This window comes from Drosophila subobscura, chromosome O, assembly GCF_008121235.1.
Source record: "Drosophila subobscura isolate 14011-0131.10 chromosome O, UCBerk_Dsub_1.0, whole genome shotgun sequence".
Classification (NCBI taxonomy): domain Eukaryota; kingdom Metazoa; phylum Arthropoda; class Insecta; order Diptera; family Drosophilidae; genus Drosophila; species Drosophila subobscura.
Genome location: NC_048533.1, coordinates 26,366,744 through 26,600,286, shown reverse-complemented (window position 1 = coordinate 26,600,286; position 233,543 = coordinate 26,366,744). Strand labels below are relative to the sequence as shown.

The following is a 233,543-nucleotide window of genomic DNA, read 5'->3' as shown; positions in this document are numbered from 1 at the left end:
GTGGTCGATTTCGATGAGCATTTGGCCATTCGAGGAATTGTCTTCTAATTAAGTGCATTTCGTTTAATTAATTTAAACTAACTGTAAATTGAGAGTTTGACTGTGGAGGTTTTGGGCGCGGTGGCGTCGTCGTCGTCTGCCAATTGCCAGTCGCTAGGACCACAAGTGGGATCCAAAACCCGGCCAAGAGAGCGACCTGTGCTTGGGACTGGATCTGGGCCTGGACCTGGGCCCAGCACTTGAGCTTGTTAAGGCTGTGCCGCCAAGTCGAGTGGAGTCGCGGCAGAAAGACCTGGGACGACCAAGTTTATTAGTTCGTGCCTTCATTTCGTAATTACTTCAATTGATTTTGCGCTGCTGATGGCAACGGGACTGCCTGCGACTGCGACTGCGACTCTGTGTCGGAGTTGGAGTCGCAGTCGCAGTCGGACTTGCAGCTAGGATCCGGGCAAACGAATTGAACGGAACTAAACCGAAACTCAACTTGAGACTTCATTGCAGCTCTTTGCGCTTTGCGCTTCGTTGCCTTTGATTGTAAATCAGTTTACTTTGCCATTTAGAAGCCTTTGTGTTGTTGTTGTTGCTGTGGCTGGTGGCTGCTTTTTTTGGTAGTTGCCGTTTTCAGCCTTACCTTGTACAAAAGGTGAAATCACGATTTTCAAGTGCATCGCCATCGATATACAACCGACTACGACGACTCCAGCCCCGACTTGGCCGGGCCAGGCCAGGCCGTTGCAAATTGTAACTCTAACTGTACAACAGGTTCAAAGTATCTCTTAACAGGTACGCCTGACTCGAAAAGGAGATCGAGCGAGCGCGCCTCGAGTGGAGGTGCAGTGCAATGCCGTGGATTGGGATTTGGAGTTGGATTTGGATTGGGCCAAGAATTGCTGGCTTTAATTATCGCTTAGGCATTTCAGCGATTTCCCCCAAAAAGCAGCAAAGCAAATAAACAAAGGCTCTGGTAAAAAGTTAATTAGGTTTTCCTTATTCTCCCATTTGGCATTCTGGAAATCACTCAATTAGATCGCGGCAAGGCGAAAGGCCGCCAAATTGTGGCCATAAACCAGGGCCATCAAAGGCAATGGTCAGAGTGTGGTCCGTTGCATGTGTGTTTGTGTGTGTGAGTCTGTGTGGGGTCAGGGCCTGGGGCTCACGTGATAATGATCATGTGAAAAGTTTGATTTAATAAAGTAGCAAACACTGACGGAGGCTGCCCTGGCAGGCGACTATAACAATAATTTTGCAGCCTTAATCGCGGCTAAGCGATGGAGGAGGAGACAATCGCTTTGCAGCAGGAATGGGGACTGCAATGGGTCTGCAAATGGGGCTGCAATGGGGCTGGAGCAATGAAGATGAGGCACAGCACAGCTGCTGCACTGTGAGCCGGGTCAGCAGGCAGCAAGCAGAGTTCGCCGGCATCAACACCTCACTGGAGGAGAGTCCCGTCGCTATCCCCCTGGTCGATGGTCGATGCGATGCGATGGGATGCGATGCTGACCCATGGCTGGCTAATTGACAGTATCGTGACTAAAATCAATTTGTTGTGTGCAGGCAAAGCAACAAATTTCACGTTGTCGGATGCCTCGCTCCTGCCTGCCTGCCTGCCTGCCTGCCTCTGTGCCTTGCCTGCTCCCTCTATGAATGATTTACGATGCGTCGTTGCCGCTATGACCCCAAAGTTCGACGTTGTTGAAACATCAAAAAACACAGAAACAAAGGCCCAAGCCAACAACCAACATCAGCGACGCGACGCGACGCCCGCTCATAATCAGCAGCACATAAACAACATTTCACTGACCACCGCATTGATCAGCCGACGAAGACGAAGATCGGCGATGATCGTCGAAGATCGCCAGAGATTCCTGCTCAAGTCCATACTGCGAGTACCCTACCCTACCCTACCCTACCCATCCTATACAGACATTGGCCAGACGAACATAATCAGCCCCGGCAGTGGGTGTCCAGCAGCGACTGATCATAGCAAGGCTGCTGTGGTACCGGACCGATCAACATCATCAACATGATCATTACGTTTGTTTATTGGCGAAAATTTAGAAATTTATTGCTCATTTGTTATGAGGCCCCCAAAATGTGCGTTCAGGCACTATGGAAAGTCGAGTCTGTTCTCACACTTTGGGGCCATTGACAGGTAAATAGTTGTACCCGCCGCCCCCTGGTAACCCCTTTTCGTAACAACACTCTTTCTTTCCCCCAAATGTGCATTTAGGCAACATTATCGTCAATCAACGGGTGGCACTCGCGGGTACCAGATTAAGCCAAATTAGTGAGCCACACAAAAGATGGGCCAAGGGAGGCGGCAGTCCTCTCCGTCGCCGTTCGATGAGTTTCTTGTGAATGCAGCCAAAAATAACCACAATTGTGGCCAGAGGTTATATGTTAATCACCAGATATAAGCGATCAATAATGAAAATGTTTGCATCAAATAAATGGCTCTTTTTTTCTTTTCATTGGCCACAATAGAAACCGTTAAAGCGTCTACAAATGTGTAGGTCAAGTGGCTGATAATAAATATTTGTTGATTTCCTTATTCGTTTCATGGCTAAATTGTGTAATTTTCCATCTGCCAGATGTTAGTACAGATCGTCCATCAAAACTGAAGTAATAGATCATCAAATCCGAACAGACATTCGACATTTGCTAATCAGAAATTCTAGACATTTGCAGTCTTTGACGTATTGAGCGCTATCTTGGGGTTTTACATACGATCTTTTAATAACTGCAAAATTTATTGATTGTAATCCACTGAGGAGCCATCAAAACGTTCCACAACTGTGCTCCAGTTCGATTCTATATGGCTGCCACCCTGAAATGACGTGATAAAGTCGCGTAATTAAAATATGAACAGCATTCATCTGTTGGCCCGACATTGGGGATCGCAAGATCGGTGACGTGGATGGCTGCCCTGGTGGTTGGTGGTTGGTGGCTGGTGGTGGTCGCCTGTGGTGGATGGAGAAATGCTGCTCCATTTTAAATAAATGTTTTATGGCAACAGAAACCACACAAAAGCCAAGAAAAATGTTGGTCGCATTAGCCGACGAGGCTCAAGGATAGAAAACCGGGCACGATGAGCGGCTCTCACGCGGATGTGGATGCAGCATCAGCTCAGCAGCATTGACTGCTGGCAACATTTTGTATGTTGCCAAGAGGCCAACACATGGCCATGGACGAGGCTGAGGCTGAGGCTGGAGTTGGAGCTGGAGCCGATGCTGAAGTTGAAGCTGCGGGAGCTAATAAATTTTTCGACGTCTATGCCAGCCTGAAAGGCAGGCTGCCTGCCGTTTGACGCTATTGATCGTTAAGTAAATTGTCTGCAATTATGCCAAAAGGGAAAATAATAGAAATTATAACGAAAATGTTGCTGTTGACTTTGTGTGGATATTGTGGGAAGTTGCTGTGGCAGTTGGAGTCAGAGATGCAGTCAGAGACAGAGACAGTCAGAGTCGAATCCACAGCCAGAGTCAAGCTAGTCACTATCCACATTTGTGCATAAGTTGAGTCGCCTTATCTGGCATAGGAAATGCTGGCGATCATAATTTTCGCTGAGGTGGCAAATTGCTGGCAGTTGCCAATTGCATGTGGGTCAACATGCTCACGAATCTCAGGGCTCGGAGGCTGGAGTGAGTGTCTGGAGTGTCTGGCATCCTGACATTTATATTTATAACTCGTGCAACTGCCGTTAATTGTTTCGCTCTTGATAAGTGAAATTTACCGACTCCCTGCAAGTTGAGGCTGAGGCTGTGCCTGAGCCCCATAAAACCCCTTGAACCACCCGCTGCCCCGATCCGATCGATGGTCAGTCGCAGGAACTGGGCGCTGGGAGCTGCAGTGGGAGCAGTGACTCGACTTGACTGGACTGGAGTGGACGGGATTGGACTGACACTGACTCGGTGGCTGCCTCACTGACTGACAACTGACTGACTGGCCAACTAACTGCGCTTTTGGTTTCGAGTTTTTGGTTTTTCGATTTTTAGTTTTGGTTTTGGTTTTGGCCTGTGTCAGGCGGCTATCGCAATGTTACATCCGTGCGTGCTGTCAATTAACATGGCCAACAACCAAATCAATTAAGCACTGGCCAAACGATGCTAATAATAACCAAGTCGAAGTCGCAGCAGTGCTGTCAGAGCCACGCCTCCAGCCCAGGGGCAGTGGCAGTTGCAGTTGCAGTTTCAATTGCGGCTCAGGCGGCTGTCATAAGAGTTGCGGCTGCTGCATTTGCATTTGCGTTGGCATTCCTAGGGCAATGCGAGGGCTGCCCCAAACGGTAGCACGCAGTTCTGTGGCTCTCTCTTGTGACATTGGAAACCGATGGAGCAAACCTCGAATGCATATTTTTTGGTTAAATCAGAGTGGAGCTAAGCTCCGGTTCAGATCTGACCGACTGACGACATGTTTGTCCTCCCAGGCATTTGATTGATGCATGTTCGTTGCATGCAGACAAACTGTTTAATTGGTGTATATTCATGCCACAAGAGCGGGCACACAGAGAAGGAAAAAACGTCAGCATGGCATCGTTGATTATATAAACGCCGCTGGGTTGACAAATGTTTAGGCAGGACTTTGATCCTGTTTTCACACATTGTGCAACACGCCCCAGCATCGACAGTTGCACAGCGTTTGTTTTGGGCTTGTTTTGTTGGCTGTTGCCCCGCCCGCGCATTGTCACTTTTAGTTCAATTTCAATTTCAATTGAAAATCTGGCTGGCAACGTGTAAAAATATTTGTGCAACTGACTGCGTTTTTCTTTTGGGGCAGTTTCTGTCCGACTGTGACTGTAACTGTTACTGTTACTGTTACTGTTTCTGTTTCTGATTGCTGCCTTTGATGCATTTCAAATGAGTTGATTTATGGCAAGTTTTTGGCTGGCTTTTGAATGACTGACTGACTGAACGACTGACTGACTGACGGACGGACTGGCTGGGCCTGCTAACTGGCTTGTGCTTTTGGCTGTCGCAGTGCATGAATGAAGGCTTGTTGATGTTGTGACAGCTCCAAAAACTGGCCAACTCAGACATGTTAAACTGCTTTAATTACTCCGGCCAAGCATATGTACATATGTATGTACAACCTCCATCTACATATGTACTCACTCGTACACGAGTTGATTTTTTGGGCCATAGATTTATGAGAATTTATGCCACACCCAGTTGCAGACATTTCCAGTAAGAGTTACAGCTCCAACTTCGACTTCAACTTCAACTTTAACTTCGACTTGGAGTTCCAGTTTCAGTACCATTGCCGAATGAGGCTGCTGCCGCCGCTGAATGAGCGGCTGCCCTTAGCCAAAAGGAAAGTTTGGACGTTGTCTGGGACGTACTACTACATGCTCCAAAGACTTATCTTAACTGACCTGCAAATAGTTTTATTTCGAGCAGAGGAAAGCAACATTTGACGCCCACGCGAACACACACACAACAAGAGCAAAAAGACGAGGGGCCCACAAGCCTCCTGCCGCATGCTCTCTCTCTCTTTCTCTTGGCCATCGTCTGCCTCTTCTGCTGCAGGAGGACTTTGATAAATTCCGCACAAACACACAAGTAATTTGAATAATGAAGCGGGGGCCCTGACTTCCACTGTTAGGGGGCATCAATCTGTCAACGCCGCAACGTCGCCTCGCCTCGCGTCGCATGCGCGCATGCGCACAGTTTGAGTTCGATGGGTTTTCTGCCACTGGCAGGCGGCCTGGCAAAGAGCAACAGCAGCAGCCGCAGCAGCAGCCATCGCGTGCCACTGCCGCGTGGCACGGTCTGGTCTGGTCTGGTCTGGCTGATGCTGAAGCTGCCGCAGCGTGGGTCGTCGTCGTCTATCAATTAAACAAAGCGGCGGCTGCAATATCAACATCAAATGCAAGGCCGGAACCCAGGTCTCGGGTCCCGGTTCCCGCATCCCAGCACACCCCAACCCAGGTAGGACTCTCCGCGATCCGTCCGGCCACCCAAAACGCTGCTCCAGTTGCCATTTTAGCAGCGCTTCCGCGCTCGTCGCTGGCCAACCAGTTCCAGTTGTTGCTGGTCTGTTTGTTGGCCTGGTCGTTTTGTTTGGCTTGGTTTGGTTTGTGTTTCGCGGGTCTCGTGCAGGACAAACATGGAGCATTATTTAACGACACAGTTCGTGCAACTCCCACGCATGCAAACGCCAAACGAAGAAACCGAAGAAACTGAAGAAACCGAAAAAAACCTTAAGCCGAAAAAACTGCAGGAAAACTGAAAGCGAAAAATGCGAATTGCTGCACTCTGAGGTCTGGAGGTCTGATGCCTGATGTGGCTCTGGCTTAACTGATGGCCCAGCGACCGAAATTGGCGCAAAAATGTCACCAGCCTGCACTCACTCCCCGGGATCAGGCGCGCGGGATCCATCGATCATCGCCGCGAAATGTCAAATTGGTTTATCAGCCCACAGGAAAGGCGGCTTTAATGTCAGTTTAGCAATTTGACAAATGACTTGCGATAATAAAAATGCTAAAAATGTTGCATGTGGCATGGTGCACACACCACGCTTTACTCGAGCTGTTGAAAGCCGCGTTCAATGAACTCTTCTGGCAGCCACGACTTGCCCAGCCCCAAGCCCCTTCTTATCGAGTGCAGCTAATCGGCGATAAAGCCGCTTGCTTGTTAGCTTGTTAAATCACATGTAAGCATGGCTAAGTTCGAAGATTGACGATCGAACATCGCGGCCATCGCCTGGACATTCATAAATGAGCAATCGCCAATATGTATCGCGTTTCAGTAACTGCAACAGCAACAGCAACAGCAGTGGCAGCGGCAGTGGTTGGTACAACTGCCACAAATTACACGCAGACCGGCGACAACAGGCATTAATAATTGGCCAACTAAATGCAACATCGGGCCAGGCCTGGCCTGGCAAGCCTTATCAATAAAAACTGTTCAACGGCCACGCCCGCACACACGCACTGCCAGTGCCCATGCCCCGTGCCCCGTGCCCCCACTGGCCACTCTTCTCCACAGCAACTCCGATACAGATTCCGATGCCGATGCTGATTCCAGGATGACAAATTGCGCAAATCCATGAGATAGTTTTTGGTTTTAGCATTTGTATATTGCACGATCGCCCTGGCTATTGCCGCAGCCGTTGCATAATGCGCCGCTTAGATTTGTATCTGCTGCATGCGCCATGTTGTTGACTCAAAACGCTGTCAAAATGGCCAGCCAAAAATGATTCGTGAGATAAAGACCCAAAGAGACAAACAAACAAATGCAGCCCAGGCACTCAACTGAGCCCGAAGCCCGCTCTTGGGAGCTGGAAGCTGTGTGCTGGGTGCTGCTGGGCTAGGCCTGGTCAAGTCTGGCACGGCCTGCCTGCCTGCTGCTCCACTGACCGACGCGTCGGTCAGTCATGAACATTTAATAAACATTTTTGCACCATTTTTCAGTCGGCTGTGCTGCGACTGCCGCTGTCACTGCTGTTAATGGCCATCATTAGCTGTTCATCTGCAGCCGAAGCTTATCAATTTATCAGCCTCAGACGCAGCCACAGCCACAGCCAGAGCGGCAAGTCCTGCGACTGGCAATTAGCCAGTCTAAGCGTCTAATTAAGTTGCGCCTGCCGCTGCCAGAATCGGTTGGACCAGAGCTGGAGATACAAATGCTGATCGATGGCTCAGCGTTAGCAGCCACAGATGGAGGAGCAGTCACTGGGTAGCAGAGATTCCAGATAGCGCTGCAAACATGGCAACCCGAGACTAGTTGTAGTGTCTGATGGGCGCTCATACATTTTATGGATTTACTCTTGTAATGGTACCTGTAGGGTGTGGCACATTTGAGCATATTCTTGGAACAGGTTGCCTGACATTCAGTCAAAGTTTTACCGCAGCTGATGATAAAGTTTCATAGAATATCTAAAACGCTATTTAATGGCAATTAATAAATTACTTAAATACTAACGAAAAAAAGAATAACATATATCACAGTTCTACCAGGAGCACACCTTCCTCCGGCTTCTTCTTGGAGAGGTCCAGTTCCGGTTCCAGTACTTTGGCTGCGCCACCCTAAATAGGTCCATTAAGAAGCTCCGTTCGAGCACCAGACTGTTCGGTAACAGAGTAATTTCAGAGATCTATGTATTATAGTCGTTGCTCGTCCTCCAGTTGCACCTCCCTGTAGAGCTCGTCGAAGAAGCGGCACTCCTGCTCTGTGAGGGTCAGCCACAGAGTGTCTGTCTGCAGAGTGTCAGTGCTGGAAAGGGATCCAAAGTCTTCAGTCAGGTCCATGGCCAAGTCGTCCTCGTCCACTGTGTATTGCCCAATGTTGGGCGCACTATCGGGAGGCTCTCCTCCTGCATGGGGTCGAAAGTCCTGCCGGCACAAGGGGCAGCGAGTGTCAAGTCCCACCTGCAAGTAGCGCTCGAAGCATTCCGTGCAGAATGAGTGTCCGCAGGGTATCCGGTGTGGCCGTCGCTGTTCGTCTAGGCAAAATATGCACACACTATCTGTCAAGGTCTCAGTTAGAAACATTTTTCGGAGCTCGCGTGATAATTTATTTTTATTTTGAAATATACAAAATATATAAAAAATTGTGTGATAAGATCGATCTTCAACTGAAACTGCTGATTTAGGGAGTACAAATCCAGAATGAAACTTACAACGTAGGCTAAATTCTACAAATGTTGATACATTTCAATTATGACAGCGGCTGTCAGGGCCTATTGTTACCAGGGTTGTCAACATAAATGTAGATTTTCTATATTCGGGAATGACCTAAATATTAACCCATTACTTATTTAGCTTGACAGTCGGACAGACAGTGGTGTTAAGTGAGTATTTGCTCTTTGCTGTTTTGCATTCTGCTGTGATTGTAGCATGGAGGAAAAGTCAACCTCATCCCGCTGCGCCTAGTTCTTGATGAAGTTCTCATTCGACTCGTGGTGGCTTTAGCTGCGATCAGGCCTTGTTCCCAGGCAGCTCTTTTGCATAATTCCATTTAATCTTGGCCAAAGTTGAGGGCAATTTTCAATTTGCCGTGCCGGCGACGCTCCTGTGGCTGTATCTGTAGCTGTGGCTCTGGCTGTATCTGTAGACGTTATTGTTAATATTGCCATTGTGGTTGCTGTTGCTGTTGCTGTTGCCATTCAAATTGCATTCAAATCAATTACATTCGAACTAAACATAATTCATGTGGTATGGGTTAATACAACAAATTACAACTGACATTTAAACAGAAACATGAAACGGACAATTTAACATGAGAGCGAGGAATAAGAAAACAAAACCCGAGAAAAAAAACAACGGAGACATAACCCAGAGAAATACGGCCACAAAAGTGAGCTCCACAAAGGCTGAGCTGCCTGCCCTGGCATGGCCCGGCCTGTTGGTTGGGCTGTTGGCTGGCCCGCTGGATGGCTGTCTTCTGGCTTTCCGGCTGTCTCGCTGGCAGGCATCATACTCATACTCATACTCGTACTCGTATGCGGCAAAGGCGAGAGTAGAGTCGAAAAAGGCCAAAAAGATACGAAAACAGAATTCAACTTCACAAAATCGCAGCCACTCGGCGGCTCAAGTCAACAACGGCCGCTGCAATCAAGGCACAAGTGACCTTCAGTATTCACAAAAATGAAAACGAAACGAAAAAAGTGCAGCCCCACACACAGAGGCCCAGGTGAAACAACAATAAAATTCTTTTCTCACGATTGTTGACTTTAACACTTACAACGGGGCTGCAAACAAAAAAGACAAAAACAAAAATTGGAGAACCACAAAATTGCGAGTGGCATATTCACTGTCATTGCCTTCCAAAAACTGAAGTCCCCTGCTTGAGCCTCCGCATGCAACACAATGAAAATGAGCTACTGCTTCAGTGATGATGATGATGCTGTTGCTGCTACTGTTGGAGACAAATGTTCAGCTGACGAAGAAGATAAATACGTGTACTCGTAGCAGCCGGAAGAAGAGAGTCCAAGCCCTGCTCTACATGCATTTCATTTCAATGGAATCACTATCGAAGCGGAGATAAAAGTTCTGGCCTGGGACTGTGGCCTGGGCTTTTGTTTTTACTTAATTTTATGTGCTTTGCATATTATTCGCTGGTCTGGTTTTTGTCTCTGATGGCATTAAGCATTTTGCCTGCGTGCTGAACTCATTTATTTGTGGCTGCATTTTTTTGTTTATCGATTGGATGCATTCTGGTTTTGCCTGATGCAATTAAGTGAAATTTATGGTACTGCAGGCTCGACGCTTAAGTCTTTTGTTTGCGGGTCGCGCGCCGTGGCACGTAAATTGCCGAAAAGCGCAGAAATGTATTTCCTACTTAGCGTGGGCAGACAGTAAGCTGGCTCTCAGTACCCAGTGCCAGTGCCAGTACCCTGCGGCTGCCCTCTGCCTCTGCCGCCACCTTCCCCTTTGACTTTTGTGTTGCTGCGGGGCTGACCATCCTGCTACCCAGCTACCCAGCTCTCCGGCTCCTTCTCTTCGCATCCAGCAACGTCTCCCCATTTTAATCCACAGCGTTGGTGGCGTGCATACATAATGCATAATTACCGGTTTCACTTTTCTCTCCCCGTCCGTCTCTCTGTCTTTCGGTCTTTCGGTCTCTCTTTCTCACTGTCTGTCGGCTCTGCGATTATCTTGGCATGCCTTGGCGTTTTTATTTTACTGTACAGATATTTTATTTTACAGGCATTGCGGTTTTATTGCCGACTCGTATGGTTTCTTAATTTTTAATTTTTATGATGTGTTAATGGATATTTTTGTGACATGACCTCCTGGCGTGCCGTTGCCGTTGTCGTTCGTCAAGCTCTCTGGCAGCCTGCCAGCCTGCCAGTCAGCCAGTCGGCCCGATGTCTAGATATATTAAATTCAAAGCCCCAAAGGGGAAAAACAGGAGCAACGGCCACCACCACCAATGCAAAAGATGGGGGAAACGAACCCCAGCATTATGCAATCTTCAGCTGTAATTGAAGCTATTTAAAGCCGCTTACATGGCAAGGACAAGGCTCAACCCGAACCGAAGGGCGAATCGAAGGAACACTGGTTCTGTCAATCAAAACGACTCCAACGAGCACTAGGTGGCGTCCCTGTTCTAGCCATGTATGTGCCCCATCATCGCAGTTAAGTGAGTCGGGCTCCACGCTACGAAATGTGACCCAATTCCACCATCGAGATGCGGATTTTTGCCAAGGGATCGACTTGTCGCTCAAATTACACGCACACAGCTCTCAGCCCTCGGCCACAGAGCTGATTACAGGGCCCTGGGCGTGCAATTTGCATCAATAAAACTCTGAGGGACTGGTTGGTACACTTGTATCCCTCCTCTACTCCTGCTCTTGCTCCTGCATATTTTGCTGCTGTAGGTCAGTTTGCATGGTTTCCTGCCTCAATCTGCAGCAAAAGCAGTTCATCTTTCTGCGGTGTGGAGCTGACGATGGGGCCTGGCGTTGATTTGTTGCCTGCTTCTGCATTCTGGGCCTTCAATCAAGTGACGATGGGCGCAAACGAGCCGCCACACCAGCATCCCCAGGAGGCTGGAGACGGATTCCAACGCTGCGCATCCTAACGCACGCCCCAAGCGACTTTCATCTGCGCCGCGCCTTATCCGGCAGCTCTCAGCCAACCCCGGACTGCCCCTCTTATCGGATAAGAGACGTCCGTTGATTTTGATGGGTGTCGGAGCCACTTGGCCAGCCAATAATTACTTTCTCTGCTGCAAGTGGGCAACGGCAACAGCAACGGCACAGGCAACGACTGTTATTGATTTCTGCCGATTGCTGCCATAATTTTATTGTGCATCATTAAGATAAAGCCACGACGCACATCTTTTTGCCCATTTGCAAATTGTTTACGTTCCTTTGCGAGAATCACACACAAATTCCCATCCCCACATCAGCTGAGCTGAGCTCAGTTCAGATCATCCGATCTCATCTCATTTCGAGTAACTTTCCAAAAAACCAAAGCACAAAATATTATTATGTGTAAATGTGAAAGGTTCGGGGCCCTCCCTCTTTGGGAACGCGAGAAGTGAACTCTTCTGTGTTGTTGCCATCAAATTATCTTTTTTTTCGCTTTTGTAGGGCCTCTAGATCAAATGATTAGCACATGTGAACAAATTCTCATATAAATAGTTCCTGAGTTTGCTAATGACATGAAATCTGAACTTTCTGATCGAGTTTCTGCTTCAACTTCAATGAGGAAACAGTCAGATTTAAATGTTGTAATTTAAGAAACAGACAGTTAAACCAACCATGAAGGATAAGCGTGCAAAAATGAACTGTCTCTTCGTTAATTATTCCCACAGAAATAAAGATGCAAGAGCAAATCATCAATCAATATATCTCACTGTTGTAGAACAAAGAATACAATTATGTATATGTATACATATGTTACTCAATAACATCATTATCAAACCAAAATCTTAACTAAGCCAAGATGCAACATCGTTCTCATCAAAATGCCATTACAGCTAAAGGTTGAGAGAGGCCCTTGCCCTTTTATACAGATGTACAAATATGCAACCTTTATGTTTGTACCGCTCTAAATGTCCAAGTATATATATCATTGAGCAATTTCTTTTGTGTCAGTTGAAGTTCGCTAAATTAACTTCACTTCACATCAAAAGCCACCAAAATAATACGAATTCAAAAAAATCGCCACTGCCTCTGGAAGGAGCCGGGCAGTGGATGGGCAAGGGGAAGGGTTCGTGGGGGACTGCTGCTTCTCCACAGACTTCAAGTGTTATTTTCTGACAGTCCGGACGTCAACTTTAAAGTGAGATCTGTCATAAAAGAGCATGCACCGCTTTTGATTTTGATATTCTCTTTTTTTATTTCGGCGTGTCTTCGCAGAAAGAAAACGAACTGAAAAAATCAAATGGGGTGGGGGGAAGGGGGCAACAAAAACATCGAGACTTGGCAGTGCCCAAAAATGTATGCAGATTTTTAATTAAAGCGCGTTATCAACAAAGCCAAGAAACGGAAAAAATGAGCTGAAAGGAAACCGGTCGAGCCGATAGCCAATTTGGCGGGGACTCCAGTTTCGATCTCGTTTCAGGCCTGAGCGTTTTCGTGGAGTGGCACTTCCTTAATTGGAGCAAGCATAACAACAAGTGCAAGCGCTAATTTATTATGTTATTTAATAAATATAATTAATTAAGAAAAAGAGCACAAAATAAAACAGAGAGCCAATGAACAGCAGGCTTGCGGGTCGGCTCGTATAAAAATTACTTAATAATTCCCATCAGAAATAATTAATTTCAATATTATTCAAGCAGGGAGAGTAACCCGAATCCCGAGTCCCAGTCCAGCCCGAGGGGTGCAGCAGCATCATCAACTCAAACATGTCAGCAGCAACGGCGTGTTAAGCATTATTTTGCCCCCAGTCCGGCCAGCAGTTATTGTTGTTGCGACATTAAAAATGCTTATTATTTACAGCAGAACATGCAGCACGCCCCGCGGCTATTCATAATTATAAGTACATAATCGTGGTATATGCATATAACTAGGTATATTATGTAGTATGTGGTAGTCCCCTCTTTCCTCTCTGGCGTTTTGGAAGTAACTTAAATCAATTGCGGCATATAGCGGCAAGACTATGGGACTGCAAAGCAGATCCCTGGCTCGTTCGTTATGCTTGAGTAATTTCATTTTTTGTCCTTAGTGGCAAATGACTTGAAGCCGCCAGCCACAGTCTCCGATGTTGCCTGGCGGCTTGCTGGCCAGCGTTTTATGGCACTTTATGCTACTTATGCAGCGGCTGCTGGGCCATCCGTGCATATGGACGAGTAAGTTCCTCCGTTGCCTGCCCAGAATGACCGTAATTAATCAATTTGGTAAAAATGGCAGCAAACACAAGCCCAGAGGCAGAGGGGCAGCGGTACAGATTGGTCAACGGCAACAGCAACGGCAACGGCAACGTCCGTGTAATAACAATGAAAACAGCGTGTGTTGCTGACCGACTGTCCATACACTCGTACACTCGTACTTACAAGTATTCGTACAGCCATACCCGTACTCGTACTCGCACTGGCACTCATGCATATCCGCACACCATAAATTATGTTCGCACAGGGTTAAGCGCATTATTTAAGCATTCATCACGCGCTCTCCACCAGTATCCACAATGCACTCCACTACGCATACCCAGTCACAGTTGAAGTTCCAGTTCCAGGCTTCAGACCCAAAGCCAGTCCCAGTCCCAGTCAAAGTCCCTCTGTCCCGAACCGATCCTCAGACTGATGGAGTTCCCTGGTTTTGCAGGCCCTTGGCCACTGTTGCCGTGTAATAATTTTTGAAATTTATGTAAACAGTGTTGATTATGGATGAGTTATGTAGCATGTTCTACCTTTTGTTTTGTTCGCACTGCCCGGGCCGCCGCAGTTAATTTAAAGCTTGTTTTGCAACCTCGTTTATCACCAGCTCCTCCCGGCCCGAATCCCTGCGAGAAACCCACTTGAGTCATCGCCCAAATTGATGTCTTTATTAGGCTATGGTCCCAGTCCCGGGTTTTTTGGTCTTGCCAATAAAATGTTGCCTATGCATGGAATATCAGGCGTGTCCATGGGCCATGGGAAGCTGCCAGTTCCACTCCAACTGCCACTCCATGTGCTCCAATTTCGGAGCTCATGGGGCGTCTGCCTCTTTCTGTGTCAAATTCGAGGAGTTTTCGACATACTTAGCCTGACAAAGCGACCACGTTTGTGGCCCATGATTTGTTCACGTGTCTCTGGCGCACATTAAAAATTACACGAAAAATTGTTTGGCCCAACTGGCAGATATATTTATATTTTGGGCGGGGGGCGCAGCTATGACCTGCGGGTTGGAGTGGATGGAGCCATTTGGGTGGCGCCTTTTGTCTTCGAAACGTGCCACAACCGTAGCCACAGCCGCAGCCGCAGCCACAGCAAGAGTCGAAGCCAGAGTCAGAGTGCCACATGCGGCGCTCGGTGCCTGCAACGTTTCATGCGCGAATAATATTTTAATTCTTTCGATCAGGCGGGCACGTTTCGTCGAAGCCAATCACAAGAGCCAAACGGTATGGGGACATGGCTTCCACCGGCATATAGAGACGCATGTCACTCCAATGGAGCTACAGAGTTGGGGGCCTGAGTCTGAGCCTGGGCAGGCTGGCAGTAGTGGGTGCTCAAGCAGGGGCTAATGGAGCTCTTAAGCATGTGTGCTGATAAAAGCGACAAAACATTTAACAAGTAATTAAACATAAAGCTCGCCCCACGTCCGCCACCGCCGCTCAGCTGCTGGCAAGTTCTAGTGCTGCCACCGCGATAGAAGTGGGTTAAGGACGCAGTGCAGCACTCAACGCTGCAGCAGGCAGCACCCCACTCTGCACCACACCACACCACAAGACTGCAAACACTCCCCACCCATCCCTCGCCGCAAGGCTTTGGCAGCCAACATTCATTTCGGTTTCGTTTAAGCCATTTTTCTTGAGCGTTTTGTTTTTTTTCTTGTGTAATTTTTGTTTTCGGGTGAGTTGTAATAGAGTTGCTGAAATTTGGCATTGTATTTATGGCCAAGGCATGGGGCATACCATACATCTGACCCACACCCACATTTCATTAGACTCCCGCCCAGTCCTACCCCTACCCCCGTACCCCCTACACCTATCCCCACCCAAGTCAGTCAAAGGGGAGCGCTGTCCCGTGATAAATGTGATAATAAATATTCGAGTTGTTTCTGTGAGTGTTATAATTTAGTGTTGATTAGTTTGCGCAAATAAGAGTTATTGATTCAATTTCAATTAAAAGGATATGAATGTTGAGCCTTAGCGCCAGATCAGATCCAATCCGAGTGCCCATTCTGCCGGCAGTAACGTGGCAGCACCAGTAACCCACCGCAGTGGAGTGTTTTGGAGTGTCGCCCACAAACAAAAGACTTGGGCAACGAACTTGTTTTGAGGTGTGCAACATTTTTGGCACCTTTTTGCATTGATATGCCCGGATTATTAATGATGCCTAATGAGTGGGTTGGACCGCAAAGAGCTGCAACTGCAACTGCCACTGAGACTTGCGACTGCCACTGCCCCGCCGACTGAGAGAGAGAGGCAATTATGTGTCATTTGTATGGACTTCCAGGGACATGCAATTTGGACTCGAGCGTTTATTAACTTATTTTCGTATGGGTAAGAGAAGTTTAGCTTTGCCTTAAGTGTCGATAGAGTAGAGTGGAGAGGAGTGGAGTGAAGTGGAGCCTCTACAAGGGCACCGAGAGCTGCCAGCGCAGTCGACGGTCCTGGGGCGACTGGTAGCCGGAACTGGAACTCGAGTGCCGCGAACGGATCGTATGTGAAGCTGAAATGGAGCAATAATCATACATTTTGGGTAAAGTATGTAATGATAGACGAATGGAACTCACATAGAACAGAGACGATTACAAACTATAGCAACATGGAACATGGAAAGACGAGACACACGGGGCACGGGCTCTAGGAGGCCTGATCGGAATGGTTGTGGGACAGCTGACGCATGGTGAAGGTGGTTTCTGCTGGACAAAACGGGGACAACACATTAGGAAGAACAATTACAGGGTGGCTCCATGCTATACCTGGTGTGCGGAAGCCCTCCTGGATCTTGTAGATCTCGTTCAGCTCCCGAGCACTGCACAGGGGCGTGTCCACCTGTGTGGTCTCGTTGAAGCGGGCATAGTCGATCTCGTACGCCTGCAGATCCTTGTTGTACAGCACCACAGGATCGAAGCGGTGCCCCCACAGGATCTCGGTGTTGATGTAACTCGATCTAGCCTGTGTGGACTGGCCCGTGGACTCCACCGTTCCCTCGAGTATGACCACAATCTCGAACCTGTCGTGCAGCATGTCCGTGGCATTCAGATTGTAGAGCGGCGAGTTCTCGTCGATCTTGTGCTCGATGATCATAGGCCAGATGAAGAACAAATCGGAGCCCGAGTCATCGCTGCCGATCTCCAGCTCCGTGAAGAACTGCGTCATCACCTCCCCCTCCTTGGTGCTCTTCGTTCGAATCAGCTGGGCCCTGACGCCGGCGCCGATGATGTGGGACTTCCGCATGTCACCCACTCGGAACATCAGCGATAGGCTACCATCCCGCTGGCAGATCACCGCCTGCTTGGAGAAGAGCAGCGTCTGTGCCCGCTGCTTGGCCCGGGTCATCTTGGCAAAGACAATGCCCGCCATGAAGGCAGAGGACATTACGCCGTAGATGGACTGGAAGCACATCATGAATATGGCCTCGGGGCACTCAGTGGATGTAGTTCGTACACCGTAGCCAATGGTGTGCTGTGTCTCAATGGAGAACAAAAAGCAGGAGGTGAAGCCATCAATGGCCGACACACACGGCGCCCATCCAGACTCCTCTGTAACAAGCAAAACCCATGTGATAACCTCTATTTTAGAAAGCTGGTTAGCTGCTTGCTCCACTCACCTTGATTGTCCGGCATGTGCAGCTCCTCCAGATCCCCGTGCGTGTAGATGATCAGCCACCAGATGAGCGCAAAGAACAGCCACGAGAGAACGAAGCTCAGTGCAAAGGCCAGCAGCGTCCATCGCCACTGCCAGTCCACCATCGTTGTGTACATGTCCTGCATGAAGCGCAGTCGCCTTCTCTGCAGATGCTTTTGCACCACATTGCAGTCGCCGTTCTTGAACACGGCTCTTCTGCGCACCCGCCGCATGCTTCCAGGACGAAAATTGCGAGATCTGTTGGGGGGAAAATTAAAGATCAATTAAAGAATCTAAATGTCTGCCCAGACGTTTCCCTTTGAAAGGATTTGAAGGCAACAATGGAGCGTTTTGCGTAGATGTATGGGACGACAAAACCAACCGAAAACCTTCAGCTCAGGCGAAAAATATTATTTTTATTGCGCAGCTTAAAAGTATGCACCATTTAAGTATAAACCACAATGTAGAATACACGCAATAATTACATTGAATTAAATTTCCCAGATCGGCATAGAGAATATTGAAAAAATGTAATTATTTGAAAAATTATACAAGAAATAGACACTACACTTGGGATACTCTACACCAGGGTTTTAGTTCAAGCTGACAGAGTGAGTTTAAATTTCAAGTTAAGATCTCTCTTTGATCTAGAGCTTCCTCTTAGCATTTCAATGCCATTTGCTGTCCATGATTTATGGAAGTGACAGCTAGAATTAGATGTCCAGACATTGCCTGTTTAATTTGTGTAAATTAAGTGTGCACATTTGCAGTCGCTGGATTTGGACAGAGCCAGCGAGAATTGCATCTAATTAACAATGGAAATGTCGGAAGGCGACCAGATCAGAACCGGCCGCAGAGAAATCGCAGCCTATCTCCCCGATTACTGGTTTAATTGCAGCTCACCCACAAAGTGCCTGATTTATTGTGTCTACTTATTGCCACGAGTTGTCACTATGCGATTTAATAGGGCTGTCTGCCTGCTCTGGGCTGGAATGCAACACCCACATGGGATGGCAGCGCTCAGCTGCAAATTGCCTTAACCCCCCATTGACACTCGAAGTCGGAGCCCGAGCCAGAGCCGATTAATTGGCATTGTGCCGGTGGCATTAATAGTCGCTAATCGAATTTAACGCTCGGTCAGTGGTATATGTGTCAGTAGTTCTCTGGCGATGATTCATTATCTCGCAGTGTGGCTTGTCGGCACTCACTTAATTCTTGATTGTTTTCACTACGCTGAGCCGCCAACGCAGTAGCCGAAAAATCTCTGAAGCTGCCGACAATTGAAGGGGAAGGAAGTGCCAGAGAGAGATGTTCCAGTGGGAAACCCTCAGCCAAACCGTTTAACGAGTGACAAATGTGAGAACAAATCACCGTGATTTGGGAGAGACAGCATACACCTCTGTTTACCCCTGGTGCCTGGCCGTGCCCCTAAATCGGACGGAATTCAATCTGCAGTGAGGTGGATGTGTGTTGCAAAAATACAAAAACTGTGGGCGGAACAAGATAAATTACAACCGCAAGCGGCGGGCAACACGCTGCTAATCAGCTAGACAAAGCAGCCCATGAGATGCGACAACGTGACACGCAGTCATAACAACAGACGAGAGGCCCAGTCCCATTGATTGTCGGCAAGTTCAAGTTGAATGTCAGACCCCTTGACGAGCTAATTACAATCCGGAAAGACACACTGTACTGTACAGAACGATTCTGTGTTCAATTATCACAATTAGACATGCGCACCCCTTGGCCAACGAGTGGCTGGATCCTTTGAGGGCCTCGTAATAGACGCCAGCCTGGGAGGGCGTGTGCGAGATGCCCCTCATGTACTGCCGCTTCCACTCTTTCATGTGGGCGAAGGTCTCCTCTTGGTCGCCGCCACCATTTCCGACTATGGTCTCCGCATCGGCAGGATCGTGCAGGACCTGGACATCGCTGAGCGGCACCTGCATGTTGAAGGATGTGACTGGCTGCTGACTTATGACGTTCTGAGTTCGCGAAACCACACTCGACTGAAGTTCCTCGCCACACGCTTCCAGCCAGGCCAACATCAGTTCCCACTACAGCCCCAAAGTTGGCTGATCCAATTAGAGTCGCTCTAACTAATGTTCAACTATTGACTGAGCTACTTAGACTAGACAAAAACCCGTCGGCACCCTCCTCCATCCCTCAGACTCACCTGCAGCTCGCCTGGCGCTGAAAAGCCTTGCCATTGGGCGCCACTCCATAGAAGCTCGCGGGGCGATTGGGCACTATGGTGATGGGATACGATTGCGGATTGCTAATCACACTGTCCAACGAATCGGGATCGTTCTCAATGGCCCTCTTCAAGGGCTGGGTGGCCGAGGCCTTCTCGTTGCCATTTGTCGCTGCTGTCGCTGGAGTGGCTGTTGCTGCTGCTGGGGCAGCCGAGTGGCTCGAGAAATTGAAGCGCATCTGTGGGATGTGTCGGTTGGAGGAGCCGCTTGAGTTACTTTTTCAATTAAATTTATTTATACGAGTATCAGTATACCGCCGAGTGGGTAAACAGAAACTTGTGATAAGTGCAAGGCAGGTGCGAGAAATGTCAGCTGATTTTGATCAGATTTTTGCGGATGTTGTAAAGGTAAACAACGAGGGATGAACGTAATAGGAATATAAACAGTCCAAAATGGGGGTTTAACACTTGGAGATTTTGCGCACTCTTCACGAGATCAAACACTTAAGAATACCTTAATTGAATACCTTCAAATACACACAAAGCACCCTAGGAATGTGAATTGAAATTAACTGCTGGCCGGGCACGTTTTAGCTTAGATAATTTTAGCACCTTTTTATGAGCAAACAAATGTTCAATTAATTGACACCTTTAAGCCGATCATTTGTTGGATGGCCTTTTGTTATGCTAAAGACCTCCAACATATCACTGTGGCCCGTGTATCGATTCAACTAGAGCGACGAAACGGCCGAAATAAATATAATTTTACGATCTCTGCAGATTGGGACTCGCTTTGTTTCAGCGCCGCTCGCCGGACCGGGAATGAGACGAGCCCCAGAGATCACAGGGCACACAGCACACACAACACTGTGAGCGCAGAGCAAACAGAAGCCGCGACCGACACCAGAAGCAGAAACAGCGATGACAGAAACAACTGCGACTGCGACTGCGACACCGAGAGAGATCCGCAAGTCAGTCCAATGGATTAAATGACGGCCGACTGCCGCCACCGCCGACGACGACAGCAAGAAAATGTTTCAAACTAAACAAAAGTTGTGAACAGAAAGCGGGGCTGTAAATGAGCTCGCTTACACACTCACACATGTCAGCAAAGAGAAGTACTCCGCACCACACTGCAGATTGGCGATGCTCTCAGATACAGATAGAGATACAGATACAGATACAGATAGAGATAGAGCCCAGAGATAAAACTGGCGGCTGCTCTGACGGGGAAAAAGTTCAATTGAAATGATTTGTAAATTGAAAACGAAGCGGAAGATAAGCGTGATAAGCTCTCCTTATCTGTGTGTCATTGGAGAGAAGAAATGGGGTGACAGGCGACCTTGAATCGCAATGTGCAGCAGGGGGTGGGGTGCCGCATGGGTACGTAATATTTGGTATGCGCTGCGCTGTTGAATAAAATAAAATATCTGTGATTGCTGCGATCGCACATAAATGCATGAGTACTCGTATAAATATACTGATAAATATATCACTCGTACTCGAGTACAAGGTGGCGACAAGTGTATGTAATATTTGTACGAATCTCTGTTTAAACAAGAGATTCTTTGCCTCTGCTTTTTGGTTGCATTGTGCAAATACAAATAATTATGTCAGATATTGAGTATGAAACAGAAGTTATGCGTAATTAATTTTGAAAGCGTTGCACCAATTAAAATTCGACTTCCCAAACATAAATCATGACAGTCCATTGAGCACCGGCCAATTGTGTTAAATGTTAGATAACTTTTGATTTTATTGGGGCACATTTTACACACATTTTTTCTAATGCTTTAAAATCTGTTATGATTTCCCTGAGCATAAAAGGATGCTTGGAAATCTCAGCGGAAGTAGGGCGGAAGCTTGGGTTCTTCATCAACAGCTCATCAATCAGATCCTTGGCATCCTTGCTGACACTGTCCTTAAGTTCCAAGGGAAATGTATGCCCACGAGCCACAATTTCGTGGCAGATGGCATCAGGCTCCTTGCACCCCTTTCCAAAGGGTTCCTCATCGAACAACATGCAAAAGAGAGTGACCCCGACGGCCCAGGTATCCACTCGGTAGTCGTATCCGGTGCCAATAATCATCTCGGGAGCTATGTACTTTGGTGTCCCAACGTAGTCCTCCGCCGCTCTTTCCTTGAAATAAATGGCCGCTCCAAAGTCTGCAATCTTAGCAACCAAAAAATCGAAGTCCGCATTGCCAGCACCATGACATCCCTCGCCGTAACTTACGAGAAGGTTGTCGGGCTTTATGTCGCGATGGATGATCCCTTCGTCGTGAATGTGGGTCAGGCCACAGACGACGTCTCGCATGATCCGCTTGGCTGTGGGCTCGGGAATGCTGCCGTGCAGCTTCCTCAAATCTTGCACGCTACAGGCCATGCACTCCATCACAAGGAAGGTGTGGGAGTCCTTCGGCCTGTGCACGGTGAATATCAGATCAACGACGTTCGGATGGGACTGCAGCTTGCGCATGATCTCCATCTCTTTGTACTTGGCATCGAGACTCTGCATGAACGCCTCGTTCACCACCTTGACAATGCAGCTGCCCATTTGCTTCGACTTGGGCTCAGCCATGCAGATGGCGGTCCTCTCATTGCTAACCAAACTTTGGCGTTTGTCCACGTAGAGCAAAATGGAGTCGGAAAGGTCCTTGGGCAGTGCTTCTTTACAGACCTTCCAGCGACGGATCGCCGCCTGCAGCCGCCCAAAATGTCTGTTAACAGAGTAGTCCATTTTGCTGAAGCTCTCGTACCGGCAGCAGCAGACGACAACGTCCCCGTCCAGAAAGGAGTCCAGAAAGCTTATCGGTGTGCCATCGATGCGCCAAATATATTCGATTGCCGATGACAGCACCACATGTGAGTGCAGGGCTTTGGTGACGTGCCCCAAGAGTATGTCAAAGTCGTTGTAGTGGTACCGGGACACGGACAGTGTGACGCCCCTGAAGTGTGGATCCCCATTTCGGAGGAAACAGACACGAACCGCCTTCATCGGTCTAACCGTTGGCCTGACCACTGCCATCGCAGAATCAATCGTGTAAAATGTAAAAGTAACAAACAAAACAAATTGTGTCTTGTGTAAGCGGGTGTGGAATGAACCGAAGCTTGAACAATTTCCGAAATGTCACCAACCCGAGTACAAAGTCTGTGCCAGCTGGGTTTCGTTTTGGTTTCCATGCGGTAGTGTTGTTTTCAATGCTCTTCCGTCATGTGCCCATCGTGTCCATGCCCGTGGCCGTGTCCCGGGGGAGGGCGGTGGGTTGTGTGCGCGGTCACAATGATAACCGTGTGGCAGCAACAGCATAATTTATGAGACACTAAATTGTGAATGGCAGCAGCCGTTGCCGCAGATGAAGAGCGCCAAAGCCGCTGCTATAATTGAATAATCAGCTTTGTTGCCCAGCAGGCGAGTGCGCGACCCTCCCCCGAGACACACTCGCATGTGGCATCCCGAGCTACTCGTGTCGTTCCCCATGCCAACCAGCCAACGAGCTAACCCATTCGAGAGCGACTCAACCTCTACTCGCGCCAAGTGCAAATTTGTAGTCAATCAAACAGCCACTTTATTATATGATCCCCCCTTGCCACGGCCTGTGGGTGTTAATTTATTGTCAAATCCATCGAAAGGCCTCCCTCCGGCTGTGTGGCTATTTCTGTACAAGTCCGCAATTTGTTTTGATTGACTTTCTTAATTAGCTGACTTCTGAGAGATTTCTATATTTTCTGCTAAAAGTATTTTTTAAATGGAGTTTTACACCACGAAATTACTGAACATGCATGGCCACAGATAGATGGCGTAGCCGGACCAAAAGTATGCAGCAAACATAAGTCTGTGTCTTCACCACTAGATGGCGACACAGCAAGTTGGAAATTGGCTTCTATGGCCGATTTTTAAATGCATTAAAATTCGTATTACAAATAAAATAATGTTTATTTATTTTTACAAAAACATCGTAAAACGGTTCTCTGCTTGGCATTCGACATAAGATAGACTCTGACTATTTACAGCTGATTATTGCCGATAATCGCACATAATTTGTGGCATGTGGTGTTGGTGTGGTAAGGAAAGATTTTTGGACATTTGGTTATCAGAATAGTGCGTAGAGGATGTGTGTATGTGAGGATGGGAGTATGGGTGGATAAATGCTGCAACACTTACAAGCTAAAATGCTAAATAATATAGCTAAGAATATAGCTAGAAATTCCTACAAACTACGAAAATTGTACAATGAAGTTTTGCATTTAAATATTCTGGCTTTCGTGCGCTCTCTTTCACAAAATGGCAATACGAAATATGTGTGTGTGTGTGTGTGTGTTTGTGGGTGAGTGAGTGTTTGTGGTGGATATGTGTGTGTGTTCGGGTGTGGTTTCACTTTACATGGCAGCACCATTATAATGCTGATACATCTCGTCCCAGAACCTCTGTCGTTCCGGCTCTGGATTCGTCTTCATGGCAAGCGTTCCCGAGATGTCCAGATAGTTGAGGCTGTTCATCACATTCGATGGATCGATTGGCGCCCACTTGGTGGTCAAATACGGATCCTCGACATAGGGCGTGGGTGTGCTGCATAGTCATAGTCAATTTATTACCAAAAAACTAGGAGAAGTTCTTCTATAAGACTCACCCGTATTTGGCGAAATTCGTCCACATGCGCACCATGCGATTCTTGACCTGCACCTCCAGCGACTTGGGGTCCAGGCTCAGGTTGAAGAAACCAAACTTGAATAGGTATCCCAGCTCATCGCCATGACACACCCCCGGACGGGGAATGCCCAGCATGCGCTTGTACAACCCCAGAGAGCCATCGAAGGAGAAGCGGTACATGTAGACGGGAGCACTCCCATATTTGGCATGATTACGGGCTGTGCGGCGAATTCCTTGCAGGAACATGAGATCAGTGAGGAGCTGCAATGGGGATACGAATCATTAAAGTTCATGGATCGACGTATGCATTGCACTCACCGCTATCATCTCATCTACGGACTCAATGCCCACACGCTTGTTCCCCAGATAGAAGGAGCGTATCTCACGGGTGACCCTGTCATGGACATGCGTGGCATTCAAGTCCTGTGGCACCAGGCGTCCAAAGTCGTTCTCGATTATGCCCAGCAGCTGCGGATTCTTTCGCAATCCTAAATGGAAGAGGGCTCATTATTTATAGAACCCTAAAGGGAACGGCCCTCACACGTACTTCTTATGAAGAGCATTGCCTCGTGGGTGTTGTAGCCCGTCATGTAGGCCACATCGCTGTTGAAGTTCTGCTCGTGGTACATGTCACTGGGATGCTGGGTGATGAAAGGCTGCTCGTAGAACTGCTCCTCCTCGGAGTCCTGGTTCCAGTAACCCTCGACATTCGGCACGAAGGGCAGTCCGATGTTGTTGCGCTGATCCTCTGCCGTGATGGTTGTCGGCGCTGCCTCCACCAACTTCATTGCTGGCACGCGGCGCAGAAAGTCCAGGATTTCCTCTGTTCTGTTGGCACCCACGTAGCCCAGATTGGCAGCCAGTTGGGAGGCCCTCTTGCTGGAATTGGCGGACATGGACCAGGGATTCAGGGCGGAGCCACTCTGCGAGATGGCGCGGTGGAACAAGCCCTTGGCCATGGGCGACAGCAGCAGCAGCTGCACCGAGGAAGCGCCTGCAGACTCCCCGAAGACGGTCACTTGAGCGGGATCGCCCCCGAAGGCCGCAATGTTGTCGCGCACCCACTTGAGGGCCAGCACCTGATCCTTCAGTCCCTGATTGCCGGGCGCATCGGGTCCAGCCGTAAGGAATCCCAGTGGACCCAGTCTGTAATTAAGCGTAACGAGAACAATGTCCTCCGCGACCAGGTAGTCGGGTCCGTAGAGGAAGGCATTGCCCGAGCCGAAGGAGAAGCCGCCGCCATGCAGCCACACCATCACTGGCCGTCTGCTTGACTCGCTGGAGTCCTCGTCCTCCTTGGGCATGCGGGTGGTGAACACGTTGACGAACAGGCAATCCTCGTCTCCCTTAAACGTGTCGAGGATCATGTTCTTGTGCGGACAGCTCTGGCCCTCCCTGGAGGCATCGCGGATGCCAGACCATGGCTTCTCCGGCTCTGCCGAGCGGAATCTGTGGGAGCAAACCTTAGTATGTGCTGCTTCATCAGTGTCTCGGACTAACGCACCTTCTGGCTCCGATGGGTGCCGCTCCGTAGCGCATTCCCTTGAAGCTGTAGTAGCCTCCTCTCTCCCCAGAGCGGTACTTCTGGAAGCGTCCCCTCACCTTGCCCAGCGTTGTGGTGGCCACAATCTCACGCTCCTTCTGCTTGCAGGGGAATAAATCTTCGTTTAATCTGGGGTAACTCAAGTACTTATGATTTTTTAATTGCTTATTAATACAGTTACATGGCGCGAATGCCAAGAATGCAGAATTGCGCAACGAATTTGCATTAGAACCGGCACCAGGCACCAGGCACTCGGACACTGGGGGAAATGTGTGCCATGGTGCAAGTGTTGCGCAATCGCCGCGGTCAATGCTCAGTGATCGATGGCCAAAAATAAAAAGCCAGTTCTCGCCTCCACTTAGGCCGAGAATGCATATGCTTCGGGCGGTTCTCAAATGTCAGATCTTTCTTTGCTATTGACTCGACCTCAGCCCCAAGTTGAAGTTGATTTGGCTATGGCAGTTTCTGTTGCAGTTGCAGCTGCAGCCGCAGCCTGGCCATGTTTGGCCATCTGGCACTTAGCACTCCACGTTCAAGTTGAGATTTGATTGGGTCGAGCAGATTTACCAAACACATGTTTGACAATGCTCGGCACAAGGTCGTCAGCGGTTTGAGACTCACCCGCAGAGATCGCACCACCTCCTGGACCACGCGCATCGCCCGCGAAGGCAGCAGCTGGACAAGCGAATTCGGATGCGAGGTCAGGGTCTTCCAGGCCGTCGTCTCCTGCAATTACATAGAGATTGAAACAATGTCATCAAAGTGGTGCAATTTTTACAACAGCTGAAAAAAACACGCAGATCGCCCAGTCCAAGTTCATTGGGTCCGTGTCCGACGTTGACAATTTTTGGGGCTGTCCAATTTGTAATGATGTTAACTGTTAACGGCCAACCTTCACCGACTGCTGCCAAATGAAATTTCATTTAATTGAAATGCCATTTGCATCATTACACTACACCACACTCGAACCTAAAACTGGACTGCTGGACAGCTGGACAGCTGGAGGGGAGGTGGCAAGGTGGGCAATTCACAGCAACTACAGTCACGTGCTGCCAGAGGAAACGATCGCATTAGCCAGTCCCCACGGACCACAGACTCGCATTGGGATAAAGTTAGAGCCAGAGTAGAGCTCTCGTTAAGGTGTGTGTCTCGTTGTGAATCATGACACAGTTAGATGACGATGATCGTTTGCTCTGTTGCTTTTGTTGTGAAGCACCAAATATCCAACGGCCAGTTTCAAGTTCACATTTTATTCGTTTTTATGCTAATTACATTTGCCGGATACCCTCACAGAGTCAACATTCACGCGGCTGATGTGAATGGAGTGCAGACACCACTGGCAGGGTGCTCCAGTGCGTGAGAGGTATCCGGAATTCGGTCAAGTTTTGTGTTGGTTTTGCATACGAAATGTTTTCGTTGGGGGCCTATGCTAATGTGGGTGTAGCTGGTTTATAACAGTTTTCAATTTGGCTCTATTCGCATCGCTGTTTGGCTTTAATTATAACTGTTTAATGCGCTTGTTAGCTTTTGTTCGATATCCAAACAAATTGAAAGTAGCGGATGGCGGATAAGGCTTTTAAGAAGTGGGTCATTGTTCAATTGGCTCGAAGTGTGGCATGAAATGTGTTAAGAAAGCAATTAAAAGCACTCTGGATTGGTTGTCTCTCAACTGTGGAGCGTAATCCGAAGTGAGACTTGCAATCTGGGCAGTCAATCTCTGGGCTATCAGATGCAGCTGCCAATACAGCTTATAGACCATTTTCTAATATGTAAATCAGTAAGAGCAGCAGACACATCACATCATCATCATCACCATCGTGCACCCGTGCACTCCCAACTGCACTCGCACTCGCATAATATTTTTTGCCACTTACAATGCATCCATTATGTAATGGGCGCTTTCACGCTACGCTCGCAATCCAAAAATAAATGAAATGCAGGCCGGCAGATCGCCCGCGCACAGCGTACAATGCAACAGGTGAAATAGAAAGTTACAAATGCAATTGTCTGGATGGACTGTTGCATAAGAATTATCTACAAGTATGGCAAACAAACCGTGGTAGAACGGGCCATGTCCAGTGACCCGGAAGAGCTGTCCGTTGCGGCAGTTGGCGCTGTTGTCGTTGTGTTTGCGGATATTGTTCGGGCTGTTGTTGTGGATGTGTCGATTAAAAAAAATGCTTTGGCTCGCGAATCTTGCAAATCACCGATAGCCGACTCTGACTCTGACTCCGACCCCGGCACGCCCCAAACAGCGGCTGGAGGCTCATTTGGGGACTTTCTCTCGGTTTTCATTCGATTGCCGGATTCATTCGGTCGCTGCACACAAATTGCAAACACAATTAGAGCAGTGGCCAGCACAAGGCCCGCGATGGTAGCTCCACAGGCCAAATGGCGGCGACAGGGCATGACGATGAGCACAGGGGGGACACGAGACAAGGGACACGAGTCGCGGAACGGGGAATTTCGCTTTATGCAACCGACGACAATTGTACAAATCTGTGGTTCGCCGTTTGCCGTTTGCTGCTGCTGCACGTTGCAATGCAAAACCTATAAACTTTGATTTATTGAACTCAAGCTCAAGCCCCTCAATGGTGACAATTAACACTGCGGCACTGAGACAGTTACTGCAAAAAGTGTGCGCTGTCTTTGTTTTTGCGTTCGTTTCACTCGCTGCTAGTTTCGGGAACAACTGTTGAGCTGGGGGCACAAACAGCGCTTCAAATTAGATTCCACTTGTTCCTCGTTTTTGTTTTGGCCCGCCAGTCATTACAAATACCCTGGCAGTGTCGAGTGTGTTGGGGTATTTGTGACTAGATGCTAGCATCCGGAGTCACGAGATGTGAGAACTAAACAAACCGACTCGCCCCAAGGTGTGTATGATTTAGTGTCCTAAGTTGCAAAAGACAATAATTATATATAATTATTCTGCCATCAGCTGCAGGGTATCGCTTAGGCCACTCTTTCGCTGCCTCTACACTGTATACTTTATCTTATTAGAGTTGCACTTGTTACTCGCATTGTCTATCTGCTGTCCGTTTGCAGTTGTAAACACATTTTTTTGGTTTTAGTTTTGGTTTTGGTTTGTTTTTAATGGCTTATTTTATAGCCCGAGTTATGTAAGGCACGCAATGGCTCGGTGCAGACGTTGTGGCATTGTGCGGTTGTTCTCTTGTCGGGTTTATCAGTCAATGTTATCCGACCGGCAAAACGGAAATGTTTTTCCATTTTAATGACAATATTTATTCATAGTTAGGGTTGTTAGTCAGGGACATAAGTTGATCATTGAAGATAGTTTTTATAATTTTTAATTTAATTTGCTCTGTGTTGTGACTGTGGGATCTACACTCGATAAGTATAGGTGTGCCAGCGTATTGGCTAGTCGTCTCTGAGCTTTGCTACTGCCCAAACGTATTCGTTATGGCGTCAAGTGCATTGCTGGAATATGAAATTCTGATGGCATACCTAGACAGTGGCGTTTGGCTTTGGATTTGATTGAAACAGAGGCGTAGGCGTTGCTCAGAATGGGTTGCGGCAAAGTGAAGTTTTTTAAGGGTAAAAACGTAACTTGTGTTCTTTATTTGACCTCCCCAGTGATGTGTGCCACTGCCTGATTCATTGGCAGGTGTCAAACAAAACACTCAAAGGTGTCTGCCAAAAAAACTCTAGAGGCAGAAAAAATGTGCGAAATACACATTCGCTGGCTGTGGCCACTGGAATTGGAACTGAAACTGATCAGCCCCACCTTTTTTGGCACTTTGACTCCTTGGCTCATAAAACCCATTAACAGCCACATGTAAATGCAGTCGGTGGGGCACAGAGCAATCAGAAAGTGCTACCGCAGACAACTTGGCGAAGCAGTTGGCCAAAACAGAAGACAATAACTAGAGACAATGGGGAGACGTTCATTGCGGCTACCTAAACACCGCGGCGACGTCAGCTCAGGTGTTGAGTTACCTTTTGGGGCGGCAACAAATTTGCGACACGATGTCAAAGTCACAGACACGCGCCCAGTGCCCAGCGCTTTGTGGCTTTGATTTAAATATAAACCCAAAATGGTCGAGTCAGCCAAAATGAACAGCTCTGGCACGAGCTTCTTTTGTCTAAGCTTGAAGCCAGGGAAACTTAATTTATTCAAGAGTTTCTTAGACCTACACAGACCAGACGGGTATTCCTGAGGGTTTGAACTCACCTTTAGTTGGTTGGAGATCTTTCCGGCACGTGCTATGGCTGTGCCAAATGTGGACGGGGCAATGGCTATGGAGGTGCTCTCCTCCCAGAGCAGAAGTGTCACCAGGGAGAGCAGCAGCAGGCAGAGCATCGAAGGCGGGGGTCGCGGACCCGCTGACCGTCTGGCGGATGTCATGGTGCGCTTGGATCTTGGCTGGGTAAACAGATTCGAATAATGCATTAGTCGCTTGTTCCACAATCTGGTCTAATGTGTTTGCAAAAGCGTCAAAGCCGAATACCGAACACCGAACACCAAACACTGAATACTGAACAACGATAGCGAATAGCCAACAATGAATACCGAATCGAAGCGAGGCAAGAGCGGTGTGCGCAACGCTTCTGAGCCAACTTCTTGGTCATGGCCAAGACAAAGACGCGAATGTCAACCGCTCGAGAGCCAGCACAAGCTGAGTAAATCTTGTATGAGTACTTCACTTCCACTCCAGTCCACTCCAACGAGAGTTGACTCAGTTTTCCAGCACTCTGCCGCTAGTCTCAATTTAAATTTGCTGGCGATTATTTTCGAATTTGTTCACTCTGTTTGTCTTGCGCTAATACAGATATTATTCTATTTGGTGTGTTGTCTTTTTTTTCTAGTTTCTGGTTGCCTGCGTGAGGTCATTTAATATTTTGCATGCTCAGAGGGCGTATGATTAATTAGGCATTCATTAGGTGTGTTATATCGTCGGTCGCTGATGACTTTAAGTTAATATCACATTATTAATATATACATTTTATGTTTTACATAAACAGACAGACTCATTGGCAATGGGCTAATTGAATGGCAAGACCGGAAACCGAAGCGAGAAGGTCTCAAGAAGCGAACGAACTAGGTTTCGGGGCAACCTTTATTCACATCAACCCGATATGGATAGGTGATAATTCGAGCTAAACAATGTTTCCTCTTCCTTAACGCCCGAAGAAATGCTCACAAAAGCCATGGCACACCCACCAAGCCACAAATCCACGAGAGACTGTTAAACCAGTAACCCACTCCGACTTCCTACTTGCTGAAGTGCGACCAGTCCTCTCTGTCTCTTCATCTCTCTATCTCTCTGTCTGGGCCATTTATTGTTATGACAATGCCATGGCAACACTTGCACTTTCGTTGAAAGCTGTTTGGCCAGCTGCAGCGATGGCCAACAAAGAGAGAGAGAGAAATATCAAGCGGAAAAGAGCACAGCCCAGCGATCAGCTGTGCGCACTCTTTCTCCTTCTCTGTCTTTCTCTTTTAGACATAAATCACGATTATCGGCTCATTGGTATGGAGATATGATTACCACAATGCATGCCTCATATGCAAATCAGAGTTTGCCCGAACTTTGCGCAAGTCTGCATACAAATGTTGTAGCAAATCGAAGCCGTAGCCCAAAGAAAATAGCAATCACAGAGAATGCGGCGATTTTGTAATGCCCTGACCAAGTGAAGACCCAAAGAGCGAAAGAGATACGAGTACACGAAGAGACAGAGAGAGCTACAAATTAGCAGCAATGAAACGGGAAATTAACAGAAGCATTAACAGAGGCCAAATGCAGTTGGCAACGGCAGTAGGAAAATCCGCAGTAAACGCCTCAAAAGAGTAGGAAAATGCAGCCTAACTGTCTGGGTGGGGGGAGAGAGAGAACACCAGCTGACTGCTGTATGCAGGGAGAAGGAGCTGGAACTGAAAGCTGGAGCTGCAAATGGCATGGGGATTGCAGCCCAGACTTGGGATAGAGACTCGGAGCCAAGACCGGGGGCTCGAAGCACGAAGCCGGCCAGACGAGCTTACGACACGTTACGTAAGCGGCGAGCAAAACAAAAAAGGTAAATATTGGATGGGAAAAAAGTTGAAAAAGTAATGTAATAAATAAGTCGAATGGCTGATACAGCGAAAAGGCATTCAAAGAAGAGAGAAATTGCCAGAGAGAGAGCCACAAACCCGAAGAGAGGTGTGAGAAAGCGAGAGTTGAGCGGATGATAATGTGCCGAAGATGATGGCCCAGTATTGAGCTTGTGCAGGCGTTCAAGCCACCAATTAACGGTAAATTTCGCTTGACCCATTGCATAAGAAGCCGGCGCAGCCAAAAACGGAACTAATCCGAACAATTTGGCAGGCAACACAGATGAATTGATGTTCGCTTTCGGACTGACAAACTGCCACACAAAGTATTGGAAAGGCCTGTGCCATGTGCCATGGAGAGGAGTCAACCAGCTAGCACGAGTACGAGTGTGTTGACGTTGGGGCATGAAGATTCATTAACAAAAGCTGTCTGTACAAATATTGCAGCGGACAAAACAGATAAATATTTGACACACATATTTTTTTTGAACCCCCGGCTCAACGTGACTCAACAACAACCTCAACGGCAGCCCACTGCAATGCTCAATTTTCCAAAGATTCGATTTGGGCAAACAGTTTGAACACTCTGCTAACATTTGCACAATTTCAACGGCATTCTGATGGGATCTGTTCGGGAATTCTGCTGCCATTTCGGGACACATACACAGTTGCTGGTTAAACACTTTTCGATGCACTATCTAATTGGTTTTCTGTTGGGCAAGTTCAAGTTTGTGGCTTCAGTCTTTTGCCTACTTTGACTGCTGCTTTGGACTCGAATTCGGTTTTAGTTTTCTGTTTCGGCTTCGGGTTCAGACTCGGACTCGGATTCGGATTCGGACTCGTCTTGCCGTCGCGTACCGAACAAAATTTCGTGCTTCTCGTTTGACTGTCGCCGACGAAGTGAAGCTGGGACTGTGCAGCGGTGCGCTTAAGCGTCAAATTGCTCTTACTTATACCTTAACCCCTGGTGTACGCCCGACCCGATCCGCTCTCCGTTTGGGCATGCATATCATGGACAGAAGCTGTGCAAATATCCCAAACGTTTATCACCTGAGATGAGTTCATGCTTGGAATAACTTTCATTTGGTTAACCAATTCTTAGCTTTCATTAGAATTACTCTTCCAAGAAAGTTGGGTACTGGGACTCTTAGGAAAATGAATAAATATTTGGAATTTAGATTTGCATTCGATAATTAAATGTCAAAAATGTTTTAGTCCCTAGTTCCAGCTAGTTTAAGTGTATTTTGGAAAGAGTATTCAAGCTTCTGGTTTCATTCAGCGCTTTTGGGAACTGCCTACATACCTATCCATATAGACAGACCCAGCTGAATAACAGCAGTTTGTGAAAAGCAGAGTTTCTATGAGCTTGAATTATGGCCGCACTCATTTCGAGTCCACGCCGGCTCACGCATATATTATGCAAAATTATATCTACATTTCAATTTTGGCAATTGGTTAGGTACCATAGAGCAAACAGGCTAATGACAGCTGCGTATTCTTGACCAAAATTGAGTGGTTGGCCCTATTTGGTTATTTAAGGCACGCAGGCGGAGAGCTCTCGTTTATCTGAAACTATAGACACGTGCAATTAGGCGGCGACGCTACCGTTTATTGTCACCACGGAAAAGCAGTTGACACTGGACTGAGATGTGTGGAGATGGCACACCGTTTGAGATCAAGGATGCAACTAATAATCTGTGGCACAACAAGTCAAGGCAAGGCAGAAACAGATAGACACACAGACAGACAGACAGAATGTGGATGTGGAAAAATAAGCTGGCAATGGGTAATGGAACAACAACTGTAAAGGGTACTTCAAGCTCGACAATTAATGGCAGACATCTGATGAATATGAACTTTTCACGAGTTGCAACTAATTAACGAAGCGATTCGATTGCCTAATCAAATGATCAAGTCACTTGAGCTGCAGTATTAGCGAAACCATTAAGCGGGGGATTCTTCCGTAGGGCCATTAAGTTATCAGCTCTTAGAGCTCTTTGGCTCTCGGACTGGGCTGGTGACCTCGTTGGGCTGTTCTCACATCGCCGCTCTACAGGCGAACTTAGCCAAGCGCAGATCGTAAACAAAAGAATGCCGTAGCACTGTGCAAATAAACCTCGAAAATACAAATGAAAAATGGAAAACGAACCGAAAATATCAGCAGCAGCAGCAGCAGCACGAGAGCTATTCATTTACACCTGTGTTCATGAATTCATATTTTGTGCATTCTGACAGCGTGTCTGTCTGTCTCAGTCTGTTGTTCTGGCCCCGAAAGTGTGTCAACGCGTTTGGTTGTAATTATTCTACGCAAATATTTGATTTGATTACTGTGGCATACCGGGATGTGACATGTCCCCGGTCAGCGGGTTCAAGAGTAATCTACATATAGATCGGACCAGGAAGAATACAAATGAGATGAAGATTTCACCGCAGCGAGGCACCGCTGATGTGACGCAGGTGAAAGGCAGAACCTGTAGTGGAGGAGGCTCGTGTGGCAGCCACAGCTCAAGGATAGCTACAAGTTTATACAGCTCTGACGTCACTTGGTTCTTTGCACTCAAAAACAGTTCAGAATTTCTACATGAGGCACGAAGAGTGAACAGTGAAGCTTCTCCTGATGCGGCAGATAATATCTTTGTGATTTAGCACACTCGTTAATGAGAATTGGATGAATACTAAACACAGGATAACACAGGTTTCATTCATAGTTCCAGAGAATTACTGTAATTACTCGTACATTATCTATTTCAGTTGATAAGGCGGAACTTCACAGAGTTGAGGCTTTGCGGCGGTAGCAAACGGCTTTTCAGATAAGGTAATTATTTTATATGTACATACATACATACATATGTACATATGTATGTGTGTATGCATGCACATACACATGTATATAGGTATATATTTATATAAAAACAATATACCCTATTTACTCTTCGAGTACCGGGTATAGTGAATGTCACCTTCCTCAAAGATTAGTGCAGTTTTTGCAGTGTATACAGACTTCGGTCTGTGTTGCGTGTAAATTGATTTTGTATATGAAATTGTATTCTACATTGCAGGTTTGGTTTTTACATATAAAATAAATTTATACACGAACACTTTACATGAGAATCACAGCCTAAAAGTATGCACTACTTTTAACAACAGATTACCCAAGCATGTTTTTCGGGTGCGAATATTTGTAGATGGGCATTTAGACTGATTTCTTTTTGTGTTCCACTTTCATTGCCTTCGCTCATTTATTTCGATTTATAATACAACTTTTTTGGAGAATGCACAGTCCCACAGTATCACAGCCCCTTACAGAAATACATCTAAAAACAATGATAAACTCTAACTAATGTAACAGTCGCTGTCTATCTTGAAGTATCTTGAACAGCATAAAGCCCAAAAAGATCATAACGACAGCCATGATGCCGAAGCGGAGGCTCAGCATCAGCAGGTTGTCCAGGCTGTAGTAGCGCATAAGAGGAACCTCCTCGATGTTCATCCGCATGTGGGAGACGTTCTTGTGGCGTAGGGCGTACTCTGTCCACCAGACGGCCGTCTCCAGGGGACTCATGGGTCGATCCTTGAAGCACTGCGAGAGCTCCTTGGCCTTGCGGGCATAGCGTGGATCCACGAGCATCGAACGGATGGTGGTGGTCAATGAGTCCACCGTCATGGTGTTGATGTCAAGGCATTCGGCCACGCCGACCTTCTGCATGCGTCTCATGTTGCCAAACTGGTCAAAGAAGACCGGCAGTCCCAGCATGGGAACTCCGCTGTGAACCGCCTCTATAATGCTGAGGAGTCCACCGTTGGTGATGAAGAGCTTGACATTGGGATGGGTCAGCACCTGGCGCTGCGGAGACTGATGAATGGTGTAGATGTTATCCGACTTGTTGGGCAGCTCCATCTCTCTTTTCCAGACAATGCGCTGCTCCAGCTGGGCGAAGGTATCCAGCAGCTGTTGTTGCAGGTTCTCGGGCAGGAACCGGACCATGATCTCCATGCCCATCGAGAAGTAGATGACGCCGTGCTCGGCCTCGTCCAGGAAGCGTTGCAGCTCTTTATCGCACGGCTCCGGGAGCTCGCTGAGGTGTAATCCGGCCACCTCGATGATGTTGGGTACGTTGGCTCGAACCCGGCCCAGGCTGAAATGAGTATTCATCAGGATCACTGAGAACCTGGCCCGCAGGTCACTGAGCATTTCGGGCGGATAGCCGAAGAATTGCTTCAAGAGACGCAGCTGAGCCGGGCGGTAGATCAGGGTCTCGATGAGCTGTTCCTCGGTTATGTAGATCCAGTTGTACCATCTGCTCAGCAGCGAGTTGTCCCACAAGTATCCTGCAGGGGAGATGGGCTCATACACACTGGGCGAGGGATTGCCCGCGAAGTAGTCCACTGCCCAATTGATGCTCACAGCCGACATGCCCATTAGGGGTGCATCGTAGAATTCAGCCAGCCCAAAGAGGGCATCCATGTGAACGGTCTCCAGAGTGATTATATCGAACTTCTCGCTTCTGTTCCGAAGCATCTGCTGGACTGCACTGTCGCTCAGAATTGCGTGAGATATGTTGTACAGAGACATGGAAGTTAAACGGCTCTCGGACCATTTGCTTGATATGAACTCCATAAACAGATCGGAGTCAAGAATTTCTGCAGCAATGCATCCAATTAGTAAGCACAACAGCTCTCTTTATACATGTAATACTCACCCTGTGTTTGTATGTCCAGCATCGGGACGCGAATGTGACGGACTCCTTCGATGTCGCTCGGCATACTCACTGGCGTAATCATTGTCACCTTGTGGCCACGCTGGGTGAGGGCTCGCATCAGGGGATTGACAAGCTTGAATGGCGAGGGAAATCGGTAGGGAAAAACCGCCAATATATTGGCAGCCCGTGCTAGCTCCAGGAAGAGGAGCAGGGAAAGCGCTAGCCAAGCACTGCCGAGGCGCATTTTCACGTTTTTTCTTTGTCGGTTGCTGGTCCGTACATGTCGGAGCTCTACACTGAAGTGAGTTGCAATCTAATCTAAAATTCTGTGCTAGCACAGAGAGTCACATTCGAATTACAAGCCATAACAATAAATACATTGATAGCTGATATCTGCTGATAATTGTCAAAAGAGAAAATAAGAGAGAGCATTTTGATTAATTAAGAGAGCGACAAAAATCAGCTGTGAAATTGTAGTTAAAGTTCAAAGACCTTTGCAGTTCAAAGACCGTTAAAGTTTGTTCCAAAAAGCGTTCAAATATATCCCGAAAATGTACCTTTGTTTCTATATTTGTCTCTTTTCACGAAGAATGTGCCATCTCTTTCTACATCCTATTTTTCATACAGCTAGCTCTTTTCCGCAACGTCACAGTTCGCATGCGCTTAAATTTCCATCTATTGAGTTTTTCTCCAAATGAAATTCACAAACTGCCGGCAGTGCTCACGGGGATGGAGCCATAATGGTACTTTATGGCGTCGTCCTTTAGTTATCCTTTTGTACCTAATGGAACAATATCACATCCTTGCTATAATATATTTAATTCTCTTGACTATATTCGAGGCCGCTTGTGGCGCTGTTATTTGTGACTCTAACGCCATCCATTGGCTCTCAATGTTAGCTTACTGCTTACTGCAAAAAAAACTGGAACTCTTATACCAACAAGTACCCCTTTCATATGATGAAATTTCTGCCTTAGTAACTGCCCATAATTCACATTACGCACCCAATCCGCACTATATCCCTGCTGATTGTCTTAAAAAGAATTGAACTTCGTGGGAAATCGAGAAGGATCATTGAAACAAAGTATCAGGCCAATCGCACGCATCGACCTGCAAGAATGTGTTCAGCTGTTTAACATTCAGCAAGTTTTACTGCCCCGCAAGGTGGAGGTGTAAAATGGCATCGCTCTCCATTTGGCCGAGCACAGGCCGAGCTCTCGTAAATGCAACTGTGCGTTTTATATGTAGTTTGACTATAACTCAAAGTGCATTTCGGCAGCGTAGCTATTTGCATTCTGCGGGAGAGCCTGCAGAGGGTGTGTAGGTGGTAGGTGTAGGTGGCGGTGCCTCTTAAACATGCATGAGCTGCAGCAGGGGTGCAACTGGGCGCAGAATGATGGAGTAGCGGGACCCACGAGGATGACTGCTGCGGCGCCCAATCAACGCCGCATCGGGTGCGTGGTCGATGGGGGATAGGAGTAGGCAGACCCAAATTAACTTAACACTCATAAATCAGCGTTAACGGCAACCGCAAAAAGCGTTGCATAAAAAATGGTTATGGCTGCTCCTCTTTTTCGGCGCTTTTTTCGGCATGTTGTAGTTGTCCCTTTGACGTTTGCCGTCGAGGGGAGCGGGGTGACAGGCTCTGTGGCAACAATGCATCGTTGCATTGCAAATAAACAGCTCTCGTAAAATGCAAGCGTTTGCATTGCAGAGTTGAGAGTGGCAGCAACAGCACCACCCATTGTCAGAGGCACGGGAATATCAGGCTAAGCAATCCCAAAGGCGGCAGGCCCCTGATGAAGCAACACACATTTCGAATTGTGTCTAATCTCTATGACAGAAGGCTTCGCTCTGACAAGAGTAGAAAGAAATTAAACCGATTACGGGAGATTCTCATTTGCGATGCACTCTCCTCGATGATACCCGATATCAAGAGGTCGGGTCGAAGCTCTCTGCTGATGGATTCTTCCATTTGTTGGACATGCTCTGCGGGGGTTACGGCTACTGTTTTGTTTTCGATTCACCAGTTTGCTATTTTTGCTGTTCCCTGACAGAGTAACTGGCGGGCAATTTGGTTCGGTTGCCCAGAAATTGCTGCCGTCAATTTTGGTAATTAAATTGTAGTGCACAATTTGCCATCATTTTAATCGGCATCCAATCATCGTTCCCAACCAATTTAGATGGATTTCAGCTGGATGGATGGATTTCTCTCTCGAACGGTTCCAAATAATTGATCACCAAGAACAGACAAACAAAAAAAATCACTTCGAATGCATAATAAATAAGGTGGGTGACAGGCGTGTAAGTGCTGCGATTCCGATGTCTCGGATGCCTCCGATGTGATAGCGGAAATGTAAATGATATCAATGCGGTAACTCAAGCTGACATTATTTATGCACTTTTGATTTGGACCTCCGCCCGATGCAAAGAAGTGCCGAGCACTAAATCACAATTTGCCGCCAGCTGGCGATGACAAAAAGCGACTTGAAATGACAGCCCCACCCCTTCGCCTTGGACAAAAATGCCGTCTTGGCAAACAAAACCTCAGCAACAGCTGGGCATCTACTGTCTGGGGACGGACCTTCGTTGGGTGTTCTTTGGCTCTTTTTTGTGCATCCATTACGCCATTGAGGAGTATCTGAAATAATTTATGCGCGCAAACGCCAGCGGAAGCGGAAACGCAGCCGGAAGCTGTCTAATTATACAGCTGTCGTTGGTTAATAGAGTGGCCCGACTCTGACTTGTCGACGCTGCTCGCTGCTCTCTCGGTGCGTATTTTGCATGTCTGCTGAGTGATCCCTTTGCCAACTGTTGCTCCGGGCTGGGGCTTTTAATTATCTTAATGGCCGAATGCGGCGATATTGACTTTTAGCCTTCTGGCAAGAGGGTCACACGCACATCGTGGAGAGTGCGAGGGGTGTGTGGGGGCGGTTTACCTGTCACATTGCATCTAGCGCAAAACAATAAAACGTTTGCCAACCCATCCCGGCAGGTGTCGCTGCCGTGATAATGTCAACAGCGGAAACAATAAAAGCCGCAGTTGTCTTTCACTTTCGCTGCGGGCTGCCACGGATGGAGGCAGCAGCAGTAGCAGCAGCAGCGGCAGGTGGGAGTGTCTGCTCCAGATGAAGATAGCGGTTGACAGGGGCAGGAATGGTGCTGCTGCTGCTGGCTCTGTGTTCTGTAATGTTTAACTTGCTGTTGCCCTTTTTCCTTTTCTAATAAATATAATATGAGCGATGCCAGTGGGATGTGTGTGTGTACTTATTCAGCAATCCTATTAGAACCTGTCTTCCCTTTCCCGCACTACAAACTGTGTGCTTTTACTTTTAATTTCCGTTTGCGCCTAAAAGTTGTCAAAGGGTTCGGTTTCCTTTCAACTCGAGTGCCGCCGCCTCTCCTCCTTAGACTTCACAGAAAAAGTTGGCCGAGAGAGAGGAGTCCTGAGCCCTGCTCGACCCACATAAATTCAAGTTGCTTCACACGCCGCTGACAAGCGTCAGACTCGATAAATTACATTTCGTTGTGGGCCTGCCTGTCTGTCGGTCTGTCTGTCTGTCCGGTCTCCACTGCGGCTTCATAAATTGATGCTGGCCCTCTGACTGGCCACGGCCTTGAACCGCTACCCGGGCGCTCCTTTCAGCCTGCAGAAGCCACTCGTGGCTGCCTCTGCTGCCCGCTCCAGATGCTCTCGAGTGTGGCCAATGCAACTTTAGTTGCGTTTCGGGTCTGGCCCTGGTGTTTGTGTTGCGTTCTGTTGTGTGGCATGCCGCAAAAGTTCCACGCCCAACCCAGGGAAGGCGAAATTAAAATTTATATGTCAAGCAGGCACAAGCAGAGCAGAAACTTTTGCACCAACTTTGCGGTCTAAGGCCCGGAGCTGGCAGTAAGCAGCTAACTTTTGTGCCACATTGAGCGCAATAATACTAACAATAACACTTTTACCCCCAACCCACAGGCGGCTGCATAGCACCACCCACACCAGGACCACCAATTCCACATGCCAGGCTACAAGGATAATGCAAACTAATGCAAAATTCACCAGAGAAAATTCAGGGCTGCCCCCGGAGGCTCATTTTGCTGCTCTCGTTATTATTATGACTATTTTCATGGGCAGACAAACGGAAATCCAAATGCAAGTGCTCTCTTGCAAACGCGATCTTCAGTGGGCTTAAAGTGTCAGCTGCGGTGCTGCTCTTTGTCCTGGTTTCGGTGCCCGACAGGCCCACAAGTCCCAATTAGCCGCCCGAAAACGTCCAGCGGGACAAACACCGCTCTGGTATCTCGCAGTGAGCTAGTCCATTCTCCACTGGCTGACTTTTATGAGCATAAGCACAGCCAATAAAACGCTCAACCTCATGCGATTATCGCCTTTGCTCCCCGCGCGGCCAGAGCAAGTAAAATCAGCTGGAAGAGCCAAAAGGATGCTTGGAAGGGGGCGAATGTTGTTGCTCTCAACTGCAATTGCAGCACTCTTGGCCCGTTCTTTTGGGGTCCTTGCTGGCTTTTAAGCGTTCAAATATTTATAAAGCGAAAAATGTTATGTTGACGCGCTGGCGGCCATTTCAAAAGGAGGTACAGGGACATGGCCATGGAGAAGGAGCAGGAGCTGGAGCAGAACTGACTAAATGCAGTTCAAGTTAAGTGCTGAAAATTAGATGAAATGCAGAGTAAAATTGCACTTGGCCTTCGCCCAACTAAGCGTGTGGCCATAAACAGCGGCAGTCATAACCATTTCGCAGTGGATCTCTCTCTTACAGTGAATACGAGCCATGAAATGAGGTTTACTTTGAGGTCATGCTGCTGATGGAATTGAAATGTATTTCTTAAAGTTATCGCCACTTAAAATAGTTTAACGATTTACTTGAAAGCTATTAATTTTAGTTTCTACTTGGAGTATTGCATCTTGCAATGTTTTATTGTATTACTTAAACCATTTATTCCCTCCATCAGTGTAGACACACGCATTGTTGTAGATTTTAATCAACGCTGTCATGTATAATTCCAAGCTGCAGCCACAGAAACCAAAAGCCCTCGGAAAACTTCACATCAAGTGATGAAGATGACACAAGATAGGAGCAGGAGCGGCGAAGGATACAAATCCCGTATGCATTCTGTGTACTGCGCATACGTCGCGTGCTGTGGCCCACATCACAGAGAGGCAGAGGCAGAGTGGCTAACCAAAGGAATATGCGGACTTTAACTAACTGACTGGGACTGCAGACAGTGTCAGCGTTGCGGCATTAAGACCTCAGCTGAAATGATTACATGCCTGTTTAGATTTGTCAGAAAATGAAGAAGAAGGGAAGCACAGCAAGCAGAGCCAGCTCATGTATTTTCCACTTGATAAATGATCAAATTAAGCATGGCATACAGCCGACCTGCAAGGCAGCCCCGAAATCCCCGGAGAGCTCGGAACTGCAGCAGCTGCTTTAAACTTCTGCTCGGCGTTGTCTTGTGGCATAGAACACTTTCGCTGCACGGAAAGCAAAAGAAAAATAATACTGCCAGACGTCGGACAGTCTTCTGCCTTCGAGACTGCACCGCCAGCTCCACACTCCTGCGCTGCTTGCTATGCACTGCATGTCTTCTACGTTTGCTGCTGTTGCAACCTGCTTTACTTTTGCGGCATCTTGCTGCTTACTTTATGTGGCTGCTTGTGTGCGGTCTGCCCCATGAACAGTCCCGCCCCCCGAGCACTCCCTCCTCGGCAGAATCTCCTTTCACACAGAGATAAAATAACGCGCATCATGTTGGCTGGCACTAAACTATTTGGAAAAATCGTGCACGTTTTCATTTAGCTGAGTGCACGCGGCTGCCGGAGTTGCCAGCCCGTCCAACCGGAAGTCTATGCTGCGGCAGGTCCTCCTGCAGCTGCGCTCCTCCTGCCACTGCCACTGCCACTGCCAACAGATGCAAATGCAAGTTACTCGGCTCTTATCGAGATTTATGGCCAATATTTTTTGCCCAAAATATGCAACACATAAATTTATCTACTTGAAACTTGTGTGGAATCCACACACACTGCCTCCTGCTGATTAGGCATGCCTTGACCCTGAGAGGCATTCATTCTCTCCCTCTTCGTGCAACAATGCCGTTAAAATTTCCCTTTTAATTGTTTTGCTCGACACACAATTTGGGTCAGCAATTTGCCTTTGGGTTTCTGTTGCAAAACTAATTGCAATAATTAGGCCAGAGCTGGCAATTTTAATCACTGCCATTGTCTGGGCAAACACTCGACTGGGTCCTGCCGGGACATGTGACAGTTCACATGCAACTAATTGCAATCGAAACTTATTCTATGTCTCTCTAATGTCTCATGAAGATACTAAATTATTTATGTGTTTATCTATTTGCCATCTATTGGCTCATCAAAATTCACCGAATTTACTCAATCAGGTGAAATTTAATTTGCTGCATTTGATGGAGGTTAAATGCTGTCCCTTGTGGGCTAGCAAATTGCTTTATTCTTGGTCTATTATTTCTCTGGCGTTATTAACTCTGTTAAACAGTCTCTATTTTCCGTTTTCTAATAAATAATGCTACAGCGTTCTGTGGACTCCTTTTGCAGCTGCAAATATTTCATTCTGCCAAAGCTGTGGATGAAATCTGAAAGCGCAACAAAAACAGTCATCCAACATTTCTTTTGATGTCCAATGAGAGGGTATACTGGCTTTTGGGTGAAGATATGTACATTTTTACATTGGTTAATCTTTGCCAGAGCAATCTTAATTAACCATTTTGTTTTTGGTGAAATCGAAAGCGTCTTGATTGGATTATGATTGGAGCTGCAAGGGTATCTGGCACTTCAATGTCGTGGCAACTATTTCCTTCTTGTTTCTGTATGTACTGCGATTCTCTGGAAATATGAGCTAACTGCCTGCTGTTGAATTTATTTGCGGTTTCACCGCGGCACGCCCCCTCGCTAGCACTTCACATGAGCAGCATATATGCATGTGCAGCAGCGAGTGCTGGTGCGGGCAACGGACTGGTAAGAGGTGAGTGCTATGCTGTGCTCCTTTTGGGCACTGCCGTTGACAGTTTGTTGCCATTTGTGTTGCTGAAAAATGCGCTGCCTTAAACGCAGGGCATAAATTTAATCTGCCACAACACAACATCGGCCGCAGGCGAAAATTTAATTTTCGCCTTTTCCTCATTTTTGTTTCCCGTTCACGCTCTATTAGTCTAGCCCTTGCAGGGACTCGGGCGGTGACAGCAGGAAGGCAGAGCGGGTCGTGGCGGAGCATTTCGAAAAGTTGCACATTATAAAAACAATTTTGGCAAGTTTGGAGTTGATTCAATTTTTGTTGGCAGAACTTTTTGCCAGATCCCACCGCGCAAAAGGCGAGCGTCTCAGAAAAGTTGTGTCGTAACAGAAGCGAAGGGAAACCAATTAATTGCAGTTGCCAGGCGGGGCAAAATTGTTCTATAAGGTTTATGGATATATCAATTACGATGTTCAGCCATTAATCATTCCGTTTTACAACTAACAGTAGAACATTGCAATATGTATATTCAATTATGTATTTAATTTGATATGCAAACACGTTTCTCTTGTTTGCATTTTAATTATGTCAGTGGTAGGACACACACACGCCCAGAGGGCAGGCACGCAGACATTTTAAATGCATATTTGGCTAGGCTTTGATCTCGCATAATGGCAGATATCACAAGCATTTCGCCGCACGTTGACATGTGCAAATAATGCAACTGCCGCGGAAACGCAACCTCCGCTTGACACATATGGAGAATAGGCAGAGCCAGGGCTTGGAGCTATGCAGGTGTCGCTGTTATAACTTCCAATCGCTCTGCATTACAAATTCCTAAAGCGCTCACAGGCTTCGCGCGAACCTATGAGTCCCTTCCAGTGCGTGTCACTGACTGTGGGGCGTGTACGCAACATTCCATACGCGGCTCGCAACCGACTGACATGAACTACCAGCTGGCTTAATTAGAAAATGTACCCGTGTCCGGTTTTGGCGAGGGGCACATTTTACAGATTGAAAATTGATGAATCGTGTTAGTCAGGAGAAAGCTTTCATTGGATTGAAATTCCTCAATTAGGCGACCTTTATTTGGCGCTAGCCCGAGGATATCGCTCCGTATCTCCATCCAAGATTTATGGCCAGGGAATGTATCTGTCATTAGGGATTCCCTTTGTTCTCCGGCGAGACAAAGAAACAAAGAATCTCGCCTGTCGGCTTCTTATCTGCCTGTTTGTCTGTTGATTCAGCCGGCCTGGATGGCCGCCTTTGTATGGCTTAGTTCTCGCTCGCCTTTGTCCAGTGCTGGCCTCGATGCCGGCCTGGGCTTAGAGTGTAAGAGCCAAATAATCCTTTCAGGCAATTAGCTGGCAAATCAATGCTCTCTGTCAGCAACTATCGGACGAGTCGCTGACTAGGGACCCGCACCAAGTTAATTTGATTTATGCTCTGCTAATTGGATGCTCACCCCGAATAGGGCGAGTGTGAGCCAGGGAAATGTGCCAGCGGAGAGGCCACATTAATCCACTAATAAAAGCATGAGAGTATTATGTGTAAACACGCACGCAAACACACAGGGAGAACTCTCACAGATGCTTAGACTCACAAAGAGGGAAAACGTTGGGAAATTGCGAAAACCGTGCCTGAACTGACACTGGAGTTTGTTCCTGCCCCGTGCCCCATGCTGAAACTTTAAATGTGTCGGGGCGCGTCCTTGACTCAAAAACATTAAATATAATTAGAGTTGTGCTGCACCCAGCCACAGACATAGCCAGACACGCAGGAGGCATCCTTGCAGTTGGGCATTGGCTGGTCCTTATGACAGAGTCAGCATCTGTAAGTGTAACCAGAAACATATTCCCCACTCGACCCTTTGCACTGTCACAGCATTTATTACTGTTTCATTTACTGCAACTTTTTAGGAAATTTTAGCAGATTTATAAACTGCAAGTATGTCATGTGGAAGTCTCCTAACAAAGGAAGACGTAAACCCGAAGATAGCTACAAAGAAGCTTAATATTACATCAGATTGGTGGCCGTCAACAAGTCAGCACATGGAGAACAAAAAGGGAAGGAACAATGTTGAAATAAAATCAATGAAGACAATTGGTACTTTACCCAGGAGTAAACCATACGACGACAAGGACTCCACTGCTACTCGCACTCCGCATAGCCTGGCAGGACACAAATTGAATGACTGACAAATGCACTTATCTACGAGCAAGCTGAGCAAGTTGGACGAAGCTTATGGGATTTGCATACGCAATAAGCCAACAAGAAAATGCTACACCCAACAAAAAATGAGAAACAACACAAAAATTCCAGAAAAAAATAAAATAAAAGTAAAATCCCCAAAGTCTTTAAATACATCAATAACAAATGCGCTGTAAATCACTCATGTTCCCCTTTCTCTGCGTTTTGCTGGGAACTACAAGTACGAGAATGCTACGAAAATTGAGTGATTGAAATTTGTTTGATTAGAAAATAAGCAAACATCCATCTCTGGACTGGGTCTCCACTGAAGCGGACAATGTGTGTGCTCGAGGCCACATTGTGCAATATTTATTGTGCTTTAAGGACTGTGCCCCACCCCCCGCCCTAGCCACATATACGACACACAAAACACAACAATAAATAAATATATATGGGCAAAGCAATGTGTAATTCTGTTCTCGTGAATGGAAAGTCCTGCACATAATAAACAACTGCGAAAGCAATGCAGCATGCCACACACTCAAAGCAGTCGAAGGAGAGGCGTAGTCGATGCAAGGGGCAGTTCCCGCATATTTTTAATAAAAGCAAAATCATCACAAAAGCTCTGGGGAAATGTTGGTTATATTAAAGCGAGCAAAGGGCCAGCCTCGGCCAAGTAAACAGAGCCAGCCCGCGGCAAGCCCAGCCATGGAACACAAGGCGAAGGCAGGCCAAGAAAGAGAAAGAAAAATACAATAAAAATTACTGGACCGAATGCATCATAATGTTTATGTCAAAAATGAACAGCACCAGAAGAAACCAGAAGCAGCAACAACAACAACAGGAAAGACCAAGGAGCTCGGCCATCCTGCGCTAGCTACAGCTGGCCAGGCCAAGATGCAGTTCCTGTCCCCAGGCGAAGGGCAGCCGGTTGTGGTCTTTGTTCCAAGAAGGAGCTGACTTCACCCGGCCTCCCAGTTAGATGTTGTGGCCCACTATGAAAGGGATATGTTCAACATGCACCCACACTACATAATTGTGGTGGCGGTGCTGCTGCTGCTGCTGCTGTTGCTGGGGCAGCATCAAAATTGATTATGGGGCAGCTGGGGCCAAGGTATGTCTATGTGTGTATGTGTGTGTTTGTGTGTGTTTGGAGAATCCAACGCTAGCAGGGCAGAAAACTGAGCTGCCAAGACGGAATAGTGAAGTCCGCCTGTACTCGGGTTTATTTTCTACATAAACTTTCCTGAACGAGCAAAAGCCAGTCTCTTGCAAGGTTTTCCTCTTTCTGCCTTTCCAATCGACTAGCAGGCCGCTTAAGAGCACCTTCAGACCTTTATGGGTGCAGCAATTAAAGCTCCCATGTAACCCACACTGACAGTCTGCCTCAACTCACCCGTTGCCGCCACCTTGAATATTTTGTTGCAACTTGCTGCACTCGACGCCAAACAGCAGCAACATTATGGCAGGAGCCGGAGCAGGAGCATAGCTTTTAGCTGCTAAAAACGGCATCTCATAATTAAGAGTTGCCGTTTGTGCTTTTGATACCCAAAGAAAGATAGGCAGCTACGTTGGTTCGCATTCCAGCATGAAGTACCAACAATAAACTCAAAGGGAGAACCAGTAAATCGCGTAGGAAGTTTTTGAAATCTGTGAAATATATTTAAAAAATATTTCATCCACCTTCCCCTCTGCTGGGTATCAACTAGTCCACACCTCTGACACATCATCATTACTATGCCGTTTCCCGACGCTTGCCATTAGGAACGCTGCTCGACAAGCATGGGGGGGCTGTAACATCTCCATCCCCACATGGCTGGCCACCAAGTGTCATAGAGAAGTGAGCTAAAAAAAAAACAGCATTTGGAGCGGCATTTCTGTTCTGTGTATTATTTCAGTGTTTTTCATTTCCTACTCCGGCAAAACGCCGCAAAGCGACCGAGTGCGCACTTCATTCACACTCGATGCGTTCTGCCACTGCCACAGCCCGGGGCGACAGTTGCCGTTACAGGTGCAGAATGGAACAAAACACAAAAACAAAATATAAATGGAAAAAAAAGGAAACGACTTCACTCCAGTCGCAGCCAGGGCTGGCATTCGCTTGCTGCTGTTTCATGGCAAAATATTTACGATTTGGCATGTAAAGTGGCGTTTCTTGTGCACTTTTCCGGCAAATTCGCACTCCAAGCTGGATGGGGCTGGACGGACTTAAAAGCCTCCACATTCAGCACCGCTTCGCCTTTGTTTGCACTGCAATCCTTTTAATGCTTCCCTCAAGCGTTTGGATTGTGCCTTTGTCACAGCGGAATATTTGAGGTTTAGCCCCCAAAGTTGATTAAAATATTCGATTCCATTCCTCCATTCGCCATTTGCCTGATTGCACAGATCATGCCAATCATATTTATTTGTATATAAAAAAATTCCATCCCATCATCGTTGACATCTCTGCTGAGTACCGAGGCCCCGCTGACCGGATACGGCCATGGGGCCACGGGGTGGGGTTGGGAATTGTGTCCTTGGGCTGTCTTGTGCCTCCGCTGTGTCACTGTCCCCGGCGCATTTTTCTCCGGCGCTCGCCTGTCAATTTGTCTTTTCATTTCTCTCTTCTGCTCTGCTCTGCTCAGCTCAGCTTGGTTCCTGCCTTCATGCCTGCCACTTATTTCCTGTCGCTGCCGTTGAATGCATTTTTAATTGGCTTCAAATTTCCGGCAACGCCGAGTAAGGCGAGACACAGAGAAAATAAAATGAAATTGAATTTTATTATTAAACACTCGGCTGTAGCGAGCAATCAGCTTTGGAATTGAATGTAAAGCTGAGCAAAACGAAACGAAGACAGCAATGGAATGTAATGCAAGCGGTTCAGGAGTCTATTTGATATCGAGTAATTGCCACGGAACTATCAAAGAAACCTGTGTATATAAAAATCACGGATGAACAGCACAGTGTCTATCATAATTTAGCACACAGCTTCTCCAGATTTCGTGGGCAGACAAAGTTTCGCAACAAAATCTTTCAACTTTGACCGGCAAGGAAAAGTGTTCACCTGCTCGACCTTCTTCTCTGTCCGGTTCTTAAAAATCGCATTTGTACTACTATCGGAGCGTTTATTGATTGCGATGACGACCCCAAATTGCTCCAATGAAAGTTGACTACACCAGTGGGGTGATGGTGGTGGTTTGTTCCTTTTGAAGGCCAACGGGAGGAGGGGCGTCTGTCAAGGTGAAAACGAACAGCAGGCCTTGACATTTTGCTTTCTTGGCAAAGTATTTAATTAAAATGATACGCAATCATATGGATACAGACAAACACACGCACTCAATTGCTAGCTGGCATATGCACATCCATGGAAAACAAACTTAATCCATCTGCACTTCTGGGGAATACCTTTCGTGCTGCATTTTGCGGCAATAAATGCACAGCCAACAGCGTGCTATGCTCAAACAAACTACTAACTAACCCAAACACACACGCAGAAACAAATATGCATACACACACACACACACACACACACACTGTGGCACAGCTGATCTCCTTGGGGGGTAGCCTCTCGACGAGGCTCTGCACATTTTTGTTACCAAGATTTTAACTGTCAGCAAGTTGGGCGACTTAATTTGAATTTACGGCACCGCCAGGGGCGTACTCGTTCCGACTCTTTACCACCAACACCATTTCCATCTCTCTCTCTCTCTGGGGGAGCCGAGCTATTATTTTTCACAAACAGTATTAAATAGTGAGTGCAGTGGCAATGGTTCCGCCTGCTTCTCCTGCCGCTGCTGCTATTCCTGTGGCTGCTCTCCAGCTTGCAGTTCCGTGTCCAAGTCAATGTGTGTTGGTGCCTGCGTCCCGTGTACCAGTGTGTGTGAGTGGGGTGTTTCTGTGTGTGTGTCGGTTGTAGGTTTGTGGGTGACAATAATATTCAAATTCTACTTTGTTGCAGCGCCCTGCACAACGGGCACTGGGCATGGCAGTGACACTTTTACACTCAATATATCTGCCTAGGAAGTCGCCACTCGCCTGGTTACCACGCAAACGTACACTCAAAGAAAACAGGGAACGGGAAGCCAAAGATAACAGAAAATATTAACAAATAAACATTTAAGATAGTGTAGCGTGATGATTCGTTTTGGATAAGTATTTACAACAACATGCGAGTGATTGGGATACGAGATAATTTTCTGAATAAAAGAGTAATTGGTTGTCACGGCCACTATCCTGAAGTTCCAAAAAGATGACAAGTATTTAGTTAAATTTCTTGCAGTGTAGTTCTCAAGTCCCGCTTGTGTGTTCATATTTATGTGTCTCCTGATAGCGACGCCCGCTGCAGTCAAAAGTTTTACTTCGTTCACACTTGCATTTGTGTTAGAACTCTTCTCTCTCTCTCTCTCTCTCTCTCTCTCTCTACATCTTTCTCTCTCTTCCTGTGTGTGTGTATGTTTATATGCTAATACTTTAGCGCACATGGCAGGGCGCCATTATCGCGACTGCCACTTGGGCGTCGAACTTCCGTTTCCCTGCTGCTTTCGCCTTCTGCCCTTACCACTGGAAGGTTTCCTCATGGAGGAGGATCTCCGAGCACTGAGCACTCGATGGCAGCCCAAAAGCATTTGCAATTTCAGTTTGCATATGAGCCTGAGCTCTCGTCGCTCTCGTCTCTGTGTCCATCTCTTTCTCTGACTTCCTTGCTGCTTCTCTCTCTCTCTCTTTCGTACGTTGTAAAATGAATTTTACTTCATTTTGATATGTTTTCCCTGCTGGTTTTAGTGCCGGGCACATAAATACTTGTGGGATGTGTGGGGCGTTCGGTTTGTTTTGCCACTATCGCAATGATAATAAATTTTATTAATCTCGCTGTCACCCGCCCACACACAGTGAGGAGAGGGAGAAGAAAGAGTGAGTGAAATGGATGGAGCCACCCACACTCTCGCTGATCAAGTGCCCAACTAGTCGCGAATGCATTTGTAAACGTGGCCGAGGATTCCGTGCCGCTCGCTCAGTGGCGCCGCGCAACTTGTTTCAATTTACATTTCGTGGCAGCTGTGGCAGATGCAATTTATTATATTATTATTGTTGTGCGCTGTAATTGTGGGGGATATTTATATTACTTATACATATTCGTGTCCCACTGCTGGGAGTGATGTATGTTAGTTGCAAGTCTCCTAAAGAACATCCCAAGGTGAGTAAGAACTTAGTGATTGCATTTCCCTACAGACATATTTTATCTGCACTGACTAGCACTCTTAGGACGGTTTTCTTCAGGCTACATTCAAACAAGTTAAGGCCATCTTAAGCCGAAATAGTTCACTCAAAGGCGGTCACCAAAAAAAGTCCAAACCCAGTAAGCTCCGGCCTCAAAAGGACTTTCACATGTACATACATGTGTACATGCCTGTATGTACGAGCACGCCTCTATCCTGTGTAAGAGGTTGTGTGGGTCTGTTGGAAACTATATAGAAACCGGCAGAACTGGCTAATCAAAAATTAATTCAATTTCTTGTCCGCTCAACGGCTGGTGGCTGATGGCTGATGGCTGGTAGCCGCAGTGAAAGTGCGTCCACATCCTGCAAGGCCTTGTCCGGACTAGGGCAGCGATTAAGGCCCTGAAGCCTGTAACAGGGACCAAAGCCAAGCATCAAATTTGATGATGTCAGTCATGCACGAACCCTTCCGACCGAAGCCTGTTCGGCCACGTCCTGTCCTGTCCTGTTGCTATACGAACGAGTAGCTCCGGGAAATGCAGTCTAAAAACCAACAAATGCCGGAAATGCGCCGCGACTGTCTCTGGTGCTGGAGCTGCCTGCAGCTGCCACAGGCACTGCGATTCAACTTTCTGCATTAAATATTTCGAGGGGGTTTTGCGGAACGAATTTCGGTATGTTGAGTGCGCGGGGAATAGAATTGGAAACGAGGCGCGGATGTTGTGGCTGCCTTTTGCAAATCTAATTGCAAATTTTATGTAGCGACAGCGGAGTCCGCCTCCACGGACTTCCACTCGACAACTCTGTGGAAACAATGTGGCAGCCACTGGGAACGGTTCACTTTTTTCTTGTTTGCGCTTCCCGTTCAGGCGGCAGTAAATCATGAAATTTATTTAACAACATGAGAGTCGGAAAAAACAGGCAACATAAATTGCGCAAATGTCCGCACTTCGAGTGGCAGTTGCGCCACTGCACTGCAGCCATCCAGCCCACTCCTCCAGGAGCAGGAATTGTCATTAATTTTGATGTGTTTTTAATTCGGTTTTGTGGAAGCAAAGGCAACGTCAACGGCCACAGCAAACCCATTGACAAAGCCTCAAAGAGCACACGAAGCCCCCAGAGAGAGGGGCATTGGAATTCTGTTTTGGGATTTAATTAAAACTAATGAAAGCTCTCGCCCCCAGCTGCAACCCTCCTTCCCACCAGCCACCAGCCACTCGAGCAGCAGTCAATCTTGCAATTTGTGCCCAACGACAAATGACAAGAGGCACAGACGGGTTTTCAGGTCCTTGGACTGCCACAGCCCGGTTCTGCTGCCAACTGCCACAAGCCGAGCACTTGGCCGGCATTTTCTGAAATCTCCCACAACTGTGGAAGAGAAATCGTACGTATGAGGCGGAGATGGAAATTGGGCCAGGACCGGGTACGGGTACCGGGGATGAACTTCAGATTCGACCTCCAGGCAGAATGACAGAGAAAAGTTGAGAGCAGTTTTGCACACAATTGCAGAAACCGAAGAAAATGAGCTGCAACCACGCACTCGAGGGCACCTCGCAAATGAGCAATGAAAGTGCGTGGACAAGTTGGAGACCATCATGCAATTACACAACCCCTTCAGTGCGGCTAAGTCCACTTCCCCATTACAGTGTCTTGGAAGGATTAGGGACAGAGTGACAGTATGCTCTTTCTGTATGGGGTGCCTGGAATACAGAAGCAAAGTAAATTTATTGTTGATAAAATGATTTCGAACTGCAAATGTTGCTCGGACCCCGTGAAATCCCTTAGTTCTTTCCGACATAGCCAAATCTGGATTTGCGGCTACATAGCTTCAAGAGCGATGTACTACTGGTCTTTTGTGGAGGAATGATGTGCGTATCTTCATCAATCTGTATGAGGATTTCCGATCTAACAGACTGCGACTTATCTTCTGGCTGCTCAAGTGACTCTATTTCTGGTGCCGACAAGGACGCAGGCTTTCCGATTTGTTTCACAAAGCAATTGGATGTCTGAGCGTCTGGCTTAATGCTCGCTATGAAGAAGCAGCTGGTACCCTCCTCCAACGGCTGCTCCTGCTGGTGCTGCAATTTCACCAGCAGATCGCCAATCTGATTGATGATCTCTACTGACTCTTGGAAGGAGAACGGTGACTCACCGCCAACTGTTCGATCGTTCAGTGAAGAAGGTTCAATTCTGTCAATGTGAAAGGTGTCCTGCCTGCTGATTCCGGGATTGTCTGATGCTTGAGAACTAAAGTTGCTCATTTCTTCTACTCCATCTTGCTCCTCTGTGTCCGTCGGAAATATGCAAAGTTGCTGCAACTCCTCGAGGAAACTGTTCTCATCATTAAGCTCATTGGCGGAGGTTATGGTGCTTGTTAAGTCCAGCTCAGGCGGTGGCTTTGTGTTCTCCAAGCGTTTCAACAATCGGTCACACTCCGCCGCCACCTCGGCCATTCGCTTGGCCTCTATTTGGGCCAACTCTGGATCAGTGAGGGGACTCTGTGTCAAAGGCATTGCGTCCACAAGTATGAACGGAACGCCGTCGATGGTGGCTTGTTCCACCTCCTCAATTCCAGTTAGATTCCGATTCCCGGCATTGTTGCTGTCAGCACTCTTCACATTGGCACTGTTTGATGCGCCTGCGGTGTCCGAAGTGGTCCCATAAGCGGACTTACGGCTGCTCTTCCTCTTGTTCATTATGCTGTGAGTATGGGTGCATCAGTGAATGTATGCGAGGGTGTGGCTCGACGTGTGTGAGTGTGCATTAAGCAAACGATCGGCGGGGCGAGCAAATTTTGCTAGCTCGAAGCCAGCCAAACGCTTTGCCATTCATCGGATGGCATCGTTCGGCCAGGGCCAAAAACTAATCCGCGATTAGCTGAACAGCCAGCGAACACTCACCTGAAGGCCGAAAACTTAATGGTGCCGCCGCCACAGGACTACGATTGTTTTGGTACCACAAACAAACAGAAATTTAAGCCCCTCAAAAGTACTCCGGATGAGAAAACAAAATTGAAAAGGAGGAAAGTTTTGCGTACACAGCGCAGGAAAAGCCCCCCGGTTCGTCTTGGGCACTTGTGGCTGCTTTTCCCAGTGGTTGATGCGATGCGGCGGTACGGGATCTGGAAAGGAACTGGTGGATTGGGGGGGGGATTGGGAGTGGAAGTGGTGCACAATCCGTAAACCAAAACTTTATTTTGTGCTGATAAAAACTTAAATGTTGCTTCTGCCCCTTACTCTTACTCTTGTTGTTACTGCCCCTGTCTTGCTGTTGCTGCCTCTGCCACGCAATCGTAAATGTTTGATATCCCCAAAGGTTAACAATTTCCTGCCGCTGGCCTCTTCCGACCTCTGCTCGGCTTTTCCTGGCTCAAGTTAGTTTTCTCTGTTTCTTATTTGGTTTAAAAAGAATTTTGCGGTTGGCCAAATGAAACCACAGCGTTTGCTGGATGCCACAAGCGAGTACACGTACACACACCGAGCACGGGAGAACACGCGTAAGTCTGTATGTGTCTCTTTGCTAGTGTGTGTGTGTGTGGGGGCTTGGTTTTTGCTGGGTTGGGCGGGTCTAAAGTGGAATTTGGAAATTTACTGAACTGCGACTTGGATTTCAAATGTTTTGAAATTCGATAATACTGCCACTCGTATCTATAGAGATTGACAGGACAGCCAATGCCACATTGATGCACATTAGAGTTGTTCCTTCTTTGAACAAATATTGCAGTAACCCAAAGCAGCACACAGTCGGCAAAGAGCGCCAACAGTGTCGAGTCTCTCTTTGGCCTACGATACGACTTACGATATTCGAGCTCCAGTTACTCTTTGTACTAAAAAAGCTTTTGGCGCTCTCTGGCCTTGTCCTGGCCGTCGAGGGCTGAGCCGAGGCTGCCACCCGAGCCTGCCACGACGTGGCGACTGCCGGACGAGCTACAAACAAATCAAACATGCCCGTGTCCGTGTCCATTCAGTCAGAATCGGTGCGAGCTGTGGCAAGGACGTGTACGCGGTCGGCAAGTGTCAAACTGAAAGCGAATCAAATCGCATCGAGTTGTGGCTAAAGTTCGTTGCAAAGTTGAGTTGAGCAACTGCATGCGCTTGGGGGCAGGCAGGCAAGCGGAGGCGTGAAAACACATTTGTGGCAAGTGTAATTTTTTCCCCGCCACCCCGAAACGTGTGCGGGCAATTAAAGTTCCTCGTGCCAGCGGCACCAGCACCTCCATCGCGTATTCTTGTCTGAGTGACTGACTGCTGACTGGTCGCGCAAATTGCATGTCAGCTCAGGGGCTGCATGGCTCGTGGTGGCATGACATCGAAATGAATGTGCCGCAGGAATAAAAAGCTTAAAGTGTTGCATAGCTGCCCCATACCATTCTGTTGGTTGTACTAAGTGGAATTATCAAGTAAATTATCAAAGTAAACAAACAACAAAAATACATATGCACATATGTAAACCCCATCAAAGGCAAGTGAAATTATTAAATGTAAATGGACTTACACTTACATATACCGACACGTGTGCTGCACAGAGTAAAAATCTAATTAAAGCTGAGAGAAAGGGAAAATGTTGAATAAAAAATGAATGCAAATGGCAGGGAATCCTGTGAAGGCAGCAGCAACACATGAAGCCAGGGAAATACCATTCGGCTGACAAAAACAAACCCCAGACCCAAGTGAAGAGAAATTCGCATATATATCAAAATTTATGGAAACCCCCTTCCACACGTTCAGGCTAACTGATGTTTCGGGGATGGGTGGTAAGGGGTAAGGGGTAAGGGGTAGGGCTCTCTTATGGCCCGGTTCTGGCTGTGGCAGAAATTTTATTTATTTGTTTGCTTTACTTACACAGCAGAAACGACAACATCTACAATATACTTGAATGTACGTAGAATACTATGCCAGAGTGAAAACTCTAATGAAAACCAGCAGCATTTTGTTGGCACTTTCATTTCTGGAATACGACGAGTATTTTTCGTCAAATGCCGAACTTTTGAGGCATCTCTCCGGAAAATTCAAGTGCTGGCAATTAGCCCAGCAGCTACTCACCCCCACATAGTGTTTGACTTTGGACCCACCCCCCTTGAGAAAGGGTGGCCAGCCACCCGCAGCGTACATCCCTTGGGTCTCCTGGGTGGCCAATCGCGTGCGGGGGAATGGAAGCCAAACAAAGCATATTCTAATATGCTAAATGGTTGGCCATTGTAAGGACCACATGGGCAGGTTGTGACCTGCCCACACTGCCAAACCGCAACTGACATTATGGCCAACAAAGCGAGGGAGTTGGCAAAACAAAAGACAAAACGATTCAGTTTAGGTTCGTTTCGAGTCGTCATAATTTCAATTAAAATTCAATTGAAAATATATGCAAAGGCAAACAATGGCGCAAATGATGGGGTTGTGGGTACAGGCACAGCCACAAAAGTTACTTAAATTATGCATTCCGCGATATTTATCCGGTAAACAATATACACACATATATCTTCGGTGTGTACATAGGCAAAAATCGAACAAATATCCATTATGCCTGCCCGTTATCCCTTTTTCGATATTGATTACCCATTGAGAGGCAATTGACATTTCAATAATTCCATAAATAGTTAAGTAACTGCCCCGAACCTTACCTTCCTTTTTCTCCATTTCCCATTAAGCTTTTTCCATTTTCTCTCTTTTGCTTTCAATTTAGTTCACGCCACTTGAGCGAACTTAAATATTTCTTCACACTTTTGCGTTGTCGCCAACATCTTTTGGCAAAAGTTTTCCAATTATATGTCGCCTTTTTTCGTCCAAAACAGTTTTTCCCCAACGCTTTTCATATTTGCTTTCTTTTCTTTTCGCCCCCTACTCTCTTTGCCACACTCTGAGTTTCTGGGCAAAGTTTTTATCGGCGCACAGAAAAAATTATGTTGGCATTTGCTTTCGTTCATATATGATTGGCATAGCGGCTGCCCGAAAGTTTTTCCCCTCCAGCAAATTCTTATCAGAGAGCTGTGTTCTCCCGCAGAAAAAGACAATTTTTCAGAACTACAGTGTGCCCTTTTTTGTTGCTGCCAGATCAAATGAAAATCAATTCAGATTTGGGACAAATGTGAGCCGAAAGTCAGGTACATTTTGCCCTGCAACAAGGTTTTGTTTTTCCGGACTTGTTGATATTGTTTTTGCCTTATTTGCATTTGCTCTACCAACGCTACCTTTGTGTGTTCATATGTACATATATGTATGTATGCGTATCTATAGCTGTATGTGTGTGCATTTCTGTGGGTACTGTCGTCCGCATGTTTCAAGATATGGCATACACGTTATTTCACTTTAGTACATTAGGGCAGACTTCCTCTCGCCGGTGCGCTTAATTTCCGGCGCAGTCAACAATACGAATAGGAATCCCTAGGGGTGCTTGCGGGGGGCCAAGCCAACTGGGGATTAAGGATTGGTCTTTATTTTCCCTCTCTTTATTTCTGTGTTTGCTTCCTGTGCATTAAGAGACATTGTCGGATAGACACAGAAAACTAGAGAGAGAGAGAAGTAGGAGTGGATCTATAATTATGGGTAACATTGGAGTACTTTGTGATTCCCAAGTCACCTGTTATGCTATATTTAAAGGTTCCACAATTGAATTAAAGGTTCAGCAATACGAAAGAATTGTTTGGTCACATGCAAAGGCCAAAAACCTTTGTCCAATTAGGGACCTGAAACGGTTTCCTTATAATTACATTATCATCTCTGGCGCATTGCTTCTTAATCAATTATTAATGCTCTGCCATTTAATTTATTAAAATGCAATTTAATAATTGAAATATTTATGCTCCTTCCATCCTGCCGACATGCCACCCGCTTCTCGTGGGGCGGGAGCCAATCAATTTGAGGGGAATTCGTTTCCCATGTAAAATTTATTTTACGCTTCAACAGCAGTAAAACTTGCCACCGCCACCGCCTCCACGCCGCACTGTCGCCGTGTGCCTCGTATCACTCATACGCACCGTTGCCCCGACCCCAAAGCCCCCTTGCGTGGCGTAAAAGTAGCAAACAAATCTTCCATATAACATTTAATTTTTTTTTGACTCACGCGCCAACTTTTGCGGCAAGTCAAGCAAGTCAAGGAGTAGGCGTTGGAGTGGGTGCCCCAAGGAGAAGGCTGAGCTGCGGTTGTGAGGCTTGAGGAGCGAATGCCGCAGCAGCCACACAGTTTCCATGGGAATGCTGTGGCGCTAGGGAGATATTGTATAGGGCCAAGGGAAAGGAAAATACCATTGGGGGTTCTCCATTTGTGGATAACTATTTATAGACCCAGCAGTCATGGACTTTGGTTAATTTAGAACTCGATTCGTGATGCCCGAATGCCCTAAGGGCTTGCCATTGAATCACTTTTGTTTGCGAGTTGTATTTAAAATATTTTGGTTTCAGATTCCATTACTCCGTCATGTTCGAGTCGCTCTCTCGCTTTCATTTTGCTGTGTAAATTGCCTTTCACTTCGCTTTCAGGCGTATTAAGTACTTTTTCATTTCCTCTTCCGCAAAGACTCCCTGCCTCGATTTTCGTTTTGGTGGCGCGTCGCGAAAGGGAGGGACCAACAAAATTTGTTTGCCATAAAAATTGTTTGCGAGCTACGCGTCTGGGTGACAAAATGTGGATGGTGAATGCCTCAACCAGCACCCCACGAGTGCCGCACAATTGCGGCATACCGTGGCTTTCCACTTGCCTTACGCTACTTTGCATACTGATCCGCTTTGTACTTTCCCCGTTGCCTGTTCTTGTTTTGTTTTTCCTCTTTCTCGCCTTTCTTTTCTACAGCTCTGTTCCCATGTCTTTTTTATGTGTCTTGCACCTGAAATAAGACTGTGGATGGTCGGCAGACTTCTGGCATTAAAAATTTTAGTTTTATGTCAATGAATATCTTCTGCTTTGACTTCCTGCCTCTTTCTTTTACATTGAGTTCTTGTTTTTAAGTTGATTTAATTAAAGCCCCAACAATTTGAGGGAATACTGCATTCGAAATAGGCAAACAACACCCAAAAGTAATTGTTCCCATCAAATATACATGAAGCCGTAGGAACACGGGTGTGCGTTGGCTTAAGCAAATTATAATTTTTTTATAATACTTGCAGTTGGCTTAGGCCGATCTCCAGCCGAGGGTGTGCAATAAAATGGAGGCAGGTCATAAACACTTTGTAGTTGGCTGTAACGTCCCGCATGACAAGTAGGTCCAATCTATATATTTTTTGTGTCCTCCCATAAACGCATTTTATCCCCAACACGTGATATTTTTTAACTCATGAGTGTGAATCTTTATTAGTTGAGCACTCTATGAAAAGGGCATCACAGCGCTGATGGAAACTACATACATGGAAGCACATCTGTGCGGATGGAATAAAATTTACAACCACCCCAGAATGAATTTGCATTGTCCATAAAACTGTTCGTATTTATTTCCCTTTTTTTTCAGTATATATGCATACATATATATTTTTTTGGTTAGTTGGCAGCTGCAGTTTTACGACCCACTTTATCAGATTGTTACCGCAACAAACTTAAAAAAGGACTCGTCCCTCACCCAATCAATTGTCATCGATGTGCTATGCGATGTCCTAATCCGTCAAGCCGCATGGGTCTGATGGAGTGCTTATCTGCTTGTCACACAAAAGCCACATGAATTTATTGAGAAAGCCAGATCCACACGAAATTCCCATTAAATATATTGTTTCAATGAGCATTCCATCTGCCAGATAAAGCAATGTCCAAAGGGCGCATCCTCCCTTGATTTACTCAACTCTGGCAAAGTCCTCAGTAATTGATATTTAGTGACATTTTTCGAGCTGGGATGCGAACAGTTAAAGCCACATGCATAGCCAAACAATTTGTACATCTTTAATCGCATGTCAGGTCCAACTTAGCCAGAGACCGCAATTTGGCTTTGAGCGCTAATGTAAAATTTATTTTTAATTGGATTAAGTGTCAAACATTTTGACTTTGTGCCAACAATAATTTAGTCTGTTGAATTTTAATGCGATTTTTGGTAATGCAACTTTTGCACCGGCTCCGGCCACACCACACCACACTACACTCGCTGTGACCCACTATGCTCCATGCTTCCGGGCACACAACGCACTGTGGAAAGGGAGCTTGGGTTGGGTGTGGTGTTGTGGCTTGACTCGCACCCAGATTTATGTGTCAAATGAAAAATCAATACTATTATATCCAAAATACACAGAGATATCCACTTGTGTAGGGCCATGTAAATAGCTGGTTGACATTCTGACAACACGACAGGCAGTCGGTAGGGGACTTCAAATGTCTCCCCTAATGTTATTAGGTCACTTGCGGCTATATGTTTATTTCTATGTTTCTATAGCACACACATGCAAGTGTGTGTTCGTTTGTATGTGTGCGTGTTTGTATTGTTAGGTTGGAAAATGGAAAGCTGTTGCTGGTTGATGGTTGATGGGAGGAAATTAAATTTTCCATACCATCACAGTTGGGGGAAAATTATAATAATTGCTAAAATAATCGATTTGGGGCCGAGTCCTTGTCTATTGGCTGGTGCATATCAAACAACCATAATACAAGTGATGGCCATGTGTGCTCTGTACATCACAGATACTTCAGAGAGAGCCCAGAAGGTTGTGTCAACAATCTGAAATATACACAATACATCCTTCCCCTCCATGCACACACAGATACTCACAGATACACACACATGTCAGCACCCTGCACACCAGAGGGACAAACTTCTTGTTTGGGGTTTTGTTTCACAATAATAAAGTGCGGCTGCAGCTTTAATAACTTCTGCCGTCAACAAGAGGTTCAACAAAAACTACCAAGTCCCTGATAGAGACAAAAACCCCAGAAACAGAGAGACAGAGAGAGAGAGAGATATATGAGAAAAGCAGGAAAAGCCAGAGCAAACAGCCAGACTCGGTAGAGTGGCAGTGGCAGTAAAAGTTCAACCAGAGAATGGAGCTGCATTCTAATATGATGGGACCGCAACTAGAAAAGTTACCAACCTCCAGAGGGTGGTATGACTTGGGTGAGGTTGAGGGGCGATAGAGGGCCTCCCACAATGCCAGGAGACGAATTACATTTGTCGCACAATGTTTGCACATATTTAAGCAACTTAAGAATTAGCGAACTTTGCTGGAAAATGCAGCGGAAAAATGCTGGCAGTTGCACTGTCCCCAGCCCCAGCTCCCGCCAGGCCCTTCGCTGCTTTCTCACTTCCTCTGTCAGACTGTAATTCTTTTGGGGCAACATCAATCCGGCGAAACTCTTGAGCAACCCAATTTGAGTTGCCCGCGCTTTGCAATGCAAAATGGCGGCGCTACGAAAGTTTTTGCTGCATAATCGCAGGCGCAGCAGTTTGGGGGCAAGCAAAACAAAACTCTAGAAGAACGGGGAGCGAGAGGCAGTGTGAAGGAGGGCAGGAGACCAAAAGGAACAGAAGAGCAAACAAACTTTGCTGGCACTGCGCATAATGAAGCGACAGGGCAGAAGCGGCACCGGCAGCGGCAACGCCAGCGCAACAGACAAATTCATCTCCGAATGTGGACAAAAAGGCAACAGTCAAGGGAGCGGGATCCATGCCAGCCAACCCAGAAATAAAGACAGGGATGGAGTCCCGGAGTCCCGGAGTCGGAAAAAAGTTTCCATAGCCAAATGCGAAAAGAATAAGACGGGACGAGCGTCACAGTTTACTTGGCATTTACATTTCCGTTGCCGCCTAAAAGTTGTTTTCCATTTGCGCCTACTCTTATTTTTTTCTGATGATTACTTCGGCTTCATTTTTCATTAGGAAAAAAATATCCGTATCAGGTCACCCGTAGTCCCAGGACGAACTGCAGCCAGTCGTAACGCGACTCGTTTGATTTATGCCTATTTCATGAGCTCTTCGACATTTGAAGGCTATGGATACGTGTCCTTGAGCATTGTTTTTTCTGGTATACAAATAGCCATTAATGGGAGTATAAGACTGAGCATATCCTAGATGGCAAAATAGTCCCAAGTTGGTAACAGTTTTTTGATGCCAGAGCATCAACACTTCGATTCTCTTTTTTGGCGAATTATTTTTCGTTCTTTGGAAGTCATTTTCTCATTCGTCTGAGACCATTTTCATTCTCCTTTTGAATGTTTACTTATGAGTTTTGTGTGTCGGATTTTTTTTCTTTACCGATTTGCGACCAAATTCGTTCGCTGCTGGTCTGATTTCCTCCTTGGCAAATGTTTGCATAGAATTTGTGAACTCGGTTCGATTTTTGCCAAATATCTATATGCATAGGCCGCCCTGACCTGTGACCTCAGCTGCGGCATGTGGCAATAGCAGCTGTCAACGCCCACGCTCCTGTCGTCCTTGACGCTTCCACACTCGCCCACATATTAACCTTTATTCCCCGTTTATTTATAGGTGGTAAGGAACAAATTCCAGAAAAGGGCAACTAGTTCAATGGAACAACATCTGACGCTGAGTGGAGTTCTGACCGGAATAAATGACAGCATAATGCTGATGGTAATGGGAGTGCTACATAATGGGCTCCCATTTCCATTTCCATTTGCATTGGCAGTCTACTAACCAGGAAACAATGGGCACAATCAATAAATTGTATCTCCCTTTTGGTCACAGAAATCATTTGCTGATGACGAAATCGAGGTTACAGCCGCCTGCAAAAAATAGCACAAAAATGGAAAAAATAGATAAAGAAACAATGTCACTTGATTGAGAATTATTCTTGGAACTGCCACGGACACGGACATGGCGATAGACAAATGTTTCATTTGTGCTTTGACCTGAGGAGAAATAGAAATGACAAACTCGACCTTATTAGGGGGAAATGTCGAACAAATTGAAAAGGAAACTTGATTTGGGTAGAAGCACTCCGAAAGTAGATACTCACATAAGATAACCATAAATAAGAAAACTTTACCTGTGGTACTACTTATTGTTAGTACTTGAACTTTATTAAAACCCATTTGTTTCTTTCTCTCTATTTTCAGGTTGCACAAGTGGAACAAAGCCGATTTTAATGAGCTCGTGGCAGAGGCAACACATGAGCCCAGCACTTGTCCCTGCCAACTATAAATGGCAACAGGCTGGAGGTTTATGCGAAAAGTTGTGCAAAGTAATAAGCAAACAAAACACAAGCCAAGCTAAATCCAAGCAACAATAAAGAAGAACCATCAAAAGACCAAAACAAACTAACCGCAGAGAAACGCTTAAATCAGCAAAAGAAAACACTGCCAGGCAGTTGGAAAAGTTTTCCCGCCACACGGAGTTCCATCTGCTGAATTCCATCCAGTCCTCATCATCGGCTGGCTTGGTGATTGTTTCGCAAAAGGATTACCCGACTCGTACATATTATGCTGTAAACATGAAATACCCAAACGATACACGAATCATTGTGCTCATTTGCTGTTTGCTGCAAGGTGAGTGCAAAAGCATCCCATGCTCGTACAACAAGTAGGAATGAATGGGGATCCGAGCAGAACGATTTCCAGTTCAGTGGCTGCCACAGTGCCATGCGCGCGTGTCGACACCTTGCCAGTCAATAAAAAGCAAATTGTAACTGCTCGACAAAGTCACTTGTGGCGTTTTAACACCCAAACGCACATATGTATGTACATGTGTATGTATAGATGTATGAATGAAGCCTTCTGTGCGTGTCGGAAACCTTCACCAAAAAAAAAAAAAAGAAAAGAGAATGCCCCAGACTAATCCCCTTCAGATGAACACTCAACCGTTCAACCACCCATCCTGCCCGTCTGCTCGTTTCACTTATATCAGTTATTTTTTCGTGTGTGCCGCATGCGGAGCGCATACAAATGAGTGGGGCATAGCCAGAGGTTGCCATGACGCCCCTTGGGGTTGGTCATTTTCGCCTTTCTTTAAATAAAACATGATACTTTTTTTTATAGAATTTCCCTGAGCTGAGCTTTATGTGCCGCATTCGGCATACATACAATCCACCTTTTTGCTCACCCACTGAGATATCTGTCAATTTGTTTGTGTGTGCCAAAGTTGGCTCCATTTCGATTTGCTTACGCATTTGTCAAGTGCAGGCAAAGGAACGTGACCTGACAGACACAGTTCCACTGCAGTAAAGCTGCCACTTCCACACATCCATCTATGCAGCCACCATATCCTCCTATCCATCCATTCAGCAACCTCTCCAAGGAAATCACTCACTCGTATTAAATGCCATTGACGCAAGAGCAATGCAAGGGAGGGGGTATGGCGCAGGCAGGCATAGCCGTGGGATGGCTGCATAAATTCCATTTCATTTTGCAAATATGTAATCGCACCCAAAGTGCAGTAGCAGTGGCAGTGGCTGCAGCACACAAGACACAATGCCACATCGATTTCCGAAGCGCAAACCAACCACCCACCCATCCACCATGCACCTCCCACGTTGGTGAAACAATAAAAGAAAACTTTGGCTGCATTGGTAAATTGTTTGTTGAACGTGCCGCACTCCACTCCAGTCCCTTCGCCATCGACTTTCACTTCCCTGAAACTTGCGCGCGTACTTGTGTGTTTTCATTCAACTTTAAGTGGCTGCAAATGAATCGTCCGTCCAAATATTATCCATACGCCGTGAGAGTGCGGCGACAGTTTACATGCTGCTTGGCTTCCTCTTTGTCTGTGGCACTGCTATTGTTATCCCTATTTTCAATTACACGCCACTCCTGCTTTCTCTCTTGCTCTGCATTCTGCCTTTTTCTGTCCGCGTATGCGTGTCCCTGCTGACACATCACCTGCGGTTATTTTGATTTTAATTTGCTCGTTTCTCGCTCGTCAGTTGCTTGTCGCTCTTGGTGTAGCCGTTGCCGTTTCTCTTGTTTCTATTTTATTCATAAATGTTTTGTTCGCTATCTCAGAACACCAACACACTTGGAACTCTAAGCCCAGATATGTACACAGACACTCATACACATGCCTGTCAGGGTCTCTTAGCGTTGCGCTGTCGTTTTGCCTCTGTGTGAGGATTTGTGCCAGATTTGTGTCAACTTGAATACATCACGAGCGCTTGAACAGATTTGCCTGTTGTTGCATGTGTGTATGTTGCTGCAGATACTGTTGTTTTTGTTGTTGATGTTGCAGCTTCTGTTGTTGCGTTGTGGTGGCTGCAAACAAAAAATGCACACGCAATCGCGCAGTGGCAACGGGGCGTACGACTCTTTCGCCTTCGCCTTCTCTCTCTGGCTCTGTGTTGCCTTTGAAAACTGTTGCATAGTTTTTTTGCTCTGCAGCCGCTGCCGCGGCCGCTGCCACAGCCTCTGTTGTTGAAGCATTGTTCTTGTTGTTGCCGCGGCAGCCTTGTGCTGCCCATGCCCCTGATGCCGCGCGCCTGTTGCAAGGATACCCTTTGTTGTTGCTCAGTTGCTGCACAAACTAAGCTAAAACTATCCCAAAGGCTTTTTCATTACAATTTCGCTTAGTTTTTTTTTCCTAAACCCCTTCCGGTGTATTTCTCTCTGGGATTGTTCTGCTTTCACTTCCACTGCTGAATTTTTTAATATAATTGTTTTGCTTACTTATTTGGGGCAAGGCCAAATGGCCTGCCATTATGAAGTTTGGCAGACTCCCAGGAGGAGTTGAGCCACGAAGAGTGTTTTTTAAACGCAATTAATAGGCCAGCGCTAAACGGAATTTAAACTGTCAATGAAACAATAAATACTCATCAAGGATACGGACACGGACCACAGCAAGGAGCAAAAAAAGGTGCGACTATAGCCAAATGTCAGAGTTTTAATGAAGTCTAGACGATGCAAATGAGGCAACAACAAAAAACAAAAACAAGAACAGAAAAGTAGACCTTAATGAGCTGCCGCTCCGAGTGGCTGGCATTTCACTATCCAGGCACCGTCGTCCTTGTTGTGTCTTTTACTTTTTTGACACTTTTCGGCAACTTTGCCCTGGCATCCTATCTTGCAGTGGCTGGTGTCTGGGGGGACACAGGTTTTTGGGCAACACTTGAACGTCGAATGATTTGCCAGATAGCAAAGTTTGCCAGCCTCTTTCCACGCCCTCAAGTGGCTCCACATAATTGCTGCGAAGGCGCAAACTCATTAGTGGTGTAAAGTTAAGCGCCATTCAACCGATCCCACTGTGCCCACTGTGCCTGTGCCCGCTCAGATTTCCCATCATTGATAGCAACTAAGCTGCCCCAACCGATTTTTGTTGCTTGCTTTATCTTCTAATGGCGGCCTTCATTATGCGCTATTTGGCAGCGTACTGTGGGTCAGTTGCCTCCCATCTCCCCCATCCCCATCGGGCACTGCTTCACCCATGTCCCTCCCCCTGTTGCGAGCGCCGCCTTTGTTTGTCTTTCTACTTTCCCATCCTTCGCTTCGTTTCCTTTCGTTCCCTGCCGTTCGGTTCCGTTTCGTTACGTTTCATTCTGTTTGCCAATTTTATCGAATTATGCTAAACAGCCCTCCCCCTCTATATTGGTGGTTGGTGGGTCCGACAGAGTCCCGAACGGTGGCCGAGGACTTATTTAACCTAAAGGTAAGCTGCCAGGCAACCTCTGGTCGAGTGGGTAGCTGTATTGGGAAAAGATGGAGCGACGGCCTGGCCTGTTCAAATATGCGTTAATGAGCGAAATTATCATGCATACTAAATGATATTCTAAGGCCTGCCCGCGCCTCAGCTCCGGCTTATGCATATTCAATTTACATCAAGTACCCCGCGTTGCTTTGCGGATACTTTACATAATAATTTAAACATGCAACTTTATTTTAGTTGAAGGCACTGGCGGGAGTGGAAAGGAGTCAGGAGAAAAGCAGACAGGGAGATAGCTCGAACTTTTCTTCTCTATCATTTGTTTCCGCTGCCTGGAGGGCACAGTGGGTAAAGGCAGTTTTTTACCGGAATAATTTAATAGGAGCTTTTAACTTTTCACTTCCTACAAAACTCCTAAGTGAAAGGGGAATTTGGAAGAATATTCTATACATTTACTGTCGAGTAAGTCCTCAAATTTGCTGTGACTTTTAGGGTAATTAGTCAGTCATCTCGTTCCCAAATTATTCACTTCTGCATATCCATCTGAGTGAATACCATCTAAGGCTTCTTTTAATAAACCTGCATTTGTGTAAGGCATAAAGCATTGACATATCCTTTCAAATGGGATTCCATTTGTGACCCCATTCCCCTGTAATTTAATTTCGAATTTGAATGTATGCCTTCGTCTGCCAGTTACCATCAATGCAATGAATGGCTGGCAGAGGGGAGAGGGAGTAAAGCTAAAATTCTTTGATAATATTCCCCCCACATACACCGAAAGGCAGTTTTAATCAGCTCTCATGCAACATTCACCCATTGTGTGTGTGTGTATGCCACGAGCTGCTTGCTGCCTGCCGACTGCCACCAGGCCGAGCCCTGGCACTGCTTTGTTTCGCTTTGTCTTCCTGGGCTGCTGCCAGCCTCCATTTGGCTCCTGCTGCTCTGATGGGACTTTGCTGTTTTTTAATTAACATTAAGATACTTTGTTCTGTAGCCAAAATGACATGTGTTTGCTGCAGCTTCTGTTGTCTCTTCTCCAGCTTTGTCTTGCCGCGTATCAAGGCGATCGCATTTGCAGACTGAGACAGAGCTCGACTTTGTTGTGCCAGTCAGGCAGTCGCAAGGCAGGAAAGCTGCTTAATTTCATTAAGAATCCCATTTGGAGCCTTCGGCTGACTGACATCACCGCTGATGGCAGACAGGGCACGCCCACGCACCTGGACGACGCACCTTGACTCGTTCATCAAAGTCGCGCTGTGGCTGTCATAAAAATTGGCCAATTAAATAACGCGTGTCGCCATTAAGACCCACGCAGAGCTCCAAATTTCTTTGCTAATTAATGGGCAAATGTAATTACTTCAAATGAATGTGTAGAACTTTGAGAGGAGATGAAATCCGACTGCAAACGCTGGCTTTCAGGAATGCATTTAAATGTTTCTTAATCACAAAATTGATTGCAGATTGCCGAAAGTTAGATAAATCAAAATTGTTCATGGGACTCTACTCACAGTTCCAATACCACATGAAATATCTCCACACACAGAACCACAATCATTCTGCCAATCCATTCGAAATTTCAATCCATTTCTATTGGCTCCGGGGAGTTCGGAAAAGTTGTGCAGCTGCAATGGAAAAGTTTTGTTCGCAAAGACCCAGCTCAGGGGCTGTCAATCTGTTTAATCCAATTCAATTGCTGATGTCTTTAAGCGGCTTCTGAAGTAACTTCTCCCAGCTACAGTTTCAGCTACAGCTGCCAATGGCCAATTAGCTGACAGCTCTGCTCCTAATGGTCAGCCATTTCTGTCCAGATATTCAAATATTTATGACGACTGGCAGGCCGGAGCAGGCTAGGAGCTAGAATTCTAATTTAACGCTGAGTGAACAGCTCCGCGTTTACTCAAAATAGACCACTAAACGACGTATTTGTTCAGTGGCATGGCAAGTGACAGCAGGGGATGCGAAAAACAGCCAATATCCTGTGGGCGGTGGTGGGTGGCCGATGTCCTTACCCGGAATGGCAGCTCATAATTTGTGGCCTCGCCGCTGCTCTGTTGCGCTGTAATTTTACAAAGGATTAAGCCCGATTACGCACTCATTTATTAATATTTACGAGCCGCTCGACACAGGATAACAGATAGCCATGTCGCGTGGTGTCATGTCGTGGCGCCCCCTTCACCACGCTCCTACTCATAAATAAGCAATTGACGATCTAGCCGTTGGTCTTTTTTAATTAAAACAATAATTGTGTGTCCTGGCCAAGGATAGAGACAGAACACTATATATTGTGGCCTTTTCTAGAGGACAAATCAATTATGCAAATATCTCCTTCAGCAGGCAGGCGGAAAATCTGCGCCATCAACGAAAAAAGACTCAACTCGACACGACACGAAAAACGTTGGAAATATTTTAATTTTCCTCTGCTCCTCTGTTATGACGAGCGTAATCCCCCTGGCGGCTGGCACTCGCTTGCTTGCCTCCGATGCGCCCTTTTCTTATGCAAATATGTCCCCATGTCCTTGTGCGCCTTGTGAGCTTATTGATTTTCGGGGCACTGATTTCAATATTCACCTTATTTATCCTTGTGCTTATCCTTGCCGTCCCCAGGTCTGGCCGTGGGCCTGCGCATGATCAAGGTCTCCATTCCCGCCTACAAGCTGCGGGGCGAGTCCGCCTTCCTCGAGTGCCAGTACGAGCTGAACCGCACCCACCACCTAAGCCTCGGCGGCCATGGACTGCAGACGCACTCGGATCACAACTACGGCCGCAACCACGAACACGACCGCCCGTCTCACCCGGGAGACTTCCACTATCCGGATGGGGAGTCGGTGGACGATGAACGGCCTCCGCATCGTGGTCGGGTGCACCAGGGTCAGCGTCAGCATGGACAGCGCCAGCGGCAAAGGGACCGAGAGCCGATCGCCATGGGGCAGTACCGAAACCCACCGCCCCTGACGCCACCAGAAAAGTCTCCCTATGGCCACAGCGTCTATCGCGGCAGTGCTGCCTCCGGGTACCTGGGCGCTCATGTGGGTGCCAGCACCCACAGCGGTGGCAGCATCAGTTCCAACGGCGGCTCCATGGGCTACATGCCTGAATTCGACCGAGCGGATAGCTTCGGGGACAGCGCCGAGGAGGAGGATGAGGATGAGGAGGAGCAGGCCGAGGAGGGCGAGGCCCTGTACGCCATCAAGTGGTACAAGGACAACGAGGAATTCTATCGCTATGTGCCCAAGGCACGACCCCCCAAAACCAGCTACCGCGTGGATGGAGTCCGTGTCATTGTGAGTATCACACCCAAAGATTATGTTTGTCCTGGCTGATTGTGCCCATTACAGGAGGAGCTCTCCGATGCCAGTCGCGTGCTGCTGCGAGGCCTCACCCTCAACTCCACCGGCCTCTACCGCTGCGAGGTGTCCGCGGAGGCGCCCAACTTCTCCTCGGTGCAGGGCGAGGGCCGCATGGATATTGTCTGTAAGTAGTCGAAATTTTCAATCAATTCCGAAGCACGTTCTGCATTATTTTGTTGCACTGCGAGGCAAAACAACAACCGAGCAAATGTTTGTTCCGAAAAATTTACTTTAAATTACAAAGGAAAAGGGCAAATAACTAGAGTTTACGCTCAATTGGGTGCGAGCAGATACTCGCAGGATGTATGCAGATTTAAAATCTATGTCCTCAGGGAATTGTCAGAGTTTGTTTGCTCATTTATCTGGCTGCATGCAGATGCGTGTCGAATATTATTCAAAGCTATCGAACGCACTCCGAACATATCACAACCCGCTTTCAGTGCAGCAAACAAACCCTTACCATAATGGAATTCATAAATAAATATGCGCATTTTTTCATTTATGCACAAACCATAAGTTGCCATCGTTTAGAAATCAGTTGAAATTAATTAAAACCATATTTAAAAATCACTTTGGTATTATTTTCATAGTTTTATTTGAAGCACTCACCCAAACTGTTTTCATTTCGGGTAAAACTCTGACCTTCAGTCGAATTATTCCGCCACCCATTTAATATTATTGTTTTTGCGGATAAGCTTTGGCGATTTTAATTTGAATATTTAAACTGTGGTCCGTTTCGCATAGTAAAATCCCACACAAAACTCCCACGGACCCACTTCCACTACCAACTTGCATGAATCCTAGAATCGGATCGAGTACATTTTTGCAGCTTCGTACTCATACTGGCCATGGCTTTGGTCTCCTAATGCGACTGGGGAGCGTTGTTTGTTTGGGTGTTTTTAGGGAATGCTTTTAAAAAGCCATTCATAAGCTTTAGTTGCGCAACAGCATATTTCTGTAATCCAAGCCCGGTCCCGCTCTCTCTCGCTCTCTCTCTCTCTCTTAGTCCTCGGGTTTTTAACGGTTTACACTGGCGCTAAACTTTTGCTGCTCCAACGCTGCTTACCCTCCTCTTGTTGCAGTATTTTTTTCCGTTTTTGTATTTACTTTAAACCAAATGGCCAGCAGCAAAAAGAGAATATATAAAAATGGTGAAAGCCTCGGCCTCGGGCTGCTGGAATATCAACATGGCAGTGGTTGGGGCCAAGCGATTTATAAGTTAAAATGCCATTTTAATGGGTATTTCCGCAGCATGGCCGCTTGCTCGCACAACATATTTTGTGTAGTACCCCGCGTTTGGAGAAGGAGGACGAGGACCTTCCTCCCCATTGCTTTATCTGTGTGTTTTCTGTTCTATTTGAGCAGCGAAAAAATATTTATTTGTATATCCCATTGGAATCGGCGGTACAGTGCCCGAGCCCTCCCCATACAGCACCGCTGAATGTGTGCACGGCAAATATTTGTAGGGCAAAGCAAACCAAAAAAAATTGTTAATAAATTACTCGACCAAAAGGGCCGGCCAAAGCGAAAGCCGCAGCAAATATTTATTGAAGATTATTTGTGGGGACTTGGAAAAGGGAGCACAGTCCAGTATGGCAGAGCATAATAAGTGAATATTGCAATATTTTATGTGAATCAGTGCTTGATCAGATTTCCATTCATAGATTTCGTTTGGTATGTCTTTGAAGAAGAAACTAAGAAATAAAATATCATTTTACATTTTGCAATCGCCAATTCGAACATATTTTTGAGGCAAAGCTCGCCAGTTGCCAATATTTATGAATTTACCAATGAATTTTATGAATTTTAAAACATTTAAAGAGATGGTGTCATGTGCATATTTCTGTTTATGATAATCAACAATCAAACATTTATATATTCAATACCGTTTTGTTCCTTTCAGTTCTGCCCCGCGATGGTCCGCACATCAGGGGCCAGCAGTATCAGTATCAAATTGGCGAATATCTATATTTAAATTGCACGTCGGGGAAATCGCATCCGGCCTCGCATCTGCAGTGGTTTGTCAATGAGCAGCCGGTGAGTTTGTTAACACCAAATTTATTCCACCTGCCACCCATTTTGCCCATTTCCCACTCCACTTGCACATCCAACAAATAAAACACAACAAAACTTACCCTTTTTTATTCGGCCGTCCACCTAAACGCTCTTTCACCTCCTCCCCACTCGCTAATCAAGACCCTTCGGCAGTGGGGAATGGGAATCGGTGAAAAAGAAATGTCGGAATTATGCATACAGTAAATATTTGAGCCTCTAACAACGCGGCAGACAACGACCCCCGGGGACCGAGCGGATCCGGGCTGGACTCCATCCAAAGTTTTCGGGGAAAGGCTCAGCTGCCGTGCAGGTTTTTGAAATTATTTCATGAACAAAAATCATGTTCCCTCGTATATATGTAGGTATAGTATATTCGGGGTTCTCCATCGCCATCGTACTCGTCGAGCCCTCGCTTTGGCTTTGGCATGTTTTATGGCCGAATGTTGGTGGGCTTAGGTGTGGAAGGTGTGGGTGCAGTGCGGGATGGCTGGGCCATCCATCTGGCCGAAAGCTCGTTACATGTCTGCCATGGTCGTAGCCGGAACAGAGTATATATACTGGTGGAGGGAATGGAAGGGACAGAGAGGGTAGCGCACTGCATTTTATCGCCGACGTTGACTACATGGCACTCAAATTGTGTGAATCGAGGCGTTAAGGTACGAGTTAGTTCATTGTACCATGCTACCTCTCTCACTCTCTCTCTATCTCTCTCTCTTTCTGTTGGTTACATCCCCTGAATGAACCTACCCCACAGCAGCTCTCGTGCTCCTTTGTACAAATACGAGAAAAATCAATAAGTGCGATTAGGCACGTTTCCCGGTTTATTTGCGTTTCAACAATGGCAGCTCGCCGACGATCCGCTTCGCACCCGCCCACCACATCACCCTTCTCAGCCGTCAAATAAATAAAATGGAGAATGAAGAACAATGAAATTGTTGAACGTTTATTTAATAACATTTGTCATGCAGTCCGGCAACCTCCCTCCAAATGGCAGCCTCAATTGTCCAACATGTCGTCTGGCTGTTCCCTTGGCAGGCATCTCTGCAACTTACAATAAAAATGTCCATCAGAATGAGCAAAATATTCCTGCAATTCACCCGAAAACTTATAATGCCTTGGCAATGGTATTGGCCAGGCCACAAACTGCGTAGAATTACATTTTGTTGTAGGATGCTTGGAATGTGAAAGGCATTTTGAGGGCCCTCATTTTGTAGAATGTTTCTTTTTATTCCTGACTGCCACGACAGCTGCTGGCGGCATTTGCAGCCTGTTTGTTGTGTCAGCAGAGACCGGGTCGAGGCCTCTACATTTTTAATTTATGCTTTTAAAATTTCCATTTTAAATTCAAACATTTGTATCCGGTTCCTGCAATGGGGTCCCGTAAAGAAAGGCCAACCAATCGCCTAACAAATGGCAACAATCTCGCTGGCAAAGTGTTGCTCCCCGCCCACCGTTCAATTGGCATTCGAATTCCTAGTCCGATTACAATCCCAGAGCCCACAGTCCCAGAACCCAATTTCCCGAGAAAATCGAAAAAGGGAAGGAAAACGAAAAGTTCAAGTTATTTATTTGAGCATTTCACATTTTTTATCAGGTCTGCACATTTCTCTTATTTATGGCAAATGATTTTATTTCTTTACGGGCAAAGCTTAAGTGTGGACCTCCAACCCCAACTTTGAGGGGGAATGGCTCCACTTCCGACCCTCGGGAAGGCAGTGCACTCTGCTGACATCAGCAAACACTGAAAGGGAGGAATTATCAAGTTCTTGTAATTGTAACCTTCAGCTCAGACTCCCCTTCTCAGGATCCCCAGCTCCAAGATGGGAATACAAAAGCGTCCCCTTAAGCATTTGCCAGACATGGGCCAGACACGCCCCTACTCGTTGCTGTTGCTCCTTTGCCGTATGTGTCAACCCCTGCAACCGAACCCCTTGATGGAAGGAAACTCCTTTCAGTCTGGTCTGCATTTGCTTGAGCTGCGGATGCAGAACATTTAATTTCGCCTCAGACCATCTCTCCATTTAAAACTCTCTTATTCCGTGCCATTGCAGATCCTGGACGAGCATTACCTGTACAAATACAACGATATCGTGCACAAACACGGGCTAATCACCTCGACGCTGGGCCTGCAGCTGCCGCTGGAGTCGCGCCACTTCCACGACGGCGACATGCGCGTCAAGTGCCTGGCCAGCATATCCCCGGTTCTGTGGAAGGGCGGCAAGGAGAGTGTACTCCAGCGGCGGCCGGGCATCATTGACAATCGGGAGGCCATGCTCTTGGGTGAGTGAACTTTGAACACGACAACTGTCAGCACTCGACTAATTCAATTCAATTCAATTCCTTTCTATCTCTGTGTGGGTGTGCATCTGTATGCGTGTGTGTGTGTGTGTGGCTGTGTAGTGAGAAGTGCAGCTGGCCATTCGCAGAACAGTCTACTGCGGTCCCTAACCATCACCATTATTCTGGCACGCGCGTGTCAGTGGCTCCTCGGCTCGGAACTTACCTAAGCGACCAGAGGAGGCACAGCCCCTGCCCAACCCGACTCGTTTCAATTAACATGAATTCATTTTCAATTCAATTCAATTGCAATTGCAGAGCATAAATGGTGATTTTGTATACTTTAAGTGTAATATCCTTAGTTGTTAAGAGCAAAACCGCAACAGATCAGATCAGATCGGAAAGACAGGGGGCACGGAGCACTGGATCACAGGATGACAGGATCACTGGATCACCAATCAAAAGGCGACAAATTGGGTAAATGTGTTATAGCATGTAAAAATCATTAAAACAGAAACCAGTTACATACTCGTAGTATTAAAGACAGGAGAGTTCATGCATCCACTCGTACATATGTACATAAAAATTGATGTACTTATGTACATACATAGATGTAAAGCCACCACATTGGAGCACTGCCCAATGCAAAGGCCAGAAACAGAGGCAAGAAAACGGCAGAGCGGAATTCAATTAGCAAAATTGTTGAGCAACTAAATTCCCATCCGGAATATCACTCCACCATCCCCATCCCATCTTCCCCATCCCGCCCGGCCCAGGGCTCGTTGTGCGTAATTTCTGTGTAAATAATTCAATGGGAGGACTAAAGTCCAAGGCAAACTCCAAGCTCTTGTCTAATAATGTCTCATTGGCATCAGTTTCGAATGGGAGCTGGAACTTTGCCATAACAGATGCTAAAACTAGATAATTCCTAAAACGAAAAGTGAAACAAAAGCTTGAAAGTGCAACGACATTTTTTGTTTTTCAGCCTTTCAGTCTATTCATTCTGTTATTCTGGCCATTGAAGGGAATATTATAGTTTGCATTCAGTTTTGTAATTGCTCTAACAGAATAAAACAGAAGAGAACAGTAGACAACTGTGAAAATGCATGAGTTGAATTTGCTTTCAAGAATTGTCAGAAACTAATGTGCACATTTCCATTGTCAGAACCTTTGAAGTGCAGCTCCGTGAATAAATATGAACACACTGTATAAAAGAGAAATTTGATATAGTCGTATATACTCGTACATAAATACATTTATGCATAAGATCCTCTGTTTAACTAGAACTATAAGCTCTCTGTTTAAGTTGTAGTGGCTCTATCGAGTCGAACTATCGATTGAGGAGAATTCCATTGACTTGTACGTAGTATTACCAAAAAGAAGAATACTTTGAAAGGCTCCCCCCCCCAGATATAACTACTATATATAAAGAGAATATGTAAATGTATACAATAAATGAAGAATGACGAGACCCATAACCCGAGACCCGAGACGCCCTTCTCCCCAGAGTGTTTAAACAAATATAAATGTGAAAGCAAACATTGAGTTGTCTTTTTTTTCGTGTGTTGATTTTTACATTACAGATACGGGTGCGGATACGTATGCGGAAATGCTATCTGCAGGCAGAGACACGCACGCGGGCCATACAACAGACATTAACACCTGTAAAACCCAAGGCGGCAACTCATCCTGTCCTCCTGCACACTCACACTCACTCTCTTTGGCCAAAAGGTGTTAAAATCGTGGTTGCCTCTTGCAACGACAACAAAGGAGACTCAAAAAAAATTATATATATGTCAGTGAGTGTGGCACATAAAAGCGCGCAAAGTTAAAATAACACGTACAAATTTTGTATGCAAACAAACCGCAGAGCACTCACATACACATTCACAGGTGCACACGCCAGACACGAACACATTTACAGGGGCACGCACGGGATGGCCGCAAATGAAAATATTGCGTGCAGCCTTTTAGGCGCTCTGGCTGGAAACTCGTCTTGTTTTGCCTTTTTATATGAGCCAGCTTCTGCTTCAGCTGCTTCTGCAACTGCTGTGGCGACTCTGTGTCTTGTTCTTCTTTTGGCCAACATTTTGATGGCATACTAAACTTTATGCGAGGCACACATAAATAGAAATGCGCACAAAAAACTTTCACAATGCAATGGAAAAATAAAACAAGAGAGTTTTTTTTTGGTCTGATGGTCAGAGACGGGAATGGAGTGAGGGTTGGATGGTTGGAGCTGGAACACACGCAAACGCCATAAGGCAGCCGGAATTCATGCGTGGCCAGCGGCAGTTTCCACTGGCAATCCGCCTCCCTATTTACTTTAGGTTGAGGCACCACAAATCCTAACCTGACTCAACCTCCTGAAAGACCCATACCCACACAAAGCGCCAGCAAATGGGAAGCAAGTGGGACTGTACCCATTTAATCTGGTCCTGCACTTTGGCCAGTTTTGCCAAAGATTTATGAGCGCCTTGCACTGCATAAGCGGCGCCATTTAAATGTCTGGACCCCCAAACCTATGCCCGAGGAGGCGAGCCCTCTTTCACCTCCATCATATGTTTGGGCTTGACCGGAAGTGGGCGTGCTGGTCCCTGTAGGCGGAAAGGAGAGCCAGGGGGTGGAAACAAAAAAAATTTATGACCAGCGATTGCATAGCTGATAAATTTAGTTTGCACTGGGCGCGGCCAGCGAGAGAAACAGAGAGGGAGAGCCGTACAGCGAGATGGTGTTGGAAATTATGACGCGTCAATTGGTGGGTGGCTTGGCAGACACCAACACTGGGCTACATAACCAAGCACCCAGCAAGAGAAAGGTGCGTGCGGAAGTGACTGACTAAATTGCAGCGGGGCTTGAACAAGAGTTTCCTTTGATTTAAGTTGCATTAAATTAGCCTCCACACAGAGGTCTCTGATTAATGAGTGCCGGTAAAGTTTCTGACAGCAAAACGGAGTTGCCTCTTGCTCTGTGGGCGGGGCAGAGTGGCGGTGCAGCCAACATTTAATCAGAGGGAACGCTGAAAGAGAATGATCAGTGAGCACTTTGGCTGATTGAAATGTATGACTCCGAAGATCCCCGTGATTTTTCCAGATTGATGAAGCCCATTAACCGTACACCGTACAGCGGATAGAGTAATCCCATCGGAATTATGCAATTGCAATTCTGTTGACCTGACATTCTGTGATAATAATGCAGCATCATAGCACTTGACTTTTCGCAACCATTTAAGTGCCCCGCCCAGCCCCCTGTTCTACGTCCCGGGAATGCTGCATACATGATATTGGTCTTAACAAATGGAAAAAAAGCAGCACTGACCCAGCAATATCATGCATAATTTATGTGGCAGCCAGCCATTCCTCTTGCGCCACACTCGATGCCCGTTAAAGGCAAATCAAAATGCACTTTATTGCACAACGAAATGCAACAAAATAATACGCCATTCCCATCGCTTTCTCGTCGATTGAAATGGTGGAATGAAATGGCACAGGATAACGAGACGCCGGGAGCGAGAGCGTGAGCCGAGTTGACCACTTTGGCCATTTGCATAATATTGATTCCATTTGGAAGCTTCAATGCCGTGGAACACAGCACGTAATACCAGTTCGAGTGCTCCACATACACCCACGCATATCCACAACCATACTCCTCCAACCCATTCCGATCCCGATGTGGACTCTACAAATAAATTTCAGTGAGCTGTAACCGAATGAATTGAGTAAATGGAAATCACATGAAATCGCCGCAGCTTCAGCCATAAGCATATGAAAGTCATGAGAGCAAACACATTCGGAGGCTCACTCTAACTGCGGATGAAGCTATTCGAATTATGCAAATTAAGACATAGACCGAGAACACCAGTCCACATTTTGGGCTGATGAACTGCAGCCAGAGAGTCAGAGTCAGAGCCAGAGGCCGAGCTCCTCCTCAGCAGACAGACAGCTCCATTAGAAAAACGCATTTAGTCGATGTTCGGCAATTAAGATCCCTCCCGTACGAGTACGAAAAACGATAAATGCTAAAATGAGAAATGTCCGAAATGGGAGAGGATTTCAATGAAGCCGCCGATTCAGTGGCTCCGTAATGATATTTCACCCGGATGCCAATGCCAATGCCGATGCCATGCCATGCCAGCTGCTTCGAAATTGTTCGCAATCAAGCTGGGCACTGGACAGTGGCCACTGGCCTCAGATTCAGGCAGAACTGTGACCCAGGACTCCTCTGTGTCACAGGCTGTGCATCCAGCCCTCGCTGTGCATGTGTCGCCCTGACATGATGATCTTGCTGTGCCGAAATGACACTCCCACTGGTGGTGGCATTTGCATGCAAAACTGGCTTGTTACGTTATGAATACTCGCAGCACAGCAACGAAGAGCTGCAGACCAATGCTGCAGTGGTATGTGTATTTACGGCCTAAATTAGCGGTCAAATGATGCACTTTGTGCTGGTAACTCGAACATGTCCATTTGGCTGACAGTGCAGGAGTGGCAGTCCAGGGACCAACACTGCCACCGACAGCACGCCTCGCGGATATTAAGCCTTTGATTGATGGCCGCGAAATGTGGTAATAGTTTTTCGGCCTAATTCTGCTCCTGCTCCTCTCCATCTGGTATGCCAGATGGTGTAGAGAGCTTCCTTGGGCATATGCTCTGGGAGCTGGGACAGAGTTCCAATTAGCTGAGCACCCTGTGAGGCACCCTGTGGCTGTGCCTGCACAAAGGCATTCACATAAAGTGGTTACAAGTATGCGGCAATTAGCATTTAACGAGCACCACATGCCAACCACAATGGCACGACACGGCACAGGACAGGACAGCAGAGTATCTGGCTCTGCTGCTGCAGCAGGGTGTCCTGTCGCCATAATACTAGACATACCTACAAAAACAACCACAATCTACTCCTCCCACAAAAACACCTCCAAACACACAGACACAGAGGCAAACAGAAAACAGAAAATACGAAGTGAACAATGTCATCGACAAAACACAAGAGTCCTGGTGCCATTCCCTGACCAGGAACCTCTTTTGTTTTCCTTTTCCCCAGTTTTGGAACCAAACATTTTACGTTCCCAGCCACGCCCCCTCCCCCCTTCCACTATCCCCTTCGCCCACGAAAAACTCCTGATTACTTAACTAAATATGGCAGCTTATGGTGGGACACGACATGTCCACTAAACTCTCTGATTTACACGATTTGCATGTTCAGGAGACGACTGCGGATGGGCGTGGGCGATGCCAGGCCCTAATTAGCTTACCCCAAAAGCATTCGCAACAGAATTATCAACTAGATGCTGTCCCACCGCCAACAAGAGCGAACCTAATGAATGTTGGGCACCTGATTAGGACGAGCAACGGAAATGGTAGAGTAAATCATTGTGCTGGGGCTGCGGCTGGTGGTGACATTCAAAAATACGTACCCCAAGGTTGATGCAATAAGCAATAGGCAAAACAATAGACTATAAACCCCAAAAAAGAGTTTTAGGAATGCAAAAGCTGCTAAAGATTTGTTCTGCTTTCCAGCTTTTCCCGTCTAAGTCAGGCACAGATTCCCCGAATATTCTATGGCCACGAACGGGTCGTTAAGTTGGCTTCAACACAAAGAAGAAAAACTTTCCTTTGTGCTATACTCGGAGGAGTTTTCTTTAAGGCCGAGTTCATTAGCATGTCGCTTCGCCAATACTTTTCGTGCAACACTTCAAGGCACAGACAGGCCAATGGTGGATCTATGGTCTTATCGGGAAATTCTTATCTGGGCTACATAAATTCCTGCCTTGACTTGGGCGTCGGGAAAGTTTCTTGAGGTTTTGCTGCATGGGGCAACCGGCTGTGGGGCCGCTAATTAAGACACGCAAAGTGCGGCTCTAAGACAAATGGTTCCATAGCACGTAAGCGGCGCGTCAATCTTGGCCATGGGACTCGTTGTGGTGCCCCCAAAATGCCGCCCTGAGGCTCAGACACTTTTCTCTCAGACTCGCAGACTTGTTTTATTTTCGAAAAGTTTTTCCATCCCCCCATTCTCCTATTCCCACACCCTCCTGCCGACATTCGAAGCCTCATAAAAAACGTCAATGAAGTGATTTATAAAAGAAGAGGAAAACCTCCCTCTCCGGGCAAAAATATGCTAATGTGACTCTGTTAATCAGCGTCCACTGTCCCCGAGATGAACAGGGTTTGATAAGGCCAAGTTTTCACATTGGTAATGGTATTCATTTGGCCATAAGTGAGGGGGCTGGCCGGTGGTCAGCGACTTAATAGGCAGCACACTGTTATTTTGCACACACCAAGTAGCTAGCAATTTTTTGGCCCAGCAAAATGTCTTCATCGGCCTCCTCACTGTGTTGCTCTCCCATTTCTTTGCTTCATTGTTGTTTTTGTTGTTTTTTTTGTTGCGTGCCTAGAGTTGAACATTAAATTTTAATGCCATATTTTATGCTTTCAGAATTTACATACATTTATTCCAGCCACAGAATATGTGTGTGTGTTTGTGTGTGTGTGTGGTGGGGCCTAATCAAATCAAAAGAGTGACGGACCCACAAGCTCTTCCCTCTTCAGCAGTTCCCTGCAGTCCAGCCATGAATTGCTAAACAGACATGCAAAGTTCCCTGCTCGAATTGCCGGAGGTTTGACTCAAGAGAGGAGCCCTAGGCAAAGTCTCCCAACTCTCACACACACGCACCCCTACAAAAATTCACTCATATATGTGTGTGTGTGTGTGTGTTTAGATGTGGTTAGAAAAATTGCAGGCCACGCTGTGCATACGACGCGTTGCTTGGCAGAGGGCCAAATAACCAAAACAACAGCCGAAGCTTTGTAGAACAGCAACGAAAAGAAAAGTCAAGCTGCGAGGAGAGTGGATGATTTACCTACCCTTTCAAATCAATAATTTCCAAGGAGCTCACATGATTTAGTCAAGCATGATATTTATATTAGATAGTTAATCGATATTGGCGGCTGCTCCGTTTGTATACTGAAACACCATGCTGAGGCACGGTTTGCTAGGGTATGGCATTGTAGTCATGCTATTGGGTTGCAACAACCAAAATAGGAACAAGCAGAGCTCTGGCCATTGCCATTGCCATTGCTTCTGCTTGGGCCATAGCTTTTGGTTTTGCCATTCGAGTTGGCTTATTGTTGTTTTTCTTCCGCTTTTTTTCTCTACTCCCTCTTGGCGGAAGGCGTTCCTAGAAAGGCGCATGTATAATTAGAGCTATGAAGCATGTCCGGTGAAGTTTGCCATTTAAATGTGGCAACAAAAGCAAAAACAGCAACAGTAGCAGCAGCAGCAGCTGGGGCACAGAGGTAGCAGGATCGCCACTTTGCCATTACCAACTTTGAAATTGGACAAAACACAACAAAAACAGTGCAAGGGAGAGTGAGTCGAGGGGGTTAAGGGGGTACTACACTGTTGCCCAGATATATTTTATAATGCCACAAACATGCACGACTTCAGCTATACATGAGACTTTGTGTGCATTTCGTTTAGTTTACGTACTGTGCCTCCACATGCAAACAGGACACGGACTCAGATTCAGATTCAGCCAAACCCCCATCCAAACCCCAGCAGCAGACCAGACACAGTCCCCGGGTCTGGCAGCAGGAAGTTTGTGTGCAACTTTATCTTTTGATTTATACAATAATAAACAGAAATGTGCACAAAAGTTCTTTGTACTTCTTCTGCTGGCTAAGCAGGAGGAGCAGCAGCAGAAGCAGCAGGAGCAGGGCCTGAATTGCAAAGTTATATCGGGATATGTTTACATGAGCAGTTGACTCTTGCTAATTGGAAGCAACGTCAAAGGAACTACCCTCGGATCGCTTTCCAGGCAATTGTCAAGGCTTATTACAGTAGCTTATTGCAGCAGCTCTCGCCTTGGACAGAGAATCAGAAAATGCGATTACAATGGGCAGAAGCACTCCTATTCAGAGTGTATTTCGGTCTGCGTGGATCGATTTTCAATTGTAGGCAACTCAACGAGTTGTAAGTGGCCCACACCTACACCCATACCCACCACACACCAGCCCGCACAAATGTGTGCCCAATAACCCATTAAATGCATCCAAATGCAATGGAACACGCAACCGAACTCTGCCTTCGGCCCCTGTCCCCGGACAACCGGTAACTGGTAACCGGCAACCAGCAACCAGCAAGCTGCACCATGTGGCATGGCGTCAATGTGGTGCACATTAAGCTTAACACCGCTTAAATGCGAGTGGAGCAGAGCTTTAAGGCGCTGCCTGTAATGGCTGCCACGGACGAGCGTTCATTTCGTATTCGCTGGGGGTGCCGCGTAATAATGTTAAATGTCAGGTGCAATGCAGCTGCAGCTGCACCCGTAGACGGAACCGAAGCCAGCTCCTGTCCCTATCCCACCAGCAGTTGTAGTCGTAATCGAAGTGGAAATGCAAGTCAAAGCCAGAGCCTGAGCCTGAGCCAGTGCCAGGGCCAGAGCTGGAGTCGAAGCGCACCAGCAGGCACTAATTAAGTTGCCCGGGAGCCGCCGCGTAACTGCCATAAAATATGCGCAGTGGGGGAGCTCGAATTCGGATCCGGATTCAGATCGGTTTGTCGGCCCCGCCAACTTAGCAGCCATGGAAGCCGAACACACACTCACTGCACACAGTTGGTGCACCTTCGCGGGGCAGAATATACTTGTACGATATTTTATGGCATTGGGCTAAGCGAAGTGGACTCGAGTCAAGAAGTTCTCCATTTGTTTTCAGGCTTAAATTTACACAAAACATGCAACTAAAGACTGTGGGAAAGGAGAAGGAGCCATTTCAGTCGGAAATGCAGGAGTACGTACATAAATGTCTTACTCAGTCAGAGGCGCTCAGTCGAGACGAAGCTTCGATAAGTCCATTTCCATTCATGGTCTACCCCAACAACTAAATGCTTGAGAATGTTTTGGCAGAACTTCCACTTGAGGTACAAAAAAATAAAAACTCAACAAAAATAAGCGAATAATCTAATGTTCCTATAATCTAATTTGCAGCAGCAAATTAGTATTGGGTGTTCGTTTGCTTAGAGTCCTCCAGTTATCTATGGGGAAAAAAAGCTTTGGCCTTAGATGTGCCTTTGGGTCGAAGAATGCTGTCCAAACCAGTCAAGGGTGCTTTAATGATGCGGTAAAAGAAATACGCCATCAAAACGGTGAAGCCAAAATCGGACCAAAACTTGAGCATCTGCAAAATTAATTTTAATACAAAAGATTTGATCGTTCACAGATATAACCTACCACAGTATAGTCGGAAAAGTCCGTATTGGTTCTAGTGTTTTTGGTGTTTACCGCCACCAGGAACATGTGCCAGATGTACACGGAATACGAGAGTCTCGAAAGTGGCGAAAACGATCCAACAAAGGGCCAGTGGCCACGTTAGAGCACGAAGCCGGAAAGCATAATCCAATCTTAGCTGGCTTTGTTTTTAATCCATCAATCTGAATTCCAAACATTTCGCCCAACTGCCATCAGATACAACAGATCCTCTTGACTGGTTAATCGGGTGAGGAACAGATCAAAGTCCGTGAGTGTTCGCCATACTCGACTCCCAGCGCGCGAGATCCCATTAGGCGCTCGTAACCCTACAAGACAACTCTGTCCATTGATTCCGTAGCACTGACGATTATCGGTCCGCAGGCCACCAGAGTCCCTATAGCGTTCACCATGGTAACACAAATTCGATTGCAGGTGTTGGTGATTTTAGCTGGCAAGAGCCTTAAGTGTAATCAGGGGTTTTCAACCATCTGAGATAAGCATTCACTCGTTGAGTAGTCGATTAAAATCAGCCTTGTCACAGAAAGCGCCGATCAGACAGGTAGTTCTGAAGCTAAGTTCATGAGAAACTCCCTGATAGTATTTAATCAGTGGCAGTTCTAGGTAGACGGAACGCTATTTTGTTGTGACTGCTTATCATTTTTTGTTAATCGTTTTTTGTATTGAGTAGCTAGGGATTTTCCTGTGCGTCTGACTGGCCAATAGCCATAAAAATGTTGACCTTTGATTTCAGAATAAGTACATTTGGATGTCTACCGTCTGTTCCTGATACTCAAAGATCAGAAATCAGTCAGTTCTGATTCATTAGTTTTGTACACTGAACTCTGGATGGTAAATGTCCTGAAATATTATTGTTTGCTTCTTTAAACGCATTGTATTTACCAATCACGTACCCAACCACTATTTTGTGATAGTCATGGTTAGTGACATAATCAGACATCTGTTATATACGATTTATTGGCTACTTAAGCGAATTTCGTTAATATTTTCACACATTAGAGTGTCATTTTCAAGAGTCATTTGGCGGTAAAGCATGTGAAGGCCCTTCAAAGACTGACATCTGGTCAATAGCCCGATCTTAGTATTAAATGATAAGTCCAACTATTATCTGTTATAGATAAGAAAACATTTAATGAAATTTTAAGATTCTTACATCAGAAAATAATAGACTAAAATAACATTATTTAAAACTAAACAGAGGCAAACGGTGGGACTTCTGCTTCCATCGCTTTAGGGAAATCTTGCTTCCTGGTTTCGTTGTCATTCGACTGCTCCTGCTGGACTGGGGCATCGTTTAAATCTACCTTTGGTTCCATGGGAGCTGCTGTCTGGCTAACAGTCTTCGGCCGGGGAACAAGCAGACTATCAAACCCGGCCAAAGGAGCCTCAATTATAATGTACAACACATACGATATCAATAGAGTAATTCCAAAGTCAGACCAGAACTTAAGCATCTGAAAAATTAAAAGTAATGTTGGTTCCAGGCAAACACTTTTAACCCACGACTGGAACTAAAACTTACCACATTGTAATCCGATAAATAAGAATTAGTCTGTAGGTTTCTGAGGTTCACTTCCTGGATGAACATGTGCCAGATGTACACGGAATAGGAGAGCCTGGAGAGAGGCTGCCACAACGGGGAGGATAGAAAACTATTTGCCAGACCACCATGGCCCTGCATACAGGCGAAGACGATCCAGCAAAGGGCCAATGGCCATGCCACTCGGGTGAGTGTGTAGTAGGAAGAATCCTCGAGAGTGGACAACGGCGGAGCACTCCACTGGGCAGCAGGATACAATGCGAAGATCGATGTGAAGATCATGGCAAGGCTAAGCAACCATCCGGACCACACGGCAATCCGGCTTAACTGGAATTTCTTGCCCCTATTAAGGTGGAGGAAGTACCCAAAGACAAATCCAATAAGCCAAGGAGCCGAATGCGTGTGCGTGGCTGAGTACAGTTTCTTGCTGGCATCTCCTGCCATTCCGTTCCTGCAGTAAAATAAGGTCAAAAGAGTTCAAAGACACACAGAAAGATAGATAACACACTTCATGAGCATTGAGAAATTGTTGACCATCATTGTGGCAAAAAGGCAACACGAGACAAGCACTATTAGTACCACAATGCCAGCGGCTGCCTTCTTTCCCCACTTATAGAGAGCAATCAGGAGAAGGGGAGAGAGGATGTATAGTTGCATATCCACGGCCAAGTACCAGGAATGACCAAGGCACTAAAACAAAAATGTAATCTTATCAATCAATGGAAGGAACAGAGTCCTATGACTTACAATATTGTTTGATGCATAGTTTTGCACAAACAACAGCGTCCAGAACCAGCCTTTTTCGCAGGCTTCTTTGCCAGTATACTCCCCAGAGGCTAGTGGTCCGTCTGTGATAAGAGTTATCAGATTCATGTACACAAGAATGGCCACTGCCAAGATCGGAACAATTCGAATGAACCGATGCAGATACATCAACGGCACATTCAGCTTTCCATTGGATCTGACAGAAAGATAGGAATGAGTTTTGATGGATTTAAAACCATTCCAAAATTTACCTCTCCATTGATCGAAGCGCAACCATTGCCACCAGCAGGCCACCGATAAAGAAAAATGAGTCTACTGAAAAAAAACCGTGCAGAATAAAGCTGGAAAAGGGTTGCACGGCCCACTAGAACATAAAGAAAGGATATTAAAGATCATTTGTGTTTATACCCTAAGGCTGGAACTAACCGAAATAACAAAGAGATTATTAATATTCGGCGAAAATACCGAAAATATATATTCGTGGCTAAAAATCACCCAGATCAGGGAAATGCAGCGGATTCCATCCAGGCAACTAATAATATTCGGATTCGATTTGCTGTCGACAATGCGGAAGACAACTCGGGAACTGGCACGTGCCGAGAAAATCTTCACAGTCACTGGAACCCGGTCTGAAAATCAAACATCAAGGTAATTCATTCATCATCAGTTCTATCAGTTACTTACTTTGATCCTGACACAAGAAGTAGTCGTACATTGTGCACAATGCCACAATAGAACCCATAAGGCCAAGAAGCACACTGCAATCCAGAAGAAGGTAAGTCAAGAACATTCTCTTCATACCTCAGGGTAGTACCTACACTGTGAAAATTTGCATGCCATTCCAGGGTTTCGATTCATTTGTCTGGCAGCTGGTCTCGCTAATTCTTATGCTTGTGCTACTCGAGTTGAATAGTTTCTGCATCAATTGGCCAATAAACGTATCCATATGAGCGGCAGAGCATGAAGCCGGAAAACAAGACCCTATCCTCAGAGTACTGGATCCTAGCGCCGCACTCTGACTTGTAGAGCTAATGGGTACGATGAGAAAACAGTACTTTCCACTTATGCGGTGACTGCTGGTGACTTCCTTGCTGATTTTGACGCACTCATCGAAGTTACCGAGATGAAATGCGTTGCCGTAGAGTAGACCCGAGGGAATAGAGCCCCAGGCATCGATCACTGCTCACAAAATTATCAAATTTAGATCACACTCACTGGAATTCAATGTTTTGTTATTCACTTACTCTTCAGTGCCCACAATTTTCCAGCTGTCAATGCCTGCATGAATTGAGCCATGTCCGCCAGACACAGCAGATCCTCTTGACTGGGTACTCGTGGGTGAAATAGATCCAAGTCCGAGAGCGTTGCATTGCGGAAATGTTCGGCAAACTCTACTCCCAGCGAGCGCAGCTCCATCAGACGCTGGTAATCCTGTGGAACATCTCCGTCTTTTAGTTGTGCGGCACTAACAATTAGCAGTCCGCAGACAAACAGAGTGACTATAACGTTCACCATTCTAATACTTATTCGATTGATTGTGTGTCACCATTTACCAGTGATTTTATAGGAGAACTTCAAAGGCAGTCTGGCGATAAGACTATCTAGATACTCACTCAGACTAGCACAACGAAGCACTTAATTCAATCGAACATCATTGATAAGTTCTGCTAATCAGTATAATTTCGGCGTAGTCGGAAGCACAAATCTTGTTTATTTATACTTTTCACAAGTAATCGTTTAATTTATTTATTGTTCAATGGATTTCAGTGGGCTCTGTTGATATGTGCGTTCCATTTCTTTGTAAAGAATTAAATTAGCAGAATTGTAGAAAGTCACATGCAATTTACTATTTTTCCTATAGATTCGTGATGATTGACAGGACACAACTCTGCCCAATGATCATGGGACTTGGCAGAGCTGTTTGTACTTATACACGGTAATCGAAGAGGTTAGGGATAGTCTTGTGACAGCATGACCAGCATCGACCAGCTTCAATGTCCTAGTTGATTTAGCCATGATTCTCTACCCTTTTGGATAAACGAAGTAGAAAAATTATATTAGAACTTGTGAGGAAAAATATCCTCACACACATAGGGTTAAGGCAAGTCTGTTTATAACGGCAAATTGGCTGAGGGCTCTCTCTCAGAGCGATGAGAGAATTGTGTGAAAACTCGGGCGGAGGGGAGAGGAGAATCACGAGAGAGCAGAGGGAAGATCGGATCAGACAGGCAGTGTCTGATCCCGTTACGAAGCAGGTGGAAAGCATCGGAGACGCCCATGGAAAAGTACGGGCACCGCGTGCACGAAAGTCTCGTTGTTTGCTTGGCAGCGTCGGCCGTGGCCGCGCGACGTCGACCCAAGCGGCGTGCAAGGGGAAATATACCCTCGAGAGTGAAATCCAAGGTCCAACCTGTGTCGGAATATAGATTAGGCCAAGGAGCAGTCTCAAATAGCCCTAAGTTCAAGCCGTAAGATTCTAATAACACTCTTATAAGAGAAACCTCCAAAGCCTTTTACTTGTCGCACAGGCAACATAACTACATACATACATACAAACATACATATGTACATACATACATACATATGTAAAAATATTGTTGCGATGAGCAACAGCTGAGTACGCCTAGCGCACCATAGGCGGACAAAAGGCTAGTTACAAACATAACTAGCCATAACTATCTTTGTCTCTGTTTTTCCATCTCTCATAACAAGTGGCAGAAAAAAAAGGAATGATCAAACTAAGAAATTAATTCTGTCCTAAAAATTCGATACTAAATGAGATCGACAGGCTCCGATACAAGTTCCGGCATTTATGCCGTAATATATTGTACGTATTAGTTACATAAAGCTCACATAGCTCACATATTGACTGAGCACGGTTTTTAAAACGTTCCAGCTCGTTTTATTCAATTCATTCGAATAAATATTGCTCAAAAATGAATGCTACAATACAAACAAAACAATTTTTACTTGATGTACTGTAACACATTTAGGTATTAGCATCTATTGCCATTCAGAGGCAGTCGTTTTTTCCGCTTCCCTGGGCACTTCGGGCTTATCCACATTCCTTCCGTCATTCAATTGATGCGGCTGTACATCGGCTGAAACACTTTTCCTCATGAGTCGTAGAAGACTATCGATTCCGCCCAAAGGTGCCTCAATTATAATGTATAACACATACGACATCAATAGAGTGAATCCAAAGTCGGACCAGAACTTCAGCATCTGTAAAATAGTAATTTATGTTAGTTCTACTCAAACAATTTCAACCCTATACTGGAATCAAAACCTACCACATTGTAATCCGATATATAGGTATTGGTCCGTAGGATCCTGTAATTTACTACCTGGAAGAACATGTGCCAGATGTACACGGAATAGGAGAGCCTGGAGAGAGGCTGCCACATCGGGGAGGATAGAAAACTATTTGCCAGACCACCATGGCCCTGCATACAGGCGAAGACGATCCAGCAAAGGGCCAATGGCCATGCCACTCGGGTGAGTGTGTAGTAGAAAGACTCTTCGAGAGTGGACAACGGCGGAGCATTCCACTGGGCAGCAGGATACAATGCGAAGATCGATGTGAAGATCATTGCAAGGCTAAGCAACCATCCGGACCACACGGCAATCCGGCTTAACTGGAATTTCTTTCCCCTATTAAGGTGGAGGAAGTACCCAAAGACAAATCCAATCAGCCAAGGAGCCGCATGCGTATGCGTGGCAAAGTACAGTTTCTTGTCACCATCTTCTTCACTCTTTACTCGGTTCCTGCAATTGCAAGAAGTCAAAACAGTTCAAAGACAAACGAAAGATAGATAACACACTTCATGAGCATTGAGAAATTGTTGACCATCATTGTGGCAAAAAGGCAACACGAGACTAGCACTATTAGTACCACAATGCCAGCGGCTGCCTTCTTTCCCCACTTATAGAGAGCAATCAGGAGAAGCGGAGAGATGATGTACAGTTGCATATCTACGGCCAAGTACCAGGAATGATCAAGGCACTAAAACAAAAATGTAATCGTAATCAATCAAACAATGGAAGGAACAGAGTCCTATGACTTACAATATTGTTTGTTGCATAGTTTTGCACAAACAACAGCGTCCAGAACCATCCTTTTTCGCAGGCTTCTTTGCCATGATACTCCGCAGAGGCTAGTGGTCCGTCTGTGATAAGAGTCATCAGATTCATGTACACAAGAATGGCCACTGCCAAGATCGGAACAATTCGAATGAACCGATGCAGGTACATCAACGGCACATTCAGCTTTCCCTTGGATCTGTCAGAAAGTTAACAATGAGCTTTGATGGGTTTAAAACAATTCTAAAAATTACTTTTCCATGGATCGAAGCGCAACCATTGCCACCAGAAGGCCACCGATAAAGAAAAATGAGTCTACTGAAAAAAACCCGTGCAGAATAAAGCTGGAAAAGGGTTGGACGGCCCACTAGAACATAAAGAGAGGATATTAAATATCATTTGTGTTTATATACTAAGGCTGAAACTAACCGAAATAACAAAGAGATTATTAATATTCGGCGAAATTAGCGAAAATATATATTCGTGGCCAAAAATCACCCAGATCAAGGACATGCATCGGATTCCATCCAGGCAACTAATAATATTCGGATTCGATTTGCTGTCCACAATGCGGAAGACAGCGCGGGAACTGGCACGTGCCGAGAAAATTTTCACAGCCACTGGAACCCGGTCTGAAAATCAAACATCAAGGTAATTCATTCATCATCAGCTCTATCCGTTACTTACTTTGATCCTGACACAAGAAGTAGTCGTACATTGTGCACAATGCCACAATAGAACCCATAAGGCCAAGAAGCACACTGCAATCCAGAAGAAGGTAAGTCAAGAACATTCTTTCCATACCTCAGGGTAGTACCTACACTGTGAAAATTTGCATGCCATTCCAGGGTTTCGATTCATTTGTCTGGCAGCTGGTCTCGCTAATTCTTATGCTTGTGCTACTCGAGTTGAATAGTTTCTGCATCAATTGGCCAATAAACGTATCCATATGAGCGGCAGAGCATGAAGCCGGAAAACAAGACCCTATCCTCAGAGTACTGGATCCTAGCGCCGCACTCTGACTTGTAGAGCTAATGGGTACGATGAGAAAACAGTACTTTCCACTTATGCGGTGACTGCTGGTGACTTCCTTGCTGATTTTGACGCACTCATCGAAGTTACCGAGATGAAATGCGTTGCCGTAGAGTAGACCCGAGGGAATAGAGCCCCAGGCATCGATCACTGCTCACAAAATTATCAAATTTAGATCACACTCACACTTTAGATCACTGGAATTCAATGTTTTGTTATTCATTAATCACTTACTCTTCAGTGCCCACAATTGTCCAGCTGTCAATGCCTGCATGAATTGAGCCATGTCCGCCAGACACAGCAGATCCTCTTGACTGGGTACTCGTGGGTGAAAAAGATCCAAGTCCGAGAGCGTTGCATTGCGGAAATGTTCGGCAAACTCTACTCCCAGCGAGCGCAGCTCCATTAGACGCTGGTAATCCTGTGGAACATATCCGTCTTTTAGTTGTGCGGCACTGACGAGTACCAGTCCACAGACAAATACGAATACGTTCACCATGCTGATACTTATTCGATTGATTGTATGTCACCATTTTCCAGGGATTTTATACCAAAGTTTTGAAGGCAATCTGGAGATAGCCCTATCAAGAAGTGTGTCAGCCCACGAGTTGATTATAATAGCGATTATTTTGGGTAAGTATATACTGAGACTAGCACATCTAGCACTTAATTTTTGCCAATCAGTATAAATTCGACGTAGTCGGAAGCACACATCTGGTCTCTGTTAATCTTAACGCCCCATATCTTTACAAATTGTTTATTTAGCAGAATAGAAAGTCACGTGAACTTGTGGTTTTTCCTATCGAATTTTAATGCTTGACAGGACCAACCTCTGCCAATAATCATGGGACTTGGTAGGGATATTTTTGATCACGGTATTTGAAAACTTAGGGATATATTCGTCTTGTTGAAAGAAAAAACCACATGTTCGACCACGACCCTCGTATATAATTTCTGGATAGGCATCAAAATCCGAGTCGATGTTGCCATAACTGTCTGTAGAACAAATTATATGAGAACAATACGTATAGGGGGAAAGCATCCTGTATTCACTAAAAAACATTTAATTATTGGCATCTATTGCTTTTCTGAGGCAATCGCTGTTTCCTCTATCCTGGGCACTTCGTGCTCAACCAGGTTCCTTCTGTCATTTAATTCAAGTGGCTGGACATCGGCTGACGTTTTGATTTGTTCGCTTGGAGCTAAGGGCTGCATAATAGTTTTCCTCTGGGGTCGTATAAGATTACCGAGTCCGCCCAAAGGAGCCTCAATTGTAATGTACAATGCATACGAAATCAATAGAGTGAATCCAAAGACGGACCAGAAGTCACGCATCTGAAAAATGATTATTAGTTTTCGTTGCATCTCACCTAGAGCTTTCAATCAACTGTTGGAAACAAAACTTACCACATTGTAGTCCGAAAAATATGTATTCGTCCGGGTGAGTCTGAGGTTCATTTCTTGCATAAACATATGCCACATGTACACAGAATAGGAGAGTCTCGAGAGGGGCTGCCACAATGGAGAGGATAGGAAACTGTTGGCCAAACCACCATAGCCCTGCATGCAGGCGAAGACGATCCAGCATAGAGCTAGAGGCCAGCCCACTCGGGTGAGTGTGTAGTAGAAAGACTCCTCGAGAGTGGACAACGGCGGAGCACTCCACTGGGCAGCAGGATACATGGCGAAGATCGAAGTGAAGATCATGGCAAGGCTAAGCACCCATCCAGACCACACGGCAATCCGGCTTAACTGGAATTTCTTTCCCCGATTCAAGTGCAAGAAATACCCGAAAAGAAATCCAATCAGCCATGGAGCCGCATGCGTGTGCGTGGCAGAGTAGACTTTCTTACTGGCATCTCCTCCCGTTCCGTTCCTGAAATTGCATATCGTTATTTAAGTTTAACTATAAATATACAAATCGTGGACCTACTTGGTGAGCATTGAATAGTTGTTGATCATCATTGTGGCAAAAAGACAAGAAGAGACTAGGAGCACCAGCACCGCAATGCCAGCTGCTGCCTTCTTTCCCCACTTATAGAGAGCAATCAGGAGAAGGGGAGAGATGATGTATAGTTGCATATCTACGGCCAAGTACCAGGAATGATCAAGGCACTAAAACAAAAATGTAATCGTAATCAATCAAACAATGGAAGGAGCTGAGATCTATGACTTACAATATTGCTTGTTGCATAGTTTTGCACACACAACAGGGTCCAGAACCATCCTTTTTCGCATGCTTCTTTGCCATGATACTCCCTATATGCCAACGGCCCGTCCGTGATAACAGTCATCAGATTCATATACACAAGAATGGCCACTGCCAAGATCGGAACAATTCGAATGAACCGATGCAGGTACATCAACGGCACATTCAGCTTTCCCTTGGATCTGTTAGAAAGATACCAATGAGCTTTGATGGATTTAAAACAATTCTAAAACTTACTTTTCCATTGATCGAAGGGCAACCATTGCCACTAGAAGGCCACCAATAAAAAAAAATGAGTCCACCGAGAAATATGCGTACAGAATAAAGCTAGAAAAAGGTTCCACGAGCCACTGAAAAACCAAAAAGACTTAAGAGATAAAAGATTATTACAAGGTACGATAATAAGTTCACTAACCGTAACCAGATCCAGGTTATTTATATTTGGAGAGCTTGCTGCATATCCGAATTCATGTCCAAATACCACCCATATGAGTGACAAGCATCGTATTCCATCCAGGCAACTGATAATATTCGGATTCGATTTGCTGTCAACAATGCGGAAGAGGGCTCGGGAACTGGCACGTGCCGAGAAAACCTTCACAGCGACAGGAACCTGGTCTGATAATCAAACATCGATGTCATGTATGTATGTAATTTTGTTTCCTCAGTTACTCACTTTGATCCTGGCATAGGAAATAGTCGTACATTGTGAACAATGCCACAATAGAACCCATAAGGCCAAGAAGCACACTGCAATCCACAAAAAATTATTTCAAGAACATTTTTCCCATGCCACACGGCAGTACTTACACTGTGAAAATTGTCATTCCATCCCAGGGTTTCAATTCACTTGTCTGACAGGTGGCCTCCCGAATTTGCATGCTTATGCTACTCGAGTTGAGCAACTTCTGCATTAATTGACCCAGAAATGCATCTATGTGAGCGGCAGAGCATGACGCCGGGAAACATGATGCAATTCTCATGTTGTTGGTAAAACGTGCCACATTTTGAGGCAGAAAACCAACGGACACTTTGAGAAAACAGTACTTTCCATTTATACTGTGACTACTGGTGATCTCCTTCCTGATCTTGACACACTCATCGAAGTTACCCAGGTCAAAGATGTTGCCGTTAAGTAGACCCGAAGGAATGGAGCCCCAGGCATCGATCACTGATCACAAAATTTATCAAATTTAGTTCCCACTCACTTAAATATCACTTTCATTATTCACTTACTCTTCAGGGCCCACAATTTTCCAGTAGTGAGTGCCTGCATGAACTGAGCCATGTCCGCCAGACACAGCAGATCCTCTTGACTGGGTACTCGTGGGTGAAATAGATCCAAGTCCGAGAGCGTTGCATTGCGGAAATGTTCGGCAAACTCAACTCCCAGCGAGCGCCACTCCATTAGACGCTGGTACTCCTGTGGAACATCCCCGTCTTTTACTTGTGCGGCATCAGCGAGTACCAGTCCGCAGACAAAGAGAGTAACTAATACGTTCACCATGCTGTTCACTCATTCGACTGATGGCTTTTAATAATTTTTCTTGAATTTTATACCAAACTTTTGAAGGCAATCTGGCGATAGCCCTATCTTTCATTGTGCCAGCCTTTCAGCCGAATCAGTAAGGAGATTGTTATACAGAGAACCGTTTTCATTCTCACAAGAGTCCCCTACCATGTCCAATCAGTAGAAATTCTTGTTAGTCGCTTTACCCCATCTTCAAAGCTTATTTTCCTTAAACAAATTTTGTTTTCGAACCTTTTTCTGCACAAAGAAAATCGGACATATGTATGTAGTACATACATATTTACATATGCACATGTATGTACATACATATGTACATATGCACATACGTAAAAGTGTTTTTTTAATGTAAATACATATGTATGTACATACTTATGTATATGCAGACAAAAGAAAAGAAATGTCATATTTAAGAAAATACATAAAAGATAAAGAAAGAAAGACATAGTTATTTTTTTGATCGCAGTATTATGATCATTTTTTTTTAAGTTATTTTGTTTATATTTCTTTATTTATTAACAGATGCATGACAATGTTACTAGTCTTAATGTTTTTAGTTTTCAATTCTTTTTGTATGATTAGATAGCCGGAAATAAAATGAATACTCATCGCCTGGCCACTGGGAGTCTCTACAAGAGGCAATTACTCAGATTAGGCGATTGAGAGCCCACTTGTAAAAATGTATATTTTGTCAACTATTACTACGGTATTTCAAAATGACAACAACAATTATGTATAGTACATGGTAATAATTATTTTGTTAACTGTTCTGGGACAATCTCTTTGACAGCAGTTTCCTAAACTTAAAGATCGTCTGTCTTCCTAAGATCGTTGTCGTTCCGACCAGTTTCTTACTGGATTCTCCATTGAATCCGGTCCTTCAATTCAATAAATTTAAGGAATGAAAACTCAAAATATAAAATCGTGCACATACTTGATGAGCATTGAGTAGTTGTTGATCATCATTGTGGAAAAGAAGCAAGACGAGACTAGCACTATTAGTAGCACAATGCCAGCGGCTGCCTTTTTTCCCCACTTATAGAGAGCTACCAGCAGAAGCGGAGAGATGATGTACAGTTGCATATCAACGGCCAAGTACCACGAATGGGACAGGCACTGAAACATAAAGTCGTACTTGTCGCAACGAAAGAAAATCAGTGACTTACAATATTGCTTGTTGCATAATTCTGCACGAACAGCATCGTCCAAAAGCAACCGCTTTCACAGGCGGCGTTGTTAAGCGGCTTACTATAAGCGAGCGGTCCGTCCGTGATAACAGTCATCAGATTCATATACACAAGAATGGCAAGATCGGAACAATTCGAATGAACCGATGCAGATACATTAAAGGCACATTCAGCTTTCCCTTGGATCTGTCAGAATGTTAATAATGAGTTTTGATAGACTAAAAACATTTCTAAAAATTACTTCTTACTTACGCAACCATTGCCACCAGCAGGCCACCGATAAAGAAAAATGAATCTACAGAGAAAAATCCATGTAAAATAAAGCTAGCAAAGGGTTACACGGCCCACTAGAAAGAGAAGTCATGAATACCTTGGCAAAAACAATATTGAAGTAGCTTACATAAAAGATATGGATAGTATTTATGTTCGGACCTGCCAGTGCAAAACCATATTCATGTCCATATATCACCCAGATGAGTAACATGCAACGGATTCCATCCAGGCAACTGATAATATTCGGATTCGATTTGCTGTCAACAATGCGGAAGAGGGCGCGGAACTGGCACGTGCCGAGAAAATCTTCACAGCGACAGGAACCTGGTCTGATAATCAAACATCGATGTCATGTATGTATGTAATTTTGTTTCCTCAGTTACTCACTTTGATCCTGGCATAGGAAATAGTCGTACATTGTGAACAATGCCACAATAGAACCTATAAGGCCAAGAAGCACACTGCCATCCCCAAAAAATTATTTCAAGAACATTCTTCCCATGCCACACGGCAGTACTTACACTGTGAAAATTGTCATCCCAGTGCTTCGATTTACTTGTCTGGCAAGTAGCCTCTTTGATATTCATATTTAAGCTGCTCGAGTTAAACAGCTTCTGCATTAACTGCTCCAAAAATGCATTCACGTGTGAGGCAGATCATGTAGCCGGAAAGTACGACCCAATCATCAGTGCACTGGATGCGATGGGTACGCTGATAAAACAGTATTTTCCATTTATGCTGTGACCACTGGTTATCTCCTTGCTGATTTTGACGCACTCATCAAAATTTCCAAGATGCATGATATTTCCGTAAAGAAGTCCTGAGGGAATGGAGCCTCATGCATCGATCACTGCTCGCAAAATTCATCGAATTCAATTCTCATTCACTTGAATATAATTATCATTATTCACCCACTCTTCGCTGCCCACAATTTTCCAGTAGTGAGTGCCTGCATGAACTGAGCCATGTCTGCGATACAAATCAGATCCTCTTGACTAGGTATTCGTGGTTGGAACAGATCCAAGTCCGAGAGCGATGCATTGCGGGAGTGTTCGGCAAACTCGACTCCTAGAGAGCGCAGAGATATCAGACGCTGGTACTCCTGTGGTATATCCCCGTCTTTATGTTTTGCGGTACCTACGAGTACCAGTCCGCAGACAAATAGAGTGACAAATACGTTTACCATTCTAATACGTATTCGATTGATGATATTTCACCACTTGTCAGTGATTTTATACGAAAGTTTCGAAGCCATTCGAACGATAATAATAATCGCTATCCAGGAGTGTTTTTTAGCCTTCAAGCTGAATATGAAAATGTTCTTGGGTCAGCGTATACTCTCCAACAAACCACAAAAGTATTTGCAAACTAATAGAGCATTAAATATTGTCTGTAAAAGACTGTCGGCTATAGATCAGCTTCGAAAGAGTATACAAATGCGTAATTAAACAAAACAATTTTCATATAACAAGAATTATGATAAGATGGTCGGCTAGATAATGTGTTACTCACCGCCTAGCCATTATAGGCTCTCAAGAGCTATAATCTCAAGAGGTTTGAAGTCCCTTATTTAAGTAGTTGACGTCGTAAATATGTCTTCCTGGTAAATATGAATAGAACATTATGAAAATGATACTGTTTTTGCATATTCCAGGCAGTTTCCACCTAGGTACACAGAAAAGCTGAGAAATTCAAGAGAATTTATAAACTCATGTTCTTGTGCCCTTAAAGAATCCACAGCAGCAGCGACTGTTCCTTATTTTCCTTCTCGTGAGTACTTTAAATGCTCGAAGCTTGAACGCGACGTAAACCTATTATATTTTTTGCCAATAATTTTCAAAGCATTAGCTCATCATCAATTTGCTCCCTTATGAAATTGGCGGCAATCACGTTATGCGCACCTAGACACGCCCCCACAAAAACCGAGAAAAACCACAGAAAAACACACACTCGGAGAAAACACACAGCTATACTTACACACCCACACAGCTACAGCCACCTATACTTGAACACATTTGCTTAATTTTCGAAATGAGTTCGCATGACTTACAGCCACACCGACGCCATACTACCCGATAGACTGTATTCCGTATCCTTCATATCTCGCTTTTCCTTTGCCTTCGTCTGTGAGTCATTCGTTTGCTTTCTCGTTGATTAAATGCGGAAATTGTTTGACTTTAGTTAGGCGCATGCAATTAATTAAATTAGAGCACCCGAAAACCCATCAAACGAAATACATTCCATAAAAGAGTGCTTAAAATGTACCGACAACATGGGAGAACGGGTTTACAACAAACACCCTTTACAGATCCGATTTCCATGGAGTTATTGAAATTGAATTATCATTTTGCTTCCACGAATCTGCAGGGGGCTGCACCTGGGCCCAGCTCCACTTTATGCAAATTTCAATTTATACCTCAGCGCAATCCCAGCCTGCTCCTTGGGCCTGGGGTTTATGACTTTATTCCATGACAGTTTGTCGTTTAAGTTGGTCGAGTAAAGGACGGGGCATAGGGAGTGTAGCACGCCAATGCTGCTCAACTGCCATAATGAGGGAATGGCGTTTTTCCATCATATTTTATAGGGCCAAGGAGCCATTCATCATGTATCGCGCATATAACAAAAGGCATATGAAACACTTTTAGTCTGAGCCCCAACCAATCCGCGGGGCTGGCACGTGCCATAAAACGCGGCGCGGCATTGCCAATAAAGCCTGAGATACGCTCGGCGCGATAATAAACAGGCTAATGGCCATTAAGAGGCGAATTTGAATTGAAAATCCCTACGAAATTAATAGAAATACTAACGTATTGTGGCTTTACCTAATAGGATATGACAGTGTAAATGCATAATTAAATTACTTAAACTTTAACTAAATCAAATGCAGGCACATCCACAGACACACACGCCCCTCGTTAAAAACTCGCTTAAATAGTTCATTAGAAGCAATTTATATGTTTAAACGCCTAGGAAAAGTGCACGTTTTAAATAATTGAATGCAGTGCATATTGAAGCCTTGTCCGTCCGAAGATTTAATTACGGTAATTGGCTAGAAATGCTATTTAATGTTTGCAGAGCCAAAATTACATGAAATTATGTCAGGAGCATCCTTAGACAAAAAAAGTCTTTAATGGCCAACAAAATAGAATTATGTATACAAAAAATCTGAATATACATTAAATAAAAAGGAATATATTCTAAATGGATTCAAATAATCGATCAATTAATTAAAATTGTATATATAAAGCTGTATATGTGCTGTATATCTCCATAAAAGTTTAAAAATTTTAATCTTCACATCTCCGTTAACCTAAAATAACATAAAGTTAATTTAGAATAATAGAATACATAAAAATTTTCAAATAATAAAAGGATTTGTCAGAAGTGGGGTTCGAGCCCACGCCCACAGAGAGGGCACGAACGTCGATGATGACGTCGCCAGCGATAACAACTACAACATTGACGATGATGGGGAGTTTCTGGCGAGAAGCAATAACAGCAAACAGGCATTTTCACACCCAAGCCGCGTCGCATGTCTGGCAGCTATTTATAGATTCTCTCCATCTTTCCTTCCCCCTCTTTTCCATTACAAAAGCTCGCGTGTGTGCTTTTTTGTTCGAAGGCAAGTGCATACTTTTGGGCTCAACTAATGGGAAATCAAATGCAGCTGAAAGTTGATCGAATCGCTCGAAATCTGGCTCTGTAATTACTTGCCATTTTGGGAGATGACTTTTCCTTTACATTAATCGTGCCGAGAGGCTGATGCGGGAGTGGAGTGAAGAGCCGTCAGACAAAGAGCAACTTTGGACGAGTCAATTCAATTTCAATTTATCAAATGCTTCAGCAATTTCTCTAATTGAATTTCGTTTCATTTGGCGGAGCATAATTTATAAAATATAACATTTCAATGCCGGCCAGGACAAAGGGCGTCCTACATCAAAATCCCGCCTCTTATTGATGCCATTCACTCAGCCCCAAAGAGCGCCCGGCTCTAATCTATTGTAAGGATGCCCAGGCCTGGCAGCCATCCGCCGGAACGTAATCATTTTGAGCGCATTCCGATAAGTTTGCTTATAAATCACAAATGTCCGACGGCCAGGATAGAGCAGGGCCCGGAGGAGCTGTAGCTGTGGCGCCCAAAGGATGCCCTTGGACGAAGGCTTTTAAATCGATGAGCACATCGCAGAATTGACAATAATATTTTTAAAATAATTTTATTATTTCATTCAGCCGGTCATTCATGCAGACACTCAAGGAAAGAGAGGAGGACAGTCCGCTTATGTCCGTGAGCATCGATGGAGCTGCCTTGGAATCGGTCATGCGTGAATGTAAACGCAGCTTGAACCCACTCGAGGGGCAGTAATACAAATTTGAGCATTTCTTTCTCCTCTTTAATTAAACGAACAAAACTGAAATCTAATTATGTTTGTCTTTCCATTCCGCGTCCGCATTCAAAGGCGGGGCCACCGTTGGTCGTACTGGCCGATGACGAAGGTCAGCTTCTTAATGGCCAGCTCCACCTGCTCGTCGTCAACCTGATGGTAGAGCACCACTCGGGCAAAGGCCCAGTCCCGAGCACTGGCCTTCAGTATAATCCCAGAGCCATCCTTGGCTGTAACTCCAGTCGCCAGCTCCTGGGGCTCGACCTGGGCCAGGCGTTCGGCAAACTCACCGGCCGTCAGCTCGGATCGCTTGATTTCAATTAGGAGAATGTTACTCTGAACAGTGTCCAGATCCACTGTGATATTGGAACTCTGTAGATGATGTATGGCTGATGGGATAGTTCGTTATTTAATGGTTCGTTACTGTTAGAAAGAGGATAGTTACCCTTTGCGATTCGCTTTGTGCGCTCATGATCCTTGCCGAGCAGCGGCATCACCTCCTCTATAGCCACCAGGCCAGCAGCAGCCAATATGCCCGCCTGACGCATGCCCCCACCCAAAGCCTTGCGCAAGCGTCGGGCTCTACGAGAAACCAGAAATGGAGACACAGAGAAAGGATTAGCTGGCATCGAAAGGGATTTCAGAGAGAGAGAGAGAGGAAACCCACTGCGAAATGAACCGCTGGGAGCCGACGAGCACAGAGCCCACCGGTGCGGACAAGCCCTTGCTGAAGCAAATGGAAACCGAGTCAAAGTCCCGGCAGATGCGCGCCACACTGACGCCCAGGGCGGCAGCTGCATTGAACACCCGAGCCCCGTCCATGTGCAGTGCGATGGGAGCACAGCCCACTCCGGGCTGGTGCAAGAGATTGGCCAGCTCGTCGAGGAAGACCAGAGGAATCACCTTGCCGCCGCAGATGTTGTGCGTGTTCTCCACCACCACCAGCGAGGTGATGGGCTCGTGGTAGTCGTCGTGACGGATCCGGCGTCGCAGCTCCGTTAGGCAGAAGGTGCCATCGGGCTCGTTCTTGAGCGTAGCTAATTGCACGCCAGCCAGGTGTGAGGCTCCGCCTAAATGTGATTAATGAATACACACAGTCAATGTTTGTTCTCTGCTCCTCTGCGGTGTCTTGGTCTCACCTTGCTCGTACAGAAAGACGTGCGATAAATCGCCGACAAGGGCCTCCGTGCCGCGCTTGTGGCAATGAACCATAACTGTGGGGATTACAAAGAGATGCTCGAGTATTCACTTAGCTGGCGAGGGCGGTAATTGAACTGCCTTAAATATTCATGCAGAAATCCCCCAAAAACAATTCATTTAAGAGCCTCTACACCACATGCAGTAATTCATCAACTTTGTGCTGTTTTATGTGTCAAAAAATGAACTGCACATTTATCTTGTATCGTTTTATTCTACCTTGTATAATATATCATGGCCTCAAAACTATAAGAGATGACTACAAAAAAGGAAAACATTCCCCGCTGCATACTCAGTGAACTACCCTCGTGAAAAATTAGCACAATCGTAAGTCTCAGTGCATTCCGTTTGAATGAAATGCTAATTTCAAATTCCATTAGAAATATTAATTTGAGAGGACGCATAAATTTTCAGGAGGCACACCCAGTCCTGAGACTGCTCCCCTTCCCCATGCCATCTCCTACTGGTGCTGCTGCTCCTTCGGAACCTCTCCACTTCTTAGATATATGTATGTACATACCTTCTGTTGACTGTGGCACACGTCCACGTCTAATATTAAAGTCTATAAAAATTAATGTTATGTTTATGGGCGCCCTTAACCTTTACGATAATGTACCTGATGCATGATATGAGCTCTGCTTTCTTGTTTCTCCCTCAACTTGGTTTTCTTTTTCTTGTTTGCCACATTTCTGGTGCTGCCCCTGGCTTTTGTAATCCGAAACTGGCCGCACTTTAAACTAATAAACATAAGCGACTCCCACAAACAGACCCCCGCGCTTGTCCATTCCATGGAGAGGCTGAGAATGTGCTGCCCTGAGCCGTATTATTTATGTGCATGTCTTGCCACTCACTTGCCAGCAGATTTCCCATGGTGCCGCTGGGCACAAACAGTCCGGCCTCCTTGCCAAAAATGGCCGCTGTCTTCGCCTCCAGTTCGTTGATGGTTGGATCCTCCCCATAGACATCGTCCCCGACTACGGCCGTGGCCATGCGGGCCCTCATCTCAGCCGTGGGCTGGCTGACGGTGTCCGAGCGTAGGTCCACAATGGAGGGAGACATTTTCTAATGTGGATTGCGGACGGAAGTGGATTAGGTGTGGCATTTGCATAAGTTGTGTTATGCTGATTCACTTTCTTTATGGTTTGAATACATTAAAGGTAAGAGGGAAGTCTAGCTTCTATAGCTGACGCTTTTGCTGCTCTTACGGATCGTTCGATCAGCCGATTCTTGATTAAATTTGACTGAACAATCCAAAGATGATCTCACAATGATTGATAGGTCGTGTCTTATTTTTATTTGCACAAAGATTCAGAAAGCTCCCTTGCCAGCTAAAATCGTACTACCCTGCGCTTAGGGTATCAAATCAGACCACGTCAGTTGCATTGCCATAATTTGATATTCATTTGCATCATACAATTGATTAGCCAGTGTCTGGTGTGCTCTTGGCTGATATTTTATGGACAGGCAGCACCACTTGAACACTGATTTACGATTATATAACCTTCAGCAATAATATTTATGCTCGAACACTTGACACTTGTCAGTTTAATTCAATTATAACACCGGCGTATTCAACTTTCGTAATACTTAATTCAATTAACAAACTTTTAAGTAAAAAGAACTCACATCAGCAATTAATTGATAAGGCGGTGAATGCGAAAAATAAAACACAACGTGCTCGCACGAGTAACAAAAAAAAAGTGACCCCCAACAGCTGCCGGCATTGAGTTTACTTCCAGAAGAGAACGAACGAGCATTATGGAGAGCAACATAAAAGATTTACTTTACTTTACTGTACAATGTACAATTGAGTGCGATCGATCGACGTGCCGGCCGAAAGCTCAAGCAAGAGAGGGAAAGCTCTCTCCAGACACGTTTTTACACTGTCCTGCAAAGCTAGAAGACCAACTTTCAAAGCTCCTTCACACTGAACACATTGCGAGGCAAAGTATAACAGAAACAAAAAGTTTTCTTTGGTACTTTTTTTTATTAATTATTTCTGAAATTGTCACTAAAATTTTTACTAATTCTAACACAATTTTTGTATTCTTTCGTCTATGTTTTTTCCTCACTCTGTTCACAATGTGTCTACGGGCAAACAAAACAATTTATGCAGTTCTATGTCACTGCAACCACATCATAAGGTACAATTCAAAGATGTTACAATAATAAAAATAACAAATGTAACTTAGTTATGTATATACTCGGTAATAATAATTAGTTTTTAACAGTAGTGTAGTGTGTTTGTTTTTGATTTGTTTCCCACTAGGTGAAGTACATACATACATGATTTTCGCTGGAACTAATTGGACTAACTAAGAAGAAGGACCAGGGCAGGCGGTTACACACCCACCCGGATCCGGATAAAGCTACGCCTGATATCGATCATAAAGTTATGTTAACTTACCAACTAAATTTGCAACAACTTTTCTTAAGAATTGTGGGGTAGGGAGGGTTTCATTGGGCCTGGGGTAGGAGCTGGCAATTTGCATACGCGATAAGTGTATGCCCATCAAAGTTGTGTGTGTGTGTGTAAAATGTATGAAAAAATTATAAATAAATATTTAGAAAATAGTTTCATTTTTCCGTTTCCGTTTTAGTTTCAGTTTCAGTTTTCTTTTTATGTTTATAGTCTTTTGAACAAGTTTCATTCCTGTGAACGCCGGCCAAGTGTTCTGCAGAGTTCAGTTTTCTTTAGCTTTAGTTTTACTCTTGCCTTCAAGTTAGTTTGTGTACTTTTGGCACCCACTATGTTGTGGGTGTGTGTGTGTATGTATTGGTATGGGGAGGTACTCAATTTTCATGGCCAAACCACTTTAAACTACTCTCCGAACGGGTCACTCCACTAGTCGCTGGCTGGCCAACTCTTTCGGTGGCTCCACAAACATAAACGGGGTGGAAAATCATATTAACTAACATTAATTTCTGGCCTTGCCTCTGGCTGGGCTCTCATTTCTGGCATCTGGTTTCTGCCTTTTTGGTATGTGCAGACAGAGCGACAAGGAGATATTTCACTTAGGACGCAGATCTTTTACAAATATCGATTGCCACGAACTGTAACTCTAAATTCCGTTTCCTTTTCGTCATTGGACAACACACAGGACACGCAACTAATAGCTAGGGGTGTAAGCTAATGCTCTAGGATGCTTTTGTTGGTTCTGCCACGCGCTCCATTCCTAGCGCTATGAGGACAGGTCATTCTCGGAGGCGTCCACCTCGCCGGGGGGATTCCTCTTTATGCAATCCCGTATGCTCTGCAAAATGATTCCCGTGCGCCGATCGAGGGCATCCAGATGAGGCTGCCAGAGCACCGGATTCACGGGATCGTTGCCCAGCGAATCGCTCATCAGCTGCGACAGCGTCTTGGGACCATTGTGGAACCTTCGAAGTAAAAATCAAACATTTCACGGTGTCAGTATTGGGATTTGTGATTTTGCACTCTCTTGGGGTACACTCACTCAAGCAGCCTGATCAGCGTTGACTTGCGGATCACACAGCACTGTAGGACGGGCGCCAGGATGGAGAGCTCGTCATGGAAAGGACGACCAAATCCACGCCCATGGTCCAAGTGCAGGGGAAACGTCTCATTGCCGTAGACTCTGTAATGCAAGTGAAAAATCAAGACCGAATTAAAATGGATGCAGCACTCAGAAACCCCATCAGCCTCCTCCTGGCAGATATCCTGGATAATTGCCTGGCAATATGTGGGGAAAGTGCCAGACTCAGACGCAATCACCGCACGGATGCTCGGATTGGATTGGCTCAGTCATGTGTGAGCAGGATGAGCAGGGCGGTAGGGTGCCGGCGATGACATCGCCATAAGCCCAACAAACGCTTTTGCATAACAAACAATTTAGTAGGAGCCAAGTCACATGGCACCTGGCATGGTTCCTGGTCTTAGAGCTGGCCTGTTCCCGGCCACTTCCCCGAGCCAGCATCGATGATGTGCGGCCATGGTAGTGGCGGCTTACGAGGCTGAGATGTTTTGTAACCTTTTGACAGACAGGTTGGGGAATATCTTTCCGTGGCACTGCCTGGCTCCTGGACCTGCTCTGACTGTTGTTCCTGCGGCCATGGCTGTAGCTGTTGCTGTTGCTGCCGCTTTTCCTGTAGCTGCTTGGCATGCAGGTGCTGGCATATCCCTGCCAAATGCATGCGCTTAGGCGGCCGCATATGAGGCATATACGTAACGTGCTAAAAGCAGCCAGAGCCATTGCCGTTGCCATAGCTAGACAGTGGGAGGCAGTGGTTTGCAGTGAGAGGCAGTGAGCGGCAGCGAGGCAGGAAGCCAACAGAGCCATGTGTGCGGAAATAAACCGATCGCATTAGTTGCCATGCCAAGGACAGCCATGTGCACATATGCAGCTAAGCCCCAGCTCCCCCAACCAACACATACCCCTCAATATACTCACTTGAAAGTCTCATAATGATGACGATCCATGTTGCCAGTGAGGAAATCAAAGACGGCCATGTCCATGAGGTCGTACAGCCGCCTGCCCTCGTCATAGGGTGGAATATCACGGACCTAAGTGGGTTTTAGGGTGAAAATCAAATGCAAAATTAAGTTGCATCCAAGCCAGAGAAAATTCCTAGCGGGGAGGGGGAATGCAAAAGAGGAAAATGGAACCAGAGATGTCTTAATTAAGTCAACTCCGGGTCTGGGTCGGACCACAATAAAAACATTTGCATTTCAATCGAGTTTAAATGCAAATTAAATAAAAGTAACCGCAACGGAAGGCGCTCCTCAGAGTCCGGAATGGAGGAGACTCCCTTTGCCTGAATGTCCATTCTCTTTTCCCCACCCCCCTACCAATCAAACGAGCAAATACATACCAGGGCACAGTAATGGGCATCTGTCTCCCACTGAGCCTTCTTCCGCTTGTGATAGGAGCGTCGCCAAGGATGCCGCCAGAGCTGTGGAAGGAGCAGAACAGAACAGAAAAGAATGCAACATAAAATCAATTTCCATTCCGAAACACAGTACGACTACGGGAATCGGGGCAGACAGTCCTGTCTTAGCACGAGGCATTCGGTTAAAATGTAAGAATATTAATTTCGCATTTTGCTTTATGGCGGCTTCTCGTTCACTTTCTCTTTGGAGAATTCCTCCAACTGCAGCGAAATTAATTTTGCTTAAATTAAATTATTTGCTGGCCAGAAGAAGGGCAATAAAAGTTTTGCTCCCGTTTGACTTTTTCCTCCTCACTGTGTGGCGCTCCAACCGCAACTTACCTTCCGACCCTGGACAGGCCAAGGGGTACATTTTTATGTGGAGGAGGGGCAAGCCCGAGGACAACAACAACGACAAAAACGCGATGGAGGAACAGGAACAGCAACAGAAACAGGAACAAGAACAGGAACGGGAGCAGGAGCGGGAGCGAGAGGCGGCGTAGAAGCAGCAACAACAAAAATTATATAAAATAAATGTAAAGGAATTAAAAAACAACATTTGGGGCGAGCGAGGAAGCGAGAAAAAAATGCATAATAAAAGCTCAGCGCGTTGGGCGTTTTATGCAGAGTGGGCGTGACCATAGTGTGTAATGACCGGAAGCCTCGTGGGGGGGTTAACGGTCTCAGAACGCAGCAGCAGCAACAACAAGCGGTGCAAAGCAAAACCAAACCCCCGCCACACATACACCACGGAAACTGCGGGAAAAGCAACAAACTACAACAAAAAGCGCAGGAGGCAGAAGCAAACATAAAGCACAAAGGTGAGGTAAGTTAACGGTGGAATGGTGACAGCAATGGAATGGAATGGAATGGGTCCTTGGTATGAGAAAGAGCGTGGTGCAGGGAAATCCGCCGTTTTTTAGTGTAATTTTTTATTTTTATTTTTTGGCATAGAATGCAATGCTGTACCCTACTACCCTTTTCTTCATCATCTCACCGCCACAGGTCAACTCCCAAAAAATGCATAAATCATGCAAAAAATTAAATTCTATAAGGATAGCGGTGGGATGGCAGCGGTAGATACGGTTGGAAGCAACGGAATGCGGCAAATGTGAGGAAAGCAATTTGCAATTTTTGTTAGCAACGCGTTAAATGCCCTTGATAAATGCGCGGAACCTGAGCAACCACCGCGAGAAAGACACTTAAAGATGAATGGTGGAATGGGAAATGACTTTAGTGGACATTTTTAGGGCATTCTCTATGAAAAATGGGTTTCGAATATTTATAATGCGGTATGAATATTGTATGCTTCTACATAGTTTCATAGTAACTTAAAGAAGAATGTGCACAAGTGGAATTTTTCAGTAAATATTTATGAAAATTGTTAGTAAAAAAGCGAGCCAATAAAAACTGGCATATGCATATTTGTATGTCATGTAAATGCTTTTATAACAAACAGAATTTCTCATGTTAATGTATTATTTGATATGTTAATTAATTAGTAGTCCATCAGACCAATTAACATTTATAACTGACAGATGTAAACAAATAAGACTGATGTAAAACCGAACATGTTATTCCTCGATTTGCACGGCTAATTTGTTTAATTATTTGTTAACTATAAATATGTAAAACATGTACGAGTGGCCTATGTTTTTTCGTATAAGAAAATCACATGCTGCGAAGGTTAAAAGTGAAGCTGTGTATCCTAACTTTCTACTTGGAAACAAAGTAAGAGCTACAATTTCCAATGGTTGTCTTTTGCAGTTCACTTTGCCACCTTTGTAACTGTTTCAGCACACAGAACATCTACCTATTCTCGCACCTTAAGTGCTCCTCCTATATTGATTCTCCACTCATTTGAGCCATTTTTTTTCTCCATACCCAATCTTTCTGGTAATCCCCAAAGCATTTAACAAGCGTGCAAATCAAATTTGCAACTTAATTAAAATTCTGTTCTGCTACAGAAAAAAATGTTCTCGTTGTTTACATCTAACCAACTTGGGCCCCCAGGGCGATGGAAAACCCGAACAGAGCAAACAGAGAAAAGGGGGAAACAGAAACGGATACGGATACGGATACGAAAAGGGAGAATGGCACAGAGACAGAGACAGAGAGAGCTGCAGGAGGAGTGAAAAATGGAGGGAAAAGAAAAATGATCTCTTGTGCATAATTTACAGTTTCGCCTTACGCCAAATCTCAAGTATACACTTAACCATTTTCTACTTGTAAACTGTTTTGAGAGCCAGCCGCAAAAAAAAGGGGAAATAAAGAGAATTATTCCTTTGAGGCTCGGGGCAAGGATACTAAAAAATATATGTATAAAATAGACTAAAAATAAAAAGCCTCTGCATATCTGTGGGACAGGCCTGATTGTGGGGAAAATCTGTGTGGGAGGTATAAACCCTTTTTATGGTCTTGGAGACGGTCAGGGTGATGGGGACGGAGACCAGCAAAGGCTTTAATTTTTTGGTAATTTGCATTTAAAAGCTGTCCTTTTTTCTCCTAAATCTGCTCCGTTTTGATGGAGTGGACACTAGAATTTATTAATGTCAGAGAAACGGAGATCCAGACCCGGTCCGAGCCGAAGTACGAGCACTGCATTTAAACATTTCATTTTACGCTCTACCAGACGCTCAAGAACTGATACAATATTTTGCTCTTAATTCAGCAGCCAAATGAATGAATGAAATTGCCGAGTGGCTCCGGCAAAGGATGGGGAGCGGTAAACGAGTCGCACAAACAAACAAAGGATACAAAAAATTATGTAAATTAAAAGAGAGTTTCTCCTTTTTGCTTTAGAAGCATTGAAGGTAATTTTTTAAAAATACCTCCTCCTTGCCTCTCTATAAATGAGCTGTTTTTTATGCTTTGAGCCCCCTAATTGGGTCACTCACCAGCGGGTTGGGTCGGATCGGATTTGGTGGGTTTGGGTGGTGCGCGAATGCTTGGGTAGTTCTAGGAATCAGAGCCAGTCTGGAGCCCCATGGGTTACCTGTTGCTGGCCACAACATACTACATTCTGAGTAAATAAAGTGATTTGTTATTTGGCCTGGCCAAGCGAACGAAATTAGTAATGAAAGCGGGCGAACCACAGCACATAAATTGTAATCTGGCGCAGTGCTGAGAGCTGGCCGTGCATTAATCAAAAACCACTTAGCCCAGCCTGTGGCGGTGGCGTGGGCTGGGCCTGGGGTTGGGTCTGGTCGAGCTCCTCATGACTACGACAGCCGTGAGAGACATGAGGGAGATAGATCCAAGCGAAGCGAGCCCCATGCGTGCGGTTGTGCGGGATGGCATGGCATGGCGTGGCATGGTATAGTATGGGATGATGGGGAATGGTACATACCTTGCGATTTCCCGACTCAAAGTTGGGCAGAAAGGCGGCAAAGGAGCCCTCGAGCAGGTCCGGGTTACCGCAGATGGCATGCGAGGTGTCACAATAGTAGGAGCACTTGCCATGGAAGCATAAATTCAGCGATGGCGAAACAAAGAAGGTCTTCAATAAATTCTCCTCGGCCAGTTGATAAATTTCGGTCGTAATGTTCAGTGTACGTCCCGCCACAGGCATGGCACGCCGGAATCCCAGTATCCTGTAACCAGAGACATCGAAAAGAACGGTTAATAAAAAGGCCAGAAAAAGTAAAAACAAGAGAAACATTTCCTTAATGGCGGAGACACACAGAAAGCGAGAAACTGCTCGGAGTGTGAAGCGAAATGCGTAATCAAGAATAAGGCAAAAGAAAAGATTCGGTGGAAAAAGAGGAAGAACAATCGGTTGAATATTTCCTTATTCACTCGGGGAAACAAAAACCAAAACAATTGAGTTAATTCATTGCACGTGGCAGCCACATCGACAGATACTTCTGCAGAGTACAGTCCATGGCAACAATGTATATCTGACAGTAACGATTGCGTAGCCCAATGCTTTGCTCATCAATTTTGAGCTGTTTAAACAAAACTTTAATCCGATTGATTGGAAAACAGAAAATAGATTTCAAATCCAATTACTGCATAAATCTTCAGACAATCTTTTCGGGCCATTCTGTCTGCCTCGCAATGGGGTTAAAGTGTTTCGCCCACAAAATTATATCGCAAAATGGGGAAATGTTTATTGTCTTGGGGTCAAGGGGTGAGGGGAAAGTGCGATAAATTTATATCTTCCAGAAGTTTGGGGCACACTCCATTAGTGGGCTGACAGCCCAAGCTGAGCTCAAAGTTTGCCGTTGCAGTGGGGCCAACTCTGGAGGATTGGTACTCGCCATCGATGTGGATGTTGGGGATGTTGGTGGGGCCATGCGGGGGCTTGCCTGCGTGTGGCAGCCACAACAATTACACAAGTTATGACGCCTTATCTGAATTCAAAAATGCCTCAGCGGGGAGCTCCAGACCGGACAGGGGACACGAACTGGCAATTAACCTCGCTGTCAAAGTTTTGTCAAACGCAAGCAGCTGCTAACTATGCAGACAATTTGCAGTCTAAATTACTGGGGAACATGTCAGCCATGGCCTAGCGAGGCCATGGACTTGGCCAAGTTAATTAGCCATGAAAGGGTCTCCTCGTAGTCGGAACTCAGGGTCGGGATCGCTGGGATGTCCAAATTTATTTGCCCACATAATTTACATGCGTTGGCGTCATATCCTTTTTTCCCCACCCACAGCTACACCTCTCTCTCTTCGTGTTGGCTTGAAAAATAATCTTAAATATCATTTAATGGCGCCATTTGGCCCCCGTCCTTATGTTCATGTGTGTGTGCATGTCTGTGCGAGAGGGTAAGTGTATGAACATTTTTTATTTTATGCGACGGCCCATCATAAATAATGAACATAAATTGACTGCGGACTGACCTCAGCATGTGTCCGTTTACGAAGAGAAGAGAGAGGGTGTGAGTGTGTGTGTGTTTGTTGGAGGGGGCCAGGATTATTGGGCAGCCTTCTAATCGCAGAAGGTCAGGCATCCTTGTGGCTTTCAAATTGCCAAAAAGTATCATAAATTTGAATGCCGAATGTAGGCCCAGGGAATGCTCTGGCTAACATTGCCAGAAAATTGGTTAATTTGATTGCTTTGTCAGGTACCAGAAAACCCGAAAAATAAAACTCCAAAAAGTCATAAATGTGTAAAAAAAACTCAAAGGGACTCAAACTCTAGCTGTCGAGTCAGCTGTAATAATCCAAAGGAATGTCAGAAAAATATTCCAGAATATTGCATAATGAATATTTTTATGCAAATTAAGTTTGAAACTGTTTTTCCGACCGCAAGCCCCAGCCGCCCACAATTGATTCCCTTCAGATACCGTTTATGTTTACCTAATTGAATATTTCAAATTGATTTCAATTAAAAAATGTTCTGTTGCTCTCCTGCTGATGTTGCGGTGGCATTTCATGAACATTTCAGCATAAATATTTGCGTATAATTGAAAATTAAATGAAAAATAAATACTCGTGCAGGCAGTATGCCAGACATTTACATCGGATGCGGAATGGTTTAAGCCGAACAAAATGCCACAAAAAATGCATTCCGCAATTCCTGTGTGGAGAGGGGTACGAGGAAGGAAACTGAAACGGGACTCACCTGTCCAAGTGGAAGGCAGCAATCTCGGCGTTGTGTCGCTCATAGTCCGTGAAGTAGAAATGATTGGGTAGCGTTTGCTGGTCCCTGGGAAACCTGTGGAAATGTAAATCAGACAGCTGAGAAAGGTGGCAGGAGGCAAGTAGCAGGTGGCAGGGAAAAGGGAAAAGGGCATCGTGCCACAGAATGAATTGAATAGAAACTGCGGGCGTCTGTCACCAGCTTAATGCATTTGCGTGGGTGGCCACTTTAGGGGCAGGAACTGGAGCAGGAGCAGAGGTTTGTGGTGTGACAGCAGAGCACCTGCAGTGCTATGTGCCGGCTTAATTACTTACACGAACCCCACACGAAGCGGGGACTGCAATTAAAAAGAAAATATTTAAAAAAAGAGACGAGCAACCATTCATTTAAATTGCAAATGAATGGCATTAAAAGGACACTTTGCACTTTGGCAGCTGCTCCAGCTCCAGCTCGTGCTCCACATACACCTTCAGCTGCAGCTACAGCTCCACATCCAGGTCTCAGCTCCCAGGTCCTGTCCGAGGTTTCCCAATGGAAGGACACATTGACCAAGGCAACGCGTTTAAATCTCATTAAAAAGTGCATAAATGTTTTAAATTTGCTCACAGCTTGAAGGGACCACCGCAAAACGTCGGAATTTCCATCGACATGCAAGTCGCTGGGAAAGTCAGCGAAAATGTGCGGATTTTTATATACTCGGAAAATGGGAAAGTGTTGTCGACAAGTGGGCAAAAGTTTCATTCATTACGGGACAGGGACAGCAGGCAAATGCATTAAGCGGTGGATGCGTTGAAGAGTCGATGGCCGGCAGTCTTCGCCACGGCCATACTTACCGCATCGGCTTCATTAAGGCCTTGATATCGTTCGGATATTCAATGATCAATTTCAGCTGGGTGCCGCCCTCCTTTTGCACTGCAAAAAGAGAGAGAGAGAAAAAACCAAGTGGTGAAATGAATGTAAATTAATCAGGCACTCGAAATTAATTGAAGCAAAAACCAAAACCAAGAGAATATCATGAAATATTGTATTCCCAATTCAATGACTCTTCTTTTTGGAATCGGCTTTGAATCTGTTGCCAAACCAGAATCCCAAAAACACAAAACACACTTGACTTAATACCAATTAAATTGCATTTGAAAAGGCTCAAAAAAAACCATAAATATTACGTAAGCGCAGCCACATAAAGGATCCTCAAACCACTTTAGGTTTCTGTTCTGTTTTTGTATGTGAAGTCAACTGAGTGCATTGACCATTAAAATAATAGACAGTAGGGGCTTATTGGCCACATTTCAGACTCGGGGACTCGGGATGGGGCTGGCCAAAAACGAGAAAATTAAACCGCATTTCATTCGATGTTAAATAGAAAACAAAGGCCGGACAATGTGGAGAGCTGCAGAGCGGCGGTGATTCTACTTTACTTATGAGTTATGACTCGAAAGTTGCTCCCCGGCCATGTCCTGGCTGCAAATGTGTGTTAGAAGAAGTTATTTGTAAACGTATCCGTGATAAATGCTTGCCAGTGCCGGAAAGAGCCCTTTCGGAGGCAAAGTTGCAACAATTATGCCACGAAAGTGTCATTGTTGCACTGTGTGTGGCACCGCTCTCCATGTCTCTCATTTTCCCCCTAGTGGCAAATGAGTTTTCTTTTTGTTGCTGGGAGACACTGCTGTTAAAAGTTTATTATTAATAAATTAAGACTTTAATGAAGGCGCTGGTAAAACTTTCAAATGGAAATAGTTTCACAGCAGCACCTCAACAATCCAGCGGCTCGAGGCTCTCTCTCCCCTCCATAATTGAGTTAAATGTGCCACTCCGGACTCCCCAAGCCAGGACACATCTAATCCCACAGGCAGAGGCCAACAAACTTTGCAAGTTTAAGAGTACGACTACGACTACGAGTATTTATGACTTTACAAACCCACACTTGCAGAAGCAGAAGAAAGATACGAGTATAGGAGGAGAATGTCTTACCAACATGCTGTATTGGCAGCTTGATCATGTCACGTAGCACCGCATCCACCAGAGTGTCCTGTTCGCCGTACAGCTCCTTCTTCGTGATGCGCAATTGGAAGCGCTCCAAATTGCTGGCATTGGCACTGCAGGAAGAACAGAACAGAAACAAAATGTTGCAAATGTAAGTAAAAATCGAGCATCGAAGCCCTAAGCCAGCTGTCGTTTCAAAGGCACAAAAAGGAAACCGTAGGGACAATCAGGCAGGGAGTGGGTATGGGCTTGGGTTTGGGGTTCTTGGTAGGGCAACTGTCTTCGTTCGTTCGATTCAATTTTATTTGGGTCTGGTCGGGCTCCCTCATAAGTATGCCATGCTCTGGGCTGCATATCAAGATTTCTCACATTGATTTGTCAAAGCAATGCACACAGACGGAGACCAGGAAAGGGTTCATTCCATCTCTCCCTTCTGTCTATCTGTCAGTCTGTCTGGGTGTCTGTGTGTCTGCCTGTCATGACAATTTGGTTTGCAAATGCCAAGGCACCACCCATATCAGCCGTAATCTTTTGGTAGTGCCCTGCATTTTTCTGCCGCCTGGCAATTGCCAGAAACTATCTTTTCCTCGACGATTATGCTTTAGTCTCTCGTTTTTGACATGTGCCGCTCACATGGCAAATGCGTTTGTCTTAAGCCCTAGCTTGCAGTTACAACTCGTTGTGTGATTTCCGATTCCTATTCACATTCGCATTCAGTCCAATTTGTACTGGTCGAGCACAAAAACCGATGGCCAGAATGTAAGCTGCAAAATGTTCAAACCAAAGTAAAGTAAAGTCCTCTATTTCCAATTTCTGCTGTTCTTCCCTTCCCCCACTTCGTGTTAAGTTTTGGCAGTGGCTTTCTCTATTGCACTGCAGACAACAAATTATCCCAGCAGTCATGACAAATTGAAATGCAAAACTTTCCACTGAAATCTAGCTGATATTTCTGCTGCTGCTGCTGCTGCCACTTCTGTGTTGGTTGCCCCGGCACTTGGCCAAAAATGATGGAGCATGATGCTGTGGAATGAGAAATGATTTCTGCTTGCTCCATTGTGCGCCAAGTTTATCACGATAATGAAGTCATATCCGGGGCTGCAGTCCGCTGTCCCCCTGGCTGCTCTCGATGGCATCCACATAACTCATTCTTTCGCACCCTTTCCGGTTGCCTGGACTGCCTTCTCTCTGTCACAATTTGCCCGTTGACGTGTCTGTGTGGGATGTTCAACACTTAACGCTTTTTATGCCGCCGCTGCCCCCGTCTTTAACTCTCACTCAGAGTCTTTTCGACGTCTTTATCTAACCGTTTGTTCGAAAGGAACCGGAAGGAAACAAATGTCTAGATGGCAACCTTCTTGTGCACGGAATGACTTTCAATATTTCAACGTTTTATGGAAACGGTGACAGCATCCGGACTGTCTGCTTTGCTTAGCAATGAGCTGTGCTTTAAAGCCACTTCCAGCTCTGGTAGAAGTTTAATTGCCATCAGGGCCAAGCGGCAATTATCATGAGGAGAAGCCACCGCAAAGCGAGAAATTGACAAGGGTTCCTGGCCTTGGAGGTTGGTTCTTCGCTCTGGTAAGTGCCATCGAAAGGGGTCAAAGCAGTGGCAGAAACACATGCTTCATTCGTGCCACAAAGTATGCATCATAATGTTGCCATGGCAGAGTCAAAGTCGTGCGTATGTTTCATTTGTCAACTGTGGTGCAAAACCAACAGCAGAACCAGCACCAGCACCAGAAACAAAAGGAAGATAGCTAGGGTGAGAGAGAGCTGCAGAAGCAACAGAAGAATTCACCACAAAAGCAGGATGCGGGATAGAGTTAGAGTTGCCACCCTAGAACCTGCGTAATTGATGAAGCCTCCCGCTGTGGACATTGACTAAGCACTGGACCCTGTCCACACAATCCATGGCCTGCGGTCAGAAGCGGCTTGGCTCGAATGTTTTGCCAATAGTTTTGGGTCTTGCTGCCCTTCCAACTGGGCACCATTTCAAGCTGTTGCATTTTTGGGTCTCGGTGCTACGAAGAAAACCCACAAAGGGGAAAAAAATCCATATGGGGATGGCAAATCCAAAATTCAAATCCCTTTTGTAATTGAGTCACGTAAATCAGTTGCAGCGGCCGCCAGTCAACAAAAACCCGAAATCGCATTACAAGCGAAAGTAAAATGGACAGAGAGACAAAGAGGAAGAGAGAGAGGTAGAGCGGAAGATATGTGTGCAAAAGCGAGAGAGAGAGAGAGATAGAAATATGGCACGTGACGCGTGGCTCAAAATGCACACAAACCCGCGTATACTCTCTCTCTCTCTCCCGCTCATACACGCGAAATGCTGACAACCGCAGTTACAGCGAGGCAACGCAAGGGGCTAACAAACCACCATCGCCCCTTCCCCCTGCTGAGCACCTTCTCCCTTCTCCCTTTTGCCACTTGGCTAAAACCCGCGCAAAACTTTGTTATGCAAAAGCGTTGACAACTCAACGACGTTGCAAACGACAACAACAAATAATACAAAGTAAAATGAAACGAGCAGAGAAGAAACAAATACATATGTAGAAATGTATGTAGTAATTTATTTATGTATGTATAGTATATGTAATTGAAAAAGAGATTTTCATATAATTGGTCGTGGCAACCCTCCCACACACCACGCTGCAGCCAGTGGGTGTGGTATGCTTGTTTGGCAGTAGCACGTTCCTGGCGGTTACTTGCGTCAAGAGTTTACTTTGAGTTATGTTTAGCGGAAATTAAATTTAAATGTTAACGAAGGCCGGGACGGTGGGCGGTCGACCATCTTTGAATGACGCCCACTAATCAGCTTAATTGCGCTTGGTTTGACGATCCAACAGGATGACAAGAGGCTGCCATGGAGATGAAGCCAGAAATAAGTCAAGTTTGCTTGCAGTACAACAAATTTAAGCATCTACTGATGATGTCTCCATCAAGTTATTCGCGCCTCAGATAAAAAATTATTAATTAATGCAATATTAAATTTCAATTGCCACCGGATTCGGGCTCATCCCGCGAAAAACATTCCAAAGTCCACGGGAAACTTCCGCAGGATTATGACTGGTCGAGTGACTGGCTTTCAATGGATATATATTTCTGCTGCCGCCGCGTTGCTAACCGCCTACCATTGTTGTCGGTGTTATCCCTAGTGCTATGCCCAAATCCTGGACCGGGCGGGGTGGTACTATAATAACAGCTGTCAGCCGGCATGTCCTGGCCTTTGCTTAAGCCTCGCAGTGGCGTACTCGCGAGCGCACTCCCGCACTCCCGCAACCCGCAATTATTTTCCCATAAGAAAATGTCAGTAAAGTTTTCCTTGCGCACTTTCCTCCTGGCAGCTGCGACCAGGCCGAGGCCGCAGCAGCCACAAAAGTGCTCCTCAGATAGACAGAGAGGCAGCCACAAAGGGACAGGGGCAGACAAACAGAAAGGGAGAGAGAGTAAGGGAAAAGTTTGTGCGTGTGAAATTTTGCGACCACGAAGACCAAAGAAGGGACGGACGCCGTTCCCTGGTGGACGTACCAGGATTGCAGCACTTCTCACACAACGGACACTTTGGCAGAGAGTTGAAGGAAGAGAATTCGGTGGCAGAAACAAGGAGTAGAGGAGCCCAAGGAGTTGGAGAAGCCGGGCACAAGAAAGTGAAATTAAACTTATATTGTAGCTGGGATAAAACTTCGGCGGCAAGAGCGCGAACATTAAAACCAATGACAGCCAACCGACTGCAGCTGGGATCCCAAGAACAAGAAGTTGGAAAGGGGAAGGGGAACTGGCACTCCTGCTGCTGCTGCTCTTCCTGGAGTATCCTTGAGATGTCAGCAAGCGCTCAGTGTCTTACACACTCGTCGACGCTGAGCTGAGTCGTTTATTGCTAAGCGCGTTCCTCTGCCTCATTCCCCATGCCGAATCCGCATTCGCATTCGGACGGATCCCCTTTCGCATCCTGCTCGACAGCTGCTAAAACTTCTTGTATTTCTCCTTTTTGTCCGGGTGTAATTCGCTTGAAATAAGATTTCTTCTGTGGCAGCTCAACGCGGTCGCAATTGCAAGCTAATTAAAAATTTGTCATACTAATTAAACGCAAGCCGCAAAAGGATGCGGCCAGCACCGACCCGAGCACTTTCGCTGAATCAGTGGCAATGTCAGTGTGGCACGGCGTCATACCACTTACAGTGGCAGTGGTAGTGGTAGTGGTAGTGGCAGGATCAGCGTCACCAACTTGCCGTAATTATATCCCAGCTAATGTTGGACAGGCCTTTGTAGTCACTGTGTGTACCTGGGGCTCTTCAGCCTGAAGCTAATATTTCAACGTGTAATTTAAGGCACATTTGCATTATGTCACATTTTTTTTTCACCACCGCTCGGTTGGGTGCATTTTCATAAAGATGGAGATGGAGACGGATCCACCTGCGGTGCATTGTGTGAGTATGCGCTGCGGCACTCGGCAAAGAAAAAAAGTGCTGACTGAACACGAACCGAAACCGCTAAACGAAAGAAGCCAACACTGTGGGGAAGGGAAATTAGATAAAAGACAACGTCAAGCATGTAAGGGGACTCCCCGGCATGCATCTGCCCACAGAGCGACAGTATTTTAATGAGATATAGTATCTCTGGCGACGAGCGACAGGCGACAGGGGCCTCAGCTTCTGCCAGATATGGCTTGATCCAATTTTCAGCCATGATGGATATCACTGCCCAAAGCTTAAGTCCCCCAAAAAGGTAGCCTAAATATATCTGAAGCTTAACATACAAATAAATTTCATCCATGAGTGAACTTAATATTCCAAAAAAATCAGAATAGGAATGATGACCTCTTGGACTTCAATTCAAATCAAATCCAAGTTCCAGAAACTTCAACGAGTATCCTAGAAAGAGTGTCCCAAAGTCTCTTATTTCCCACAAGTTATCCTTTTTGTGCCCACGAACATTTACTGGAAGCAATTTCGCTTGTTAATGAAATTTGCATTTGAGCTACGTGAGGAAGACCAAACACACACTCACAACATGGAAAAAAAAGTGTAGCAAACTTTCTGGCTTGGTTTTCGGTGATGTGCTATAAATTAGAAAATCAAGCATTTTATGCTAATGCCGACGCCCCCACTTACCCGGCAGAGAGAGAGAGAGAGAGATAGAGAGAGAGCCACGGCAACCCGTGGCAACCGAGACAACCCAGACGACACCTCCCACTCGGAACACCAAAAACAAGCAGTCGGATGTGCAGGAGGCAGACGAACAAGAACAGCAACAAACTGTTCAGTTTGACAAGTTTTTGCCACTTTGCATTTTCCCCTTTTTCGATTTTCTACTCCCCTTGCTTTTCACCCCTGCCTTTCTGTACACTATGCTCTCCTCGTGTTTTTATGCATCTTCAGCCAACTAGTGAAGCAAATGAAATTACTCATACGCTACGTATTCAATTTTGATAAAAACTGCCAAAACGATTTCGAGCGAACAGAAGCTTCAACATTGCTTCCTCGAGTGTCTGTTCATTGTGAGCGGGGGAAATAGCAAAAGGAAAATAAGGAGTAACATTTACTCGAAGGAAAGCATAAAAAGTAACGAGTAATGGAGGGGGCTATGCGGATGGGATACCGAAAGGAAGATGGAGGAAACTAAGCTGATTACCGAGCAGGAAAATCAAATGAAAACTCGGCGAAATAAATTTCATTGCAGCCTCAAGTGTGTGTGTGTATGCAGAGGGTATGGGCAGGGGTGCTGCAAATCCACATTGATTTCTTTATTGCAGTTTTATTTGATTGTATTTCCTTGCCAAATTACGCATACGCCATGTTGAGACAAGGCAAACTCTCATCAGCGTAATCGGTGAGCGACATCTCCTACACTTCTACACTCTGTTGCCGCCGGCAACAACAATCAGGCAACACTTACCCGAAACAGATAGAGACATATAGATATCTAGAATGGATTCTCGGCAACGGGAATGGGCTCGAGGATAAAGACGGAAGGCAGCGTCGAGCGTAGAGCGTAAAGCGTAAAGCGTAGAGCAAATGTCTAAAGCGTAAATGTGTCACGTAAATGGAGCGTAAATTTCAATAAAAATCATTTCAATTCCGTTGAGGCCCCAAAAGTGCCGCAACTGCTGGTTGCACACACAACCCGCTTTCAGCTTGCCACTCCCTATATCAATTACCACGTGCCTGGTGGCTGCTAAAGTGGCCCAAGGACTCGGGCCAGCATTATGTCCTTCCGCTTAGGGGAAATTGAATTTTCTTCGTCTTTTTCTGTATGGTCCTTCTCCGTTCGAAGTAGGTGGACTGCTCCTTCACACTCACCTGGCTTTGCGATGCAGCATCTCGGCCAGGGTGGGATTATCCACGGACACATCCGGCGCATTGTCCACAATGACATGAGAGTACTCGTCGGTGAACAGCAGCTTCTGCAGATCCACATACCGATCGTGAGGCGTCGGCTTGCGGGTGGAGAGCATGGAGCCAGTGCCGGGTCCGGCAGCGCCTCCAGACCCTCCAGCCGCTGCCGCTGCTGCTGCAGCCGCATCCTGGCCGCTGGTTACGCCTCCGCTCTGACTGGCGGCCGCAGCCTGAGTGGATGCCTCCTTGGAGCCAGATGAGTTGCTGTCAAGAGAGGGGAAAGAAGGATGGTTAAAAGTCGGCTTAAAAAAGTGGTATAATTAGCTCCGAGGAGGAGGAGAGGGTTTAACTTGGGGTTGCAGCTGATGCTGGGGCATACTCGACAATGGTCTTCAGGCTCTTGTTGCTAATTGCAACTGCAAAGTGGCTGAAGCTGAGGCTGGCTTTAAGTGGCAGCTAGCTTCAAGCAGCAAGAAGCAGCTACGTAAGCGTAAGTGCCCCCTGGCAAAGCAACTAAAGACACGCACTTGCAGGTAAGTTGAAACTTTGTCAGCCCCGACTTTTAGTTGCATTTATCTAAGAAGAACACTCTCCTCCACACACACACAGATACACAGGCACACGAGCAAACTTGACTGCAATAAACTGAAATTGCAGGCACTTCAATGTCTAGCCCTGCACCCACCTCTCCGTACATGTAGGGCAGGGTCTCAGCTGGCGACACAGTGGAGCAAAGTTTGACATTTGCTAGAGAGTGTCATTCCTTGGAGTCTACCTCTCGAATTCTGTTGAATTTTTCCCACTGTGTGCTTTGGTAATCATCTGCAGTTTAGTCGTCGCCTTCTTCAGACAAAAAGAGCGCTCGAGAAATGAATTAAAGTTTTGCGCAAATTTGTTGGCAGCCTTGACTCTTGGCTTTAACCATCGCTCGTTAGGATCGAGCCAAGTTTGGGTGGGGAAATTATGAAATTATTCTGGCATTTGTGTGACCATTAAAACGAATGTGACATGAATGCTCGCAAACGGCCTCTTCACATGTACCAAATGCACATCATTAGACTGGCTTAGAGAAAATCTGCCTAAAAAAGCTGAGTACTTTCCATTTCGGCAAATTGTCGCTTTCAATTTATAATTGTTGCACAAGTTTTTCTCTTCTTTTTTTTTGTGGCAGCTGATACTTTCCTCTGAGCCCCTGAATTCCCCGTCTCAATCCTGTCTTATCCGTCACCCCGACAGGTGTGTGCACATGTGTACGAGGCATCCGATGGATGCAAAACTTTTTCAATTAACATTTTGCCAGCCAAAGTCTGAGCCAAGAGTGACACGAGGATGGGTTTTGTGGCGTTGCGCTATGTTGCTGCTCTTCACAAATTCCCCAGCGAATTAGACAATATCATCCGGCAAAGCCGCTTTCACTTATCCCCCGGGCCTGCCACGAATTTTCCCCCATAACGAGTTTGTGCAGATTTCACGCATTTTATTGGAAACCGCATAATGCCACTTTATGTGCTAATAAGTATTAAAATCTTCCTTTGTGTACACACTTGTGAAGTTAAGTTAAGTGAATTGAAGTCCCTCCCACTTCCTTCCTTCCGCTCCTAAACAAAATTGATTCCACATGCCACCTCAACCGCTGCGCCTGCCACACAACCCTCCTGGCAAGGACAATGACAATACATACGAGGACCGTGCAGGGCCAGGCCTTGCCGTGTTTTGTCCTCCATTTTGGGGGCATTACGCTCTGTTCGCTGTTCTCTGTTCGCTGCACGCCGCGATCGATGGTGGCGTGCACTTAATTACACTCTGGCGAAACTTTGCTCATTAAACTGTCACATGATGTGCGTAATGCTGCCCACATAAGCTGCCCCTGTGATGTGGTTAATTAAACAGTCAACTGCCACTGTAACAACCATGAGGAGGAGGCCAGGGCGGGAGGGGACTATCCAGTGCATATGTATGTATGGGACCAGCTGCGATTGACAACAACAGGATCAAATGCAGTTCAAAGTTTATGGGAGTCTGGGGTGGGGTCTGACTGGTGTATTGATGACTCAACTAGGACAAAATTAAGATCCAATGGACTGCCTTGGCCTGGCAACTTGAGCAGCAGTAACGCACAAATAGTGACATAACAAATAAAGGGCCAATAAATGTCTGCAACGAAGCCATAAACTGTAAACGGAAATGCTGTCAGGAAATGTTAGCAGGAGGAAAAATCGCCACAGCTTGCCGGAAAGAGTTACAGAGAAGTCTCTTTGGCTTTTTTTAGCTGAGATATTTTTGGTAAAATAATTGCAAGAGTCTTAGATGTATTATTATTCATGGGGAACACACTAAAACATATTTTCCAAAGGGAAACTATAAAATTTATTGCATCGCTAAAGCAACTCCCATATTGATACACCCCCTAAAATCATGTACAATTCCCTTGTTACCCTCAAAGACAACGAGAAATATTTAAGACATTGCCACGATGATGCTACAGTTTGCCGCTTTTTAATGAAATAATTAAAAAATTATGAGACTGGCAGCCGAAAGAAGGGTAGCTGATGGGGAGGGGAGAGCTTCGGCTCTGACGACGAAGCTGGGCAAACATTTGATGCTTAAATAGAATTTATTACGCTTCACAGCCACGTTGCACGACTCAGTGCATGGAGGCATCATAATTTTGCATTTGCCATGGCGCATAAGTAGATAAAGGCAACAACAGGGCCCTGGGAGCCTGGGAGCCGTAACCCTCGGGTTGAAGCACAGTGCCAGGGATCCCTGGCAGCTGGTAGTAGCAGGATTCTCTGAGACACTGAGAGAAGCTCAGCAAATATGGCAGTTGTTTTTTTTGCTGGCTGTGAAGGCGGAGGCGAGCGACTTATGAATTAATTAAATATTTACTGGCTAAACATTGGCGTTTTATGTTCCCGGCCCGCGCTGTCAGGTCGAGTCCGGGATGGAACGAAACTGTACCACGTATAGGGTATGGTGTGTGGCTACGGGTTTGGGTTTGGGATCGTTCGTTGCACCTGGAGACCTGGACCGGGGGACCAACGGAAGGTCTTAACAGTTTCCCTTGCGCCTTGCTGCGTCATTTTGATGTTTTATTACTTGACTTCCGCTGGCCGCAGCAAAATGGCTCCGCAGCAACCATCCCCGCCCCTCATTACCGCCCCCGCACGCAACGCATAATGGTTCGGAGAGGGAAAAAAAATGAATAAGGTGTGTAAAATGAAACCGACTTGGCCCGGTCGTCGTTTGTATATATTCTAGGGAAAGGAATTAACGTGCCGGGCTATGGGTGGCTTCTGCAGCTCCTGCAGCTTGTCTAACTCCTTCGCCTCCTGCTGCTGCTCGCACACCTTGTTGTAGTTTCCAAGAAGTTACCTGCTGCTCCCTGGCCCACCTGACCCACCTGGTCTACCTCTTGGGTTTATGTTTTGCAGCAAATTACGTTTTAATGCCAGGCCAACCAAGTTTTATTGCAACTTTTGTTGCATTTCTTCTAAATTGAATTATGTACACTGCCGTGTTCCATTCCCTGCCGTGTGCTGGCAGCGGTGGCGGCGCAAAGAATGAATCAGCGGGGTTGGGCCATAGCCGGAGGGAATGTTTGCCGAAGTCAATGGCCCGACCCCGACCACCGACCCCATTTGCGATTTGTGCATAATTTGTAATCCCCTCAAATGGGCAAAAGACGCGATGGCGTGGTCCGAGCGCGCTGCAATAAATCTTGGCACTTCAGGAGCTTCCCGTTTGCGTTCAAAGTTCACGATACTAACGATAAGTCGATTACTGGTTAAGTCTTTTCAAATGTTCATCGAAAACTAGGGGAGGGTTTCAGCAATTCTTTCATTTGAGTCTTCTTTCTGTCATGTTTGTCTTTTTGTCCTCAGCTGTACCCCTCAGATGTACACAAATTTACTGAATTTTCTATAATTTTCACTTCATATTTGTATAATTTTTCATCCTTCAACTCGTGCCAGAAACTGCTCTTTCCCTGCTTAAAAATCATAAGTGATTCCACGAACAGGAAAATTTCCAACCTGATTCGGAAGAGCTTTGAGGTAAATGGGTTTTGCACTCACCTTTTCTGCAGGAATTTGCGCTTGAACTCGTGCAGCATTCCGCCAGCTCCCGCTGCGGTGGCATCGTAATCATTGGTGTTTCCGTAGCGGATCTTCTGGTGCTGCTGCTGCAGCAGGTGGCGATTGGCCACACCAAAGTCCATCTGCACATCGACGATGAGGAGGAGGGTGAGCAGCACTAGCGTGGCCCCCAGGCTGATGAAAAGCCTCTCCTTCAGCTTCATAGTACGCAGGACGGCCATGATGGGACTTGTGGGGCAGCTGCTGCTGCTGCTGCCACTGATGGTGTCTTTTTGATTGAGAGCTCTGATTGTTGGTGCTGCAGCCTTTTGACTATTCCAATCGCTGGCCCCGAAACTATTACGCAACCTCGACAACCAGCCCAGGCTTTTCGCAGAACCTAATCCAGGAGCTGCGGCTGGTACTGCGACTCGTGGCTCACTGCCAGAGGCGTCTGCGGGGCGTGGGGTGCGCACTAGGCGCCGTCTGATAATTACACGTCGTCGTGGCGATACCTCCTCCTGCTCGGAGTCTGGCTGCGAGTCTGGCTCTAGCTCTTCTGGCTGTAACTTCTGGTCAAGAGTTCGCTCTCGCGGGACTGACTGCTCTAGGGCGTCATGCGAGTATCGGCGGCCGAGGGCATCAACTGAAGCGGAAGCCCCAACAACGGTTCCCCAGCTATTGGCTTCGCTCTTGTTATGATTATGCAAATTGGTTACGCCTATTTGTTCAGCTGATAACTGGCCAACGAGCGGACGGCAGCTCGGGTGAAGGAGGGGGCTATCGTAGACTCCGTTATCAGTGTAGTTGTTCGAGTTCGAGTTGTTGCTCCAATATCCCGACTGCTGTTGAACCCCTTCCTGTGGTTCTGCCTGTTGTTGTTGTTGTTCTTGTTGCAGTTGCAATTGCTGCCGATATCGGAATCGCTGCAATCGCTCTGCTAGCGGCGTGGACTGCGCTGCCCCTGCCGCTGTGCGAAGGCTGTAAAGAGAGCAACGGAAAATATTTTTATTAGACAAGCCAATGGAAAGGCAAGAAGTGCTTGGAGGAGACGGGCAGTTAGTGCTGAGAACCATCCTCTCTGTTCTCTCTCTTGCGAAATGCAATCAAAATCGTTCCTCGAAGAAATTATGGCCAATGCGATTCGAAATGATTCCAAATCAGTGAACAAACAAAAAGAAGTCAAGGGAAGGAAGGCAAAATTTAATAGAGATGGCAAACACACACACACAGCCACGCTGCGGATACCCATTAATACGAAGAGTCGACTGAGTTTTGCCAGGGTATGCGGCACATCCATAAAATCAAAGCTAAACATTTTGAAATCCTTTTCACAAGAGAGTCAAATATGAGGCCACTTCAAATGTTTGCAACTTTATGAGAATGTTACTCCACTTTTTGTCGCTCTCTCTCTCTCTCTCTGTCTAACCATAAAAAACATGAAAAATATGAACCGTCCGGACATTTTGCAGTTCGTATTTTTTGCTTCTGTTTATTCATAAAGCGGCGTCAACGACGACGGCAGCGGCGTCATGGCATCCGCCATGTTGACTGCCACCGGAAATGCGACAGCAACCATTTCTTTTTCCTTTTTTTAGCTACTGTTATCGTTTGCCGCTATTGCTGGTGCTGCCTCTGCTGTTGTAGGGGCTGCCTGCCATCATGTTGCCGGCTGTAGTTCTATTTTATTGTCTCCATTTTTATTGTTCAAGTTTTTTGCTGGCTGCAACTGGTGAATGGTGTAATGGTAACTGGCCTGCACGAGCATATTTTTCATGCTACCCGACTCGTTTCGAGTTCCCTTTCCCTTTCCCGTTCCCTATTTCCCGGCTATTCGAAATTTTGAATTGTAACTATAACAGGACCGAGAGCCAGGCCGTTGTCTGTTTGGAGCCGGTGGCAGAGTTAACGAAGCTTGTGGCAGCCCCCGGGTTGCCCCACACACACACATGCGGAAGAGTCAACATTGGTTATTAAGCCGCCTGACGACCAAAAATTTGTTGGTCACCAGCGTTGCCGCTTCCACTGGCAATGTCTCTCTTTCAAAGAGCATTAAATGCTGCAAACATATTCCGAAAGCTCCCTTTGATTGACAGGCCCACACTAGAACAATCAATAGAGAGATGGAGAGAGGGAGAGAGGGAAGCACCGGGCTGGTGCTGCTTTCTGCTTTCTGCTAACGTAGCACATGGGTAAAACTTGCACTTGCTCCACAAAATTAAATGTCAGATTCTGCAGTTTTGTATGCAAAATTGCTGATTAGAGTCGGCAGGCAGACAGCCACAGACACAGACACACAGGCAGAGATATCAGATAGATACGAGCAGATAGATACTCGCACATGAAATGGCAGAGAGGCGGCAATAAATTGGCAAACAAAAGGCTGAAAATGCCTGAGAAAGAGCCACGTCAATCAATTCACATATCATGCCAATTTTCTATGCAGGTCTCTGCCCTTCAAAACTCTCCCCAACCGAAATGTTAAACTCATATCCATGACGAGATGATTTGACAGTCAAACGGCAAAGGCAGGAGATGTTCTTGGTGCTGGGGTTGGGGCGTTAGAGGCATGTTAGACCTGTCTGTGGAGATGTCTGGCAACAAAGCCGACCAGAGAGTGTTGCGAAGTGAGAGAGTGTTGTGCAGTCTGCTGCCCAGCATATACGTAATCCAGCGCGACGAAGGAGGAGAATTAGTAGGAGAGTAACGTAACACAGGTCTCAGTCCCCCTATCAGTCGTCGAGGAGGTGATAAGAGCTGGCAGCGGGAGCAGCAACAATGCCATGGCAACAGCAACAGCCATAGCAATGGCATTTGCTGTCGTCGCACAGTCGATGTTGCTTCTGTTGTTTTTGCCGCCTGATAAAATTGCTGCGTTGCATTAAATTAAGCTCATGCGGTGTGTTTAAATGCCACACTGTCGCCTGGCAGAGGGTCTTGTCTCTGGAAGTCAAGTACGAGGAAAGCAGACAGTAAGAGCAACAGATACGAATATACAAACACACACCAGCAATGGCATCGTTTTAATGCAATTGCTGACAACAGCAACAGCAGCACCAGAACCGCTGCTACAGTGAGTGACAGCAATTTCCTTTCCCATTTGCGCTTTGTTTTTATTAATCAGACATACAGCAGCAAAAAAAGAAAATAGCAAGAAATAACAAAAAAATCAAGCGAGAGATGTACTTAAATCAGCAGAAGGGCGAAAGAGTGCAACGTAATGCCAGCAGAACAGAGAAAAAGAGCGACAAAAGTGCACGGGAATGTCTATAAAAAGTTTTACATATCATTAATTAAAGTTACGAATTCTGTGTAATTGATTTCCGCTCACAGAAAGAGAAAAGCGAAAGAGAAATTTCAGGGAGAGAACTATTCTTTTGGTATGCGAATCACTACCGTTCCATTAAGATATTTTCTACTACGATATCTGCGATAAATTTGATAACCGTAGCAAAATAACATCCCTGGCAATCAATTTCCGGAAATATATCAGCCTCTTGTGAAACCTACCTTAAGTGGAGCATTTCTAATCGCGGCTTATTTCAATTCACTTATCGCCACAATCACTGAGCCATAAATCCAATTCACTTTCAATCAAAGTTGACAAATGCCTTTCCGCTACCTTTCTCCCGCTCAATTAGCCCTCACCAAAAGTCAATGAACTGCATAGGAAAAGTAGCGCTTTGTACACGAGTATATTGTCCAGCAATTGAATCGGATCCCCGGATACCCAGTCTCCATCTCTCTCTCTACTTTGATATGCTATGCATGATTGGGTTTTGGGATTTCCTCGACTTCCCTCCCTAATTGTGTTCCCAACAGTAAATGCAATGCGTAACCCGCTTCGAACCTCAACGCAATGCAATGTAGCTCGACTTGTGCTCAACTTGGATCCATTCAAATCAAATCAGTGATTGTGCAACATCTGGAAATGACACGCTTAATGCATTTTCCACAACCCCGCTCAGCAAACCCCTCAGCTCAGCTCAGCTTTGCTCAGCTCTGCTCGGTTTGGCGACCCTGTTGCTGGTTTTCGCTTTTCTTGGTTTTCTTGGGGCCACGCATCGATGCAGTCCGAGAATGTTGCTGCCCATCGCCGACAAAAGACTCGACTTATTGATCGGTTACGCTAGCTAGCTGTTGCCACGTCCTGGTAACACTATTAGAGCGGTTTGCACTTGAGTTGTCAACAGAAAATCGCTAAAGTAGAGATCGAATCGATGGATACCCTAGCCAGTCAATAGCTCAATGGCTATCCGATATCTGATTATTCCGATTGGTAGCTCCTCTGACTCTACTTGAATGTCAGTCGAAGGTCCAAGAACATAAACTTTATGGGGGTAACCAACCTCACCATGTATTTGTTAGACTCTCTGCTTGAGCATACAACAAATTAGATGAGCACCAGAACAGGCCCCCCCCTCTATCATGTGGTTTGCCTTATCGACCCACCCAATCGACCGAGCAATCAATCCAGCTGCAATTCGATATGCAAATGATTGGCAAACTGTTGCAGTTGCAGTTGCAGTGCTATTCCACTATCGCATAGAGTGTCAAGGTTAGTTTGGCTTACATATTTGGTTCATTTACATGGCGGCAACGGCATCCAATCTGAGGCGGATTCCATTCCATTTGCGCGTTCCCTCGTCCTCCCTCTGTGGGACAATCGAAGCGCAAAACTTAAGCAAATTGCCAGGGGGCGGCGTTAGGAATGGAAGAAAACACAGAAGAAAGCCGGGGATAAATGCAGTTGGGTTAGTAGGGAGCCTTTGCTGCTGCTTTTCTGGCTTTTGCTTTTGCTTTGTGCTCTGGCCCTTTTGTCAATTTACCTTTGGCTGTGCAAACTTTCGCGCTGCTCCCACTGGTCCCTTGGTTGCTGCCACTGTTGCTGTTGCTGCTGCTGTGGCTGTTGGAGGTCCAGCAGCGGCAGCTTATCATCATCATCGTCTTGGGGAGCATAAGCAGAAATGGAAGCTGTGGAAACATTGGAGAATCTTCCATGCTTCTCTTGGCTCTGAGACTGCCTCGGCAACGTTGTTCTCAGGTGATTCAATGCCAGCGATTTCTCAGCAGATTTGCCCCAGGTCATTTCATTACCAAAGTCAACAGAAATGTCCTGTTGCAGCTCCATCTCCATCTCTAGCTCCTGCTCCGTCTGCTGTTGCTCGCTGTTAATAAAATTTTCCAGCTGGCTCGTTGACTTCCAGTTTTTGTGTCCACCACCGTGGGATTGGTACTGGGATTGGTACTGGGACTGCGACTGGTATGGGGACCAGGAGGGTGCAGGAGCTGCAGAAGGCTGCTTCATTGCCAATTCAAATGCGCTCTGATGCCAGCCATTGTTGGCCCTCCCTGGAATAGAGATGCCAGCAGCTCCCGGCAGCTCGTCATGGCCGGCATTGTCCTGGCCATAGACGTTGACGCCATTGCATTGTTTCACTGCTGATTGATTCGCAGTCATTGCCAATTGATTTATGCCCAAGGCGACCGAGCCGCTGCGCCCCCTGCCCTGCCGCTGCATGTGTGGGCCATCGGCCTGGCCATCATTGTAGCCATCATAGTCATTCCCATAGCCGTCAAGGCTGCCATTCCCATTGGTTGTCCTGGCCAGCTGCCCGGTGGAGACTCCACGCAGCGAGTCCTTCTCCAGGCTGGCCCTCTGGAGGGACACTGTGCTCTGGCTCCTCTGTCGCTGCTCCTTCCGCTTGGCCAACTGTGCCGTTGATGGGGCGAAGAGGTTCCGTATGTTGGCATGGCGTTGGCTGACATCGATTTCGCTGCCACTTGGCTTAACCTACAGATTGATTCAGATAATTGTACGAGTACGAGTACGACAAAGTGGGGTAAAAGGGGAAACAGAAATCTTGCTTGCCTCCGACATCGAATCGGTTTTATGGGCCAAGAAAAATCATGCTCAAGGAATGCATCAAACGAACTTCTTTTTTTTTGGGTTAGTAGAAGCCAACGAACGAACGCAGGAAGAATGTAATGGAACCAAACAGTTGTTATCTTAATGCTAAAACCAACAATAATTTAAGCCATCAACTCAGCTCGCAACGAAACTCAAAGAAGTACATGGGCCAGAGAGAGGGAGGAGCAACGGGGAAGCAGGAAGGACAATGGCACTTTCATAATCGGAGGAAAACAATTCTGGAGTGCTACTTACACTCATCCTCGAGGCGAGTGACATTGAAGGAAGTGCAGAACTGGGTTGGACAGGAGAGAGCCAACTATGCAGGAGAGCTGCTTCCTGGCCGAGCCAGAGAGGGTCATCAAGTGGATGAGATGCTTGGTTGGTTGGTTCGTTGGTTGGATGCCGATGGAGAGGTTTTCCTCTTTTCTTCGCTGAGTTTTCTCAAAGCTGGATCAGTCTATTCATGTGTGTGTCTGTGGGTGTGTGTGTAAAGCGCACACCCAAACACACACAGCCACATAGGAAAAAGGGACACACAAAAGAGTAGCACAAAGTGGAAGAGACATGAATGAAAAGAGAGAGCATGAAAATTTGAAACGTTAGACAGATTAGCATAAGCGGATAATTCGGAAAAACCCACACACACACATACAGCAGCAGAAACAGACGAAGCAGGAAAAGCGGAAAGAAAATCCAAAAAGAAATGGACAGCATGTGTGAGGCGTTTAAGTGCTGCTGTTGCTGTGAACGCTGATGCTGCTGAGGCATTAGGCTTTGGGGCAGGCGCCTGAGACAGGGGTCGTCAAACGGGTGCAAAGCAAGGCCACAATAATCCTTCCCTTCCGCACACCGCCACCCAAAAAAACTAAACTAAAGAAAAGCTCTATCTTTCAATCCCTCTATCTGCTTGAGGTTCTTTGCTGCAAATGCAGCAAGAACACTGCCAGAAAAGAAACACTTAAAAAACAGACGAAATTGCTTTAACATTTTGAACTCTGATCAAATCAAGTTTGATTTACCCATATACCATTGCTTCACTCATTGTCTCCCCTCGTTTATGTAGAAAAACATCAGAAATCTTCCCTCTGGGTTTGCATTCTTTCCCACAGTGCAATCGACACACAAAAAACTGTGTGCAGAAATATGCTGCAATTTTCTTGAAGTACACATACCTATTTCCATGTTTGCCAAATGCCAACAACACAGTCAGAGGTGGAAATGCGTGGAAATGTCGAATCAATGCTAAACGACAGAATGTCAGGGAATATGAGAAGTTAAAAGGTGGCCATAAAGCTGATGTTTGACCTATGTTAGATACATGTTTATATAAATATTTTGATATTTACACTCCAAACACAAGGCAAACAAATAAGAATACAAAAGTCAACAAAAAATGCATAGAAATAAAAGGCAATAAATGAGCCAAACTGTATTTTTGTTGATAAATATGCGGTTGTTTTTTATAGAAATATAAATACTGGTATCTGCCGTAATTTGCAGATTTGCTTAAATTTCTTTAAATGTTTTGATTTCCTGAGCGAGGAACCAGCATTTTAATAAAAAATACACCGCAAGAAATAAACCAAAAGGGAAGAGCAATGCAGTTTTCTGGTAGGGAAAATCCTAGCCATCCATGATATTTTCCCATCCCTTTCTCAGCAAACATTTGTCTCCAGCTGTTCTCTCCCCCCCTGACTATCGCTTCTTGGCATTGACATTTTTCAGTTGCATGCAACCGCCGTGGTTGTAAGATGCGAATACTTTCAATTTTTTCCCTTCAGCTTTTAACCGAGCTTCCAGCTCTGTATTTGTGGTTTTTTTTTCTCAAAAATAATCAAAAGGGGTTGAAGGGCAGACACACACACACACACACACACAAACAAAAGCAAAAAGAGGAACAAGAAAAGAGAAGAGAAAACCAGTGCGAAAGGCGGTGATTCCTTCTCTGATCCGGCGTTACATCTGTTTCGTTTGAGAGAGATTCCTCGAGAGCAACAGAGAAAAGATAGAGAAGGCAGAGAGACAGAGAGAGAGTGAGGGGAGGAGCAAGAACATCTCACAAAAAATTGCATGTCAAGTGAAATTACTTGTTTGCCAAAGAGGAACGAGAGGGTTGAAACTCCTGAGGAATGTTCAGGGTAACAGGAAACGGAAACGGGAGAGGGGGTAGGGGTATAGCTATGGGGATACGGGTAGCAATGACAGCTGCAGCACTCTCACACACACAATGGAAGAGTGAGAGTAAATAATCCTGCAGGATGGAGCAACAACAATACGCCTCTTACTCATGTGTGTCCTGGCTGAGACTTTGATATACGCAGACGACACTTCGATCTGCCCGGTAGATGTATACGCAGCTAAGCACGATAAATTGAGATGAATGTCTGTCATGCAGCTAAGTCTCTCACTCTCTCTCTCTCTCTCTCACTCTACTGCCATCTATATCTATCCCTGTATCTATCCATCTATATCCTATGGCGCGTCCTGACTTACACTTGACACATTTTTCCATTTGAATGGAAAAGTGCATTTGCCTGTTGGGTTGTCTATCTTTTGTGTACAAGTCAGAGTACTTCTTTATTTCGGGGGCGACTTTAAGGTACTCTGCGGCATGTCTGTCTAGACGTGTGTGGCGAATCGTGCGGCTGTGACTGTGTCTGTGTGGCTATAAATATTTAAAAATCTCTTTCATTGCTTATGGGCCATGAAAAGGATTCCTTTCCCCAGCACAACCCTCGACATGACTGTATGTACGATTAAAATGCAGCTCGCATTGGTCCTGCAATTGCATTGCATAATTAAAGGCGTTCTAAAGGGGTTGTGCGGGTGTTGGCGTGGGGGCGAAAGTTGCCATAAAATATTCATTTAAAATGCAACACGCAACACTTTGCAATGACGCATTTCTGTGCCCACTCCGACCACGCCACACCACCCACGCATTTAATTGCGGGCATTGCAATTGCAAATGTCAGAGGGGAAGCAGGAAAATTTGCATGCCGATGACATGGCCCCCAACTGGACGTCTGGTTGCCAGAGCCTGCTGTGAGGGTTGTTTCCGGATATATTCAGAAAGCGGGGGAGAGATCTAATCCCACGCAGCACAGAGCCTGAGGAACCCTGCTGACTGACTGAGTGACAGACAGACAGCCAGCTGTGACGTGAGTGCGTGACTGTAGCTGTGTCTGCATATTTGCATATCTTTGGCAATAACAGGCGTAACAAATAAACCAACAAACAGGAACTTACCGCAACTCAAACCACAACTACAGCTCTCCAGCTAGTCTCCAGCTTCAGCTTCGGCTCCGCCTCCAGCTTCCAAAATGTATTTATCCCAGATACTTCAATCGTATGCAAATTCAATTGGTTTTCGTCAACTGCAAAATAGTGTGGAGAAAACATTTTCATTAGCATTTTCGTGGCATTAACAATGAGAGGAAAATTACTTTGCATAATCAAGGTTAACTGGAGGCAAAATCACCTAATGGCCGGTGATTGAAAGACAACAGGACATGAGGAGATTAGTAAGGCGATGGGCCCAGAGACAATGCCGATTGATTGCCACTCAAAGCTGTGCCTGTGAATGGCGAAGGAATTGGCTGGCATGTGTTTGATTATCGATTATATCTTCTTAATAATGCGCCATGCCATGTCATGGAGCAGCATCATCCAAGCCCATATAATGCACAAAGGTTGTACGAGTAGGAGTCGAAACAAAAGGAGTCAAGCCACAAATGTTGGAGGCAGCCGCAGCGTCATTAAGATATCCACTGATAATAAGCCACACATTAACAGGCAGTTGCAATTTAAAAGGAAAATCAAGTAAGATATACGTTAACGTTTACCCCTCAGACCGACGGACAGACATTGATTCCAGGCATTCGATCCATTAAAATTATGCACAATTATCCAATTCACTCGACCGTTGCATGGTCGAGCGGTTGTCATGATTGTTGCCTCGGCCATTGTTGTCTTTGGTCTTTGGTTATACTTTTATTTTTATCCAAATTTATGGCATCAAGTACTGCGATCCACTCACGTTTTTCCAACAGCCTCCAGACGGAGTCAGAGATTATGAGGCCGCCCCAGGCCTGGGCCTCGTTGCACGTTTTGCAACCGAAAAGGGAAATTTTCACGGTGCTCACGTAATTGAATTGCAGCAGTCGGGCTAAATTGGCATTTATTATAATAAAAGCAAATATGCAATTTTGCCTTTTCACTCGCCAGAAAATAAATAAACGGGAAAGGAATAACAACCAGAGCAAAGGTCTTGCCAAGGCTACAAGCAAACGGCTTGAGAGTGGAGAGCGCAATAAGTAAGCCAAATGGGAAAGTTATTAAATAATAGACGAGACTCCTTTAGATCCGAGCCTTCACTCAAGTTCAGACTGATGCCCTGGAAAATTCAGTTGAAAAGCCATCATCAATGAAACGAGACTCAGTTTCTGCTTCTGCTGCTGCTGCTGACCTACATTGATGGCTATTCATTTGTGTTATTTCTCCGCCTCATTCTTCTTTTTTGCACAAATTCTGCCCACAAATCAACCACGGAGAAATTCAATTTAAATAAATATATGTACAGTATCAAAAAACAGCAGGAAAAACACATAGAAAATAAAGGAAAAATAGTCAAAAACCCAGCAGGTAATAATCGAATGGGGATAGGATTTTCCATGAGCTTCGAATTAAATAGAAAAAGATCAAATTAATAGTATAAATATTTCACAAATTCGCATAGAAACCAAACAGGGATTTTGTGTGTTTTGCGCAATAATTAATACATAAACTAATATTATTTTAATATACTATGTTTGTAAATATGTCTAAAAATATATTCATACTTTTAGAGATCCGCCAATCGCTGCATCGCCATTGTGTGAATTTAATTGTGTTATGACTAAAAGCCGTTGCACATTTAATTAGATTTTCAACGGATTAGGTGTAGCCATTAATGGCGGACATTTTTCAACCAAATAATGACAAATGCTTAAAACACTTTCAGTTGCTTTATCGAATCGGAACTCAATTAAACTCTCTGCGTTTCTCTGCATCCTTCATTTTCCTGTTCCTTTGGCCAACATTCAATTTGCTATTTTCTAATTATGTGGTTGAACATTTTGGTATATTGAAAGCAATTACGCTAAATAATTGCAAATTCCCGTTGCATGTAGGTAAACGTTCGGGGGAACACTCGTATGTGGCAAGTGGCAACTAACAGACAACATACCCGCCACCCTGCCTCCCTTTAAGTCCCTCTACCTTTCCCCTTTTCACAGTTCCTGTCTCTCTAAGTGACGTACTGTTCCTGTTTCTTTCACACGGTTTTCTGGATACTCTTCTCTCCGATACTCGTGCTTTTCTGTTCATGAAAGGTTTTCTTTTTTAAGGGTATTTGCTGTTATCTATTCCTTAACCCTGTTTTTCTCTTTGGCTTCCCTAATGACTGCGACGCCGGTTTCAAATTCAATGGCAAAAGGGGCTGTCGATGTCTCTGTCGCTTGGAGGGGACAGACACTGGAGCTGTTGATGTTGATGGCGCTGCCATGGAACAGTTAACGTCAAGTGCCAAATCAGTTTTGCAATGCGCCAAGCAATTTCCGCATTTAATTACATTGATTATCCACGAAGCCAAAGAGCGGCAATCGCTCCGTCACTCCCCCCCTATAAATGGCTCCCTTTTTTTGCTTTTTTCTAATTTTTAGAAAACTTTCGCCTCAGCATTGAACTTGAATTTGCCACAAATTGCTGTTGAGGCGGCATGGTCGAGGCCTCTGCTCTGCTGTGACAATGCCCAACGAGCGTGTCATTGCTGTTGAATGCCTCCTGTGGTGACAACATTCAACACTTTCATGCTCTGGCAGTGCAAAACAACAACAGCAAAAACAACATGTTTCTGTCAACACAATTCGGTTTTTGTTGCAGCAATCGTAATGATAATAATTGTGGCAGCTGTAAAGCTGCAATGAAACAAACAAACAGAAAACAAGCAACAAAAAATTGAACAAAATCCATTAACTCATAATTTTCTGCTATGCTGAACACAATCCAGAACTCGGGGCTGTGGCAGAGCCTCTGCTTTTGCTACTGCTGCTTTTTCCACTGATTTTCCCTGAGTGTTCAGTTTGTTGTCGTTAAGCCAACACATATACGATACACACAAAAAAAAACCAAATTGCGCGCAATTTTACGGGAGAGCGCATTTTGCCTTAAACCACCCAGCAACACCCACACCCACTCGGCACCACCCACTGTAGTAACACCCACTCAGCCTCACACCCACCATCGTGGAGGCAACGGAGGCACGTATGCGTGAAATATTGTGCAAACAACAACTCATACAATAGCTTCAGCTGCAACACCAACAAACACTGCAGCAGCATTTAAAAGGCACTGCAACAAAGGCTTCCTCTTCTGAGAAGTCTGAGAGCTGAATTTTTAAATACTCTGGCAGGTCGACTACCATGCGATTCAGGACTTTGTTAGACAGAAAAAATAAAATAGTTTATCCATTTACAATTTCGAATAAATAAATAGTAATATTCTTGCACACTTCCTTAAGCCCAAAAGAACCCGAATATCCGGAATCTTCTTTGCATCCGTCACAAAATGCCGCTCAAAATCAGAGTCCCCATCGCGTGATACGGTGCAGCAGCCTGACTGATTCATTGCAGATTCAACATTAAAGTGCATCGTCGTTGCAGGTCGGGAAAAATCTTCGTGGCAAGCAGGGTGAGGGGAACTTGTGAGAGGGGGTGCATAGGGAAATATATGGTAGACGGAACTCGTTTGTAACCGAAAAATAAAATTCACACGCTCCTCAACCGCTCGTTGTTGCCTGATTATGGGAAACAGTCAAAACGGGTTTGATTGTTGTCGTTGTTTCGGTTGTTGTTGTTTTTGTTGCTTTTGTTTTGGTTTTACTGCTGTAGTTGTTTTTTGAGGTAATTTAACTTTTGCATGCAACGGTTGCTGTTCAAATGAGAGTACAACAATGATATAGTGGCTATTTATAGATACATTCCCATTGTATATGCGATTGTAAATCTTTGCAGTCTATTAAAAGGTATTTCCCTGTGAATATAAAGCAAATGATCCCATGGTTTTTATAAGCAAATAATATTAAACTTATTGCATTGAGTCATGGTTTAATAAGGTTTTAATCTTATTTAACTTTGTTGTGTATTTTCTTGACACACTCATTTCGGTGTCCTCCCAGAACACGAATAATATTTTATCTCTGATCTAAGCTTCAGCTATAATAAAATGAATCCAACATTTATCAATAAGTGACGTAAAGGAGCAATTTATCACAAGCAAATGATGGGTAATTGACTCCGACGGATCATTGTCACCGCCCTCTAGAATGAGTCCTACATCGGAACCAATTTGAGTTGATTACAGTGGACTATATCTCAAATCAATCATTTTACGGTTATATATGGAAACTTAACAACTGAAATGAATATTCCAGGAAGTAAAGCTACTCAGAAAGAGCTTAAATTATAGTAGACCTTTTGAGAAGTCGTTGAACTAAAGCCAAGCCAATAGGTAATTGCCATACAATTACAATGATTGAATTGGGTTTGCCCTTAAATAGAAGAAAATTGAATCATATGAAACTCACACTTGTGATGTTTATCAAATAATCGAATTAACCATAGCCTTGATTATTTTCTTTTCATATCAAACTTAATCTCAATGCAGCCATAAAAACACGATTTTGTAAGCGAAACGTTTTGTCTGGTCTCGTGTTTGGTTTTATGCAGTTTTATGAACTGTAAATTGGTTAAATTACAAGCAATTATATATAATTCCATTGGCAGGCTACAACAGCTCACACGGCTCGCACGACTCACTCACTCGAGCACCCGTCAAACGCATTTTGTCAGACAATTTCATTAACAACAATTGCCGCCAGGGGCCCTGGGGGCTACGGAGTATGTGTGTGTGTGTGTGTGAATAACCGCTTCATTTCCATTAGCCATACAATTTGATTAAGCTCCGAAAGAGGGGCAGACCACAACAGCACAACTCCAATTCCGCAGGCAGATTACAATAATTTCTTTATCAAAGCAAACAATACGAGGCATACGCACAAACACGCAACAATAATAGCAGCGTTGAGGCAGGCCCAGGCCCAGGGCCAGGGCCAGGGCAATGGGGCAACAGCAGAAGGCTTAAAGGTCGTTGCATGTTCAACAACAAGCAAAAACCCTAATGCCAGAGGAAGGAATGGGAGCTGTGGGGCAAAAGTTGTGCCCTTGGTGCATACCCCAGAGATGGATTGGTGGCTGGTGAAGCTGGAGGGGAAAGACGTGGACAATGACAACGAAACGGAAACTAGCGGAAATCATTAGAGTCTGCACAAATGACTTCAAGATACTTTTACTACGGTGGCCCACAAGCAGTTTTCGCCTTGGGTCCGCACAGTGGTCCCACACAGAATCCACAGCCCGACCCACATCATAACCCAACAGTACGGGGGGAAATGCTGTCATAAAAGCTGCTTGAACTTCGAAACCCCCCAAAATAAATGATTGTCATCACCGAAATGGGAACCACTGCCATGAACTGAATATTGAGTAGTTGGAAAGCTTTGACAGCATTCGGACTGGTGTAGATTTTTCCTTAAAATTGCTGTAAACCCTGCCCAAAAGATATTTTGACAAACTTTAGAGGATGATTCTTATACATGATTATATTTAAAGCAATTTTCCTTCACTTTTCATCGCCTTGCCACCACTGTGCAGTCGTCCATTGGGTCTCTTTCCTTGTGCTGCCATCCATGGCCTTTGTTCCGCTCTTCTATATGTATATTTCTATCTTTTTTTTGGCCCAACTCTCACACACACCGAGTAGATAGTTCTTGTTGTGACTTTGTTAGTTGCCGTTGCTGGCAGCAGCTTATGCTGGGGCATCTACTTAAATATCCGGTATCATTATTATAAAAATCACAAGCTGAGGATCCCCGGGCGGACGACGTACTGGGACCCAGGAAGCAATTAGGGATGCAGAGCATAATTGCCGGAATTTTTACACAGCTTTAGTTTTTTTTTTGTTTTTGTTAGCAGGGGAATCCAATTAACAAAGATTAAAGGTGTGAAAAGCTTTGGCTTTTGTCTCGTGATTAGCCTGGTAAACTGCAGGGGCACGGGCGAGGGGTCAGATGGAGTGTGCCGGGAAGGATTCATTGTGAAGCAGCAGCACCAGTGGAGCTGCACATTTGTCCGACATAAGCTGGACCCAATGAGGAACCCTAAATAAAAATCAAGCAGACGTCAACGAAGCGTATGCGCGACGTGCAAATGAGAAGCCAAGCTGCTGCCACGGGAAGGGTGGGGCAGAGGAATGCAAAAAGTGGAAGTGGAAGACAGAGAGGAGTGCCACGGAGTGGAAGGTAAATAAAGAGCAGATAAAAATCAAATTAACAAAACGAAGTGAAGAGAAATTGCTAGCAAGTAAATAAAACTCCCAGAGATAGTCGGTCGTTGGGCGTTGGGCCACCTGATAAAAACCCAGAGAGAGGACTGGACACAGGACTTGTGCCCCATTTTTGGCGGCCCAATTTATATATTTCAGCATTTTTTATAGCGCATCCCCGTTCGCTGATTGCAAACAAAATGAATTCAGCTACTGAGAAATGACAGGGAAAACTTTTGGTGGATGTGGGAGGCTAGCAGGCAGCAGCAGACTGAGGCCATCGAGATGCGTGGCAATATAAAAATACAATTTAACAATGGACTGCCGCCAGGACGTTTACAAAAATACATTTAATGACTGTGCGCCCCCCAACCACTCCCTCCCACACAGTGGTCGCCTGATAAAAAGGCAAACACTGGAAAAAGGTAGCCTGAGCATGCGGAGGAATGGGGGCGTGGTCCAAAGGTGTCCGTAATCTGCTTAAAAGCACAACTCGGGCACAGGCCTACGGCTGTCGTGTGCCACAAGGCATCAAAATTAACGGCAAGAAATTTAAAAATGTAATTGACAGGCCAACTGACGGGCGGCTGGAGGCCATCAGCGATCAGCAGCCTCGCTCCACCTTCGGCAGTTATTAAAACACACACAGGCGGACGGCCACACACACACACACAATGGAAGCGGAAATGCAGCATTAAATGGAAATAAAACCAACTGGTGGGCGGGCAGGCTGGCGGGCAGTCAGGGCTGCCGCCGCTTAAGGACACTTTGGCCATGGCCATCGTCATTGCCAGAGCGCGACTCATTGTGGTTCGCTCTTGGCGTAATTGCTCTCAGCGGAGGGCTTAACATATTCCCGCCTCAGCCTCAGCTCGATGGCCATGGAGCTGATCCGTCCGTCCCTCCATTCCTCCGTCTGCCTGCAGATCCGTTTGTCAATGCTTTATTTGCGTTTATCGCAATCATTTTGCTGTCCTCCGCTGTCCTTTCGAATCCTGTTAATATGGCAATTTACATTTACATTATTTTTATTATGCCGCACACAGCGCACAGCCGAGTGAATCGGTTTAAAGATATTATACATGCATTTATTTTCCCGCGCACATTCTGTCATAATCAAGTTGGCCGCCTGTCAGCCACTCTCCGCCTGCGGTTATCGCATTTAATGGCTGCCCCGCAGATAAGTTAAATATTTTAAATTCCCGGCCATAATGGAGCAACAAATGCCAGCTGCCAGTCGAGTCGAGTCGAGCGGCAGCCACTGATGAGGCAGGCCCTGCTGCTGCTGCTGCTGCTGCTGCTGCTGGGAGCCATAACAATTAGAAGCAATTGCTACTCTCTGGCAAACTCCAACGACTGGCAACTGCTGAAATGCCACTGGCGGCAATTTCACTTATTTCACGTGCAACTTGCAACTTGGCCACAAGAAAAGTGAGTGACGAGCGAAGAGGCAATGAGGTGACGACAACGATGACTTCCACACTGCCACTGTGCCATTGCACTTGGCTCCCATTCCATGCAGATGGCTCTGCCGAGTGAGGGGTAGGCAGTGCTAAATGCTGACTGCCAAGGGAAGAGTACACTGCGGAAAATTAAAAAATGATATTGGATACTCTTGGCGCCGCTTCAAAGTTTGCTATTAATTTCAAAAATTCTTTCTCTGCCCAAGTCACGAAACTTATTTAATGCCTCACCTTACTATTTTCTCTCTGTGTAGGTGAATGTGGGCTGGAGTGTTGGCATGTCTTCGCAAAGGTAACAATAAACGTGAGTTTCATGACGGGCATCGCATTCCCGGAGCGCAGAGCCGGAAGCTGTATGGCATCGACCATGTGAAAATTTCACTTTCATGTTTAACTTAGACCAACAGCACACGTTCGTATGTTCATATGTACAAGCGTATCCGACTCTCCTTCTGCCTCCCCTTTCTTTTCTCCTTCTCTCTTTCACACTTTTGTCAATTTGCTTGGCTGCTGCAACAATGCGTCGGTGGCTGCTGCAATTGCAACGATGCTGCTTCTCTACGACTTCTCTCCTGCCGCACCTTTTGGGGACACAGTTTTGGGTCTCGCATTACCCCAGGGTATGCGTCGCGTTTTCGGTTGCATTTTCTTCTTACCGCATGCCTCATGTCTCATGGCTCGTGCACCTTCCACATGTCCCTTCCCCTGTGGGTCGTTCCAGCGGGCATTATGTGACATCCCACAATGAATGGAACTGCGCGTCATAAGCAACAGAAAACAACAAATAAAACAGGAAAAGATGCAAAGAAAAACCCCCATGCCACGTTGTTAAAGAAAAGTGCAAGCGACACAGTGTGTCCACTTAAAGCAGGCAACAATGTGTGCCACCAACAACAGCCGCAGCAGTAGGAGAGGCAGCAAAAGCAACCATAGATGCAGCAACAAGAGTCATGACAAAGCTGGAGGCAACAAAAACATCTGCAAGAGCCACAGCATCAGCATCAGAAACAATTTTGAAGCATTGCATAAGAGGCTGCAGGGAGCACACGATCTCCCAGCCAATGAGCGTGGGAGAAGCGCTTAATTATCCCCCAAAATGCAAGAAAATAAAGACTAAGGGAGAGTTAAATGGATACGTTGATGTAACGAACGCGGAGAAGAGATAAATACTGGGGGGAATCTACTCCTTTGTGCAAGGCAAAAATATACTCATTTAATTCATGGAATATTATGAATGCTCTGGATAGAATACAATGACCTCTAAGCTAAACAAAGCTCAACGTTATGCATCAACATGCCAACAATGATATCGATATCGCGTATCAGCTCCCATGTGGGAAATTTTTACTGCGAATCAGCGTCGTCCGCAGTATTCAACGAATGTCATTGAGAGGCATGATAAATATTTCTTATTTATTGTCTTTTACTTGCGAACGAACGTTTGAAGAACTTTTCCCTCTACATTCTACCTGCACTAACGTATGTACATCAAGTGCTATAAGTACTTTAATTCTCTCCGTCAATCATCCATAAATCTTCTTGTTATCTCTGACACCGATTTAACTTCATATCTCAGATGGGGGTTGGGGATGGGAAAAAAAAGTAAACTTCCAACAAAAGACCCTCAACGATAAGGGAACATAATCAATAATGCAACCAAAGTTTGGTTTTCCCCACAGATTTTTCCGAGAGAGATACTTGGTATTGGGTGCATGGAGGTGGCACCCGTGTGCCAACCCATGTGGCAACACTATGCAACAGGAACCGGAGTGCCAACCAACGGAGCAACAAACAAACAAACAAGCAACAACAACTGCAATCAATTGCATCTTCTGCCGCATGAATGCGTGACTGAATACCAGCACATGCTGCATGTGTGTCTGTGTGTGTCTGGATGAGTGGCATGGGGAACATATGGGATGGATGGTCATATCGGATGGTCAGTTGCAGCGTGGAGGTTGCACTCCCCTCTTGCCACAGCATCTGTGGCTGTGGGTTTTTCCTTTAGTTTTCCCTCCCAAAACGAATAATTTTTTCACTCTGTTGTTTTGCAGCTGCAACTGCAACGGCAATTCAAGTGCATTGCAGTTGCAGCATTGAATTGCATTGCATTGCATGACTGACCGACTCAACAGGGTGGGGAGAGCAGTGCAGTGCGGGGCAGGGCGGAAGGAGTAGGCACAGGGAATGGCTGAGCAAATGAACACGACCGGTGAGAGGGGCACCTCTAGGGCTGTGGGCGTGGCAGAGGCATTGGCAGCATAACCAAAGGGCGTTAACGTAAAAGTGCGCGTTATGTTTGCCAACGCGCGCCAACAAAATGCAAAGGGAAACCACGGGAAAACCATGAAAAACAGACACAAGGCCCACAAGCGACGACATCCGAATGCGATGAATGGAAATCACACACACACAAGCACACACACACTCGCAAAAAACGGTTGACAAAGAGAGGCAAGGTGTGAGTCAAAGAGACTTTTACTTTGTTGCTGCCGCTGCCAGGCCCTCGGGGAGCCTTGACAATGATATTGATTTGCTGTCATTATTGTTAGAGTTTCGGTAAAGGATGTGGAGGAGGTGTAGGGCGTGCGAAAACTGTTTGTACTCACTGGTGAAGCCAGCCGCCATCGATCCTTTGGGCTGCCTTGTCCTGGGGCACCGCGAAAGGAGGAAGTACTATACGGGTGCCACGAGAGACGCTACAGAACTGCAGTTCCTCGTTTAAAATTTGAATTTCAGGCGGCACTCGATACTCGCGAAATTGAAATTGTTATTTGTTTGTGGAGTGAAGGGAACCCGTTTCGTAGGCGGCTTGATAGGGAGTTGCTGCTGGGTGAAAGGACACAACGACACAAATAGAAAACTTTCCACCCACAGCGTCGTTGAGCGTTGCTTGCCCCAAGGGCTGACCACCATTCGAGCAGAGTTTTCCTTTTTTTTTTGGGTGGAGCGGTCCATTTACTTCACCATCTGGGGCAACACTCTCCGTCAACATTTAACTGCTACTTGTTTTTGTTTGCGTCTCTTGCAGTTATTGACTTTTTCCTAGCAGGCGGCAAACAAATGCAATTTGCATTTTGATAACATTTCCCACAGCTGTGCTGCATTTTAATTGCATTCATTCTGGAGACATTTTCCTTTCGAAGGTGGTCTTCACATTTCCACTGCCGCGAACAGAGTGAGTGAAAGACGTAACGAAATCAATTGTCAGGTCATCTGTCAATTTATTTGTTATTTCCCGCCAACTGTCAGGCTGTCTCAGCCAGTCTGGCAGTCAGGCAGGGCTGCACGAAGGCACAGGCACAGGCACAGACCCAAACCCGATTCAGGAGGCAGCAAAAACAAACACAAAACGTAATGCTTTTAATGCTTGCAACAAAATTGCAGTCGTTCCCCAGACAGGCAACACGACGGACAGTAGGTAGTAGCCCCCCAACTGTACGGGTACTGCCTCCCTCCGCGGAAAAAGTTCAAAAGTTCGCTTTGTCGCGCTTGTGCAAACAAATGATTTGTTTTAGTCGTAGTTTTTCCTACTCCTACTGCCACTATTGCCGCTGCAGCCAAAGCGTAATTGCCACACGACCAAAAGGCGTAGCAAAATTAGGCAAACGTTTTGCTCAACGTTTGTTTTCTCTTCTTTCCCCTCCTTGGTGTGTTTGGCTTTTGCCATTTGGTGGAAATTATCGACTTGTCGCCCAGCTGCCTCTCAAGAGATCGTCTCCTGCTGCTGGTGCTGCCTTCTTTTCCCTTGCTTTTCCCTCCAATGAAAATGAAAATGAATGCAAATCTCCACAAAACGAACAACAAATGATTGGCATTATACCATAGTTTGGCCTTAATTTGTTCAACAATGGGAAATCGGAAATCCATCCTTTCAGGGCGCGAGGAGCGGATGGATCCACAGAATTAACCACACCAATTACACGCACAAAACGCCAAACAATTAATGAAAAGACTGTCGGAGGGCCGGGGGTCGGGGGTAGGAAAAACAAGTGAAAAATCTATTTGGAGGCGGCTTCCAGTTTCGGTTCCGGCATAAATCAAATTAATTGAAATTAATGGTTCACCGGTACATCGCAGTGGAGTATTTTCACAACGTTTCGAGTGGCGCCCTCACGCAAATATTTGCCCAACAAATTCCGCCTTTTTTTCGGTGCTGTTTTTCGGGTGGTCTTTGCACTGGCAGGCGAAGGATTTGAGGAGGATTCCATTGACCATTAGGTTTTTGCGCCCGCTCTGTGGCCCACTAATTATTTTGGCTTACACCCGGGCCCTGGGTACGGGCGACCAGCGTTAATCCCTTTGAAGCCAAGCGGGAAAAAAAAGGATAAAGCAAAGGGATTCGCAAAAAGGTTTATGCGGATAATTAATGCGATATCTGATGTGACTTCTAATGGCAGCCATGGGATTGTTTATGCAAATTTTGGTGGGCATGGGAAACGAAATTGGAATTGGCTTCATGAAAGTTTTCAACAATTGGCTGTAAATTATCCAATTCAAAAGGGAAAAGTTTTGATGTCATGATACCAATAATCAAGTTAATTCATTAAGAAGTGCTATAGCACATTTATTCTCGATTATATATCTTGATATCTCCTCCCCTGTTCACGTACATGACCCACGCATAAACGATCTATGGATGCATGGGGAAGGCACATCCCTTTCATTAAGCTTTAGACCCGAGCTTTAGTTGAACTTCAAAGGCGAACGTTGGAGAAATTAATGAAATGTTTGTCAAGTGCGGTTTTTCGGTCTCTTTCCGTCTGCGCCAATCGCCAACCCCAAGCCCCGCTATCGCTACTGCACCCCAATGCCCAGCTTATTTGAGTCATTAAAATGATTTAATAAGGCCGAAAGCCGAAAGTCCATAAACCGATTTCACCAACGAACGAGAGACAGTCGGCGGGCGACCACTAGGAATATTTGAAATGTTATTCATCAGCAAACTAAACGGAGGTCATTATAGACTCGTAGTTGTGTCGGGTAGAGTACTTGGGCCGCATCGGACGCAACCATGAATAATGAATAAAGCCTACAAACAGATTTTTGCCCCTTTGCTGATATAATTCCTGGTCAAAATTTACATATTCAACATTCATAAGGGACGAGGCATTCGTGGACCCATTCAAATTCAAATTCATATGCCATAATGGGAAGACATATGGAAGGCATTAGTTGGAGGCGTTGTCCCTCCCATGTGGGCGAGGTTTGTGGCGGGGGAGGCCTGCCAGGGAGTGCCACAAAAACATCGCATTTTCCAATCAATTGAATTTCAATTTGCATAATTTTCTGTATGTCAATGTAATGTATACAAAATTCGATTATTTCCATTGAATTGAGCCGAAGACCTAGCAGAGACTGGACTCCCAAATGGACAAAGGGACGCACCCTCCGAAGCTCCTTCAATCGCTCTGACCAGCCACACACACACAGAGGATGGAGGATATAGGATATTGAGGATATGGGAATATGCTAACGCTCTAATGGGTGTGTCATGGAGTGGACAAACATTATTGCAGAATTTATTTCTATTTGTGCGTTCTGTGGAGACGCCTTCATACATGCCCTTTGCAGACACAGTCACACAGTTCAAACACATTGTGACCTCAAAGTAACCCAAAACTCGCAAACGGAATATACATACATGCCCCACAGACACAAAAGGGAAGAGAACTCGAAGGGAAATTCTACATTTGTGTGTATGTGTGAATCAGAAACGTAGTCGAGCGGCAGGAGAGCAGGAAAACGGATCCAAAGTGGGCAAAGCGGCTAAAAAAAAAAACCAAGCAATAAAAGGCACGGCCCTGAAATGCTCGCAACGATTCAGTTCCAGTTCGTTTCGGCTCTGAAAAACTATCAGAAATTCCATAAAGGAAAACAAGAAACAAACCGAATCGTAAATAGCAAGTGGTAGGATGCATCGAATAGTTAATGCTCTGAAGAGAAACAAGGGGTCGAGTTCAAACTGCAAAGAGTTCCATCTTTATCAATATTTGCTCCACCAATAATGTCGTTTCCTATTAAAAAATACTGCCTAATTAACTGGTCCTGTTTTATCTTTCTTTGCAGCCATCTCGAATCTCTTTTTTGTGCACAAAAAACACTTGAAGTAATTGCATTGCTTTTTAAGACACTCCACAGCTAAAGTACTCCAAGGACACTCTGCCACATCTCCAAAAATGTGCGTGTGTCCTTTTTGAGCGTATTTTACACGCCCACATGGCTGGCAGGAAGACCTTTTGAAGGAGCACAAAAAATCAAATTGGAAAAGACTCCGGGAGCAGAGTCCAAGACCAAAAAAAAAAGGGTTCAAATGTATTTACAGCCGGGTGTCTGGGTTTGGCCATCGGCTTCTCCCCTCTCAAACCTTTCGGCACTTTTCCAGACTTCTGTTTTGTGGCGACCTGCAGGGAAATGCAGAAAACACGCAACAGCAGCCCGCAGCAGACAGAGAGTCCTGCTGAAAGCTACCCCACAAAAAAATCCACCCTCAAAAACAAAAATGTACAAAAGCAGAAGTCCCGCGTTGGACACCCGCAAGACACAAGTTTGTGTCCGTTTCCTATTGCCCCTCACTGTTTTTTTTTCTGGCTGTTGTTGGTGTTGGTCTTGTGGGTGCGCGTGTCGTAAAAATTTAATTAAAAAATAATTTTGCCAACAATAAAAATCAGCACTCCCGATGATGATGATGACAAAAGAAAACCGAGCCGAACCGCAGGCCAACTAATGATTAAGCTACGCCTCGAGCGACACAACGAATGGTAGGCTGCCTCGCGATTTTACTGTTGCTTTGGTCGAATGATTGCCACGCCCATTAACCGGGCCCAAATGTGCGAATTATGTGCATGTAGCAGCGGGGCCATTTATGGTCATTTATTGTAACGCTCTCTTACTGTTGCTTCGTTATGTCTTTTGCCTTGGTTTGGTTGTATTTTAAGCTGCTGTGGCACGATGCGTTTTTCATCAACGATATTTTGAAACAAAACAGTAGCAACGCATCCATACAAGACATACAAGACATAGAGTGTAAGCCATCGGTGACAAAGGTATCGTTTCCCTCCCGTATTTAGTCACCTTCAGACGCTCCTTTTCTATTGTTAGAGGCCCACAGCCCCCCGCACTTGTGCGTCAAGCTGAAGGAAATTATGATGACGACTTTTTATTGGGCCCAAAGCCATTGTCCGGGCTGTTGTCTGCTTCTGCCCATCCTTTCCTATTGTCCGCCTGACAACTGAAGAGGTTCGCCCAGCTGCCTGAATGCTTGGATGTCCTTCACGCCTCAACACTGTCCGACCGCCTGCCGCTCTTTTTCGAGTCAATAAAAATTCAGTAAAACGTTCTCGACATAGGCTCAAGGATTATTATTGCTACTTTATGGCAGTTTATGTTTTTCTGTCGTTGTGTGCGTTTGCATCTGCACAGATTTAAAAGGTTATATACGCACACAGCCCCGCCCACCAGCTGGGGCTGGGGCCACACGGCTGGGGCTTTCTTCTAGGGTTCCTCCACGACATCAAGTAACTTGTGTCCTGACAACCCAACTTGTAAAGTGTTCGAGACGCAAATTGCTTCCCCGGGATGAAACTGGGGCCCCATGTCAGAGTCACAGTAACAAAGTGGAACATTTTGTAGTCAATTTCACAGATAATTGGTGGGCCCAAAAGAAAAAGAAATTTATAGCTGAAAAAAATGAATGCTTTTAAAGTTTTCCTGGAAAGGAACATTTCTAGCAGAGTTAAAACTCCTTCCACCGACTGTCTTCTCATGTGCAACAGGGAATACGTATACAAAATCCCTTGTCCATTTTCCAATTTCTCCCTCAGAAAAATATCCAATCAAATATTCAGTTTGACAAGAACTAACTTCTTTTTGAAAACAAAGGGATTTCCCCGCAGCCCCCCAAAACGCCAAGAAAACTTTTGGCCAACAAGAAGTGCAGCCAAAGTCGGAAGCTAATTATATGGCAAGAGAAGGGTTATCGTGGCGGAGTATTTGAGGGGGGGAGTTCAAGCCAAAAATCTGCTGTAAGACAAAGCCTCTAACCCAAGAAAAAACTTTGCCTCTGACTTTTGGCCCAATTATGGCCACGTTTCAATGTCGAGTCGTACAAATTTGCATATTTCCAAAGCTTTTTAATGTTTTTTTGGTTTTCGTTTTTTGTACGGTGTGTTTTTCTGTGTTCCCCCCGCAGTTTTTTTTAGGCGAGAGGAAAAATAAACAGCCAGACAGGCAAGCACGTTGACACCTTCGTTTTCATTCGTTTTTGGGACGAGGGGCGAGGAACACGGACGTTGTCGAGAGAAGAAAACTCGCTGCTAATTGCGAGTGTCGAGGCTCAAAGCAAATGGCTTAATTACGTTGCTGTTTCTAGTGCTTCTGCTGCTGCTGCTGCTGCTACCGTTGTTATTGGGCCCCGGCCCCAAAGGTCAGCCAAGCACAAAAGTTCATTTGCATAATTTGGCGGGGTTTTTAATTTTTTCGGCCCAGCATTTCCCAGGCCCCAATCCGCACGTAACATTTGCATAAACAGAATCTACAGTCGACTCTAGTGGCAATCAGCATAAGTCCCCACTGTGCAACGACAAAAACATATTTCTGCCCAAAAATCACTGCAGCACAAAAAACTTTCTCAATCACATCTAATTTGATAATTACTTAAACATGGACATGAAACCAAACCGGAAAACAAATTCCCTTTCAGATGCCCCAGTGGAATAGTCAGGCTTGAAACTGTCTGCAGATTGGCATGGATATCCACAACACTGAGATCAGCTTTTTTATTTGGCTTCAGCATATTCCGTATAGTCGAAAATACTAATAATTTTTTCCAGAACATATTTACACGTATTAAATGTTACACAGGTAAAAGTTTCGTGTTGGTTTCTTTTTGCTGTGTGTATTACTATTTTTGTTGTGGGGCTCTAGTTATTTGCTAATCAAATTAGTTTTCTCGCACACGTTTTCAATTTTCGGCAAACGCTAAAAGTTTCTTGCAACACACACACACGAGGGGGGTAGTTTAGTGCGTAGATATTGCCTGCCACAAATGCGTGAGAGTGCGGGTGCGATAACACACGCAGAGAGGAGCCAAAGAGCGTGTCAACTGTGCAGAATGTTTTTAGTATTTTAGAATAATTTGAATAAACCCGGAAAACACCACACGTGAATTGCAATGGAAATTCCTGTAATGTAAACAAACACAAATCCAGAAGCAAACCCTGCAGCACACACACAGATGCACGCATTCGCAAACAATAATGAGAGAGTCTGTCCGTGTGTGTGCTGAGAGATGCATAAATCAGCTGAATAGATGGACGGACAATGGGGGGCCAGTGGCAAGTGTTTCCAAAAACTTCATTGTGTTGGTCGCACTCTCATAATTGGCAACTTCCTTTTTGGCATATTCCCACCCCCCAATGTGACTATCGCTCTGCTATTGGGGTCAAATGTGCATAATAATTAACAACATTTACAGCATTGCAAATGCAATTTCGAATGTTTCCCCCTTCTCCCTTCCTGCCAGAAAATGACATTGCGAATCCACATATCCGATCAGAATGCACACGTAATATCTGCAAATATTTGTTCGTTTTGCCTGCTGATTATTTGGTTTTGTTTATGAAATTCTATTGCCCATCGAAGGGCTTTAATTAATTTTATCTGCATTTAAATCGAATTACTTGTATGCGACTTTTGTTGTTTTTTTAATTTGCTCATTTGGGGGTTTAATTACTGTCCAGAGAATGGATTGTTTTCAATTGATTAATAGAATGAATAGGTCGTCAAGTGCAAACAGTTCGTATTATTAAAATACTAATTAGTGCAAAGTGATTCAAGGAAAATGCAAGGCGTACTCAATTCAGGGCGACGCTTCTCGGCTCAAGAAAGAAAAGACATCTCACAGCACAAAAATAGATTCCCAGAATAAGAATGTCCATGCATATCCAACGGATAGCCTTATCTGCAAGATTATGGCTTCGCGACGCGTCGTTGGCGATGGATTAGATAACAATAACATATAGTGGGGGGAGGTGTCTTGAATCGTCCATCGTCCAGTATCCGGTTAGGCCGTAAGCCATTGGCAAATATTTGCATGGCTCTTGGCCCTCCTGCTGGATGGCTGGATGGAATACTCCTATGGCAAATAGGCAAACAGAGACGTTGTTTATTTGCGTCTCGTGTTGACACAAATGTGTCATTGATTATGCACGATCCACATATATTTTGGGGGCATATACTCGTATATTCATACCCATAGGATATTCCTTCAAAATTTAACCCAATTTACGACAGCTATTGTTTGGTCACGAAACACAAATCTCATATAAATGCACAATTCGCACAATATATTTCATATATTTATAAGGCAAATATTAAACAAGTGACAGCGCGAGCCGAGCCGCCGAAATATTTAGCATTCGTGCTAAATAAATTTATGCACAAATTAAACGCCAACATTTGTTAATGAATATTTGTGGTTAAGCAGCGGGGCCCGGTTACAGAATGAAAGCTGAAAGTCATTCCGACGCTAATAAAAAAAAAACAATTTCATAATATCAATACTTCAAATATCGTATAATTTGGAGACGCAACATCGCACCTTTTGCTGAAGTAATATTGAACAGAATAATGTCGCCAACCTTAGATACTCTACAACTACATATCTGTGGGAGAAGATAGAAATTATATTAGAAAGGCGTAGTCCCCAGCTTTTCTGCTCATTTCTTCATTTTTTGCAATATGATATTTTAAAAATTTCCATAAAATTCTTCCATTTCATTCAAACTTTGTGGAACAGCAGATAGATTATATTTTTTTTGGTGCTAGATTTACTATATTTGTGGTCACATTTTTTTACATTTTAATTGTGTACTGAATGGAGAGATTTTAAGCTTTTCTACAGTTTATTGTACATTTTATACGACCCCAAACATTGGTACCTACAACTAAGACTATCTGTTGTATAAATAAGTTTTTGTCGCATTTGTTTTTGTCAAATGAAATCCCCTCCCACTTTGAGTAAATCCTTTAATCCTCTTATCTTTTATAAAAACAAAAACTGATATATTCCCCTCAGCCCAAATGCATCGTAGAAAAGAATGATAGCAATTTGTTAGCCTCAAAAACACTCTTTACTTGTCCAATTTTCGTATACTTTGTTGTTAATTCACAGAATTAGCACAGGGTTTTTATTTCATTTGGAATTTCTGACATAAATCCAACATTTGTTTGCCTCTGAGCTTCTCGGAGACCTCTCGAAATACAAATTTTGGGTTATTGTTATTATATTTTGGTAAATATTTAACCACCAATACTCTGCGGCTGTTGATATTTGCATTTGAGATGTGAAAACGAATGGGGTGTTGTTTTTTTGGGCAGGGGCTTATTTACATGCCTCTTTTTTTGTGGTTTTCAACGAGAAATAAAATACATTTTATATATGATTTTGGCAGTGACATGCAAAAGCCGCAGTTGACATGACGTTGAAAAGCCATTGGCCATTTGGGAAGTGTGACCCCGACGAATGGTTAGCCGTTAACAAATTATTTCTTTTTATTAGCATATCCAGGCACATGACCAGGCTATAACGAGGCTCTGGCTCGTACCCATCTCCCCATTATCAGGTAGTTGTTGATTAAACATTGAGTGTGTAAAATGATAATGCAAATAAATAGCTAAGGAAAGATTATCAAGATCAAAACTACAGGAAGCTACGGCCAACGGAAGTCTACTCTTTTTGATAAGCTGCGTAAAGAATTCCGAGCATTACTCACCTTTAGATCTGCTTCCAGTGCTACAAATATATCTTCTGGGAATTGTCTGCAAAGAGAGTGAGGAAATTGTAAACCTGATTAATATGCAAATGTCAAGTGCGATATAATTAACGGCTTAACCCAGTTTTGTCTTGCTTAGCTTTTGTTTCGTGTTTGTTTTGTGTTTTTTGTTTTGTGCCACACACTTCCGCCTGCGAATGAGTTTTTGAGTAACGCCAAAAACCAGTTTATTGCACTTGATGTCTGTCCGCTGTCGCTGTGTCTGTCGCTGTGTCTGTCACTGTCTGTGACTCTGAGACTTCAACTTCGACTAACTGTCTGAGATTTGGCTTTGGGATTTGTTATAACCGGTGTATGGTGAGTAGGACAGGGGTATATTAAAATATTAAATAACAATAATTATTCACACCAAAAAATTACAGCGATTGTATAATTATCATAATCTTAATAAGGAAGGCTCCATCTTTGATTCCTGCTCCTTTTCTTCAAAATACCGGGTATCCCATATTCGTAATGACTGTCATCTTCTCACTTGTTGAATCCATTTTCATTTGGCTCGAACTGGTTAGCCATTGGGCATTGGGAATTGCACAATTCACAGTAAAGATATGTGAGGTGCACCGTGTGTGTAGAATGTTAAGTGCCAAGCTCGTAATTTAGATAATATTAAATTTCAGCAAACATTTAGTTGTGGGTCACTCTTTCAACAGGGGCTTAAAAGCGGGTTCAAGAGGGAACGTTCAGAACGCAATGCAGCAGAATCGCACAACGGGGGCAACGCGGGCTTGGGGCAACAGAGACTGGGTCACTTGATGATGTTAAGCTGCTTAGACGTTAATTGAATTAGTTTACAAGTATCGCCCCAACGTTGAGTGTGCGCTCTCAGTGTGTGTGTGCTAAGAGGTGTGACGCACTGGTGCATGAGGCAGATCCCCCAAGCACTCTCGCTCCTCCTTCCCCCCTTTTTCCCCACTTGTGCAATTGCACTTGCACTTGATATACAATTAGATTCTTTGTTGCCTCCAAGCCGTTTGCGGAAAAGGCAAAAACAACTTTGGCTCTTTGTATGCAATGCTTTGCCCAGCTGCAACACCACACTTCCCCCCTTCTAAGCGTCTCCCATCTGCCATCATCGTGCAGCTTCTCGCATTAATGAACTTTTAATTGTTGGCATCTTGGCGGCGGGCTGCTCAGCTCTGCTCTCCTCTCGCTGCTTACATAATTGAACTATCGTGGTGCACCGCCTGGTTAATTGTTTAATTAAGTCATTAAAATGCCATAAAAAATAATGAGTATAAGGCCTAAGAGAGCGCAGCTAATTTCTGGATTACCACAGATGCTTTCCTAGGACAAATGGCCCTTGACATGCGACACTTGCACTCCAGGGAGAGTCTTACAGATGTTTTCCCTTAAGATCAAAGTTCAGTTTCATAATGTGAACATGTCACAATCCAAGCGTGCTTACAAAACTAAGTCATCTAAGTCCCATCTAACCTTAGTAAATCTAACTTAATCTTCAAAACATGAATCTTCGTGCCATTCAAAACGAACGACGCCGTTCACTTTTGGGTTATTTTGTGCAGCAAATGGTGATGAAGCGCTGAGAGCCAAAAGCATATTTTTGCTATTCTTATCTTATCCATTACTGCTTCCATTACATAAATGATGGCTAATCTGCCAACAATCTAGATCGTGTTATTCCTATAAATTGAATTTTTCTACTCGGAGGAAGAAAAGTCACTCCATTATCCTTTGTCAACTGTTGTTGCCATTCTTAACCATTAGCCAGGTCTCATATCAGAGGCCGAGGCCCCACCAAGAAAGTAAAGTAAGTATTAACCTATATTCGTGGCGTTCGCTCTGTCGCATCTCCCCATTCGCGTGACTTGTCAATCTTTAGACACACAATTGCCACAACAGCCACAACAAAGGGTGCCACATTGGTAACACCAACAGTTAGATGGCCCAAAGAGAGACAGAAAACCATCCATAATGGCAGAGGGCGGGGGCACAAAGCCAACAATTGCTGTCACCATGACGATAAGCGATAACAAATTCATTAATTAAAATATTTAAGTGCCAACAAAGAGCAACAAAAGAAAAAAATATTTGCCATGCAAATGGCTTTATCAATCGCTGAGTCTCCTGCCCCATGCCACATGCCCCATGCCACATACCCCATGCTATGAGGCCAATATAAACTGAATTGTTTTGCATAAAACGATAAAGCAGATGCAAAAAAAAAGGCGAATCACATTACACAGAAATGTGTTGATCAATAATATAAAATAAAAAAACGGTTGCGCGCATCATAAAAACCAAATTATTAATAAATTAAATGCCGCACTTGAGAAGAGAGCTATGCACCAATTAAAGTGAATGTTAATAATTTTTCAATTTGATTTATCCGTAATTTTACTCCGTTTTTTTTACTTAATAAATTCGATTGCAATTTCCCAGTTGCTTTCCATCAAGCAGCAGTTTATTGTAATCTCTTTATGCGTTGACTTTGTTTTCACTTTAATTAAATTTTATTATTAACATCCGCAACATTTCTATAGCAACAAGCCAAACAGCCAGCGACAAGCGACAACGACAACAAATTGATTATATTCCAGAAATTGTTTCGTGGGGCGAGAAACCGCCACTGGGATCTCTGGCACTCAGGGGAAGGGCTCGGCTCTCAAATACAAAATTGCACAAAATGTAAGAGTACATATACACATTCAAATATTATTCGAAGAGAAAACTAAGGCAAAATAAACTTTTCTCCCCACTTGCGCTGATACATTGCACTCGCCTGAACCCCCCGGTGCGACCTTCGGGAAGCTGCAGGAATAAATTGATAAATTGAAACACTTTTGCAAAGTGGGGACCTTCTCGGGAAGTTTCTATCTGCGTGTTTCAGTGCGAAACTTAATATTTTCTTTCAAAAGTCCACACACACACAGACACGGAGGTTCTGGCTTTAAAGTAATGATGAATTTGCTTAAACTTAAGCCAATTAAAAATGAATTGTAACCTGAGACTGCGATAGGGTCCCAAAAAGATAGGAAAATGTGCTCTATTTGATAAGTTTCTAGCTTAGGCTTATGGCTAAAAGTTTGAGAAAGAGGTTCATCAATATCCCTAAACTTAATGGAAGGTTAATTTATCAATCAAGAAAGGACCGAGAATCAGAGTTTGTACATTCATGTTCACTCGATTTGTGTTCCCTGATTTCTCTGTCTCTTTAGTTAAATGAACAGCCATAACAAAGTAATAAATCCATTTACTTAGGGTCTAGTTCCGCTTCTCTAATAATCTCCATTAAAAATTCATTTTCCCATCACTCATACGCGCGGTGTGACGAACAGCAAAAGCGGCAAAACAAATTTCATTTTGGCGAGCACACACAAACGAAAATAAAGGGAAAAAAATGAAATACAAATTTGAGCAATAACAACGGATAAACCAATTTAAAAAAAATACAATCTGCAAACCAAATCCGCACACACGACAGAGAGTCAGGCAGAGACAGACAGGCAGATGGAGAGACAGAGAGACAAGGGATGACTACATTTTAAATACAATCATACCATATGTATGTATCAGGTTGTATCTTCTCTTTTTTTCCGTACAGACCCGAAATTGCAATGTCTGTCACAGCAGGAACTCGACCCTACCCAACCCAAGCCGACTCTGACCCGCAACAATCCTATTTTAATTGTTTAAGTGTCAGCAAAGCCAAAAATAAAATATGCAAAAAAAAATTGAATAAAAATCAAGTGCAGAGAGTGTGTGGCAGTGTGCAGTGCTTTTAATGAATTCAATCAAACTCGGATTGAAATTGCAGCAACTTTGGATGGGAATTTTTTTGTATATTTTGTACGAGTGTTCCATTTCGGCTCTCGGCATCATCATCCTTTATGGTGGCATGCACGAGTTGCTGCTGCCGCCGCGGGGCCAAATAATGTTAATGAGGACCCGAAAGAATTGCTTTATGTTCAATTTTATTGTCGGAAAAGAGAACTAAACGAAGGAGTGTGCAAAAAGGATGAGAGAAACTGGATGGAATAGAAGGAAAGAAAAAAGAAGAGAAAAATGGCAGCTTGGAAGGGGAATGACTTGGTATAGATATAGTGATTTGAGCCCAAGATAAAGTGATATCGTGGTATGTATACAGTTCCCCTAAGCGAACTGACACATTCATTTCGATACAACTCTTTCGCCACGGCTGAATAGAAAATATCGCCGGCCCTTAAATGAAACCAAATCGTTGTACTTCTGAATGTACTTCACTCTCACAATCTCTCTTCCACTACGTCTGGCTGTCTTTTTGCATTGATTCTATCCATTCTTCTTTTTTCATTAATGTTTTACGCGAAACTTTCGCTCGGTGAAACGCGTTAATTGAACTTTCATTGAAACGCAAGTCATTAGAAAGCAAAAGCAGAACACAACAGCACATTTGCCATGGCTTCCATAAGTAAAGGAAATTGAAACAGCAACAACAGCAACAGCAACAAATACTTGGCTAATTTAAAACTTAATGATTAGTTAGTTCGCTTTTTGTCCATCCGTCTGCTCGTGGCTTTCATTGTCAGCGAAACTGAAATTCAATTAAATGCAATTATATTATCGCCTTTTGTCCCGACTAATTGGGTTAAGTGCGCCCGTCCCCCGCCCACTGTTCGCTTATCGGAACCGGGGGCTCTCTAAAACTTCCTCTGAATGAATCAATCAGCAAAAATATCTCTAACTGCACATCTGTATGTGCATACATATCTTGTATATGTGTATGTAGACTTGCATTTTGTATACTGCATTCCGCTCTGTAATTTAATTAGAGCACAGAGGGACACAGAGGGGTTTCTGTTTTAGGGAGCGGAGTCTATTCCGTTTGTGTGAGAATTGAAAACAACGCTCCAATTCAATTGACAACATGATGGCAATTGTTTATTTTCGGCATAAACAGCACAAAAATAGGATAAAAGCTGACCCAGATGGAAGTGTATCTCATGATACCCTGTAGCAATACAATTTAGTTGGTGAATAAATGAGGAAAAATGGGTTTAATGGTAAACTCGACTTCATGAAGTTTGATGGAATATACTAATGTATGTACATACATCAAAATAAATAAATTAATTAACGCCTTGAATTTTTTTCAGAAATTTTCTTAAGTCGAATGGACTCTCTGCATATGTATGTACATATCTATAAATACATAGCAAATTGAATAAAGAGCATAAGAGAAAGACATAGGGAATAAGAAATTAAGCAAGAGAACGAGAAACCAAAAATTGTCACCCTGCAATTGCTCAAATATTTGTGTGTGCTTTTCTCCCATCTTTCTGTGTCTCGTTGCCTCTCAGTTCCTCTCTAGCTGCGTCCCCCTCCAACTTCACGCAGTGGGTGCCAGAGTCCCGCTAGGTGGCTGCCCAAAGACACCTCCGAAGGTGCGAAGAGCAAGAAACCGCAAGAGGCAACACAAAAACAAAGCCCGGTAGGGCCCCCTACTCCGAACAACGGCACGATCCGTCATGTCTGCGCTCGCACTGTGTATGTTTAATGTAGCAACAACTAAAACAACAAAAACAACTACGAATGAAAGAGGAGCAAAGTAAGAGCAAAGGCAGAAACAAATGCAAAAACAAAGACAAAACAGACAAAGGTCAATATTGGAAATTGATAAACAGCAGCAGAAGCAGAGGAAGAAACAAACAAAACAGAAAGGGAATACTCTTTTAATTTTGGTAGTCGTTGCTTTGATACTCATTTATCCAGATTAATAGTTCTTAGGGAAATAAAATTGCACAAAAGCAGCGTCAAACTCTCCTACGGCTAATTATATGACCTTAACTGTAGGGATATGTATGTATGTTAGTCTGTATGGCGATATTCATTAATTAACTGCTATGTTTTCTGATGAAAATTAGAATGCCTCTCGGCATAGGGTAGAAATCAGAAGACACGAACAAAACTGAGCTCAATTCCAGCTCCTGCTCTGGCTGTGGCGCCGACATGTTTGTCCTTCGCGGTTTCATAATTAAAAGTAAACAATTGTGTTGGTTTTTTACCTAACCTCTCTCTCTCTCTCTCTCTCTCTCTCTCTCTCTCTCGCTTTTCCCACCTCTCTATCTCATTCGGTATGTTCCATTGACCACAATAACCAAAAATTCAATTTTGAACTTAATTTGTTTTGCTTCAAATTTGAGGCGGCACCAAATACTCGATTAAAATCCCATACATCAACATCAAAAATTCAACAACGGAACGGAAATAAAAAGAGCAATGTAAATTGAAAAAGCTACCTTTAGTTTGGGTTGCAAATTAGGTCATGATACATAATTTAAAAACATACTAAAAATAATAATAATAAATACATTTTTATATTAAATATATTTTAAAAAGATCTACAAGAAAAAGCAAAAGAGGGCCCAAGTGGACCAGGCTATAGACTACTTAGTCTGGATGGACCAGACCATGCACTGTTTTAAAGCGAGACACGGGCGCAAGGTCAGATTAAAAGCAATCTTCCCAAAAATAATGGAATACATTCTATGAACTCTTGCTCTAAAAATTATATTAAACCATTATAGAAACATGCCCTAGAGGCTCCATGGATATAAATCAGAACATTATCGCACTCCACGCAGGAAGGAGTGCTCAACACTAGTTTAACTGCTCACAAATTCCTCTCTGCATGATTTTGAATGCCAAATTCAATGATTAATAAATGGAACTATGGTTTTTACATATGTATATCCCCCCACATTTATTTTCCACAAGGAGATTCATGCTCGAAATTCCCTATAGACAAACTCCCCCTTGCATAACCAACACTTCAAACAGTTGTTTAATATTTCGATGGGATTCTTCAACCAAAAACCACAACAAAGTACAAAAAATAAAATAAAATGTTCACTTAGTCATGATGCGTTGATTTGAGGCCGTGCGTAAAATTAATTTTACGGCCTGCTCCGGGCCGTAACACATGTGGAGGATTGGCTAAGAGGCCAGAGAGAGCCATTGCCATAGCCGTAGCCAAATCGAATATCGAATTGATTCAATGCTCAGCAAAAAGTTTTGCTGCTCGCCTTTCCAGTGTTGCTGCTTTTGTTGTTGCTTCTGCTGCTGCTGCTCTTCCACACTCTTCCACTCATGTGTTTTGGGTTTTGGTTTCGAACAGTGCAGTGTTCGAGTGTTTTTATTTTTCACGAGTATTTCCAACATTTATCGACATTCTGTAGGCCGCTTAAAGTGGTTGATTTTTTTATAAGCAAAGTCCGAAACGGAAGTTTGCAACCAATCGGCATTTTTAGTTGTATTTTTGCAATTGTAATTGCAATAAAATATCTATTGAAAAAAGTGCTTTTGAAAAATTAATTTTCTGTCTGCAAAACTGAAACGAACTGAACACTACGCTCTCTGTCGCGTCACGCTCGAACAAAGCCCCCAAAACACAATGCGAAATAATCAGAGTTTTCTTCTTCTCGTTGTACCATGTGGTGTATCTATAGAAATATACATATGTACATATGTATATATAGCTATAACATATGCCGTATCTGTATGTCGAGGGAGAGCATTGCGAGGCCCATTTATTGCTCCCTGGCAATGTCTCTCCATAAAATTTGATTTGCAAACTAAATTTAAATTTAAATGCACAAAATCTAATTCAATTACTTCAAAGAAATCGTATTCTTTTTTTTAAGTAAAAACAAAAATATTTTCATTCAGCATAAATTCTGCTGCAAGGGTCAAAATCCCTTACCAAGTGAGCCAGCTTTTTGAAGAGTTTTCACACATACCCGACTCATGGACTAACAAAGTGCACTTGTAGTCGAGTGCTGGCTCTGCAATGTGGCTAACCTCACCCATACGTTTGCAGCCCTTTAACAAAATGCTGGATAATGCTGTAACTTGAGTTTCATTTTGACTTTGAAATCCAATACTTGGCCGCAATTAAATTCAGCATTCACTTAAGAGCAATTAAATTGAATTGAATATTCACACAATGTGCGGCTATTCAATGATTTCTTAAATTTAAATAGCTAATTGCCTCAAAATATCAGAGTCAGTCAGACAAAGACTAATCATGGCTGAATCGAATGTTGTATTTGTCGCAGTAGGTATCTCATTTCATCGTCTCCATTTTTCCAACTATTTAACTCTTCCGCTCACTTCTTCTATTAACATCATCCACAGACAGCATCGCAAAACTCAATTAAGCCCAGTGTCTGTTCGTTTTCATTTATCCAGATCCCAGATCGGGTTGATTTTCTGTCAACATTGTAGCGCACCAGCAACGCCCCATCAAATATAAACCGAAAAAAATGCTTAAAAATAAAACTAAAACAATTCGCAGACAGAATGGAATACGATTCCATTTAGTTTCGCATTGGGGTTCAGCGAGCGGTTAAATTCATTGAATATTTTGGGGGACAGAACGCACTCAACCCAAAATAAAACATAAAGAGACTTGAATACTCTGAAAAGACTTAGCAAATTAGAAAAGAGAATATACCTAACAGGGTTAAAATACTTTGAAAAGGTAAGCAAATGTCAAAGAGTTGACCCACTGATCCGAAATCTTATTCTTTCTTATAGAATTTGCATATATTCATACCTTTTAAACTTTTTCTTTGGCCATGCTATGGACATTCCAACCGATGAACTTCATCAAACACAGCAGAGTATGTGCCACTTAACCGGCAAATTATTCATGAGGAAACTCCAGCTTCGAATTAAACTGAAAACTGCATAAAGTGCCACCTCAAGGGTAGCCCCTGTCTGCCCTTTATATTGCCACACATACACTTAAGAGGGGGTGGCACGGACAGGCAGAGGTTAAAGCTCTAGCCACGCCCCATACCTCATGCCCCAAACCATTTAAGGTTGCAGCTGCACTGATGGTTAAATGGATATTTTAAGGTTGGGCTCTGGTTCTGGTTGGTCTCTGGGCTTTGAGCTCTCCGGCTTTCGGTTGTGGGGGATGCGGTCGACGGTCTGTTGCCTTTTTAAGTACATTCCCAAAAAAAAACAAAAATCAAGTAATAATACAGAGAGAGAGCACGAGAGAGAACTGTAAGAGCAACTCAAGCATGGACAAAGCCAATGGCTGTTGCAATACCTGGTCTAAAGAGCAGTGCAGGCAGCACGGAGGGCGGGAGGGATCAACAGAGCGGGAGAATGCGAGAGCGGGAGTGAGAGCCACATTTCAGTTGGCTTATTTTTTGTTGTTGTTCGTTCTATAAGATTTAATTACAAACTGCCCCTCGGTTACACTTTTTCTTTCCCCACTTTTCACCTGCCGCCGAGAGGCACAAATAAAAGAATCTCCTCGCACAGTTACGCTTTGTGTATTTGCAACCTTTTGACTGTTGCCTAAATGCTACCGACTGACTGACTGACTGACTGACTGCCTGCCCCGTTTGTTGGCCCCCATTTTGAGGCATTGTTCTGTTTCCCCCCCGTTCTGGCCCTCTTCTAAAAGGTTTGACACACTTTTCCTGGGGTCTCCGCAGAGATTTTGCTACCATTTCGCTGTGCTTTGCTTTGCTTTGCTCTTTAAATGCTATTTAAGTTATGTTTTTATTTCATCTTCAGAGATGGCTTCATTCACCTGAGATCTGAGAAAGCTGCCACAACGGGGAAAAATGAAAGCTGTGCCGAAAATTTTCAGAGTCATGTTCTGGAAAGCGTAACAAAAGACGCCGCCGTCGCCGCCACGTTCACGGGGAGCATTGGCCATAACAGAAAATGCTATCATCATGACTGTGGCTGTGTCTGTAGAACCAAATTATATCCGACAGCCACATGAAACAAGAACAGACAACGCACACACATGCACATGTGAAGGCACATTTTAATAATGCGTATCGTTTACACTAAACAAAGTAAGTGGCATAAGTTTTATAACTCATTAACCTTTACAGCAAGCAGACCGAAGACCACGGACTGCGGAAGACCCACAAACTTTCCTCCGACAGACTGAGTCTCTGTGTGTGTGTGTGTCGTCCGTCTGTCTGTCGTTCTGTGTCACTGGCTCTCACCCAAGAACAACAATGGCAGGCAGCCACATCTCCAGCAGCCAGCCAAGAGTCTTTGCCAAGAGAATCTATAAGATACTCATACGTTTCAAGCTTCATTTAATGCGCTTCATTAGCTTAAGCTGCCAAGCCCCACACTCAGGCAAGCCCAACACAGGCAAAGACACAAATCGACAGACACATCGAAATCGGACAATGATTTTCACTTTTCCTCAGGCGCAAGCCTATTAAAATTATATTTATGATTTATCATGCACTCCCAATAAGGCGAGCAGCTGACAGTAATAGCAACAGAACCAACAACAACAACAACAGCAATAATAATAATAACAATAACAATTTTTGTATAGAAAGTTAATGAAAGAATTGGATGATACTTTGTAACGAATCGTTGAATGCAGTTCAGTTCAGGAAATTCGTTAGGGAAACCAGAACACTGACCGATTAGAAAATATCGAATGATATGACAATTTATAGAGAACTTATGAAGGTCCAATTAGGCGACAGTCAAGTAGAGCACACGGAAAAAATAAGCATAGAAACTACAGTTCAGATGCCGTCGATTTCTAACCATCTGAGTTATTCCAAAATTGTATTTCAAATGGCTGCAGTTTTCATTTCCCATAAAAAGTATACTCTCTAGATATATTCAAATGATTCTAAGCATTGTATAATGTTTCCCCCTTGTTATTCCACACTCGCAGTGCATTTCATAACCGACGCGTCGGCAATCAAAGCCACACATAAATCTATGATGACAGTACTGTGGGACTACTACCACGATGGCAACCAGTAACTGCAGCCATCGACAACAGTCTAGGCATACAAAATAGGTGGCATCTCTTACAAAACGCTCAAAGGCGCTCGTGCGGCATGTGCTGGCGGCTTCCTGCTTGTCAAGAACGAACCCCACACGCATCATGCTCTGAATACTAATCCGAAAGATACATAGAGAAATATTTGAAATATTTAACACTGTTTTGGGGGGAGCAAGAGCAGCAGAAGAACTAGCCACTTCTACTAGGGTGTGCTCTAAGCTCAATCAAATGGACCTGCGACAAGTTAAACTGGTTTCTGTTTCTGTATTTCTCGCATAATTATGCCTGGCCAAAACGAACAAGCTAATTATTGAAAAGATACTCCTCTCCTCCAAACCAAGTCAATGGTTGCCGCGGGGCGATGGGTGAGATGGATCGTATGAGAAATACATACATATATACAACTGCCAAACCAAACAAGTTCGTGAATCACTGCGATGGGGTGGCAAAAACTTCAGACTGAGGTCTGTCTCTGATATTTTATGAGGCAGCCCGCAATTGCAGTTTAAATGCACGAAAATTTCATTGACACACATATTTTTATTTCAACTTTTTTTTATTTATTTTTACTTGAACTCTACACTCCGCTACGTGCCTCCATAAAAAATACAGCAAACCGAACCTACTTAAACAATGAAGAAAACGGGTTTGCTTCTGCCCAAGCTTCGGGGAAGTCCTCCTGTTTTAGTAGCAAATCATAAATTAGTGAATTATAGAAAATATGGTTTGTAAGGTTAATGAAGTTGATCTCCATTATGATCATTTAGGTGTAGGAACACACTTAACAGAACAAGTTTTGAATTACTTTTAGTGTGTTTACCAAAGCAGATTGTCTCCTCGAAGTTTTGGTATCTCACTCTGAATAAACTTTATATTTTCCATTGCATCCGAAACGTATTTTTGTCACAGCTCTTTGCCACTGCTCTGTGGTCAGCGCCTCATTCGGAATTCAATACAAATCCGCGATCGCACGTTCCTCTGCGGTTTACATTTTATTTGCATTGTTTCTTGTTTGTTTATTTCGCTCTTTTTTGGTGTTTGAATAATCTTTTTGGGGTCTCTCATTTTTTATGTCGCGACGTTTATTTTGTATCGAATTTTGCGCTGACTTTTTGAAAACATTGGCAAAATTTAATTTCCTGCTGCCTGCGTAAACAGATTTTTTTAAGCAGCAATCGTTTTTATTTGTTGCTGCTGCTGCTGCTGCAATTTGTTATTAAAACGAAAGCTGCATTTATTTTGGAAAAAAGTTAAAGTTTAACTATAAACGAAAACGAAACGAACTTTGCATAAAACGTGACACTTGTGAAACTCACAATTTCATTTCGTTTTTGCTTTTAAAGTTATTTTCAGTTAGTCTTTCAGTTGCTCCGAATGTTTGGCGGTGATTTGTGTTTTATTTTATTTTTGTTTATATGTAGAAACTATATACAATGAGCACGAGCATTGTGGCTGGTGATTGGTGTTTGTTTGTGCCGTGCCGTGCACGTTTTGGACCCACGCGATGTATTTCCCATACAATATACATGGATACTTATGGGGGTACAATCGGGGTTGGGGTGTACGAAACAATAAGGGTCTGTCGGCTGTGGCGTTGTAGATAAATCCAAAAATTGAATAGAGATACCGAAACGTGACATCTGTGAGAGTTTTGTAATGTATTTGCATGGATTCTCGTATTTCCATGGTCAATTTATTCGATAATTCATTTACGTGGCTGATTAGCGGCTTTTATCGTCGATTTTTTCAGTTTTTTCCTTCTATAAAATCCCTAAGGGCTTGTGGCAAATGTCAAATATATTGAACAAATATATTGAACTCCATTTGAAGAGAATAAATTACAGATTCTTATTATATTTTCCTTCCAAGATACATACATATGTAAAGCTGCTACCCTGAGAGTTTTCCAAAATATAATTTAATTTACAAAGCAAGCTTTCGAAATCATTGTTTTGCTTCTTTAAGCTTTATAAATAAATATTTCAAATTTCTATGCAAACATTTCTTATCTACAATCTCGCTGTGTTGTTATCACTTCAAGTATTGGCTGAAAATGCCCCATCAAATGAACTCTGTGGTCAGATGTTTTTGTCATGACCAGACCTTAGATTGTGCAACGCATATTTATTTAGAATCCAACAGGTGAGCTTTTCCAAGGATTCAAGTTTCTAAGCAAGTGTAAAGCTCATTTAGCGCCATCTGCTCAAAGCTTGTGCAACCCAATGCAAATCGAAAAATAAAAACAAAACTTTCTTCTTTTCTTTATGGATACTTCAGTTGAGCTGTGCTGCCATAAAAAACCCATTAAAATATATATGCAAAAAATAAATAAAATAAACAATTATTCATTTTTCATGACAAAAAGTGATTATTAAATGTAATCTGAGGAGGGCCCCTGCCTCTTGAAAAGCAAAACGAAAAAAACGAACAATTTGTTTAATGATTTAAGCAATTTTTATGGCCACGCATACGGGCTAATGTTTTTTTAGTTTATTTACTGCTTGTTGTATAATAAATGCCATTTCTTTTTTATGTAATGAAAAACTGTTGAAACTAATAAGTTTGTCAAACAGAATGAATCCGGAAAAAAAGTAGGAAATACTCGTAAATTCTCGTACGGGCACTCGCAGATGAATGCTTAAAAATGGCCATAAACCGGTTGGTGGGTGGGTCAAAGCTAACAGTGAAATGGCCATCAAGCGACGCTTGAAGTCCACATTTGATGTTCAATAAATATTTAATAATTCGCGTGCTGCATGGCCCATTATGATAGAGTATCAGTGGGCGTGTGTATGTGTGTGTTTTGAGTGCGTGTATCGGATACTTTTGCCGGCATTTAAATATTATATAGCGTGCCGTTAACAACGCATCGAGGAGTAGAGAGAAGAGAGAGCTTCCCGCTCCCGGCTTTTTCTACAATTATTCCATACATCAAAAACTGCTGGCCAACAACTCATCAAAATTGAATACAATTAATTGGCTGACAAATAGCATTAAATGTGATTGATCCAAAATTTTTGATATAACATGACAGATCCCCCGCAAAACGATGAGATATGATGAAGGCATTGCGTGATCCAATATTATTTATTGGGCTTAGAAACGAACAGATAATTGAATTACAGCAATAAAAAAGCCATCACATGCTTTGATATCAGCTTGTCAGATATAATTTTATACAATTTTTCCGGAAATACTCGTATCAGAGTGACAGTGGTCTGAGAATGGAACTGGAACTGAAAACTAGATCAAAATGAATCGGTTAAAGGTAATTTTTATGGTGTAATTTGCTGAGAACTGTACTCATATTGTCATGCAAGCATTTACGTTGAAACTTTTAAAAGAAAGTGGTTACAAAAATGTGAATGCCATAGACTCATATTCAGTTTCCCTTGATTTTTGAAAATCTTCAAACAATAAAGAAATCCACAATTTAAAAATATTTATTCGATATTTATTCCAATAGGTAACCAGTATTTAATTTCAAAAATGTATTTTCCAACTTTCTACAATGGTTACACGCTTAAAACCTTTTAGTTTTGGGCAATTATTATCGTATTAGCGGTATCATATTCCCCCAATCATTCCACTCCTTTCCATTCATCGCAGCACTAAAGTACGAGTATATTATAGCCGAATCAAAGGGCGTAACAGAATCCACATTTCCCACACGAGCACGGCCCCTCGCCTCGTGCGCTTTTATTTATAAAGTTTCATTTTTTCGGATGTCGTATTAAAAAACCATTAGGGAAACGACAGAAACTCGATGAGTGGAATTGAAATTGAAATCCGCAACAATGCCCCAGACAAACGACAAAGAAATATACACACATATGTATATGTACATATGTAGTTTATGTACTCGTATTCGTATGATATTTATGGGCAAATTGTCTTTGGGGGTAATCGGGGGGTACGTACTTTGTGTTCGGTTCGTGTGTGCTTTTGGGGGCTGCCCCGACGCCGCCGGCGGCACTACTACGGGTAGACATTGGCGGGCGTGAAGTTGTGCATGGAATGGTACACTCGGATAAACAAAAGCGATCTGAAAAGTGCTCATTAATGTTTCAGCCATTGAGAGACCACAAAATTGTACTGAAAATGGCATAGGTCAGTTTTTACACTAATTGAAATAGAATGTTATTATGTATGCCTGCTGGTGGGTCGTTCGCTGTGGTTTCTACGGGTGGGTGCCACTACTGTTCCATGTTTGTGCATATATACAATTCCGGTTGTGAATGGCTGTGCTCCTCCTCTTGAGCGGAGCCATCGTTTAGAAAGCATCTCCCAGCTTCAGCTTCAACTTCAACTTCCTTTCACTTTAGAATGCGATTCAGCGACTTGGCTCAGAGCGAAAGTAAAGTAAAGGAAAAGAAGTCGACTCCGTATTCAACACATAGGAAAACCCACAAAATTACATGCTTGGAAACCGCTTTAATGACAGCAATTTTTTGGGTTCTGTGTTTTTGTATTTCTCAATCTAAGAGTTTAGTCAGAAGAATCACGAAATCGTTTTATGGCTGGATTTTTTTTAAACATTGGAATAATTTGCATAAATTCTTAGCTGTAAAAAATAGCAGAAACTTTCTAAAGAATCAGAGAAGCAACCGCCAATCAAAAATGACATCAACAAGTGGTCAAAGTATGCAGCTTTAAGAAGCAGATCCGAAGAGCTTTAGGATGTGTTAGGAGCGCTTTTATTTGGTAGCTTTTTTGGAATTTTATGGCGCCTGTGGGAATTTAAATGAAAGTCGGTGTACAGCTGGATGACAGCTGAGCCGGAAAACTATCACGTGGTAGAGCTTTCAGAGAAACAGAGAGAAAAACAGAGAGGTGCAAGTGTGGGAGAGTTTGCAGTGAAGAGAAAAAGTAATAGAGAGAGAGAGAGAGAGAGAGACATCGAAAGCCTGCGCATGTCCTTCAACTGTCAAAACAAGCAATAGCTCTGATTATATATCCGAATGGTTTTGGGGGTTTGTTATTGAAGCACAACATTTCCTTTCGTTCCTAGATTTGGCCTGATTTGATGATTGAACTTCCTATCTGATGCACTCTGGGGGGGACATCCACTTTGATTGACATGATGGAGTGGCAAATGCAGGCTCTTGAGAGACTAAGAGCGCGCCTGATGAGTGCACACACAAGTATCTCATGGATGTGACGTTCGTTGGCAAGCATTCCCCCTGTCTGGGTGGCAAACTAATGAGGCGCCAGGAAACCAAGACAACAACAACGCACAAAAACACACAAACAGCACCAAACAACTTGAGCATGCAATGCAACAGACGGATAGGGAAATGGCATCTCCCCCCCACCCCCTCCACCCCCTCCACCCCCTCCACCACTCCATTTGATAGTACAGTGAATGCTTCCAGTCCGAAAAGGTATGCATCAAAGGGGAATAATAGATTGGGCTTTCAATCTTTGATTTATAGAACTATACCTGTTTTCTTTACATGGAAAGTCTCCAATGAAATTGATAAGCAAACCAAAACTACAGATCTAATTAGTGTATTTTTCTGTGTCTTTTCTAATTACACAAAACATAACTAATTATTTTATATTTTTGGAAAGAAAATTCGATTGAAGTGCCAACAGTTAATGTCCCTTAAACATATCAACCATGGAAAATGTGATCCGGGCATATTAAATATTAACTTGAATATTTAATTATTACTTTCAGAGCCTCTTAAAATGTGGTTAACGTTACTTGGCACAGCAAACTCTTAGTAATGTATTACATAATATATATTCAAACTATCTCTAAAGTCCCTAACGAGGTGTGATCATAGGGGTTAAGGGCTAAAAATATAAAATTAGCTAAATTACTTACACACCCAACTCATATGCACTCAAAATATCACACTTCTCTCACGAAGTTTCACATTGTTTAGAATGCATTAATGTTCCCCTCAAAGGTGTGCGCACTGTGTGGCTAAAAATGCAGAAACCCAACTCAAATCAAAGACAGCCGAAGGCAGACCCTGTCATTAGGATGTTTTGATAATTGGTTACAAATATTGAAGACATAATAATGGCCACAGTTCCTAGCTAGTTCCTTTTGCTAATGCAACCACCAACACCCATGTCGCGGCAAAGCTGAGTTCACTGTGGAAAAAGGCGCGCCAAGGTTAAGCGTTTGCCGAATGACGGAAGGTGGGGCTGCCGCTGCCAGCAGGAGACAGGGGAGTGTGTTGCGATGTGGGAGCAGCTTGTGCAATCAGCTGTTGCTAATGAAAAACGTCGGCAAGTTCAGGGGGCAGGAGTAAGGCAAAAGTCAAAGCTTATTGATTTTCTACGTGCTGCGTGAGCAGTTGGGGCCGGCCCTTGGACCCTTGATTCCATGGTCCCGGGGTTACGGATATGGATGTTTACTTCTCGTATTTCTGGGAAGCAACCTGAGATGGAGCTTCCCGATAATGGACAATTGAGCCATAAAAGCGCTTAATTATTTAGTGGAATTAAATGGGGAAAACAACTTACCCACTCTCCTTTCCTGTCGCTGTACGAACGATTTTATGTATATTTTTGTATAATTTCAGTTTTTTATTTCAGTTATACATTTTTTATATTCCTTAATTGTTTAATTATGTTTCTTTTGTTGTGTTTGGGGGGATTTTCTTTCTGATTTATTTCCGCTTGAAATTAAACGCAATTATAATTAGATATAAGTATGATATAAACGTTGGGTATTTTGTTGATGGCAATTATTTTATAGTAAATGCACTCGCGTTTATTTAAAGCCTCGTTTTTGCATGATAATTACAGCGGCTTTGCATATTTGATAAAGTCACTCGACACTGGCGATTTTCCCAGTGCGAAATGGGATCTGTTGGGAGGTGGGGTGTCGGATGGAAGTGGGACTTGGACTGCGACTGCGACAGCCACAGCGACTACGACTGGAAGGAAGGCATATGAAACGTCGCAAAAAAAAACCGATTTGATGATAGCTAAAGGTCGCCGGCAAAGCGCTGATAAACCGAAAAACCTGACGCCCAAACAAAGTAAAGGGAGATAGAGACAGACAGAAAGAGAGAGAGAGAGAGAAAGAAAGAGAAAATGAGTGCGTGTGAAAGAAAGCGTGATAGAGTGAGAGGTATTAGATGGCTTATCAATGTGGTTCTTATCAGAGCAGCCGCTGTTTCTGCTGCTGATTCCTACCCACGATAGCGACGGCGATAGAGATGTACACCCCGATATACAAATTGAACAAGAGTGCAATCAAACGGCAAACGAACTGTTGTTTATATCTGTTTTGAGCTTGTTCGACATGTATCTCTGTATCTCATGTTTGGCGCGCTGTACAACTAGCATGGAGAGTAGTTGGGGAGGCGTTTCAGTTCTATGATAAGCAGCCACCTGACTGTGAGATCTGCACGGAGAGCGAAAGCCAGCGAATAATTTATTTTAAGTAAACTTTTGATAGTTTTGTTGTTATTTTGACAACCAAACAAACACCATGAACTTGAGGCACACACACTCACACACACACACTCGTAGTACCGCACAGACACCAGATTTCTATATATAAATAAAGCTTCTTGATGTTGCACCACCGTCGTCTTTGGGATTTCCTTTTTCTTTTCTATTTATGCACTACACAACGACGGAGATTATTTCAGTGATTATAGTGGCTTTTATTGGAATTATTTCTATTTGCAAATCAAATAAAAAGGCAGAAACTATAACGATTTATTCTGCCCAGTCGTGATGTCAAAAGACACAGAGAGAGCGAGGAAGAAGCGCGCGTGGGAGCTTCACAGTGCAGAGGAGAGAGTGTGAGCGCGCGCACGAGAGCAGCAGGCAGAAGGCAGCAGCTAGCGAGGTAAAAGCAGCCAAGCAGCAAACAAACCCACCAAAAAGCAAACGACAACCGTTCGCGTCCGCGTCAGTCTAAAGCTCCAACGAGACAGCGCCAACGTTCCGATAACAACTGACGGGAGGCCCCAGCAGCGGAGCGCCAACAGCACCAGCGGACCTCTGCCAGAGCGCAACAACACACAGAGCAGAGTGGCAGCGGCGGCAGAGGCAGCAACAACAAACGCAAACGCTCACACACATACAGTTAACCCGTAAAATTTTTCAGTAGTTGTTGCTTTACGACTTTTATACGTGATGGCACATTGCACAGTACAGTATCTTATTGTTGTTGTTGTTGTTGCTATTGTGTCAATCAATTGACAAGCTCTGGGGCTGACCAGGCCTAAGCTCTGCACTCATTTAACTGTACATCCCATGCTCTCTCTCTCTCTCTCTTTCTTGCGCTCCGCTTTTACACTCTCACGCTCGCCGCTCTCACTGGCTCACTGCTAGAGGCTCTCACTAAGCTAAAACAGCTGATTACGTTATAAAATGTAAACAGACCCAAGAGAGCCATCAATTGCCTATAAAAAGCTTGCTCTCACTTTTAGCTTTTGCTTTTGCTTGTTCTCTCTGCGGTGATGGATAGGGGGGGTGGTGGTGGTGGTGGTTAGTGGGTGCCGCCGCCGTATTAATGAGCTAACATTAAAACGCTTTCAAATCGAAACGAAAATACTTACAAGCAGTATAGTAATTGCATTCGTCTTAGAAATAGAAACAAAGCCAAGGTAGACGGAAACGAGTTTCGAATGCGGCAGAGACACCAACGCCGACATCGACCCTGTTGCACCCACAAGAGACACAGAGCTATAGAGAGAGCGAGATCAGGCGGCCCAGGGTACGGCAAAGAGTCGGTACCCAAAATTGCAGTCCATTTTGAATGCCACAATTGGTATACCCTAAGGGATGGCAGTGTTATATTAATTCAATATGCAAGATAGTCTTAATCCATTCAATACTTTTTCGGATTTCCATGATATGATCAACATTTCTTCTATACAAGGTATAAGCCAAACAATATTAATAAGAGTATCTATCCTCTGATGTATTCCATGGTCCATAATCCTATTCAGAGTATCTATACCACCGATACCAAAAAATCCATCTATCTATTCTATACCCATTTTCAATCTTCCCATTTTCCACCTTGAATCGTATCCTGTAAACCTCAGCTTGTCTTTCCTAATTCACAGATCAACCTCCGTGAGGGTATATTTCGTCTCGTCTAATTGAGTCTTCTGTCAGTGGATTCCTCCTACTCCCTCAACTTGGCAGACAAATTGTAATTTTCTCTAGCGTTAATGGCACGCTGGGCCCGACAAAAAAAAGTACTAGGATATATAAATGAATCTATGGGCGACACACAAACCGCAAAAGGCAACAGAAATAGATGGCAAAGAATTTCTAGTTGACTGAACACTGAATGTGGCGTTAGAGCCATCAGTCTGACAGGCAACGACCGACGCAACGAACGACCGACGACCTAGACCCAGATCGAAAGCCAAAGCTATGGTTAACGGAAGCTGAGATGAGCAGCGAACACCGAACACCTCGGAGTTGGAGGCGTCATAAATCTTGCGCAATGCCCCATTGGCAGCACAAGAGTCTGTGGGCTGTGGGCTGTGAACACCTCTGATCCCTGACAGAGAATGCCTCCGGAGTCTGTCGCTCCGTGTCAGGCCGGGCCGGGCCGGGCCGAGACAATGGCCATTTGCATGGGTCGCATAATTATGGACCCCCGGGGCCATGGTGCACACTCATTCTAATGGCAATTTGTTGGCCACTGTGCTAATGTGATTAGAGGTTGACGTGTTGAAGTGCTGATGCGCTGATTGCTGACGCTGTCTGGTTCTTGGCCACTTGTTGCCCAACGGCCCAAACAAGGGGGCCAAAAGGAAGTTTTGCGAGTCGTAAATTACTCGCTTACTGTTTCCGCTTTGCACCTTTATGGTGCTATCATCAGTGGCATCTGACATCCATCTCAGATCCAAGATCTCTGAGAACGAATGGAACACAGAACTTGGTGGAGTTTTCTATTTGTTATTTGCTTTTCCACTTTGTGCCTGTGTACCTGTGTATGTTTCTGGTGGTCCGCTTTGGGCGCATTGCTCGTATTCAATCCAATTAAAAGCCCAGCCAGCTGTCGGCGGTGCTGGGTTTGCCCTACATGGATCGACGGTCTGCTGTGCCCCCAATTTGAGTCAAGTGTTATTTCTGGTGCTTTGTGTGCATGCCACAATTATATGACAATTATAAATAAACATCACCGCAGTTAGTATCTTTCCGCTCACTAAATCGCTTTATCTAGGGAGGTACGTAAGTCCACCTAGTTTGGGAGGTGTCGTCGTAGCCCTGCCTCCGGATACGTGTACCACTATCTTTTTTATTCTATCTGGACAGCGGCTAAGATTTACGAGGAAAAAGCCCCGAACAGAATACAGCCACAGGCGTCAGCCGCACACTTTGGTGGCCATTGAGTCATTTGGTGAGGTTATTGGCATCGGAACTGCCTGTTTCCAGTGAGATCATTTGCTACGCTTTCATTTGCACTGCCTCACCTTTTGCACGGCAATCGCAATCAATTTATGGGTTAGGGCAGGTGCAGGTATAGATTCATTCATCCGCATTGATTTCCCTTTAGTTGGCTCTTTTTTCCCATTTATCTTTTCAGGTTATTGGCATCGGAACTAACTGTTTTTAAAGCAATCACTCGCTGTGCCTTTCCAGCTTACCTTTCTGCCCGGCTATTGCACTCAATTACCAGGTGCCATAAAGCATTCTTTTCGCCTCGTATGTGGAAATCCACACACACAAACACACACACGCTGAGAACCCGTTTTTACCTCCCAGTGTGCTGGCCCTCGGACTCATCTGTCGACACTTGGTCTAGATAAACGCGAAAAAGTGTAAAAGATACAAAATAATACTTCCTCTATCCTTCTCTTTCTGACATCATCCTCCAACATAGATACAGATACATTTGGTAAACTGGAGCAGTGTACAAGATTTTTTGTGAAATTCTTTACGAACCTTTCAATCGGACAACCATCTGGAATGTCAAAGTTGACAACTCTGACTCTGTCTTTAGTTGGAAAAACTATGAGATTTATGTATTTGCCTGCAACTGCATGGGAAAATGCATTTTCGGCACTCGCGACTGTGGCGTCATTTATCTGTGTGTGCCTCATGCTTGGTTGCATGTGCGGCAAAGCTCTTTGTAGACGATACTCTTAAGAATCGTGGGGCATGTGGATCCACAGTAGATCCCAGTAGAAGAGTAGGGTATAAAAGGTGACTAATTGGTCAAGTAGATAGATCTGCAAGTGCAAGTAAATTAAGTTAAGTAAGTTTGAGTCCAATTACATAAATCATTTATGTGTACCCAAGCGGCACAGCAAATGGAACAGCCAGAAAGAACCCTAAACAATTGTATAACCGAGCTTGAACCGAGTTTGTACAACCACTAATCTCATGGAAACTATCTCAAAATGTATCTCATTACAAACAGAGCATCTGGCATTCGATTTCGCCATGCCCCTCTGCTTTTTATAATACTTTTGCACGCGAGCCAGAGACAGGCCAAACCCAAGGAGGAGCAACAGCACAGCAGAGTAGAGCAGAGCAGAGCAGAGAGCAGTAAAGCAAACCAGACGCTGATGGATATCATCATGTAATACCCGAGAAATGTGTAACGATGAGGCAATCGCAGCTGGGCCGTTGTCGGATTGTACTACTACAGCGAGTAATAGTAGTGTGTGGCAGGGAGTCTTTTGTGGCAGGGAGAATCGTAGTCGTAAAAATTGACAATGCTAATGGGGCAGCGGAAATCAGGCATTTCCACTCATAATTTGCATAAGAAATCAGCTTAGACTCGGCATGGGTGCGTGACGTTGGCGGAGGGGGGGGCATCCCAATTATATGTCCAGACACGTTCCCCAGACGTGGACAGAACGCACCCAGTGGAGCTTAGGCTGTGATGCCTTGACCGCTTGCAGCGCATAACGGATATCAATTTGTACAACTTTGGAAATTCTCGATTCAGACAGAAAGCCATCTCAACCAGAGAGAAAGACAGCGATGGAGACTCTCGGAGAAAGGCAAAGAGAAAAGTAAAAGAGTCGCAAATGATATGCAACGAAACGAAAAGAAATTTCTTCCTGCCCCAAAACTGGCCGAAACTGCAAACTGGTCCACCGTGACCCACTAAGGCATCTCTTTCGGAAAGCTGAAAGGCACTCAAAGCAAGCATTAACACTGCCGCATGCAACGATGGTGGAAAGGGACCCCCTCTCTCTCTCTCTCTCCCAGAATGAATCACATTGAATTTTTCAACACCCCCCAGAGTGGTTCTTTAAGTACAAACTTTGGCAACTTTAATTTAAGACAAAGTCCGCATACTTATTTTTAATGGCATGCGTAACCGCTTCTTTAGCCAGTTTGGCTGAAAAAATAGATGCAGCTTTTATTTAATTACTAATTAAGAATAGAATCTGAGGATAAACCTCTCACCGCAAAGTAAACAATTCCGAAACAAAGGCTAAAAGATGATATAAGCAGCCATGACAGGAATTCTTTCTCAAGCTAGAAGTGCATCGAAAAATCTTGTTTCCTTAACAAGTTGCCTCAAAAGTTTCACCTCGCACAAGGGTTAACAGCGGCTCTGGCTGAATGCGTTTTCGGCAACTAAACAAGATCAACCGCAAAATGCAGCAGTGAGGCACAACACAAGCAACGTGGCTTCCTTGGCTTGCGGTTGAACATTTCCAGCTCGAAATGTTGCAACAAGAACAGGCGAAGGCAGAAAAACTGCAACCAAAAAAGACCCCTAAGAAATATAACAGCAAAGTTGGACTCTATCGAGTCGAAGCTTGACACACTCTTGGCTAAAGTCTGGCTGCAACAAATTAAAAAAAAAACAGAAGATTATAAGCAGTTATATTTCACGATATTTTCTTTGATCATGACTCAACTTCTGAACGAACTAATGATACCCTCCAGCAGTGGTCACTCTTCAGTTTTGCGGCCAGCAAAGCGACACAAAGCTGGACAACTTTAGTAAATGCAAATTAGAAGAATAAACGACTACAGAAATTGGAACAGAGACTCCGGCTCCAACTGCAACTATTCCGACTCCAATTCCAATTCCGATGCAGATTTAGAAACCAGAGATAAACGTTATTCGTGCGATGGGCCCGGAGGCTGTTGGTGCACTGAGTAACACCATAGTGTGATCTATGTGATGCCCGACCCAACTGGTCAGCGGAAAGGCAATTTGGGTTAACTGCAGCTGCAACACGTTCGAATTTGGTAGCTTCTAGTGCCAGTTGCAGTTGCTAGCTGGGCAGACGATGCCAATTATTGTGCGGAAATCTACGAGGCGCTTCATGAAATACTGTCACTTTTTTTCATCTCTCTTTCTCTAACGATTGGTGCATCCATCCAGGATGGATGGGGACTGCTGGCCACCTGCTGTGGTTATGGACAGCCGCGCAATTATAAATACTGTCGACAGAGGGGGGTGCCGTGTGCCGCTGCTGCTGCTTTGGGGGCATTCTTGCGTGCAAACCTTGACCATGAAACACGCTCTATGATGACGTGCCCATAAACGCTGCTGGCAACAATCCCAAGCATTTCCCTGCCAATTAACAGGCATAGAAAATTAGTTAGAAATTGAAATTGCTCAACTACAATATGCCATATAGTCCCGCACAGTCGTAACCTGCCAGCGTCCAGGCCAACTCCAGACCATGTCCAGACCAGATCCAGCTCCAGGTCCCACTCCAGACCGATGGTCAATGGCATTCACTCACTCGCTGCTGTTGAGCAAACCTCCAAGCGTGTGCGACAGTTACATCTATATATGTGGCCAACAGGTTTTCCATACTGAAAAAACAAAAAAACAACCGTTTTGGACCGGCCTCCAGCGGGGAGCGCTCTCCACCAAAATGGAGACATTGCCTCGCTCTGTCAATTAGCGGCAACGCGACATGACAGTGCACTGAACTTGTTACGCTCCGAAATGTTTGTTCGCTTTCTTGTTTCTTTCCTCCTTTTTCTGTTTGTTGAAAAACTCACTGTTTATGATTTGCTAATGTTTCGGCGTGCCGCATGTGACACACTTAGCGGATAGCTCCAAAATATTCGCAATTAACCCATTTTTCAAGCGATTTCTGCGAAGAGATGGAAATGCACGAGATCTTGAGCAGAAATTCTTGGTAAATATAATAGCTGTTTCATCAGAGTTGCAAAGCTGGGCCAGAGTTGTTCTACTTTTTATAGTAACAGAAGGAGATCGCGTCTAGAAAGATGTAATAAATCTGAGAAAATATTTAAAAGCTGCAATTCGATAACTAAATTAATTTATTAACAGTTCTGTCAGTAAAAAAACGCTCTCTTATGGCATATAAATGAAAGAGTCATTTAACAATTTAATTCGAGCCACAAAAACAAGTAAATTGCAACAGCAATTATCTCCCATTGAGAATGAGAGCGAGAGTGTTTCGTACAGGCTCTGCATGCAATCAGTTCACCCAAATTGTTCACTGATTAGTGGATTAGTGGCTGTCCAAAAGTTTAGTGGGTAAGGTCTGGGCTCCCGCGTGCTCCCCACAGCTGTAGCAGTAAATGATAGAGAGAGAGAGAGAGAGAGAGAGAGTAAGGGAGAGAGTGAGCTATTGTTGTGCTCTGCACAGCAAGAACATCTGTACACATTGTGGGAGATATATAAATATGTAAATAAATACATACATACATACATATACACATATGTGTACGTATAGTTGTGGATCATGCCGTGTGCGTGCTCTGTGCATACGGAGAGGAATATGTACAATGGATCAGCAGAGAGGAGAAAAAGCATTTGTGTTTGGTTTGCGAGGCAGCAAAGTGCGGAAGCGGACGATACGATGTACAACAAATTGAGTATATTCTGTGGACTGGGTGTGCTGCTCATCTCCATAGCGAGTGGCACTGGACAGTCACTGTCCACCTCCAATGAAACGGAGGTGACATCCACTGCAACAGCACCAGCGGAGCCTCAGAGACTGCTGCTGGCCATCCACTATGAGGCTCTGTGTCCGGATAGCGTTTACTTCATCCGTCGAAGGCTCCACGATGCCCTGCTGGACAACGACTGGTGGCAGTACACTGAACTGAAGCTGTACCCCTTCGGCAAGGCGGGAGTGAGTCCACAGAGCTACATAATCAATAATAATAATCCCTAAATGTATGTATCTCGTTTTAGTTCTACAACAACACTGCCACGAAGGAAATGCAAGTCTTTTGCCAGCACGGCTGGGAGGAATGCGAACTGAATGCACTTCATGGCTGCATTCTGGAGACACTCGAGATTAAAGAGGCCTTCAAGCTGATCTATTGCATGATGCGGGCCTACAGCAACCAGCTGGACAAGTGCTCCAATCACCTGGGTCTCGATGTGAGTGCGGCCAGGAAATGCAAGCAAACGCGCCAGACCCCAGAGATTCTGGCGCCCTACGGCAAGGAGACTCTGAAACTGGGCCTGTCCTTTGTACCCACCATTGTGTTTGAGAATGTAAGCGCGTTATATTTGAGATCCCCTCTAGACATCTTTTTTAATTTGCTGCCTTTAGGTCTTCGAGCCATACGAGCAGAGCAGCATTCGGTACAACTTCGAGGGTCACTTCTGCAGTCAGTACGAGAGAAAGTTCAACATCAAGCTTCCCACGTGCGTCTAGCTAAATCCCATTCAACTATGATGAAGCATTGCATGTTTTATAATGTGGTAAAACCAATAAATAATAATTACACCCGAGGTACCCCTTGGTCTGGTGCTTTCGCTGACTCAGAGCCCACAACGCGGCAGTGAAGAGCTAAAATTGGATCAGCTTATCTCTGGCATTTGCATGGAGATCCTATGATTAGACTGAGACGCAGCTGCAAATAAGATTAGAGCCCCCGTGTGATGGTTCCGCTGCTCAACTTTCAGCGTAATTGCGCGCATTGCTGTCTGTCTGTGGTCTGTAGTTGTGTTGTTCGGCCTTTATTTTTTGCACTGAAGCAGGCTGGCACACGCTCAATGGGGGATCTTGAGGAAATATAAATACAGTCTCCTGCACTCGTGTGTTGATTGAGACCCCCGACAGGGTCGCTGGTTACCAGAGGGGTGGATGAAATGGTACGGAAGTAGCTAGTAAAACTACTTGATGGGTACTTTACCTGCTGGAAAAAAATAACAAAATCTATAGCTACCAAAATCGAATCGATATCGATCCTAATCATCGATAGTTTTTATCAAAACTATATTTATATATGGCTATAATATTTTTTATATGAACAATTCGCGAAGGATTCGTGATAAATTTATAGCTAATAAAGGCAATTTATTCAGTTGCTTATTGTTGCTGATTTATCGATGAGCCTATCGATCTTTCGTTATAATTGAGAATTCTGTCATCACTCTTTGTTTACACATTTTCATTTATTCCACACATTCATACCAAATTCATCTAAGTACTTACATAAATTTGATTTGCGAATCTCCCAGTAACTTGAAATAAACCCCCTCTACGCGATTTTAACCTACGCCACTGCCCGCTTAATGGGCAACGCTCAGTGCAGCTCATAAGTAATTTGGACTCTATTTCAGTGTCAAGCGATCGCTGGCGCTGTGCGGCTGAACGATTTAAAGATCATAAAGTCATTCTGCTTCCCAATGAAGGCGTTTGTCTCTGTCTGCTGTCTGCTGATGTGCATTCTGGCGCTGGCTGGTGCGCGGGTGAGTGACATTTCTGCCTCCATTTCAGAGGAAGAGAACAATAAACGTTCTGAATTTCGCAGCGTCACCATGCACGAGTGACAGAGGCGAGTGACAAGCTGGCCATAACGCTGTACTACGAGTCACTGTGTCCCTACTGCATGGAGTTTGTCACCACACAACTGGGCCCCTCGATGATGGTGAAGGATCGACTGCCATTCACGGATCTCCAGCTAATCCCCTACGGCAATGCCAAGGTGGGTGTTCAGCAGAATTTGCACTTTGCATATAATCCAATGTCATTTTTAGTTGGATGATGACGGAAATGTCGTTTGCCAGCACGGGGAGGAAGAGTGTGATCTGAATGCCTGGCATGGCTGCATACTGCAGCACCATAATATCACCGAATCTGTTCAAATGATTGCCTGCATGATGCGCGGAAAGAAAAACAGACTGGACACCTGTGCCGAACACTATAGGATCGATGTCAGCGACGTCAAGAACTGCCGGAAATCTCGCAGTGTGAACGATATACTGGCAGAGTACGGTAAGGAGACGGCCTTGGTGAATCACGAGGGCGTCCCAGCCGTATCAGTGGATTACGTAAGATCATATAGCAGCTTCGAATCGGAAATCAATTACTGAAAGCTTTACTTTTCCTCTTCCGTAGGTCTACAATGTCAACGAACAAAACGATCTGCTCAATCATTTCGATTCCGTCTTCTGCGCTCGCTACGAGACCATGTACCATTTCAAATTAGCCAACTGCGTGTAATCGGTGTATAGTTTGTATTAAAAAGTCTTTTTGAAGAACATATTGGGGGTGTCACTGAAGCTCAGAAGCTAGTGTTTCACAACAGCGAGCTTTCGAGGGTGATAAATTGTTTTAAGTCGCCATCTAGTGGTCAATTATTTGTGTACAACTACTGAACACTGATGACATCAGACCAAAAAGCACCAACATATTTTGGTATATTTCTGGGGTATTTCTTAGAATCACGAATTCAATTTCTTGTCCCTGCAGCAGGGTGACCGGTAAAATTGAGTCGACGGTATATGTACGGTATATTTTTTTCTAGTGTTCGTTCGGCAAACAACTCTTTTTTGAGTTCAAAATTAAACAGAACATCAAAATCGAGGAAAATGGTTTTAGATTCACGGTATATTTTACGATATATTTCGAAAATGAAAAAGTATATTTCGGTCTATTTTCGAGGCCCTCACGGTATATTTTATCGATAAATCCGCGGTCACACTGGACGAGTGATTCGCGAATTAAAATTTTTTTTCAATTTTATATTCTGTAATTCTGGGATAAATTGCATAAAATCAATTAGATAAACAGATACAGAGTATAAAACGTGCGATGAGTGAGACCATAAACACCGCGGCGCAGTTTCCGTCCTTCGAGAAACCGACCGTGCAGTTCAACGAGCGGGGCTGGGGACCATGCGAACTGCCGGACACGTTTAAGGATGTACCCTACCAGCCGTTCAGCAAGAACGATCGCCTGGGCAAGATCTGCGACTGGACGAGCACCTCGAACAACGACAAGAAGTACCAGAGTAAGTGCAATACAGAACTACATTTAAAATTCGCATTTCTTCACATTTGTACGCTCACAAAGTGAGGTTATGTGCATGCGTCGTGGCAGAGGTTATAGCGTTGTTGTGTTTTTGTGTGTTTTTAGACAAGTACGCGTCCAGCTTTGGAACTGGCAACCAGTACTCTTACTACCATGAGGAGGACGAGACCACGTTCCACTTGGTCGACACGGCCCGCGTGCAGAAGCCGCCTCACCAGCGCGGACGCTTCCGCAACATGCGCGGACGCGGTGGTCGAGGTCGCAATCCCCGTGGCGGTCTGAACAACCACAGCCACCATCACCACGGCATGACGACTCTCAATGGCAAGAATGTGAAGGCTCGCGATACCCGTCGCGGCATGGGCAAGAAGTTCGGTCATCGCGGTCCACCACCAAAGATGCGCGAATCCTCGGTGGCGGTGCGCGCCGACTGGGCTTCCATTGAGGAAATGGACTTCCCTCGTCTCATCAAGCTGTCGCTGCCCAACATCAAGGATGGTGTCGATATCGCCACCTGCGGCACTCTGGAGTACTACGACAAGACCTATGACCGAATCAACGTGAAGAACGAGAAGCCGCTGCAGAAGATCGATCGCATTGTGCACACGGTGACCACCACCGACGATCCGGTTATTCGTCGTCTGTCCAAGACCGTGGGCAATGTGTTTGCCACAGATGCTATTCTGGCCACCATTATGTGCTCGACGCGCTCCAACTACTCCTGGGACATTGTCATTGAGAAGGTTGGCGACAAGATCTTCATGGACAAGCGTGATCACACGGAGTTCGATTTGTTGACTGTGAACGAAAGCAGCGTGGAGCCCCCAACCGACGATGACAGCTCTTGCAACTCGCCCCGCAATCTGGCCATCGAGGCCACCTTTATCAACCACAACTTCAGCCAGCAGGTGCTCAAGACCGGCGACCAGGAGGCCAAGTTCAAGTTTGAGGAGCCCAATCCCTTCATCAGCGAAGACGAGGACATCCAGGTGGCCAGCGTGGGCTATCGCTACAAGAAGTGGGAGCTCGGAAGCGATATTGTAAGCAAAAGTTCATGAAAATCCTCAAAGCATTGCTCTAACCCATTCCATTCCATGTGTGCTTTGTAGGTTCTGGTGGCGCGTTGCGAACACGACGGCGTGCTGCAGACACCCAGTGGCGAGCCGCAGTTCATGTCGATCAAGGCCCTCAATGAGTGGGACTCCAAGCTGGCCAATGGCGTTGAATGGCGCCAGAAGTTGGACACACAGCGCGGTGCTGTTCTGGCCAATGAGTTGCGCAACAACGCCTGCAAGCTGGCCAAGTGGACCGTTCAGGCCGTGCTCGCGGGCTCCGATCAGCTGAAGCTGGGCTATGTGTCGCGTATCAACCCGAGGGATCATTCGCGGCATGTCATTCTGGGCACGCAGCAGTTTAAGCCGCACGAGTTCGCCACGCAGATCAATTTGAGCATGGACAATGCCTGGGGCGTGCTCCGTTGCATAATTGACTTGGTGATGAAGCAGAAGGATGGCAAATATCTGATCATGAAGGACCCCAACAAGCCGATCATTCGTCTCTACGATATCCCCGACAACACATTCGACTCCGATGACTCGGACGACGGTGAGGGCGATGATGGTGAGGGTTTCCAGCAGGTCTACAATTACGCGAACAACAGCAACAAACCTTAGACGACACAGGCACTCAGCACCCACTTCCAGCCGCTATTGGAACGGGTTACAGACCTTTTATTAACCATAAAATCATTGATAACAAATGTCCTTTCGCAGAAGTCGACGCGTTCTAGGCGCTAGTTGTAACAATCTGTATCTGAGTTGTATCTGCAGCTTATTCCTAGTAAAACACAGAAAGCGAAACGACGCTACCTACTCTTTACTGGAGGGTGCCTCTTTGTCAATTTCTTCAACATTGTATTAGGTTTATATATTGAAGCCTTGGCATGTAGTGCAGTTTTCGATTGCCCAAGAGAAGGCTTATGCTTTCGCTGCATAAAATCAAGACCGATAATATGACAGTGGCTTAAAGTAAAAGGATCAACAGACAGGGCACGTACAACCTTTGAAGGCGCTGATCAATGTACCGAAGGCTCATCGGGTGGGGTGCAGTGGCGAGCAGAGTTCGCATGGGAGAATGGTTTCACAACGAAGCCGTTCCGAGAACGCTCCACAGCCGTTTTTCAGCCGCTCAGTTACCGCTCCACAATATTGCTTCACCAGATGAATACAGAGCTTAGCAGCCATAACGTCATAAAAGACGTCTGGTTAAGAATTTATAGACTGCACATTAATCATTACAGGAATTTGAACATATGACTTCCACAATGCCAACTGGAATCACCGGGAAAATCCTCCACCTATGTACACACATACATACATACATACATAAAGATGTTCATATGTATCAGTATGTAATTCTCTATCTTGGGACACCTTTGACACGCTGTCGTTTGGCTCTCGCGATAACGCGCTTAATAATCTCGTCAGAGGCTAATTAATGAGACTCAAACCGGCTCAACCACTGGAGTGTGCCTTTAGTCTCGTCTAGAAGCGCATTGCGACCAGATCAATCGTAAGCTGCCAATATGCTGACGGATCAGAAGCTAGTACTACTCCCGCTGCTATTGCTGCTGCTGGCCTGTGCTCAACGAGCTGGTGAGCCGTCCTTCAGGGTGCCAACAACCGGTTTTAATCAGTGCAATAATGCAACGCGAATTGCCACTCATTTAATGTAGGTGCTGCGCAGATCAGCTTCGGCAGCTGCACGCCGCAGCAGAGTGAGGAGCGTGGCTTCTGCGTCCATATTGAGAGCTGTCCCTTCCTCTACACCATCCTCAAAGCGGATAAGACGACCCCAGCTCAGCGCACGCTGCTCTCGAAGAGCCAATGCGGACTGGACAACAGGCAGGAGGGTCTACTGAATCGCATTCTGGTCTGTTGTCCGGTGAGCAAACGCGGTGCCCAGGTCACAAATGGCAACGCTGCGGCAGAGGAGCACCTGCCGGGCAATGTGCTGCCTGGCAATGAGACATGTGGCATCCATTTTGCTGACCGCATAGTGGGCGGCCGCAATACCACTCTCTCGGAGTTCCCATGGATGGTTCTACTCCAGTATAAGAAGCGTGAGTGGGTCAATAATAATACGGGGAGAGTTTCATATTATCCACTTCCGAATTGGCAGTTTTCTCCGAGGATTATAGCTTCAATTGTGGCGGCACTTTGATTAACTCCCGCTATGTGCTAACAGCCGGACACTGTCTGGCCAGTCGCCGATTGGACATGTCCGGCACGGCCCTGCATGCCGTCCGCCTAGGGGAATGGGACACCAATACGGACCCCGATTGCGTGGCCGAGAAGAATGGCAAGACGACATGCGCCCCCGGGCACATAGACATTGAGGTGGAGAAGCGAATCATCCATGAGGCTTATGTGCCCAACTCCATTGACCAGTTGAATGACATAGCCCTTTTGCGTCTCAAGAAGAGTGTCAGGTGAGGGGAAGACATAACCCAACTGTTCTGATCTGAGCTCTAATTTAATCGTGGCATTGCAGCTACTCGGATTATGTGAGGCCCATTTGCCTGGGCATCAATGAAGATGTACGGACGAATATCTTCGAGGGCTATGCGATGGACGTGGCCGGCTGGGGTCTCACCGAGAAGAAGGTGCCCAGCCCACGCAAGCTTAAGATCACCGTCGATGTGTGGAACCTGAAGGCGTGTCAGGACAAGTACAGCACCTACAAGGTGAATCTGAACGATAATCAGCTGTGTGCCGGTGGCAAGGCGAATGTCGACACCTGCGGCGGTGACTCTGGTGGCCCCCTAATGGTGGCCATCAACACTGGCGGCAGGGAGGTGTTCTATGTGGCCGGCATCACGTCTTACGGTCCGGATCCGTGCGGCCTACAGGGCTGGCCGGGTGTTTACACCCGAACTGGGGCATTTGTCGATTGGATACAGCGTAAATTGGAGGCATAATAAATAATGTTGCTAATTTATTCACATTTCTCGCATTTGCTAGCTTAAAATATAGCACGCAATTAGTGCTGGGGCAAGGTGCGCAGGAGTAGCCATTAAACTTAAATTATGCTAAGCTCTCTCTCTTTTTTTAAAGTGGAATGCGAAACAAAACACAGATTCAAATTCAAAACTAGGTAGTAGAACATGCATTCAATACACGTGCAAAAATTACATTCGATATTTGGGGCCAACTTAAATGACATAAATAAAACCTTCTTCTGTTGCATTCCCTACATTTGACCAATTGGCTTAGCTAATCGCTACTTATTATACGTACATATTTGCTTCTTATATTTTCTAGAACTGATCGGATATTACTTAATGGATCTGTGACAACATAAACACATTGAATTTAATTTAGGAGAACATTTTGTATAACTAAAGGGGGCGATTGCCAGCAATTCGAATAGGCTTCAAAATAGAGATTCGATAGTGTATTTGTATAAGACGCTGCCATTGCTGGGGCGAGCTTCAAATTAACCCTCCTCTGGTGCAGCGCGTGGCGCCTTTCCAGTTTCGACGGCCATCCACTCGGCAGTCGACTCATCTATGGCTTCCAAAGCGGGTTCGACGTCATCCATTGCGGGATTCGGTGCAGTATCCAAGGCATCCAATGCAGGTTTCAGTTGAGCTAGAACACCCTTGACCGCAACGCAAAATCCACGGCTGCACGGGAGTAGGGGAAACTCGGGCATCTCGCATGGGGCCTTGTACTCCGCCGGCATTTCTAAAATATATGTCCATGAGTCATGCAATTCAATTTATCAACCCAGAGGGCAGACAGAGAGACTACTCACCCTTAATGCTGGTAATTTTCAGGCGCTGCGCCTCAGATGAGTAATCGGCCCATGCCTGTATGCGGTCATACAGCTCTGTGCCAAACTCCTTAAAGTGCTGAATCAATTCATTGCGGAAGATGAGCGGCGGATTCTGCAGCTGCTTGACCGTGGAATGGGCTAGTTTTATGATTGCCATTTCGTTATAGACCCGAGAGTTCTCTTGGCCCAGTTGTGTGCCTAAAAAAGATCCGAGATTAAATTTGTTCTCTGATTTTTCGAGTTTGTAAATGCTTACCGCGTTGCTTCTCATAGCCCGCCTCATTATAGTAGGGCTCATCGACCAGTATGAGGCCCTGTATCGAGACGAGCACCTGCAACATGGTGCTGGTTATCGACCACATTTCAGTGTCACGCCCTGACCAAGTGCCGAGCAAAGATACGCACACCTTGCCCTCTTCGTACAGGTTCGGATTGAGACGCTCCGTGCAATAGCTGGTGTAATGACAGATTGGCGGAGCCCTCGGATAGTCGCGACCCATTTGAAAGTCGAAGAAGAACAAGGCGTTCTGGTAGGGCGTGCTCTTGGGTCCCACCATCATCACAGACATGAGATCCATACGATCTTCATAGGCACGCACAATAACTCCCGGTGGCAGCGACAACTGCAGCAGGGAGTACTCACGCTGAATAGATCGCTGGTACTGCGCCTTGTTCGCCGGTATCACCGGACTGCGAATGAAGCGATGTGAAAGCGGTGCATTGGGCAGCACCTCGAAGCAGTTCTCGCAAACGGGAGAGTTGCGAGTTGGAGAGACAATTTCAGGTGTGGGCGAGGGCGATGAGCAGGCCATGGGGCGATCAATGGGTGGCAGCGACTCTGACAATGCGTTCAGGTCCAATGTGTGCTCCATGGCATCGCATTTTGACAGGCTCTGTTCAATTTCCACCTTAGGTATTGGCTGTGCCGATTCCACCTCGTTGAGGTCGATGGCGATGTCCACTGTTTCAATATCATAAGTGCCAGCATCCGAATGCTCTTCATCTGTATCTTTAGCTTCTTGTGCTTCTCTGCGTGCACGTTTAATTTTATCATTAACCAACCTGCGGCATTTCGACAATTGTTCCTTAATAAGCAGAGCAAACATCTCGATGGTTTCGGTGCGGCTGCTGTCCGTAAACTCAGCAACCACCTGTGGCTTCACCTCAGTAGGCGACGGCGACGGCGACTGCTCCACTTTTGGCTCGACAGGATCACGATCGCTGGCCGAGTTGGTCAGCTCGCTCATGCTGTTCTCTCCCCGTGAGTGAACTCCAGAATCATTCTGAAAAAGTATGCTTAAAAATCTACACTTGAGTTGATGGACCAAAAAATAGCCCTTACCTTTGTCTTATTCCGTATTTCAAAAGCCACAAGAATACTGTTACGCGCCACTTCGATCAAATGATTATATTCGCAACGATATTTGGCTATCAACTTTGAGTTTTCGCAATTCTCCTCCTCTGTGGCTGCTGGCTCATCCTCCTCCTCGGTGACAATGTCGCCAGTTCGCTTGCATTGAACTTCGTCTATTTCGGTTGATGATTTTCGCTTTGTTGGCGTCGATGTCGACTGGGCGCTCCCAGGTGGGCCATCAACCTGGAGCCTCAATGGCGTCGTGGCTAAGTCCATATCAGCATCAACATTAATTATACTTTGGATGGCCCTGTAGGTCTCGGAGATGCGATTCGAGTCCAATGCGTGCTCGAAATGATCCGGGCCAAAGAAGCTGGTCTTGAGCAGGCGATCCAGGTAATGGCAATTAGCATAGATGGTAACCAAATCGATGTGTACCTCTGACTTTTCAGCGTCCGGCAGCAGATTGTGAATCTTCTCGAGCTTACCCAGAGCATCGCTCACGCTGTCGATGCCCGTTATGATGTGCTCTTTCTCTGTGAGCTGGCCGTGCATACTATCCTCCGACTGGGTCTCCCACGAGTTGTCCGACCCATCGGACAGATAGCCATCGTGGTCGTGATCGCTCTGATTGATCTCAAAGAGATCCTGTGGATAGCACATGGTAATATGTCCCAAGGCCCACCAAACGCGCACACGGCCATCGGGAAAGTTGTCGATCACCTGGCCAGCTGTCGAGTTCACATTCTCATTTGTAAAATTCGAGACCCTTATGACCATGGTGCCGGGTCGATACTGATAGTCGGCGTGATCCTTCAAATCATAGACGCTTAGCTCCTCCACCTCCTTGCATGTGGGACTGCAATAGATAGGGATCAGAAATGGTCAGAAATTATCCTCTGCATGAAATATGAAAAAAAAAATACATACACTGTATCCTTTTTGGTATAAATATTGAACCATTTGACCTTTGCAATACGTTCATCATGATCCACGGACTGAATTACGCCATATTCCGTCTGCGAGAGGTTGTTCTCGTTCGCCTTGCTCACAAAGTCACCCGGAAAGAACTCATGATTGTCCAGATGGTGTATGGGATAAAGATGTGTCGACTGAATATTCTCCTCCACGCTGCCATCCTGCCATACGACAGTAGCGGTACTGCGGACCACTAGCGTCTCCACCACAATCTCATCACCGTCGCGAGGGTCTATATGTTTCTTAATGAATGGTGACGTGAGTGTCTTCTTTTGAAGCTTCTTCTTTTTGGAGGAACGTTTGCCAATCCGCACGGAGATGCGCTGCTGATTATTAGTTGCGCCAGCAACACTACCACCAACACCACTCGTGTTTGTGGAGGCAGCCACTGGTGTCTTATTCTTTTCATCTTTGGCCTCAGGTAGTGGTCCGGCTGCCAATTCCTCTTGGCCTTCCGATTCTGTAGTCACGTCTAGGCACACTTCTTCGCCATCACCATCCTCAGTCAGGTCCGCGGACTCGTCATGGTTGCTTGATGAAAGCTTTGTGGACGAACCAGTGCCCGCTTCGCGGCCTTTGTGTGAGACATTGGCCGCGGCTTCGATATCGCCATTGGACCGTGAACGCGAATTGACAGATTTATTCGAAAGACGTCGAATTTTGGGCATGTTGCGGGCATTGCCAGTAATGGAGCCTTTCGGCTTGCTCCGTTTGGCCTCGACAACTCCCTGATTTTCGTAAATTGACTTATATTTAGCCGCTGGAATGCAGAGTGAAATCGAGCATAAGAGATTATATTCGTCAAACAATCCGCTAAATACTTACAGATTTCATCCTCCCACTCCTGTTGATCGAGCAGTGTATCGTGTTTCGAATATGTAAGGAAGAATCGATCGTGAATTTGAAGCATGTAAGATTCATAGAGATTGAGGCGCTTCATTTTCTTCAAATCTTCGCCCAGGACATGAGTTTTTGGCTGCTTGAGAGGATCGCCATTGCAGTCGTTTGTGGTGGCACGACATGTCCAGGCCACGTTCACTCCAAGGGTTTTGATCGATTCCACGACATACTATGGTAGAAGGATACAACAATAAATGTTAAATCTTTTTGATTCATTTGTTTGCTTTTGCTTGAATTCTTACCAAGGCTCGCTTGCGACTTGCGGGCAATGGTATATCCGGAGTTAGGTTTTGAAAGCGATCGCAGGACGGCAGACGACCCACAACCACGTTGCCGGGAAACAACACATTTTGAGTGAGTACTTCAGGCAGCGTTGCATCCCTGAACTTGTGGAAACAGGACGATCCAATTTCAAACTTTCCTCCATTGCAAGTTCTACCAAATAAAAAAACCAAAGAAACCAACGAATTAAACAAGCCACTGGCGATGGTATGTATGAGTAGGCTACCTGAGCACAGCGACCTCGTCCACATTGATGGTGGTGCCCACCCAGGTGTCAAAGCATACGGTTACATCACGTGCCCACTGTGAGATCGGACGAAAACGCTCCGCAGGTACATTCTTGATGACGAACTTGGAGCCAAGCACCTTCACGTCCGCCGTCACGCTAACATCCCTCACATAGCCAGACGGCCCAGTGAGATCTCTCTGGCCAGGCAGGCGACGACGCACAACATCGCCAGGCATCAATGTGCGGTCTGCGAGGCCAATCTGCAAAGCCACATGTTGAGGAAACAGAAGAGAAGAACAACGAAAGAGAAAACAAACACGTGTCAATGCCGAAAAAAAAACAGTTGTTCAAACAGTTATGAACAGTTATTTGTGGGCCAATGCCAATGCCAATGGCAATGTCAATGCCAGTTACATAACCTCAACGGGGTGGCTGTACTTACCGCGGACTCCTTTCGAATCTGCTCCTTGCCATCGGGATAGAAGGACACACGAACCTCGCCCGTAAACAGCGGATCGTTATCATCCTCGTCCTCCGATGAGTGCGACTCGGCCGTCTCAGTTACGACCCCAAAGTGCACGCGACCCCGCGAATCGATGCGAAAGACCTCATCCTCGAAAAAGAAATGGCAAGGGCTGTTTTTTTTTGCATTCCTGGACTCCGCTGCTCCGCCGCCCGTCTTGCGATGGCTTGATGCACCACCTCCCAGGCCAAGCTCTTCTGTGTCCTCCACCAGGGTTTTAGGGAGGGTGCCAACATTTTTGTCAGCACCCGCCTCACGACTCGACATATTATTACCAATGATGAACTGTGTTCATAGGAGAGAAATTATAGCTTGCGATATACTGGTGCAGCGCCCTCGAGCTTAGTTGGACAAACGATTTACAATTTGCGTGGCGAGTTCCCAACGACTTGGGCTCCTTTAAACGATTTTTACGGCAACTCTCTGGTGCGACACGACTCTATGCGGAAAACGCTATTGAGCCCGCAATTAATTTTTACGCGGTTATATTCGGTGTGCAAGTAAATTTTCTTTCCGACTTCTTTTAAAATTAAAACTATAAATAAAACATTCAAATTCTACAACAAAAACAAAAACGAGAGAGACTGCTCAGTCTCAGTGTGACAGCGGATTTACAGAACAAATTTACTGACAGACCCTCAAAAATATTTCGCAATATACCAAAAATTAATTAAATATACCAAATGGCAGTCAATATGCCATCAACTCAATTTTGACGTCAAAATATGCTGAAAAGTATACAGTAAACGGTCACTTATAGACGCTGGAACTGCTTCAGAAAAATTTAAATAATCTACTGATCGAAAAACAGCCTAGGAAAACGTTTCCTGAAATTTCCTTAGGAAATGTGTTTTTTTCTCTATTATTTCCTGTGTATATTTACATTGAAACATTGACACCTACTCCATGACATTCGAAGAAATCCCAACAGTATTTTTAAATACCCCTATATGTACATACATGTAAGAATAAATACAATAGAACCAATTATAATTTGACCTATTTTATTTGACGGAAATTTTGTACATATTTGTTCTAATATTGCACTCCCCCCTTTGTTACATGTTATCACACCTAACTATCATGGGCGGCGCGAACTGCGAGTGGCGCACACCGAACGAGTAGGCCTGTCCAGATTTGCCGGGACGGTAGTACATCAGATCGTAGAAGTTGGGGCCAGGACCCACGCCCTTAGTCGCGAGGCCCACTCGCGGCGACATTGAGTATTGCGGGGCGCGTGTCAAGTTCACATTGATATCGCCAGGAGCGTAGGCAGCAGGACCAGGTGACATTCCCTTTGTGAGCGTCTTTGTTTGCAGTCCCCTAAATGACAGACGATTGAATTAGTCATCGATCAGCTGCACTGGCTGCAAGGACTGAGCTACTCACATGCTATACGCTGGCGCGGCTTGTTTTACGGTGTTGACGTCATACTTGTAGGCATTCGGACCAGGTCCGTGCCTCTTGAAATTGTAGTCCGTGCGCAGACCCATGGAGTAGGACGGTGCATTGATGCCCGTGAAAAAAGGCTTTAGATGCACATCGTGTGCCCCGGGTCCAGGACCAAATCTTTTATCTGCAATTAATGGTTGAAAGGTAACCATACCACTTGACATATGAAACACTTACCAATGGTATTCAACCGCGGAGCTATCGAGTACTCCAAGCCACCAGCCTTGCCATATCTCGTCAGCTTGTCGACCTTGTAGGCACCTGCACCAGGTCCAATGTTCCTCCCCTGAAAGTTGGTTCGCATTCCGAAGGAATACTGGGGTAGACGCTGCTTACGCGAATCGTGACGATCGTAGCCCAAAGTGGGTGGCAGCATATAAGCGCCTGGGCCAGGTCCTGCCAACAACCAAACACATTATCCCTAATCCTAAGACGTTTTTAACTGTCAAATTTTCCTCACCTACAGGCCGCACCGCCATTTTGTATTATTTTGTTAGTTTTGGGGGAATATTAGAAACAAATATTTTATTGAAAATTTTGAACTCAAAAAGAGTTGTTTGCCGAACGAACACCAAAAATAGAATGATAATTCCAACAGTCCGCCATGCTGGGACAGTAAAAATTAAATTCAACGACTACTTTGTAAGGAAATACGCAAGGGACATACATATTATGACATATTGGATCTTTATTGGTAAAGTTGAATATGATACTATCTTGAATGAATTGGAAACATTGTTAAGTGATTTCGACATGCGGAGATTCGAGAGATATTTGAATGGAAATACCCGTTATACCCTACTCCATGGGCACAGAAAACTGATCTCCAAATATATTGCTTTAGATGAGCCAAAAAAATACGAATAAAGTAAATCTTTAAATTGATTGCTTAATATTTACGAGGATTCATGGCTAAGTCGGGCGGGCTACTCTACGTCCATGGAGTTGTAGAGCTGCTTATAACGAGAGCCACGACCACTGCTTTGAAGCAGCATGTCATTATGTTGTTCCCGTAAGATCTGCGAGTAAATGAAGATAAGTAAATAAAGATTTATTTTATCAGAGATTATGCTTACCTTTGGATCGTATTTGTGATAGAGATAAACCAGAATAGGGCCATAGATCATGTTGCATATGCCCACTATGCGCATTAGCCAGGCAAAGCCAAATGTCTGAGCCAACTCTCCACCAATCAATGGAGCTATAAAGGTAGAATAGAAACCGATGAGATGAGTACACGCTGAGAGATCAGCCTATAGACTTACCCAAGCAATAGGCCAGGCTAACAGATGTCTGTTGTATGGCATAGACAGTTCCGTAGCTGGAAATGGGAGTGCTAACCTCACCCTGCTCCTCTTGGGCCAATGTTGCATCTACAAAGGTGGCCAGCAGCGGCACAAGAGCAGCATCAATCACCCCAATGCCAAGACCTAAAGCAAAGTGCGGCAACAGCAGCTGGCTAACAGTCGTCGCGCTGGGGATCTACAGGCAAATGAGAAGTAATTTAATTTGGTTTAAATCATAGAACAAAGCCAATACATACCAAAATAGAGGCGATTCCCACCAGTAGCAGACTGATGCAGGAGATCTTCACCTGGCCAAAGCGATAGGCAACGCTGCCAAAGAAATTGGTGCCCACAAAGTAGCCTACAGAATCGGGTATGAAGACAGTTCCCAGTTGCCATTTGTTCGGCTTCAAGTACTGAATCAACCAAATGGGCAAGCACGGCTCAAGCATAGCCATCGTGGACGTGGAGAACCAGATGGCGAGCACAATGGCCAAGATCATTTTGCATTCGAGCAATGGCCGCCACTTGGGAGTTTCCTCAACCACCACCTCCGGCTGCACAGACAGATCCATCGTCAGCAGCTGCAGGCCCAAGCTAAAGAACATCAGCGTTGAGAGTATAATAAAGGGAGCCGATTTCCCCATCAGATCGTAAAGGATACCGCCAAATGGATAGCCGAGCAACACGCCCAATGCAATGCTGCCCAAGATGATGCCCATCACTTTGGAGCGACGTGCCTCTTCTGGGTAGCTTTGGGCCACCAGACTCATGCCGCAGATATTGATGCACGCAGAGCCCACACCCTGCACGGCACGGGCCACCAATAGCGACCAATAGGATTCGCCCACAGTGAACACTGCAAGTAGACACACAATAATACCATCCGTTTTTGTCATTAACGTACGAAAGGGGCTTACCCAATGAGGAGACGAGCAGGAAGAAGGTGCCCACGACAATGGGCAGCCGGTAGCCAAACTTGCCGGTCGCGTTGCCGACAATCGGATTGAAAATTAATTGCACCAGAGCCTTCATGGCAAGCAGCAGGCCAATGGATCCGTTCTCCTGCGCCAAGGTCAGACTCCGGCTGCTGTTTGAGTGCACAATACTGGTTTTAAGGCTATCGGGAGCTACCTTGCTGGTGGGGGTGGTCACATTAGTGCCGCCCGACTGGACGGTATCTAGCATTAGTGCCGTCGCCGTAGTCATGGGTGTGACTGTGGACGTTGTTGGGCGCTCTGTGGAGATCTGAAGCAGCGTAAAATTGACCATCGATTTGCCGGGAATGGGATGTTTGGCGGTATGTAGCTGATGGCCGCCACCGAGCATCTCTCCACTGCGATAGGCCAGCTTTGAGGATGGGGTTGTCTCCTCCAGACTTAGGACCAGCGGTGTGGAGGCCTCTAGCTCCAGTCCGGCCAAATAATCTGGCAGAATAGGCACTGCAAATGGGAACTAATCGTTCTTTACACTGATTAAGTTTATCTTTGATTAATTTGTATTACCAATCACGGTCAGCAGCATGTTATCCAGCAGCAGGGCCAGATAGACAATCACTGCAATGAGACAGCGATTACTGCTGCCATTAGCGGGCGTTGAGCAGCGTCTGGCCGAGGCATTTAGCTGGACGGCAGCTGCTTGGGCTGCCTGCCTCTGGAGCTGGCCATGTGTCGAAAGCTCCGACATGTCGGTCGCACGATAAGCTAATTGTAAATCTTCCTCACAAACTGATTGACACTGCCAATTTATGCTGCCATATGGTTCGATGGCTTTGCTTTGCTTTTAGTCTCGATTCGCGCCACAAAGTATGCTACACAATATTAATGCAGACACACACACACACTCACTCGCGTGTTCGTTCCCTCACACACACGACGATAGCACCAGTTGAGCAGGAACCAACAACAGGTGGGTGTTGCTGCCTCAACGACGAGTTTGCGAATATTGAAAGGGAGCGACAAGTTGCCGTTCTATTTTATTGACAGCCTGCGAACCGAGGCGACTCCCGAGTCCGGGTCCGAGTCCCGAGCAGGATGATGGGCCGGGTGCCCCGAACGAGGTTTCATCAATGCTCCGTTCATATATATTTTCTATGCTTTGCTGTTTGTGTTGAACATGAAATTGAGGCTGACCTCTTCGAGTGGTGTAGGCCAAAAGTTATTCAAATTGGAGAGAGTGCACATCCTGTCTATGGACCTTGTGGACAGTCTGAAACTAGTATAAAAAGTGTAAAGTTATTAAGTTAAATTCTAAACGAGAAGGGACGTGTGAGACGCTTCTTACGCGTCACAACTTTTATACCCGGCACTCAGTACTACATCTGCAACTTAGCGGTTATTTGTCATATTTTACATTTTTTCTTCATCTGTCATCTACATCAACAACACTGCCCACGCCAACACGCTCCTTTAGCTCGCCACCCTCCCCTAGAGCCAAAAACTGCAGAGTCACGGCAGAGGCAGCGGCAGTGGCAGAGACGTGTCAGGGGTAGAGGCCATAAACAGCGCGAAGCAGAGTGTGAATGCTGCGGGACGGGGTGGGTTTGGCCACTGAAAATTAATTTCTTCATTGTGGCTATAATAATGATCCAATCAAATCCCAATTTGGTGATCTGATAGATATGGTCACTCCCTACGGAACGGCGTTGTTATCTTCAAAATTGTAGATTTAAGAGGTTTTCGCCCTTTTGCGGGGGCGGAAGGGGGCGGGGCTCATTTTTGAAATACACTGGTTTCAGTGTGAGCATACAGCAGTCTGGTGCCAAAATTTGGTGGCTCCAGCTTTTATAGTCTCTGAGAACTAGCCGACAAACAAGACGGACGGACGGACGGACGGACGGACGGACAGACAGACATGGCTCAATCGACTCGGCTATTGATGCTGATCAAGAATATATATACTTTATGGGGTCGGAGACGTTTCCTTCTGTGCGTTACATACATTCACTTTGTGCACAAATACAATATACCCTATTTACTCTTCGAGTACCGGGTATAAAAAGTTAAAAGCTTTAAGCTGTTTCTATAAATTAAATACAAATATAAAAAAATTTACTTCAAATAAAATTAATGAGTTTTCAAATGAAAATCCCTTTTAATAGTGGACAAAAACTTATTCATACTTTAAAAACTTGTAACCATTTTTGGGGAAAGAGCATTCATTATTCTTTGGTATCCATATCATAATTTAATTCCTGTTCTATTGGCTTGTTGATAGTTTTTCGCTGCGGGACAGAGAGCAAATGTTCACACACACACATCACTTTAAAGATGTATCCATGTCATAGGATTCTTTATTATTAAATCCCCCTCTGCCATAGTACAGCGTCGCGGGGGGCTTTAAGCACTGGCTTAAAGGCTTCGCGCGGCCCGAGCTGAACGAGTGTTTGCCACGGCCCCGATAAGCAGGCTATGGATTTGTTGGCCTTTAGTCACATTTTCCGTTTCATTGAATTTTCAGCCGTTTAAATTTAGTCCCCTCAAATTTGTGACGGATTGCTTTAGCCCAGACTTGAGTACTCTTTCAAAATTGATTTTATGAGAGGACACGGAGAATGCTCCCCCCACACTGTTGACCTATTTTGAATCAAGATGGGGTATAAATATAGCTCCAACATTCTCCCTGAAAGTCAAATTGTTTTGTGTGAATATTTGTAGTGGTGTTTCCCTCTTTGAGACCTGAACACACACCTGTTCCTCACCTGTTACTTTAGCGAAAAACATACGCCCACTCGAGTTTAGCACGCCGATTAGGCTAATCTGATACTTAATTCTCGTTAATTCAAGATTAGACAACAAAAGCTTTGAGACTCTACCTAGCGAACACTTTTTGGGTTGTTGTTGTTGTCTATGCCACGCCTATGGAAATACGCATATTCCAGATTGTTGGCCTTTCCGTAACGCTTTACCGAGCCCTGGTGATAGGCCGCGGGGCCAGGTCCCACAAGATTTGCACGATTACAGGAACGAGAACGGCTGCCAAAGGAATACCGAGGGCTACGCTGCTTCCTGGAGTCACATTTCTCATTGCCAAAGCAGCTGGGCAGCATGTATGCACCAGGTCCAGGTCCTTGTAAAATATTTAGAAATTTACTTGAAATATGTATTAAAACGCCGTATGGTTTTTACCTAAAGATCTGTGAGACATATTTGGGTCGAAAATGTAGAAAGGAAACTCAAAAGGTAATTTGTTTGTTGTTTGCCGAACGGGTGTGAAGGGAGGAATGAAAATTAACAAAAAATACCTTGCCAAAACCAAAACAACGAAAATTCAAGGCCAGTTTGATGATGAACAAAATCAGCAAGGGAAAAGCTCAATAAACTGCTAATCACAATGATAGACAGCCGCTATCAATAATGCTCCTTGTCTTGAGCATTCTTGGGGAAGTGCTCGAAGTGCTTAGATAAGTTGTCAGCATGTCCAGCTCGTAGCTTCAGCTCCGTCTGTGCCGGTCAGTCCGTTGGTAGCCAACCAAGCGCACGGTCAACGAGGAAAATGTCTGCCAGCAAAGGAGTTTGGCTGTTCGCAGTCCCACTGCTGATAGCTGCAATCGGTAAGTGCCAATGAAAACCATAAAACCGAATTAGAAATTGGAATTGGAACTATCTTACCACCTGCGCGGTTCTTCAGGTGGCCAGGGGGAAACGGTGCCGTGCAAAGTAAAGGATGCGGAGCAGGGAAAGGTGTGCGTGTGCACTGCAGATTACTGCGACTACTTGGAAAATCCTACGCTGACGGATGACACAGAATTCGCACTGATTTCCAGCTCTAAGCAGGGACTCCGATTCGCCACATCTAGCGGACACTTCGAGACAGAGGTCAAGTACACTGTGCACGACTATGAGGAGCCTGTGCCAGAGACCAAAAACGAGACCATTTTCTCCCGAATGCTGGATCAGGCCATGGCCAGTGCCTTCACCTTGGAGTCCCGCGAGAGCACCATCACCCGCTACGTGACACTGAAAGTGAATCGCAGCATAACCCATCAGACAATCGCAGGTTTCGGAGGCAGCTACACCGGTGCCGTATCCTACCTAGTGGACAATTTCAAGCAGCCTGAACTCGCCGACCATCTGTTCAAGTCCTTTTACGCAGAGGAAGGACTGGGATTCAATCTGATGCGCATATCGATCGGCGGCTGCGACTTTGATCTCAGTGCCTGGGCGTATGCCGAGGAAGAGGGCAACACAAATCTCGACGGCATGGACGAGCTGGACGAACGAGATGTGCTGCGTGTGAGCCACATCAAACGCCTCGTCGAGGTCTCGGGCGTACAAAATCTACGAATCAAGGGTGCCGCCTGGAGTGCACCGCCATGGATGAAGACCAACAACAAGTGGACTGGCTTCGGACGACTACAGAAGCAGTATTATCAGACCTGGGCCGACTACCACCTCAAGTGGGTGAAATTGATGGAGGATAATGGACTGCCCATCTGGGCCATTTCGACAGGCAACGAGCCACTGAACGGCATCTTCTTTATGTACTTTGTGCGATTCATGAGCATGGGCTGGACCCCACAGGCGCAGGCCATCTGGTTGAACGATCACCTGGGGCCGACGATCCGAAACTCTGAATTCAAGGACATCATCCTGTTCGGCAACGATGATCAGCGCTACTCTTTTCCGCACTGGTTCAAAATGGTAAGATACGCGCAGACCCCCAAGCAGCTGCAAACTTTAAGGTTATGTCGCACATAAATTCCAGATGAATTACACGCGCCCCAATTCGGTGGATTATCTGGACGGGTTAGCGCTGCACTGGTATTGGGATGAGATTTTCGGCAGCAGTCTTATCGATGAGACCACCGAATACGCGCCCGACAAGCTCCTACTCGTCACCGAGTCTTGCATCGGCGATAAGCCCTGGCAGAAAGCGGCCCCCATCCTGGGCAGCTGGGAGCGGGGTGAGAAATACGCTCGCGCATTTTTGCAGAACCTTCAACATGGCTTCCACGGCTGGATCGATTGGAATATCATTTTGGACGAGAAGGGCGGCCCCAACTACGTGGACAACACAGTCGATGCCCCAGTCATTGCCAATACCACAAGTACGTTCACTTCACACTGAATTTCGCAATTACTTACCGATTCCTTGCAGCGAATGAGGAGTTCTACAAGCAGCCCATGTTCTATGCCATGGGACATTTCTCCAAGTTGGTGCCGGAAGGTTCCATCCGCGTCGATGCGGTGCCCAGCAATGTGAATCTGGATAGCGTTGCCTTTATGCGGCCAGACAAGAAGATTGCCGCCGTGCTCTTCAACAGTGGACGCGCCGATTTGGACATTACAGTGATGGACACTGAGCGCGGCGAGTTTACGGTCAATGTGCCCGCCAAGTCCATTCACACCTTGCTGTACAGCTAAACCCATTTTTGCAATAAACTAATTAATTGCATTCCATGCGGTTTTCTTTGGCCTGCAAGTGCGAAAGGGATGGCCATATTGACTTGAGAGGGCTTGTCAAGGGTATATTTTAAGTAAGGTACTGTGTTTACCAAATTCTTGCTGCCCTAATACGTAAGGAGCACATATGTGTGGGCGTATGTGAGACATCTCAAGCGCAATGCCTCACCTTGCTATTAATATACTATGTGTTTGCTTGTGAGTGCGAAAGGGATAACCATAGTGGTCTTTTACCGTTCGATGGCCAGATCAACTGTTTCGTGTTCCTCCTCCCATCCGATTCTCCCGCGCTAACCGTTGTCGTTTGCATAACTTTTACTTTTGATTGCGTGCGCAGATTTCCAAGTGGGCATGTATCGCTACTTGCCAACGTCTTGCCGGCTGCTTTATCAGATCAACAGCTGTGCCCGGGTCAAGTGGCCTCACAGAAACACAAACAAACAACTTGAGCGAAATTCGGTTTCCCGCGACGCTTGATTAGAGAAACGCTTTCGCAGCACCCGCATGACTGACTCTCCGCTCGGACTCAGTCGACTGGACGCCTCCGAACGAGACTCGTCGCCTCATCGCCGTTGCTGCAGTTTGACTTCGACTGGAAACAAAAATGAAAGAAATTTGGCTGTGCTTTCTTTTTGCAGTGGCCGCAATCTGTGCCCAGCAGGGGGGAGGTGAGTGACGCACAAAAGAGATAAGTGCCTACCTGCTCACCTAAATTCCATTACTTGCAGTTGCTGCTTTAACTCAGGTGCCCTGCGATCTCCGCGAGACACCGCATGGCAGTGTTTGTGTGTGCAACAGCACCTACTGCGATTACTTGGAGCAGCCGGAACTGAACGATGCCTCTAAGGTTGTGGTGATTAGCTCAAGCAAGGTGAGTGGGCAGATCTCAAGAAATCACTTTGATTGCCACAATATTCTGTTTTCTAGGATGGTCTGCGCTTTAAAGTAACAACTGGTGACCTTTCCATTAAGACGCCTTTGGTGGTGGAAGACAAACAGTCGACTGATGAGAACTTTCACGCGGAGGCCATTGTTGTGGACCAGCACAGAGCCTGGCTGAATTTGGCAAGCATTCCGCAGCGATTGTGTAACTATTCCGAGCCTTTAAATATGACAAACATCACTTATCCCTTTCTTATTTACAGTCATCAATGCCAGCGTCAAGACTGTAAAAGTTTCGGTGCAACGGGAGCTGCGTTTTCAGAATGTATCCATATTTGGCGGTGCCTTCACTGGAACTGTCTCGTATTTGATTCAACAGTTGCCACCAGACCTGCAGGATCATGTCTACAAGTAGGACTCGAATCAAAACTGCTTCGCAATTGTAATTATAAACTGTTTTTCCTTTGTAGATCCTACTTCCACAGGGATGGCATTGCCTACAACAGCATCCGCATGTCCATAGGAGGAAGTGATTTTGATATGGAACCCTGGGCCTACAACGAGCTGCCACGAAATGATGCCAGCCTATCGAATTTTACTCAGCTCGATCCAAGGGATCTGCAGAAAATTGAACAACTGAAGCGCCTCAAGAGAGTGGCTCAACTGGAGAAGCTGAAAATAATGGCCGCTGCCTGGAGTGCGCCTCCCTGGATGAAGACCAACGACCGCTGGACAGGCTTTGGCCAGCTAAAAACGGAATATTACCAGACCTGGGCCCTCTATCATCTCAAGTGAGCGAGAAAGAATTTGTTTGCACTGCGAATGCCATTAATATATTCATGTTGTTGGAATCCGTTGCAGATTTCTCGAACTGATGCAGTCTAAAAATATGCCGATTTGGGCCATATCCACTGGCAATGAGCCGCTAAACGGCGTCATCGGTTTCTTCTTTGTGCATTTCATGAGCATGGGCTGGACGCCCTGGCAGCAGGTAGGAGGCGGCATGCCAAACATTCAATCATGATTCTGGCTATTAAGCATCTTGAAATATTTACGACCAGGCAATATGGCTGAGCGATCATCTAGGGCCGACCATTAGGAACTCGACGCAGAGGCCCGTGCTGATCTTTGGCAACGATGACCAGCGGTACACGTTTCCCTCGTGGTTCCGCAAGGTGAGCTGGTGCATGAAAATGTTTCCATTAAACACTAAAGGCAGTCGTCATTTATTTTAGATGCGTTCATCGCGCAGCAGTGCGTTGTCGTATTTGGATGGCCTGGCCGTCCACTGGTATTGGGATGAGCTGGTTGGTCCCCAGCTCATTGACCAGGCACACCAGGAAATGCCCAATAAGCTGCTGCTCAACACAGAGTCCTGCCTTGGCGACAAGCCCTGGCAGACGCACGGCCCCGAGCTGGGCAGTTGGCAGCGTGGCGAGAATTACATGCGTGCCTACATCCAAGATTTTCAACACAGCTTCAATGGTTGGCTAGACTGGAATCTAGTGCTGGACGAGCAGGGCGGACCCAACTATGTGAACAACTTTGTGGACGCACCGATAATTGTGAATGCGACGAGTCGAAGTGAGATGTACAAGCAACCGATTTACTATGCCATCGGGCACTTCTCCAAGTTTCTGCCGGCGCAATCGGTGCGCATCGAGACGCGGATCGAGGGCGAAAACAATTCCTTTACGCAGTTAAGTGTAGTGGGCTTCCAGCGCCCAGACGGCAGTGTGGCGTTGATCGTCTACAATGGGTAAGTTAAGTGGCGCGCGTGTCTGCGCATCCTGCATTCTATTTTGGGCCTCAACTGCGACGGTGCCGCTTAAGTGCGTCAACTTAATTGCCTACAACGCTGCAGCGTTGCACATTTATGAATGCCATACATCTAATGGATGCTCTGCTTTGCACTTTCTTGCAGCCAAAATCTGCCAGTGGATGTGGCGCTCAACGATAGCCAAAGTGGTCCATTTAATCTACGCCTTCCGCCCCGCTCCTGGCACACAGTGCTCTACAAATGAGAGTTCCAGGAAGTGTATCGAGTGGGGGTTTTGAGATAAGTTAGGTAAGGTTACGGAGTCCAGCTGCCGCTGCCCAAAGGACCAATTAGGATAGACGACATGTCTCATGTTTGCGCTACAGACACCACAGCTCAAGTGACAACAAAACGGAAGCCAATAAATTCCCCTCAACAGGATGGACATGTGGATGAGGATGCAAGGATGTAATGCTCGCTTGCAAGCATCTCTATGTCTCTATGACAACGGAAATTTGTTTAAGCTGCTCAATTTGCCGTAACGCGTCTGTTTACAATGAAATTTCATGTGCCGTTTAATGCTCTTTCCCGCCTCTCAAACAGAACCCGAATCTGTTTTATCTGTGGAACGGCAAAGTACAAACGGCAGCATCTATATTTCGGATCAAGTTGACTGACAACTGCCAGTCGAGCGGCAACAACCGAAAAAACATCTCTGGCATGCATATTTTTGTAGTTCTACTCTAGGATTTAGTTTCTGTTTTTTTTTGTGTTGTTCAATATATGCTCTATAAATATGATTGTCAATTGAGCGCTAAGTAAATGCATTTCCCGCTGTGCATCGCACTTGGCGCACAAAATGGGGCGTTTTATGTAAGACTATAAATTAAAGTATGAAACGTTTATACGACCCATATGACTAGTGTGGTTTTGTGTCTGCTTTAGGATACATTTGCTAATGTGGTATGAATTGATTCATCAGGCCTTTTGTTGTACTTGAAATCCATTCTTTGTGCATCCATCATACGAGTAGTATATGCAAGAGAAGAAGGGCTTGGGGCACAACATATCTCAAGTGCTTACAACAAAATACACTTATCAGCAATGAGCGTGTCAATTACATGCCGCCTCAACTGCTCTCTACCCTTCGTTGTTTCGAAAAAGGAAAGTGCCAGCAGCCCGCAATGTGTCGGGTGTTGTAGTGCAGCCAGTTAATGAGGCTCATTATTAATATGGCAACGATATGTTCACGTCGGGAGCAATGACGAGTGCTGGCTGTAAAGGGAATTTACACGCGCTGCCCTGTCATCAGGAAGATCAAAGAACAGTCTCGTCTCTCCAGTGGCAGTCGCCATAATGTGTTATGAGTTATTGGCGTGGTGGCAAACTGATCCGTTTCCTGGCCGCCCGATGGCCCGATCGCTGGCTTGTCAGCAGCTGACAGCAGCATGTCACAGCAATTTGCTCGATCCGTAGGTGTTCCATGTCAACTTCTTGGCATCGCCGCCACCTACTCGCGATGTCAGTGTAATGCCCTGTGACAGCCACTCAAATTGAATGCTCAAACACACACTAAACTAAACTGGATACTATTTAGCTCTAGATTTATTTCGGGCATTAAATGGAGATCGCATTTCAGGGCCAGAGCGTAAAAGAGAGATGCAGGAGGAGTACCCCCCATTTCCCCAGCGAGTCGTCGAAGAGTGCACTTAAGTGACTCAAGGGGACAGGCGCCGGATGTGCCCTATCATTGCCATGTCCTCTGTCCCTGTGCCAGTCCCAGAGCTAGAGAAAAGTGCAAGTTATAAATACGAGTAGATACGAATACAATCCATGAAACGGGAGTATCACGGTGTATGCGTTATTTCCCCAAAACGATTTTCCAGGACAGATAAGATTAGATTATGGAGACACCAGCCAGCACCATGGAAAGCGAGGAATAGGCAAATTAGGCAACCATATCCAACCATCATAACCATAGCCATGGGCCAAATGTCATCAAACAGCGCAGAGCCATCAGCAATATGCGACGTCCGCTCTCGCCGACACTGGCCAAGCTGGCCGAGAAGGAGGTGAACGAGACGCCCGACCGCATCCAGCAGGACATTATCATCCTGCGCGTGTGGATACGCCAGCAACCACATCTCCGTGCCCGCACCGACGATGACTTCTTGATTGCCTTTCTTCGGCGCTGTCGTTACAGTCTGGAGCAGACGAAGCGGCGCATCGATCGCTACTTCACCCACTACAACCTTTTTCCGGAGATCATGAACAATCGTTGTGTGACGCAGCGACTACTGGACATCAACCGTTTGGGGTGAGCCATGGAAAAACCTGGCAATAGTGTTGGAATCATTTCTCAGTTCTCTCTGAACTCTTTCAGAGTTTGCCTGTATCCCGATATGCCAAAGGGCGACAGTCGCACTGCCCTGTTCATTGCTCGGTTTGGACACTTTGATCCGAATCTGTATATGCTGCGCGAGATCTATCACTTCACCTCGATGGCCATGGAGATTGTTGCCCTGGAGAACGATTATGCCTCACTGGCGGGCATTTGTGAGATAATCGACTTGGAGGGCGTCAGCTCGGACAAAATGCGTCGCTTCGACAAGGTTCTCTTTCGCAAATGGTGGAACTGGCTGTACAATTGCGGTCCGCTAAAGGTAAAGGAAATGTACATCATTAACATGCCCAAGGACATACAGGGAACGATTATGTTCCTCTATAATCTTCTCAGCATGCAGGTCAGCTATCCGGTAAGCAAATCGAATGCATTCCTTAAAGAAAACCCTAAACAATACACATAAATACTTGTAGATACGAGTCCTCAAGTCCAGTGAGGAGCTGATCGAGCACATCGGCAAGGAGACGCTGCCGGAGGAGTATGGCGGCACCAATGGGCATATGGGCGAGTGCATGGCCTACATGGAGGATCTGTTGAACAGCTATCGCGGCTACTTTGACCAGGATTGCAACTACGGCACCATCGAGGAGCTGCGACACGATGAGATTACCATATACGAGGCAGAGTTTGGGGCCAGCGGTTCCTTTCGCAAATTGAACTGGGATTGACATTGACCCAAATCAAAGAGCGTTCTCTTTGGGAACACCTCCAGATAGCCCCCATTCATACACAAATACACACAGACTTACGTATCTATATCCAAGCTCTGGTGTAGTCAGTCGATCAATTAAAGATAACACAAACTTATCGCCTGCGAGTATATCTGTACATATCTATGCACCCACCCAGCTAGACGTAGGTACACATGTACATATGTATCTGTATCCGTTTGCGCTGCTGGTTTTCGGGTTCGTGTGGTGTCGTACCCAACAGAGTTGCCGTTCGTTCCGTTTGCTAATTTACAAGGTGTTCCCCGATTAGATATCGGCCTAGCGGCAGCGATGCCAGCGGCAGGGCAGCACCCACCGCGATGCGACAGTGGTTTGGGCAGTCAGTTAACAGCTAGACAAGCGCCAGCATGGCGTCCGCACTGAGAACCCTAGACGACCAAATGTTGGCCATGGCCAAGACGGAGTGCAATGAGGAGCAGTCGCAGCGCGAGGCTATGGTGGCCACGCTGAAGGTGTGGATTACCAAGTCGCCGCACCTCAAGGCCCCCACCGATGAGCAGCTGATCCTGGCGTTCCTGCGTCGCTGCCGCTACAGCCAGGAGGAGGCCAAGCGGCGCTTCGACAACTATTACTCCCTTCGCAGCGTGTTCCCCGAGGTGCTCGGCTCACGGCAGGTGGATGAGGCACTACTGACGCAGCTGCAGCGCGGGTGGGTTGCAATTGAACCCCCAGGGAAGAGAAAATGGAATTAATTTGAGATCTATCCACAGCATTCATGTGATACCCGCTCGCCCAGTGAGCCCCCAGGGACCGCGGGTAATCATTTCCCCGTTCCGGCAAATCGATCCGAAGAAGTCGAATCCACGCGAGGCCTTCAAACTGGTCTTCATTCTGCTGGAGCTGCTGGCCCTGGAGTGCGACAATGCGACAATTTCGGGCCTCGTCTGGGTGGTGGATGCCCGCGATGTGACCATGGAGCAGATGCTGCAGTACGATCCGTTTCTGCTCAAGAAGGCCTTCGCTCTGGTGGATCAGTGTCTGCCCCTGCGCTTTGTTGAGATCCATATGATCAATATGCGTCGCGAGGGACAAACTATCTTCAATTTCGTGACCAAATTCCTTCCCTCCAAGCTGCCCTTCAAGGTGGGTTGTGCCTCACACTGAGTCCCAAGTGAATTCTAATCGATTTCTTTCCACTTTGCAGTTTGTGGTGCACAAGAAATCGGAGGATCTGTACGAGCACATACCCCGTGAGGCCATGACCATCGAGTATGGCGGCACCAACGGCTATCAGGCCGAGGCCCTGGACTACTGGCGACAGCGTTTGTTGGACCACAAGGATTACCTTGCCCGCGATGCCCAGTACGGCACCAATGAGAAGCTGCGCGTGGGCCTGGCCAGTGCCTGGGCCAACGGAGAGCTGAACGGCATGAGCGGCTCCTTCCGCAAACTGGAGCTGGACTGAGTGAGAAGATTGAACGAATATGACGCTGTTCATTGTTTCAATTATTGTTTAATTAAGTGCTAAAGCTATACAAATAATTTAAGTCAACTCCTAATCATAAACTGGTGGGTCACTGGGTATCTCGTGTATCCTCTTATAAATAACTTTACAATTACCTAATGGAGACGGGGAATCTTAGTGCTAAGTGCTGCATTTCCTTTTGAAACTCGCGTGTAGACTTGTGGCTGCCGTTGCTCCCATTGTTGGCGGCGTCTTCGTGGACACTGGCGTGGCGGTGCTCTTCACAGGACTTGCTGTTGTGCTCTTGTTGATGCTCTGGACAATGAGATTCAGGCAATCCAAACTCGAACCATTGGCGTTCCCATCGAAGTCTATCAGTAGGGAATCGTTTGATTAATTGAAATCATTGTTGGCTAGCTCGTGCAGATAAACAATCTTACCCGTAAATTGCCCATACTTCTCCATGTGTTTGTTGTAAAAACTGAGCTTATCTTCCAGATAAGCGCCTGCATAGGAGCTCTGCAATGGGAACAGAAATAAATACGTTTTAGTTGTAGCCTCCAATGAAATTGGGCAAATAATAAAGATAGAAATGCAAAAATACAGAGTCTCTTCCTCCCTCTGTCTCTCCATCTCCCATCTGGCTGTCATGTTGGCCAACAAATGCCATAGAAAATGCAGTCTAATGATGAGATTAGGCCAAAATTTATGCCAGCATCGAGCAAAGTAAAGATTCCACTTGGCCACAAAGTTGCCAGCCAATTAAAATACATTGAACCACTGCCATGCCATTGTGCATTGTCTGGGCAGAGCGGACCAGTCTTCGCGAAGTGTTGAGTACTCTTCTTAGCAATTAAATTAATTTTGTGCAATATTTTTCGGTGCGCATACGCAGACGACATGGCATCCGGAGACACGGAGATGCGCTCGAGATTTCATTAGAAACATTTGCATTAACGCTTTAGCTAAGCAAATTATAATTGCCACTTCTGGGTGGGTTATCCCCCCATCCCGCTGCCAGAGAATGCCGTCAGTGCGTCTACAAGGATCGCATGGGATCGGGCACAACAAAGCAGTTCATAAGTGTGTCTCCCTCTCTGTGTGTGCATCTTTTGTAATTTTATATTTAGAAGAACAGAACCGAACCGAGCCGAGCCAAACTGAAGTGTAGAACACAACAGAACAACTCACACTGCACTTTTATAAAGCGATTTATCATTTTCCAAGCGTTTAGTGACAGCATGCGCTCGATATGCGACAACTCGAACACGAACACATACTGTCCGTCCGTCTGTCTGTGTGTCTGGCTGTCCCCTGTTCGTTTATGTGGAATTTCGGTATATGTATTCCACTTTACCCAGTAGCAAACAGTTTTTTATATATGTAGATATATCATGTGTTTATATCTGAATGAAATGCCACTTATCATTTGAGCATTTTGTTGCGTAAAGATTTTAAGCCGCTTTTTGGCGCGCCTCCTCTTAGAAGTTCCCATTCACTCTGCCTCGCTTGTAACGGATATGAGGCATTATGCGATTTGTAAACCGCAAGCAGCATGAATATTTCTCACAAGATACATATATTTATGGTTGTACAATGTTTGGCGATGTCATAATTCTTGGGAATTGTGCTTGCAAGCGAGAGTCCCCCCGGATTCTGTTTTGCTCTGCAATAAATATGTATCATCAGTTATTGCCGCATAAACCTTGAGTATTGTCTCTCCAAATTTGATTATCAGACATTGATTGAGCTGTAAGGTTAGATTTTATAGCCAGACATAGGTACATACGTATGTACCCATAATCAAATATTTTAATCAAAGGAAACCCTATCGCCGGCTGAGTCACTGGCACCCACCCACACCTTTACCACCCGCTTGACTCTCCATTTGATTGAGTCATTTGCACCCAGAAGTTCCAGCTATCAATATTTACAGTTATAAAAACAATTATCATGGAAATCGTTTGCTTGACGATTTCTGAATTTCGGTTTCTGCCAGGTGCTGTGCTCGCGCACTGAATGTCTGTGAGTGCTGCAATAAATTGCGGCCCGATAAGCAAATCTACCTCCAGTTCGAGTACACTCAAACAAAGTTCAAACGAATGCGATATCATCAAACCATTGAGTTTGAGGTTTATAAATACACAAGCTCCAGGTTCTGTTTCCCTGGTAGCTCGGTGCCCGTTACCCGTTCCCGAATGAATGGATATGGATGAGATGGATGGATTGCCAGAGTCTGAGACTAAGTCTCGAAAATGCATTTGAATGCGTCTGCACGTTTGGCGTAATGCCAGTTTTTAATCAAGCTATGGCCGCACATTAATATCTGCCAATGGGGGGCGCACTATGTATTTCCTCACCCCTCCCCCCTCACACTCGTACCGTACAGAGGGCAGCATACAAATATGCAAAGTTTTATGGTAAATTAACAAATTTGTACATTAAAAATGTGAAAAACTTAAACAAACTGCATGGAAATTACTCAACCCAGTCGGCAGGGAACCGCCACCAGTCGGGACCACGCCAGGGGGCGTGTGAGTTTAACATCAAGATGGCAAAAATGTTTGCATAATTGTTGACAATTTGTTGGCCTGTCACATCCCCTCCCCATATCCTATCTGCCACTCTCCCCCCTTGTGTCTCTCTGCCCCACTCAAGCTGTAGCCCATGTCCATGTCTTGCAACACCTTTGGAAGAGCGAACAGAACGAACAGAACACCCCAAGATCTTGTCATGTTTTTCCTGTGCAATTTGTCAACTGACACATTTTCTTTTTGTTCCCGTTCCCGTACGAAACTATTATGAAATAGATGCGATCCCCTCGAACATGGAAAGCCAAACGAACGGGCGAGAAAAAACTCCTCCTAAAAGGTGTTTTTTCGATGGCTGCCCTCGAGGCAAACGTATTTGTTGAAATTAATTTACAACACGATTTTCATTTGGGAGTCTGCCCTAAGAACGGGGCATATAAAAAGAAAATTTATTTATTGCATTTCACTAAATGCAGACAACGACCTCCCATACTCCCATCCCTTTCTCTCATTCAAACATGCATAAATTCTCCAGCTATTTGTCCTCCATATGCATTTCTCCCAATATTATTTTGGAAAAGTTCTTCTCTCCAGATGCTGCCTCTTTAGCGCGCTATCATAATTCATAAATTCACGGCAATACGGAGAATTTTGGGAGCACGTTACGTAGAGGGTTGCTGGCGGAAGCTTATTAAGTCTCACGTCAGCGAAGGCATAAATTTTGGTCAGCAAATACAAGCGGGCTATCGGATGGGATGGGATGGGATCTGGGATAAGATCTAGGTGGGGACGATGTATATTCTATTTTCATGTTCAGCAAAGCGGCCAGACCCTGAGATTTTGATGAATGTGCGCGTCGCCAAAGAAAAATGTATGAAAACGTTTTTCAGGCATGAGAATTTTACGAGAAAATAATTGCGGAACATTTTCCCCTCGATCTCCACCGCAATACGCGCACCTCTCCCTTTACTTTACCTTCTAAAATTAATTGGCGTTCAGTGAAAAACTTACCAGATAATCGGACTGGCAGCTTTTGCCGCTTAGACTCGGCGCCAGGTTGTCGCCATCGCGTGAGGGTGAGGATTCCTACAAGCCAAACAAAGATCAATCATTAGAGGTGTTGGAGGGGGGATTACTGTGATGTTAAATTTACCTGAAGCAGATCCTCCAGGCTCTCGATATACTCGATGGCATTGCGCAATATCTCAACCTTGGGCAGGCGCTGGTTGGGATTGGATGATGTGCGTCGCTTTAGTATCTCGAAGGCCTCGTTAACCTAGAATGTGAAAAGAAATCATCAATTAACGGCGATCGTAGAAATCATGGAAATCCATTAGGAACATCATAAAAACACAGCCAGCCCCATCATCGGGCGTGTTCCCCTTTAAGTGCCTGTTTAATAAAACATATTTCAAATTAAATAGAGCATAAAATGTTCAACAATTAAACCATTCGCCGCCCCATGGTCTTCGCTTTATGACAGCCACCAGTGTCAGAGCTGACGACTATCGAGAGTCCCTGTTCGGTCCTCCCCCTTTCGGTGTACAACATTTCGATTCCATTTGCATCGCATAATGTCTCAATGTGGAGCTATAAATACGTTTGGGGTTCATCTACAACTTTTACGATTGTCAAACTCATAAATGGTGATGTTAAACTCTTGGTCTTGGCAAATCTTCTTCTGGTTTTATGCCTGTTGTTGGGTGGTTTCCCCATTTGTTCTTTAACGGCCTAAGGGGCCCTCCCTGGTGATTGGCAAACAAACGATGGATGGATGGCAAGTGGCAAAGTGTTAATTTGTGTGGTGGTGGTGCAACAAAGTTGCAGTTGAGTACTGCTAGGGATTGTCCACGATTATGGATAAAGATAGATAAAGAAATGTCATGCAACAATTCGAATCGAGGAAGAAGACATGAACCAAAGGGTCCAAAAATAGTCTTCCCTCTAAGGCCTTTTTTCGTGGGTTGCTATTAAGTCTCATCAAATGAAATGAATGAAATTACATGAATTCTATAATCCATTATTGTTATTATATTTTTATGAACTTCCTATCATTTCTACTTTATGTTTTCAGTTCAAGGAGATGATTTAGGAGAAGTATCTATGATATTTACAAATGATTTACAAATAAAGGCTTAGTTCCAGATTAACTGATGACATTGAAAGGATAAACGTATACGGAATAGGACGCTTCAATGAAGGCATGAATTTCTGAATTGTTGGTTACACATCTAATCGTTTTATGCTCTTGGATAGAATTATATGGATATATACATATTTCCTTTATGCAACATATTTTTCAATGATAAAAGGAACTCTCTAAGTGGACCACTTCATCTAAGACTTGTTTCTAATCAATTAAAAGAACTTCTTAATGCTTTCCAAACATATTTAAGTGGCTCTGGCATACACTAACAGTATCCAGTCTTATTCCAATTGCAAGTTCTTTCTTACCTTTCTCAGTCTCCTGCGCTCTCGCATGGTGGCCGCCTTTCGTCGGTCCACGGTGACGCTTTTCTTCTTGCACGCCTTGCAGGCCCACGTGAGGCAGGGACGCGAGGACTGGGCCGAGGCGCAGACCAGTGGCGCCAGAACATGCTCCTCGGAGTCCAGGCTGCTGTTCTCGTCGTCGTAGTCCGTGGTGTAGATGGGCGACGGAGTCATGGTCATCGCCAGCTGCTTGTCCAGATCCGCCGGATGGCCTGCACTCTGGCCGTAGCTGCACGAGGAGGCTGATGTGGAGGCGGAGGCAACATTTGTGCCGGAATTCGGATCACCGACGGCATTGAAGCGGCTGAAGAAGTTCTGCAGTGTCTGGTGGGGATTTTGGCTGGCATTGGCATTGGTCTGTCCCAGTGGATGGCTGTGTCCCAGGGATGGGTTGTAGCTGCTGTAGCCGTATGAAGGATGTTGCTGTTGCGGGTAGCTGTTGTTGTACTCCTGCTTAATGCTGTGGCCAGTTTGCATTTCACTGCCGATACTGTGGTACTTGGTCATCGTCACTGCCACTTCACTGCACTTCACTTTAGCACCGAAACGATCCCTTTGAGATCACTCTACAGATCCTGTAGCGACCACTTCACACTCCCGATTCCTGATTTCCGATTCACGTGTCGACTATCGAGCGGCAGGAGAGACAAGACAACGAACCGATTCTCGCGGCAAACGCAACACATTTGGTTGACAATATCGGGGGAAAATAAGGCAAAGAATGGAACATAGTGTCTCTGGCTCGGGGGCGCCCCCAGATGTGCTCAACGATCCGCTCCGATCTTCGGTGCGGTGCCGCTTTTTGAGTGGCTGCTGGGATGTGCTCTCGAGTGGATTCTATTTATAGCGGCGCCCCGCCATTAGACGAGACGACATTGGCGGCACTCTAAGCCAGAAGGACGCTAAATCGTCCCCAGGCCACGCCCCTCGCCACGATCGAGTATAGTCTGAGTTTTATTTACGAGTTGCCCGCCTCATGGCAGTGCGGATTTTCTGCTCAATGAAAACTGTGCTCATTCGTTGTTTGTGAAAGGCTTATTCCGGGTATATTTATGATCGCGCGGAGGGAAATCAAATAAATCGGATCCTACCTGAACAGCGATTAGTGCTGGGGCATAAATTAGTTGTGCGGCAGCGGAGCAATTCGTTAATGTGACACTTTTAGTGGAGGAGACTCTCCCCCAGTCCCTCCGCCCATCCCCATCAGTCTCCAGTCCACGGTCCCCTCCTCTTCCTCCACCTTCCAATTGTCTTCGTCTTTTCCATCGAGATTGAGTGCCGGGTGGCTGGGTGTAGGTAGGTATATGCCCTTGTGTTTTCCCCGGTCCCCCACATTAAATTGAGCAAAAAAATTAGAATACACGGAAAGCGAGAGGAAAATAGAAAATGGTCTGAAAGAAATTCTGTTTATTTATCGCTACTCAAACACAATATATATCTTTGGAAATCACCTTTAAATCTTCCCAAACGATATTGTAAATCTTTTTGTCTTGGGCTCTCGTTGTGGTTTTCTTTTCCTGTGCATTTTCCATTTTCTTTCTCCCATTTTCCCATTTCATTTTATTTTGCTTTTCTCGCTTTTGCTTTACCCGCTGAACATTGATGGATGTTTTGTTTTGATTCGGGCTGATGGTATTTTGGTAACGCGGACTATTTGTTGTGCCACACGATAATCCCAATTGTAAATCCAATCATTATCGCTTGGAGAACGTTTTTATTCGAGCTGAGAGAATAAATATGTATTTTAAACAATTTTCATTCTATAAAAGCAATAGAGTAAGGATTTCATTTGTTGGTTGACGGCTATCATCATTCCAACGATCGCTCTTTCAGATGAAATCTTAAAGGTATAATCGAGATTGGTTTAATGTGTACAACTATTTTTAATTTGAAAAAGTAACATTTTTCCTATTTTGAAAATTCAAAAAACCTCAACGGATAAAAGTCATACCTTCCTACAGCTACTCAAAAGCGACATCTAGCGACGAGTGGATACAGTTCTTACACTACATTTTACACGCTGTCTGCAACTAGATGAGCGCCAAGTCCTTAGTTCAGTTAAGATTCCGCTAGAGCGCGCAATGGTAGTGCTTCTCTCTTGGCGGGCTGTAAAACATTTCGAAAAATAGTGTTGACTGGCCAAGAGGAAGCTTCTGGACTTCTATCTATCTACTTCTATCTACTAGTCTTCTATCTACTAGTCTTTCTCTACTGGGAGACTCCTGGGAATATCTCACTCCATAGCAAGGATACGAACTCTGCCCAAGGGAACTTTGATAGTACAATTATGAAATCGGCAGCCATCAATAGACTTGCACCAATTTCCAGAATGCTTTTTACCTGTTCTGGGAAGCTGACGCAATATTGGAGTCATTTACGGACGGGTGGGTCCACAGCTGCTTATCAGCTGTGTAGGTATTTCTTTCTTCATATTTAGAAGGTTGGGCCGTCTTAACATGAGAACCACTTCCGAAGAAAACACAAGCGGCACAACACTTTCCAATTAAGACAATTATAAACGGATATGTTGCTGTTGTCTGCTAATTGCCGATGCCCTTGCCTTTGTTGATCTGTGTAAATTTGCTGCAGCTTTCTCACCTGTTGTTCTGGTTGCTTTTGCTGTTACTGTTGCCATGGGACAGGTCTTTCATTCATAAAAATGTGCACCATGCGGCAACAAAACGTAAAATTACGTCAGCCAAAGAGTAAAAGGTGGAACGAGAGAGATGGCAGAAACAGATGCGCAGCGAGAGAGAGAGAGAAATTTGAGAGCAATGTTGTCGTCAGCATAAAAACCCTTGAGGAAAAAAGTTTCTGTTAAGGTGAGGTACTTCCAGGCAGAACTCAAAGTCAGGTAGCGCGATTCCCAATGTATGTAAATATGTACAAATATTCATACATAGGTACATATACTTGGTAAAAGTAAAGTCCGATTAAACATTTTCTTTTTATACTTTGAAGATGCTGCCAACTAATTAGTATATTATGTACACAAACCACAATCATAGCGAGAGAGAGTGCCAGAGAGGCCGCCTCACCTTATTTAGTTTCCCTCTCACCTTGGTAAACGTACACGCCAAATAATGCAATCGTACCTCCGTACGTGCATACATACATAAGTACACACATACATACATACATGCATGCATGAATAAGTACGAAACCACAAAAAGCCGGTTCAAGTGTACATATAATACATCGCAAAAGAAAATGTTTTCACACTGTATGCTTTTACACAGCAATGAAGTCAATAGCAGAGAGCTTTGTCATCCAACTGCGTGGCGTTATTTGAGCGCGGAAAAACGGCGCATTCACATTTTAACCGTTGGACGCGCGCTGTGCGATCCGCGGGAACGAGAGACTCTTGTTGTTATTGCAAAACTCGAAAAGAGCGGGACAAATGTTAATTCTTAGTTCAACGCAACGTCGCGTCGGGTAAACAAATGGGAAAGAAAATGCTGATAAAAAAGAATAATAATAAACAATTGGTGCAAAAGTTGAACGGAAATTGATAAGTGCGCGCTGGGCCAAGAGTGATTAGAGTATTCCACCATAAATTGTGAAAGTGGCCACAAATGTACACGTACAGGTAATGCTCAGCTGCTGCACATGCATTTTCATCATCTCCGAATATGTGTCAGTGTGCCAAAAGTGTTCATCATATTTCTCCCTGACAGACAGGTCTCGGTCGCTTACACTTGTAGAAATGTATATAAAAAATAACAAAGATGTATGTATATGCATATGTACATATGTACACACAAATGCACATGTAATGTTCTGGCACAGCTGAAAGCTTTCATTGTCAGCACGATGTATTCGTGTACATGTACATATGTACATACATATGTATTTATTTACTTATTTACTTGTACAACTCTCGGGCATGATGTTGTTGTTTAGCTTCGTGTGCGTTTTGTTTTTGTGTCCTCCTTTGTAATCTGGCTGCTGCTACCGCGCAATCTCTCTGTTATCTGATGTTGCTCTCTCCTCCAAAGTGTATTAATATAAGGTGCAGCTTTTCCGTCCTCAAGTCGCAGTATCGCGTTCTCATACATACATTAAAAGGAGTTTAAACTGACTAAGGTGCTAAGAGATACAGATCTTCGTACATGCTTATTGGGCCCTATATACATATGTACATATGAATATTTTTTGTTTTGTTTAATATACACAAATTTTGTCCCTTGAACTCAAACAAGAGCAAGAGCTTTTCAAAATGCATCACCACTTGCTTTTTCCACCCCCACACACTCACTCTCTCTCTAGGAAGGGCTCTCTCTGTGATTTTTGTTTTTTCTTTAGTTTTATAATGCGTGTAAGTGTATGCGTAAATACCTGTAGTTTAATTTATTGTCAACACACTGTGAATGCAAGTTGTTGATGCACTTTGCGAGAGCCGACCCTGAAATTAAATGAGATTCGAATTAATTGATATACAAAAGTGAAAAAACAATTTATACATTTACACACGCACACATCCATATGTCCAAAAGAATGTTTAAGGTTGTGCCCAAAATGATATAAGCAATTTAAGAATTCTGATTCCATAATAGGCAGATTCAAGAATTCTGGGATAGCAAGCTGGCCGATATTCTGTAGATTAATTTTCTCACAGCTGGATCTCCATTACATGGACAGCTTCCCCGTAGTGTCACATGCTCAAGGTCAAACGCACAAAGCCCTGGCTGCGAGCTGTGTGAAGGAAGATTAGTAACCCAAATGAAATTGGCATTTATTTCTCAGTCGGCATCACAGTTATTTTTCGTAAGAACAGGATACATATTCATTAATGAATAGATGGATAGATAGATAGATATTTATAAAAGCTTTAACTTATGTATGTATGTACATATGTATGTATATTTCGGGCCCGTCACGTTTCACAATGATATTAATAGGCTTGAACAATTATTCAGACCCATCGACGAGTCTTTTCCCATTGCCCTTTTTGGCACGTGCCGTGTGCATTCCTCAAATGGAAACGTATAAAAAGCCTTTTTTAAACCATATACATACATAAATATGTACATATATGTACATGTGTATGTAGATATTTGATTTTTAAAGCCTCTTACACTTTAATTTATACTCACTTGACAGCTAACCCATTTAAAAGCAAAATATTTCAATTATAAAACTATTTCAAGGTTGTCGTTGTCAAGCATTTAAGTAACTAGAAATGAAATGCAATCAAAAAGTAAATTTACGGGCAATGGCACAAAGAAATAAATACGTGCTAAATATAGGCACAAGTAAATATTAGGAACAAACAGAAGAGAGTCTGTGGAACGAATCAGCAGCATTATTCAACAATTGTTTTTCCAGTTGTGAGAGCAAACATCCGCTTAAAGAAATTATTTGAGCAAAGATATTTAAGTATTGGCCGCAAACATCAATAAAGTTCAAGATGCAATATTGTAGTTTGTTTGAGTGTTTACTGTATACTCGTACATTAAGTAGAAGAGAACCATAATAAGAGAGCAACACGTGTGGTCCCCCACTGAAACCCACTGAAAATGAAACGAATATTCCCACCACACTGACGGAACACAAAATGAAAATGCGCAAAAGACAAAAATCGAATTAAGCAAAATTAGGCCAAATGTGTTAATTGTTGAAGACTAGTGTACGTAGGAGAGACCTGGAGCCATCAAATGTTGTTTACCTTACGTGTTGTTGTCCTACCCGAATGTCTGGCAAACACTTTTATCTGTCATCTGGCTAATTTCTTATCGCACTCGTAGACTCTGCAACAAAATAGTTTCAAGGGGACGGCATTTTGCAACTCTACGTGGTATCGGGGGGGCCTTGCTTATCGAAAGCCCCTGCTTCACAGACGCAGTCATAATGAACTCTTATCAGGTTTAGCGATGATAAGAAAAGGCAACAACTGGACGATTATAAATTACGCTCTCGAGTTCTGTTCGGTCTGGTGGGTAATTTATCAATAATATTCAGCAGCCGGCCCGGCCGGTGGAAACCGTCTCAATCCATCCATATTTAATAGCCATTTTTCGAGGGGGAATTAAATGTTTTAAATTTCAGTACGTGTAATAAAATAAAATATATTTTTAATTGTTTTGCCAGAAGTGCAAGTCAACAAGTGGCGTGGCTGGAGTGGCTTCTAATTAATTGTATAATGTCCCAAAATAAAAGTATACACAAATACACTTGAGACATGTGGAGAGGCATTTAATTCGATTACGATGGCACTTTTAAAGGGGCTTGCTTTACGTGAGAAAATTGAGTCTTGAGTACTTTGTACCTTACACAGAAAGACATGCTATAGAAAGTCGCTTTAATTCCATTCATTCAGCTGGCTGTCAATCTTAATTGTGTTAATTTGCTGTGAGATGAAATTCAAGTGATATCAACAAGCAAATGATATAAGAAAGAAGGAAAATGTAGACAGCTGCACGTAAAACCCCCCAATAGAAACCAACCCCAATGCAAAGGCCAATCCATGGAGTATTCGTGTCTCTCTATGGTTTCGTGTGCTTTGTCGACTTTTGACGAGCTCTGCTCTAGAGCCTCCAACTCACATATGAGCACACAGATACTCGCATACCCCCTATATATGTATATGTACATACATATGTACATATGTATGTATGGACATGTGTGCCAGTACATGTCATATCTTTTGTACTTAAGCATTTTGTTGTGTATCCAGAAAACGGAGCACAGAATTTTAGGCTAGCGCCTGTTACCGAATCATACACCAAAACAGTTTGATATTAGCCATAGGCTGGCCTTCCATCTGCCCTTTTTTTCCTCCACCCACACACATCGAGGAAAAGACACCAGCAAACTCTTTTAAATAAACAATACGAGAATGAGAGAAAAAAAACCTGTGATAACCTTGAACCGTTGGCAAAAAACTTTCACAATGAAAAAAGTTCAGTATCAAGGACCCAGAAATGTGTAGCGAGCATATTCTCTTTTTCGGAGCGTTTTTCATTTGCCAAAAAGAGACGAGGGGACACCATTGCGTGTACGTAACGAATGCGTAAGAAAGGTGGATGTACGAATAGCTATGGGTATGGGTAGGGGTATTTGTGGGTGTTTGTATCTGAGCATGTGCGTGTGAGTGCTGCCGGCGGATGTGCGTTAGGTTTTTGAACTTGTTTTCTTTTGGTTTTCGGTTTGGTAATTTTCCATCCAGCCAGCCTGTTTTTGGGTCAATTTATTTATGCAAAATGCCAGACCGAACCCCAAGAAGAAGACATACATACCTCTATAATGTTATAAATATAAAATACACAGGCTGGTATTTAGAAACAGCGTATAAAAACAGAAAGCTCAGAGATATACACGAGCACGAGCACTCGCACACTCACGCGAAGAGAGAAAGAGAAGCGAGAGGGAAGGCGGCAATCAAAACAAAGTGTGCAAAATGTATACGAAAAGCGATATAAAATGGCTAAAAATACAAGCACAACATTTAAACACACTCACATACGTACATCTTGACATATACCCGTATATATCGTATGCCGTGCCATACCATGACCATGCCTTGTTAATGGGACACATCACATCACGATCCGATGGTGTGGCAGGCCGGCACCTCGCATGCCCAAAACATTCACATTCATATGCCGATTGGTCTGTCCGTTTAAATTATGCGCTTAGTATACGACGACTGACTATGTACAATAGTTAGGAGAGTTGGCTCCCACATTCAATAGAAGCCACTCATGTCATTCCATTTGCAAAAGTAAAAACTTGATTGATATGGGGCTTAAGATAAGCAGAAGAATGAATGCTCTTTAATACACCAATGACTGTTCAAGACAAGATCTTTAGAGAAATTATTTACGGATAAGATGCGCACAGAGTGGCACTCTTGTAGTTCAAAGAACTTTATGGATGTACTAGCACCTCTAGTTCTACGAAATCCATCCGATTTGAGCCTATCTAATCTGTGTAAATGGCTGTTACAATTCCCCTATCAACTGCGGGATTTTGTTGCCAGGCAGAGAGAAATAGAGTACGACATGATTAATTCCTCATAAATAAGGAAAATCCAGGAAAACCAATAATAAAATTAATATATGTAGAAATATTTACCAGTATTACCACAAATCAGTTGAAGTGATTTGTTTTGTGTCTGGCTGGAGCTTTACGATCCATGTGGATGGCAATGATTGGCAATTTTTAAAAATCAATCCACAATCGAATCTTAATTTGAGGCATTTATATATTAATAATTATTAAATGCCCCCCAATTTATGACCGATCCTTGAGGTGAATGGGACTTCTTTCTGCGTGTCGATTTTCCATGCCAAGTCATTATATGATCGCCTATTATTTAGCGTTTATAAGGTATATAAATATTTGACTTTATTTAATTGTTTGGTTATTTATGGATCGCCTCAACTTTACCTTTAATACGAAAACCGAAAGAACCTAAATGCCGGTTTCCCCCTCGATAGAGTGCGACCTGCACAGACGGAGAGAGAGTGAGAGTGGGAGAGTGCGAAATTGAGAGAACTTGGGAGAGCAGCAACAATTTGAATAGACGTTCCTCCACATTCATAGCTATAGCTCTCTGTAGATAAGTCTTGAGAGTCGTCAGACACAGAGCGTCATAAATATTTATTTAACATTTTTTTTTTGCCTCTGGGGGATTCTTCCTCTTCTCCGTCTGGGGCGTTGGAAATGTTTTCGGTTTTCGCGCTGGTCGGCGATTTAGTTCCCTGCGGATCGCGGAACTATTTAGTCGCAGTCGACGAAGAGAAGCGACTAGCAAATAAAAAAAAATAAAAATAATAAGTGCAGAAAACCACACCCACATACACACACACACACACCTCTCGAATTTATAAAGTAAGCTGCAAGTTAAATAACAAAACAAATATGCCATAAGTACAAAAACACATTGGGAAACAATGTTTCAAAATATTTTCTAATTTTCACTCTACTCTCTTTTCCGAACAGAACCCACAACGTAGACTCTCGGTGGACAGGTCGAGCCGGTGCCCGGCGAACAATGTAACAGCGAGACCATCGAGCGTGGAGAGACAGAGAGGAGCGGGAGCCTGCATGTCCCAAGAAAGCAGCATGTCAAACTAGCATCATAAGAACACAAAGGAGCGGCTCATAACACAGAACAGCAAACAAAACAATTGCAAGAAAATAAGGAACCCAGAGAAAATTGGCTCAAACAGATCGGGAAGACATGGCTCACTATAGTGGACATCAGCAGGCAGCGGCGGGGGCAGTGCCCGCTTCCTTTAAAGATCTCTTCACCAAAGGCCAGCTGGGTTCCGCGGAGGAGGATGGCAACAACAATGGAAACGAAGGCAATAATGAGCAGGAGAACCGCCGGAACAATGCCAACAACAATGCGCAGGATGGAGCTGAATGCTGGGTCTTTGGATACGGCTCCCTCTGCTGGCATCCGGGCTTTACCTTCAGCAAGTGCATCACGGGCTATGTCCGGGGATTCGTGCGCCGCTTCTGGCAGGGAAATGCCACACATCGCGGCACAGAAGAAAAGGTGAGCCCCATCCCTGAATCTATTAGCTTGTTATTTACACTTGTCTGGCTGGGGCTCTGAGGCAATCCAAATATTATTATATTATGGCAATTATTTGCTAAATGTGGTGCTGCTGAAACACAGCTTTCGTTATCTATTTGTCGCGTGTTATCAGCCTTTGTCGGGCCTGGGGCGGGCTAATGGCAAACAAACAAGTGAAATTAACATATGCCAGTCAGGCAGCCATCAATGCGACAGTACTCATACCATAGCAAAGCGATTTCGATTCCCCATTAAGATACAGATTGGATATCCATTAGCATAACTGATTCGCTTGCCCAACAAGCCGTGAGGCGGGGCGGGTGACGGGTCAAGCCCATTGCAATAGTGATGCCCACAAATGGGAGGGGAGGTGAAACACGTTTCGGGTTGGACATGTTTTAAGATGATATTTAAGGTAACATTCCTTAATACTTTTGGAACAAATTGAGTAACAATTTGTTATGGAACGTAGAATCGGATTAGTAGGTATAGGAATGTGTTTATTATTCAGCACATCTTGACTTCTATCAGTTGTAGCTCTCGCTCTTCCCCGATTCCCTTCTTGCTCACTTCCAAGAACATATAATCATCTAACACAAAAGCCCTTTTGAAATAGTATAGTAATGTAAAGTTTTACGCAACGCCAATAGAAAATGTTTACAAGCCATCTGTGTCACTGCTATGACAAAGAAACCAAGGGGGAAAATAAGTCAAGGTCCGCCTTTTACATTTTATTTACTCGTTAACGTACAATATATAGAAAAAGTAAGCAGAACGTGCACTCTGGGTGTAGGCGAGCGGCCGTGGAACCTTTGTGAGGGTGATAAATGCAATCCATATACTTACATATGTATATGGACATGTACATAAGAGAACACGAATAAAGTGCATTTTGCAATATGTGGGATGATGAATAATGACAACATTAACATTTGCCTCTCTTTGTGTTTTACAGCCTGGGCGTGTAGCGACCCTAATGAAGGACAACGAGGTAAGTAAACTCGATTGTAAAACTCATAAATTACTGGAAGAAAAAAAGTGTATACGCCGTCCAAATTTCCCAATGTAAGCCCCATTCTGTGTAGGCGACACTCCATGAGGAGGCCAACCAACTCGTCCATATCTTAGATGAAAAACTCTGGCAGATTTCCGCAGACAACCGAGCGTAATAATTCGAGTTCCTTGCGGATCTCTCTTCATCATATGCAAGGCGAAATTCCGCGGAATATAGGTGAATGCGTGCCTGCTCTGGGCAGGCAAGAGCACATGCAATTTTACACCTTGAAACTTTCTATCCTAGGCCCGGGGACTTTACCCAGGGCATTGATCGAGAGTTACTAGGAACTCGTTTGTGACCCCGAGAGACAAGCATGAAAAACTCAAACCGGCTCATAGAACTACCGAACAAACGGTATTTATACTCGCACACCAAAGAAAAAATACTTGGGAATTATAAGATTAGAAAATAAAAAAAAAAACAGCTCGGGTACAAATCACGCTACGGATAAGAAGACATTTTTAGATTACTTTTAAATACAAATAGATGTTGAATTTGTTTTTAAATGCTCCTTTTATTTTTAATTGCAGGGTATTACATGGGGCTGCGCTTACAGAGTAACAGGCAACACGGCCCTCGAGTATCTCAAGCAGCGCGAATGCACATTAGGTATGTGATAATCTAATAGCTGCTGTCTGATCCCATGTTAACCATTACTCCAATCCTCCACAGGTGGCTATGCCACACTCGAGGCAAAGTTCTTCCCCCGCGTCGCCTCCCAAGACACACCCTTCAGTGGCGAGGCCGTCGAGGTGCTGGTGTATGTGGCCACGCCGGAGAACCACCATTGGCTGGGCGAGGCACCGCTGCCGCAGATTGCCCACCAGATCGCCACCTGTCGCGGTCCGAGCGGCCACAATGCCGAGTACCTGCTGCGCCTGGCGATGTTCATGCACGAGGAGATACCCGGCGTGCGGGATGAGCATTTGTTCGAGCTGGAGCGCCTGGTGCTCGATGAGCTGTACCGCCAAGAAATACCTCTGTCGTCTGTGATGGGCCGCAATCCGGATAGGATACGTCGCGACTCCCACGAGGATATTCGCCGCCAGCCCTCGTTCGAGTTCACGTCTCGCGTGCCTGAGACGAAACTCCGCTGCCTCAACATTTGATTGTGGGAACGGAGGCGGATACCGGTGGGTGTATCCGCATCCCCGTCCGTCAGGCAGCTGCAAGTGATATGCACGCGGTGGCCATTATTGCTGTAGAAGAAGATTCCAAATTGACTATCGACATTTAGCACCCTAGGAAACCAGAGTCTACCACTAAATTCGCTGTATTCTTACAATTGTAAATAACCCATACGGATAAGCACTAACTAGCCTTAAGCAACATCTCCTCGATAAGTGATCTGATCTAGCAACTAAGCGTAGGCTTAGTCTAGTCTATAAGTTGTGTCCTCAACGCACAAGAGCCAACAACATTTTTACACGCGAAACTTTCAGGGAGATAAAAGAATGAAACAATAGTCCGAAAGTTAATAAACCAAAACGAAACAATGACTTTAGATGTGATTTAGTTAAATACAAAGGCATTTACGCAAATGGAAATCAATATCGAGCGAAACTCTAATGCAAACTTAAGCCTAATTGGTGAGAATTTCAGCTGCACGATTCTCCATTAGCTTCTCCATGCTCGTGATCGATCCCATCCAGGAGTCCAGGGTGCTGGCCATGCCCACAATCTGGCTGCGATCAAGGACGCGCGGTTGCACCCACGACATGTTCACGACGCCAGCCACCTGATCGATTTCGCCGCGCACCAGATCCAGGGCCAGGGCTTTCATGATCAACAGCTCCACTTCCTTGGCCGGCAGTTTGGTCTCATGGGCGATGTCCGTAAAGGAAATGGCGCGCTGGATGGCCGAGCGTTTGAATGTCATCTCCATAAGGCAGAGCAGAGATATCTTCTGGCGCAGCTTGACCTCCTGGGCAGCCAGATCGGGAATCTTTGACCAGATCTTCTTCATGTCATTGAATCTGTGGAGTACAAAGATTAGCCACTAGCCTGCGGATGATGCGGCTCTACGTACTTGTTAATATCGCCTGTGTTAAACGCCTTAAGCAGATCCACCAGCCACACGTTGTCGGTGCCCTGCAGCGACTCCAGAATGGGATGCGCCAGCAGCTCGCCAATGTTATAGACGCCATCGCCGAGCAGGGCAGCTAGTCCCAGGAAGAACGCCTGCTGTGCCCATTGGTCGCGTGGGTAGTCGTCCAGCGAGCAGCCCAGGAACTGCAGTCCGCACCGGTAGTAGTCGCTGTGCTTGCCCACACGGCGATAGTACTGCGAGGCGAGCATGTAGTATTTGCCGTGAACGGGCGTCACATTGCCGGCCTCCTCCAGGACATCGCGCAACTCCTCGATGATCTTCTTGGTGGAGTTCAGATCGTTGAGATTTGTAAGATAGAGGTTGCCCTGCATGACCTGCAGGTACCACACAGCCTCATCGCATATCTTGACTTTGTCCTTAATTTTTTCGAGGAATTCGATTGCCTCTGTTTTGTCGCTAATGTTGTCCACGACTACTTCCAGAATTTGGATCAGACCATATGGGTTTATTCTATAAATCAAGAAATTTCAATGTGAATCTGCAATTGTGCCAAGTCATGGGCGAGGGGACTCACTTTGTTTCAAAGGTGGAAAGGAAGCTCTGGTAGAGCTGCAGCAGCGCCGACTCGTCTTGCAGCGACTCATGGCGCACGAATGTCACCAGCTTGATGGTCAGCTCGTTCCACAACCTATGCAAATTTTATAATTAAAGCAACAATATCGAATCCATGAGTTTTTTGCTTACTTTTCATTGTACAGCTCCTCTATGAGGGTCCACTCGGCAGCGAGATCTTTGTTTGTGGTCTTCTTCTGTAAGGCCAAGTAAGCGGTGACGGTCGCCTGTGTGTTAGACATTTTCTTTTCGTTTATTCCGGAGTTATCCCAAATTGAATGTTTTTTTTTCCAAATTACAAAAATTGCAAATCACAATCGCCGACGCAGATAGTGTGACCGATTTAACCATAAAATATACCGCACGACCCTCAAAAATATACCAAAAATACCTTCTCATTGCCAAGATATACCGAAAACAATTTCATGTTCCAGCATTTTCAATTAATTTGTTTATTTTTTAATTATTTCAATTGAAAATTGTATCAATTTCCAGTAAGTCTAAAAGCAGTAAACAATAACAGGTTGCTTCGCATTAATTTAATAAGTTCATGTCACTAAAATTAATCCCGTAGCATTTAAGCAGTTGAAAACCCACAGCGGAGATACCCCCACTGACAGATGTTTTTCGTTTACACAGATTTTCTAGCGCAAAAATAAATTTGCAACAAAATATTTTCGCACGGATTTGATTAACCAAAGGCTTGTGCGAGAATGAACGAAATTAAGGAAGTGGTTGTAATTGTTAAGTGGAGCGGCAAGGAGTACCCGGTGGACTTGACCGACCAGGACACCGTCGAAGTGCTGCGCCATGAGATCTTCCGCAAGACACAAGTGCGCCCGGAGCGTCAAAAGCTTTTAAATCTAAAGTATAAAGGTAATTGCCATTTACCATACCAAAGACACTCGTCTACAGCCTGATTTTGCAGGCAAAACCGCTCCGGACAATGTGAAGATAAGTGCCTTGGAGCTGAAGCCGAATTTCAAGCTGATGATGGTCGGCTCGAAAGAGGCGGACATTGAGGACGCTTGCCGCCTGCCCGAGGATGTGGGCGAGGTGGTGGACGACTTCGATGATGCTGAGGAGCGCGAAGAGTCCGTGGAAAACTCGGCAGTGTATCTGGCCAAGGTGCAGCGCCGCGTGCGTGACTATAAGATAAAGGAGCTCTCGCCGCCACGCGAGGGCAAGAAGCTGCTCGTCCTGGACATAGACTACACGCTCTTCGATCACCGCTCGCCGGCGGAGACAGGCACAGAGCTGATGCGTCCGTACTTGCACGAGTTTCTCACATCCGCATATGCGGACTACGATATAGTGATCTGGTCGGCCACTAGCATGCGCTGGATTGAGGAGAAGATGCGTCTGCTGGGAGTGGCGAACAATGAGAGCTACAAAATTATGTTCTACCTCGACTCGAATGCAATGATCTCGGTCCACGTTCAGGAACGCGGTGTGGTGGACGTGAAGCCGCTGGGCGTCATCTGGGCCCTCTACAAGCAATACAGTGCCAGCAACACCATTATGTTTGACGACATTCGCCGCAACTTCCTAATGAATCCCAAGTCCGGCCTCAAGATACGCCCCTTCCGTCAGGCCCACCTCAATCGGGCCACGGACACGGAGCTGCTGAAGCTCTCGGAATACTTGCGCAAGATTGCCCTTCACTGCAAGGACTTCAATTCGCTCAACCATCGCAAGTGGGAGAGCTACCATCCCAAAAAGAACTCCTGAACTGCACCGAACAGCCTGAACATTTATCTCAGTTTTCCGCTTCGATTGTATGTAAGATTCGCATTAGTTTATTAAATTAAGATGCATTTTGTACGCGTCCCAGACATTTACAGTGTGTATCCGCCTTGGTCCGCCCAGTGGACGCGTCTAGCCTCTAGGTACTCCTCGTGCAGCCGCCGGCGCTCCTCCTCCAGCTTGGCCAATCGCCTGTATCGCTGCAGCACCATGCCGCAGCCAAAGAGCATAGCCACCTGGCAGATGAGCCAGAAAATGAACAGTGCAATGAGAAGGCTCTGATTCATGCAAACGTTATCCAGATGCAGCTGGTCGTCGATGCCAGCAATCAGCAGCACGCCGCGCTCCCCGTACAAGTAGCTGTTGGCGTTGGTCTGGTCCGGGCCGTGAACGCGAAGATTGTAGTTAAGCGGCAGCTCCACCTGCGCACTCGTGTTGCCCATGGAGCGGGTAGACGTGTTGGCGGGCGAATCGGGCAGCACATCCACAACTGTCGAGATGTACACGGGATTCTGCACTCTCCGCTGCTCCAGCTGCCGCTCCGGCTGCTCCACCTGACGCCTGTGACGCTGCCAGGTGTCACTGCTGTGGCCCACACAGTTGCTTGGGGAGCAACGATCCACGCAGAACCGAATCTTCACATCGAAATTGACGTTGGCGGTGCCTGAGAACTTGAACGCGTGGAAGCGGGCACGCAGCATACTTCTGGCGTGTGTGCGAACGCGCTCCAGGGCCGGGAAGACACTGGCATCGGTGGGACAGCCGCGTTCATCGATCAGCAGCACGTAGTTCTCGTTATCCTGCGTTTTGGCCACCAGCGAAGTCGCTCGGAAATCCGGCAGAGGCGCCAGCTGCAGCTCCATATGCTCGGCCAACTGATGCGGGCTGTATTCGGCGACGATTTGCAGCTCCAGATTCTGGCCAATTTGCACATCATTCGTTTCGTGCTGGTGCGAGAGATCGACTATCTGGAGCGTTATCTTGGGATGCGGATGGGGTCCAGCTGTGCTGTTGTAGTGTACCACTCCCTCCTGGGGAAACATGCTGCAATAAGAGAGGATTACCACAGAGAGTATTGGGTAAGCTTAGCATTTCTTACTGCTCGGCATATTCCAGTGAGGACTCAAGAGCAATGGCGCTGGGTATGTGCTCCGAGGCATCCACACTGCTGTCCCGCACAGACACGCCCAGCGAGGCGGTGGCGTTGCTCTGGATGCAGCCCACCTTGATGAGTCGGTCGCCTTGGGTCTGCACACTCGGATTGTTCTGTATAACCACCAAGGCGGAGATGAATGTTCTGAAAAGAGAATTGGATTGAGGAAATGTACCAACATAAACGTATTTTTAGTGCTTACCTCTGGTATGCCTGCGTCATTTCATAGGCCCGCAGTATTCCGCAACGATTCTCTTTGACCTCGCTGCCAATTCGAAGCGACAGCAGGACACTGCCGTTGCCTGTGCCGCGTGCCAGGCAGTCCTTCGAGTGCATGCTGGCATAGATCTTGCCGACAAACCAATCCTTTGGGTTGTACCTGATGCTCATCTCCTCTCGCGTGCAGAAAACTTGGACTTTTGGGAAGAAAACGTTTAAATAATATTGGGATAGCATTCGTAGGTACTCACCATCCAGGCACTTAACCCGTCGCATATAGACAGAGTTATCGCGTAGCTTCAGGCTGCGCGGACCCAGTGAGACAATGTCCTCCGAGTGTAGGAGGCACTCGGAGAGGGAGAGCTGATTCACATAGTGGAAGGAGACACCCTGGCAGTAGAATTTGGACTCGTGCGAGCACAGCGCCTGACACTGCAATACGAAAGGGTCATCAATCAATCATTCAGTTGCCATCCCAATCGATTACAATCATAATGCGCGACAGTCGAAGCACGACGAGCCCGGGACAGACACACCTCTTTTTGGGTTAGGCCCAAATATTTGGCTTCCGCGTAGATGAAACTGCTGTTGGCATAGAGCTCATACGAACAGTTGTCGCTCTCTATGGCGCGCTCGTGGCACTGGTTCTCCATGTACTCCTCATCGTAGGGCGCCGCCCTGAAGGCATCTGGCTGAATGGTCTTGTCCCTGTCGCTCAGCATGCATCGGCCCAGGCGTGGCGAGGGACTGCGACCCACATCGTTGCGAAACCTGTGGGGTATGTACATATATTGGAATATTATCAAACTATTCGGTTCAGGTTCAGGTTAGAACCCCCCAAAGCGTATCTCTGGTTGATTTATGACTTCGCTTTGGGCGGGCTACAGCCAGCGGTGATGTCATAATCTGGGGAAAAGCTCTCTGGCAGCATGCATTAAAAATGCATAACAAAGGCAATTAATTTCACCAGAAACGCCGACAATTACCGCTCACGATTGTTCCGATACGAGGGGGCGAACGAGGCGGAGAGGCATTTGAATTCGGTTTCGAAGAAACATCTCTCGGCGCACTCACGACGCGTGACCAGCCGCGAAATGGTCTTCTTGCTCTGAAACACCAGCGTGCTACCGGGAATTTTGGTCAGCGCCCACAGACGACCTTTGCACGCATCGGGAACTGCAAAAAATGGAAATGGGTTGGAAGTTAACCAAGGTCGGGCACGCCCTTGTGTCCGGCTGTGAGCAGCTTACCCCTCAGGCAAGTTTTTTCGTAGAACACGGCCTCGGCATCGGCCACCAGCGGCAGCTCGCCCGATATGGCCAGATAGCGGGAGGTGCGCTCGAAGTAGGAATATCCATAACACTCGTCCGTATCCAACAGATGCACATAGGCAATGCAGTCGGGATCCTCGTCACAGATACGCCAGCACATCTGACTAGCCGGTGGCTCCTGGTCTCCATTCTGATTTGCGTTGCGGCGATCCCAATCCGCATCTCCGCTCCGTCTATCCCGATCCTTGAACTTGCTGCCAGGCGGCGGTGCATAGATCAAATTTCCCTCGCTTAGATGATCAAGTGGCGGTCGGAATCCCACAATCTTTTGAAGCTGCATCTGATGCAGTGGACACTTGAGGAGCAGGGCAGCTGTGGGCAGAGAGAAAAATTAAGAATGTGGTGTCCGATAGGGACCTAAATGTGTTCGAAGTATTTAAAAGGAATGTGCGAAGAATGTCGGAGGTGTGAGGCCACGCATGACTGGGAACCAAAACATTTTTCAAATTGCCGAGCAGTCATAATGTGTGCGTTTGTTGCATATCAATTGCTACTTTCTGTACCTGTTACTATATAAATATTTACTAGATGATAATACCTTTATGACTGTGCATCAATTAATGTGGAATCTTTATGCATAACTGAGCAATGAGAAAATCAATCAAGTACGAGTATCTAGACTCTAGAGGCTAAAGCAAGTACTTTATATTTATACTAAACTGAGCTGGGAATAGTTGGTGATGAATTATAGATGCTGCAGAGCCCAACAAGTAATTAATACCATTCGAATATTCTTAACTTCTCTTCACTAAATAGCAGTAAAAGGAATCTACACATCGATCATAGATATTAACCAATTATTTCTAAGGTTTGTTGGACAATTTTTGCGACAGACTCTATAAAAGTGGCCTAGCTTTGTCACACTATATGTAGAACCACAGAGATATGTTAATTAGAACTGAAACCTTGCTCTAAAAAGGGAAAACCTCTCAATAATGATCCAAGAGCAGTAGATCGTTACCTCAAACCAAGGTATTTCCTAGTCTCGGTCATTATCTTACTTAAACTATTGTTGGCTTGTTCTCAGACGTCTCTACAATATACATATGTACATATATAAATCTGTAATAATAGTAACAGCTGACATGCACATCTGCCATACTCTATTCTGTATCTGTGTGGCACTCGCTTGTAAATTGATCTGTCTAGCTTTGGTTTTGGTTTTCCACTTGGCCATTGAATGCAAATTGCAAGTGCAAAAATGATTGGATTGTTGCATCTTCGCAGCTCACTCGCACTCTCTGGAATTACATCAGTTCGAAAACTTTTTGTAGAAATTCCCAATGAAGTGCGTCAAAGCAGGCAATTAGCGATGCTCGGCCCCAGAGGGGATAGCAGGATGAGGAGGAGGAGGAGCACTACCCGTATAACTTACCGCTGGAATGTGGATGCAGCATTAGGAATATCATGGCTATGGCTATTTTGCATAGCCACGGGGCTGTTGAAGCTGATTGAGGCATTGTTTTTTGGTTGCGTTGTTGTTACAGTCGCTGCAGCATGTTCGTGTAATAAATAGTAATTGATTTTTGGTCAGAATTCATGGATACACAGATACACATGCACAGATACACTTTTTGGTTGATTTGCCTTTGGATGTTTGCGGGCTATGTTTGGCACAGTTTAGCACGTGTTTGCCGCCCAATCGCCTGCAGATTAAGCCCTTTATGTATTTACATATGCAAAGAGGCCGGGAGGCCAGGAATTGAAATCCGTGTCCTGCTAAGCCGACCCCATGAATTATAGATTTGCCCAATTTGCCCAGATGTGGGTCAGACAAGCATCGATGTGCTAATTATTCGCAAACACTTTCATATTTTCCATTCCATTGTTTACTTTTTTGTTGTTTTTTGTTTTTTTAGCCAAGTGCACTTTGAATGCGGTTTAGTGTTCGATTTTGTTTTATGATTATTTTATTTTATTAGTTAAATGTATTTATTTTTTATGTAGCTGCACGTCTGACTCGCGCGGCTTTCGACTTGCAAATAGCTCTGACACTGATCTCGGGGTCTGAGTCGTGCGATCCCTCAGAGCGCCAGGCAGAGTCAGAGATACAGAGAGAGAGAGAGGCGCTCACACAGATGCACAGCTACAGAAGCTGTGTATGCAAATGGCCGTAGAAGCAGGGGGAGTATAGCCATATAGCCGATCGAGCGTCGACGTCGCGGCTAACCGAGCGTATGAGAAATTTCATGTCAACGTCGCGACGCTGAGATTGCTGATTAGATCGCTGGAGTGTATCCGAGCAGCCACCGAATTGCTCGCTGGCTCGATTTCAATGTGCAATAAACAAAACTATTTAACGCTCATGGAACGAGGGAGGTCGGGGTATAGGGATCGAGATGGCTGCCACATGCGTGCCTCCACCTCCACCGTCATCTCGGGGCATACGCTTCAGGTAATGCCCCCAGGCATGTACATACGTACGTATCTATCAAATACCCATCGCATCTAGCCATGCATGCTAGAGTCGACTCCCCCGTCTTTCCGTCTGTTTGCACAGTTGCGCCCAGCATCGTTTTGTTGCTGTATTCAATGGCACTTTTAACAGTTCAGTGGTTTTGGCGTTGACAACGTCTGTTTGCCTTTTGTTGGATGCCACTGCCACTGGATGTTGATGCCACTGCCTGCCGACTGCTGCCAGTTGCTTCCGAATGATAAATGGTTGCCTCTCATTTACGTCATGACATTTGCTTCTTCCAAGTGGCACAGCTCCCTGAGGGTTGCTCTCTGCTGCAGTCAATTGTTTAACTCTAATTAATACTCGAATTCGCATTGGAGCCACCCCAACTAGCCTTTAATTAGTGCGTGATTAGAGGGCCCTTCCCATGTGAGGTTGTGGCGAGCTGTGCGTGACCTTTGTGGTTGCCACTTGGGGACATGGAACTTATTGGCAAGTTGGCCAAGGTCGTCCGGTGCGTGGATTGCGTAGCCATTGCCACAGCGGCCCAAGTGTCTTGGTTGAGCGACGATATGGAAGCCACGGTACACGCCAATTGCCTAACCTTATATGCGACATTTGACTTGAGGTAGGTTCGAGATGTTTGGAAATATTGTATTGTACGTAGAACAGTTAAGGAAAGCAAAAGAATGACCATACCATGCGTAATTTAATGACTGTTACATCATCATTTCATGTTGAATTTGGCAAAGTCGTGAGAAGAGTCAAAGGGACAAGGGACAAGGGACAGCGGCAGAAGGAGCGCGTATTATATAAGTATCTTCACTTACATTTTGGCAACAATCAACAACAAATTTCCGTGGTTTCCTTTAGCATGAGAAATGTCCAATATATTTTGCATGGCAGTTCCAAGTAAATGTCAGAGTTTCCTATATTTTATGGCCAACTTCAGGCTGTACGATAGCCCCTCCATAACTTTCCTTTTCCTTTTGC

At 45.3% G+C, this 233,543-nt stretch overlaps 29 protein-coding genes across 45 annotated transcripts; 11 read left to right on the top strand and 18 right to left on the bottom strand.

Moving 5' to 3' along the window:
- Positions 1-7,857: 7,857 nt before the first annotated feature.
- Positions 7,858-8,612, bottom strand: LOC117896713. The gene has a single exon (XM_034805172.1). The coding sequence runs from the start codon at positions 8,489-8,491 to the stop codon at positions 8,102-8,104; it is 390 nt and encodes a 129-aa protein (XP_034661063.1). The 5' UTR covers positions 8,492-8,612; the 3' UTR covers positions 7,858-8,101.
- Positions 8,613-16,025: 7,413 nt separating this feature from the next.
- On the bottom strand, positions 16,026-20,609 carry LOC117896712 (G protein-activated inward rectifier potassium channel 3). 7 transcript variants are annotated; one of them, XR_004649046.1, is made up of 6 exons: positions 20,111-20,609; positions 19,566-19,822; positions 17,373-17,647; positions 16,522-17,304; positions 16,333-16,461; positions 16,026-16,268 (listed from the first exon to the last, which is right to left on the bottom strand). XR_004649046.1 is itself a non-coding variant. In XM_034805171.1 (5 exons), the coding sequence occupies exons 2-5, from the start codon at positions 19,820-19,822 to the stop codon at positions 16,171-16,173; spliced, it is 1,413 nt and encodes a 470-aa protein (XP_034661062.1). In that variant the 5' UTR covers positions 20,098-20,609; the 3' UTR covers positions 16,026-16,170. The 7 variants fall into 7 exon arrangements, 3 of the variants coding, with proteins under 3 accessions (XP_034661062.1, XP_034661061.1, XP_034661060.1); XR_004649047.1 differs by having other exon boundaries at positions 16,333-16,458; positions 20,111-20,608; XR_004649044.1 differs by lacking the exons at positions 19,566-19,822; positions 20,111-20,609 and adding an exon at positions 19,130-19,396.
- A 79-nt stretch (positions 20,610-20,688) lies between these two features.
- On the bottom strand, positions 20,689-22,979 carry LOC117899473 (calcium-dependent protein kinase 24). Its single transcript, XM_034809500.1, has 3 exons — positions 21,865-22,979; positions 21,362-21,804; positions 20,689-20,806 (listed from the first exon to the last, which is right to left on the bottom strand). Exons 1-3 carry the CDS (start codon positions 22,609-22,611, stop codon positions 20,689-20,691), a joined length of 1,308 nt encoding a protein of 435 aa, XP_034665391.1. The 5' UTR covers positions 22,612-22,979.
- A 526-nt stretch (positions 22,980-23,505) lies between these two features.
- On the bottom strand, positions 23,506-32,739 carry LOC117897652 (esterase B1). Of its 6 annotated transcripts, none has more exons than XM_034806634.1 (8): positions 32,688-32,739; positions 29,970-30,161; positions 26,399-26,503; positions 25,739-25,878; positions 24,782-25,683; positions 24,553-24,722; positions 24,215-24,495; positions 23,506-24,153 (listed from the first exon to the last, which is right to left on the bottom strand). In XM_034806634.1, the coding sequence occupies exons 2-8, from the start codon at positions 30,141-30,143 to the stop codon at positions 23,964-23,966; spliced, it is 1,962 nt and encodes a 653-aa protein (XP_034662525.1). In that variant the 5' UTR covers positions 30,144-30,161; positions 32,688-32,739; the 3' UTR covers positions 23,506-23,963. The 6 variants fall into 6 exon arrangements, with proteins under 6 accessions (XP_034662525.1, XP_034662524.1, XP_034662523.1 ...); XM_034806633.1 differs by having other exon boundaries at positions 32,583-32,708; XM_034806632.1 differs by lacking the exon at positions 32,688-32,739 and adding an exon at positions 32,494-32,578.
- Positions 32,740-35,163: 2,424 nt separating this feature from the next.
- Positions 35,164-36,828, bottom strand: LOC117896326 (2-hydroxyacylsphingosine 1-beta-galactosyltransferase-like). Its single transcript, XM_034804563.1, has 2 exons — positions 36,530-36,828; positions 35,164-36,470 (listed from the first exon to the last, which is right to left on the bottom strand). The coding sequence occupies exons 1-2, from the start codon at positions 36,771-36,773 to the stop codon at positions 35,167-35,169; spliced, it is 1,548 nt and encodes a 515-aa protein (XP_034660454.1). The 5' UTR covers positions 36,774-36,828; the 3' UTR covers positions 35,164-35,166.
- Positions 36,829-52,593: 15,765 nt separating this feature from the next.
- Positions 52,594-54,431, bottom strand: LOC117898313. The gene is made up of 3 exons (XM_034807597.1): positions 54,140-54,431; positions 53,804-54,024; positions 52,594-53,603 (listed from the first exon to the last, which is right to left on the bottom strand). Exon 3 carries the CDS (start codon positions 53,597-53,599, stop codon positions 52,685-52,687), a length of 915 nt encoding a protein of 304 aa, XP_034663488.1. The 5' UTR covers positions 53,600-53,603; positions 53,804-54,024; positions 54,140-54,431; the 3' UTR covers positions 52,594-52,684.
- Positions 54,432-62,880: 8,449 nt separating this feature from the next.
- On the top strand, positions 62,881-75,602 carry LOC117899067. Its single transcript, XM_034808834.1, has 6 exons — positions 62,881-63,305; positions 68,989-69,665; positions 69,720-69,855; positions 71,635-71,768; positions 73,838-74,066; positions 74,187-75,602. The coding sequence occupies exons 1-6, from the start codon at positions 63,251-63,253 to the stop codon at positions 74,291-74,293; spliced, it is 1,338 nt and encodes a 445-aa protein (XP_034664725.1). The 5' UTR covers positions 62,881-63,250; the 3' UTR covers positions 74,294-75,602.
- Positions 75,603-84,521: 8,919 nt separating this feature from the next.
- LOC117899466 (nose resistant to fluoxetine protein 6-like) lies at positions 84,522-87,166 on the bottom strand. The gene is made up of 9 exons (XM_034809482.1): positions 86,881-87,166; positions 86,455-86,815; positions 86,321-86,394; positions 86,063-86,265; positions 85,888-86,000; positions 85,619-85,832; positions 85,380-85,561; positions 84,854-85,322; positions 84,522-84,785 (listed from the first exon to the last, which is right to left on the bottom strand). The coding sequence occupies exons 1-9, from the start codon at positions 87,149-87,151 to the stop codon at positions 84,522-84,524; spliced, it is 2,151 nt and encodes a 716-aa protein (XP_034665373.1). The 5' UTR covers positions 87,152-87,166.
- A 1,422-nt stretch (positions 87,167-88,588) lies between these two features.
- Positions 88,589-91,265, bottom strand: LOC117899066 (nose resistant to fluoxetine protein 6-like). Its single transcript, XM_034808833.1, has 9 exons — positions 90,986-91,265; positions 90,541-90,901; positions 90,407-90,480; positions 90,149-90,351; positions 89,974-90,086; positions 89,705-89,918; positions 89,461-89,642; positions 88,930-89,404; positions 88,589-88,861 (listed from the first exon to the last, which is right to left on the bottom strand). The coding sequence occupies exons 1-9, from the start codon at positions 91,248-91,250 to the stop codon at positions 88,640-88,642; spliced, it is 2,109 nt and encodes a 702-aa protein (XP_034664724.1). The 5' UTR covers positions 91,251-91,265; the 3' UTR covers positions 88,589-88,639.
- Positions 91,266-91,716: 451 nt separating this feature from the next.
- Positions 91,717-94,467, bottom strand: LOC117899065 (nose resistant to fluoxetine protein 6-like). Its single transcript, XM_034808832.1, has 9 exons — positions 94,197-94,467; positions 93,771-94,131; positions 93,637-93,710; positions 93,376-93,578; positions 93,198-93,310; positions 92,929-93,142; positions 92,685-92,866; positions 92,159-92,627; positions 91,717-92,086 (listed from the first exon to the last, which is right to left on the bottom strand). The coding sequence occupies exons 1-9, from the start codon at positions 94,465-94,467 to the stop codon at positions 91,829-91,831; spliced, it is 2,145 nt and encodes a 714-aa protein (XP_034664723.1). The 3' UTR covers positions 91,717-91,828.
- A 5,856-nt stretch (positions 94,468-100,323) lies between these two features.
- On the bottom strand, positions 100,324-103,268 carry LOC117899068 (probable low-specificity L-threonine aldolase 2). The gene is made up of 6 exons (XM_034808835.1): positions 103,154-103,268; positions 102,379-102,589; positions 101,470-101,544; positions 100,998-101,400; positions 100,776-100,912; positions 100,324-100,719 (listed from the first exon to the last, which is right to left on the bottom strand). Exons 2-6 carry the CDS (start codon positions 102,584-102,586, stop codon positions 100,400-100,402), a joined length of 1,143 nt encoding a protein of 380 aa, XP_034664726.1. The 5' UTR covers positions 102,587-102,589; positions 103,154-103,268; the 3' UTR covers positions 100,324-100,399.
- A 224-nt stretch (positions 103,269-103,492) lies between these two features.
- Positions 103,493-171,782, bottom strand: LOC117899064 (extracellular serine/threonine protein CG31145). Of its 2 annotated transcripts, XM_034808830.1 has the most exons (17): positions 171,684-171,782; positions 170,311-170,465; positions 152,973-153,018; positions 133,565-133,692; positions 130,571-130,791; positions 129,234-130,198; positions 124,405-125,385; positions 120,293-120,592; positions 113,979-114,103; positions 112,841-112,919; positions 111,990-112,082; positions 109,767-110,010; positions 106,760-106,768; positions 106,361-106,441; positions 105,940-106,052; positions 104,986-105,126; positions 103,493-104,908 (listed from the first exon to the last, which is right to left on the bottom strand). In XM_034808830.1, exons 5-17 carry the CDS (start codon positions 130,592-130,594, stop codon positions 104,710-104,712), a joined length of 3,354 nt encoding a protein of 1,117 aa, XP_034664721.1. In that variant the 5' UTR covers positions 130,595-130,791; positions 133,565-133,692; positions 152,973-153,018; positions 170,311-170,465; positions 171,684-171,782; the 3' UTR covers positions 103,493-104,709. The 2 variants fall into 2 exon arrangements, with proteins under 2 accessions (XP_034664721.1, XP_034664722.1); XM_034808831.1 differs by lacking the exons at positions 106,760-106,768; positions 133,565-133,692; positions 152,973-153,018; positions 170,311-170,465; positions 171,684-171,782.
- A 6,758-nt stretch (positions 171,783-178,540) lies between these two features.
- LOC117899047 (GILT-like protein 3) lies at positions 178,541-179,475 on the top strand. The gene is made up of 3 exons (XM_034808807.1): positions 178,541-178,868; positions 178,931-179,239; positions 179,298-179,475. Exons 1-3 carry the CDS (start codon positions 178,593-178,595, stop codon positions 179,400-179,402), a joined length of 690 nt encoding a protein of 229 aa, XP_034664698.1. The 5' UTR covers positions 178,541-178,592; the 3' UTR covers positions 179,403-179,475.
- Positions 179,476-180,284: 809 nt separating this feature from the next.
- On the top strand, positions 180,285-181,236 carry LOC117899049 (GILT-like protein 2). The gene is made up of 4 exons (XM_034808809.1): positions 180,285-180,442; positions 180,505-180,678; positions 180,731-181,024; positions 181,092-181,236. Exons 1-4 carry the CDS (start codon positions 180,380-180,382, stop codon positions 181,194-181,196), a joined length of 636 nt encoding a protein of 211 aa, XP_034664700.1. The 5' UTR covers positions 180,285-180,379; the 3' UTR covers positions 181,197-181,236.
- A 449-nt stretch (positions 181,237-181,685) lies between these two features.
- On the top strand, positions 181,686-183,868 carry LOC117899045 (eukaryotic translation initiation factor 3 subunit D-1). The gene is made up of 3 exons (XM_034808804.1): positions 181,686-181,986; positions 182,112-183,046; positions 183,116-183,868. Exons 1-3 carry the CDS (start codon positions 181,788-181,790, stop codon positions 183,677-183,679), a joined length of 1,698 nt encoding a protein of 565 aa, XP_034664695.1. The 5' UTR covers positions 181,686-181,787; the 3' UTR covers positions 183,680-183,868.
- A 655-nt stretch (positions 183,869-184,523) lies between these two features.
- On the top strand, positions 184,524-186,100 carry LOC117899046 (spaetzle-processing enzyme). Its single transcript, XM_034808806.1, has 4 exons — positions 184,524-184,660; positions 184,741-185,127; positions 185,187-185,496; positions 185,559-186,100. The coding sequence occupies exons 1-4, from the start codon at positions 184,591-184,593 to the stop codon at positions 185,983-185,985; spliced, it is 1,194 nt and encodes a 397-aa protein (XP_034664697.1). The 5' UTR covers positions 184,524-184,590; the 3' UTR covers positions 185,986-186,100.
- A 97-nt stretch (positions 186,101-186,197) lies between these two features.
- On the bottom strand, positions 186,198-191,692 carry LOC117899043 ((E3-independent) E2 ubiquitin-conjugating enzyme UBE2O). Its single transcript, XM_034808802.1, has 10 exons — positions 191,475-191,692; positions 191,031-191,396; positions 190,586-190,848; positions 190,320-190,512; positions 190,003-190,246; positions 189,130-189,937; positions 188,188-189,058; positions 187,102-188,128; positions 186,825-187,043; positions 186,198-186,754 (listed from the first exon to the last, which is right to left on the bottom strand). The coding sequence occupies exons 2-10, from the start codon at positions 191,376-191,378 to the stop codon at positions 186,504-186,506; spliced, it is 4,224 nt and encodes a 1,407-aa protein (XP_034664693.1). The 5' UTR covers positions 191,379-191,396; positions 191,475-191,692; the 3' UTR covers positions 186,198-186,503.
- A 404-nt stretch (positions 191,693-192,096) lies between these two features.
- Positions 192,097-193,178, bottom strand: LOC117899048 (outer dense fiber protein 3-B). The gene is made up of 4 exons (XM_034808808.1): positions 193,024-193,178; positions 192,741-192,959; positions 192,501-192,687; positions 192,097-192,434 (listed from the first exon to the last, which is right to left on the bottom strand). Exons 1-4 carry the CDS (start codon positions 193,040-193,042, stop codon positions 192,170-192,172), a joined length of 690 nt encoding a protein of 229 aa, XP_034664699.1. The 5' UTR covers positions 193,043-193,178; the 3' UTR covers positions 192,097-192,169.
- A 62-nt stretch (positions 193,179-193,240) lies between these two features.
- Positions 193,241-196,044, bottom strand: LOC117899044 (synaptic vesicular amine transporter). Its single transcript, XM_034808803.1, has 6 exons — positions 195,355-196,044; positions 194,770-195,291; positions 194,107-194,708; positions 193,829-194,045; positions 193,640-193,764; positions 193,241-193,582 (listed from the first exon to the last, which is right to left on the bottom strand). Exons 1-6 carry the CDS (start codon positions 195,533-195,535, stop codon positions 193,490-193,492), a joined length of 1,740 nt encoding a protein of 579 aa, XP_034664694.1. The 5' UTR covers positions 195,536-196,044; the 3' UTR covers positions 193,241-193,489.
- A 1,464-nt stretch (positions 196,045-197,508) lies between these two features.
- On the bottom strand, positions 197,509-198,068 carry LOC117897909. 2 transcript variants are annotated; one of them, XR_004649118.1, is made up of 3 exons: positions 197,977-198,068; positions 197,664-197,917; positions 197,509-197,607 (listed from the first exon to the last, which is right to left on the bottom strand). XR_004649118.1 is itself a non-coding variant. In XM_034806987.1 (2 exons), the coding sequence occupies exons 1-2, from the start codon at positions 197,993-197,995 to the stop codon at positions 197,664-197,666; spliced, it is 273 nt and encodes a 90-aa protein (XP_034662878.1). In that variant the 5' UTR covers positions 197,996-198,062; the 3' UTR covers positions 197,656-197,663. The 2 variants fall into 2 exon arrangements, 1 of the variants encoding a protein (XP_034662878.1); XM_034806987.1 differs by lacking the exon at positions 197,509-197,607 and having other exon boundaries at positions 197,656-197,917; positions 197,977-198,062.
- Positions 198,069-198,272: 204 nt separating this feature from the next.
- LOC117897908 (lysosomal acid glucosylceramidase) lies at positions 198,273-200,245 on the top strand. The gene is made up of 4 exons (XM_034806985.1): positions 198,273-198,401; positions 198,479-199,491; positions 199,556-199,898; positions 199,949-200,245. The coding sequence occupies exons 1-4, from the start codon at positions 198,344-198,346 to the stop codon at positions 200,212-200,214; spliced, it is 1,680 nt and encodes a 559-aa protein (XP_034662876.1). The 5' UTR covers positions 198,273-198,343; the 3' UTR covers positions 200,215-200,245.
- Positions 200,246-200,779: 534 nt separating this feature from the next.
- On the top strand, positions 200,780-203,712 carry LOC117897882 (lysosomal acid glucosylceramidase). Its single transcript, XM_034806958.1, has 9 exons — positions 200,780-200,921; positions 200,982-201,124; positions 201,181-201,340; positions 201,399-201,546; positions 201,606-201,926; positions 201,997-202,126; positions 202,197-202,310; positions 202,371-202,894; positions 203,060-203,712. Exons 1-9 carry the CDS (start codon positions 200,858-200,860, stop codon positions 203,157-203,159), a joined length of 1,704 nt encoding a protein of 567 aa, XP_034662849.1. The 5' UTR covers positions 200,780-200,857; the 3' UTR covers positions 203,160-203,712.
- A 1,199-nt stretch (positions 203,713-204,911) lies between these two features.
- On the top strand, positions 204,912-206,102 carry LOC117897068 (alpha-tocopherol transfer protein-like). The gene is made up of 3 exons (XM_034805671.1): positions 204,912-205,211; positions 205,278-205,650; positions 205,712-206,102. Exons 1-3 carry the CDS (start codon positions 204,919-204,921, stop codon positions 205,964-205,966), a joined length of 921 nt encoding a protein of 306 aa, XP_034661562.1. The 5' UTR covers positions 204,912-204,918; the 3' UTR covers positions 205,967-206,102.
- Positions 206,103-206,337: 235 nt separating this feature from the next.
- Positions 206,338-207,577, top strand: LOC117897935 (alpha-tocopherol transfer protein-like). Its single transcript, XM_034807026.1, has 3 exons — positions 206,338-206,678; positions 206,740-207,112; positions 207,174-207,577. Exons 1-3 carry the CDS (start codon positions 206,377-206,379, stop codon positions 207,432-207,434), a joined length of 936 nt encoding a protein of 311 aa, XP_034662917.1. The 5' UTR covers positions 206,338-206,376; the 3' UTR covers positions 207,435-207,577.
- LOC117897934 (myogenic-determination protein) lies at positions 207,483-213,176 on the bottom strand. The gene is made up of 5 exons (XM_034807025.1): positions 212,420-213,176; positions 211,119-211,241; positions 210,977-211,051; positions 207,875-207,953; positions 207,483-207,805 (listed from the first exon to the last, which is right to left on the bottom strand). Exons 1-5 carry the CDS (start codon positions 212,960-212,962, stop codon positions 207,615-207,617), a joined length of 1,011 nt encoding a protein of 336 aa, XP_034662916.1. The 5' UTR covers positions 212,963-213,176; the 3' UTR covers positions 207,483-207,614.
- A 2,626-nt stretch (positions 213,177-215,802) lies between these two features.
- On the top strand, positions 215,803-224,540 carry LOC117898466 (glutathione-specific gamma-glutamylcyclotransferase 1). Of its 4 annotated transcripts, none has more exons than XM_034807891.1 (5): positions 215,803-216,038; positions 221,402-221,963; positions 222,940-222,975; positions 223,572-223,650; positions 223,714-224,540. In XM_034807891.1, the coding sequence occupies exons 2-5, from the start codon at positions 221,643-221,645 to the stop codon at positions 224,148-224,150; spliced, it is 873 nt and encodes a 290-aa protein (XP_034663782.1). In that variant the 5' UTR covers positions 215,803-216,038; positions 221,402-221,642; the 3' UTR covers positions 224,151-224,540. The 4 variants fall into 4 exon arrangements, with proteins under 4 accessions (XP_034663782.1, XP_034663781.1, XP_034663783.1 ...); XM_034807890.1 differs by having other exon boundaries at positions 215,803-216,044; XM_034807892.1 differs by lacking the exon at positions 215,803-216,038 and adding an exon at positions 221,155-221,290.
- LOC117898464 (26S proteasome non-ATPase regulatory subunit 13) lies at positions 224,538-226,030 on the bottom strand. The gene is made up of 4 exons (XM_034807887.1): positions 225,836-226,030; positions 225,666-225,779; positions 225,071-225,601; positions 224,538-225,017 (listed from the first exon to the last, which is right to left on the bottom strand). Exons 1-4 carry the CDS (start codon positions 225,943-225,945, stop codon positions 224,624-224,626), a joined length of 1,149 nt encoding a protein of 382 aa, XP_034663778.1. The 5' UTR covers positions 225,946-226,030; the 3' UTR covers positions 224,538-224,623.
- Positions 226,031-226,307: 277 nt separating this feature from the next.
- On the top strand, positions 226,308-227,542 carry LOC117898465 (ubiquitin-like domain-containing CTD phosphatase 1). The gene is made up of 2 exons (XM_034807888.1): positions 226,308-226,579; positions 226,632-227,542. The coding sequence occupies exons 1-2, from the start codon at positions 226,417-226,419 to the stop codon at positions 227,432-227,434; spliced, it is 966 nt and encodes a 321-aa protein (XP_034663779.1). The 5' UTR covers positions 226,308-226,416; the 3' UTR covers positions 227,435-227,542.
- On the bottom strand, positions 227,480-232,126 carry LOC117898458. Its single transcript, XM_034807880.1, has 8 exons — positions 231,528-232,126; positions 230,072-230,464; positions 229,808-229,997; positions 229,358-229,592; positions 229,073-229,253; positions 228,805-229,018; positions 228,549-228,746; positions 227,480-228,493 (listed from the first exon to the last, which is right to left on the bottom strand). The coding sequence occupies exons 1-8, from the start codon at positions 231,610-231,612 to the stop codon at positions 227,542-227,544; spliced, it is 2,448 nt and encodes an 815-aa protein (XP_034663771.1). The 5' UTR covers positions 231,613-232,126; the 3' UTR covers positions 227,480-227,541.
- Positions 232,127-233,543: the final 1,417 nt, after the last annotated feature.

Excerpts from the sequence above, each read along its gene's own strand:
- LOC117896713 (XM_034805172.1), bottom strand. The coding sequence starts at position 8,491 with ATGTTTCTAACTGAGACCTTGACAGATAGTGTGTGCATATTTTGCCTA.
- LOC117896712 (XM_034805171.1), bottom strand. The coding sequence starts at position 19,822 with ATGCGCTTCAATTTCTCGAGCCACTCGGCTGCCCCAGCAGCAGCAACA. Across the intron at positions 17,305-17,372 it reads GCACATGCCGGACAATCAAG|AGGAGTCTGGATGGGCGCCG; the intron begins GTGAGTGGAGCA and ends TGCTTGTTACAG. Across the intron at positions 16,269-16,521 it reads GGAGGGCTTCCGCACACCAG|CTTCACATACGATCCGTTCG; the intron begins GTATAGCATGGA and ends GCTCCATTTCAG.
- LOC117899473 (XM_034809500.1), bottom strand. The coding sequence starts at position 22,611 with ATGGCAGTGGTCAGGCCAACGGTTAGACCGATGAAGGCGGTTCGTGTC. Across the intron at positions 21,805-21,864 it reads GTGGCCTGACCCACATTCAC|GGATGTCATGGTGCTGGCAA; the intron begins GACGAAGGGATC and ends AGTTACGGCGAG. Across the intron at positions 20,807-21,361 it reads TTTAAAGCATTAGAAAAAAT|AGCAGCCGCCAGTTTTATCT; the intron begins GTGTGTAAAATG and ends TTTCCCCGTCAG.
- LOC117897652 (XM_034806629.1), bottom strand. The coding sequence starts at position 28,186 with ATGCCCTGTCGCCGCCATTTGGCCTGTGGAGCTACCATCGCGGGCCTT. Across the intron at positions 25,684-25,738 it reads GCACCCATCGGAGCCAGAAG|ATTCCGCTCGGCAGAGCCGG; the intron begins GTGCGTTAGTCC and ends TTGCTCCCACAG. Across the intron at positions 24,723-24,781 it reads GGCAATGCTCTTCATAAGAA|GATTGCGAAAGAATCCGCAG; the intron begins GTACGTGTGAGG and ends TCTTCCATTTAG.
- LOC117896326 (XM_034804563.1), bottom strand. The coding sequence starts at position 36,773 with ATGCGCCTCGGCAGTGCTTGGCTAGCGCTTTCCCTGCTCCTCTTCCTG. Across the intron at positions 36,471-36,529 it reads GCTGGACATACAAACACAGG|AAATTCTTGACTCCGATCTG; the intron begins GTGAGTATTACA and ends GCATTGCTGCAG.
- LOC117898313 (XM_034807597.1), bottom strand. The coding sequence starts at position 53,599 with ATGAACAAGAGGAAGAGCAGCCGTAAGTCCGCTTATGGGACCACTTCG.
- LOC117899067 (XM_034808834.1), top strand. The coding sequence starts at position 63,251 with ATGAAATACCCAAACGATACACGAATCATTGTGCTCATTTGCTGTTTG. Across the intron at positions 63,306-68,988 it reads CATTTGCTGTTTGCTGCAAG|GTCTGGCCGTGGGCCTGCGC; the intron begins GTGAGTGCAAAA and ends TGCCGTCCCCAG. Across the intron at positions 71,769-73,837 it reads GGTTTGTCAATGAGCAGCCG|ATCCTGGACGAGCATTACCT; the intron begins GTGAGTTTGTTA and ends GTGCCATTGCAG.
- LOC117899466 (XM_034809482.1), bottom strand. The coding sequence starts at position 87,151 with ATGGTGAACGTTATAGTCACTCTGTTTGTCTGCGGACTGCTAATTGTT. Across the intron at positions 86,001-86,062 it reads ATAATCTCTTTGTTATTTCG|TGGGCCGTGCAACCCTTTTC; the intron begins GTTAGTTCCAGC and ends TTTATGTTCTAG. Across the intron at positions 85,833-85,887 it reads GCGCTTCGATCAATGGAGAG|ATCCAATGGAAAGCTGAATG; the intron begins GTAAATTTTGGA and ends TCTTTCTGTCAG.
- LOC117899066 (XM_034808833.1), bottom strand. The coding sequence starts at position 91,250 with ATGGTGAACGTATTCGTATTTGTCTGTGGACTGGTACTCGTCAGTGCC. Across the intron at positions 89,643-89,704 it reads ACTATGCAACAAACAATATT|TGCCTTGATCATTCCTGGTA; the intron begins GTAAGTCATAGG and ends TTTTTGTTTTAG. Across the intron at positions 89,405-89,460 it reads AATTTCTCAATGCTCATGAA|GAACCGAGTAAAGAGTGAAG; the intron begins GTGTGTTATCTA and ends TTGCAATTGCAG.
- LOC117899065 (XM_034808832.1), bottom strand. The coding sequence starts at position 94,467 with ATGGTGAACGTATTAGTTACTCTCTTTGTCTGCGGACTGGTACTCGCT. Across the intron at positions 94,132-94,196 it reads AAAATTGTGGGCCCTGAAGA|TGATCGATGCCTGGGGCTCC; the intron begins GTAAGTGAATAA and ends TTTTGTGATCAG. Across the intron at positions 92,628-92,684 it reads AACTATTCAATGCTCACCAA|GAACGGAACGGGAGGAGATG; the intron begins GTAGGTCCACGA and ends ATGCAATTTCAG.
- LOC117899068 (XM_034808835.1), bottom strand. The coding sequence starts at position 102,586 with ATGTCTCCCTCCATTGTGGACCTACGCTCGGACACCGTCAGCCAGCCC. Across the intron at positions 101,545-102,378 it reads CATGGGAAATCTGCTGGCAA|TTATGGTTCATTGCCACAAG; the intron begins GTGAGTGGCAAG and ends TAATCCCCACAG. Across the intron at positions 100,913-100,997 it reads TCCCAGCGGTTCATTTCGCA|AGCCCGACGCTTGCGCAAGG; the intron begins GTGGGTTTCCTC and ends GGTTTCTCGTAG.
- LOC117899064 (XM_034808830.1), bottom strand. The coding sequence starts at position 130,594 with ATGTCACTCGCCTCGAGGATGAGT. Across the intron at positions 130,199-130,570 it reads CACTCGCCTCGAGGATGAGT|GTTAAGCCAAGTGGCAGCGA; the intron begins GTAAGTAGCACT and ends ATCAATCTGTAG. Across the intron at positions 114,104-120,292 it reads ATGCTGCATCGCAAAGCCAG|TGCCAATGCCAGCAATTTGG; the intron begins GTGAGTGTGAAG and ends TTCTTCCTGCAG.
- LOC117899047 (XM_034808807.1), top strand. The coding sequence starts at position 178,593 with ATGTACAACAAATTGAGTATATTCTGTGGACTGGGTGTGCTGCTCATC. Across the intron at positions 178,869-178,930 it reads ACCCCTTCGGCAAGGCGGGA|TTCTACAACAACACTGCCAC; the intron begins GTGAGTCCACAG and ends ATCTCGTTTTAG. Across the intron at positions 179,240-179,297 it reads CCACCATTGTGTTTGAGAAT|GTCTTCGAGCCATACGAGCA; the intron begins GTAAGCGCGTTA and ends TGCTGCCTTTAG.
- LOC117899049 (XM_034808809.1), top strand. The coding sequence starts at position 180,380 with ATGAAGGCGTTTGTCTCTGTCTGCTGTCTGCTGATGTGCATTCTGGCG. Across the intron at positions 180,443-180,504 it reads TGGCGCTGGCTGGTGCGCGG|CGTCACCATGCACGAGTGAC; the intron begins GTGAGTGACATT and ends TGAATTTCGCAG. Across the intron at positions 181,025-181,091 it reads CAGCCGTATCAGTGGATTAC|GTCTACAATGTCAACGAACA; the intron begins GTAAGATCATAT and ends CCTCTTCCGTAG.
- LOC117899045 (XM_034808804.1), top strand. The coding sequence starts at position 181,788 with ATGAGTGAGACCATAAACACCGCGGCGCAGTTTCCGTCCTTCGAGAAA. Across the intron at positions 181,987-182,111 it reads CAACGACAAGAAGTACCAGA|ACAAGTACGCGTCCAGCTTT; the intron begins GTAAGTGCAATA and ends GTGTGTTTTTAG. Across the intron at positions 183,047-183,115 it reads GGGAGCTCGGAAGCGATATT|GTTCTGGTGGCGCGTTGCGA; the intron begins GTAAGCAAAAGT and ends TGTGCTTTGTAG.
- LOC117899046 (XM_034808806.1), top strand. The coding sequence starts at position 184,591 with ATGCTGACGGATCAGAAGCTAGTACTACTCCCGCTGCTATTGCTGCTG. Across the intron at positions 184,661-184,740 it reads GGCCTGTGCTCAACGAGCTG|GTGCTGCGCAGATCAGCTTC; the intron begins GTGAGCCGTCCT and ends CATTTAATGTAG. Across the intron at positions 185,128-185,186 it reads TCTACTCCAGTATAAGAAGC|TTTTCTCCGAGGATTATAGC; the intron begins GTGAGTGGGTCA and ends CCGAATTGGCAG.
- LOC117899043 (XM_034808802.1), bottom strand. The coding sequence starts at position 191,378 with ATGTCGAGTCGTGAGGCGGGTGCTGACAAAAATGTTGGCACCCTCCCT. Across the intron at positions 190,849-191,030 it reads AGATTCGAAAGGAGTCCGCG|ATTGGCCTCGCAGACCGCAC; the intron begins GTAAGTACAGCC and ends GTGGCTTTGCAG. Across the intron at positions 190,513-190,585 it reads GACGAGGTCGCTGTGCTCAG|AACTTGCAATGGAGGAAAGT; the intron begins GTAGCCTACTCA and ends TTTATTTGGTAG.
- LOC117899048 (XM_034808808.1), bottom strand. Across the intron at positions 192,688-192,740 it reads TCCGCGGTTGAATACCATTG|ATAAAAGATTTGGTCCTGGA; the intron begins GTAAGTGTTTCA and ends CATTAATTGCAG. Across the intron at positions 192,435-192,500 it reads GCCGCGCCAGCGTATAGCAT|GGGACTGCAAACAAAGACGC; the intron begins GTGAGTAGCTCA and ends TCTGTCATTTAG.
- LOC117899044 (XM_034808803.1), bottom strand. The coding sequence starts at position 195,535 with ATGTCGGAGCTTTCGACACATGGCCAGCTCCAGAGGCAGGCAGCCCAA. Across the intron at positions 195,292-195,354 it reads CATGCTGCTGACCGTGATTG|TGCCTATTCTGCCAGATTAT; the intron begins GTAATACAAATT and ends TCCCATTTGCAG. Across the intron at positions 193,765-193,828 it reads TAGCCTGGCCTATTGCTTGG|CTCCATTGATTGGTGGAGAG; the intron begins GTAAGTCTATAG and ends CTACCTTTATAG.
- LOC117897908 (XM_034806985.1), top strand. The coding sequence starts at position 198,344 with ATGTCTGCCAGCAAAGGAGTTTGGCTGTTCGCAGTCCCACTGCTGATA. Across the intron at positions 199,492-199,555 it reads TTCCGCACTGGTTCAAAATG|ATGAATTACACGCGCCCCAA; the intron begins GTAAGATACGCG and ends CATAAATTCCAG. Across the intron at positions 199,899-199,948 it reads AGTCATTGCCAATACCACAA|CGAATGAGGAGTTCTACAAG; the intron begins GTACGTTCACTT and ends GATTCCTTGCAG.
- LOC117897882 (XM_034806958.1), top strand. The coding sequence starts at position 200,858 with ATGAAAGAAATTTGGCTGTGCTTTCTTTTTGCAGTGGCCGCAATCTGT. Across the intron at positions 200,922-200,981 it reads CTGTGCCCAGCAGGGGGGAG|TTGCTGCTTTAACTCAGGTG; the intron begins GTGAGTGACGCA and ends CATTACTTGCAG. Across the intron at positions 202,127-202,196 it reads GCTGGACGCCCTGGCAGCAG|GCAATATGGCTGAGCGATCA; the intron begins GTAGGAGGCGGC and ends ATTTACGACCAG.
- LOC117897068 (XM_034805671.1), top strand. The coding sequence starts at position 204,919 with ATGCGACGTCCGCTCTCGCCGACACTGGCCAAGCTGGCCGAGAAGGAG. Across the intron at positions 205,212-205,277 it reads CTGGACATCAACCGTTTGGG|AGTTTGCCTGTATCCCGATA; the intron begins GTGAGCCATGGA and ends GAACTCTTTCAG. Across the intron at positions 205,651-205,711 it reads GCATGCAGGTCAGCTATCCG|ATACGAGTCCTCAAGTCCAG; the intron begins GTAAGCAAATCG and ends AAATACTTGTAG.
- LOC117897935 (XM_034807026.1), top strand. The coding sequence starts at position 206,377 with ATGGCGTCCGCACTGAGAACCCTAGACGACCAAATGTTGGCCATGGCC. Across the intron at positions 206,679-206,739 it reads CTGACGCAGCTGCAGCGCGG|CATTCATGTGATACCCGCTC; the intron begins GTGGGTTGCAAT and ends ATCTATCCACAG. Across the intron at positions 207,113-207,173 it reads CCTCCAAGCTGCCCTTCAAG|TTTGTGGTGCACAAGAAATC; the intron begins GTGGGTTGTGCC and ends TCCACTTTGCAG.
- LOC117897934 (XM_034807025.1), bottom strand. The coding sequence starts at position 212,962 with ATGACCAAGTACCACAGTATCGGCAGTGAAATGCAAACTGGCCACAGC. Across the intron at positions 211,242-212,419 it reads AGCGCAGGAGACTGAGAAAG|GTTAACGAGGCCTTCGAGAT; the intron begins GTAAGAAAGAAC and ends TTCACATTCTAG. Across the intron at positions 207,806-207,874 it reads GAAGTATGGGCAATTTACGG|ACTTCGATGGGAACGCCAAT; the intron begins GTAAGATTGTTT and ends CCCTACTGATAG.
- LOC117898466 (XM_034807891.1), top strand. The coding sequence starts at position 221,643 with ATGGCTCACTATAGTGGACATCAGCAGGCAGCGGCGGGGGCAGTGCCC. Across the intron at positions 221,964-222,939 it reads ATCGCGGCACAGAAGAAAAG|CCTGGGCGTGTAGCGACCCT; the intron begins GTGAGCCCCATC and ends TGTGTTTTACAG. Across the intron at positions 222,976-223,571 it reads CCCTAATGAAGGACAACGAG|GGTATTACATGGGGCTGCGC; the intron begins GTAAGTAAACTC and ends TTTTAATTGCAG.
- LOC117898464 (XM_034807887.1), bottom strand. The coding sequence starts at position 225,945 with ATGTCTAACACACAGGCGACCGTCACCGCTTACTTGGCCTTACAGAAG. Across the intron at positions 225,780-225,835 it reads GAGGAGCTGTACAATGAAAA|GTTGTGGAACGAGCTGACCA; the intron begins GTAAGCAAAAAA and ends AAATTTGCATAG. Across the intron at positions 225,602-225,665 it reads CTTTCCACCTTTGAAACAAA|AATAAACCCATATGGTCTGA; the intron begins GTGAGTCCCCTC and ends CTTGATTTATAG.
- LOC117898465 (XM_034807888.1), top strand. The coding sequence starts at position 226,417 with ATGAACGAAATTAAGGAAGTGGTTGTAATTGTTAAGTGGAGCGGCAAG. Across the intron at positions 226,580-226,631 it reads TTTAAATCTAAAGTATAAAG|GCAAAACCGCTCCGGACAAT; the intron begins GTAATTGCCATT and ends CTGATTTTGCAG.
- LOC117898458 (XM_034807880.1), bottom strand. The coding sequence starts at position 231,612 with ATGCCTCAATCAGCTTCAACAGCCCCGTGGCTATGCAAAATAGCCATA. Across the intron at positions 229,998-230,071 it reads CGAAAAAACTTGCCTGAGGG|TTCCCGATGCGTGCAAAGGT; the intron begins GTAAGCTGCTCA and ends CATTTTTTGCAG. Across the intron at positions 228,494-228,548 it reads TCACTGGAATATGCCGAGCA|CATGTTTCCCCAGGAGGGAG; the intron begins GTAAGAAATGCT and ends CTCTTATTGCAG.